At 41.1% G+C, this 281535-nt stretch overlaps 1 protein-coding gene across 7 annotated transcripts; it reads left to right on the top strand.

The window, feature by feature from the left end:
* The first annotated feature begins 61009 nt into the window (after positions 1-61009).
* On the top strand, positions 61010-276486 carry MTA3 (metastasis associated 1 family member 3). Of its 7 annotated transcripts, none has more exons than XM_089529190.1 (20): positions 61010-61186; positions 69642-69709; positions 71021-71114; positions 89235-89361; positions 102658-102721; positions 104509-104626; positions 117111-117213; positions 129809-129908; positions 133541-133729; positions 137242-137316; positions 140246-140304; positions 142925-143049; positions 144370-144518; positions 146203-146425; positions 162553-162639; positions 167149-167298; positions 176315-176346; positions 191577-191731; positions 220709-224468; positions 224837-225883. In XM_089529190.1, exons 1-19 carry the CDS (start codon positions 61159-61161, stop codon positions 220857-220859), a joined length of 2097 nt encoding a protein of 698 aa, XP_089385316.1. In that variant the 5' UTR covers positions 61010-61158; the 3' UTR covers positions 220860-224468; positions 224837-225883. The 7 variants fall into 7 exon arrangements, with proteins under 7 accessions (XP_089385316.1, XP_089385310.1, XP_089385311.1 ...); XM_089529184.1 differs by lacking the exons at positions 220709-224468; positions 224837-225883 and adding exons at positions 199373-199400; positions 276454-276486 and having other exon boundaries at positions 61056-61186; XM_089529185.1 differs by lacking the exon at positions 224837-225883 and adding an exon at positions 199373-199400 and having other exon boundaries at positions 61056-61186; positions 220709-220807.
* The last annotated feature ends 5049 nt before the right edge of the window (positions 276487-281535 follow it).

Below are 281535 nucleotides of genomic sequence, written 5' to 3'. Positions count from 1 at the left end.
TCTTGCTTTTATTACCACAAAATGAGATCCTGCAACTTACATTATGTCACCATTAAAAAAAGCAATAAAATGGGTTGTTGAATTTCTCTTTTAGGTTGTGTAAAGGCACAAAATCAAAACTGTTTTCCAAGGTAAGAAGGATTTACGTATTTCACTTTTACCTTGTCTCCAAGGAGGTCTGATAGATGTGTAGGTCTTGCCCTACACATGTACATACACACATCACAAAAATCTTGGGCGGTAGGTTAATGGAGAGATGGTGAATAACTGACCCAACTTTGGTATGTTTCTATATTTTTTTTTAATATTGTTTTAGAGTTGACTATTATAATTGCTTTTAAGATGTACTCATAGATTTTAATTTATTTATGTCTGTGAACCACCTTGGGTCCCACTCTGGGAGTAAGGTGGCATATAAATAAAATAAAATTATCCATCAAGTTTCATCACAGAATGTGCAGCTATACTTGGATCTTCCCTGGGTCCAACACCAACATTTTGACACTGGCGAGATATTGTGTAGCTGTGATGCAGCTTGGTTGGGGTATTAAGTAACACAGGTGTAGATTGTTTTCCCCCTTTCCCTACACCAGGTTCCTTCAAAAGAGAATTTCTTCTTTTCTGCACTAAGGTTGTTTTGTGGGAGGGATTTCCTGGGAAAGAAGTAATAGTAGCTGAAAGAAAGAACAGGCATTCTTTCCCAAAGCAGTTTTCCACTCCAGGTTGTTTCCCTTTCCTTAGGTTTCTTTTCTTTTTCTTTTAAAAAAGCAGCTGCTAGAGTTTTGTGAAATGTATTAATGTGCAAGTTATAGTTCCACTCTGTAAATGTGGGCATATATTAAAAAAAAAAAAAGCAGCAGTGGGGAAAGGAAGAAGTCCAACAATAAAGACAGATGTTATGGCCATGAAGTCTGTAGTTTAGACCCAGGCCCCATTCCCACTGGCATTTTGAAGTGGAAGGAACTGGGCAGATTCGGGAGGCTCCCTTCCAAATCTCTCTGGAAGTAAGTGCCCACTACGAAATGAGGGGCATTTTAGCCCGAATGCCCTCAGAGAAAAATCGGGTTTAAAATGAAGTTGCCTGGCTGTCAATCAAATTTAGTTCCGCGATCGTCATAGGCGACGTTTGCAGCACTCATTGGGGCATCGGAAGTGTGCTTCCTCCCTCCTATTTTTTAAAGGGACAGGCGCCAGAATGCGCACATTTTGTCAAATTTAAAAACCTCTTGTGTGTGTTTGTGTGTTTTGGGTATTTGGGTCAGTGCAGGTTATGATCTGCCCTTGGCCCCATTTTCAACCCCAAAATGCAAGCTAATGCATCCTGTATTCCCCCCCTCCATGCCACCCCAGAATGCCTCTTACACATGTAATAATAATAATAACAACAATAATAAATTCCTCACCTTGGAAATGCCAGAAAAGGATGTGATTGCCATGCATTCTTTTTTGTTTTCAAAAGCAATTCAGGGCTACTCCTGGATTCCTAGAGACAGTAGCAAAAGGATGTATCAATTTGCCAATTTGCCAAATTGACAAGAGCAACTTTCTAACATTCGAATTGTAGCATTCATTCGCAAAGGAAAGTCTTGCCCTTTGCAACATTTTCCCTTTGCTGGAAGCGAGCAAATGAAAGGGAAAGGGAACAAGCAGCTAGCCACGTTCTATCCATCTATACATCTGCCTCAAGCCAAAAAATGCACATTTTTTGTCAAAAATAATTTTTAAAAAATTAAAAGGGGGGGGGGGAGGTGCCTGATGCGAGCTCTGTTCATGCCCTGCCTTTGACCTTTTCCTCCTGCTGACATTCTCTTTAGAGGAGGTTTGCCATTGCCTTCCACTGAGGCTGAGAGAGAGTGACCTGTCAGTTCCAACTAAAGTAGACCCATGGAATCAATTGTGAATAAAAGCGAAATGCAGTGTAGGCATTCTGACTGTAGCATCCGCATATAACACTAATAATAATAGTAATAGTAATAATAATCCAGGAGCAAGAGGAAATGAAAGTAGCACAATCAAGCACACAGACATGTCACCCAAAAAATCATGCGCATAGATTGTCAAAAATAAAAGAGGCTCCTTCTGCAGCCTGATTTCCCTACATCCCTCCTTCAGCTTGGCCCCGCAGCCCAATTTCCCTTGGCAATCCTCCTCTTCCTCTTTCCTTCCAACCCTCCAATCCCTCTGACTTGCCCTGGCTCCTTCCTCCTCCTCCTCCTGCTCCATTAGAGAATGCCCTCAATGGCCCCCTTCTTCCCCCCTGGCTCATTCATCCTCCTCCTCCTCCTCCGTCACTTTCTCCAGCGCCCCCCCCTTCCCTCTGACAGCCCTTTGCAGCCCTCGTCACCCTGATTTCCTTGTTTAGCCTTCTGTCACCCTTGAGCCTCCGATTCCCCTTTCTGCATACAGGATCTTTTCTTCTCCTCCCTCCTCCTTCTCTGATGAAGGGGAGGGAATGCCCTGCCCTCTGCCCTCCCCCGGAACTAAATCCCTCCCTGAATTTGCCCTGATCATGATCGGGGGCAAGTTCATATTCAGCAGAACCCGGGGTTTCCCAAAAGAAACCCTATTTGCCCCAATTTCTTTTAACCTGCTCTAAGGGGCATTTGCAGCGGAACGGGTGTGCAAGCCTCTGATTCGCTTGTGGGGGATTCGGGGTGAATATGAACTTCATGTGCAAGGATTGAATCCTAATCCAGGTTAAAATGTAGTGTGAATGGGCCCTAAGTCTCAGGATGGAGATCTCATGTTCTCAGTATTTGCTCTAATGTTTGAATTTTTCTTTTTAATTTCTATGCACTGCTTTTTGTCCAGATGTGTTACTGGGCACTTCCTCTTCAACAGAAAATTTGGCACCAGAGGCAGAAACAGCATGGAAAGAAAAGGAATAGGTTTCCATACCACAGAAAAGAAAACTATCAGTACACACGTGGGAATTGGCAGGGGGTGGAACTAGGTCAGGTTAAGCCTTGCCTACGTGTCCAAAATTTTTTAGAAACCACTGGAATACTTCTTTTAAAATGCACCCAGGGATGACTTTCTCTTTCACCAGCTTCCACTTTCCTTATGATTTCCATTTTGGTGGCTAGATTTTTATGCTTTTTTGAAAACAAACGTGGGTGGAGGGAGCTGATGAAGCAGGCTTATCTACTTCCTCCTTTTCTTGGTATTGTGTTCCCACATGCTCAGTAAGGGATTCTAGAGGCAGCTGCTGTTTTCCTTCCTGTTGGAAAAAGGCACACGTGACTACAGTAGGGTCAGCTAGAGGAGAATCTCATTCTTTCCCAGCTCAAGCTTTTTTGTATGTTTACTCCAGACATGTTGCTGCAACCTGACATAGACAGTCTGTCTTTTGTCAGCACTCTTTCACTATTTTCCCAGTGTTCGTGCTGCTGAACATCTCCAGCTGGTCAAGAAGCATAAATAAAGGGCTAAAAGGATGCAAAGAGACTTTGTAAAAAGGAGGGTTTTGTAAAAAGGAGGGTTTTGTTATCTACGTTTGGACACTCAGTATCTATCATATAGTAGATACTTGCTTTTCTAGTGCTGGCTGGCAACACCCAATGTCAGTGGAGCAGTAAATCTGCTCTGGGCTTTAGCGTAATGTCTTTCAGAGCTACCCAAGGTGCTCAAACTATTTGGAGGTTAAGGTTCAGAAGCTACACTGCTCCTTTGAAGTTTAGACTAAACCCCAGAATGGATTCCCCTACCCCATTGATATGAAGGGCATCAGCCTACACAGCTCTTTTCTGACACAATTGCAAAGCAGAGTACAACTTCTCACAAATATTTTAAAATTCTAACATCTGGAACCATACAATGTTGTTTGTTGTTGTTGTGTTCCTTCAAGTCATTTCCAGTTTATAGTGACCCTAAGGTGAATCTTTCATGGATTTTTCTTGGCAGGTTTCTTCAGAGCGGGGTTACCATTGCCATCCTCTGGGGCTGAGAGAGTGTGACATGCCCAAGAACACCCAGTGGGTTTACATAACTGAGCTGGGATTTGAACCCTGGTCTCAAGTCCAATGCTGAAGCCACTACACCATGCTGGCTCTCAGCCGTACAATAAAACAACACAGATATAGCAGACATGATGTAGCAACATATTCTCCAACTGTCCCAGCTTGTCAAGGATAGTTCCAATTGATCCTCTGCTGTCCCACATTTTCAGCTGCTTTTCAGATGTCCAAATTTCTTTCAGTTTCTCCCATTTAGTTTGCTTCAGTTGGTACAAACTGAGTTCAAAGTACAATAGTAGTTTGCGCTTAACTCAACAGGAGGGAAAGAAGAGGAATGGGCAGAGATTTCCCTTCCCAGTGGGTCCAGGCAAAAGTAACCTGCTGGAGCTTCTCCTAGTTTGTGTGTTCTGCTTCACCAATAACTTTTGCCATCTTAACCACACTCTTCCTAGGTTGCATCAACAGGAATGTAGTGTCTAGACTGAAGGAAGTAATTGTATCACTCTCTTCAGCTTTGGATAGACCTCATCTGGAATACTGTGTCCAATTTTGAGAACTACAGTTCAAGAGGGATATTGATAAGTTAGAGTGTGTCCAGAGGAGGGTGCCCAAAGTGGTCAAAGATTTAGAAGCGATGCCCTATGAGGAGTGGCATAGGGAGCTGGATATGTTTAGCTTGGGGAAGAGAAGGTTAAGAGGTGATAGGATAGCACTATTTAAATGTTTGAAGGGATGTCATATTGAGGGTGGAGCAAGCTTTTTTTCTGCCGCTCCAGAAACTAAGACAGGGAGCAGTGGATTCAAACTACAGGAAAACAGATTCCATCTAAACATTAGGAAGAATGTCCTGATGGTAAGAGCTCTTTAATAGTGGCATATGATGCTTCAGAGAGTGGTAGAGTCTTCTTTGGAGATTTTTAAACATAGCCATCTGTATGGAGGGCTTTGGTTTGTATTCCAGCATGGCAGGGGTTTAGACCCGTGTCCCTTATGGTCTATTTCAATGACTTCTATGATGTTACTTGGGCCAGGTTTATCTGTGAAATCTTGCAGGGTATGTAACAATCACTCAGCTACCAAAGCAGATGGAATCAGGGAAGACCCTTTCAAAAAGACAGTTGGAAGGAGCCATACATATTATGGGTGGATGGCCATTTTGAAGGACTGGAGATGCCGTAGAGGCAGCTTTGGCATCTTAGCTTTCTTGTAAGAAGTGCCATGAACAAGTTCTTAGTATAGTTTAAGTGGTAATGTCAGGGTGAGTAGAATTATGAGGAAGGAAATCTTACATGAGAGTTGGAGCATGTTGATTAAAATGATGTTAACTATTTGTGCAAATATGGCCTGTCTCTCCTCCTTCCTTCCTTTTTTAATCTGCCTTTAGCTTGTGAAGACATCTGGCTGGCTGGCCAAATTTCAATAAAACCCTGGAACTTCTTTACATTATGTCTTCAGTGCAGTGTGTTTTTGCCAAAATCAATTCTCTATATTATAGTTTTAGCTTCCTTTGATCTTTTCTTTTGTCTACTTTTTTCTGTCCAGCTCTCATTCCAGAAGAAATGCTTCACATTAACAACAGGGGAAAGAGTTTAAACCTCTTCTCGTAAAATGTTTCTCATGGAAAACATTTATGCTCCTTGGCAGCATCTTTATTTTACATTCAACACTTCAAAGCATATGGCAGGTGAAAAACTACTCTGTTTGGGACAAGATGTCTGCGAGGAACCCTTAGAAAATATGCACATCTCTGGATGCTTCATTTGGATTAGAATCAAAGACACTATGACCTCTAGAGGTAATTATGTATAACGTCAATTGCCCTAAATTGAAATTTCATACTAAAAGGACCTAAATATTCTAAAAGCACCAGATCGCACCTGATTTAGGAAAATAAACAGGGTTAGCTCTAGTTAGTACCTGAATGGGGAACTGCCAACAAATGCCAGATGCTGTTGGCTATATTTCAAAGGAAGGAGCTGGCAAAACTATATCTAAGTATTCCTTGCCTAAGAAAACTCTATGAAATCCATGGGGTCACCGAAAGCCTTCACCAAAAGTGTTAATGAGCTAGGCAGAAATGACCCCAGTTCTGCAAATGGACTGTAAAGGAATTCATAATTTCTATAAAGAAGGAGGGAGGATGCAGCTTTTAATATATTTTGAATATTCTGATTTATACATGTACAGTTGACTTTCCACATTTGTGACTTGGACTTTAGCATATTTTTTAATTCTCAGTTTTGATTAATATTTTCTCCCTATGAATCTCTAGATCCTCCAGTGTGATTCTGCCAGACGTTGACCATAGTGTCACACTGGAGAATCTAGAGATTCCTAAAGAAAACACTTCTCTGGGCATTTGGAGGTCTTCCACTGCAATTTTGTGGTCATCTTCTGCCAGATGTTGGCCATAGAATTGCTCTGGAGAACCTAGAGATTCCTAGGGAGGTGGTTTTCTCTGGTAGAAAATAAAAAGGTCTTTTATTTGCATTTTCCCCTCATACACACACACACACACTTTTACGGGGCTTCTGTGCCCCTAACATTAGTGAATTTCATAGAGCCCAGTGTAAATGTAAATTTAGAAATAATGATTATAACTTGTGCAGAGAAAAAACCTTTCTCACACGGGGTGGGGAACTATGATCAGGAGACCCAGGATCCTGCTTCATCTGTTGTCCAGGTTGTAACTCATGATGGATGACTTCAAAAGTCCTGGTCTCTTATGGATCCCTTATGTTTAAATCAGCTTTGGATTTAGCAATCCTTCAAATAGAAGTCTGTTTCTATAAAGAAGGACCCATAAACACTCTGAACCAGGACAGAAGCCAATTCCAAATTGATGTAAATAGTAATAAAAAATGCAAAATATTATCCCAAATCCAGGTTTGGAATTGTCTGGCCTTTCAGATGTTTAACTGCAATCCCCAGAATCCCTCACCATTGAGTTAGGATTGTCAGAATCTCCCGCAACATCTAGAGATCTGCAAAATTCTCACTGCTGGCCTAAATCCAGTTGCTACTCCCAGCTAGAGAAGGCATTTGAATCAATGGCATATATGCAGTTCAGCACTTGATCCAATGGGTCTTCGGATTAGCAGATGTATTATATAGTATGAATTTTGAGTATTAATTAAATAGGTTGAAATCCTTTTGTGAGTTCTGTCTAGAGTACTTGAATCAATTGGAGTTAACTATGGCCTGGGACAGACCTCCCCAAAAGGGCAGGTGAATGAGCAAAAAGTTTAGGGGAGATGGGCATACTGTATTATCCGTTTTAATTTGTTAGTCATTGTGCACTCTCTAACCTGTTGTATACCCTTTAATCTCATTCTGTGAGGCACAAATGAACTGATATTTCATGTACTGTATATGTTCCCATGGGATTTGCAGTTTTCTGGCCCAGTACTGATTGTTCATTTTACGTTTATGTCTGTAGGGCGTGGCCCACAGGCTTGAATTACCTTTTATAGATCGCATGCTTTGTATTTTAACATTTTTAAAATACATTCATTGCATTTGAGTGCAACACACTGTTTAAATAAAATTGCCGAGTGTCCATCTCCCCTAAACTTTTTGCTCATTCACCTGCTTGTGTTTGTTTAGGGATTCACCTCCCAGCTTTTTTCCTCCCCAAAAGGGCAGCCTGCCAGAGGCCTATTTCCCTCTGGAGGGAAGCCACAGCTGCCAAACTGCATGGCTTCCCTCCAGAGTAAAAAGAACCTGGTATTTCTGGGTTCTTTTTACAGCGCTGGAGTGACATCGCAAGTGCACCAATGGCACACTCACAATGTAAGCGATGCATGGCACCATGTGGATGCTGTGCAGCGCTTACATCACAATGGTGGTGCCTGTGTACACAGGACACCGCCATTAGTACTCTGCCAATCTGTACTAGGGTTAGGGACCGTGCGGTTGGTGCGCAGTCCCTATCCCTAGTATCACCCCAGCCACACCACAAAGTGCCCTTCTGTATCAGGCCTATGAATTGATCTGATATTCAATAATTGATTGAATGTGTCTACCTTAGTTGGGACTAACCAAGAAGCCAGCATGCTGTAGGAGTTTGAGCATTGGACCATGACTCTGGAGACCAGGTTTGAATCCCCATCCAGCCATGGAAAACCACTGGGTGATCTGGGGCAAGTCACACTCTGTATGAGGAAGCCAAAGGCAAGCCCACTCTGAACAAAACATGCCTGCCAAGAAAACCTTGTGATAGGTTAGCCGCAGGGTTGCCATAAGTCCAAAATGACCTGAAGGCACAGAACAAATGCCAAGGATGCCAGCCACTAAATGCACCCCACAAATAAGTTAGCTATTTATTTAGTTTTGAGTCACCTTCTTTAAAATCTTAAGCAACTGGTGCAGCATGCCTTAGTCTGGGCTTTCAGTCATATATATACTGTATATCCCACAGTTCCCATCTCCCAGTTTTAATATCTGCAGATGTGTCCCTTCTTTGTGTACTTTCTGTCTGTGTCAAGAAACACATACTTTGCTCAAAAAGGACACAAGTTTGATCCCTGTCATATCCAAGTTGTCAAGAGTGAGGTCTGAAAAATACTTCAGTCTACCTGTTTGGTCTTCTGTGCTCAATGTCAGGAAGTCTGAAACTAAGGGGGGCAGAGTTCTGCATGCACAGGGGCATTGGGGATGGGGCCAACAAACATGTCCCTGGCCCCACTTTGAGTTCTCACATATTCTTATATCTCACCACTTTGAGATAGTGTTTTAGATATGACAAGCTGTAGTTAGTCATGTAGGGCCAGCATGGCAGTCACTGTGATGTAATTGTGAATGTGATGTAGGGCCAGCGTGGTGTTGCTTGCTTTTGAAAATGAGCGAACCAGTTTTACAAGAAAATGAAGTAGGGTTGCCAGATGTCCATTATTTTAAGAGATGTTCCTCATTTGAGGGTCAGAAAGTGCTGTCAAGTGTCCCTTATTGTAAGGGATGTTCTCTATTTGAGAGTTGTAAATCTTTTATATAGTCCGACTAAGGCGGTTTACAGACCGCCCCTTTCCCTGACTAGATGCCTTTTTATTACTTCTTATTCCTTCTTTTCTGTAAAGCCACACCGCTAGTTCTCATTGTTTCCTCTGTGCAATGTTTTTATAGTTTGTTTCATTTTGTTTTAAAGATTTCTAGGCTGCCTTTTGGGAACATGCCCTCATCAGGAAGCTTCCAATATAAAACTCACAAAGTATCACTGAAGTCCAAAACATATCAAAATACCTTTAAAAATTATAAAACAGCTGCAGAACCTGACAACAACAAAATAATCAATAACTGTAACAATCCAGCATCTTAATAAACAGGTAAAACTATTTGCAATCAATGTAAAACCAATTGAAACAGCTCTTTTCCGCAAGCCACCTCCACATTCACATAGCTTTCCATTCAATTCTTTACTCTTAATCTTATTCTGAAACTTCTTTCATTAATTTAGCTTCTGGGCTTCCTACCTTTTAATTTTCCTATTGACCAGAATCTCAGTTATTCCCAGAAAGGTTTTCCTGCACCTAGCACCTGTATGTCAATCTGCCATGACATAGTGCTCTCCAGATGTTTGATCTCCCTCTCCCACTACATAACTATAGCACTATGATACTTTCACACTACACAAATATAGCACTTATAATGTTGTTTTAAGTATCATGGTTTTGTCCTATGGGATCTTGAGATTTGAAGTTCAGAGAGGGGTATTTAGAATTCTCATCCAGAGAGTCCCATTGCCTCACCTAACTACAAACCCAGGATTGTGCAGTTAAACAGTTAAAGTAGAATCATAGTTCTAAAACTGTGTAGTGTAACTGTGGCCACATTAACTAGTGTTGATATAAGCTGTACTTAAAAACGCCCAGAGAACATCATTTTGTAGAAGACTGTTATATCATCCAAACTGACCTGCCAATTTTTCCTTGTCTCACAGAAGGTGGGCTGTAAACATTGTGGAAAACTTTGTTCTTGGAGTGGCTGGATATAGCTCAACCAGATCACTATGTGGATACAGTTCGGCAACATCTACCACTTTAGTAGAAGTATTCCTATTTAGTAGAAGTGTTCCCATTTAGAAATATGTTCCTGTTAGAGGTATAAATCTTAGCACAGTCAACCTTTCTTTATCCATAGATTCAACCATCCGCAGCTTAAAAATATTCCAAAAAGATATATATTCCAAAAGCAAAACCTTCCTTTTGCTCATGGGCACCATTTCACTACACCATTGTATTTATTGGGACTTGAGCATCCATGGATTTTGGTGTTCATGAGGGGTTCTGGAACCAAAACCTAGTGGATACCGAGGGCCACTGTATTTATACTTAGTAGCTCTTAATTTGTTTGTCTTAAGAGTTTAGACATGAGTGTATTAATGCTTGTTGTTTTGAGCCACACATTCTCTCTTCTTGGCATCTGCTAACCTGCTGAGTTTGTTCATGCTCCATTTTGTAGTCTGCAGTTATCACTCTCTTTGTCTCTCTCCTCCATGTCTGAAGAGAACATGAGATGTTATAAAGAAATTTAGTATTTGTAAGTATATCTAATCCATATGTTTTTACAAAGAACACTAAGCCCATTTTCTTGTTCTGCTACACTTTGAGTGTTGTGGTGTGGAGGGTGGGTTAGGTAGGATTTGTGTTGACCACCTTCTGATTGCAAATGCTAATTTCTCAGTATTTTCTAGATAAAGCAAGTTCTGAATGTGTAAGTATCGTTTATCTTAAAATAATTCCCTGTTTCCTTCCTCAGCTAGCCTAACAGGTCTTCCATCATGCTGTCAAGTGGAGAAAAAAGTTCATTCCAAACAATAGCTTTGTCAGGCTATGAGCTGCCTGTCTAACAGATAAGGGAAATGAGCACAACATCAAACCTCTAGGGAAATTGAGACTCTGCGCTGATTACAAGATAGCTGATAGAGACAGGATTCAATCTTCTATGCTAAAATCTGGCCGGAAGTAGTGGAAGTTGTAGTCCAGCATATCCAGAAGGATTGGGAAGGCTGGTCCATACTCCACTAGCATTTTCACAGATGAAAATTAGGATGCATGTGGCCAAGCAACATCAAAGTGTGGTCAAGATGGCAAAAGTATTCATGAAGAAGAACACAAAAGCTAGGAGATGCTATCCAAAAGGTTGTGGGGGGGAACTTGGGGTCCCCACCAACAATGATAGCATCTGCTTGGTATTTTGAGGGAATTGTTAGCTCAAAAGGAGGCCTACAGGAGGTGGGTAACTTAAAGGGATCTTTCCACCTAGTTATAGCAGTACTAACTGCAAAGAACTTTAGTTTTCATGAATAAAAGAGTTTTATTTAGAAATGGGCAAGGGTGGGAGTCTGTGAGGGGCAAGAAGGCCCCTGGGCACATATTATTACCCACCCCTGACATATATTTTGTTTTATATTGTCACCTGAAAACAGTTACATACAACTTAGAAACTGCCTATTTTAACAGATATTGCATTTAGGCTGCATCTGCACTGCCAAAATAATCTGGTTTGACCCTACTTTAACTGACATGGCTCAGTGGCATGGAATCCAGGGGTTTGCAGTTTGTTGTGGCACCAGAGGTCTTAGGGAAGGCTAAATATCTCACAAAATTACAAATCCTGTAATTCTATAGCTTTGAGCCATAGCAGTTACAGCAATGTCAAACTGCATTGATTCTTTAGTCAAGGAGTAGGAGAGGGAAAGACATATAAGCCACTGTAAACTCATAGGAGGAAAGGCAGGATTTAAATATAAATAATAAATAAACAACTATCCTCTTTGAGAGCTCCAGACTGTCGACTGGCAGCTTCCCCCTCTTTTGTCAGGTTTAACAAATATGCAATTTTTGTGTTTTCCGAGGGATTTGATGTGATGACAGGTGGTAAAAAAGTTGGCAGTTAAGTAAGGAATATGCACTACTGTTCATTTAGCACCCATAATTCTGAGACTGATATTCATGAATGTGAAGACACAAATTCTGAGTTAATTTTTAATATGGATGCAAAACATTTGCCAGATTAATCGGTATTTCATAATGCATTGCCTTTCTTGAACTATGGGAGAGCTTCTGAAACAGGATCTCCCTTATAATTAATTCTGTAACAAATGTTTCTTCCTGCCCTTTGCTTAAAATATTTTTTATCCATTGAATTTAAAGGTTAATTAGAAATCTGTTCATTAATCTGATTTCTTTCATAAAAGAGTAACTGTAGTGATAGCAAAATATTTTGTTAATTTTCTTTTGTACATTTTGATTTGAAATGTCATGTGGGGGAGAACATTACCGCATGAGAATAAATATATTCTTTGCAACAAACAGATGATATTATGAAGTATCACTCTCCTAACTAAAATTCCAGAAATTTTTGGTTATTCAGGTATCTTTCTCCCTCAAAAATGGATCCACTCAAGATTCAGCTATGGTTAGAATATGTAGAATACTTTTTTTGTTTGTTTCTTGATGTAAAAGATTTCTCATTTGCTTTTCAGTTGCATCTTCTGAACTCAGTCAAATGTACTAAGGCAGCTTAGGGAACCATGGAAAAATATAGTTAACAGCAGAATTTAGTTAAATTGATATTAACAAGACCAATAAATACAGCAGTTGAAACAGAAAAGCAACAAATATGGCATAAAAGCCATAAAATTCTAAATTGAAATAATCAGTTGAAATCCTGAAAGAATAAAATAATGTCCTGGGGTCAGAAATTATCAAGGTTTGTGGAGTGTTCTTGGGGATGGCATTCCACAACTGGGTTGCTATCACTGAAAAGACCCTGTCTTCCCCACTGAAAACACCGCTTCACTTCTGAAAGTAGTGCAACCTGGAACAAAATGCATATCTCAGCAAACAGAAAAGTTTGTATAGAAGAAAGCAGTCCTTCAGACACTCTAGAGTGAACATAGTTTTACTTTAGAAGTAAAAATCTAACCACTTAAGAAGGGGATGGGTACATGGTGGATGTGTGTGTGAAACTGCTATTTCATATGTTCCATGGTTATAAGTGTTCTCAAATTTGGACAAATTAAGTATATTGATTTGGAGAGGAAATGTTGAATTTTCTGCTTTGTTCATTGTTATATAAGAAAGCCAGAAGATGGGACCAGGTGATGCAGATAAGGTGTAGAATTTGGTGGAGAGAAGTCAGGGATAAAAACCAATCAGGAATAAGTTGCTGAATCCTATTTTATAGTTTAGATGGCACAGACCAGGCATCAACAGAAATAATAACCAATAACTCTATTACACAGAGAGCGTGGCCCTGCTTGGTATTTCATGATTATTTTGCATATTATTTTTTCTTTAAAATGCTTAGATTTTGTCAATTCCCAAAGGCCTAACTTATCAGGAAAAGGTTTTTTGTGTTTTTTTGTGTTTTTTGGTCACGTGTTCTTATTTGCTCAGGACCATGGCTTCCTTGATTGAGTCAATTCATCTGCAATGTGGTCTTCATGCTTTCTCATGTTGTGGCCAAAGTACAACAGCCTCAATTTAGTCATCTTGCTTTCGTCTAAGGCCAATTTGTTTGTCTGTGCTATTCTCAGCAATGTTCTTCAGCGCCACATCTCAGATTAGTTGATTTTCTTTTTATCAGCTTTCATCATTGACCAGCTCTCACATCTGTACATGGTGACCAGGAATAACATGGCTTGGTTGATCCTAACTTTGGTGTTCAGTGTCATATCTTTGTGCTTTAGGATGTTGTCTAGTCTTTTCATAGCTGCCTTTTCCATTCCTAATATTTTTCCGATTTCTTGACTGCAGTCTCCATTCTGATCAATGTTTGATCTAAGATACAGGAAATAATTGAATATTTTAATTTCCTCATCAAATAGAATGAATTCATATAGATCTCCTGTGGTCATTATTTTTGCTTTCCTAATGCTCAATGTCCATCCTACTTTAGCACTTTCTTGTTTGATTTTCTTTAGTAATTGTTTCAAGTCTTCTTTGTTTTCGTCTGGTAGAATGGTGTCATCTGCATATCTTAGGTTGTTGATGTTCCTTCCTCCAATATTCATTTCCCCTTCCTCTGAGTTTAAGCTTGTTTTGCATGGCATATTTTCTGCATACAAGTTGAACAAATGGAATGATAGAACACTGCCTTGTCCAATCCTCTGCCAATTGGAAATCATTCTCTTTCAGTTCTGCATTCAGTTCTAACGGTAACATCTTATCCTAAGTACAGGTTCCACATCAGGGCAATCAGATGTAGGGACACTCTCATTTTTTAAAGAGCAGTCTATAGCTTTTAGTGATCTGTGCAGCCAAAGACTTTGCTGTATTCAGTGAAGCACATGCTGATTTTCTTCTGGAATTCTCTGGCACATTCCATTAATGCAATGCGATCCCTAGATCTGGGAATTGTAGTTTGTAGTGGCACCAGAGGTCTCTGACAGAGAAGCTAAAAGCCTAACAAAACTACAATTCCAAGAATTCTATAGCCTTGAGCTATGATAGCGGTGTTGTCAAACCATATTATTTTTGCAACGTGGATGCAGCCTCTGCCTCTGTGGATTGTAACAGTTCTAGTGATATGTCATCTGTTCCTGGTGATTCATCTGTCATCCATTGTTTCTTCTCTTTCTTTTTGGCTACAGATGTGTCTTTTTTTCTCTTCTACTTGACTATGTCCCTGGCTTCTGTCCATAGTTCATCTGGTTCCTTGTCAATTAGGTTTATTATGGTAAATCTGTTTCTCCCTCTGAGGAAGCAGTCAGGCACAGCTCCATCATATCTAGACCCAGCAGCAGATGAAAGAACAGGCAATATTTGCTGGACACAATCTCCCTGCAATCTCCTTTTCTCAGTCTGTCCTGTCTTATTTAGGCTGTAAACCTGAGGGCATGGAACTATCAAAATAACAATATGAAGCCACTCTGGGAGACTTTTTGGCTGAAGGGTGGGATATCAGTACTGTAAATAATTTTTTTAAAAATGGCTTTAGTGTTGAACAATATATCTTTATACTTCAGGATTTATATATAATTCCTTCACAGTTGCCCGTATAGGTCTGATTTCTTGGCTACAGTCTCTTTTGTGATTTATGACCTAGTGAAGGTACAGACAATCTTAACAATTTTTCAGTCTTCATCATCCTTTTCTACATATGTGCCACTCTTCTTTGGTCATTATTTTATCAATATTAAACTGCAAGCCTGCTTTTGCACTTTCTTCCTTAATTTTCATCAGCAGCTGTTCCAAGTCTTTGCTATTTTTACAATTAACGTGGTGTCATTTGCATATCTTAAATTGTTAATGTTCTTTCCCCCAATTTTCCTCTGAATCTGTTGCCATTGATATAATGTATCATATATCTTGCTTTGCTTAAATTGAGATTAGGATTTTAGGACAGGAGTCAGATGAAGATGGAAAGTTTTCTACCAAGTGAGAACTGTAGTTGGGATTTGCAACATACATATAGCACTGGTGTAGAAAAATGAAAGCTAAGCTAACACACATCCAGTATCTTAGTGGTGGCTATTCACTCTCTAGTGATGCCCACCATGTTATACCCTCATGAAATTAGAAATTTCATGCAATATATTGCTGTACCATATATTTTACTCTATGCAGTTGCTTTATATAACTTGCCTTGTTTTTTTAAAAAAATTAACTAACAAATTACTCATAAATTTGATAGAATGCTTTGGAAAATGGTGGGTTCTCCTTCTTTAGAGGCCTTTAAACAGGGTTGTTGGCCTTCTCTGAGAAGTGCTTTAGTTGTACAGTGGGCCATTGGTATCCACTAGGGTTTGGTTCCAGGAATCCCCATGGATACCAAAATTCATACATGTTTAAGTTCCATTATGTAAAATGGCATAGTAAAATGGTGTCTCTTATGTAAACTTGCAAAATCAAGGTTTTCTTCTTGGCATTTTTAAAAAATATATATTTTCAAGCTGTCAATGGTTGAATCTCTGGATGCAGAATCTGTGGATACAGAGGACTGACTGTTTATTTGTGCATGGCAGAAGCCCTTTCCAGTCCCTTCCATCTCTGTGATTCTGTGAGTCTATGAAATTGTTTTTCATTTGTCATCCTTATAGACTGGGTTTATTTCAAATTGGAGATCAGAGTGCCTTCCTTTTTTATTTTTATACTAAATCAGTTTTTACAAACCTAACTGGATCTGTAAGTAATTCTGGCCCTCGGGTCATTGTCTGGCAGCTCAGAACCGTCAAAAATCTTTCTCTTGATCACAGTTGTCATTTGGTTAAACAGAACATGCTCCTCCCATAGTTGCTATTAATTATTGTTATTCTTTGTTCTGTTTTGCTTTATACATATTTCTTATTATGGTATTTCTAAATTGCCTGAAGGCTTGTTCTGTCATGAGCACCGAATGTGTAAGTGTTAATTATAGATGAAAGGGGACAGGATGGTTATTGTTAAGAGTTTTGCATGGGTTTTCTCCCCCCCCACAAAAAAAAAAAAAAAAGAGAGAGATTATAACAGGTGTGGACAGATGCTGAAAATACTATTAAGACTAAAAACCTGATGGTTTCTTTAAATCAGAATTGGCTAATGATGGTTTCAAAACATGATTTATCTAATGTTGAAATCATCCCACCAGTAAATGGATGGGTGCAGCTGACTTTTTCCCAACTACTGCTGGATCCATCATAAAAGCAAAACAAATATTTGTTGTATACTCAGTTGTTCATACATATGGATTTATGTTGCATGGTACAGTTTAGACCGCCACAGCCTTGAGGGCACCAGGTTGGAGAAAGATGATGAAATGATTAGTTGTCTGTCAATTAAGGCTTCTGAGGCATGTCTGAGGAGCTGGGCTTGTTTAGCATGGAGAAGAGAAGACACAGCAGTGACATCATACCTATCTTTAAATATCTGGAGGGTTATCATATTTTAGATAATGGAACAAACTTATTTTCTGCTATTCCAGAGACTAGGGGTGCATCTGCATTGTAGAAATTCAGTTTGACTGTACTTTAACTGCCATCCTACAGAATCCAGGGATTTGTAGTTTTGTGAAGCACCAGCATTCTGGCAGAAGGCTAAAGACCTTGTAAAACTAGAAATATAAGGATTCCATAGGATGGAGCCACAGCACTTAAACTGCATTATTTCCATAATGTCAGTGCACTCCAGAGCACAAACCAATGGATTCAATTTACAAGAAAATAGATTCTGCCTAAACATTAGGCAGAAAGTCTTTATAGTAAGAGCTATTCAACTGTAGAATAGCCTGTCTCTGATGGTGGCTGACACCTTCAATGGAGCTCTTGAAACAAAGGTTAAATAGGCTCCACTTGTGTATTCCTACATGACAAAAGGCTAGACTAAATGCCCTTCTGGTCCCTTCCAACTCTATGATTCTGTGATTATAACATGAGCATGTGAAGGAGCAAAAATTGGTAATGTTGCTTTTGGGGCATGTTGTCCCCATGATTCTGGGAACTGTAGTGCAAAGGAGTAACTTTTTCAAGCCCTATACATATTCTGCCCTGTAGTGCTTGGTGCAAGGGTGAAAAATACAGTAATTCAGTTTCCCACCAATTTAAGGATTATTCAAATAAATAAATTCTATTGGAGTCCCAAATGTGTTGTAATTTGGGAGAATAATAACTCACAACCAATACTGTTTTTTTCTACACAAAAAGCAATCTAAATAGTGAAGACAGCTTGGTTTCTGCAGCCTCATTATTTCTAATGGCTTCTCAACCTTTACAATCAGCAAGCTTGTCTTATCTACACCTGGGTGCCTGAGAAGAAGCCAAGGCAAGGTCATCATTGCTTTCCCATGTGAAAGCCATCTGGCAGTTAGAAGCTAACTGTGAGAAGCATCACAAGAACCTTGGTAGGAGGTTTGAAGACTTTGGTCTCATGACTGGTTAACTGAGGCAATAGGTTTTGTTAGGGCAGAAGGGATGAGAGCCCATTGCTTGTGCTCTTTGCTACAATCTATATTTCATGCATCATATATGCACTCCTTCTGTATGAGCATGGTTAACTGTTGTGGTTCTGTCTTGGTGCACAGTCATGCATTTTGTACAGTGGGCCCTTGGTATCCACAAGGTTCCAAGATTCCCCCCCCCCCCCCAAATAGATACTAACATTTTTGGTTGCTCGAGTCCGATTAGGTACAATGATGTTGTGTCCCTTGTTTTTTTTTTTTTAAGGCAAAAATCCTTTTGGATTTTTTTTTAAAATTCAAGATGTGAATGGTAGAATCTGTGGATGCAGAACTCATGGATAAGGAGGGTCATCTGTATATGATTATGTTCCTGTGTTCTGAGAAGCCTGCCTTTATATATTTATATTTGTAGCTATATCTTTCTTACATATGGATACTATATTTCAGGAGGAAGGTTCTTGTTTGTAAATAGCTTTACCTCCCTTATCCCCATAAATAAATCTCTCACTTTATATTTGTGTTGCGCCTGTTATTCCAAGGATTCATTTGATAGTTAATCCATCTTGGCATTTGGTCACATGTTATTGTTTCTGGTTGCTTGTCTAAGGGTGTAGACTGTAGCCAAAGTCTATGTAGGGGAATTTTACTTAGCTCAAACTGAGAATGGGTCGGCTACAAGGACCCTACAAAACCGTCTCCCACCTGAGGGGCTGGTGGATCCAAGAAATGATGGAGAGGCAGGATTCTCCAATTAAAGTATTGTTTTTATTAAGGGGGAAATCACACAGCAAGTCACTAACACACATACATTCATACAAGGCTCAGGAAATAAGGGAGGAGGTTTGAATAGATAGAGTCTGAACTAACAGAAATACTTACACAAGCCAAGACTTGCTCCAGGATCCAATTGGTTGAGGTGGTGCAGGATTTAGTCATTCTGTGAGCACTGAGTGAATGACCAGAGCTAATTCAGAAAGCACAGTAACAAAGTGTCCCCATGAACTCCAATCTAGCACACTAAGGGAAGATTTCCAGGGGTTTTAAAGGGCTAAAACTAGCCACAGGGCAAAGGTCTTAGATTGTATGAGGTGAGAGAATCTGGTTTGACAATATCCAAGGGAAATAGGAAGGGAGTTAAGTTGTTAGCCAGCTCAGGTAAGACATCTAGGCAATCATTGCCCATTCTTCTGATTATGGAGGTGCTGATGATTCCATTTGCAACACCCAAACTACCTGCTGGGTATTGTTCCCAAAAGGTCCCATTAAGCTGACCTCACCTGGGTGTAGTGCCTACATGTCCCATTGCTTTGAGGATTATGGCAGACACACATGCCAAAATTCAGAAAAATGCACTTTGGCTAACAAGACTAAGGAAATGTGAAATGGCTGTACTGCACAACTGTATCTGTTTAGAGCCACTTTCATTGTCATGACCCCATCCTACAGAATCTAGGAGTTTCATGAAATACTTGACATTTCATCCCAGAGAACTTTGGTGTTGTAGTTGGGGGCAGTTGATGAGAGGTGTCTAAATATCATTGGTATCCTAGAATTCCAGAGGATAAAACCACGGGAGTTGAAGTAATACCATATTCATACACCCAGCTCTCCCAATTTGGCAGGACCATCCCAGTTAATCCTCTGCCATCCTGAGAGGACAGAATCTTGCCCTTCTGTGGGCTCAGGCATAAGCAAACTGCTGTAAACTTCTTCTCCCACATTATGCATTTTCCCTCATTAATAACACAAGCAAAACATGAGTCAAAGGTATGATGCAGCAGCCCCAATAGATAATGCAATTATTTGCTGCATCATCAGGAGTATGATGCCCAGATCATGGGAAGCAGTAGTCCTACTCTGTTCTGCTTTGGTCACACCTCACCTGGAAGACTGTATCTAATTCTCAGCACCACAGTTGAAGAATGATATCAAAAGCTGGAACCATGTTCCGAGAAAAGCGGCCAAGATGATCAAAGGTCTGGAAACCAAGCCTTATAAAGAATGACTGATGGAGCTGGGTATGTTTAGCTTAAAAAAGAAAAGACTGAGAGGAGACATGATAGCTGCCTTTAAACATCTGAAGGGGTGTCATGTAGAAGGTGGAACAAGCTGTTTTCTACTCCCCAGAGACTAGAACAAGAATCACAGGATTCAAATTGTAAGAAAATAAATTCCACCTAAAACATTAAACCATTAAGGAGTACTTTAGTTGTGCAGGGGTTTGAACTAGATAGCTTTGTGTTTCTCCTTCTTCCTTTTCCTTTCATCCCTTAGATCAATAGAGATGAAAAACAAAGCAGGTCTCTACAGAGAACCTGAGGGAGAGAGAGGTAGGCTAGCTCCAACAGGCCTGCCTGGAAGAAGAAGAACCCTCCCTCCAGTCCATCTGCCTTGGTCCAGGCCTCAGAGGGAGAGAAGAATGCTGGACCTGATCCCCTCCCCTCCTCACCATTCCCTTCTCCTTTTGTGCCATGTCTTTTAGATTGTAAGCCTGAGGGCAGGGAACCGTTTATTATCCCCTCTGTTGTAAACCTCCCGGATTCCCAGTGATTGGGCAGTATATTATTATTATTATTATTATTATTATTATTATTATTATTATTATTAACTCTATTTGGGAGTCCTCTGGCCTGCAGCATCCCAGATATGCACCCAGTGGTCCAACCTTAGTAGTGTTTCTGTCTCACATAATATTTCTTAAAGTGGTCATCCCACTTACTCTGTGAAAGCCATAAACTTCTTTTGTTGTTCTTCAGCAATGGATATTCAGTGGCACACTGCGTTCCATGACTAGTAATATAACTGTTAAATTGAGAGGAGCTTCATATTGAGTGCTTGCTGTAGAAAAAACAAAACGCTTTCATTTTTTAAATAAAAAAATATGTAAGTATGCAACAAGCTATTTCTTCACCACCTATTGACTATCCCATACTTAGCGTGCAGTTATACCTATCTGTAACAGTTTAGCAGACAAGTGTAATGAATATTCTTTCTTGTCAGCATTGACTGTAGATGGTTTTGCAAGTAGCTGGGTCTGTACATGGACTCAGTACCATTGATTCTGACAAGGTGATACCTGTTTATGACAGTGATAAATGAGGCTTCAAAAGCCACTCAGCCCTGTCTGACTAAAAGGTCTCAAATAATGAAGGGATAATTTGCTGTTGTCATGACACCAAACAGGCTTCGAAAATTGCTACCAGCATAATGAACCAAACTTTTCCTTCTGATTTGAATGCTAACAAAAGCCTTCCTTCTAATCAAAACAAAAAGTGTGTGTGTGTGTGTGTGTGTGTGTGTGAGAGAGAGAGAGAGAGAGAGAGAGAGAAATTCTACAGGGGAGATAATAATCGGTGCTTATGGTTAACATGTCAGAAGATAGATGGCATTATTTACAGAGACGGCAAGTCTCTTGGTACAAGGATATATGCTGGCTCAACAAAATGCACATCAATGTTGAGCTCATTTTGGACTCATGGAGTCAAAAGAAAATTAAACTAAACAGATGCAGAATCCTGGAATTTAATCAATTTCTCTTGCCTGGATGCACTGTGCTTAAATGTTTATTTTCTAGCACTTTTATTTTTGGCAGATGTGAAAGAAAAAGTTCAGTGGGTTAAAAATCAATGACCCAAGAATAAAAAAAACAGATTTCACAAGATGCTATTCACAAGAAAGTTACATGCAGTCTTTTTTGGACAGGCTGTGTCAGCATGTAGCGAGCATCCTCAGGCACCTTTAGAGCCTACCATTATGTTAATGTATCCCTCTCCCCCTGAGGCAGTGTTTAGATTTCCCATGGTACTTCCAAAATGGCACCACTCCGGGGACTTGGGGAAAATAAGACAGCTGCTCCAAAGAGCCCAGTGGTGATTGTGTAACCCACATGTGTATATTGCTTTAATAATGTTTGACTTTAATAATGTTTGACTTGTTCCCAACTATGGGTCCCCAGATGTTGGGATACAACTCCCAGAGAACATGATCAATTATGAGGGATTTGGGAAGTTGTAATCTAACAACACCTGAGGAACCAAGGTTGGACTGGAGGAAATCTCTGCATATGCTCAGTGGAGAACTGAGGTGTGGAGCACCCACCATCATGAGTGAATCTGGGGAAAGAAAAAGAAACAGACCAGTGTGATACCACATCCTGCATACACTGCATTATTTGGGGGTACAAATATTTTGTTATATTTTGTTATATTTTGTTATAATAGCAGTTACAGAGAAGCCGAAAAGCATGAACCTGGAAAGGTCAGATGACAACTTTAAGTGAATTTCTGATGACTGATCACATAGACCCCTGGGCATGTGGAAAGAACCCCTATAACTTCATGGCTGTGAATATTGCTGCTTCTCCACCCCGTGCCTTGTGCATTTCCTCTTGAAGGTCACAGACAAAGGTTTGTCAGCCTAAAGCATTGAGGCAATCTTTCTGTTAGTCCCCATGGTATTTTCCCACACCCCATACTATCCCAAGTTGTCCTGCTCTTATTCCTGCTCTATTAAATCAATGTCAGTGTCAGCAACCAAAAATATTCCTTTTGTAACTGTGAAGGTAAAACCATCAACCAGGTGGGAATCTCATTGTTTCTGGGATTCCTGGAAAATCAGTTCATACTGCCTCAAGTCAAGTTTGGCCCATAAATATCCCTGGCTGAGCAGTCGCTATTTTGGTCGCAGTTGGAATCAGGCAGACATACCATTGGACTCCAGCCTCAGAATGCTAGTCGAACTCAGTCTCAGGTAGTGATCTGAGTCCAATCCACTCTGCATCTGTTCCCCAGACTGGAGCCGGGCTTCTGGAACTGGTAAGCATTGCCCGTTGCAATCCTTTAATTTGCCATCCCCCAGAACCTTTTATATCTTAATCTCTCTCTCTCTCTCTCTCTCTCTCTCTCTCTCTGTGTGTGTGTGTGTGTGTGTGTGTAAGTGCTTCATGTAAATGTTGACATCCTTCTTGTTGTTCAAATAATAAAACTGAATTGTACTTAGTACTCTGGAGTTCTGGGTTTTGTTTTGTTTTTTTGTAACCAGTAAACAAGTTGGAAAATCCTGGCTAGTGTTACCCTGGCCCTCTTGCTGCTCCCTATTGAGCTAAAGTAATTTTCCCACTGAAAAAAATTCTGAGTGCCCCCTTGGGACTCCTGCAATTTAGGTAACAAGTGGCAGCTATGGTTGCTTCCATAGCCACCTTAATGTGCCAATGGGGCAGTGAATCTGGTCTGGGTTTTACTCCAAACTTTAAAGGAGGTATTTAAGTTGCTGTACCTGTCCTCTAAATAAGCCCAGCATAATGGATAACTCCTTAAAGCTCACACTAAATTCAGAGTGGATAATGATAATGATGGATTCTCTACTCTACAGACTTAGGCGTGTTACAGACGGGCCTAAGAGGCGCCATCCTTGTGCCGCGATTATGCGCAAGGGGCGGCGCTTCTGGACGTGCCTTGCCCCTCGTGCGTAACCAATATGTCAAGATAGCGGCGCCCTATACAGATGGGTGCCGCCATTTTGATGTAGCGTACACTCTGCATCCGCACATCCCAACCCGGAAGAGATGTTGCGAGTGCGTACTTTGGCACTTGCGATGTCTCTTCCAGGTTGCTGGAAGGAGCGTGATTTTCGTGCTCCTTTTTTGCAGCACGGAGGAGTCGCGCAGTTTGGCTGCTGAAGCTCCTCCACGCTGCAACCGGCAGTGGCCTGAGACCGCCCCTTTTGGGCGGTCTGTAACAGGCCTTAGAATGCAGCAATTGTCCCTGAAGTAGACTGTACCCTCAGTGAAGTCAGGCTTTGGACACCAAATTAAGAAAGTATTTTTGGTCACTTCCTTTCTGTGAGCTCCTGTACCCGTTAGGACACATTAATTAATAGACTGTTCTCAATTTTGAAAATAAATGTATTAAAGATTTGAAACATACTAAGTCTCCCCCCCACCCCCAGCTATGCTCTTTTTGTGTTATAAAGCAGGGACGTAGCCAAGGGGGGGGGGTTCTTGGGGTCCGGACCTCCCCCTTCCATTAGAAAAATGAATGGTGTGTGCTGCTGCGCCGCCGCACCCAAGTCCCAATATAATGGTGGCACTTAGTCTGGACCCCCCCTTCCTAAAATCCTGGCTACGTCCCTGTATAAAGGGGCTTATAACTTCACTTTCTGAGTAAAAATGACTACTAGCTATTGAAAGGAGAAGAAGATTGTACCAAGGATGTGGTGCATGAAGCAAAGATAAAGCCTGTTTTCAAAAAGCAGCAGTGAAAGTTGCAAGAGAGTATGCAGAAGAAATTGTATCTGTGGGACTAATAAACAGCTCAGCACTTGAAAAGATGGACACTGGCACTATGCATTCTGCCCAACCCCAAATACAGTCATGATGTAAGTGCCCAAAATTCAGTCCATGGGAATTGTGTAGGAAAGAAGATCACACAAGTGACGTGTATGAACCTGCAATATCTGGAACAGGCTTGGCCAGATAAGTGTAATGCAATTCAGAATGTAGTATGCATTAGAGCTGAGTTAAACAAGTTTGTTTACAATATGCCACAGAACAAGTTACTTGGACAAAAAGGTGTGGCAGAAATAGGAGGCTATGCCTGAAAGTCCTTGATCAGAAATTGTCTCTGAATCATCCCTCTTCTCTTTCAGCAGACTGAGGCTGGACCTCCAGATTTTCCTGCTTCAACAGGTTCAGCATCTGCAAAATAGACTGTCAAAGCATTCAGAGCACTATAGGTACCATAATTCTGTGTAAGCATAAAAGAAAAGCCAAGTATATCTACAATAATAAAAGAGATTGTCTGGGTGTCTGTCTAGAGCAGCTGTATCTCATTGAAACAGTATGCTAAATGCCTCAAAATTGTCTTCCTTTGTTGTCTGAGTTGTAGTGCTGAGTTTCAAGGTAATTTCAAAAGGATCAGTAAAACCATTAACTTCTCAGGAAATCATGGCAAATGCTTCAAAATCTGACAATGGTGGTCAACCAAATTCCCGTGGCCAGCTGCACGTCAAAAAGTCCATTGTTCCAAATTGGGGGAGAGGGGCTTTTTAGAAGCAAAAAAGGCAGGCTGACATAACTCATGAGGAAATAATGTTTAAAGGGAACTAGAAAACAGAAGGTGCGTCTCTAAGGTATTGCTGGTAGGACTACAAAGGCAAAAGGGGGGACAGGAAAACAGGAGAAGCCACGAGTCCCTTTTGGGATGTTAAATATGGACTCCGGCACTGCCAGGCATGCTTCATCATGTATAGGGGGAAAAGCATACTGAGAATTTTAGTTTTTATTATTTTTAAGTGCACATTTCTAGCTTCTGGCAAAGTTAACAAGAGAAGATAGATTAATATCTGGGTGCCATGGAAATGTCTTTCACAGGGTTGCCATGAGCCAAGGTTGACTAGAGGGCAGTTAACAACAACAACAACACTAGAGCACCAGAGGGAAGTACTCAGCAGAGTGAAGAGCCCAGCAGGTAGTTTGTGTGTTGCCATCAGGTCCTGCCATGCAGGAACTCACATGCAGGAATTAAAGCACCCCCAATAGATGACCATCGAGCCTCTGCTTGAAAACCTCCAAAGAAGGAGACTCCAGCACACTCCGTATGCCACTGTCAAACTGCTCTTACTGTAAGGATGTTCTTCCTAATGTTAATGTGGAATCTCTTTTCCTTGCTCCATCTTCAGTATCATATCACCTCTTAACCTTCTCTTCTCCAGGCTAAACATCCCCAGCTCCCTAAGTCGTTCCTCATAGGGCATGGTTTCCAGACCCTTCACCATTTTAGTCACCCTCCTTTGGACACATTCCAGTTTCTCAACATCCTTTTTGAATCAAGGTTTGCTTTTTAGAATGCATATATTTTAAAAATATTTGCAAACTGTGGATAAAAAATCCATGCATAAGGAGGGCTGGCTGTACAGTGACACTTTATCTGTAGATAGCTTCACCCATATAAAAAGGCCTCACTTAACTTTCTAATGTCTCACTGCAATTTTTAATCTGACATTACAGATTGCTTTTTCTGCTGAAAGGCAGATTCTGACAGACAGGAACAGAAAACTTCCAGCCCAAGAGCCAAATACAGGGTATAGGGTTTCCTCCTGCTATCCCACTTTTTCACGTGCTCTTAAAATATCTCACTTTCTCTCTCCTCCTCCCACTTTCCCCTTTGTCCCTAGCTTACTACACTTGCAGCTGTAAACACTTTGTTAGCTCTGCAGGGGAGAGGAGGGGCTGGAATCTCAACTTCTTGAAAAGTAGGCGAAAAGACCTGAGTCTTTGCTTCTGTCTGTTACAAACATAAGACCCAAGATTCCAACTCTTTAAATCAGATTAACACTATCTACAGCCCATGGTGTTGTTGTGTGCCTTCAAGTTGTTCCAAGTTATGGTAAGCCTATCACAGCCTTTTCTTGGCAAGATTTGTACAGCAAGTGTTTGCTTTTGCCTTCCTCTGAGGGTGGGAGAGTGTGACTTGTCCAACGTCACCCAGTGGGTTTCCATAAGTGAATGGGGATTTGATCCCTGGTCTTCCAGAGTCCTATTCAATCACTCAAACCACTACACCACACTATTTCTTCAAGTCCTATGAATGTGAGGGCAAATTAAAAAGTAGGGAAAAAGAAAAGTCTTTTGTCTTTTACAAGCTTAGGCTCCTGCTCTGTCAAATTCATAGAACTTTCTTAAACCCAGTGAAAAATACATTTCTCTGTTCTATCTTTTCATTATTTCCATCCATCTCCTTCCGTATAAGTTTACCTAGAAAATGTCAATTTGGAACCTCAGCCCAGTATTATTAATTTAATATACCACTTGTCTCCTTGCACTGGATTCAAGGTGGCTCACAACCATTCAAAACAAGTACAATTTTTCAAAAAGTTAAGAAAAAAGAATTAAACCAAAGTTATATTTAAAACACACAAGTTTAAAACATGTTTCAAACACAATAAAATAGAAACACAACGTGTAAGACCATTAAATGCTGCACCTGCTGCAACAAATTAAAAACCCAATGCCCTCCTAAATGAAAAGGTCTTTCCCTGCTGAAAGAAAGAGGGAGAGGGTAGAAAAGGCCAATCCAGTGAAGGGTTCTGCACAATACCCACTGAAATGACCACAATACCTCAATAGCACAACATTGCTTTTGCACAACTCGTTTTCAGTGCAGCTTCAGCAGGAAAACATCTTGGTGGATTACATTCTAAATCTTAATAATGAAAGAAGGGTGTAATCTATATTTATTTTACTGATTCCCCAATGAAAAATGTTTCTTAATCTCTCTGCAAATTAAACTAGAAGCAAACTTTAAGTGCATGAAGAGTTTGCTTGTTTATGTATTTGTTCTGTCCCTTCCTCTCTTCACCCTTCCTAATCACAGACTCTAAACAGAAACAGGAGCAATATTGATTGGAAACAGAATAAATCTAGCCAAAAGTAAACCTAGTAACTTCAGAAGGCATCGGTGTAGCTTTATTATCCACATATAATCTTACGAAGAGAGACACTGAGCCACCCAGAAGCAAGATAAAACTACTGCCCATCTGAATGACTGCAAATATTATGAATTTTTTCTTTGAGATGTAATGTTTCAAAGTTATGTCACAAAACGTAACAAGGAAAATGGCCCCAAAACTGTTCACTCTATTTAATTTTGGAGAACCAAATGACAGTCATAAAATCGGTGCAAATAAGATGCGGAAGATTAATTTTAATTAGGTGCACTTGAACTGGCATCAAGTGTTATCCGCCAAAAATATTTCAGCATTAATGGACTGGATTTAAACAATGACAAGGGCTTGTCAAGCTCAACTTTTATGCTTGACAAGCATCATTAGAAACCCAGAGTGGAAACTAAGGCCTGTTACAGACAGCCAAAATAAAGCTTCTTCGAGTCACTTTGGAGGTCTGGTATTTCAATGATGCATGAGTCCTAAGAGTCTGGAAGCTTCACCAAAGCTGCACTCCAGTCCTTAGGACTGGAGCGTGGCTTTGGTGCGGCCTTTGGACTCTTAGGCCGCATGTATCATTGAAATACCATACCTCCAAAGTGACTTGAAGCAGCGTTATTTTGGCTGTCTGTGGCGGGTTATAAACCACCGCTTTGCGGCGGTCTGCCGCCACCGCTGTTTGCTCCGTGAGGGAGCCGCTGCAGCCAAACTGCGCGGCTCCCTCACGGAGCAAAAATGAAGCTCCAAAATGGAGCTTCTTTCCGCAGTGCAGCTATGATGCCGCGAGGCGCCGCTGGCGCACTCGCGACATCATAGGCGCCGCGACACGTCTGGACGCTATGCATCCAAGACGTAAACATGGCAGCGGCCGTCTGGAACGGCCGTCGCCAAAAAATACGTAGTGACTACGTATTAGGGTTAGGGGGGTGCGGAAGCACCGCACCTTCCTAACCCTAATACGTAGTCACTACGTATTTTTTGGCGGTCTGTAACCCGCCTGTAACAGGCCTAAGACTGTAACTATAGTTAGAATTTACATTTGCTGTAGTGTCTATTGGACATTAAGATACCTGAACCTAAATTCAAATATGGATCTTTTCCCTTTGATGAGTCTCATGCCTATTGTTCTTTTCACTCCTGTGCCTCCATGTATATATGTATGTGCATATACATACATGCAAATAAACACTGGTTGTTTTTTTTTTTAAAAATCCACCCTGTGTGCATGAATGTGCCTTCAAGTCATGCTGCCAAATTAAGTTACATCAAGGCTCTTTTGATAAAATGAGGAACGACTGTAGCACATTGATAGTGTACAGATGTTAGACATGTGTTAAAAGGTGAGATATAAATCCAATAAATAAATAAATATTGATGCATTTCCAGCACAGGCTGGGAAGCTCTCAGTTACCAATTATGGTAGACAATACCGAGCTATTTTGAGCTGTTCTAAGGGATGCATGCTAATTTTATCTGGGATGATGATGACTGTCTGCACAAAATACCTGGGGCCTTTTCCTACTATACAGATATAATACAGTGGGCTCTTGGTGTATGCTGAGGTTTGGTTCCACTTCCAGGATGCTCCATGGATACCAAAATCCATGGATGCTCAAGTCTCATTATATACAATGGCTCATTAAAATGGTGCCTCTTATATAAAATGGAAAAATCAAGCTTTGCTTTTTGGATTTTCTTTTAAATGTGTTCAAGCAATGTATGGTTGAATCCATGAATGCAGAATCCATGGATATGGAGTTGCAGCTGTATTCTACTTCAGCTGCCATGGCTTCATCCTATGGAAACCTGGGATGTTCAGTTTAGGGAACATTACTTTGAATTTTCAGCCACAAAGATGCAATAGCTCACCAGATTATAAATCCCAAAACTCCATAAGATCCAGCAATGGGAGTTTAAGTAAAATCATAGTGCTATAACTGTGTAGCATTAAAGGTCTCCTGATCAGAGTGCTAGATAAGCTGTGTGCACCCAGGAATGCCCCCAAGAGGTTTTTACAGAACTTTGGGATTCAATTATCTCTGGTTACTTCTGTATCAGTGATACAATGAATCTGCTTTATATTTTATTCTAAACTTTAGATGCATCTGCACTGAAGAAATAATGTAGTTTGACACCACTAATGGCCATGCTTCAATGCTATGGAAACCTGAGATTTGTAGTTTGTTGTGACATGAGAGCTCTCTGGCAGAGATGACTAAATGTCTCACAAAACTACAAATCCCAGAATTCCATAACATCAAGTCATCTCTTTTTATTAGTGTTTAGCTGTTAAAAGTAATGTCAACCTGGATTATTTCTGCAATCAGATGCAGCCTTTAAGCAGCCACTTACAATGACTTAGAACCACCCAGTAACACATAAATCACCAGCCACCACTGTGTAGATTCAACAGAGTGCACCCTCCAGTTCCTCAGCAGATGAGTAAACTCTGGCGGGTTACAGACCGACAAAAAATACGTAGTGACTACGTATTAGGGTTAGGAAGGTGCGGTGCTTCCGCACCCCCCTAACCCTAATACGTAGTCACTACGTATTTTTTGGTGGCGGCCGTTCCAGATGGCCACCGCCATGTTTACGTCTTGGACGCATAGCGTCCAGATGTGTCGCGGCGCCTATGACATCGCGAGTGCGCCAGCGGCGCCTCGTGGCGTCATAGCTGCGCCGCGGAAAGAAGCTCCATTTTGGAGCTTCTTTTTTGCTCCGTAACGGAGCTGCGCGGTTTGGCTGCAGTGGCTCCCTCACGGAGCAAACAGCGGCGGCGGCAGATCGCCACAAAGCGGCAGTTTATAACCCGCCACTGAAAGCTTTTCATGAGGATAGATATGGAAGCCATTTGCACTTAATAAACACAAACTCTTCTCTGACCTCTGAGCACAGGTGGGGCCTATTAATCCATCCCCTCCCATGTGAATTTATTCATTTGGAACCTCAGGCCAGGATTAGATCCATATGACCCAGACAGAGCTTTGAAATAATGAGTCCTGTGTAATACAGTGGTTGTTGTGTGCCTTCAAGTCATTTCTGACATGATGACTCTAAGGCCATAAAGAGTTTTTTGGGCAAGATTAGTTCAGACGGGGTTTGCCTTTGCCTTCTTCCGAGGCTGAGAGAGTGTGACTTGCCCATGGCTGAGCAGGGATTCAGACTCTGGTTTCCAGAGCCATAGTTCCATACTTAAACCATCGTACCACACTGCCTTGAGTAATACAGTATATGTAACTAATTACTTTTCTGAAGAAGGGTGTGTGTATGTGTTACATCTTACTTTTCAAACAATGTAAAAAATAACCTCAAATTATTTTTCAAGAACTGTAATGAACAACAGAAACAAAAGACTTTTAAAAAGAAACTTTCCAAGCACTGGTGTAAATGGGGAAGGAACATCTGTGACTTTGCCTTAGGAAGAGTTAATCCCTTCTTCCCACCTGCTGTGCTACTGAACTCAGTTCCTTTGGCCCTTTGTCCTTTTGGAGAGCACTTAAACCACTCCTCAAGTAATAAAGAAAGATCCATTATTGCCTCTAGGGATAAGTCAGTTAAAACCTATGTGAATAAACTGTTTTTTTCTTCAAGTAGGCTTTATGGTTTGCTTTGCTTTTCATTTTGTTTGTAAACTGTGGCTGCTCTCACCTCCTTTTAAATGCATTGTTTTACCCATTTCATCCCACTGCTCTTTATGCCATGCTCTGAGCCTCTGCCATTCAAAATCTCACAGGAGAGGAGAAGGGTGAAATTTTAGCATTGGATCAAAGATGTGTGTGTAAGCATATACATGCAACATTACACTTTCAGCACAGCTCCACACAGTTTGTCTGTGTGTATATATATATATGTGTGTGTGTGTATGTATATGTATGTATGTATGTATGTATGTATGTATGTATATATATACAAACACACAAAGATGTGTGTGTAAGCATATACATGCAACATTACACTTTCAGCACAGCTCCACACAGTTTGTCTGTGTGTGTGTGTGTGTGTGTGTGTGTGTATATATATGTGTGTGTGTGTATATGTATATGTATGTATGTATATATATATATTCAAACACACAAAGATGTGTGTGTAAGCATATACATGCAACATTACACTTTCAGCACAGCTTCACACAGTTTGTCTCTGTGTGTGTATATATATATATATATGCGTGTGTGTATATGTATATGTATGTGTGTGTATATATATATATATATATATATACACGCACACACACACAAAGATGTGTGTGCAAGCATATTACATGCAGCATTACACTTTCGGCTGCTCCACAGTTTGTGTGTGTGTACACACACACACACAGACAGCTGTGTATGTACACATATAAATACGGCTTCACACTTTTGGCAGTAACACTATAAGTGTGTGTGTGGATATTCTGCACTTTCCTTGCCAATTATTATTATTATTATTATTATTATTATTATTAGACCTTGGCATCACCATGGGAGAGGTGCAGAGTTGGATCCCATGTATTCCTTCATAGCAGAAGGGGGTTGGACTGGATGGTCCTTGAGGGTCCCTTCTAGCATTTCTTGTTGAGGCTGGGCTTTTTTTCCCTTTTGTGTGTGCCTTCAGGTTTTTTTAAGCATAGGAATGTGCTTTAAACCTCTGCCAAACTTCCTTTTGACATGGGAATTGAGTTTGAAATGCAAAGTAATTAGCGTAATTATTCGACTTGTCTTTTATTATCATTCAGAGAAATCTGTGAAAAATATTCGCTGGCTGCTGAAGGGGAGAGAAGAAATCACCCTTTGAAAGGGGCATTTCTGGAAAGAATATTTTTTTAAAAAATTCTCCTCAAGGTCTCACTGTCCGAGGAGAAAAACATCGGTTTCTCCAATCACTATGTTTGTGAGTGAGTGGCTGCAGTACTGGCATTTAACCACTGTGGAGGGAGGAAAGGAATACCAACCCTGCCAATGATAAACATATGCATGCACACGTGCGTGTGCACGCGCACACACACACACACACACACACACTGGAATTATGGTTGTGTATGCCACTAACAGGATGCTGGCCAATGTGTTACATTTTCTTGTTTCCTTGGGATGTTAGCCATACAGACCTCAATGCAGAGCATGAAGCTGCCCCTTTCCCTCCACTCTGAATTCTCTGTATCCACACTTGTGACAAGTTTACTTGTGAGCACTGAGATGCATTTGTTTTGCCTGATTATTCAGCTATCCTAGCCCAATCACAATGACTTTTCAGAAAGGCAACAAAATCCATCATTCTACCTCCAGGTTTTGGGCAATAGTTGTTTGTGAATTGGTGATTTTCTTTTTGTTGTTGACACACTTTATGATTGGTGTTTTTATATTTGTTCTGTTCTTTTATGTTTTTATTATTGCAATTTGCTTTGAACTGAAATGATCCCAGAAACAGCAGTTTTTACTGTGTGTGTCATTCAGCACTTGTTGTTAGGTGCCACTAACTTGGCTCCAGCTTTTGGAGACCTGAAAAATGAGAGGCCTCTAACAAGTCCTGTTATTAACACCCCGGCTCAGATCTTGAAAATGGATCCAAGTTAAGTTGGTTGTACAGCATGCCTGCTGTATTGGTGGACTAGCCATCTGCAGATTAGAGCTCCAGGGTTCAGCCCACCCTATATTTGCTAATGGCATTGTGCACCTGCTGGCATCCTGACTTGAGCATGCACACATCATCACCTATTGACTCATATGGGTTTGAGCTCCCATGGTTTTTGTTCTGGTGGGGAATGGGACAGAACCAAGCCTTCTCAGATGAGAAGAGCCCACTGTAGATAAGATTTCTGTGGGAACTAAGTCATGAACAACTTGCTCCATAGATTTCAAATGCAAATAACAAATTGTTAAGAATACATTTTCTTGTAAATATAAGCACACACAGTGCTCCAATTCAAAAGGAGCAGGACAAGACTTTACAAGCATGGCCTTAGAAACCCCAATAGTATTAAAATGTTTGCAGAGATGATGAGCACAGAAACTACTTGGTTGCTAATTATTGTTGTTGTTGCTTCTGCTTCTGCTGCTGTGTGCCTTGAAGCCATTTCTGACTTATTGTCATGGCCAGCCAAGAGGAGGACAAGGAGGACAAGGAGGAGGCCGTGGCTCCTCAGGTGCAGGAGGAACTTGAGGCCATACCAGGTCCCAGTTCTGCCCTGCCAGACCCCAGCCCTGATCTTCCAGCCCCAGTGGTTGAGGCTCAGCCAGACCCTAGCTCTGTGGGGTCCCCTCCAGATGTTCAGCAGCCTAGCTTTGCCCCAGTGGAAGAACAAAGCATGGAGGTTCCTTCCTTTAGGCAAAGGAGAGCTGAGAGTTCTTGCTTGTGCAGATCTAAGAGACTTGCAGAGAGGCAATCTGCAGATAAGCAACAGCTGGCACAAGGGAGGGTGTCTCTGATTTAAGCTGCTGGAGAACACCGACTCTTTGCCAGAGTTTATTGTAGATCCAGCATATTGGTTGCTATTGGCACTGGCTCCTGGACCTCTGTGTTTCTTGAATCTTTGTCTGCCCCTGAACCTACGACTTTGGAACGGACTTGACTACTCCTACCTTCTGGCTACCCTGACCTTGGACTGTGCTGACTTCAGTGACTTCTGTCATCCTACTTCGGCTCTGTGGCTCGGCTTGGACAGAGAAGAGGTCTGTAGTCTGCTGGCTGTTCAGCTTAGTTCTTGCATTTAGCCATTTTATCAGCAAGTGTGTGCGTGGGTGCTGGCAGCATTCCCAGACACTTATGGAGACCCTAAGATGAAACTAACATGGGGTTTTCTTTGCAGAAGTTGCTCAAAGTTGGTTTACCTTTGTGTTCCTCTGAGGCTGAGAGATTATGACTTGGCCTAGATCACCCAGTGGGTTTCCATGGTTGAGCAGGGATTTGAACCCAAATCTCTCAGCATCCTAGTCTAATACTTAAACCATGTCACAATGCTGGTTTGTTAATTAGAAACATTCAAACTTTGATTCACTAGGATATAGTATAATGAAGTATGAAAATCTCACCCCTAGATTCATAAAAAGTTTATGATAACTGGGAATTCCATTTACTTTAAAAAGCTACAGCCTTGTCAAACTATTCCATTTCAGGCTATAGATGCAGAATTATATAATGGAAAGGAAAACCCCTACCATTAGGGTTGCCAGGTCAGAACACTTTCAGTCCTTGAGATTCCAAGGACCAAAACTCAGGTCTAGAGATGACTCCTTGTGATGTCAGAGGAGGTAGCCTCCTTTAAGCATCATGCACAGCTGCACAGAGCATGCTGTTCAAACAAAAAACAAAACACCAGCTCTAAAAAATGTGAGGAAAATATACCCCTACACCTACCTTTCTATGCTCTTTACCTGAGATTCCTACCCTGTGCCCTGAAGACTGGAGAATAAAGGTCAAGCCCTGAGATCTGGCAAGCCCTACCTTTCATATAGAAAATAAAGAAAATATTTCTTCCTGTCAAGCTGTGAGCTTTGATGGAAAGGTTTTCAGTAGAGACAGGAAAACTCTCATAATCAAGTTGAATGGTGAGAGATTTTGCACACTAGACAATTAAGCTGTAGATGCTGTTAGAAGATAGAGTGAAGGCTACCAACTAGGATGGCTTTTAAATTGAACTGGTAATAGATAAATTCATGGAAGCTCTCAGTGGCAGCCCTGATTGATATACATTATCTTCAGTAATGGTCATCCCTTGAATGAGTCACACACTCTCAGCCCCAGAAAACATTGTGATAGAGTCACTTTGAGGTTGCCATAAGTCAGAAACTACTTGAAGGCACACAACAACATCAACAAATGGTTATCTCTAAACACCATTTGCTGAGGAACATAATTGTGAGAATGCTATTGCCCCTTTGGATTGTGTCTTCCTGCATGGCAGAAGGGGATTGGGTTTGATGGCCCTGAGGGTCTCCTCCAACTCTAGGATTCTATGGCCTGTTACAGACTGCCAAAATAAAGCTGCTTTGGGTCTCTTTGGAGGTATGCTGTTTAAATGATGCATGGGTCCAGAAGTCGCGCTAAAGCCACACTCCATTCCTAAGCACTGGAGTGCAGCTTTGGTGCAGCTTCCGGATTCTTAGGATGCCTGCATCATTTAAATAGCATACCTCCAAAGAGACCTGAAACAGCTTTATTTTGGCAGTCTGTAACAGGCCCCTGCTTGTGGGCTTCACAGAAAATGTCTAGTTGGCCACTATGGAAACAGAATACAGAATGTGCTTTTGGTCTGATCCAGTACAGCTCTTTTAATTTTACCTAGTTCTCTCTTATATCTTTTTCTCAGATAAGAGACTGAGAGGAAGTGATAATCTCAAGAACATAGGATTCCATAAGAAAAGAAGGCCTATGTTCTGATCTTTATCACTAAAGCCTTCCTTTTAGGTAATGAAGATATCAGGCATCCATTTCAGACAATGAAATCTTTTCCAGTATGATAGAAATTGGACTCTTTGCCAAAACTGGAAGGAAAGCTGACATTTATGATGTGACACATTCATTTCTTTTTAGTGCTGGGACTAGAATCCTCATTTCCCATTAAGATAAGAAATTGAAAGTTGCAGTACTGAATGGTTTATAAGAAATATTAAGCTAGCAGGCACATATTCATTTAAAACAAAGGAGGGGGACAGGTGATTAGATGAAATGAACACTAGAAAATAACTGCTTCTATTAGTCGTTACAACTTCTAAGCACTACGTGGATTCTTAATTCTGGATCACCTTATGCTTAGCTGGAGATAAACTGGCAAATTAGTCTAATTAAGCTAATATCCCCCTCAATTAATGAAAATGAAATTAATGTTTTGCTGTAACATTTTCTCTGAAATAATGCTAATTTTGTGAATACTATCATTGAAACTGTTTTCATTAATCAGGTTCTAACACTGTAAGGGATATGTCTTTTACATAAGACTGTTGTTCTAGCAGTATTCTTCAATCTTTTTATTTGCAAATAATTCTGTTTTAATATCTGTTGATATTGAAAATGGCAACTGATTTCACTTTTTAAGCCCCCTCAAGTACAATCACAATTTCTTCCTGTTAAAATCAAAGGTGGGGGACTAAGCAAGAGGTTTTTGGTGATCTAAAAATTCTACTGTACTATAGTTCTGGTCCCTATTAACAAATATAGCTCAGTCTCTTTACGGCTCGGATCCAAGCCAACTGAAGAACTTTATCTTACTATATATGAACCAATGGGATCTTGGGAGATGATCCTCTCCTCATTCCTATTACTTTCGCAAGCATTTTTAGTGAGAAAAAAAAGTGGCAAGCTCTTCTTCGTGGCTGCTCTCAGACTTTTCTCCTGCAGGAGGATAAGATGTGTACCTCCTTGCTTCCCTTCTGCTGGGGAGTGAACACTCTTCTGTTTTGACAGGCTTTTAGCAATTGACTGCAATGAGCCTTTAATGGTGTTCCATCTTGTTTATATTATCTCCTATATTTTAATGATTTTTTTAAAAAAAATATGTAAAGTGTTTTAAGCATCTAAACATTTTAATACTGCATTTTAAACTAACTTTTATATATACCTATTAAGTCTCAATGACTGCCAATGTGGCATAGAGGCCTGAGTGTTGGACTGTGACTCTGGAGACCAGGATTCAATTCCCCACTTGGCCATTAAACCCACCTTGGGCAAGTCACATGCTCTCAAACTCAGGGGAAGGCAATGGTAACCCTCCTCTGAACAAAACTTGCCAGTAATACCCCATGTTAGAGTCACCATGAGTAGGAAATGACTTGAAGACAACAACAACAACAATGGAGTCTCAGTACTGGGGAAAAGGGATCCATCATGGTGTAGCAGTCTGAGTGTTGGACTACAACTCTGAAGGTCAGGGTATGAACCTCCCTTGGCCATGGAAACCCGCAGGGTGACCTTGGACAAGTCACAGTATCTCACTTCTGCAACCCTCCTGTTGGTAAAAGAGGTCTTCCAAAAACATGGTAAAAATGGCTGCATGTCCCCTAGTGGCTGTATGGAGGGAATTTAAATATATATTTTATAGCAGCAAGTGCACTGGGGTGTGTATAATTAGATAAATGTACAGTCGGCCCTCCTTATCCACAGATCTTTGTCCACAGGTTCAAGCATCCATGGCTTGAAAATATACCAAAAAAGTATAAATTCTAAATAGCCAACCTTGATTTTGCCATTTTATATAAGGAACACCAATTTGCTGTACCATTGTATTTAATGGAACTTGAGCATCCACAGATTTTGTTATCCACAGGGGGTCCTGGAACCAAACTCCAGTGGATAACAAGGGCTCACTGTATAATATATCCAATGTATCTATAATGTATCTATAATGTATAATGATACATGCCCATGCAGGTATAATAAGATCCAGTAAGAGCAACATGTCTTATTCTTAGGTAGACTTCAAAGATATAGCTATGTTAGTTTGTAGAATCAGTATGTGGCGAGATCTTGTAGCACCTTTGAGACTAACTGAAATAAATAAATTAGCAGCATGAGCTTTCATAGACTTCAGTCTAATTCCTCAGATACATTTGGTCGAGTGGAAGCCAGGCACATCCATATATAATTTAAATGCCAAATATACATGCCACTTAGTATGTGAGGGTGTCAATTTAAATTACAAATCCTTTGTGTATGGAAATGAAGTTGCAGGTCCAGGTTTCCTTATTCTTAGATAAATATACATGAGGTTGCCACTTCAGACTGGTTTAAGAAAGCATTCCTGTTTTGAAAGGAGTTTCATTTCTTTAAAAGAGTTTGAGGGCTACTAACAGAGAACTGTCAACTGTTTCAATGGCCTGTTACAGACTGCCAAAATAAAGCTGCTTCGGGTCTCTTTGGAGGTATGCTATTTAAATGATGCATGCATCCCAAGAATCTGGAAGCTGCACCAAAAGCTGCACTCCAGTGCTTAGGAATGGAGTGTGGCTTTGGTGCGACCTCCAGACTCTTAGGACCCATGCATCATTTAAATAGCATAACTCCAAAGAGACCCGAAGCAGCTTTATTTTGGCAGTCTGTAACAGGCTAATGTTTCTCAAAATTCTGTGGGAGAAACCATGAAGGAGCTTTGAGTGGAGAATCACAGAATCATAGAATCTTAGGCGGGTTATAGACTGCCCATTTGGGGCGGTCTGGACCCGCCCCTTTCCCCGGAGTATCGGGGCTTCAGCGGCTACACTGGCAGCCGCTGAGGCCCCGGTCCGCCGCTTTTCGGGCTGCGGGGAAGCAGCAAAACGCCGCTTCCCTGCAGCCTGAAAGCCCCAAGGACACCCCGTGGTGGCAGGGAGGGGGAGAAAGGGGCCGCTTGGCCCCTTTCTCCCTTGCTTCACTGGGCGCAGCCATCTGAAGGCTGCGCCCAGAGAAGCAAAGCGGTGCCGCTGACCAGGAAGGAGCTCCGAAACGGAGCTCCTTCCTGGTCCGCAGAAAGGGTGCCCTAGGCGCCCTGCCGTGGATTGAGGACATCACGTCCGTGCCGCCCCGTCTAGAGGCGGCGCGGCCGTGACGTCCTCACGGCAGCGGCCATACGGAAGGGCCGCCGCCGTTTAGTGCGTGACGGGCACGCACTAGGGTTAGGGCGGTGCGGAAGCACCGCCCTTTTGTAACCCTAGTGCGTGCCCGTCACGCACTAAACTGCCGGTTTGTAACCGGCCTTAGAGTTGGAAGAGACCTGAAGGGCCGTCAGGTCCTGCCATGCAGGAACTCACATGCAGGAATTAAAGCACCCCAATAGATGACCATCGAGCCTCTGCTTGAAAACCTCCGAAGAAGAAGACTCCAGCACACTCCGTATGCCACTGTCAGACTGCTCTTACTGTAAGGATGTTCTTCCTTATGTTAATGTGGAATCTCTTTTCCTTGCTCCATCTTCAGTATCATATCACCTCTTAACTTTCTCTTCTCCAGGCTAATTACTAGAGTACCCAAAAATCAGACTGAAAACGACCTATGACGGGATATTTACTGCTGCTGCCCTCAGACTTTGGAACAACCTGCTGGAGGAGATCCGTCGCATCAACACCCTGGATACTTTTAAGAAAGCACTTAAGATGGATCTCTTCCGGCAGGCTTATCCATTTGATCCACCATAATGGAACCTCAGTAATACCCTGTCTTCCACTAATTTTATATAGTTTTGGACTGTATTAATTTTATGAATTTGTCTTGTTCATTAATTGATGTAATTTTAGATAATTTGTGCTTGTTGTAACGCTGATTTTATGTGTTGTACTCCCGCCTCAATCCATGGGGAGAGGTGGGAAATATAAATAAAGATATTATTATTATTATTATTATTATTATTATTATTATTATTATTAAATATCCCCAGCCCCCTAAGTCGTTCCTCATAGGGCATGGTTTCCAGACCCTTCACCATTTAAATCGCCCTTCTTTGGACCCGCTCCAATTTTCAACATCCCTTTTGAATTGTGGTGCCCAGAACTGGACACTATTCCAGGTGAGGCCTGACCTGGGCTCCATACAAACAGGCCAAATGCTTTGGATCACTTTGGAAGTATGCTGTTTAAATGATAAATACATCTAAAGAGGTCAGAAGCTTCACCAAACCTGCACTCCAGTCCTTAGGACTGGAGCATGGGTTTGGTGTGGCTTCTGGACTCTTAGGATGCATGCATCATTTAAACAGCATACCTCCAAAGTGACCCGAAGCAGCTTTATTTTGGCTGGTCTGTGTAGGTCCTAAAGCAGAATAGAGTGGTACTATTACTTCCCTTGATCTAGACACTTTAGACACAGCCTAAAATTACATTGGCTTTTTAGTGGCCACATCAGACTGTTGCTGCATGTTTAACCTGTGGTCTACTAGGACTCTTAGATCCTGCCTAGAAAATGCTCTAATAATGAAATTGACTTGTGGAAGAATTTACACATTAGACAGTTAAATTGTAAAGGTTTCTATAAAACAGAATGATAGTCATCAACTTGGATGGCTTTCAAATGGAACTGGTTATAGACAAATTCATGGAAACTCTCAGTGGCAGCCATGATGGATATTCATTACCTCCAGTAAGGATTTAAACACCACTTGCTGGGGAACTTCATTGAAAGAATACTATTGCCCTCATGTCCTGTTTATGGGCTTCACAGAAAATGGCTGTTTAGCCACTATGGAAACAGAATGCTGGATGTGCTTTTTAGTCTGATCCAGCACAGCTCTTACATAATTCTCTTTTATATGTACTTTTCAGATAAGAGACTGAGAGGAAATGATAATCTTTTGAATATGGGATTCTATACGAATGTAAGGTCTTTGTTTTGATCTTTATCACTAAAGCCTTTCTTTTAGGTGATGAAGATATCAGACATCCATTTCAGACAATGAAATATTTCCCAATATGACAGAAATTGGACTCTTTGCAAAAGTTGGGAGGAAGAAATATATGGCATTTGTGATGCTACACATTCTTTTATTGTAGCACTGGGACTAGAATCCTCATTTCCCATAAAGGCAAGAAATGAAAAAAGGCGGTGCTGAATGGCTTATAAGAAATATTAAGCTAGTTGTCACATATTCATTTGAAACAAAGGAGGTAGGCAGGTAATTAGATGAAATGTACACCGTAGTGAAGAAATGCTTCTATTTGCTGTCATAGCTTCTAAGCACTATGTGGATTCTAAATTCTGGTTTACCTTTTGCTTAGGTGGAGACAAACTGACAAATGAGTCTAATTAAGCAAATAAAAAAAAGATACACAATTCCTAAAATTAAAATAATGGCTTGCTGTCATCTCTGAGAACAGCAGGAGTTTTCTCTGAAGTAATGCTCAATTTCAGAATACTATCACTAAAGCCATATTCATTAATCAGACTAATATTGTAAGGAATATGACCTTTACACAGTGCAGGTGATTTTTAGGAGTATTCTGCAATCTTTTTAATTACAAATAATCCAGTTTTGATATCTATCGATATTCCAAATGTCAACTAGTCTCACTTTTTAACCCCCCCTACCCCAAATACAACCACAGTTTCTTCCTGCTATCTTTCTCCTCATTGTCCTATGATGTTTACCTTCTTGCTTGCTTTTCACTGGTTAGTTAAAATTTATGTCTTCTGACAGGTTTTATGAACTGGCTGCAGTGAACTTTAAATTGTGTGTTGCCTTGTTGCTATTATCTCTTGTATTTTAATGAATTTCTCAGTGGTTACTAGTGCTTTGAATGTTGATCTAAGACTCTGGAGACAAGGGTTCAAATCCTGACTCAGCCACGTAAACCCACTGGGTGACCTTGGGCATATCACACTCTCAGAGGATGATAATGGCAAACCCCCTCTGAAGAAACTTGCCAAGAAAACCTCATGAAGTTGGCCATAAGTCAGAAATGACTTGAAAGCACATAACAACAACAAATATGGTTTTAAAAATCTAATTTTTGAAATTGCATTTTAATCAAACTTTTATATCTACATATTGCATCTCAATATTGGGAAAAAGTGAGTCAGCAGGTTTAGTGGTTTGAGTGTCGGACTATGATTCTGGAGATCAGGCTCTTCCACTATCACTTTGAAGCAAAAGACCTGTAACAGAAGATTTGATCATGTGATCATTTGCAGATTATTGATGTCATCTGAGATGCAAACTGTGACCCAGTACAGACCGGCACTTTGCAGCTGATTTTAAGATTTTGTAGGGCTGGGCATCTGCACACACCCAGCCCTATAATCACCATGCGGGCACCATGATTGCATGTGCCCGTCCATATGGGGCACACAACATTGACATCTACATGGTGCAGCACCCAAACAGCACTGTGCCATGCGGATGTGAACGTTGTGTGCAAGCGCATCAATGGCACCAGGAGTGGGTTCTTTTTAAGCCTCACAGAATCTAGGCTGTTTGGTTAGCATAGGCAGGTTACAGACCGCCCTCAAGCGGCCATTTTCCCGCTGCCACCAGTCGCTGCGGAGGGAAGCCCCAGCAGTCAGACCGCGAGGCATCCCGGCACAGCAAAAAAGGAGCGCCGAAATGGCGCTCCTTTTCAAAATGCGGAAGTGGTGCCGCGAGGGGCAAAGTGCACCCTCACGGCGTCACTTCCGCCGCGACACGTCTGGACGCTATGCGTCCAAGATGTCAAAATGGCGGCGCCCATGTGGATGGGCGCTGCCATTTACGACACGCTCCGCGCGTACTACGGACAAGAGCCGTGAGGAAGGTAAGACCCTTCCTAACCCTAATACAGCCCTTCCTAACCCTAGTACGTGTGGAGCGCATACTTTATGGCAGTCTGTAACCCGCCAAAGTCTCCATCTGGGGGAGAAAGGTGCAGCATCTGCCCCCCCCCTTTCTGCCCATCTGTATCCCCCCTGAGTTTTTAAAAATAAAGGAAGTAATGAGGGGAAGGAGTCTTGCAACACTTCAAAGATTAATCATTTTATTTATTTTTGCATAAACTTTTTTGGATTAAAAACCACTTCCTCTTGTACATATTGTTCCATATTCCAAAATATGGAAAACTTCAAAAATATGTCTAGATGTCAGACTCCACACTTTTCTAAGAAATAAATGGTAGAGCACATGCTTTGTATGGAGAGATCCCTAGGTCCCAACTTTGGCAACTCCAGTTAGGGCTGGGAAAGACATGGGACTTGAAACCATGAAAACTCAGGAAATGCTGGCTTATGATGGAAAGACAATTTCCGCTTGAACCCAACCCCATTATGAAAGGCTCCCACAGTGAACTTTTGGGTTAATCCCAATCATACAACTCCACCCAGATAACTGTCCTAATGGAATTGCCTCTTAAGTGTCCCTTATATGTGTTTTTCTTAAGTCTGTTTGACCATTTAGTTGTTGTTCTTGATTTAGTGTTCTTTGTGGAACAGAAATTATTTTTAAAAAACCAAACCCATGTAAAACTGCTGCCAGCCAGTATAATCTTGAATTAGACTTCCCAAAATTCTGGCTTGGTATAAACTGTGTACGTTACGTTCTTCCTATGTTCCTCTACCAGTCTGTCATTTACAGCATATGTTGTTACCCATATTGTTGAGTATGAGCTATTTTCTCTGTACATTTGGCTAATATATGTACATGACATTTACTTCAGACTGGGATGAACTACAGTTAAGTAAATCCTAAATGATATTAGTTTAAATAGACACACATACTAAAACCTTGTGAATCATGGCTTCTACTTCCCAAGTCAACCAACTGGCTGACACTGGCAGGTGAAATCAGTTTTCTTACACAGAACCTCACAGGTGCAGTCCATAGCTTTGCTTGTACAAAGATTTGTGGATCTTGGCTATGATCCAGTGATGAGGCTTTCCAAGAAAAATAACATGGTATTCTTTATTCTAGAATTAGAATTTTATAGCCATATAGGTACACTGAGTGGGGGTGGAAATCCAAAAAGAATATTAGGGTATTGGCTTTATTATTACTCAAGCACTACTTTTTAAATTACTGTAATATATTCATCATGGTTGTATTGCTTAATTGTGCCGAATGTTTCATATCTTGATTTCAGTAAGGTCTTTGACAAGGTCCCTCACAATATGCTTGCAAACAAGCTAGTAAATACAAGTGTTAGGTGGTCCGAATCCAGAAGATGCTCAGCAGTAGCTCCTCTTCATCATGGAGGGAAGTGACCAGTGGGGTGCCACAGGGGCCAGTACTATTCAACATCCTTATCTGTCATGGCCAACCAAGAGGATGAGGAGGAGCCCATGGCTCCTCAGGTGCAGGAGGAACTTGGGGCCAAGCCAGGTCCCAGTTCTGCCCTTCCAGCCCCAGTGGTTGAGGCTCAGCCAGACCCTAGAACTGTGGGGTCCCCTCCAGATGCTCAGCAGCCTAGTGTTGCCCCAGTGGAAGAACAAAGCATGGAGGTTCCTTCCTTTAGGCAAAGGAGAGCTGAGAGTTCTTGCTTGCACAGATCTAGAGACTTGCAGAGAGGCAGTCTACAGATAAGCAACAGCTGGCACAAGGGAGGGTGTTTCTGATTTAAGCAGCTGGAGAACGCAGAGTTTATTGCAGATCCATCATAGTGGTTGCTGTCGGCGCTGGCTCCTTGAACTACGTGCTTCTTGAATCTTTGTCTGCCCCTGAACCTATGACTTTGGAATGGACTCGACTACTCCAAACCTCCTGGCTTCCCTGACCTTGGACTGAACTGACTTCCGTGACTTCTGGTATCCTGACCCTGGCTTTCGTTTGTGGCTTACTCTTCTCGGACTGGAGGAAGGTCTGTAAACTGTCTGTTGGCTGCCTAGTCTGTTCCCTTCGCTGTGCCATCCTTATCAGCGTGTGTGTGTGCTGGCAGCATTCCCGGACATTACCAATGACTTGGATGAAGGAATAGAGGGCATGTTTATCACATTTGCAGATGGCACCAAATTATGAGGAATAGCTAATATCCCAGAGGACAGGATCAAAATTTAAAATGATCTTAATAGATTAGAAAGCTGGGCCAAAACTTACAAAATGAATTTCAACAGAGAGAAACGTAAGGTACTACACTTAACGTGAAAAAATGAAACACATAGATACAGGATGGGGGACACCTGGCTTAACAAGACTACATGCAAAAGGGATCTAGGAGTTCTAGTACTGTCACAAGGTGAATATGAGTCAACAGTGTTATGTGGCAGTGTGGCAGCTAAAAAGGCCAATGCAATTATAGGCTGCATTAATAGAAGTTTTGGAGATTATTGCATTAGCTTCGCTGCCGGGATAGGCCTGGGATGTAACTTATTTATGGCAGATCTTATCACATTCACCCATCACCAGGTGGTATGCAGGCCATATGCAACCCAGGCTTCTTTGGGCTTGTTCCACATCTTTTTGAGACTGGGAAAATTTTATTCTTAAAAAGCTGCAAGAAAGGCCTGGGTTGCATATGGGCTCCATGCTGCCTGGCAATAGGTAAATGTGATAAGATTCGCCTTAAGAAAGTTATATCCTGGTTCTATCCCAGCAGCAAAGCTAATGCAATAATCACCATAGTGTCTAGATGAAGGGGGGTAATAGTGCCACTATATTCTGCTTTGTTCAGGCCTCACCTGGATTACTGGGTCCAATTCTGGGCACCACAATTCAAAAAGGATGTTGACAAGTTGAAAGGCTGCTCCAGAGACTAGGACCAGGAGCAATGGATTCAAACTACATGAAAACAGATTCCACCTTGTAGTGAGGTGGATACAGGTGAGGAGAGAGCTAGAAGGGCTAATGGGGACCAGGTGGAAAGAGAAGAGGAAGTAAGAAGGAAGGAGGGGCCAGAGGCGGGGGAAGAAGGAGGGCAGGAGGAGGAGCAAAGAGGAACCTCAGAGGATATAAGAGGAGAGGGGCAGAGAAGCGTGGGACGACGCGGAAGAGAAGACCGGGAAGTGGCCGTGGCCGTGAAAGGGACAGAAATAGTAAAAAGGAGCCCGCAGCGGCACGGGATCCCGGCCCCTCTCCAAAGACGCTCAGGGGGACGAGGAAGAGGGCTGCACGAGGAGGTAGTGTTGCTAAACCCCCAGGAGGAAGGGGACTTTACTCTCCAAGACCTAGAGGGGTGGAAACCAGCAAGTAAGGGAAGTCTGGAAGGACAGTGGTGGGACTGTAAAGGAGAGAGGTGGGAAGCAGGACTGGTTTCTAAAGAGCGAGAAAAGGCTGAGGTGGAACCCTTAGAGAAACATTCGGGTGGAAGATGGAATTGCCCTGGAGAAAACGGACCCAGCTCCCAATAGAGACTCCAGCCCTGAAGAAGTCTATCTTTAGGATAGGCAAGGGTTTGGGACTGTGACTTTGAGTTGTTGAGAAGTTGTTATGTTGAAGAGAAATTTATATTAAAGTTTCTGTTGTTGCTGCACGAGTAGTGTAAGTTTGTTTCCCACGAGGACTACTGTGTGTTTAGGATATGTGCTTCCTCCCAACATGCAACCAGCCCCGCCCACACACCTCAACATCAGGAAGCGCTTCCTGACAGTAAAAGCTGTTCAACTTCTTTGGAGGTTTTTAAACAGAGGCCAAATGGCCACCTGTTGAGGATGCTTTCGTTGTGTATTCCTGTATGGCAGGGGGTTGGACTGGATGCCCTTGAGGTATCTTCCATCTCTATGATAATATGATTCTATTTAGAATATCCCGCATTTACTCAGGCAGTCTACAAGTACATATGGCTCAACATTTTATCCACAGCGCCTAAAATTTTCCTAATGCAAAATCATGGAAGCTTCTCTTGAGAGCTTCAGTGTTCTCTGTCTAACAAAGGGGGCTGTGACCTCACAAAGGATGGAGACATCTTGGATCTCAGAGGAAGCCCCTTTTTGCATTGCTTATGGAATTCAAATTTTATTTCCTGGACTCTGGAATGCTTTGTTCCTAGTGCCAAATGGCCAGGAAGAGCAGGAGGAGCCTACCTGCATAGATATCCGTGCACATCACCTCTACACAGAACTACACACAAGCACCTTGACAAAATCCTTGGCCTATAATTTTCATCATCTTTTTTGTTTTGTTTTGTTCTTCTGTATGATTGTAACATCTTTGTCTAATGAAGAAACCAGTGGAGGTTCAAAAGCTTACATCATGTATTTTGTGCATTTTGGTTGGTCAAATAAAGGTATCACTGTTTTGTGGATTTTAGATTGTTATTGTACTTTGCTGTATGGCCAACATGGTTACCCCGAATATGTTTCCTTTTTGGTTTGTTTGCCCTGCCAGTCACCAAAGAGATCCTTAAAGGCAGATGTAGGGCCATATATAACTTTGTGGGGCCATATTTAAGTTCAATTATAAATAATATAAGTTTATACAGATGTAAATACTGTGATAAACTAATTTATTTTAGACAAAGAACAATTGCTTGGTTAGATGACAGATGCCTGAATTTTCATTTAAGAAAAAAAATGGCTATTGAATAGGAAAGAGGAATGAAAGAGTTCACTCACCCTTAGTAAAAGTGTTTGTATATAGAAATAGGGTTAATGATGTAACTGGACCCAGTATGGTGTAGTGGTTTCAGTGTTGGGACGACTCTGGTGACCAGGGTTTGATTTTTGCTTGGCCACAAAATCCACTGTTGACTTAGGACAGGTAACATGCTCTCCGCCTTAGGGGAAGGCAGTGGCAAATCTTCTCTGAACAAATCTTGCCAAGAAAAACTCATGATAGGTTTGCCTCAGGGTTGCCATAAGTCAGAAACAACTTCAAGGCACAGGATAACATTAAAATATATATTTTTTCCCCAGTCTTTGAACCCAAAATCACCATGTTGCTTATAATTATAGTGGATAACCTGCTTGGCCATGGAAAGGTGCTAGCTGTCCTTGGACAAGTCACACACTCTCAGCCTCAGAGGAAGGCAATGGCAAACCTCCTCTGAACAAATCCTGCCAAGAAAAACCCATGATAGATTACCCTTAGGGTTGTTATAAGTCAGAAATCACTTAAAGGCACACAGCGCCCACACAATGCTCTAAGCCAGCAGTTCCCAACCTGTGGGTCATGACTACTTTGCGGGGTCGAATGACCCTTTCACAGGAGTCACCCGGTTTGAGCTCGTTCTCCTTTTCCTCCTCCTCCATGGCAGCCAGGCCTCCTCTGGCCTGCTGCTGGTGGTGCCTTTATCATGTGGGGTTTCAGCCTTGCATGGCAGACCTGCGGCTGAAAGTCCCGCCCCTTCCCAGCCTCCCAAGCGAGAAGCAGCCAGTCCCCTCCTCAGCCCAGGTCCCCAGGGATCCCTCCCTTTCCCCCTCCTCCTCCTAGCTTTCTGCCCTTCTCCACCCTGCTCCCTCCTCTAGCTCCTCCAGCCTTCACTTCCTGCAGCTCCCAGGAAAGCCCTCCCTGGGTGACCACCACCAAGGAGGACCAGTCTCTGCAAAATGGAGGGCATCCTAGAGAAAGGCAAGGAACGGGGAGGATACAGTCAACGCCAGGGGAGGCAGAGAGAGGGCAAGGGGAGGCAAAGAGAAGGACAGGGACATTTTTTTCAAAAAAATAATAATCACAAAAACAATAGAATGGTTTAGCAACTAGTTTTGCAAGTAGTTGCTTGACCAATCTACCAATTTTTCAATTAATTTTATTTATTAAAAAAAGGACCCAAAAAGGCAGTACTGGGTTTGTGACACCTCTGGGGAGGGATGGTAAACACACACCCCTCTGCCATTTGTCCCTCCCCTCAGAAAGAATCGATTCTGATCTGGCGTTCCCACTTATTGGACACGCTTCAGAATCGATTCCTCTTAAAAGAACCTCTTTCTAACTGCTGTCAAGAAAATCCACTTTTTTTGCGTTTACCCCAATTTGTTCCAACTGGAATTGATCCAATGAGGATCAGAATCAGTTTCCAGTGGGAACTAGGGCCATATAACCAAAATCATGACTTGAAGTAAATTGTAGTGGGAATGACCCATGACTTCCATTGTGATGCGCTTATTGTTCTATGGCAGTTAGAATCGCCTACTAACAGTTAATGTTCAAGACCTATGCTCCATCCAATGAGACAAAGCAGCTGATGGGAAAGTCTGTTAACACAGAGATGACTATTTCTCCCCCAGTCCCTTTCATTGGATCGATCCCATGTAACAGCTGTGCATGATTCGTGAATATACCACATCTAGCAAACAGGGAAGATGGAAGGTGAAGCAGACAACAACATTGCATTTACAAAGCACTGCAAGATGAGACTTGATATGAGCTCAAGCCATTTAGTGGTGGTGGTTTTTCAGTTTTTAGGAGTTCTCTAGTTGAAGTTTCATAGTTTTATAGTTGCAGATATGTTGAAGATGGAGCCCACAAGCCTATCAATAAATGACTGGAAAATATTCGCAAATACTATGAAAATTTCACCAAAACAAAAAAAACATCGGAATGGATAAGAACAATAACCATCAGCCAAGCTTTGACTGGACTCCATGCAAGTAAAAATACATTTCCATGTTTCTTCAAAACTGTCTTCTTTCTCATTAGCCTGATGATCTCTCCCACCACAACTCCTTTCCTTTCAATTCACTTCTACCAAACCATCTGCGAATCCTGGTTTGCTTGGTGGTTGACATAACTAAGAGAGGACTACAGTCAAGTGAAGCTTCATGAAATGCTCCTCATGGCTGGTAGATATGAACGACTGAAGCTATGCACCTATTAGAGCCACCAGTTTGGTTGGCTTCATTACCAAGTAGGGAATCTTGCTTCCAGAAATGTGAGTATTCCTTAATCCCAAAGGCTATCCAGGTAGACTTAGGCCTAACACAGATGGGCAAAAAGCACCTGTCTGTGGGCGGGGTGAGGGCTGAGAGTCCCCTTGCTCATACCCCTCCTGCACTGCCCAGGCATCATACTTGTGCATGCCCATTCAGACGGCGCGCACATTGATGACGTCCCTTTGACGCAGCGCCCAAAAGGGGCTGCACCGAAGGGATGTGATCAAGCCACCCAGCAGTGACTATGGTGCCTCTTCAGAGGCACAAAAAGGAGCAGGAAAAACTGTCTCCTTTTTGTGCTCTGCAGAAACCAGATTGGTCCCACTGCATGCATTTGCTGCAGCACCAATCCAGGGGAGAAAGAGGCGGCCTCTGTCCTCCCCTTTCACCCTGTTTTTACAGGCCTTCCTCCACATGAATATTCTCCCCTTCACTTTTGGTCTCAGCCACCTTCCCTCAGTTTTTCTGCAAACCAACACCTGTGCATTCATGGGACCAAAATTAGGGTTTTGTAGGGCTGGGCGTCCACATGCACCCAGCCCTACTATCAGCGCACGGGTACCATCATTGCACATGCCCGTCCATATGGGGAGCGCAAAGATGACGTCCGTGTAGTGCAGCACCCAAACAGCACCATGTGGTGTGGATGTCATTGTTGCATACAATGGCGGCAACCTGTGCACCATGCAAAAAGAACCCACTGGGAGTTGATTCTTTTTAGGCCTCATGGAGGCTGCAGTGTTTGTCTGCTGCGGTCCCTATCTGAGGGAGAAAGGGGTAGCCTTTTCTCCCAATATGTACAGACCCTCCATCCTCCAGGTGAGTATTCTCCACTTCATTTCTAGTATCAGCCACCTTCCTTCAGTTTTTCTGTAAACCCACACCTGTGCATTCATGCTTCTTCACCTCCATCCTGCAGACCTGGATGACAACAGAAGGACAAGAAAGCTGGGAATACCTGAATGCAGCACAATGTCACTCACTACAAGGTGAAGCAAAAGTTTTGGTTTTTAAATTTCTGGAAGCAATTTGCAACCCCACCCTTCCCTTTTTGAGCTCCATAAACATGGCATAATATATTGTTTTCATTGTGGTATATTAGGCTCCTGTTGATGACTGAAGAGAGGTCACCGAGAAGTTATGAATTTATGTAAACATCTCCACAGAAGTAAACTTCAATGAAAACTATCACAAGGTAAGTGATGTCCGGAAATGAACCCTCTGGGTGCAGAACATTTAAGAATGGTTGAAAAGAATGACTTCTTTTCCTCCATCTTGCAGACTTGGGTGACAACAGAAGGACTGAAGTATACAAGAAGTACTTAGTATACAATACAGTTGAGAATATCTGAGCACCACATCACATCACTCACTACAAGGTGAAGGAAAAGTTTTAGTTCTAAATTTTCTGGAAGCCATTTGCAACCTCATTCTTCTATTTTTGGGCACTGTAAACACTGCATAATAAATTTTCTTCCAGCATATCAGGCTTCTGCAAGTGAATGGGGAGAGGTCATTGTGGAAGCCCATGAATTCATGGAAACATCTCAACAAAAGTCAATTTCAATTTCAAAGGAAGCTATCACAAGGTAAGTGATGTACAAGAATGAAACCTATGAATGCATAACATTTAAGAATGACGGGCAATGTTCCAACAGAAGTTGACTTCAAGGAAACTGCTGTAAGGTAACTGGTATTCAGAAATGAATTCTGTGAATGAAGAACATTTAAAAATGAATGAAAACATTTCAGAGGAAAGTCACAAACCTATGGGCCTACACTCAGTGGAATATGATGACAGCTTGTTTTCATGGATGAAATGAATCAGCAAGATGTCTAGGAGAAGAGAAGAGTAGCCAAGCCTCAAAAGCATAATAGTGCCTTAGAAGAACTCACTGAGGTATTCTTATACCATTTCCGTCTTGACTGTTTTTCCATCCCTTTTCCTTGTACTCACATTTGCTTGAAAGACAGAGGTGAACTCCATTCTCTATCCTTTCTTTGCTTTTCAGCATCTAGTCAGATTTTCAGAAGAATGCAGAGGATGAAGACATTCCTAAGCGAAGTTGGAGCTGAGGAAGGAAGACTCAGAGGAAATAGCCAGTCAGGAAAAGCAGCCACATCCTCCTCCTCAACCCAGGCCACCTAAGTTTCCATTTGGAATGAGGACCACATTTGTAGCCCATTTTTTTGTGCTGCTGGAGGAACGAAGGGAGGCACTCTGGTCAAGTCAGCCATCTGTGAGTACCTGGACCAGGAAGGGAAGCCTTGGCAGGATCTCTTCCCCTTGGCCCTTCTCCATGCAATCATCCACAAACAGGTAGCATTTGAGCTCTGCTTCATCCAATGAGACAAAGGGAAAGTCCATTAAAACACAAGTGAATATTCTTTCCTCTGACCTGAAGCCCCTTTTGTTGGATCTATCTATATTTTGTAATAGTCACGCATGATCTGTCATTCTGCCACATCTAGTAAACAGGGAAGATGGCAAGAAGATGGAAAGGTCAGGTATATCAGATTCCTGCAGATAAATGAGGAGAGGTCATCGAGAAAGCCCATTAATTCATACAAACATCTCCGCAGATGTTAACTTCAAAGAAACTATCAGAAGGTAAGTGATGTAGAAAGAGGAAACCTGAGAATGCAGAATGTTTAAGAATGATGGAGAACATTTCAACAGAATTTAACTTCAAGGAAACTGTTACAAGGTAAGTGATGTCCAGAAATGAACCCTGTCAATGCAGAAAAAGGCTAATAATAATAATAATAATAATAATAATATAATAGATTTATTTCTAGCCCGCCCAATTATTCTGTGAGCCTTAAGGTAAGAAGGAATAAATTAGGCCTGAGCAAGAGCTGACAGGTTGGTGGTCTGTGTTCCTTGCTGACATGCACAGGGTAGCACTGACTGCCACTTTTGGGGTCGGGAAGGCATTTTCCTCCAAGTCGATTGGCTTGAGATCCTGGAGGTTTTTCGCCTTTCTCTGGGCATCCAGCAGCGTTCACTTGTTTGGATGTTTGAAAAATTAATGTATTTTGTTACTGTTGTTAACTACCTTCAAGTCAACATTGACTCAGGGTAACCCCGTGGATGAAACACTCTCCAAGCCCCTCCATCAGGGACATAGTCAGGATTTTGGGAAGGGGGAGTACAGATTAAGTGCCGCCATTATAATGGGGTTTGGGCATGGGGGTGTGGCAGCACGTACCATTCATTGTATCTAACGGAAGGAGGGGGTCCGGACCCCATGGACTCCCTCTTGGCTACGTCCCTGCCTCCATCCTCATACACGCTACACAGTTCTTTGAAGCTCTGAACTGTAGCCTCCTTAACTGAGACTATCCATCTGGTATGTGGGCCACACTCTTTTTCTCCTATCCTCTACTATTCCAAGCATTGTCGTCTTCTCTAGGGAGTCGTGCCTTTTCATAATGGGACCAAAATACAACAGCCTTAGTTTGCCCATCCTGGCCTCTAGGGAGGGTTCAGACTTGATATGTTCCCATATCCATATCTTCCTGACCATCCGTGGTATCCTCAGCACTCCTCCCCAGAACATCATCTCAAATGAGTTGATTTTCTTTCTATCAGCTCCCTTCACTATCCATCTCCTGCATTCGTACAGGGCAATGGGAAATACAATGGTATGGAAGATCCTTCCTTATTGTTCAGTATTATAGCTTTGCATTTGATGACCTTGCCTAGTTCTTTCATAGCTGCCCATCCCAGTCCTAGTCTTCTTCTGATTCCTTGAATGCAATCTCCATTCTGATTGTTGATGGATCCAGGCTATGAGAAATCTTTGCCTTTTTCAATGTCATCATTTTCTAGATTGAATTTATGTAAAACCTTAGTGATCCTTACTGTTGTAAAAACCTGCCAAGTTGAACTCAGCAGAGAACAACAAGTCTCTGAAAGAAAATTAATAAAAGATATACCTAGGGAATTTTTGAAATAGGAAGCCCACTTTCGAAAGAAGAAATGCTACAGGATGGCTTTTCCTTGATGATGATGGATGCTGGAAGATGCCAGCATGTCTTCTACATGGAGAGATGGAAGGAGGGAGCTTCACCATTTGCTTGCCTAAGGAAGGCTCTTGCCGACATGCCCAGGGTAGCACTGGTCACCACTTTTGGGGTCGGGAAGGAATTTTCCTCCAGGGCAGATTGGCCTGAGACCCTGGAGGTTTTTCGTCTTCCTCTGGGCATCCGGCAGGGACCACTTGTTAGGCTGTTTGGGAGATTCGTAAGAATCAAATTAAACTTATAATTTTAAAACTTGCCAAACCAAACAAACGTGGCAAATAGACATAACAACCATAATGCAAAATTAATAAAAATCAGAACCTTGGAAATAGTTCTGCTTCTTTCTCTTTTGTTTCTTCATTTTTGTGTTTACAAATAGTTGGTTGTGCTTCTCTTGGAGTATCAGAAGTTCAGAGAGAACAACATTTGCCCTCCATTTAGGTGAAATTTTATGTCACTTCAGAAACCATAGGGCTCTCCATTTTTTGTTTTTTAAATTCGGAGGCAGCCTTTCCTAGATAAAAAACCTGTAGATGAGCATAGTTGAGGTGTTTACTGTATATATTCATGTATAAGTCTAGAAATTTAGGTCAAAAAATTGACCCCAAAAACCTGAGTCAACTTATCCATGGGTCAGTGTGAGTACTGTACTTTAACACATTTAAAAGAAGGAACCATCTCCTGATGAAAAGCAAAATTATAATATGTGAAGCACTGACCCCCCTCTACTCTCTCATCCACTCAGTCTGAAGAACAAGCACATAGAGTTATGTCTGCTAGAATTTTATAAGTTCTTTGACATTATTTTGCTTTACTTCACCCTTTAGATCCTTTGTTATATGCCCCTAAATTTTACCCTCGACTTATCCACGGGTCATAGCAAAATCCATAATTTTGGCCCCAAATCTTGCCCTCGACTTTTACATGAGGTCGTCGATGTATAGTCAAGTATATATGGTAATCCCTTTACTTGGAGCCCTTTTATACTACACAGTTACAGCACTATGATTCCATGGCAATTGCATGGCTCCATCCAATGGACTATTATTCTTGCCTGCTGAACATCGCTTCATTGGATGAATCCATTGGGGGAAAAAATTCAGCACCCTTGTGGCCCCAGGTTAACAACATTTAGGCAGAGGGCTGGGCAAATGGGTGTCCTTGTTGTGGGAAGACATTCTGGATCCCTGGAGCTGTAAACTGAAAAGCCCATGATGTGACTCTCCAGGCAGCAGCTCTTCCAATTGCTTCCATAGCACAATAGGTATTCCAGCCATGACAGTCCTGCCAGAGAGAGGAGAAGGAGAAGAGTAGCTGAGCGGCCATTTTGAGAGAGTGTGCTTGTTGCTGAAGGGGCGGAACTTCTGTGAGTCACATCTGTGAGTCACTAGGGGGTGGAGCTAGCAGACTAGCTCTATATAACTCCTTCCAGAGCCTTCCAGAGCAGTCCTGCCAGAGAGAGGAGAAGGAGAGGAGTAGCTGGGCGGCCATTTTGAGTGATTTTTCATTTTGATTTTTTTGAATCCAAGCAAATCTACACTGGTAGGATCAGGTTAGGAACAAAACTTGAGTCAGACCCTTGCCTTTAAGTATTAGCTAGCAGCCAGGACATTCCTATAAAGTTATATTCCCAGTAGATTGAGCTCGCTGTCAGAGACTGGTGAAAAGGCCAGGTCATCAGGGGCCTTAACATTGGTGTTTACCAGAGGATTTTTTGAGGAGAAAGCCCACAGTCCTGTTTCAATGATTACTAAAGACTTCGCAGTATGGACACTGAGGAAACTGCTGCGTCACCTGCAACACTTGTGGGATGTTTGTCTTCTTGCCTATAGAGGTGGAGAACTTCACATGCACCAAGTGCAAGTTGGTAGCGCTTTTGGAGGAGAAAGTACAGCAGCTGGAGTCTAAAGTAGCTACACTTCAGCACATTAGGGAGCAAGAGGATTTCCTGGACAGGACAGAACTAACGATCTTGGACAAGTACGCAGAGGAAGTTGCTGGGGCAGAGGAAGTCACTTCACATACACAGGAGGCAGACAGCTGGAGGAATGTCACACAGAGAAGTAGGCCAAGAAGGGATTGTTCGGGGAGCTTGCAGCTAGAGAATCGATTCGAAGCTCTTTCCCTTATCAAGGAGGATGAAGAAAAGCAGCATGGACAGACTTCAGGGACAGAGCAGGGGAGCCTGAGAGTCCCACCCAAGGGAACAGTCGCCGCTAAGCCTCGGAGGAGGCGTGTGGTCGTAGTGGGGGACTCCTTGCTGAGGGGTACAGAAACAGTGATTTGTAGGCCTGACAAGATGTCTCGAGAGGTGTGTTGTCTCCCCGGGGCAAAGATCTGTGATGTGACAGAGATGCTGACAAGACTGGTCAAGCCTACTGACCAATACCCCTTTCTTTTGGTCCACGTGCAAGACACAGCCTTCAGAACATCAGAAGGGATTACGAGGCTCTTGGTAGGAAGCTGAAAGAAATGGATGCACAAGTTGTCATCTCGTCTCTTCTGCCAGTAGAAGGGCATGGTCCAGGAAGGGAGAGGAAAATAGCGGATGTGAACAACCGGTTCTACAGATGGTGCCGCCGAGAACGATTTGGATTCTTGATCATGGGCTGCGGTTCCATGAGGAGGGACTTCTTGCAACAGACGGGTTGCATCTCACGCCAGTTGGAAGAAATGTTTTTGCCAACAGTCTCAAGAATTTGATCAAGAGGGCTTTAAACTGAGTTTTGTGGGGGAGGGAGAAAATATTAAGGAACGCAAAAGGGATGGAGAAAATAGTCAAACTGATATAGAGGAAACAAGACAAAAAGTGCAAGGACCCAACAGTGGGAGGCAAAAAAACTTACACAGGCAGCAAGTACAGGGGACCCATGGTCTGCAATGTCTCTACACTAATGCACAGAGCATGGGAAATAAGCAAGATGAACTTGAACTCCTATTACAACAAAGCAAATATGATATAATAGGCATCACTGAAACCTGGTGGGATGAGTCTCATGATTGGAATGTGGAAATAGAGGGGTATAACCGTTTTAAGAGAAATAGGCCAAACAGGAAAGGAGGAGGAATAGCACTATATGTCAGAGATATTTACACCAGTGAAGAGATCCAGGACATCAATCATGGAAGCCAGGTGGAGAGCATCTGGATAAAAATTAAAGGGGAGGGAAACAACAAGGATGTTATGGTCAGAGTCTACTACAGACCCCCAAGGCAGATGGAGGAACTGTATGATGCCTTTCTAGAACAGATGACCACACACTCAGAAAGGAGAGATGTAGTAGTGAAGGGCGACTTCCTGATATTTGCTGGAAGTCAAACTCAGCCAAATCCTCAAGGTATAGCAAATTCCTCACTTGCCTAGAAGACTAGAAGAAGGCTCCTTTTCATCCTGGAGAGAAGTGACCAGTGGGGTTCCACAGGGCTCTGTCCTGGGCCTAGTGTTATTCAACATCTTTATCAATGACCTGGATGACAGAATTGGGAGCATACTTATCAAATTTGCAGATGACACCAAGTTAGGAGGAATAGCTAATACCCCAGAGGACAGGACCAAGATTCAAAATGACCTGAATAGACTAGAAAGCTGGGCCACAGCTAACAAAATGAAATTCAACACGGAGAAATGTAAGGTATTGCACTTAGGGCGGAAAAATAAAATGCACAAATATAGGATGGGTGACACCTGGCTGAATGAAACTACATGTGAAAGGGATCTAGGAGTCCAAGTAGACCACAAGTTGAACATGAGTGAACAGTGTGATGCGGCAGCTAAAAAGGCCAATGCAATTTTAGGCTGCATCAATAAAAGTATAGTGTCTAGATCAAGAGAAGTACAGTGGTACCCCGGGTTACGAAATTAATTCGTTCCGCCGCCGCTTTCGTAACCCGGAAACTTTCGCTAGCCGAATAGCCCATAGGCGCTAATAGCGAAAGCCGCGATTTCGTGTGAAATCGCGCCGAAAAGCACCAAAATTTTTTTTCGTAAGCCGAAAAAAAAAAACGTAACCCGGAACAGTTTTTTTCTTTGGGATTTTTTCGTATCCCGGGAATTTCATAAGGCGGTGCTTTCGTATCCCGGGGTACCACTGTAATAGTGCCACTGTATTCTGCTTTGGTCAGGCCCCACCTAGAATATTGTGTCCAGTTCTGGGCGCCACAATTCAGAAAGGACATTGAGAAACTGGAGCGTGTCCAAAGGAGGGCGACAAAAATGGTGAAAGGTCTGGAAACCATGCCCTATGAGGAACGACTTAGGGAGCTAGGGATGTTTAGCCTGGAGAAAAGAAGGTTAAGAGGTGATATGATAGCGCTATTTAAATATCTGAAGGGATGTCATATTGAGGAGGGAACAAGCTTGTTTTCTTCTGCTCCAGAGAACAGAACCCGGAACAATGGATGCAAGCTACAGGAAAAGAGATTCCACCTCAACATTAGGAGGAACTTCCTGACAGTAAGGGCTGTTCGACAGTGGAACACACTCCCTCGGAGGGTGATAGAATCTCCTTCCTTGGAGGTCTTTAAACAGAGGCTGGATGGCCATCTGTCAGGGATGCTTTGATTAGGATTTCCTGCATGGCAGGGGGTTGGACTGGATGGCCCTAGTGGTCTCTTCCAACTCTATGATTCTATGATTGTATGTTTCATTATCCAAAAGGTGGAAGAGGCAACAAGGGGGTCAGCTATTTTAGATCTGATCCTAACCAACAAGGATGACTTGGTTAATGGGGTGCAAGTGGTGGGATCCTTAGGTGGAAGTGACCATGTTCTCCTGGAGTTTGTTATACAATGGAAAGGAGAAGCCAGGCATAGTCAGACACGCATTCTAGACTTTAGGAGAGCGGATTTCAGTAAACTTAGAGAGGTATTGAGGGTGATCCCGTGGTCAGAAATACTAAAAGAGAAGGGAGTTCAGGACAGATGGGAGATTCTCAAAAGGGAGATACTGAAGGCACAATTTCAAACAGTTCCAGTAAGAAAGAAAAACGGGAGGTGTCTCAACAAACCAGGATGGATGACTAAGGAAGTTTCAACTGATCTAAGTTTTAAACAAAACATGTATAAGAAATGGAAAAAGGGGGAAATCAGGAAAAAGGAATTAAAAGAAATAGCAGGCATGTGTAGGGGTAAAGTCAGAAAAGCTAAAGTGCAGGCTTGCTAGAGAGGTTAAGAACAATAAAAGGGCTTTTTTTGGATATGTCTGCAGCAAAAGGAAGAAAAAGGAAATGGGAGAGCCACTATGTGGAGAAGATGGTGAAATGCTAACAGGAGATAGAGAAAAGGCAGAATTACTCAACACCTTCTTTGTCTCAGTCGTCTCAGAAAAGGAAAAGGGTGCTCAGCCTGAGGATAATGGAGCACAGAACAGAATTGGGGAATTTCAGTACAGAATAAGTAAAGAGATAATAGAGGAATACCTCGTAAATCTAAATGAATTTAAGTCTCCAGGACCAGATGAACTACATCCAATGATATTAAAAGAACTGGCAAATGTAATATCGGAGCCATTGGCAATAATCTTTGAGAACTCCTGGAGAAGAGGAGAAATCCCAGCAGACTGGAGGAGGGCAAACGTTGTCCCCATCTTCAAAAGGGGAAAAAAGAGGATCCCAACAATTTTCATCCAGTTAGTCTGACATCAATACCAGGAAAGATTCTAAAGCAGATCATTAAACAGAGAGTCTGTGAACATCTAGAAAGCAATGCCATAATCACAAAAACTCAACATGGGTTTCAGAGAAACAAGTCATGCCAGACAAATCTGATCTCTTTCTTTGATAAAATTACCAGCTTGTTAGATGAAGGGAATGATGTGGATATAGTATATCTTGATTTCAGTAAGGCCTTTGACAAAGTTCCCCGTGACATTCTTGCAAACAAGCTTGTAAAATGTGGGCTAGACAAGGTAACTGTTACATGGATTTGGCATTGGTTGACTGACCAAACCCAAAGAGTGCTCAGCAATGGCTCCTTTTCATCCTGGAGGGAAGTGACCAGTCGGGTCCCACAGGGCTCTGCCTGTGCCCTGTGCCCTGTGCTGTTCAACATCTTTATCAATGACTTGGATGACAGAATTGGGGGCATTCTCATCAAATTTGCAGATGAGAAACAGCTAATACTCCAGAGGCCAAGGTCTAAGTTCAAAATGACCTGAATAGACTAGAAATCTGGGCCAAAGCTAACAAAATGAAATTCTACACGGAGAAATGTAAAGTACTGCACTTAGGGCAGAAAAATGAAATGCACAGATATATGATGGGGGACACCTGGCTGAATGAAACTACATGTGACTTTATTATGTGATCTAGGAGTCCAAGTAGACCACAAGTTGAACATGAGTCAACAATGTGATGCAGCAGCTAAAAGGGCCAATGAAATTTTAGGCTGCATCAATAAAAATATAGTATCTAGATCAAGAGAATAGTGCAACTGTATTCTGCTTTGGTCAGCCCCCACCTGGAATATTATTAATATAATAATAAATTCTTAATATAAAATATAACTAATATAATATAGTTATATTTATAAATTATAAAATATAATTAAATAATATAATTTATTTATATCCTGCCTTTTCCTGAAGGAATCAAGGCAGGTTATAAAACAAAAATGACAGTAAAATACAATGTACAATAAAATTAAAAATATACAATAAAATACCCTAATGCCCCTCCCAATCATATATACAGTCCTCCCTCCGTTTTTTGCAGGGGATCCCCTCCAGCCCCCCCCCCCCCCCCGGTAAAAATGGAAAACCGTGCCTATTCAAGCCCTATTGAGTATGCTCCCACAGGCACGCGCCCCATTTTAACGCCCTCTGTTCGTCCCCTTCGGATAATCAAGGGATGCGGATCCCAAGTCCGTGAGAATGGAGGGAGCACTGTATATATACCCACACACTATATGTGTGTGTGTGTGTGTGTGTAAACACTTGTCCCTCCACTTTGACTTCTGCGTCTTTTGATTAACCACAGATTTTGTTAATGTGTTCCCTCTAGGAATCTCAGGTCCTCCAGCATAACTCTATGGTCAACTTTCACCAAAGGTCACACTGAAGGATGTAGAGATTCCTAGAGAGAACACTCCACTAGGCCTTTGTGGCTCCTCCAGCGCAACTCTATGGTCAGTGTCTGGCTGATGTTGACCATAGAGTTGCCCTGGAGGACCCAGAGATTCCTAGAAAGGTGTTGTCTCAGGTAAAAACAAAAGTGTTTTTTTTGTTGTTGTTTGTTTTGGGATGGTTTTTCCACATTCACCAGGGCTGTGTGTGTATATTTGTGTTTTATATATTTGTGGTAGTTGTTTGTTGACTGAACACAGGAAAGATGCCACCACAGAGATAGGCCTCAGGGAGAGGTGCCAATCAAAGAGCCACCTGTGCCTTCGCGCATGCGCACACAGGACCCCCCACCTGGACTCATTGTTGCTGTTCCTTTCCCTCCTTCTCCTCCTCCTCCTCCTCTCCCTGCCCCTCCCCTCGGGAGCCGGATCACGTGACGTCAGCCATTAACCCTTCCTCTCCCGCGGAGTCCGCCCTGAGTGCGCGCTTGGCTGCGCAGCCTGGAAGGACCCGGATGTTGGGCTTTTAACCCTTGGCGGCTTGGAGGCCCAGGCGGCGGGCGGTTGAGGCCGGGGCTCCGGTGGAGGAGCCGAGGAACGAGGCGGTCCTCTCCTTCCCCAGCTCCAGGAGGAGGAGGAGGAGGAGGGCGTCATGGCGGCCAACATGTACCGAGTGGGAGGTAGGTCTGGCCAATTGGGGAGGGTCCCTTTCCAGCACAGGGCCTCCCTCCCTCCATGGTTTTGGGGTCCCTTGAGACAGGAGACCCCAGGGCCTGCTGTCCTCCATTTCTGGTTTCTGTCCAGGAGGGATCCCAAAAGGTCCCCCGTTTTGAGCATGGGTTCACATCCATAAGCAGAGGAGACGTCCTCCATTTTCCAGGGCTTGTCCAGGAGGGATCCTAAAGCCTCCTCCATTTAGAGCATGGATGTACTTTCGCAGGCAAAGGAGGCGTCCTCCTTTTTTCCAGGGCCTGTCCTCCATTTTGGGTTTCTGTCCAGGAGGGATCCCAAAAGGTCCTCCATTTTGAGCATGGATTTACATTTATAAGCAGGGTGACCTGTCCTCCTTTTCCAGGACCAAAATGTCCTCCATTTTGAGCATTCTCAGGAAGCATGGATTTGTATTTCTATGCAATGGTGGCTGGTTGCTTCTGTTTTAGTGAAGTGGTGGATATATTCTGGGTTTTAGCCTGAATTTTAAAGAAACTATCCAAGGTGATAAACCCTAACTCCTCTCACCAAAAAAAATCAGTACCTTGGATATCATCTTTGACAAAGGTCCAGAATGGAGTCAATGTTCCATTTACACAAAGGTCATCAGCTTTTGCTGCAATTCACAATGGTCCCATTTTATTAAATTCTTATTAATTTTTTCCCTACCATGGCTACTATCTTTGTTCCAGTTATTATCTATGCTTTTGTATATTATATTGAAGAATAGTCAGATTCCATTAAAATATGCAAAATAGTACAAGACACATTTCCTGACTGTGATCCTTCTGATTCTAGGTGAGCGATTTCTCCATAATGAAACTAATGTCCAGTGGAAGTTCAATATGTTTTCTATGTATTAATGTATGTTATTCCCCCCATATAATGTAAGGTAGCACAGTCCCCAAAGTAAAGGAACAGAACTTAAGTATGCTATTCAAAAAGCGAACATGGTAGTGCTATATTTCAAAAAGAAAATGTTGGCCATAACATGGGAGTAACATTGCTTATTGGCAGTGTGTCAGTAACATTATTTTTTCATTGATTTTTAAAATAGAAATAAGTTTAGCAGTTAAAAACTCCTATTAACCTCATTTGTATCTCCTGGTAATGTTATAAAGTAATAAGTAACTTTTTAAAAAGTGTAACAAAAATATCCTCATGTAGTGAATAATATCATTAATTTTCACATTATTTCAAAGCTGTGGAAGCTATGTTTTATGGGACATTGTTGCCACATAATATAGCTTGTAAGTCACTCCCAGCTGAATCTTAGTCTTTTGTTTTGTCAGTAGGTCATTTTAAGCCTTTAAAAGTTCTGTTTTGACCAGTGAAATAGTGTGTTTAATTTAACCTCCAGAACTTAAACATCCATATTGGGTAGTTTGAGTTGAGTTTCTATTTCCTTTCTTCGCTTTCCAATTCTAAAGTGAACTCAGTTTGGGTTCAGTTTAAGGGTGCCAAGTGATATGTTATCTGTCCTGAGAGTGAGAGCACTTCAGTATGGTTTCATTTGTTGTACCTGCCATGGCAAAGTAGCTTCTTTAGAGCCAGGATGTATAGCTTGAACTGTGCTCTGAGGCAGTTTCCAGTCTTGTGATGGAATAGTTGAATGCCAGGTTACTGCAGTTGTTCTTTTAAAGTGCCAGAATTGCTACAGTCATGTTGTAAGCATCTTCAAGGTGTGGTGAAATGAAATTCAAAAATGAAAGAAAAGGCATGGGAAGTTACCTGTTCACCTGTGGGATAACTCTACCTTTCTTTGGGCTGTTAGCTGCTCACTACCTCTGCATTTCTAGCCAGTACAGCAAGGAAATAATGCCGTGCTCCTGACCTGATTTTGGGCATCTCACTAAGAGATAGCCTTGTTCTTTAATGAGAGACTTCATTGGCAGGCAGACTTGTCTTCCTTCTTTCTTGAGTGAATTATTTGTGCATCTCCTGTAAGGCAGTAGTAAACTTCTTTTAAAAAACTGGCTTCAACTTAAAGTGCCTGTATTGTCAAAGAGGGTTCAGGAGAGGGTTCAGTAGAGAGGTGAAGGTCTGAAGAAAAACCTGGAAAAGAAAAATAACTATTGTTTGTTCGGGTACTTTTTAAAACGTCCTCTCCCCCCAAGACATTTTTGGAAACATTGAAAAGATGCAGTATTAATCTTCTTTAAGGACTGAAAGTAATTTTGTTACTTTAATAACATAACACTTGCTATGTATAATTTTGGCATAAGATTATCATGCTTGATACGATAAAAGTACAGTTTATTCAGAATGTAATTAGAAATTGAAAAGGGCAATGTAGGTTTCTAGATGTGGAAAATGATCTTTTTCTAAAGAGCTATGTTAGGGATTTGGGTAACACAGGGTAACTTCAATTATATTTAGAGTTGCAGTTTTATAAACTATAATTTGAAATTGGGGCTTTCTTTTGGGTATATGTGTATAAGATAGGTATGGAAAGAATATTGACAAATGTTGCTCAAATGGGAAACCAAGAATCATGGATTGGAGAATCTTTACAGTTTGGGGTTTATTTTACTCAAAATTTGCAGGTGCCTTTATTGTACAAAACCCAGCATTTTTTGGTACAGACATTAATATTTTATGTACAGACATTAATATTTCTGCACAGAAAATGCTGTTTCCTGCCCCAAAAAACACATACACAATTTTTGTACAGAGCAAGTCTCAAAACTACAGATTGGTTTTGGAAATTGCATTTTTTGGAATACTTTTTTCTCACTGGGAATAAAATTGCTAAAATGAATTGTCACTTCCTACAAGAATGAAATTAGCAAAGAATTACATCCCTGATTGTAGGATGGAGGTGTCAGGTTCTGAGTTTCTAAGGCCACAGTGCTGTACTCACTTGACTTTAGATTACACTTTGGTGAATATAGTGGTTTAAGTTTGGTTTACAAGTCTCCATCTGTCCCCTATATTCTATATGGCAATACTCTCATGACAGTTAAACTGAAGGTTTGCATTATCTAGTCATTTTTAATAAGGCCATGAATTCTTCACTCAAGGTCATAGCCCTCATATGGGGCCATGAGCATTTTTAAAGTCTTCTTCAGTGTAATGATTTGGAAAGTGTACAAAACCATTTATCGTGGCATTGCAAAGCATACTTTCCCACACATTTTGTATGAGTCATGATGCATATGGAAATTATTTCAGCTCTTAATGTTACCTGCACTGCTAGCCAGTACACTCTTCTGTTCACACTGGTAGTAATGTACCAGTTAATTGCTATATTTACTTGCCAGTCTATGCTTTTCACTGGAGTTGTGTTATTTTTTTTAAAGTTTCTACTTTAGTCCCAGAAAAATACCTTCAAGTATAGGTTGAATCTCCCTTATCCTTTATCTGAAATGCTGGTACCAGAAGTGTTCTGGATTTTTTATTTTTTATTTGGATTTCAGAATACCTATGTAAATACATAATGGGATATCTTGGGGATGGGACCCAAGTCTAAACTCAGAATTCATTTGTGTTTTTGTATGTCTTATACATATAACCTGAAGGTAATTTTCTACAATATTTTAAATAATGTTGTCCATTGAACAAGACCATTAGAAAGCAAAGGTCTCACTATCTCAGCCAGCCATGAAAAATTTTGTTTTTTGCAGTATTTCAGATTTCAGAATTCTTGATAAGGGAGACTCAGCCTGTATTTCATGAGGATATGCATTATAGATAAGTTAGAGATGGGAGTTGTCATTAGCACTTGAGGTTTGTCCTTTTCTTACAGCCTATCCAAGGGCCCACCGTAACAAACAAACAAAAAAAGAATATTTTCTACTGTAGGTGTCTATATATGAACAATATTTTATTTTAAATTCTCTGATTTACAGTGTGCTACTTTATAAAATCTTACATTAATGTTCTTTCCCCCAAAATTAAAGATAATCTTAGATGGGAGATGTAAGAGGTTATTAGCAGTTGAAAATTGTCCATGCTATTACCAGAAATAGCAATTATAACAAAACATAAAGGCATTTGATTTTTGATCATTATTATTATTTTTTGGTAGCTGATAATTTATGTAGGAGATACAGGCAGATGGACAGACTGGATCTCAGTACTGTGGTTAGGTTCAGGCACCATATTTTAAGAAAGGTATTGACCAATGAGTGTATGCAAAAGAGGGTGATCAGGATTTGAATATAGCTAGAAAAATAAATCGATTGAGAAATATTTGGAAATACGTTTAGCCAGGAGGACAGAAGAATAAAGGAAGATGGCGGTGAGACATGACCATTGTCTTCAAATATCTGAAGGGTTGTGATGTAGACAATAAAATCAAAATAGGAGATGAGTAAATGTGCTGATGGATGGTCACTTCTTTATTTTCTTAGTACTTTTAAAAGCTCAGCGTGTTTTGGCCTCTATCAAAATTTGTCTTCAAGGTCTATACTATAAAATACAAATAACTTTTCAGTTACATACGTTAACGGAGACAATATAAAATCAGTTAAATTTTCAACAAATGTATAAAATACATTGTTTAACGTTGTTTAACATATCAAAGTGTACTTACTTATCTTCAAATAGAAATTTCTGGAGTTGTGTAAGGTTACATCAACACCGCAGAAATAATCCAGGTTGACATCACTTTAACTGCTATTTCTCTTTCTTTCTTTCTTTCTTTCTTTCTTTCTTTCTTTCTTTCTTTTTTAATATATATATTTATTGCCATTGAATCCAACATATATATCCACATATCAACATCAGACATAAAATGTATACAAAATGACACAAAGTGCCATTTCTCAGTGCTATGGAATCCTGGGATTTGTAGTTTGTTGTGGCATCAGAGCGCTCTAACATAGGCTAAATAATTCACAAAACTACAAGACCCAGAATTCCATCGCACTTGAGCCATGGCAGTTAAAGTGATGTCAACCTGGATTATATCTTTGGATGCAACCCCAAATGCTCTTCAGATAATTAAGCAAAGCAAATTGAACAAGAGAATATCATTCTTTTTTATTTGTACATGAACACAGGTAGTCAAGAGAGAGAAGAAGCCAATGATTTCTCTGTGATTGGTCACAAGGATATCTGATGCAATTATCCTGGGTATTTCATCAGTTTGCTTCACATGTCGATTATATTTGTCTTAATATTAGATATTAGATATTATAATTTCAGATCTTTGTTTAAATCTGTTGGTGCTAGTGATTTTAAGCTTAAAACCCACTCCATCTCTTTTTTCTTAAGAGTATCTTCATTTTGATTGTTAATTAACCCTAGAACCCAAAAACTGACATATCTGATATTGAATGCTGTCTTTCTAAAAAAAATGATTAACTAAAGGAGCACCTACCCTTTTTCAATCCATAGCTGCGGACATTCTGTTCCAGTCCCCCTGTGGATATGAAAAATTAGAGGACCTCAAGTCCCACTATTGCCAGTGAATGTGCAATGTGTGCTTAACTGTGTTTGCTCAGCTATGTGCATGTGCTGCCACTGAAAATAATGGGGTAGGGCCATCTGCAGATGCTTACAAGTCTAGAGATTTTCCTCACATAAATTTTTTTGTATATGTGTTGAATTGTATAAATTACTGTACATAACTAGTGCTATGGGTACAAAAATTAGTCAGTTTGTACTGTTTTTAATCTACATCATTTATAAATGTTGTGACTTTAGTTGTTTGTGCATAGCACAAACAGTATCCACATGTGTGATGTCCTGTGGCTTTCTGCATACCCATTATAGTATTATATTTTTGTCTGGGGCATTAAATTCTGTATGGATCACAACATCCTTGATATTCCTAGATGTATTGTAGGATATATGAGTTTTTTCTTTATATGCTGGAATGTTTTCACTAGAAACAAGTGACTTCCATAAATCTCTAAGATTTTTTGTAATATGGTTAAACAATGCAGACAATCACTTCGTTTCTTTAAAAGCTCTGAAGCTCTGAATGAGATCATTCTCTCACATTTTAAATCAGATATTTTTGTGAACAATCTCAAAGAAATCATTGGCTCCTTTTCTCTCCTGACTACCTGTGTTCATATATAAATTCTCTTTGCTGCAATTGTTGTCACCTTCACGTAATTTCTGATTTACGGTAACCCTAAGGTGAACCTATCATGGGGCTTTCTTGGCATGTTTCTTTGGGGGGGGGTTGCCATTGCCAACCTCTGAGGTTGAGAGAGTGTGGAATTATACCTTTAAACATCAAATTGAAGTTCTTTTGATATATTATTTGTGCATTTAGTGAAGGTCATTTCTTGCATCTGTTTCAGTGCTTGAATGATTCACGGTCAGCTCCTTTAATGATTCAGTGACCAATAACTGTTTGTTTGCTGTTTAATTTCCACCTTATCCTCCAGCCTTGGGACTCAGCAGCTTACAAATGTTAACAGGAATACAGATAAAAGTTCTCATCACTCAGACATACAAAAGTTAAAATATAATAAAACTATCAATAGGAGTAAAAGGAATTTCAAAGCAAATCCATTTTTTAAAAATGGCAAATACAGATAATACAACTCATTATTAAAAGCCCTTTTCCCATGAATAGTCAGTTCCCAAAGCCCTGTCAAAGCAAACAAGGTTTTGCTGGCCACTGAATAAACATGGGGGGCACTCATCTTGCTTCTCTGGGGAGGAACTTCCAGAGCTTGGGAACAGTCCTGAGAAAGCTCTTTCATATGTTCCAACCTGGAGTACCTTTAGGGGATTGAGATAGGGGCCAGCCCAGCTCATATGGAAGAATGTGGTCCTTCAGATAATCTGGGCCTAAGCCATATAGGGCTTTACACAGTGTGCCTGCATCATATGCGGCTTTCAGCATATGCTGAAAGCTGCGCGGGGAGAAGGGGCAGCGCGTCCCATAGGGAACAATGGAGTGTGCGCCTGTGGTGCGTGTGCGCCACCACATGCACAAGCCCCATTCATTTAAATGGAGCTCAAGCATAGGCCGAATTTGCTTTACGCGGGAGAGTCTGGAACAGATCCCCGTGTAAAGTAAGGGCGCACTGTATATCATAATCAGCAATTTGAATTGTGCCTGGGAATGGACTGGCAGTGTGTGTAACTGTTGGGACAGGTTGTGTGCTCCCTTTAGCCAGAAAACATTAGGAATCTGTCTTAACTTTTTTGGGAGCCAGATGAAATTTATGTGCACTTTTCAAAGACAGCACCACATAGACTGTAGGGCTGTCTGCATGAGCCAAGAGGCCTGTGTTCCCCTGGTCTCACATCATCCTGTTTAGAAGACATAGGCTGGGCCAAAATCCAGCAGGCTGGATGTGAATTCTGTGGAGCCGACCTAATGCCGGGTTAAAGAGGCCTTGGTGTGGATCAAAATGACCCTCCATTTACAAACACTGACAGATCAAATGGCCCCATGCACCACTTCTGTCCATTGTTGCTGCTAGTGACAAGACCACTGTTGCCATTTCTGATGTGGGATCAGGGCACTTGGCCATGTGAGTGTTACCAGACAACCCATTTCCATGTTAGATGTAGTGATGGGGGCTTTTTACTAGTGGCAATGGTGAATGGAGATAAGGGGCGCATGGTGGTGGTGGGTCTCTGACGCTGGGCATGTAAACATCCACCAATCCCCATGCAGCTCTTGGACTGATCCGGGTTGGAACCTAGGCCAGGATAGCATGGGCTTGGCCTGTGCTATCCTGGCCTGTCTTCTCAACTTGGGATATTAATGGGTGAGAAGCTATGGTTGGGACCCAGACAGTCACTATGTTTACAGCTTTCACAAAGTGAGTCACATGGGCTTTGGTAGAATACCATTTAACTCGTATTGAAATGAATTTAGGGTATACAAGCAGCAACACTCTTGGCTGCAAAGTAGCAGTCTATATAGAGGGAAGAGTGTTGGATTATATTAATCAATAGAGCAAACTGTGCTTAGGAAGCTGTGATCTGAAAAAATATTAACTGAAGAGTCTACTAATAATATGCTTCTTGATCTCATATTTTTAAGTTGTTAGTTCTGGGGTCTTTGGTTGAGAGATTTGATAAAAGGCTACTTTAAGGTTCCATCTAGTGCGAAATGTTATTTGTCAGTTTAGCTTTGTGGCTGTGATTTACAAGTAGCTTTGGTAGCCCAAACCTAGTTTATTTCAAAACACAAAAGTAATTCTTTAAGGGTTGTAAATGTGTGAATCTCCTATTGGGCACAATTTAAACCACTATATAAATCGTGGGACTGAATCATTAGTGAGGTTCCACTCAGTTAATCCTGGGAAATACAGAAGAAAACTTATTCATGAAATTTGAACATCTAAAATATAATAAAGCCAGCTTTTTGTTGAATCTACACATACTAACAGTGTGCCTCCATAAAACCATGAACCACTGGGTTTCTCAGAGTGTTAATACTGGTGTTTGTTTTGCTTTTTTGAGGGAAGAACATTAAATATCTTTTCATTTTTCTAACAGATTATGTCTATTTTGAAAATTCTTCAAGCAATCCATATTTGATAAGACGGATAGAAGAACTTAATAAGGTAATCCTTTCTGCTACTTTACACAAGTAGCATATATGTTCTCCTAGTTCTTGTGTAAACTCTGCCAAGAAACTTCTTTAGAAATGGAAATGTACTTTAATTTTTTGCCATAACTGAAAAAGGCTGTACATCTAATATACCATTTGTTTAATGAGACCTGATATGCTTTTGTAAAAAATCTGTTCTTGGTTGCTAACATCCTTTTGCCATGGAATGAGCCCATCAGAGATGTCTGAACTGGCCAAATACAGTGGACCCTCGACATTTAATGGGATTAGGGATACAGGGCTGCTGTGAAAGTGGAAAAACTACAAATAAAAAAACCCACTATTTTTTAAACTGAGAGAACACCTCTTTAAGAATGTTTGGGGCATCCAGGCCAATTCTGCAGTCATTATCTGCCAGAAGTTGACCCATACAATAACACTGGAGGACATATAAATGCCTAGAGAAGTGATTTCTCTAGGAATTGCTAGGTCCTCCAGCACAGCTTCTGGTGAAAATTGACAATAGAGTCACATTGGAGGACCTAGAAATTGCTAGAGAGAACATATTAATCAAAGTTGTGAATATTCAAAACCACAAAAGTAAAAGCTGCAAATGTGGAGGGCTGAGTGTAGTAATAAATAGAAATCAATAGCTAAGTAATTTTAAAAAGCTGGCTGAGAGTGATTGTCAGTAGAAGTGATATTCATGGAGGTAGGACAAGGATCACTTGAACAGTCTGCAAGAACATATATGGTTTCAAAGCAGACAACTCCAGCTCTGTCTCTTGGAGACAGTTGGAAGTTGAGAAGGAGCCATAGGCTCACTCCTATGGCTCCTCTCAGAGACAGCTGGGGGCCGGAAAAAGCCTGTGGAGAGAAGTCTCGTCCTGGAAATCCCACCCCCGAAGAGTGGAAGTCCCTTCCCTGGTGGGCGGAAGTCCTGCCCCCAGGATGTGCCGGAAAAATTCTTAGTTGGAGCATGCAGGCCCGTAAAGGTTCGCCATCACTGCTATAGGGTGTTTCCATGGCAGTTAAAGTGAAAGACCCCATAATTAATGAGGACAGGGCAAACATGGAATTATAGACAGTAGGCTGCCATCTGAGGCATCTCTTTGGTGGTCCAGATAATTATATTGATTAAGACATAGGGCATGCCATATCAACATAACAAAGATAACATTAGACTTGGGAGAAAGTCTTTATGGGAATGCAAGATTGTGAGGCAGCTCTACTTTCTGTGGCAAAGTTTTGCTGGTTCCTGTGTTTTGTTCTTTGATATATGCTTTATTTATTTATTTAAATTTCTTTTCTATCTGTTTTTCAGACAGCCAATGGCAATGTGGAAGCAAAAGTGGTGTGTTTTTACAGACGTCGAGATATCTCCAATAGCCTCATCATGCTTGCAGACAAACATGCTAGTAAGTTGACTGTTTTATTTGGAAATGCACTGTATGAATTAGATATGCGCTCTGTGAATTATTTACTGTGTGTGTGTACACATATGTGCATGTGGTGTGTTTATGTGTACATACATGCAGAAGAGTGTGCATTGGAATGCAAATGGAGTTTAACCATACTCCCATACTTACCTTCTGACTAGTGGGATGCCCATTTTGATGACTGTATTTGGGCTGGAATCTGATTGAGGCATTTTGTTAGTGTAAAAATTGTTGAACCTTGGAGTCCTGGGGGTGAAATGCAGAGAGAGACAAAGGTCTGTCCTCTATTTTTGCAAGCCCTGAACCTTGGAGTCCTGGGGGTGAAAAGCAGAGAGAGAGAAAGGTCTGTCCTCTATTTTTGCAAGCGCTGAACCTTGGAGTCCTGGGGGTGAAAGGCAGAGGGAGGGAAAGGTCTGTCCTCTATTTTTGCAAGCTATGAGCCTTGGAGTCCTGGGGGTGAAAGGCAGAGAGAGGGAAAGGTCTGTCCTCTATTTTTGCAAGTCCTGATCCTTGGGAGTCTTGAGGGTGAAAGGCAGAGAGAGAGAAAGGTCTGTCCTCTATTTCTGCAAGTCCTGAACCTTGGGAGTCCTGGGGGTGAAAAGCAGAGAGAGAGAAAGGTTTGTCCTCTATTTTTCCAAGCCTTGAACCTTGGAGTCCTGGGGGTGAAAAGCAGAGAGAGAGAAAGGTCTGTCCTCTATTTTTGCAAGCTATGAGCCTTGGGAGTCCTGGGGGTGACAAGTAGAGAGACAGTGGGGTCTGTCCTCCTTTTTGCAAGTCATGAGCCTTGGAGATGCTTCTGGTAAGGGGAAGTGTGTGTGTGTGTGTGTGTGCGCGCGCGCGCGTGCGTGTGCATATGCGCCGAGGTTTATTTCCCCTTTTCCATGCCGAGACTGATGCTTGGGAGAGGTCCAGAGAGAGAGAGATAGGGAGGGAAGTAGTGCTCCCCCCGCCCTTTAAGATCTTTTGTAACATCCTCCGGTGTTTGCCTCTCAACTTATCCACGGGTCATATCAAAATCCATGATTTTGGATCCAAAAACTGCCCTCGACATATACATGAGTATATACGGTATTTCGTAGAGCCGATGTTTCCCTCCTGTTGTGCTTTGTGGGCCTCCTGAAGGCATCTGTTTGACTACTGTTGAAAAGAGGATGCTAGTTTAGCTAGGCCTTTGTTTTGGGAGGCCTTTGAAATGTTAGACTGCAACTCCCAGCAGCACTAACCAACATCAGCTGTGGTAAGGAATGTTGGGAGTGACAGTTCAACAATATTTCAAGGTGTGCAAGTTTCCCACTTCTGTTCTAACAAGAGTCATAGTGGGCCCTTCACAGTCACTAAGATTAGGGGCACAGGACCCCTGTGAAAGTGGAAAAATTGCAAATAAAAAATACTTTTTTTTCTTACTTAAGAAAACACCTCTCTAGGAATTTCTAGGTCCTCCAGCAGAACTCTGTGACGAACATCTGCCAAAGGTTGATTACACTGGGGGACCTACAGATGCATAGATAAGTGTTTTCTCTGGTAATTTCTAGGTCCTCCAGGGCAACTCTATGGTCAGCCTCCAGCAGAGTTGCTCAGGAGGACCTAGGGATTCCTAGAGAGAACAAATGTGCAAATAATTAAATCCGCAAAAGCCTCAAATGTAGAGGGCTGACTTTATATATATATTTTACATTCTTCAAGTTTATTTCAAGATTTAAAAAAATAAAACACTACTTCCCTCCTGTCTGCCTTGCTTCTGTTGCTCACCATAAAGGTAGTGCTACCAAGGCCACAGTGGTAAAGCTACAGAAATAAAATGGTCGCTAAGGCACTGTTTTCAAATGAAAAAGGGGAAAAGTCTTCCTGGAGAAATGTCCATCCAAGTGAGGGATGAGTTAAATCTCTGAGGATATTAACTTCCTTCTAAAATGAACATTAATATACAAGCATCCCAGGTCCTCCAGCACAAGATGAGCATAAGATGACTTTATATGTTTTTGATACATTGCTACATTTCTTTTATGTCACCCGTTTTAATATTATTTACTACTACTACTACTAATAATGTTTATTTATATACCGCTTTTCCAAATTAGATCAAAGCGGTGTACAACAGGAAGTACAATACAAAGTAAAAAAACAAACAAACCATAACAGGCCTCTCTCCCCCTCAAGATGGTGGTCGGAAGGAGGGCTCTTAGTCTTTCCAGGCCAGGCCTCTCTCCCCCTCAAGATGGTGGTCGGAAGGAGGGCATCTTGACAGGGCCTCATCCTAAGGTGTTTACAGTCTGAATACAGACAGAAGAAAAATCAGAAGGTGACATGGGATGGAGGCAAGGTTGAAACAGTGGAGGAATATGCTATTCTTCCAGTTAAACATACTAGGTCAGATTTTGGACATGCCACTATTTGTGGACTGAAATCCCCCAGCCAGCATGGTCAGTAAGCTAACTTTTCCAAGGTCCAGTTTGGCTTATTTGCAAAAATTGGGACTAGAAGATTGTTTTGAAGGCATTGAGAAAAAAATTGTCTGTGAACTCTTCCTGTTGATTCATCAGATTCTGAAATAGGGCACTTTCAAGATGATAGCTAAAGGGTGACAGAGTACAAAATACATCATACCAACTTTTGATGCTCATATGCTTCTTTATCAGGCAGAGATGGTAAAAAGGCAAGCTGGGAAAGCAAAGTGGTTTTGCTAGAGTTACGTATCTACATTTTTGCTTTGAGGTGCTTCACAGGAAGTGACTTTGTAGGCAAAAAAGTTTGCCTATGGCCCCAATTTGACTGGGAACAAAGAGACTAAAATGGAGCTTCTGCATTTGAAATTTCAAAGCACCCCCTTCTGTTCACTTTGTCTGCTTCTATCCAATTCATGGTCTCAGGCCATTTTGTTGGGAATGTGCAGTGAACCTCCCAGGAATCTCTGTACTGTCAGGTTTAGAGATACATGTAGAGGTTTCAACAGGTGATGTATGTCAGTAGGACCCAAGTTAAGTTACTTTAAATGGCATTTGGAGGGAACACATTCTTAGAAAAACAAGCCCCAGTGTAACATTACATAAACTCCACATTCTCCAGTGTGGGAACGTCCCATTCAGCTGATAGGTTCACTATCTTCAGACATATTTTAAAAAATGCAGGGATAGCTGGGTTGACTGTAAAAGAAAAGACTGTAAAAAAGTTCATATTTATTAGGCCAACCAGTTACTTTGGGATAAGATACAAACTTAAAAATGGGCTCCAATGATGGCATATAAGGAACAAGAGTCACAGTAATGTAATAGTTTGAGTGTTGATCTAGGACTATGGGAGACCAAGGTTTGAATGTGAGCTCCACTCTGGAAATCTGCTGAGTAAACTTGGGTAGTCATATTCTGTCAGCTTCAGAGGAAGGCAGTCGCAAACCTTTGAATAAATCTTACCAAGAAAACGAGAAGGCCTCCATAAGTTGGAGTGGACTTGAAGGTGCATTAACGACAAGAACAATAAATATATGGAACACTTTGTATGATAAGAAATATGTGGCACTTTACATAGTGCATGGACAAGTTATCTTTTCAAGAGGTGGTTAGCAGACTAGTTTTATAGTAATTTGTCATTTACAAGAATGGGAGATACAGGTGAAGTAAACAGTTAGAAATTTTTTATTAGTATGTTTAGTCTTATAAAATTTTCAGTGTAACAAAGTACTAGTAAAGGGAAAAAAGAAAAAAAAAGAAATGAGTAGAAATCCCAGCTCTCCCACAACCTAATACCATTTAGATGCTTTGGGTTGCCTCTCCCATAACTCCCAGCCAAGCCATTCTTGCTGAGAATGTTGGGAATTGTAGTACAATGCATGTAGAGGGGCAACATTTTCTTTTTTTTTTCTGTAGCTCTGAAATGCCTACAAATAAGGCATACATGCAAGTGACTTCCGTCACTGTATGAGAGGAATAGCAGATGAGCCAGTGTGGCATAATGGTTTGAGTATTGGATTACAATTCTGGAGACAGGCTTGAATCCCAGCTTAGCTGTGGACCTTGGGCAAGTCACAGCCTCAGAGGAAGGCAGTGGCTACCCCACCCTGAACAAACCCTGCCACAAAAACCCTGTGATTTGCCTTAGAGGTGCCATGTCTCCTTGAAGGCACACAACAACAAGGACAACATAGCAGAGGAGAGATAGTTTAAGAGATTAATGGGAGCTCTTACTGACTTCCTCAAACCATCTTCTTTGATATTGTTTCTTTAATGATGGTCATCTAAAAGTTGTTCTTTCATTGTTTTATTTTGGTGAAAGCAGTAGTTCTTCACTCCCTTCAGGGGAAACAACACAAAAGGACAGAAGCAATGCATTTGTTTCTTTGACATGTTAACAATTTTCCCTTTGTGAATTTCAGTGCATAATTAGTTGAATCATGGGGCATGTGTGTCTCATTAACCAGTTTAGTATCAACTTTTAAACATAGAGGGACAAACTATGACTTGTAAACACACAATAAGGTTTATTTGGCCAAAGATTCCTTACTCTGTGATGGAAACTAATAAAATTTTGGGAAATAAGTTTTCATAGAGAGGATATTATCTACAGATAATACAGCCAATTATAATTAAAACATAAAGCAAATCAGTTTAAAAAGCAGCTTTGTGTCCCATCTTGGGAGAAAGGCAAGATATAAAATTAATAAATAAAAAGCACCAATAGAATTGGCAATTATACAGATCCACCCTTGAAACCTTATGTCAGCACTACTAGAATTTTGCATGTTCCAAAAAGGAGTATTCTAAATAAAGGGCTCATGCCTGCATTTGAAACTAGGAAGCATGGAAGAAGTCAAGATTCCTCCAAAGATTATATAACTGCCATCACTTTATTTATTTATTTACCTTTGACAATTTTTAAAGAATAAAATGGTACTGTAATCTCATGAATATTGTCCTGGCAAAAATGTGATAAACTCATTTTTATTTGTTTTAAATTTAAATGCTTATATATTGAATAAATATTTATTATGTTTATTATAAATAACTCCTAGAGTCCCAGCTAAAATGACCTTTGGTCATATTAACTGAGAAGTTCTGGGACTTGTAGGTTTGTTTATTTTTTAAAAAACTTTTCTAACTTCTGAAATATAGGGATGTTAACCTTAACATTTGTCTCTTAAAATGAATTATGTTTTCATTACACTTCTGGCTTACTATAAGCAAAAGGATAAACAGTTGTAAAACTGTATCTATATATTGAACAATATTGTGCTTTAAAATAGTGAATAGTAAAACATTATAACAAGAGAATAATGGACTATATTAAAATTACAAATATGAAAAACAATGAAAATGGTAAAAACCATTAAGAATATGAAGGCATCTGAGTAGAAAGGTAATGAGGAACAGCATGAGGAAATTAAAAATCCATGCCTGGTGTTAATAGGATATCAGAGTGCCTATTAGGTGACGTTCTATAGTTGAGGCACTACCCTTCTTTCTAGCTGCTGCCCTTGTGACAGTTGCTGTCAATTACAACATTTACATGAGCAGGTTCATGTATAAGGAGACAGTTTTCCAGGTGTCTGGATGCCAGGTCCTATTTGACTTTAAAGATAGGCACCAGCACTCTGAATGGTCCTTAGAAATGGGTCAGAAACCGATTAGTTGTTTCAGAACTGGCAAACTGTGTTCCCTTCAGTCAATCCCAGTTAGAAATCCAGTTTCAGTATACAGTGGTCCCTCCACGTTCACTGTGTTTAGGGGTGAGAATGTGGAAAAACCAGAAATAAAAAAAACTGTACTTCTTACTTGAGAAAACACTTCTCTAGGAATTTCCAGGTCCTCCAGATCAGCATTATGGTCAGCATCTGCCAGAGGTTGATCATAGAATCATGCTGGAGAACCTACAAATATCTAGAGAAGTGTTCTCTCTAGGAGCTTCTATGTTCTCCAGCACATCTCTATGGTCAACTTCTGGCAGAGTTGCACTGAAGGACCTAGAGAAATTAATCAAAACAGCAAATAATTAAAGCCGCAAAAGTCAAAGCCACAAATGTGGAGGGCCAGTTGTAGTCCTAGATAGATTTATTCAGAATTAAGCCCCACTGAATTCATCTTTAAGTTATAATCCTGGATGCATTTAGCTGTATGTGAGTTTCACTGAAAACAGGGCAGCATTTCTGAGTAGACAGGGTAGAATCCATTGTTAGCATCTTACCACCATACTGTTTTCCCACACAGTGTGTCATCACAATAAATGCTAACTCCTTTTTAAGCAATATACTTGTAATCACAGATATACTGTATTATATTTCATCTTTTTACATCAGTAGCCAAGGCAGTATGTATGTTTGTGTGTATGTGTCTTCAAGTTACCTGTCATTTTATGGCAATCCCATGAATTTAATAGGATTTACTTCAGCAAAAAAATTGTCACAGGTGGTTTTGTGAGTTCCTCCTTCTACAGCACCTAGTATTTATTGGCAGTTCCCATCCAAGTACTAGCCAGGGTCAACCCTGCTTAGATTCCAAGATCAGATTGGATCTGGTGCCTTTTAGGGTATACAAGAATCTAAGTATGTACAGCTAAAATAACATTAAAATGTACTCAATAATGATGTGGTAAGAACAGATTTAACAGATTAAAAAACAGATTAAAAACAGCAATGTTCTTCTTGTTTTTTCCTGGCTCAGCCAGTGAAGAACATCTTGGTCACCGATCCATATTGATCCAAACAACTTAAGCTCTTTATGCCTATCCATTCTTAAATGGATGTTAAATGCTCGAGAAACCTTTTTGTTGCAGCTTGTGCTTCTTGCTGAGTATCCTCATTTTCTAAAGCAAATAGAAGAGGAAGAAATGGGAGGCTGGGCATCAGCTCCACTTTCATACACTTTTGCTGTTTTATGTGTATATTATGGATGCACACTTTTAGTAATGTGCTAGTGTACAGTGGTCCCTTGCCTTATGCAGGGGATCCATTCAAGTTCCCCCTATGCTTGAGCCCCATTGAAAATAATGGGGCTTGTGCATGCGGAAATGGTGCTGGGCTTTCAGTGTAAGCTGAACGCCGCATAAAAGGTGCCCGGGTATGACACGGGCACACTGTATTTTCATTATGCTTTTATTGCATGTGTGTTCATCCCTATATATCAACATCCCATGCAAGGATAGACTACAAGCTGTCAGGAACATCATTCCATATGGCACCATAATAGACTTAGCCCCCAAGGTCTGCCACTTTATTCTCACACACAACTATTTCACCTTTGGTTAATAACATATACCTTCAAGTTAATAGTATTGCCATGGGCACACACATGGCACCACAATATGGCAGCATCTTCATTGCTGACCTAGAACAACACTTCCTTAACTCCTGGACTAGACTAGAATCTTTTTTTAGTAAAGACTAGTAAATATCTGTGCTGTATTATATGTAAGATAACAAACAGCTAGAACAGGGGTAGGCAACCTTTTTGAGCCGGGGGCTGGGTTGCTGTCCCTCAGACAACTGGGGGGGCTGAAGCCGGGGGGGTGGAGCTTCCACCCTCTGGGGGCAGAGTCGCATGCCGGTGGCGGAGCTTCCACCCCCCTGGGGGCCAGGCCTCCTCTTTGCCGGCCCCTGATGGGGCCCCAGGCCCTGCCAGAGGCTGGGAAAGCGCCGGCGGGGGCCGCCAGCGCAGGAGGCCTCCCCCTGTTTGCTGGCCCCTGACAGGGCCCCAGGCCCTGTCAGAGGCCGGCAAAAAAGCCACCAGGGGCCGCCAGTGCTGGAGGCCTCCCCCTCTTTGCCGGCCCCTGACGGGGCCCCAGGCCCTGTCAGAGGCCGGCAAAAAAGCCAGCGGGGTGCGCCAGTGCTGGAGGCCTCCTCTTTGCCGGCCCTTTTGCCATCGCTGGGGCCCTCCAAGAGGGCCCCGGCGACGGCAACGGGCCTCCCAGACGGTCGCTGCCGCCGCCAGAGCCCTCTTGGAGGGCCCCAGCGACGTCAACGGGCCTCTTGGAGGGCCCCAGCGACGGCAACAGGCCTCCCAGAGGCCCGCTGCCGCTGTCGGAGCCCTGTTCGAGGGCTCCGGTGGCTGCAGCGGGCCTCGGCGAAGCCTCGCCAACCTTTCTTGTGGTTGCGCGAGACTTCGCCTCTAGGTTGCCGCCATTTTGTTTTCCAAAATGGCGGTGAAGTCTCGCGCGACCTCGGGGAAGGTCACGCGAGACTTGGCTGCCATTTTGGAAAAAAAATGGTGGCCCCTGGGAGCAGGGAAAAGCCGCAATCGCATCCGGCCCGCAGGCTGGGGGTTGCCGACCCGAGCTAGAAACTGATTGTTAGATTGTAAGCACTTTGTTTTTAAAAAATGGGTTAAATAGTGCCTAGAATACTCTTTGCTAGAGAAGTTATGATATCAATTATGTACTTCTACAAATGGTGACCAAAAAGACAATTGCCATTTTGATTTGTTATCTCTTTATTGTGTATGCTTGTTATGAGACATCCTCCTTTGGTCATCTTATAGCCTATGTATAGTTCTTGTTAAGTCTGTTTTGACCCATCTGCTCAGTTGAAGCCTTGTATCAAAAGTTGCTATTAGGCTTTTTCCTCACCTAATGCAAAAACTTATTTTTATATTAATGTTCCAATGTGTATTAGTAAAAAATGATTTAAAAACAGCATCTCTTTCATGGAGAGTGGAAGAATAAAAGAAAATATGAAGATAGTTGATTTCAGTGATGTATACTTCTAAGTAAGTCTTGGGTAATGAAGACAGACATATCTATTCACATATCATAGAAATTGCTATAATTGCATATTTTTCAACAGTTTTTCAACAGTTGTGGCTTCCTGGTCTGTGTGGTGGCGAATCCACTTTGAGATTTTATTTGAACTTTAAAATCCCTACACCAGATATGAAATCTTATCCTAAAAATAAATTCAGCACCTGAGATAACTAGAGTTTGGACTCAAAACTGGGCCAGATTCAGTTCCCTAATGACATGAAAGCCATTAGCTTCCAGATTCTCACTATTCTGAGGTGCTTGTATTGGAGCAGATTAGTTTCATTTAGATCAGTGTTTCTCAGAATTTTTACCTTTGTGACCCTCTTGACATAGTATATGAATAAAAAATATTTTCCTTGTTTAGTGTATGTATTTTTGTTCTCACATTCATGTATACAGTGGACCCTTGTTATACGCTGGAGTTTGGTTCCAAGATCCCCCGTGTATAACAAAATCCATGTATGCTCAAGTCCCATTAAATATAATGACATAGCAAAATGGTGTCCCTTATAAAAAATGGAACATCAAGGTAAATTTATACTTTTTTGGAACATTTTCAAACCGTGTATGCTTGAATCCGTGTATAAAAAATCCGTGTATAAGAAGGGCCGACTGTATTAATATTTTAACATTTTATGGAAAATTGCTCTCTTGCTTCTCCTCCTCCCTCAAGAAGAGGCTCCAAGCACTCTTCTTGCATTTCTCTTCCCCTCCAAAAAAATTGGAAGCAGAGGAGGAGCTGGAGTGGGGGGGCAAAGCCTCCAAGTCTTGTGCCACCCTTGAGCAACTCTTGCTCCGTGGCAGGTCCTACCACACAGTTTGAGAATTACTTATTTAGATCTTACAGCTTGACTTTATAGTTGAATTATAGGTTAAGTTATTGAAGAGCTTAATGACACTGCCCTGTATCACTTCACTTTTTCCCTTGCATTATGTTGGAAATAAACCAGGACGTGTCTAGCCAATGATAGCTTCTCATTATGCCAAAAGTGGAAGACTATGGGGCTTTCTACATTGCCATTTGGGACGTCCTCCGGACGTCCCATTTTAAAAAAGGGGCGTCTCTTTTAGACGCCCCATGGCCTAGTACGGACTCCGTCCGTACAAGATGGCGGCGCCCCTTCTACATGGGCGCCGCCATCTTTACGTATCGGACGCACAGCGTCCAGACGCGTCGCGCCGCTGCTGACGTAGCGAGCGCGCCCCTGGCGCCTCGCTACGTCGCAAACGCGACGCAAAAAGAAGCTCCATTTTGGAGCTTCTTTTTTCGGTCCGCGCGGGAGTCGGGCCGTCTGAAGGCTCCGGCTCCCCCGCGGACCTTCTGGCGGCGGCGGCAGACCGCCGCAAAGCGGCGGTCTGTACCCCGCCTATAATTAATGGCTTCTGAACAAGACAGGATATAAGGTTGTATTTTAAAGCTGACCTAATATCTTGGCTTGTTCAGAAGTTGTTAACCAATGTCTTCCATGTTTGAATGTGATGGAAAATGATAGTTAACTCAGAGCTTCCTGGCTTGCCCAGTTGTGCTTAAGGAAAAGCAAAGCCTATGCGCTTGCAAAACTGCTTCCACCACATTTTAGAAATGTCTTCATCCCTGGTTGGCTTTTACAGTTTGTTCAGGCTTCAAAAAACATGGTTTTGCATCATTAACAGTGTTGACTTAAACTGCTTATCACACTTGAATCATTTGTGGCACATGTGCCAAAGGTGGCACTCAGAGCCCTTTCTGTGGGCACACATGCTGTTGCCCTAGCACAGAGTTTCTTACTAGAAAGCCAGAAGGACGTGGCACTTTGCAATAAATAAGTGGGGTCTGGGTTGTAGTTTGAGCACTCGGTCTGTAAAAGGTTCACCGTCACTGACTTAAGGAATTCAATATTGCAATTATCCCAACTCAGTTATACCACCTGTGGGATAAGTCTTCTTGCTCTTGTCTCTCAGCACAGCAGATTCAGCCCTCTATTAATCAACCCCTGAAAACTTCTGATGCCAAGGCTGAACGGCATAGGCCATATATCTTGTATTAATATTTTCCTCCCCCATGTTTCTTCTGGCTTTTTTAAAAAGAGTAATTTGGTGATAACATTCTAGCTGCAAACAAAAGCTTGTTATTGGTTTTTGTTATGCAAAAAGGAAAGTGTCTGCACAGCTATTTTCCTTTTTATCTTTAGTGCCTCTTGAAACTGGAACTACCTAGAACTTTCATGGTTAGTGTTGACTGTTGTGATGATATTGGAGAATGAGGGCTGAGTCAGATGTTAACATTGTCATGCAAAATTATCCTGTTCAAATGAGTTGCATGGCTTAACTTCTTCCCCAGCAAATGCATGGAGCCCATGGGTACATTTCTTTTGATAGAAATATTAATTTGACTGGAGTTTGACACTAGAAGTCAATTCTGATCCATTAGATTGTACACACAGCCAATAGTTTTTTTTTAATTGGGATGAGGTTACCCTCTTAATAGTTTTGAAAAAAATCTGTCATTCTGCAGACCTTTCTACATTTATGGTGACACTTTGCTCTCAGTGATCATATTTTAGTTCTGTTACTTTGAAACACACTATCTGAAATTGCTACTAGAGGGAGTAGGGATTGCTTTATTACTGCTCTTGCTGATGTTGATGTTTTATAGTTAATTTTATTTTGTATTTTATTTATTCCATTCATAGACCTCCCTGGCAATGTTTATATTGATGGAAGGCATAGGTTTTTTTTAGAATGAATAATTGTTTTTATATTCCTGATATACTAAATATGACAGGGGGCAAAGCTGCGTCTGTTTAAGAATATGTATAAATGATAATACAAGTTGGGCTTTTAGGCAGCAAAATCAATCTGCCTTCAGGATTCCCCCCCCCCCCCCCCCCGACACTTGTTGCTAGTGCTGGTTAGAGATTAAAATACAAAAAATGGCATTTTCTCCTCCCAGTTCCTGGGCATGAGAATCAGTTAGATAATAAGTCATTTTGAAAACATATTCAGCCAGAATTTTTATTTCTACTGCTTTCATCCTAATTGGATGTCTAATAACAGTTAAAATCAATAATAAAATAACAAAACAGTGGTGGACAAGTATAGAACAGAGACATTGAATAAAAATCATGAAATGAATGCAGAACAAACAGAAGGACTTCAGCATATGCCATCCCAATCCCATCAAACAGATTCCCATATAACCTTCCAGTGTAAAGCATACAATATTATGACTACTAAAAGGCTACGGAGTATTTTTAGTAATGTTAACTAATTTGTAAAAAAGTGTAAAATGACTGTTACTTGGTTAAAGAAACAGATCAATGTCATAATTTTCACCAAAATTATTAATGTTAATGGATCGATTTTTAATTAATATTAACAAATTAGTTTAACAGGAAGGATTCTGAGTTCTGGTTGAGCATAACAGTAATCTTGAGTGCTGGCAGTGAATTCCATGCACTACAGAGATTATTTTGTAAAACAGATGAGGCTTTGGCTGATGTCCGTGTTCCAATACTCCATTATTTTATTTGGTATTCAGAAGCTTTTGTTTTATATTTATGCTGGTAATTCCTTCACAGCATAACATCTGACTTCAACTAGAGATTAAAAAATTTTGATAGCAGGTTAAGGTTTTGTTTAAAGTAATTCCAGTAAAAGATACTTCTTGATATACCCAGTATACATCTAACTTACACAGTAAGTGATTTAATGCCCAGTCTTTAAATAACAACTGTATTGTGGAACAGTATATTATAGTTTTCAGATATACTAGTTACACCTAATTAATTGTTGTGTTATTAAAAATAATTGAACTTACTCCTTTGCAGCAGTTACTGTGCCTCTGTTTTTCTGTCCTTGGCAGATTCTCTGTGTACTTAATTCTCCGCATAAAAATGGCCACTTTCCCAGAGACAGTCACACAGCAAAGGCCTCTCCCAATTCTGATTTGTGAGACACCTCAGACACTCTGTCAACAGAGTTACATGCAGCCCTGAATAAGTGAGAAATGGGGCTGTTGCTCAGTGGAAGATCACTTGCTTTGCCTGCAGAAGGCCCCCTACATTTAATCACTCACAATTTCAGGTAGTTCTGGGAAAGATTTCTGCCTGAAACCTTGGGGAGCTGTTGCCAGATAGTGTCAACATTGTTTAGATCAGTGGTTCCCAAGCTTTGATCCTCCAGGTGTTTTGGAGTTCAGCTCCCAAAAGCCCCAGTCAGCTTAGCCAACAGTCAACAATTATGGAAATGGAAGTCCAATACACCTGGAGGAACCAGTGGTCTGGCTTGGTGTTATTTATTTATTTACCTGGCACAGCCCCCAAGATGGCTTTCAACATATTAAACAAAGTACAGCTAGCCCTCAGGTTTCCTGGGGTAGGAGCATACACAATCCCCCATGAAAGTGGAAAAACTGTGAATATTTTAAATATGCACGTTACAGACTCTGCTATTGCAAAAATCTCTGCCTTGTTTCGAGGCCATCTCCACCACACCTCCGTTGCCTCTGCCTCCTATGACAGCGACACGTCTGTAAAAATCTCCTGCAGTGTCATCGTCCTTCTCTTGACCTCCTCTTCCTCTCTGTGCCTGCCAAACTGGGACAGGTGGAAGGGTATACAAGCTCACTGAGTGGGCTGAGTTTCTCAGTATGGTGTAGAACAGTGATTCCCAAACTTAAGTCCTTCAGGTGTTTTGGACTTCAGCTCCCAGAAGCCTCAGCCATCTTTGCCAGTGGTCTGAGATTCTGGGAACTGAAGTCCAAAACACCTGGAAGGGCAGAGTTTGGGAAACACTGGTGTGCAACCTGGTCTGTCTTAATATAGCACTCCAGCCACTATACCACACTGCCTTGTCAGAGCCAGCTCTCACTAGGGAGCAGGTAGTTTAGGCCAGAGGACATCATGCTTTTACTAACCTCACATCCCTCCCCCTCCCAGCAGGCTCAGGTGCCAACTATTCTTTATCTTTTGTAGTGATGAATGCTTATTACATTTTATCCTACCTCAAGTGGGAGCCTTGCTTGGAGTTTAAGCAGAAGTACTGAGAGACCTGCACTCACCCAAGTTTGGCTTTGCTTGGCTGCTTTTCTGCCACCACCACACACCTATCCAAGAGAGAAATTAGGCCACAAAAAAGTGAAAGAGGCCTTTGCCATTGAGTCTTCCTTCCTCCATCCCTCCTTCTTTCCTTGCCTTTCTTTTCCTTCCTTCCAAACCAAACTCTGACAGCCACAGGTCTCCTGGTCTGCTGAAACTATGTTGAACACCACGAGGGGCTGTTCCCACCATTCCAGTCAGTGAAATGGGAGGACAGCTGAGAAGGGGAAGCTGTGGAAGAGTGGGGAGATTGGTGAAGGGGTGGCAGAGGGAGCCTGAAAGAGGTATCCTGGTGCCCAGGTGGGAAAGGGAGATATGGAGCAAGATATTGGCTGGGAAAGGAGATGGAGAGGAGGAAGAGTTGGCAAGGAAAAGGATACCAAATTTCCCTGGGAAGGTGTTCCACAACCTAGATTAGAAGTAACCATTGTGAATATTGTTTGCCATGTCCTCACCAAATATGCCTGTAGTGGTGGTGAGACCAAAAGAAAGTCCTCCACCAAGGATCTTAACCCTTGGACAGGTTCCTTCCTTATACTAGAAGAAGATACACCAAAGGTGTTCTAGTATGTAGAGAGATCTTGTAGCACCTTTGAGACTAACTGAAATAAAGGTGTTCTAGTGAGTTGTCTAAAGAACTCTAGAATGGCATACAATTATTTCTTCAAATTACAGTATTTAACTCTGAAAACTGTTTTACCTTACTTTATTCCATATTTCTCTAATTAGCAGAAAATAGTTTGCAAAATAGGAATAAAATTGCTTTTAAAAACATGTCCATTCACCTTCGCTTTCATCACACTACTTTTGACTTCCTGCTCTTTTAGTACCTTTTTCTCCTGTTTACAGACTGGAAAGTTTATCTTATTTAAATGAGAAAGCAAGCAGATTTGATTTGATGTACCATTGATTAAAACAAACAAGCACAAGTTCTTGATTAAAATTAGGAAGCCATGCAGAAAACCTTGATTAGAGTTGTTGACTTAAATCATATTTACCAATGCATAGTTCAAATTAGTTATTTCCTTGAAGGAAGATATATTTCATTTGCAATCCATATTAGAATTTATACTTGGATTTCCATTATCCTGCTATAATCAGTATGGTGTAGTGGTTTGAGCAATGGACTATGAATCTGGAGACAAGGGTCCAAATCCTGGGTCACCTATGTAAACTCACTGGGTAACCTTGGGCAAGTCACACTCTCTCAGCCTGAGAGGATGGCAATGGCAACGGCTTTTCCTTCTTTTTTAAAATTAAAGTCCCTTTCCACCGGTTTAGCAATAACACTGGCAACTAATGACTCCCATGTCAGTGGGGCCAAAAAAAAAAAAAAAAAATCCACTCCAGGTTTTGAATAACTTTAAAGGAGCTGTCTAATGTGCTTGAATCATTTGGTGGGGAAATAGAATGTAGTACCGTGAAGTGGATTCACTGTTCCACTATTTGGTAGCCACCAGCTGCCAATGCACCTCTTATGTGTGTCTGGTTCAGTATGAATTTTAACAGTTGCACAGTTCTGCAGGTCTGTTTTTAGTTTTGTTTCGTATTGTAAATTTCTCCAGTTCTTGTTTCTAATAATTCCATATTTTGTGCAGAAAGGGGGCTTTCAAAAAGGATTGTGTAATTCCGTAGGCTAGTCCTCTGTTGTCATTGCACTCATTTACACAGCTTTTGTGTGCCCAAGGGGGAGGGGCACAATTCCTCCTTTTTCCTTCAGCTCACCTTGTACCTAAAAACCTTAAGAACTTCCTCTGGATGCCCTTCAGAGCAGATTTTCAGCAGCAGAGAGTACTGCAGGAGTAAAGGACTGAAAATCCTGATGCTGCTTCAAGCATCATATTGGACTTATGCCTACTTAGGAAAGTAGGTCTCCCAACATCTACCACCTGTGATATGGTGGGGATTGCATCATGGTGAAGCAGATGAGTTGCGATTGGAGGGGTCAGTAGGTGCAGTCCTACACACACACACACACACCTTCCATGGGTGTTCTTTGGTAGAGCTTAGACTCTAGTCCTAATTCCAAAATACAAGTATGTCCCTCAGAACATTTTTTTAAATGCTATTATGAATATTAGGCAGATGATTTAGTGTTTCATACTGATTATTTCCCTTGCCACCTAGTCATTAAACTATATTAATTGAAGCTCATGATCAATGTGTTCATCCGTGGTGTTTCTTCCATTTATTCATGGCTCCAATTTTCTATTCCTTGCTGACAGCACAAAGACTTTAAAATTCCTAAAATGATTAAATATTTATCATATGCTTCTGCATGTTACTTGCATGAATGTTAGGCAGATTCTTCAGCTTACATTCCTTACCACTAACAGAAAAGTCTGCCACAGAGAATGCCCTGACATGGTGAGTGGATATAATCTAGGTACCTTGTTTGTGTGAAAAGTGGTACTGTTAAGTCATTCTTCATTAGAATTTAATAGATGAACTAATTAAGGATGCAAGGTGGCTGATTAACAGAAAATCTATGAGCCTTATTAAATGTGAAATATAAAATAACCAGGGAGTTTGTGATCTCAGAAAAAACATGCCTGGATTTGCTTGAAAAGCCAGTAAATGAGCTAGGGAAATTGTTTCCAGCAATTATAGTAACTTATATGGGAGTGTTTATGAGTTTAAAGCATGGTTGATTAGAAATACTAGAAAGTAAAGCATAATGTGCATTTTAAAAATTGCTCCAAGAAATTGAAACCTTGGGGTTAAAATTTACTATATTTGCTGATTTCATGTTGGATCAAAGAGTGGCTTTTGTTGGAGGTGTGAAAGAGTAAGGCATTTGTAGAATTGTCATGAAATTTCTGTTTCAGACTTGTGTTATTACTTATATGGGGAAAGTGATGCTAGGTCCAAAGAGATTTTTCTGCTAATGGACTAGTGGGTTTCCGTGACTGAGTGAGAAATCAAACCCTGATCTCTAGAGTCATAGTCTTACGCTCAAGACACTACCCCATGCTGGCTGTCATAGTTGAAAACACAAAGTTAAAATGGGCAGAGCAACCACCCCTGAATCTAAAGATCATATGAAATAACACAGTCTTGGTTTCTGCTGGAAGCTCAAAGAGGTATGGAAACAGATTGACTTGTCTTGGGATGGAGTTTGACAGTTGGCACATCACTGTACAGAAAGGCAAGACAGAGGAGGGCAGAGCTGAGACTTCTCCCCTTTTCCTCCCCAGCAGAACCTCAGGGTCCAGCAGCTAGTGTCAGATGCAATATGGTGATGAAGGCATAGGGTAGCAGTGAAAGGACACAGACATAGGATTACAAAACAAGGTGCCCCCGGAGCACAAACAGTTCTGTGATTTCTCTCTACATTATTTGAACTGGAGCTCTCATATAAATTGTTTCACACACTAATTGCTTTCTACTTTTACTTTGCTTTTTGAATTTTAACAGCTTAATTTAGTAGGGGGAAAATAAGCTGTTTGTTGCAACTCTTTGACCTGTGGGAAATGGAAATCTTTGCTGATCTACTATAAATCATGTAGAGATTTGTCAATAGATTTTGGTGTATCTTTTGCCTTGTCTTGCCATAAGAGATTACAGAACTAAGGTGTGCTGAGGCTTTGGGTGGAGTATGTAGCTGAGAGCCAGCTGCAGATTATTTAAAAATAATGCTTAATGTTGTAATGTTCACAATAATAAAACCTACATATATGCCTTTCTTTATCTGTAGTAGTAATCTGTTTTGTACACAGATATAAATTCAAAAAATATAAGAAGGAAGAAGAATAGGTGAATTCTTTCACTTCTGACATATGTTGTTTGAAAAACTTGGTAGAAAGTGACAAATATATTAATGAATAATATCCTGTGTTTTCTGACCAGGTATTGATGCAGTGGTCCATTTCTTCCTATACAAATTTCCCTGTACCATCCCAGATTTGTTCAGGAGGTTCCCTCAACCCATTTGAGAGGATGTAATTGTGGATATATAGAGGAAATTTGTTCTTCCTGCAGCGTCCATTATGCTGGCGGACAGAAAGATTTCATTTCAGTCCAGCATATGAATAAATATTTTATCAATCCAGGTTTTAATAAGTATAACTTAATACCAATAATAATGGGACTGAGCTCTGTTTTGCTCATGCTGTAAACACCCCCCCCCCATTTGCAGTGAGCAAATGTGGTTACTTTAATCTTGCTTTGCAGAAATGGAAAGAAGCAAGCATTTTTATTTAAGCAAAATGCAAGTAATGGTCAGAGATCGGGGGGAAATCCACCTGAAACTGTGAGGGTAAAGATTACATCAGACTTCTTTTTTTCTTTCATTGTACAGAGGAAGTTGAAGAAGAATGTGAAATTCCTAAAGAGGTAGACTTGACTGATAAGCAGAAACATCAGTTGAAACACAGGGAACTGTTTCTGTCTCGCCAGTATGAGTCCCTTCCTGCAACACATATAAGGTAAGAAGTTGCTGAGAAAGTAACTTACACCATGGACTCCACTTCTCCCCACCCTTCCAGCTGCTGCTAACTCAGTGGATAGAAATAAATGACTCTCCTCTCCATTGTTATATCTATCAAATGGGTTTTCAGACATCACATTCCCATTCCCAGTGGATTTTATATTGTGTGTGTGCTCTAATAACTTTTTTTTTAAACTTTTGTATATTTTAATGAAATTGTATACTATTTTAAGTCAGATGATTTTAATTAATTTGAAATTTTCATTTTAAAGTTTTAATATTTTTATCTATGATACACCTTGTGAGGAGGCAGCATACGAATGAAAATAAATAGTGGATTGCAGTGCTTGAGTAGAATTTGGATTTAGATTCTTGTAATTCAGGAAAACAGTGTGACTTATTCCACTTTGTAAAGTTATTAAATTGCATTTTTGATGCATCCAGAGGCAGTGTCTGGGATTGTTACACAACAGATCAGGAGCGTATTTCTGAAAATTTATGTTATTGTGTTGGACATGTTGATGATGCAATCTATCCTGACCCGGGTCAGTCCCTGGGCTGATGCACAAATGTGTGGGTACTTAAACACCACCACCATGCCACAGACCTGCTACTGCTATACTGCCCTTACCTCCCTCCATTGTTGCATCTATTGAGTGGTGCCCTGTTGCGGCCTCTGACATGGAAATGAGGTGCCTGGTTACACCCATATGGCCAGCGACCCCCATTCCAAATCAGAGGCTGTGATGGGTCTTCTCAGAAGAAGTGATGGTGGAGGAAGTTAATGGCTGTATGGGACCATCTGATCTGCCAGGTATTGATGCAGAGTTTTCTAGAAACTCCATGGAAAACAGCAGGCCTTTTTGCCCCACACAAAGGTCCCTTAGAGCCAGAATTGGACTGGGACCACTGGATCAGCATCTGGTCTGCCCAATCTGGGCTTGGGGGTTATTTATTTATTTGTTTATGGTATGTATACCCCCTCTTCAGCCCTAAAGACCCTCAGAGTGGCTTACGGATTCAGATGGTTCCCTGCCCGCAAGCTTACAATCTAAAAAGACATGACACAAAAGGAGAAGGGAATGGTCGTGGGGAAGGGAATCAAGTCCAGTGGTTCTTATGTTCCTCTGAGGCTTGGACCATGGCAGATGGACTGGAAGGAGGGCCCTTCTTCTTGCTCTGGCTAGCTCTGATGGAGTCGGGCCTGCCTTTTGGTATGTTGTCGCAATGTGAGATCAGGGAAACACATGGCCCTTTTGGCCTTTGTAGACAACACCTGATGACAGTTCTAAAGCAAACCTGGCACAGGGTTTTCTTGGCAAGATTTGTTCAGGGGGGGTTTCCCATTGCTTTTCCCAGAGGCTGAGAGTGTGTGACCTCTCCATGATTACCCAGTGGGTTTCCTTGGTAGAGGTGGGATTTTAAACTTGGTCTCCCAGAGTCCTGGACCAATGCTCAAACCAATACACCACACTGGGTCTATTGTGTTGCACTAATCATACTCTGCCTCTTTGAGCTCTCTTCCAGTTGTGTTTTGAATCACAGTTGTAGAGAACCTGTTGTTGAGTTGTGGAGAGGAAGATGTGGAAATGGCTTTTTTAAAAAATGGACTAATTACAGTACATCTGTGCATAAGGATGAATAGTGTTTATTTCTGACCACGTGGTAACTCCAGCCACCCCATCACATCACTTTTTCATAAAATATGCCTTCACACTAGTAATTTGCCCACGTCGGAACATCAGTTTTGCAAAGTTCCCCTATTTTATAGTCAATTTAAAAAAATTGTAGACATGCCCCAAGTACAATCTAAGCTAAACACAGCTTTGTGATTATCACACTTCCACAGCTATTCCTTCTTTTTCTTCCTGTAATCTTTCTGTGAAGTGTATTTATATAGGCTGCCCTAACTAGAGCTTCACACCTTACTAATTGCACTTCTCGGTCTTTCCTCCTTTTCCTGTGACCTTTCAGTTACTTAAACATAGAGCTCTATGCCATATCTATGATGTAAGGCAAGTGAGAACTAATGAATTAATGAGTGAATGAATGGACACATGTTTGTGTTCTTTGCACTCAAATCCCTATTTGTTTCTACTGACCAGACAGATGAACATATGGGTCTGCTGATTATTTTTTTCATTCATTTTTAAAACAAATACACACCACTAATTTGCATTGTGACTTCACTGGCGCTTGAACTGTGTAGGGAGTTTTTCTCTATTTTCATTTATTTAAAAATATATTGAAATAAGTAAGAATGATGTAGTAGTTTAACCCTGACTAGTTTTGTCCTGGAGAGTGGAAGTAGTTGCATTTTACTGGGAGACAATTTTTATGGTTTCTTCAGCATTGCAAGTGGAAACACCACTTGATTTTATTTTGTTTGCAGTAGCTTTAACTGGCCAACCATGAATCATTGAGTAGATTAATTAATTAATTATTTTAATTAATCAATTAATGTCCCACCCTATTTCCAAAGATGTCAGAGCAGCATACAATAAAATCAGTTTAGAATATATTAAATCATTTATCACCTAAAACAAGACAATTTAAGACCAGTAAAAGCAATTTTAAATAATGCAAACTAGGAAACAGGTACAAATAGGATAAAATCAACAGGGCCCTGAAGGCTTTAATAAAAAGCTGTGTTTTCAGTTGGTACTGGAATTATACCAGCATTGGATCCAATAAGATCACAGAAGTATAATAATTGCCTTTGTTTGATCAAATCAGTATCTTGTCTAAGACAGTGGTCAGAAAGCTGTATAATGGCTATTCTCCTGTTAGTAGCATTTGAACAGTAGTAAGATTCCTTGCCAGGACCCATTGCTGAGGTCTGCCTTGGACCCGCCTATTTCCCCCCCCCTAAGTGATGCCCAGTGGCTTGTTCTACCCATCATTTTAATTTACATTGGTGCTTCGAAGCTAGAGTCACTCTGAGGAATCATGAGAAAATAAAAGGGTGCTGCCACAGAATACAGTTGTAGAACTCCCAGAATTGGAACTGAGCATGTGGCTCTCTCTTGCCTGTCTTCAGTATGTGGTATGTAAGTATTTAAATGGAATTGTTGCGGAGAACTGTTGAACAACAATGTGCTCTTCCAATCAAAATCTAGCTTATCATTCACTACTGAACACGACGGAGCAACATTCCTATAATCATACTGTATAGGGGACAGCACAGATAGTGAATCACACAAAAGTACTGTATCAGGGACGTAGCCAAGGGGGGGTGGTTCTTGGGGTCTGCATCCCCCCTTCCATTAGAAAAATGAATGGTGTGTGCTGCTGCGCTGCCACACTCAAGCCCCATTATAATGGTGGCACTTAGTCTGGACCCCCCCCCCCTTCCTAAAATCCTAGCTACGTCCCTGCCTGTATGTTCAACAATCCTTCCCTTCTGGAAAAGTACAAATCATAATAGTATGGGGAAAAGTAATAGCTAGAGTGGCATAGTGTTGGTCTATCTCTCTGGAGTCTGGGGTTCTATTCCCAGCTTGGCTATGAAACCCACTGGCTGACCTTGGGCAAATCACATGCTCTCGGCCTCTGGTGAAGGCAATGGCAAACCTCTGAAGAAATCTTCCCAAGAAAACTCTATGATAGATTTGCCTTAGGGTTGCCAAAAGTTGGGAATGATTTGAAGGCACACAACAACAACAACAACAACAGCAGCTTACAAATGTTGTAGTATGGTAAAATTTCGTTGAAAATGCAAGGAATATTATTTGTGGCCCTTATTTTTGTCAAGGGAAGGAACATGTGGTTGCACTTGTTTTTGTAACTTCCTAGAGCCACCTGCCCCATTTTGAAAATTAAATAATGGAGAACTGTGTTCCCCTCCCCCCCCCTCACCATTCCCTTCTCCTTTTGTGTCGCGTCTTTTAGATTGTAAGCCTGAGGGCAGGGAACTGTCTATTATCCCCTCTGTTGTAAACTGCTCGGATTCCCAGTGATTGGGCGGTATATAAATAAAACCTATTATTATTATTATTATTATTATTATTATTATTAGGAAAACATGCTCATTGGTTTCAACTACTGTGTAAATTCCCAGACAAACCTGACTCCTTTTATTTACGCCTCCTATTGGACAACAATGATCCTACAGTATCCCTTAAGGTGGCTAAATTTTGTTATATTGTTTGTAAACTGTGCCCTCAACTGTCAAATGGCCATTTTATTACCGTGTAGAAAGAACTGTTTGATACCGTACATGTGCAGTCTACTATCAGTTTATATTTTAATTTGTTATTGTTATATTGATATGTTGCTTGTGTGATTTGTTTTTATACTGGTCAATGACCGAATAAATTTTAATACTATTATTATTATTATTATTATTATTATTATTATTATTACAGAAAGCACAGTTCTCTTTTAACATACCATATATACTTGTCTATAAGTTGAAAAATTTAAGCCCAAAATGAGCTCCAAAATTCTAGGCAGATGTATATACAGCTCAATAGAGTAATACTTCTCTGTGAGACTTGGAAAAGCTGTGGGGAAGGTAGGCAGGAGAGAGTGGAGAAAAGTCAATTTCCCCCTTTTTGCAAGCCATCAGCCTTGGGGAAAGTTGTGGGGATGGGAGGAAAAGCAGAGGTCTGTGTCCCCCTTTTTGCAAACCATCAGCTTTGTGGGGAAGGGAGGTAAATTGGAGGTTTGTTTCCACATTTTGCATGCCCAGGCTGTGACCCTTGGGAGAGGTCCAGAGAGGGAGAAGGAGGAAGCAGAATGGTGGTTCCCCCCCACGCCATCCTTTTAGATCCTTTGTTACATTTCCCTGAGTTTGACTTTCAACTTATCCATGGGTCATATCAAAATCCATTAAAACCCAAACCTGCCCTCAACCTACACATGAGCTCGACTTATACACAAGTATATATGCATGTTATGTTGTTTTTTTGTGCCTTATTTTGGAAAAGTAAAATACAAAACAGGGGTTGAAACCAGTTCCACTATTGTAGTCTTGATGTGAGGGTGTAATGTGGATGGTGGTATGTCCAGGGCCTGGGAAATTTGTGCTGAGCACTCTTATACCTCGCCTAAATCATAACTGGAAAGCCCTTACTATTGGGGTGGTGCCATCAATGCAAACTATGTTTTACTACAGAGACCATGTAGACTCATAGAGTTGGGAAAGACCACAAGGAACATCCAGTCCAGCCCCCTGCCATGCAGGAACTCACAATTAAAGCACCCCTGACAGATGGCCATCCAGCATGTGTTTAAAGACCTCCAAAGAAGGAGAGTCCACCACTGTCTAAGGGAATGTATTCTACTGTCAAATGTGTTAATATGGCATTTAGTTTGTTTGGCAAAATATACCTCTGGCTTCCAGAATGTTGTCTGGACAATGTAATTATGGCCAAGAATACAGAGGATGGCCCTCATTAATTTGTTCTTTGAGTACTGAAATCTGTTTTCCTTTAGCAGGGAGGTTCAAACTCCATTTACATTTAGAGCTTCCTAGATAGGGAATTTATTTATATATTTATTAAAATATTTTACTTGTGCCAAGATAAAATCATAAAACAACATGACAATTTTAAAAAAAAGCCTAAAACTAGTGGCACAATCTTAACAAACCATCACAATGCCACTCTTCTTTTTGCTCCTAGACCCTCTGTTAATGCAAATAGTCAAATATTAGTGCTCAGCCCATTCATTTCAGGGAGAAAGTTTGACACAAGCATAGCCTTTTCTTATTAAATAGGTCTATATTCAACAATAGGCACCATTCACTTTATACTGTGTGTGACGTCTTTTGTTTGACCATTGTCTCTATTGCCATTACTTAATAGCCTATATTCTTGCTGTAATGGATGTTTGTTTTTCTGTTCCATTTGTCCTCAAACATCCTGGTTAAAACAAAGCTTGAATCTCTTAGGTGTTTGTGTAACCAAAAAGAAAAAAATAAATAAGGAGAATTAAATATTGTAGGAAACATCTGGAATAAATAACCTACAGTATATGCAGTATAGGAACAGGAAATAGTTTTTAAAAGTGAACCTACTTTTCTGAAAAGAGGATTCCAAACCAACATGTTGGTTGAGTTAAAGGTAATTAATGTAACATTGATTTATTGTAAAATGTCAGTGATCAGGTCAAACATTTTAATATTATGTGTTTGCAGAAATCAATTCTGATGATCAACTAATAGCAGTTACATTTTTAATTGCAAGTGTGTGAGATAATGCATCAAATGGAGAGTCAGCAATTAGCTTAGTGATCAATATCTGTCTGTGTAAATTCTAAGGCTGCCTTTGTGTTTACACTTCTACAGAAACAAAGTCTACATATACCAAATGGTATAGCTTCCCCTGTGACTCAGTCTAATTGATTTTTTTAAGAGCGGGGGGGGGGGGGGAGACTGTTGCCATTAATTTTAGACTGAGCTATTGTATGCTTTGGGGCATAGAACATCTGCACTTAATCTAATAACATTAATTAACAAACCAACATCCCAGATTTCAGATAGAGATTTTTTTTTAACCATATTCTCTGTTAATCATGTTTGTAGGTTAGGTTACTTATTCCTACGTGTCTTAAGTAAGAAAGCACAATATTTGTGTTGCTATTTAGAGCATTTTCTAAGCTCCTAAGTGATATTGTCTTTTACAACTACTTTTTATTATAAAGAAAGTATGCTTGTATCTTCATTAGGATAACCTAAGATGTCATAATGTCATAGGAAATGTTTTTGAGTTCTCCACAAATATTGGCACTGGATCTTAAAGAAAACCACAGAAAAGAAGGGAGAAAGTGGATATAGGCATTAACAATATACCATAGCCTACAGATAGTTAAGGTGGAGTGCAAGACTGCTACATGGAACTAAAATAACACTAGCTGTAAACTAGAGTTTATGTAGCATGAGGGATTACAGAAAGCACAGTTTGGCCCTACCTCTCTTTTCTGGATATATATAAAGTCAGAAGTAACTCAGATCTCTTGCTGGTGTCAAATGGAACATACTGTGAAGAGAGGTTTGAAAAGTTAATATTTGGACTACAACTCCCAGAATCCCTCAGCCAGTCTGACCCTCCCTGTGCTATGTTGGCAAGGGCTGATGGGATTTATAGTTCAGAGAATCATGGAGGGTCACACATTCTACATTTGGCCCTGAGCAGATGGTCCAGGAAAGCATGCTGTGAAAATGGCCTGGGTGCTAACCTGGATCAGTCCCTGGGCTAGGGCAGGCAGGTATTTACCTGGTACCACTGCATGTCCTTTACCTTTCTCTCCCCTTGCTGTTACTGAAAGGACCCCTTTGCCACATCTGTCTTGAAAATGGGGTGCCTGGCTGCACCCATGTGGCCAGGCACTTGTTTCTACATCAGATGCAAAGATGGGGGTCTTTTCAGTAATGCCAATAGGAGGATAAGGTAAGGGCAGACTGATCTGACAGGCATTGCAACAGACTTTCTGGGAAACTCCACAGCAAAAATGGGGGTCAGCTTGACCCATGTTAGGTCCCATTTACCCTGGGATTGGGCCACATCAGTGTCTGTTCTGCCAGGATCTGGCCTGTGTTATCCAAAAAGGACATCACAAGGCCAGGGAAAACCTGGACCTTTTGGCCTGTGCGGACAGCTAGTTGAATGAAGATTACAAATAGTAGGTACTAATTTGGAAAGTATGCAAAGACAAGGATAGTTAGTCACTATCCACCTTCATTGTCAGTGACCACTGTATTGGGTTGATCACAATTCTCATCATTCCTAGACAGCATAACCCAATGATGAGGGATGATAGGAGCTGAAGTCCCAACAACATCTGTGAGGGTTACATATCCCCCAGCACAGTGGATGCTGCATGTTTTACTTTTTCTTTGAAACCTGCATGATCTGCCCTGTGTTATTAGCACACATGGAGTGCACCTAAATACAGCTGGTAAGACGTAAGTAAAGCTGATTCTGTTAATTGGTCAGTGTGAAATCTGGTCCTCACAGAAACCATAGACTTTGATTTGAATATTGGAGCCATGTATTTTGTAGAAATCTGAATTTTATGTTATCAAATAAATGCTACAAGTTGTGGTGGTGGTGAAAGTGGTGGTTTTGTATATTTGCAAAGGACAGAAACCTCGCAGTTTGGTTACTGGACCTACATTTTTAATAAATAAGAATGAACAAAAATTGTGATTTCTCATTCACAATCTGGAAAGTCATGGTTACAAAATGGCTTGGCATTTTTATTGCTACTAAAAGCAGTAAAATGGTTGTTGCTAACCATCGTGTGGCTAATATAATGCTATCAGTGTGATGGGATATTACAGAGTAACAAAGAAAGGATGTCAGTGCCCCATGGAGTGTAGAGTTTAAAACTTGTCACAAGGGAGGCAATAAAGGAAGCTGAGGAAGAAGGAAATGAGGGTAAATGGGGAAAGTATGCAATTAATTAAATTGAATGCATTTTGGCTTAGTTTTAGAAATAATTTCTTGAAGATAATCTGCTTTTTCTTTTCTCCTAACTTTGTTCCCCAGGAGACCAAAGACAGTAGCTGTAGCAGTAAATTGCTCTGCTTGTTCTTTCTTTGCAGCATTGCATGAGACCAGTCATAGGGACAGATTCCCTGCCAGCATTTCCTGAGAGCCCCCAGGGTAGCATCATCATCATAGGAGGTGGAACGTTCAACTATCTGCCTTCATTTCGCCTTTAATGGCCAATACTATTTAAAAACCCTATGGGGTTGCCATAAGTTGACATGCGACTTGAAGGCTCATGTACATACACACACACCCCATTCAGGCCTTCAGATTTAGGACATTTGGAAGGCAGTAGAGGGGAAAAAAAGATCACAACACAAGTTGATTGCTTCAAACAAGAAAGCCACAGCGTTGAGTTTGCAGGAGTTGCAGATCTGCAAATTACAAGGCATCTTGGAGGTCTCTCATTTATAATATCACCATAAGCTGAAGCTGACTTGATGTTGAATAACAACTACCACCATTAAGGTAGAAATATATTTCTTCTTGCAAGGTTCCCCTGATCAGGCTCCCATAAATCAATTTCACTGAAGCGCATCGTTCCTCAGGCACCACACACATCCTTCCTCAGGCACCACACACCCCATTACACAACAAAATAGCATGAGCCAGTCAGTTCAGTCTACTAGCCACATACTCAGTGTCCCCTCCCTACTCATTCACCCACATTCAGACATCCATCTACTATACACTGACAACCTAATTACCTCCTCTCTCTATGTGTATTTTTACTTTCATATCATCCATGAATTTCATAAGGGTTTCTTATGCATGGAATACTCAAAAGTGGTTTTGCCAGTTCTTTCCTCTGAAATGTGGCTTACAGCATCTGGTATTCATCAGTGGTCTCCCATCCAAGTACTAATCAGGGCTGACCCTGCTTAACATCCAGGATCAGACAGGTTCTGGTGCCCTTGGAGCAGTTAGTCCTACTAATTTCCTGTTCTCTCCCTGTATACAATAAGATTTTGTCAGTCATAAGGAGCCAGAAAAAATACAAAGATACTGTAGCTGTAAGTCTCCAGAATCCCAATCCAGATCCTCACCTTCTAGTTACCTTCTCTCATGGAGAGAGAAGATGCCTTATCTCACGGCCAATCAATAAATCAGATGATAGAATATTTCAATTTTTATCCAAATTGCATGCTATGGAACCAAACATCAGCTAAATCTCCACCCCAAGTAACTTCTTAACAGTTGGGAGGGAGACAACTGTCAGAGCTGATGGTAGCTTCCATGACATGGAATGAGGGATGAGCAGGCGGTGGCTTGTCCTCCTCACCCTCCTTGTCTTCACTGGTTGCATCCATGCTGCAGAAATAATCCAGGTTGAGACCACTTTAACTGCCATGACTCAATGATATGGAATTCTGTGAACTGTAGTTTGTTGTTTGATGGAACCCCAGGGTTCTGCGAGAGCTTGCTAGGGGTTACCTGAGAGATTGTGATTGGGGGGGGGGGGGGTAAAATGTGAGCTGTAGATATAATGATTTTTATGGTGGATTCTCTGAGACCTGGAAGTTGTTTCAAGGATTCCTCCAGGGTCAAAAGATTGACAAAGGCTGGTATAGATAGAGGACAAGGATACTGGCTAATGATGTGATGGTGGTGGTTGGTAATATATCTGTAACAAAGATCATGCAGCTCTTCAGATGATGCAGAACTGTATCTCCCTGCAAAGTTAGACAGCATAGTCAATGTTGATGAATGCTGGGAGATGTTGGCCTGTTACAGACTGCCAAAATAAAGCTGCTTCGGGTCTCTTTGGAGGTATGCTATTTAAATGATGCATGGCTCCGGAGGTCGCGCCAAAGCCACACTCCATTCCTAAGCACTGGAGTGCAGCTTTGGTGCAGCTTCCGGATTCTTAGGATGCATGCATCATTTAAATAGCACACCTCCAAAGAGACCCGAAGCAGCTTTATTTTGGCAGTCTGTAACAGGCCACTGATCAGCATCTGTAGGACACATGATTTCTACCTCCAATGCATATCCTGCCTTTCAAGGGTAAAATCTTCCCATGGTAAATTATAAAAAGATAACTAGCTTCAGAACAGTTCTTGACAAAGAACTAATGTAATCCAGTATAATGGTAGTTTCAAAACTAATTCACTTGACACTTTTATTAATAGAACAAACTTTGAAATAGACACGATTCAAGGTTCATTTAAAGTGAGTAAATGTGAAGCTATATATTATTATGGGGGTCAGAGTTTCAGGGAACTGAGTATGCGACTAAAAAAGTACTGTATCTACTTTACTGTAGTCCTTGAGCCTGAAGAACTACCCTTGTACTCAGAAGAAAAAGCTTACATGACAGAGGAAAGATTTAAATGGAAAGAGACACACTTCATTTGTTACAGTGTATTAACTTCTGTTAAATTGGATTATCTCAGAGCCTTAACAATGAAAAGGAAATATAACATAGCTATAAACTGGGGGAAATCAAACCTCATCTAATAGTGTTGTTAACTTGGATTTCACATATACAAGTGCTAGCCAGCCATTACATCTTAGGGAGAAACACACTCATCCAAATAGGAAAATTTTAAATGAGATCAACCAGGTGACAATATCTGGTCAGCTGCAAGCACGAGAAACTGCAGAATCACTGTACTTTGAGAGGCAGGGAATTTAAAGAGAGAGAGGTAAAAAAGTGTGGAAAAGTTGCTTTTTTCTGGACTACAACTCCCATAATCCTTCAGTCACCATGCTTATAGGAGAATTGTAATACAGTGCACCCACGTTATACGTGGCTTTGAGCTTATGTGCTCAAGCCACTGGGAGCACATGGGGCGCAAGGGGCGGCGCATCCCATTCAGATGAATGGGGCTCTAGCATAGGCAGAATTCACCTTATGTGGGGGGTGGGTGGGTTTCCGGAATGGATCCCCCACGTAAGGCAAGGGTCCACTGTAGTTGTAGTCCAAAAAAGTAGTTTCTCCAAGCACAGACAAAATCTTCTACATTGATTGTGAACCCTATGGAATTGGTTCTTTGCACATTCTGAGACAAACAAACTTGATCTGCAGATTGGAATGGAGTTACTCTTCAGATTTCACACATATTGTACTATATTTCTTGGCTCAAAAAGTAGATCAAAAGACACACACATACACACACGCACTTAGGATAAATTACTTTTAGAAAAAAGAGGAAATGTATGTTTGAAAGTATGAGAATACATAATTGATACATAAACAAGAAAGAAAGCAACACAAATTTGAATACATTTCCTTCCTTTTATAGACCTGGCCTGCACTGCTCTGGTCTCTTTGATACATGTGTTGACACTGTGGTTGAAAGACATGGTTAGGGGCTTATCAACATGGACAGAAGGATTGGTGATGTCTGGATAGTTTGATCAAGTGGAGCTGCTCAGATAGATAGCCAGCTCAACACAGCTTGGAAATGTTACATTTTGGACTGCATTTCCCCAGAATCCCCCAAGCAGCATGACCAGTGGCTATAAGGATGGGGAAATTCTGGCTTTCATTGATAGTTGGCTGAGGAGACATGTCTCCGTTCACAAACAGGTGCAGTTTACTTGGTGTTCTGTGGCTAGAGGAACAACTCACTTTCTGGTGTGTTTTGTGGGAAGGATAATGCTTTGAGGGAGAACACAGATTATATTGCAACTCTCTTGGGTGAGAAATGGTTTCCCCCACATTTTTAATGCTTTGTACCCTTTTCCACCTAACCCTTACTTCAAATGAAGTCTACTGCAGAGAGGCACCCCAGCAATAGTTTGATAGCTTGCCATTGGAGTGAAATTAAGATGAGCTTAAATACTTTTTTTCCTTCATTGCATTACCAAAGAAAATTGTGCAGTTGAGTTCTGACCTCTTTAACAGGTAACTCTTTAGGGGACAATTGAATAGTGCCATATTATGAAATAACTGGTCCAGGTCCTTAGTAGCCCATTTGATGACTAGCCTTAAACAAATTACCTCAATCTCTTCCATCACAAAAATGAATTGTTTGCAGGTTTGTTCTTTGATGTTTTGAATCCTTTCCATGAGTATGAATGGAGCGTATAGACCACCACTGTTATCCACAAATCATTTGTATTAGATGTGCATCCAAATTAGCTTTCTTCCTTGGATAGAAGTGCTGTCCCTCCTTTCTTCTGAAGCTGTTACTGATGTATATTTTATTCTGTGCTGAAAAAAGCTAATCAAAATTATCAAGAGCTATTCCCATATGAGACAAGTCTGCAGCTATTTTTTAGCTAGGGGAAATATGGGCAGGAGCAGATGACAGAGATATAAGAACATGCATGGTGTGAACAAAGTGGCTGCAGAGAGGTTTTCTTCTTTGCTTCATTAATACTACTAGATCTTGGGATCACCCACTGAAACTAAATAGTGGGAAATGCAGATAAATGGAAATACTTCTTCATACAGTATATAAGATTATAGAATTACCAACCACAAGATGAGCACTAATTTTGATAGCTTTAGAGGGGTTAGATTTTATGGAGGATAATTTATGTTTCTATGTAATCCCCAAAGCAGAATTGCCCCTGAATACCTGTTTCTGAGAAATACCAGCAGAAGGGTGCGCTTTCACTCACATCTTGCATGAAGAGTCCCCATAGTTTTCTAGAAGCCACTGTGGAAGCTGAATGGTTGACTAGTTTGGCTGAGCTAATATGGTTTTTATTTTTTTACACTGAAAAAATATAGTATATTTGGCTAAATTCTGAACTTGTCTTACTGGTGTGGTATCCTTTCTATTTGCAAAAGAATATTGGTAGTCATAAGCATTTTATTATTCTTTTTGTGTTTTTTGTAGGGGGAAATGCAGTGTTGCACTTCTGAATGAGACAGAATCTGTATTGTCATATCTTGCTAAAGAGGTAATGCCATATTTTTACAGGATATGCTTATTTAACTATCAATATCCTTCCATAAGCATTCTTGAGTATTACATTTTTATACAAGTTTGTTAATAAAACCAAACATTGTTTTTGGTAAATAGTGAATTATTTTTTATTGTTAATTTTTATAAAAATAAAATATTTTATCCAATAAAACTAATAAACATAACACATTATATTATATGTTTGTTAAGTGTGTATTATATACTGATGTTTGTTATATAAATAGTGTATTATTAGTAGATAAATAGAAAAAAAATCTTTGTGTATTTTATTGTTGCCTGATAAGACAGCTAATCATCTTGAATTGTTGATGATTAATTTGATTTTCTTCCAGGATGTGCAAGGGAAAGTAAAGGTTCACTCTATCTGATTGCCAGGAGGTGATTTTTGTCCCTTCTTTTGTGTAGCAACGATACAGGGCTAAATTTTAACATGCAGGAACTCCAGACTGAAGAAGTAGCTGGCTATCATTGGCAGTAATTGATCCTTTTAGTTTTAGGTACAAAGGATTGTACTCCTTTCATGGATAATAGGTTTTTACATTTTAATGCATGCGCTGCTGTGCATCAGCAATCCTTTTCAACACGAGGCTTGGTATGTACTTCCCATATACTACCCAGCTACCAGTTTCCTAGCCATATTTTCAAGCTATGCATATAATCAATCTTATGCCAGTTTTTTCTCCACACTGCTCTCCTATGTTGCTGAAGATTTGTGTTATCTATTTTCATCTTGGTTTTCTTATAAAACAGTTTTTTTCTGTAATCCTGTTCTCACATGCTTGATAGAAAGTCTCAACAAACTCAGTGTGGCAGACTTCTGAGTAGATATAGAGGATTATACTACTGCAATGATATTGTAGAAGTATTACTGAAACATTTTTGTCTCACTAGTAATGAGATAAGCACAACTTTGGGTTGGATCAGTTCTTAGAACAGTTCCTGCTAATTTGAAATTCATTCTATATAAACAGCATTAATCTAGTTACTACCATTGTAAGTCCCATTGATTTCACTGGTTTTACTCTAATTGTTTAAATTCTGCCTATTATTCCCATGTGCTATATTAAAATGCTAAATTCCTGATGAGCGTAACACATGTCTCTCAAGCTTTTTTTAAATTCTGTTTAGCCTTCCAAGGATACCAGCAATGTTGACCAGGATTTCACTGTGTCACACTGCTTGCACAAGGACTGGAAAACAGTGATCTGACTTTTTTGTAGTCAACACAGAGGCTTGTGCTAGCAAGTGGAGAACCTCATTATGTAAGCAGAGGTATCCGCATACTTGCAACAATTGCCAGATACCCATCACAAGTTCAACAGGGCTTTTTCTCTCTGTTGGCATTGGATGTTACATATTACTGAATGGCCGATTAGATCACTGGTTCAGTCTGCTATGTATTGTGGGATGGGGAAGTTTAAGCTTTCCATTTGTTTTTCCACTCACATAATTCCTTACCATTATCTTTGCTGGCTGAGACTTTTTGGAGCAGAATTTTTTTTAAAAAAAATCATGGAGATTCAAGGTCTTCTACACATATAAACAGCCTGCCCCCTGATCTGAAATACTCCAGGTTACAGATTGTTATCTTTCCCAACCCTATCTGGAGATGTTGGGCATGGAGAAATGACAGTAAATGGTGTTTTCTGAGACTTGTGTGTTAAAATGCAAAGATATGTGCTAGAATCTTTATCTATCCCAAAATAGTGATACTTTGGAAGATAACATATTTGCTGTCGGTTCTTCTTTCACCCCTTATAGGATACTTTCTTCTATTCACTGGTGTATGATCCATCACTGAAAACACTTCTAGCAGACAAAGGAGAAATTAGAGTGGGACCCAGGTATCAAGCAGATGTACCAGATATGCTCTCAGAAGGTAAATATATTTGTGACTTTTGGATGGCCATTTGTATTGTAATTCAAGAGAACTTTGATTCAATATTGCATGTTCAGGTTATCAAGTAGCAAGTTGCACAGTGTCGTCTCTCAGACAGACATGCCGTATTGTTCTTCACTTGTTCTTCCATCAGTGGAAGTGAAGTCCATGCAATATTTCAGCTTATTTATTATCTTCTGAGAAGCTACAATTGAAAAGGTAGTGAATTGCCTTGGAAGGGCTGTTCTAAAATACAGTCACAAATATTGCAGTCCAACACTCTACAGAAATTTGGAATAGTCCAGAAATTTATAGAGGTGTTCTTGGTTGTTCTTGGCAGACCAGTGGAATAAGGCTTCAGTGTCGAGGACAGGACAGAATTAACCTTTCCCCATATCCCCATGGTTCCGATCTGTATTGTGTTTCTTGCCCATGCTCTTTGGTTGAGGAGACAAAGAGGAAGCTCCATTTGAGAGTTTCTTCTCTGCTTCATCATGCATATAGCTGGCACAGGGTCCTCCATCCAGATTGGCTGTGCAGCTGATGGAGAGGGAAAAGGTTAAGTAAATTTCCCCTCTCCTGCAGTTTACTTGTAAAAATTCATTTGCGTAGTAGGATGACTGTTGGTATTTCTAGTATGGCACTGATTGAGATAGCAAAGCCATTGCTTGCTTGTAGAAACTGACTTGGAGCAAGGGGTAGGATGCCATTTGGAGAGTTAGGATGCCATTTGGAAAGAATAGGGACAGTCCTTCCCTGTATTTCTGATCCTGTGTATTGGCAAGGACCCAATAGGTTCCACTCCACCCTGTCAGTGGAATCAGCAGAATAGCAGTTTCACTTTCTGTCTGCTCCCTGCCAATGCATACCATAAAAATTCTCTGGAGCCAGTTATTGAGCGTTGTTGTTGTTGTTGTTGTTATTATTATTATTATTATTATTATCATCATCACTCTCCCTGTGGTTCGAGGGAAGGAACAACAACAAATTGCATGACTTAGAAGAGCACATAAAACGAACACATATTAAAATCAATCAGTAAATACTTAAACTATAATTTCAATATAATCTGGACAAGACTGCCTGAAGAGACTGTTATTTACTGCTGATTTAAACTCAGACTGCATCTTGAGCTGAAAAATTACTTTTTGGTAACAGTCAGCCTAGTTGTGGTTGACTGAAGTAGATGTCTCTCAGAGGACTTTTGTACGGGGTGAATTATGTGGGAAAAGGCAATCATGTAGGCGACTAGATCCAAACCAGGTAGGGCTTTAAACTTTGTAACACTTTGTATTTTACCCGGAAACTAATTGGCAGCCAGCTGAGCGATTTTAATACTGGTGTAACATGGTCACTCCTAGATGTAACAATAACGAATCTGGCTGCTGCTTTTTGAACTGATGGAAGTTTCCAGACTTGGTATAGAGGTAGCCCAATGTAGAGTGCATTGCAGAAATCTAGCTTTGAAGTTACCAGCACATGCACTAATACAGAGTACTTCAGAGCAGAGGGAGAATTCTCTCATAACAGCAGGCACCAGTACAATATTAGCTCTAGTGTCATGTGGAATGTATCCACAAAATTAAGATAAACTACCCTTTTTGCAATTTAATATTGAAAATATAGGGAATGGCAGGCATTGAATCCTTGTTGCAAATCTGGCTTCTTTCCATTGAACTTAAAATTTAACCTGAAGGGCATCCTTTTTATGGCAGTGAAGGGCATATGCCAACACTTCATTACCAGCACTCTTCATCCAAGCCACAGATACCAGAGGAGGAACATTGGAGAATTGCATGTACCCTTTGTTGGCATTGTGGGGAAGGCAATACCCCTACATCACTAATTGTGGGGCTCTCCATCATGTAGCTGGGATTATCCACCTGAACCATTACCTCCACCCAAGAAAATGACACAATTTATAATAATAATAATTTGTTTTATTTATATACCGCTATTCCAAAGATCATAGCGGTGAACAGCAAGTAAGCTAATTAGCAAGTAAGCTAATTTGCCCCCAACAGTCTGGGTACTCATTTTAGCGACCTCGGAAGGATGCAAGCCTGAGTCGAGCTTGGGCCCTTTTGCTGGTCTTGAACTCGCAACCTTGTGGTTTTGAGTACATGGCTGCAGTACAGGCATTTAACCACTGCGCCACCAGGGCTCCTTTATGGCGCAGTGAAATAGTGAAATTTTTTCACTATTTCAAGAGGTTATGTAGCAAATATGGTTAAGTAAATACAGTTAGGATTAAAGATTTTTGCAAATGAAGTAGCTCACTTACTGTTCATAAATAACCTCATACATCAAAACAAAAATAAAATTGCTGTTTATTGTAGTGAATCTATGACGACATCTTTGCAATAAAACAAGTGTCGATTATGGCACATTGTGAAAATTACTGCGTCCACGTCTCCCTAGATTTTAGTTGGCCTTTTAAAAATGCAAAAAAGCTTTTATTACCTAGTAACATCCCAATTACTAATTTCCAGCACTGATTTCCCCTGTAAGCAAAGTCACGCTTAACTTCTGCAGCAAAGACTTCTGCCATATATGGAATGAGAAATCCCTGAGGTGTAGGCTGGATTCAGGAAAGTAACAGGCACAAGGATCCCATTGCAAACATGCATTAGATGATGGAGTGTACAAGGAATGCCAGAAGAAAATCTGCATGTGATTTATTGACTATAGCAAAGCCTTTGACTGCATAGATCATGAAAAGCTATGGCTTGTGCTTAGAGGAGTGGGAATGCCACAACTTCTGATTGTCCTGATGCATCAGCTATATTCAGGACAAGAAAATTCTATCAGAACAGAATACAGAGAAACAAAATGGTTCCCCATCAGGCAAGGCTGCATACTATCATCCTATTTATTCAGTCTGTATGCAGAAAATATTGTATGCAGAGTAGGCTTGAACACAGAGGCTGGAGGAGTGAAGATAGGAAGAAGGAACATTAACAACCTAAGATATGCAGATGACACAATACTACTGGCAGAAACAAAGACCTGGAGCAAGGTGGAGGAAACTGCCAAGGTGGGATTAATGCTGAACATTAAAAAAACAAATATAATGACCACAGAAGATCTAAAATAATTAATCCCAGACAATGAGAAAATTGAAATAGTCAAAAGTGTTCTCATACCTTGGTTCAAATTTTGATCAGGTGAAGAAATCAGAAAAAGACTAGGATTGAGAACTGGATGAACTATGAAAGAACTGGATAAGATCATACAATCTAAAAGTGTAACTCTGAACACTAAATCGAGGATCATTCAAGCTGTTGTGTTCCACATCACCATGTATGAATGCAGGAGCTAGACAGTTAAACAAAAGATGATAAGAAGAAAATAAACTCATTTAAAGTGTGGTGCTGGGGAAGAGTATTGAGAATACCATTGACGGACAAGAAGACTAACAAACAGGTTCTAGAACATATCAGAACATATCTAACCTGAACTCTCCTTAGAAACCAAGATGACTAAGTTTAGATTGTCATACTTTTCTCCATGTCATGAGGAAAAATGAATCAGTAGAAAAGACAATGGTGCTAGGAAAGGCAAAAGAAAGAGAGGAAGACTGTATGCTAGATGGATAGACTCAGTCAGGGAGGACATGGGTCTGAATTTATAGGACCCAAACCAAGCATTGGTGATCAGCTAAATTCATTAATCCTTATAAGTTTATAAATCTTAGTGGGAAGTAAAATTCTTTAGTAACTAGGCAAATGAGGGTTTTTAAAAATTGATGATTAGGTTTGTTTTTATAACTACTTAACAGTACGCGGCTGAGATTCTTTTGATTACTCCTATCTAGAATGGACCCATCCAGTACATAGCTGAACGAGTGAGCCAGTAAATCTCTTGATCAGGGAGTTTACTTTAGTTAGTACTAACAACAAATTTTAAGATTTGTGTATGTTGAGAAACAGGTGTTTTAAAAATGAGTTCCAGTCCTGGGAAAAAAGCAGGATACAAATAAATATAAGAATCATAGAATCATAGAGTTGGAAGAGACCGCAAGGGCCATCCAGTCCAACCCCATGCCATGCAGGAAATCCAAATCAAAGCATCCCTGACAGATGGCCATGCAGCCTCCGTTTGAAGACATCCAAGGAGGGGGACTCCACTACACTCTGAGGGAGTTTGTTCCACTGTCGAACAGCCCTTACTGTCAGGAAGTTCCTCCTAATGTTGAGGTAGAATCTCTTTTCCTGTAGTTTGCATCCATTGCTCTGGGTCCTAGTCTCTGGAGCAGAAGAAAACAAACTTGCTCCCTCCTCAATATGACATCCCTTCAAATATTTAAAGAGGGCTATCACATCACCTCTTAACCTTCTTTTCTCCAGGCTAAACATCCCCAGCTCCTTAAGGCATTCCTCATAGGACATGGTTTCCAGACCTTTCACCATTTTAGTCACCCTCTTTTGGACACGCTCCAGTTTCTCAATGTCCTTTTTGAATTGTGGCGCCCAGAACTGGACACAATATTCCAGGTGGGTCCTGACCAGAGCAGAATATAGTGGCACTATTACTTCCCTTGATCTAGACACTATACTTCTGTTGATGCAGCCTAAAATCGCATTGGCCTTGTTAGCTGCTGCATTGCACTGTTGACTAATGTTTAACTTGTGGTCTATTTAGACTCCTAGATGCCTTTCACATGTAGTCTCCTTAAGCCAGGTGTCCCCCATCTATGCATTTCATTTTTTCACCCTAAGTGCAGTACCTTACATTTCTCCCTGTTGCAGTTCATTTTGTTAGCTTTGGCCCAGCTTTCTAGTCTATTCAGGTCATTTTGAATTTTGATCCTGTCCTCTGGAGGATCAGCTATTCCTCCTAATTTGGTGTCATCTGCAAATTTGATAAGTATGCTCCCAATTGTGTCATCCAGGTCATTGATAAAGATGTTGAATAACACTAGGCCCAGGACAGAGCCCTGTGGAACCTCACTGGTCACTTCTATGCAGGATGAAAAGGAGCCATTGTTGATCACCCTTTGGGTTCGTCCGGTCAACCATTACAGATCCATGTAACAGTTGCCTTGTCTAGCCCACATTTTACAAGCTTGTTTGCAAGAATGTCATGGGGAACTTTGTCAAAGGCCTTACTGAAATCAAGATATATTATATCCACAGCATTCCCTTCATCTAACAAGCTGGTAACATTATCAAAGAACAAGATAAATTTGTCTGGCATGACTTCTTTCTCTGAAACCCATGTTGACTTTTTCTGATTGTGGCATTGCTTTCTAGATGTTCACAGACTCTCTTTTTAGTGATCTGCTCCAGAATCTTTCCTGGTATAGAGAGAATCATAGAATCATAGAGTTGGAAGAGACCATTAGGGCCATCCAGTCCAACCTCCAGCCATGCAGGAAATCCAGATCAAAGCATCCCCGACAGATGGCCATCCAGCCTCTGTTTAAAGACCTCCAAGGAAGGAGACTCTATCACCCTCCGAGGGAGTGCGTTCCACTGTCGAACAGCCCTTACTGTCAGGAAGTTCCTCCTAATGTTGAGGTAGAATCTCTTTTCCTGTAGCTTGCATCCATTGTTCTGGGTTCTGTTCTCTGAAGCAGCAGAAAATAAGCTTGCTCCCTCCTCAATATGACATCCCTTCAAACATTTAAACAGGGCTATCATATCACCTCTTAACCTCCTTTTCTCCAGGCTAAACATCCCCAGCTCCCTAAGTTGTTAGTCAGACTAACTGGACGATAATTGTTTGGATCCTCTTTCTTCCCCTTTTTGAAGATAGGGACAACGTTTGCCCTCCTCCAGTATGCTGGGACTTCTCCTGTTCTCCAGGAGTTCTCAAAGATTATTGCCAATGGCTCCGATATTACATTTGACAGTTCTTTTAATACCATTGGATGTAGTTCATCTGGTCCTGGAGACTTAAATTCATTTAAGCTAAACAGGTAGTCCTGTACTATCGCTTTACTTATTTTGTGCCGAAATTCCCCTATTCTGTCCTCTGCTCCATTATCCACAGGTTGAGCACCCTGTTCCTTTTCTGAGAAGACTCAGGCAAAGAAGGTGTTGAGTAATTCTGCCTTTTCTCTGTCTTCTGTTAGCATTTTGCCATCTTCTCCATGCAGTGGCCCTACCATTTCCTTCTCCTTCCTTTGCTGCAGACATATCCATAAAAGCCCTTTTTGTTGTTCTTAACCTCTCTAGCAAGCCTGAGTTCATTCTGTGCTTTAGTTTTTCTGATCTTATCTCTAGACATGCTAGCTATTTGTTTGAATTCCTCTTTGGTGATTTCCCCCTTTTTCCATTTCTTATACATGTTCCGTTTAAAATTTAGCTGAGTTGAAAGTTCCTTGGTCATCCATCCTGAGTTCTTGCGACACGTCCCATTTTTCTTCCTCATTGGAACTGTTTTAATTTGTGCCTTCAGTATCTTCCTTTTGAGAAACTACCATCCATCCTGAACTCCTTTCTCTTTTAGTATTCCTGCCCATGGGATCACCCCCAGTATTTCTCTTAAGTTTACTGAAATCAGCTTTCCTGAAGTCTAGGTTGCGTGTCTGACTATGCTTGGCTTCTCCTTTCCACTGTATAACAAACTCCAGGAGAACATGGTCACTTCCACCTAAGGATCCCTCCACTTGCACTTCATAATAATAATAATAACAACAACAACAACAACAACAATAATATTGTAAAATGTGCATATGTAGATGGATCTATTTGTAAGGCTGATTGCATAGTCTCTAATGTAGAAGTGAAGTTTAAAGCTGAATGACACACTATAATTCATTGTTTGTAATTATGTTGCTTTTAAAAAAAATTAAAGCCAATTATAGATCATCCACTGAGTTGAGAGCACAGCACAGAGAAGGAAGGTGTAACTTTTCCCTCCAATAACACTAATCCTGCCACACTTAACATATACATTTCAAATAGTGGCAGAGAACCAATGCAAGTTTTTGTATCATTGTTTGCAAATCTTATTTTACTAATGACAATGGTCATCTTGTCTGTGGGCATGTGTGAGCATGGTGAATATCTTAACACCTCTCCCTCCCCCCCCCCCCCCCCCCACACACACACAGACACCAAAGGCTGAATATCAGAACAAATGCACATACATATATTTTAGGAAATATGATTTACATTGAAAGTGATTATGAAACACTATTAAGTAGTCATTTAAACACAAATTATAATCTCTTATTGCCAGGTGAATTATTCATCAATTCAGCCTGGATAAATGAAGGGGGAGAGCCTCTACCTTTCATATCATTTCCCATTTCTAGCTGTACAGTTGAGAGACATGGACAGCTAATGATGCCTTGTGATAGTATCCTCTGCCCCCTGCAAGAGAAATTAGTGGATATAAAGATGGGAGACAGGCAGTCTAGCCACAATCTAAGCAGATGGATGAAAATATGGATCCACGAACCGCATAAATACAGTGGCTAATTGCTTTTTGTTCCAAAGGCAGATGACAATGCATTCAGGGAAAGGTATGTTGAAAGCAATTTGTATATTTAATCAGTGATTAAGAAGCAAGCATCTGTAAGCAATTAAGTTGGTGTCTGTCTTCTAAGGACATTTTTAAAGAGTGTTCTGGCTGGTATTGAAGCACTGACAGATTGAAGGCGGTTTCATGGTCACAGTTTGTGTATAGCTGAAAAAAAGTCAGAGGCATGAAGCTTATATAATAAACTCAGTTCAGGTGTCACCCACCAAGTGATAGTTTGGCCACTAGGAGCAGTCTCAGACTTGTGTGCTTCCTTTCTTTCCTCACTGTGATTATTACAGACTGAGAAGAGAGGAGTATGAACATGCAGGAAGAAGGGGTCACATGCGCTGAAGGAGATGTGGCCAAATAGCAGTTGCAAAATACTGCAGATAAGATGCTTGGTGTAATATATTTTCTTTCATCACTGGACCCTTTAACAAACAAACAAGCAAACCTCAGGTCAGCCCTTGTGGGATTTGCTTCATCTTATTAGTATCTTTTACAGCATAGTTATATAAGAATTAAAAATGAAATTACCTTCCACTTCTAGGTTCATGGTTACACCAGACATTATTAGATAAGCATGTCACATTAGTGTTTCCATCCATCTCTAAATCCAAGTAGTCAGCAGAGAGAAGCAATTTTACTTGCTGTTTATGCCCATGTACAAGTCAATCTCATGAATAAGCCAAGGGAAAGTTTCAGGGTCAAAATCCTGGATTTTGATATGACCCATGTATAAGTTGAAGGTAAAACTTAAGGAGCTATAAGGAAGGATGGAAAGGGTGAAATGCCACTTCCTTTCCTCCTCCTTCTCTTGACCTCTCCCAACTGATTCCCAGGTGCTGCAGGAGAGGTTTTAATATCGGATCGAGAAAGGAAGCAAGTGGATTTAAATGAAGAGTTGTTTCCATAGGAAGCAAGGTCTTGCAAAATGGACTGGTGAGATCGTTTTAAATGAAGAGGTTTTTTTTTTTATAGGAAGCCAGGTCTTGCAAAAGGGACCAGAGAGAGAAGCAAGTGGATTTAAATAGAGAAGTTTTTTTAAAAAAGGAAGCCAGGGTTTGCAAAATGAACCAGAGAGAGAAGCAAGTGGATTTAAATGGTGAGTTTTCCTGATAGGAAGGATAGGCTGGCAAAATGGACGGGGGGAGGGGGGGAGAAGGAACTGGTGTTCAAAGGAGATTGGGGCATCAGGCTTGCTTGCTTTAGGACTTTTCTAAGCATTACTGATGTATTATATAAGTCTACCCAAAATTTTAGGGTCAATTTTGTGGCATAAATTTCTCGATTTATAGTCAAGTATATATGGTAGTACAGTGGATCCTTGTTATACGCTGGGGTTTGGTTCCCAGATCCCCCGTGTATAACAAAATCCGTGTATGCTCAAGTCCCATTAAGTATAATGACATAGCAAAATGGTGTCCCTTATAAAAAATGGAACATCAAGGTAAATTTATACTTTTTTGGAACATTTTCAAACCGTGTATGCTTAAATCCGTGTATAAAAAATCCGTGTATAAGAAGGACCGACTGTACGCAGATGGTTTTGCAGGAGTAGCTTTTTTGTATCCAGCAGATAATTTCCATATGTACATAGAATATCTTAGCATTTTCTTTTGAATATCAAAGGCGGGTTATAGACTGCCCATTTGGGGCGGTCTGCACCCGCCCCTTTCCCCGGTGTATCGGGGCCCCAGCGTGCAGAGCGGCAGCCGCTGAGGCCCCGATCCGCCGCTTTTCAGGCTGCGGGGAAGCAGCAAAACGCCGCTTCCCCGCAGCCTGAAAAGGGGTGTCCCTGGGGCTTCAAGCCCCAAGGACACCCCGCGGCGGCGGGGAGAAGGAGAAAGGGGCCGCTTGGCCCCTTTCTCTTTTAGTCTGCTGGGCGCAGCCGTCTGAAGGCTGCGCCCAGCGGACTAAACCAGGTAGGAGCTCTGAAACGGAGCTCCTTCCTGCTCCGTGTTCAGGGCGCACTAAGCGCCCTGGCGCGGAGCAAGGATGTCACGTCCGCGCCGCCCCATCTAGAGGCGGCGCGGCCGTGACATCATCACGGCGGCAGCCATATGGAAGGGCCGCCGCCGTTTAGTGCGTGACGAGCACACACTAGGGTTAGGGCGGGGCGGAAGCACCGCCCTTTTGTAACCCTAGTGCGTGCTCGTCACGCACTAAAGTGCCGGTCTGTAACCGGCCAAAGTTTAACGAAGATAGTTTAATTGAATTTTTATATGTGTGTGTATATTAAATACATGTTTTGTTTAAACATTTTATAAGGCAAGTGGAAAGAACAATATTATGATTAATACTAGAAGGCGCTGCTAGGGGACTCAGGTTGCAGCCCAAGGTGTTTTTCTTAAGGAATGCTTCAGAGTCCCATTCTGTTCCCCATATTTTTTATTTGGATGAAGTGTCAATAATGTCCAGATGGCATTCAACTTTTATCTTCTTTCCAGCTGCTAATCTCAGGAAATTTGTGGAACTGGTATCTGGAAAAATACTTTTGAAGGGATGGGTGTTAGTGAACAAGCTGAAACTTAACCCAGGTCAACTGGATGTTCAGTGGACAGGGAGATGTCGCAATGGAAATTTCCAATGAAAATTTGGAAACAGTCTTGGACAAGGTTTCAGTTCCATTGATGAATTAGGTTTGTTATTTGGAGGTCTTTCTGGATGCACTGTTGTTTGTAGAAGTAGATGTGATGAATGTAACTATGGGTACTTCTTATTATCACAGGCTGATAAGCCAGCTGCAAGCATGTCTGGAAAGCTCCAGTTAGTCATGTACTAGTACATATAAATTAGATTACTGTAATATTCTTCTAGGACTGGTTTTGAAAACAATTCAGAAACTTTAGCTTATTGAAGCCAGGACTTTGGTGTCAGTAAACCAAACTTTCAACTCCAACTCCTCTATTTTTCTACTGTGTCTGACTCGGATTTCAACTCTGACTCTTTCATATATGGGAAATATAATAATTAGTCATAACAAATTTACTGTGTAAAATGGTAGCACAGGACATCTCATCACCATCATGTGTATCAACAGACTATTTGGATTGCTAAAGCATAAAATACATTTATTTGACTAAAATTTCTGAGCAAGAAAACTCTTCTAAATTTCTGTGAATGTAAATACAGTTGGCAGCCTGTATCCATGGATTCTGCATCCATGGATTCAGCTTGAAAATATTTCCCCCGAAAAATAATCCAAAAAGGAAATGTTGATTTTGCAATTTTATATAAGGGAGATGGTTTTACTGCACCATTGTAGATAATGGGATTTCACTATCCACAGATTTTGGTATCCATGGGAGGTGCTGGAACTAAGCCACAGTGGATGCCAAATACCTACTGTATGCAACAAACTAGGCATTTAGTCTTGTAAATTTTTATTTTGAAGCTGGAATCAGAGTCACTTCATGTGAGAGCCCTCCCTCCATGATTAACTGTCATCCTTCGGCCTGTGAGAGAGTGAACAGGCAGGCCCAGCTCCACCAGGGCTAGCCTGAAGAAAAAGAGCCATCCCTCCATGATAACTGTCATCCTTCAGCCTGTGAGGGAGTGCACAGGCAGGCCCAGCTCCACCAGGGCTAGCCTGAAGGAAGAGCGCCCTCACTCCATGATAACTGTCATCCTTCGGCCTGTAAGGGAGTGAACAGGCAGGCCCAGCTCCACCAGGGCTAGCCTGAAGAAAGAGAGTCATCCCTCCATGATAACTGTCATCCTTTGGCCTGTGAGGGAGTAAACAGAGGGAGGGCACAGGCAGTCCCAGCTCCACCAGGGCTAGCCTGAAGGAAGAGAGCCCTCACTCCATGATAACTGTCATCCTTTGGCCTGTGAGGGAGTGAACAGGCAGGCCCAGCTCCAACAGGGCTAGCCTGAAGAAAGAGAGCCATCCCTCCATGATAACTGTCATCCTTCGGCCTGTGAGGGAGTGAACAGAGGGAGTGCACAGGCAGGCCCAGCTCCACCAGGGCTAGCCTGAAGGAAGAGAGCCCTCACTCCATGATAACTGTCATCCTTCGGCCTGTGAGGGACTGAACAGACAGGCCCCGCTCCACCAGGGCTAGCCTGAAGAAAAAGATCTCTCCCTCCAGTCCATCTGCCTTGGTCCAAGCCTCAGAGGGAGAGAATAACCACTGGACCTCATCCCCTTCCCCACCACCATTCCCTTCTCCTTTTGTGTCGTGTCTTTTAGATTGTAAGCCTGAGGGCAGGGAACCATCTAATTAAAAATAATAATTGTAAGCCGCTCTGATAGCCTTTAGGGCTGAAGGGTGGGGTATAAATACCATAAATAAATATATATATATATATATATATATATATAATATAATATAATATAAAATAAAATAAAATAAAATAAAATAAAATAAAATAAAATAAAAATGTCTACTGACTGACTCCACTGAAAATTGCTTCCAGGTCTCTCTTCATGACTCTTGACTCCAGAGCCCAGTTCAAGCTACCCGTAGTGTTACTAGGAAACCTGAAGTGTAACACACCAGTATTGTATAATTTGCACTAATTTTTAAATGGTTTGGGACCATGTTCACCTGCACCTGAATCAACATCACAATACTAAAAGGTCATAAAATCAATTAGGAAATCAATTTAGGAAAGAGGCCTTCTCAGAATTGGTCGCATGCTTGTGTACTTCTGTTTTAACTAGATTTCATAAAGCCCCATCAGTCCAAGCCTTGAAAGGTTATTAAACGTTGATTCTGTTTTGAGTCACATTTTCTTGAAATGGTGGTGGTGGTTTAATTTGCAGCTAAATTATTTTACTGTTTTACTTTCATTCTGCTAGAATTGTTATTGACTGTTGCTGTTGATTTACTGATTTGGACTCCCTTTGCTATTTTAATGGTCCATTTTATTACATTCTATAGTAATTTTGCTTTTAAATTTTGTGGTTTTAAGTTTATGTGATGGAGTCCATTTTACAAGAGATTGGTTCTGAAAAGTGGCCAAAAATTAAGAGTTGTATCTGATTTACTTTATTTTTTAGGAGAAACAGATGACCGTGAACAGGCAAAACTTGAAGTTAAAGTATGGGATCCAGATAGCCACCTCACTGATCACCAGATTGACCAGTTTTTAGTAGTAGCACGGTAAGAACAGAATACCCTGTCCCCTCCTGCAAAAAAATAATAATAAAGGGTATGTTCTCTCAAAATTACATGTTGTAATTCTCTCTTCTGCTAAAGGCAATTGGATGAAGGCAATTAACCATGGTTAATTCCTTTTGGCTGTGATCAAACAACCCTGCCTAATTTAAATACTCCAGATTGTGATTGTAATATTTTACCTTATTCTTCTGAGCAATGTAGAAGAGAAACATTTAGATTATACAAAATACTTACCATTTATAATAAATTATATCTCAGAAGACATGATGTTGGTATTTCTTCAGAGGTGTTTGAAGAAAAGTATTGGCAAAGCTCTTTTTTGCAGACTGTTGGCAAACCTCTTTTGACAAGTAAAAATGTTTTCCACCTGTTTTAATATGATTTTTTTTAAAAAAATATATCATATAATGGGAAAACCATTTATCCATCTATTGCATTTATAACTTTAAGATAGTTCTATATTCCTGACATACCTACTTTATAGTATAAAACACTGAAATGACAACTGAGAATCACTTAAACTGGAGCTATCCTTTTGTTCGGCTTTATTTCAGATGTGGGAAGGGACCATAGCTTATTAGTACACAACACTGAAATCTTGGAAAAATTACTTTTTCATGCTGTAGTTCCAAGAATCCCACAAGAAGCATAGCCGATGCCATGTTTCATGGAGGAATCTGGATTCTGAAGTCCAAAATCTAACTATAGTTGGACCTCTGTATTCATCGTGATCCATTCTAGACGCCCCCCCCCAATGGATATGAAAATCCACACATGCTCAAGTCCCATTGAAAGTAATAACAACATGGCACCTACGAGTGGGGTCGTGTGCACATGCCGCCGTTAACTAAAATGGGGGCTTGCCATCCGCAGATGGTTAAATCCGTGGATGGCAAGTCCACTGATAAGAAGGTGGACTGTATTGTTAGATTGGCACTATTATTATTTTCAGTCTAAAATGTGCAGAGGATGGCAATGACAGATTGCCTCTGAGCAAATTGTGCCAAGAAAGCCCCATAATAGGGTCAACATAAATCAGAAACAACTTGAAGGCACGGAACAACAAGAAGGATATGTGATCTTAGATCTTTATTTTATTTATTTTTTCATTAAATTGTGGATTTGTTTCCTTTTGAAAAATTATTTGGTTCTGTGTTTCAGTTGCATTTACAGTCATATGAAAATTCAGTGCTGGATTCATGACTGAGAGCGGAGGCAAGAATCCTGTGGCCCTTCATTATGTTGTTAGACTAGAAGGCACAGCAGCTCTTGCCAGCATAGGCAGTTGTGAGAGATGCTGGGAGCTGTAATCCAAAAACATATGGAAGGTCACATTATTCCCTAATCAACTTAAAAGACAGCTAGTAAGCAGAGGCATCCTCATGATCACAAACAATTTTGCCTCAACTCTGGGTTGTCTAAAGGAAGAAGATTAAATTATTAAAGGTAAATACAGTGAGCCTGTGCTGTACGCGGGCACATCATACACAGCATCCAGCCTACAAAGCTGTGCTGGGGGAAAAACAATGGCGCTCGCAGCATGCACACCATGCCACACCACAGGCTTGCACCCCATTATTTTCAATGGGACACGAGCATACACCTTTTCCCCTTACGCAGAGGGCCCGGAACAGATCCTCCACATAAGGGAAGGGTCCACTTTATACATTTGCATTCATACAAAGGACAGTGGGTAAGAGAGAGATTTTTCATTATTTCACTACAAAACAAAGTTAGTGATTTTGACAACATTTATAATTTCACCAGCATTACAAAGTCTGGTCTTAGAAGAACTTTTGTCTTAACTATTAGACGTGGGTTCTATAGTTTCAATTTTTTATGTCCTTTTCCTCTCCCACACTTTCTTCCCTTCCTTAACACACCTAGTATCCTCCTGTCCCACAAACAGTGATAAATATATAACTGGCTTTTCTGTGGTAAGATCTGATAATTTAATTGTAAATTAGCTCAGCCAATTCTGTCTATTAATTCTTTTCACACGTCCAAAGTGTATGTTCTTTTAAGAGTATGTTATGCTAACTTTTTTCCACCTAAATGTTTTTAATTTAATTTATATGCTGCCTTCCTCCTAAATTAGACCCAAGGTGGCTCACCTAAGATACTTTTAAAAAGTACAGTTTTAAAAACAGAATTAAAAATATCACAATTAAATTAAAAACATAGCAACTTAAAAATATAAAATCATTAAAATATGCAAACACTCCTTCTTCTGTCCTCACCAAGCGGCCTGTGGTGATGGTGGGACTGAGAAAAAGCCTTCCCCTGAAAAATTTAGAGTGGCAGGTTCATATGGGAAGATTTAGCCTTTCAGGTAATTTGTACCTAAGCCACATGTGTAGGTCTTTATAGATTATAACCAGAACTTTGAATTGTGCCCCAAAATGAACTGTTAGCCAGTGAAGTTGTTTTAACAAGGGAATTATATTCTCCCTATAACTGGCCCCAGTCAGTATTCTGGCTGCAGCATTCTGAAACCGCTGAAGTTTCCAAACAGTTTCCAAAAGCAGCACTACATAAAGCATGTTGTAGTAGTTCAAACAGGATGTAAGCAAGGCATGTGTCACCGTAGCCAGATCTGACCTATTCCCAAGGAATAACCTAAAGCCAACAGATTCCATCTGATCTTGAAAGGTAAGCAGGGTCAGCTCTGGTTAGTACTTGAATGGGAGACCACCAGTGAATGCCAGGTGCTAGGCTATAATTTAGAGGAAGGAACTGGCAAAGCAAGCAACTACCTCGTGAGTATTTATTTTCTAAGAAAGCCCCATGGCCTGTTACAGACAGCCAAAATAAAGCTGCTTCGAGTCACAGTGGAGGTATGGTGTTTCAATGATGCATGCGTCCTAAGAGTCCAGAAGCCACACCAAAGCCACGCTCCAGTCCTTAGGGCTGGAGCGTGGCTTTGGTGCGACTTCTGGACTCTTAGGACGCATGCACCATTGAAACACCATACCTCCACTGTGACTCGAAGCAGCTTTATTTTGGCTGTCTGTAACAGGCCCATGAGATTCCTGGTGTCACCATCAGTTGACAAGTGGCTTGAACATGTGTTTGTGTTAGCTTTAAAGCCCTGGTTGTCTTAGCAGCTTCTGCCATAATAGGAAAATTGCAGGCTTTGAATTTCTTCCCCTCCCTTGCAAAAAGAACAAGCCTATTTGCCTGTGTGCCTTCTTTTTTTTACAAACTGATTTATTATATGGAAAGTAGTTCTTCTTGGTACCTTTCTCACTGGCTCCTACCAGACAGTGGAATTCCCCTCTCTGCTCTTTTTTCATCAGGAGGCAAAGGCCTTTCCATTCCAACATATATTTAATGATCAGTTGGTTGCAGGGAGTCATTTTGATATATGTGTGCGTGTGTGTGTGCGTGTGTGCCTGTATGTATGTGTGCTGTATTTTTAAACTTTATTGTCACGGTTTTAAATGAAATTATACATTTAGAAAAAAAAATGGAATTTGAATATAGGTTGCCTCCTTTATCTGAAAATACTCCAAAATCCAAAACTTTTTTCATAAATGGCTGGGATAGTGATGCTTTTGCATTCTGATGGTTCAGTGTACACAAACTTTGTTTCATGTACAAACTTATTAAAAATATTATGTATAAAATTAGCTTCACACTATGTGTAAAAGGTGTATATGAAACATAAATGCCTTTTGCATTTAGACTTGAGTTCCATCTTCAAAATATCACAATAAGTATATGCAAATATTCTAAAATTCAAAACACTTCTAGTTCCAAGCATTTTGGATAAGGGAAACTCAGCCTGTATGATAACTTATGTAATTGTGTTTTAACTTGCTTATTAATAAGGATTTAGGGGTTTTTTTTACTGCTTGTTTTCATATATTTTGGAGTTGCCTTTAGTCCTATGCTGTGAGAGAAAAGTGGGATATTCATAAAATTAATAAATGAATGAAGTTCTGACAGTGGACAGAATTCACTGCTCTGCTTCCATGGTCAGAAGTCAGAATGGACAATTTCCTCTCTCTTCTCCAGCCACCTCTGCAACCTAAAAAGTTGTGGGTGTCAGGGAAGTTCTCTGAAGCAGTGGTGGCAGGTCACCCTCATGTCATTGTGGGTATTGAATCCATTCCAGGGTTTATTTGGACTTCAAAGTCATTATCTTGTTACCCAAAGAAGAGAAGGGGGGGACTAGGGATCCTTGCCCGCTGTCTTTGATACTTCAAAATGTTGGGGAAATTAGCTTTTCAGGAGGCTTGGGTAACCTTTGGACCAGGGAGCACTAATATATACCAGTACTAACTGGGAGGACTCCAGATTCTTGGTGAGTTAAGGAATTTTTTATATAGAGTACAAACATACATACAAGATAGCAATTCAAACACACAGGGAGAGCATGCAGAGCTAGCCAAAATGGAAATATGGAAGGGGGATAATGAAGTTTTAAGGGTTGCAATAAGGTTTTATTTACCTGTCTGAAGAGAAGACTATGGAAGACTGGGGTAGCTCAAACTGGGAGATCTGAGCATGACACAGAACATACACAGAGTGCAGGTGTATATGTAGGCTGGGCTGGACTGTGTGCACAGCAGCTAGCTTTTGAGGACATGTTTATACCTTAAAAGTAGTCCTAGGCAATTGGCTAGCTAGCTAAGTAACCGCGACTGAATGGTTTGTCCCAGGAATCAACCATGGGATTCTAGTCTGGTTGATAGTTTTAACAAAAGCAGTGATTGGATCGGGATATCTCTGGCGATACAGTTGGGTTGGCAGAGAAAGATTGGCTTACTGCTTTGGGTGCAAAGAGATCCTTTGTCGAGAGGAAATGATGACTATTTGGGGGAAGGAAGAAACGTTTTAGATGTGATGCTTTTGTTTACTTGGATGTACACTTACCTATGGGAAGCGATTCTTCTTTTTGTGGCAATCTAACCTTTTTATTGCTCCTCAATGGTCATTGATCTCTCAAGCAGGGTATGCAGGGATGCATAGCAATCTTCAAATGTATTCAGCACATTGGATAGTTCCCTTAATACTTTTGAAAACCCAGAACATATTCACCACTCCTCCTGACAACGAAGACACCAGCTACCAGTGCAAGCTGGAGCAAGCTTTGCTAATGCAGAAGGCATCAGGGATAGTTGAAGAAAGTCCTGTAGCTAATGCATGCCTAGCTTTGGCTCTAGGCTTTGTAATTTCTTTCTTTTCACCTTTGCATTGCCACAGGGTGTTCTGTTGTATGTTATTGGAAAGAGAATGTCTTCCTACAATTGTCTCTTGGTGTTTTCTGAGATGGAATTAGGTGTGGATATAATGTTGCCTTTGTAGCACAAGAGATCTTGTTTACAAATAAATCATTAGATTTTGTGGTTGGAGTCTTGCTGTTTTGTACAATGTGGAGGAAATCAGCATTGCATCATTGATTTTAGTAATTTTCCTTTGAATCATGTGAAGAAAAGTAAGCATTTTGCTCTGTATTGTAATTGTGTTTGCATTTGCTTACTTTGCCTTAGGCAACCTTGTGAGTTCATGACAGAAGTGATATTATAGTGAGTGATTTGCTGATTTACAGTTTAGTCTGATTAATTTGAATTTGTATTGAAACAAAATTAACTAGTAATGATCAAAACATGCTACCGCTGAGTCTTGTACAGTGTGTCCTCCACCATTCCCAGACTTCATTAAACACCAGGATCCTGCCCTGAAAATACTTTTTCTGTGGTTTTGAGATTATGGATTGTTATCTCATCCAAACCACAATAGTTATTTCATTTAGTGTAACAGTAGGTCATTTAGAACAATGTTTCTTTTGGGGAATCATTTCAGCTTCTCCAAGCCAGCAACCTTTAAGCACTGTGCTAACTAAGGTTACCTGTTTGTTTCCCATGCATGGAAATGTTCCTTTTTCACATTAAAATGTAAGGGAACTTCCCTGCAGGCAAAGAAAGATGTTTAAGGTCTGCTCATGGCTCGTGTTCTTTGCTGGACCTCTTCTAAGCCACTTGAAACACTGCTTCCCATTGTGTCACAAGCATGGTTGTTTTTTTAAATTTCCCATTGCTGAGAGATAAAATCATAATTGTGTGGTACTGAGCTACAGGGTCTAAAGAGGTATCTGGGCTGAGCATTGTGTGTTTAGGACCTGGCAACTGCCAGATAGTGATATTGAGCCTCTGTTATATTTAAGAACATAATTATTTTTGTTGTTTAACTTTTTAAGATACTTTCTTTAAAAAAATTGTACATAGGTATCTTGCAATACATTTAAGAGGAGCTCTGATATATCTGATCAAAGATCCATCTACTTAAGGATCCTGTTTTCCACTACAGAAATCATGTTTTCTGGGGCAAGAAGGCAACAAGCATCCTATGCTGTTGCCTCCTATCAAATAGCATTTAGTGATATGCTGCCTTTCCATTTGGAGGTTCTTGACTAAATATTTGACTGTCATTGTTCCATATTATTGATAGACCAAACTTCCATGAATTTGTCTGGTACTCTTTTGAGTTGAGTTCCTTAAATTAATTGACCCTAGAGTTCTGATTCTGCAAGAAATCACTAGATTGGGGCAGCTGCATTTTGGAGGTGAAAGTAGAAAACAAATTTATCTGTTGGGATGTTTGGAAATAAGAATAAATTTGGAGGAGTCTGTAGCCAATTGAAGCATGTTTTTCAGCCTATGACAGAATCACTATATATAGCACAGTGTAATCCTGAGATATTATTAACTAAGATGATCCATGATTCCTACTTCTTCTTTTTATTTATACCCCCTTTCCACTCAAAGTGGTTAAAAAGTAAAACACATACAAATCAAGGCAGATCAGCCAATGCGCAAACTTATTATAAGGATTTTCTAAGTTAAATTCTTTCCTTGATAGCTTTGAATGCTTTGTGTGACTTTCTCTGTTTTTGTATCTTTGAATATCTCACCAGGTTTTAGCATGTTTGGGTTTTCAATGACTTGGAGGACAAAATTGGGGGCATACTTATCAAATTTGCAGATGACACCAAATTAGGAGGAGTAGCTAATACTCCAGAGGACAGGATCAAGATTGAAAATGACCTGAACAGGCTAGAAAACTGGGCCAAAGCTAACAAAATGAAATTCAGCACAGAGAAATGTAAGGTACTGCACTTAGGGTGGAAAAATGAAATGCACAGATATAGGATTGGGGACACCTGGCTGAACAAGACTACATGCGAAAGGGATCTAGGAGTCCAAGTAAACCATAAGTTGAACATGAGTCACCAGTGCGATGCGGCAGCTAACAAGACCAATGCGATTTTAGGCTGCATCAATAGAAGTATAGTGTCTAGATCAAGGGAAGTAATAGTGCCACTGTATTCTGCTTTGGTCAGGCCCCACCTGGAATATTGTGTCCAGTTCTTGGCACCACAATTAAAAAAGGAAATTGAGAAACTGGAACTTGTCCAAAAGAGGGTGACTAAAATGGTGAATGGTCTGGAAACCATGCCCTATGAGGAACGACTTAGGGAGCTGGGGATGTTTAGCCTGGAGAAGAGAAGGTTAAGAGGTGATATGATAGCCTTGTTTAAATATTTGAAGGGATCTCATGTTGAGGAGGGAGCAAGTTAGTTTTCTGCTGCTCCGGAGTCTAGAATGCGAAACAGTGGATGCAAACTACAGGAAAAGAGATTCCACCTCAACATTAGGAGGAACTTCCTGACAGTAAGGGCTGTTCAACAGTGGAACAAACTCCCTTGGAGTGTAGTGGAGTCTCCTTCCTTGGAGGTCTTTAAGCAGAGGCTAGATGGCCATCTATTGGGGATGCTTTGATTGGATTTCCTGCATGGCGGGGGTTGGACTGGATGGCCATTGCAGTCTCTTTCAACTCTATTATTCTATGATTCCTTATGCTATTCCCCCACAGAGGAGCCTTTGTAATATAGTGCTGGACCAGGACTATGGGAGACCAGGGTTTAAATTCCTGCTCAGCTGTGGGTGACCTTCACAAAGTCCCAGTTATTGGCCTCAGAGGAAGGCAATGGCAAATTTTCTGTGGACAAAAACCTGCCCCCAAAACTGTATAGTGCAAGGTAACTGTAAGTCAGAATTGATTTGAAAGCATATAGAAACAACAGATTTCCCCAAATTGTAGGTTTATTTGGCATGCATTTTCTTAAAATTAGAGAGAACACAAAAAATAGAAATAATGAATACTGCTTGTTCCAATGGATGGGTTGCTGATGAGGAAAAAAAACTGTTTACTGTGATAAGCAGTGAAATAGCAGTTATACATACACAGTGTTATCTGATAGCTGTAAGTCCCAGGGGTCAGTTTTCATCTTTAATTATCTGTGAATTGTTGACATGAACGATCTGCAGTTTAGTGTTTGAGGTCAAAAATCCTAATTGGCCTGTGGAATGGCTTGTTGGTGCACACAAAACTAATTCTTGGGTACAATGAAGACTGTTTGAAAAGTAATGCAGACAAATGGAAAGGAAGTACGTTGTCTCTGTCAGGCATATTAAGCAGTACAGTACTGTGGAGTTATGGCTTAAGTCAGGGGTTGGCAATGTACAGCCCGCGGGCCGCATCCGGCCCATGGAGACTGTGGGACCGGCCCCAGCCCAGCCCTGCCACCGATTGCCACCCCCCCGACGGCCTCCTCCCCACCCTGTGGGGAGGCCTCAGCCTTCCCACAGGGCAGGGAGAGACTCTGGGGCCGCCAGCGAACGCCACCCTCCCAGGCCTCCCCAGCCTCCTCTGCCTCCTCCGCCCCGCCGCCAGGCCAGCGCGGGGCATGGAGGAGGAGGGAACAGGAGGAGGAGGAGGAGGTGGTGGTGAGTGGCCAGAGGCCTCTGGCTACAAGGATTTTTTTTTTAATTTTTATTTTTGGTGCTTTTAATGCTAACAAGTCTCCTTTGTTTTGACAATGATAGTGTGATGATGATGATGATGATGATGATGATGATGATGATGATGATGATGATATGAGCCAGCTTCAGAGGCATGCAGGCACTGTTTCAGAAGCCGAGAGAGTGTGACTTTCAAAAGTGCCTTTTCTGTATGTTTTTGGTTCTTTAATGGTGATATTGATATCAGCAAGCCTCTGAGGCATGGCCAGTGTAAATTGCTGTGATTTTTACAAACTCATGCGCAGTGAAGAAAAACCAAAGTCCCTTGACCAAGTACACACTTCTGAGAAGTATAGTTGGTGCAAGAAACCTGAAACAGCAAATCCACTTCTTGTGAAACCACCTGGACATGTTCAATATATGCATAGCCATGTTAAACCATGTTCAGTGTGAAACCCAAAAAGTTTGGATCTGCAATAAGCCTCTGATTAAATATGCAAGAGATTGCCATGTTAAGTAAAGCCATGTGAAATGCCCAAATGTGCTTAGTGTGTGTTTTGGAATTGTGTGTGTGTGTATTGGGGGGGGTGGTGTTTGGCCAGAAAGGGAAGTCCATTTCTGCCATCTGTGCCCTCATGCCTTCAAGATACAAGGGCTGGGAGGTGTGGTTGTTGTTGTGTGCCTTCAAGCCATTTTCCTGACTTATTATGAAACGATCCTTTGCAAAGTTTTTTCAGAGGTGATGGTGGTTTGCCATTGCCTTCCCTTGAGGCTGAGAGATTGTGACTTGCCCCCCCCCCCCCCCAAGCAAAGTTTGGGTTTGTTGCTGTGTGTGCCTTCCAAGTTGTTATGGCTTCTGTGGGGTTTTTCTGGGCAGTTTTCTTCAGAGGGGGTGGGGATGCCATTGCCATCCTCTGAGGCTGAGGGAGTGTGACATGCCCAAGGCAAAAAAAGGGAAAGAATGAAAGAAGTAGTAATTAATTTTTGAAACTCTTTCCTTCCTAATAAAGTCTTGTGTGCCGAAGAGGCGGGAGGAGGTTTGCTTTTGCAGAACTGCAAGGCTGCAGAAAAGAGAAAAGAAAAAAGAGAGAGGTTGTATAACGACTGGTTTGGTTTTTACTTCAAAATATGATGTGTGCAGTGTATGTAGGAATTGTTTTTTATATTTTATTTATTTAATTAATTTCTTTAAAATTATTTAATTATTTATTTTTTGGCTTTGGTCCCCCAGTTGTCTGAGGGACAACAACCCGGCCCCCAGCTCAAAAAGGTTGCCTACCCCTGGCTTAAGTAGAGACACTTCTGATGTGGATGTAACTTATGCTAGAGGCGGTGTGGTATTGGCAGAAGATGAGTTGTCTGTACACATAGCTGTGGTGTAGGAGAGAAGAGTCTCTGACCTGTAGAGGTAGTATCCCCTCCAGAGTGTTAAACTAGCTTCCAGTAGTCCTCCTGACTGCTCCACTGAAAGTGAAATGTCATTCTATTATTATTTCCAGTCACTGGGGAGGCCAGCAGAGCAAGGAGAATGTGTTATCTTTGGAGGGACCAGCACCTACACCCAATATCATCTTTCCCAACAACAGGTCCTTAAGAGCGCTTCAATCACCAAGGGCCAAAGGACTTCCACAGCCCAGCATAGACAGAACTAGAATTTCTGTTCTGTAAATCAGCATGTGCTTTATAGACTATAGCAAAGCCTTTGATTACATAGATCATGAAAAGCTATGGAATGCCCTTAAAGACATGGGAGTGCCAACACATCTGATAGTCCTGATGAGGAATCTGTACGCAGGACAAGAGGCTACTGTCAGAACAGGACACAGAGAAACAGAATGGTTCTCAGTTGTCAGGCCCCTTTCACCCTATCGGTTCAATTTGTATGCAGGACATATAAAAAAACAACAGGCTTGGACACAGAAGAAGGAGGAGTTAAAATAGGAGGAAGGAATATCACCAATCTAAGATATACTGATGACGCCATAGTACTAGCAGCAAACAGAAGGGTCAGTCCAAAGTCCAAACATTTAATCCAGGAACTCAACAAGAGAATTCATGAACAAGGTGCTTTCACCAGGGAAATCAGTTAACCTCTGCCAAAGGTTTTGGCATTCCTCCCAAGCTTTTGTCTCCAGCTCTCACTGGTACAGCTGATCCCTAGTCGCTTGGCGGCTCAAACAAAGCCTTTGAGACCACCACAGCCTAACCCTTTCAATCTTGTTTGGCTGTAAGAAGGCATTGATAAGTTGGCCTCTTCCTCCTCCTCAAGGCCAATATTACCAGGGGGCTCTGATGTCTGGATGCTGGGCTCCTGATCATCTTCTTTGTCACCAGTCTACTGGCACTGTCAGGGCCCAACTAGGGCCAGGCTCAGGGTCAGACTCCTCCATCTCTCTTACCTCTTTTAAGGCCTCAGCCAGGCTGGGCATGACAGTCAGTAACTTCCACCCTAATGTTTAAAAGGTCCAACTATGTGGGCAGGTTTGATAGATTGGGCCATTAAATATTCTCTCAGGACAAATGCTGGGATGACGTTCAAATGCTACCTTAACATGCTATTTTTCTCTTTCTCAGTATGGTAGAAAAAGGCTTATATTTATGTAATACTTAGCCTTGGGTTTTTTAAATTGCAAAAAGATTTTAAAAACAATTAGTAGCTCACTAAGGAATTAGTGTGTGCTATGTATCTATCTCTATATATTTGTATGTAGATATAGATATATATCTTGGCAAGAAAACCCCATGATAGGGTCGCTATAATTCATAAAAGACTTGAAAGCACAGAACAACAATAGCCATAACACACACACCATATATATATTTACACACACACACACACTTACATAAAATGTGTGTATAATAATAATAATAATAATAATAATAATAATAATAATGGTTATAATAAAGATAATAATTGTATTTACTTTGTTCACAGTCTTCTCACTTCCTATACCTCTGCTTAATAGTTTATCATGTATGGAAATGATACATGAATATATTTTGCTGTGAAAAATTTCCTCTTATAGGGCAACCTTCAGCATTGCTAGTCACAAGTAAGTTCCATTGGGTTCAGTGATACTAGGCAAGTGAATATTGGATTGCATCTTTAGTGCTGTTTCCCACTTGGCAGTACCTGCTTAATAAAATTGTCTAATATCAACTGTGTTTTAAAGTCAATTTTCTTCTATAATCATTTAAAAATTGAGATGCATGTATAGGCCTAAGCTCACTTGTGAACACTGCCACTAAATCACTGGATTGTTATCCTATTTTGTAAGCAGCACTTAAACCTCTTTTTTTTCTGATTCACACACAGTCTTGTGCATATCTATTCAAAAGTAAGTCCCACTGATATCTTTAACAATAACCCAAATACTGACTACAGGATAGCAGCTGTAAGCACATTACTGAAATCTGCATTGTGTAAAAATTGAATCACCGATTTCTTATTAAAACACAGTCTTGTACATGTCTACTCAGAAGTAAGTCCCATTGAATTCATTGAGACTAACTCCCTGATAAATCTGTATAGCAATACATCTGTATTACATTACTGAACCCTCTTTTGTATTGTGCAGATGTCTTTAACACATCATTGTAAAATAGCTCTGAAGTGTTTATAAAGAATGCATTGTACTGTTAATGTGAATGCAAAGAAACAGTAAAATATGTATGAGAAAGGGCGACTGAATATGTGATGGTTGTATTTCATGATTTTCTTAGAGATTTTTTTCATTTCTTTGTTTGTGTTTTTCTCCTTTATTCAGTGCGGTTGGAACGTTCGCCCGGGCTCTTGACTGCAGTAGTTCAGTCAGGCAGCCTAGCTTACATATGAGTGCTGCTGCTGCTTCCCGTGACATCACACTGGTGAGTAATTACTATATATACTTGACTATAATTTGACATCATATATAAGTTGAGGACAGCTTTTGGGCTAAAATTATAGAATTTGATATAATCCATGTATAAATTGAATGGGCATGTAACAAAGGATGTAAATGATGGAGTACAGGAAAATGATGCCAAAGTATGCCCCTTTTTTCCCTCCCAGACATTCAAAAAAGCTAGAAGTGGCACCACAGCTGAGAGAGTAGAGGATGTTGGTGCTTCTTTTTGGAATGACTAAGCTCTCAGTTTTCACCTCTCTCTTTAGAGAAGGGGATGATTCCTATTTTTATAAGAGTTAAGGTACTGTAAGTATATTGACCCATGGATAGGTCAGCCCAGGGTTTTTGGGTTGATTTTTTGACTAAGATTTCTAGACTTATACATGAGTATATACAGTACATTGAAATGCTGTTCTTATTATATTCCCTTATGAACCTGCTCATGATTTGAGCTGCCTGGGGATGCCCTTTCCTCTATCCCATCACCTTCCCAGGCACATCTGGTAGAAACATGGGAGAGGGCCCTCTCAGTGGCTGCTCCCAGGCTCTGGAACTCTGTTCCCAAAGAGTTTAGACTGACACCCTCCCACAAACTAATTTAGTCTTTTTAAAAATTTTAACAGGCCATTGAAGGCTGACTGTTCAAGTGAACTGGGTCCTGCAGAATTGCACTGTACTGTCTCTATTTTGTTTATTTGTTGTTTTTTAAAATTATATTTTTTAACTGGTTTAATTTTTTATGGACAGTTTAATTGTATTTCAACCTGTGTAGTTGTTACATTTAAGATGTGTCTCTTTTAGCTGGTATATAAATAATTATATTATCATTATTATTATTATTATTATTATTATCATTATTATTATTATTATTATTATTTGATGATAATCATGCATTAATCCAAATTAAGAGCCCAATCACTCACCGCTTTGCCTGCTGTCAGTAAGGCTTTGGAAGTTTTGAAATACCTACAAATGAATGTTTTGAGTCGCATCCTGTTTTCAGACTTCTGCTAACGCCCATTTGTTGTTCAGGCCATACCGTCCAGTAGCTTCTTTAGCTGGAGTGGAGGCAGGCAGGATATATTTATGGTATCCTGCCTTGCTGCAAAGAGATGATTGTTACTCCTTTTATCCACTTCACCAATCCCTCTCTGGCCTGTTTAATGAGCTGGAGGGACAAAGATTTAGAGCAGGTTTTGTAGTTCTTGCCTCTCCAGGTATCCTCTCCACTGCCTTAGGCTACAAAAATTGAAAAGTATCACTGGACAAGCAAGGGCCACAATTACATTTACCAGACATGTATCAACTATAGTGTCCAATTTAGAACAAATCTGAGCTATTTTATCTGCAAAGTAGTGGACAGATAGGCTGTTAGCTCAAGTCTTAGGTGGACAGATTTAAAAGATGGCCAAATATTCAAGACAAGTTTGGTCTTATGGCTCTTTATAGACAGAATTGTGGCAAAGGGGGAAAATGTTTTTTAATTGCTCACACTATGATGGCATAGGGCTTCAGCTTTACCCAGTGTTCAGTCAGATTTGCTCAAACTTTTCTGCTGGTGTTGCTCGAGTTATCACCTCATTCTTTTCATTGCTGCCACTCCTTAGAGAACCAGGGGTCTGATTGAGTTCTACTTCGAATAGCATTACCTTGCTGTGTCAGACATTGACAGAGGATTTGGAAGTGGATTCTCCAGAAATTATTGCATTCAGACCCATTAGTTGCTGGATACCTGCATTGAGAGCCATTGTATTATAAAGCATAGGGGATCTGCCTAGGACTGAGGCAACCCAGATTCAGATCCCTGCCTCTCCATGGAATGCACTGGTAGAATGCACTCTTGGTCTAATCTACCTCAGAGGACTATTGTGAAGATAATACGGAGGCGGGGAATTGAGGAATATGCAAATACTAAATATTCATGGCCTTTGTGCCCTCTGGGGCTACACTTTCCTCAATGTCAGTAAAGCTGTTTTATTTTCAAAAGTACACATTGGCTTTTCCAACTGAAACATTTATTATTTGAGCTGTTGCATAGAATTCTTATCCTTGCTAATGGTTAATTTCATTACATTTAATGGAAGATACATCTTCTAATGAGACACCAGAGGAGACAAAACAGATTTAATTACCATTCTGGGTTCTTATTTGTTCTCTCCTTTCCTTCTTGTCTGCTTTCAGGGCCTTGTTAAAATTATTATTCCTTTTTTCCTTCTGAGTTAGGAGAGGACATATTTCTCCCCTCATAATAGCACTTCACTGTTAATTGGTGAGTGTGTCTGGAACTAAGTGTTCACTGAGAGGGCTTTGGTATATTTCATTTGTTGTTGTCAACGGCGGTCAAATTGACCTTGACTTATGGTGAGCCTATGAATGAGACACTTCCAACTTCCCCTATCTTCAACTGTCTTGCTCAGGCCTTGTGGACCCTTCCTTGATTGAGTCTATCCATCTGAAACATAGGCTGTGTCTGCACTGCAGAAATAATCCAGGTTGACACCACTTTAACTGCCATGGCTCAGTGTTGTGGAATTCTGGAAATTGTAGTTGTGACACCAGAGGTTTCTGACAGAGAAGGCTAAATTCTCACAAAACTACAGTTCCCCAAATTCCATAGTGTGGATGCTTGGGAATTAAAGTGGTGCCAACCTGGATTATTTCTGCAGTGTGGATGCAGCCATTGTCTTCCTCTTTTCCTCCTGCCTTCTACCTTACTGTTTACTGTTTACTGTTTACTGCATTACTGTTTTTTTCATGTTTTCCCATGATATAAATACAATGTATTGAACATGTTTTGTAGAGTTTTAACTGTGCTAGTCTTGGTATTCATTTCCTTTTTTTAATTAATGAGGTACTTCACTCCCCCCTTCCTAAGCATCCTTTTCAAACAATATTTTAAAATGAAGTACAGATGTAATTTTAGGCATCCTGGTTGATAGGGCTGATTCCTAGGTCTAAGAGTACTACACAATATTTTCTGTAACCTCCTGTAGATAAATAAGAGTCCAGAGATAATAAAGCACATAGTATCGTGCATTCTGGTCCTGATGACACATCGATGAAGGCTTCCATACAGTGCCTATATATGTCTGTATTCTGAAGGTCTGTGTAGAGAAGACACAGTCAAGGTATTCAGGTCTGAACCAGGTGGGACAAGTAGGTATGATAATATTCCCCCTGAGCTTCCTATCATTTGATATCCCCAAATATACATCTTCTGGCCAGGTTTTAATAGTTTCAGAGTTGGATGCTTAAGCTGCATTTGTTTTGTGACAAATAAGGGAAAAAAAACATTTTAAGCCAAAATGTATGGTGAATAAATTAGGGTGTGAATAAGTAAAATGCTCATGCACACAAATTCTTACCTTCCTGGTTACGTTATCTGCTGGAGAAAACGATAAGTGAAGAGTCTGTGTGTGGTAGCAGTGTACATATCTGGTTTATTAAACTACAGTTTTAGAGTTAAAGTGTTGTGCAAATGAAGCCAGTGTTTGTGGGTAACGGAGAGGAAGTGGTCCGATTCTACTAAAATAGGGCTGAGGATACAGTATTCTTCAATTTTGTTTGTTGGCATGTCTTTACTTAATGGGTTCTTCTTCTTGCCCTTCTTAGTTTCATGCAATGGATACATTGCATAAGCATAACTATGATCTGAGCAGCGCCATTAGTGTCCTGGTTCCACTTGGAGGCCCTGTGCTGTGTAGAGATGAAATGGAAGAATGGTCAGCTTCCGAGGCCAGTTTGTTTGAAGAAGCACTAGAGAAATATGGAAAAGATTTCAATGATATACGACAAGACTTTGTAAGTAAAAATAACTAAGTCTTTTTTAAAAACAATTCTGTCCCTTATGCAGTTGCTATTGTTGTTGTTTTAAGTTGTTGAATTGTGTATCGGTATATTTATTTATTGCAGACTCGGGGCTGTGGGTGGAAGAGGTGTAAATATCTAAGGAAGGCTCATAGTTCATGACAATAAATGATAAGCTATTTATGTCAAACTCAACTGTATGTTATTCTCAACTAAGGTAGTGCCAGTGTAGACCTTTTCTTGGAGATGTGAGAGATCTGCTAGACAGAAAAAGATCATACAGGGATAATATGAGCTATTAGTTGAGCTCAGTACAAGACAGCTTTATATGCTAAACTGAGAATATGTCTCCATTTCCCAATCCCGCCATAAAGATCAATTCCTGCTTGACTAACAGCAATCCTCTGGGTTAAGGATCAAGACGATCAGTGGCACCACATGGACTCTGCATCTCTGACTTTGGTCTGTCTAGACACAGAGTTATCCTTCTTCATGAGATCAAAAGGGTGATTTTGGTATAACTGGGAACAGAACCAGTCTAGGTGTTTTGATTATTTCATGACTGCACTTACTGCTCAAACACTTCCAGTCTGAAGTCAAGGTGCTGGTGATGTCATTTAAAGTCCTAAATGGCTTGGGATCTTGAAATTTCAAGGAGCACTTCTCCCCCTATATGTCTGACTGATTGAGGGACTTGCTGTGTGTCCCACCAGTTGGAAAAATGCAATTTGAGTGGATGTGAGACAGTACCATTGCTGCTGTTGTATAATGCTCTCCCCTTGGAGGCCTGATAGCATCTATGCTGGGTTCATTATGGTACCAAGTTAAAACATGGCTTTAAGTTTCCATAAGTTACTTGGGAATTCTTTCCAATAAGTTATGTATGTGTACAATACTCAGGCACTTTGGCACTCTGGACATGTACAGTCCGCCCTTGCCTTATGCAGGGGATCCATTCCAGACCCCCCATGTAAGGAAAAAAGTGTGTATGCTTGAGCCCCATTAGATATAATGAGGCTTGTCCTCAACGTGCAGCTATGCGTGCGTGTCATGGGCGCATGCGTCATTCTACCGGCGCCTTCAGCGTAAGCTGGAAGCCATCAGGCTCACTGTATTATGTTTTCCTGATTGAATTTTCCCATTTTTTTTTAAGGAAACTAGTTTGCGGACTCAGAAACTGCCACTTTGAAATTGTTACACGTAGTTAAGTAGTCAGATATAGTCAGATAAAGTTTTCTTTTTATGTGCTCTTAACACATGCACACACACGCACACACCTTCCTGATTAGTGTAATCCACAGTTTGATATGGTTGGGTGGGTGGTGGGGAGTAAAGCAACCGAGAAAGCAGATCATATTGCATGATTCTACCACTTTGAGAACATCAGTTAGGAGTTGATAGTCCTTATATTATTTTACTTGGGTGGTGGAACCTTGCTTTCCCAGTTGCATGGAAAACCAGAGAAATGCCTGTCATGGACAACAGAACTAGCTCTTAATAATAATGGAACATAAATGTGCTTCTCATGTTCAACAAATTCAGTGGCTTCTGCCTTAGGTTTAGGAAAAAAGCAGCATATTTTGTTGATAATGCAGCTATATTAATGGAATAGGTGTGATCCTGTGCATTTCTTCTTTAACAAAAAATGGGTACCAGAGGCAGAAAAAAACACAGAAAGAATGGGTATAAGTTCCACACCACAAAAAAGAAGAGCAGTTCAACATGTTCCAGTGAAACATTTTATCCAAAACTAACAATCTGAAATAAGCAAACCAGGGAAGCCTTGTGGAAGTAAATAAAAATATTTGAGCGTTCTAGAGATCACTTGAAAGCTTCCAAAACATACCCATGGATCTCCCTTTCTCCCCTACCTTTCACCAGTCTCCACTTTTTTATGATTTCTGATTTGGTGGCTAAATTTATAGAACTGTGCTTTTTAAAACATGGCTGGGTGGGGGTGGTAAGGCAGGCTTAACTGCTTTCCCCTTTCCTTTCTGTTTTCTGTTTGCATATGCTCAATAAATGATTCTGGAGGCTGCTGGACAAGCACACACACACACACAATATGAAAGCTCTTTCTTTCCTAGCCCAAGTTTTATTGTATTGTTTACTGTTGACATGCTGCTGTGAACTGAAAATATTTGTTTCTCCAGTTGTTGTTGTTGTTGTTGTTGTTGTTGTTGTTGTGTGCCTTCAAGTAGTTTTTGACTTACGGTGACCCCAAAGCGAACCTTTTCAGCTCTGCTCACTATCCTCTCAATGCTAAAAAGAAATCTTCCAGTTACACAGAGAGCAAGGAGAACAGGCTTGTCAGTTGTCAAAAGACTGTAAAAAGGAGCTTCTTTATCAGAGGCTTTGTTAACTGAGATGTGCCCAAAATATGACAAATTAGCACTGACATGCAGTCCAGAATCTGTTACAGATTCAGCATAACTCATAGAAGTGGTAAAGATTCTGTTTTAGCAGCACCAGCAGTGCTACAACTGTGAGAATTTCCCAACCATGCTGGAATGAGGATTCTGGGTGCTATCATCCGAAAAGCAGTTTTTCTAAACTTTGCTTTTTACACATCTTAAAGTCCAGTGCCCTTCACAGATCTTGTGAGGAAGAAGCCATAAGATGTCAGAGGCCGGTTACAGACCGGCACTTTAGTGCGTGCTCGTCACGCACTAAACGGCGGCGGCCCTTCCATACGGCCGCCGCCGTGAGGACGTCACGGCCGCGCCGCCTCTACACGGGGCGGCGCGGACGTGATGTCCTCAATCTGCGGCAGGGCACCTAGGGCGCCCTTTCCGCGGACCAGGAAGGAGCTCCGTTTCGGAGCTCCTTCCTGGTCCGCGGCGCCGCTTTGCTTCGCTGGGCGCAGCCTTCAGACGGCTGCGCCCAGCAAAGCAAGGGAGAAAGGGGCCAAGCGGCCCCTTTCTCCCCCTCCCCGCCGCCGCGGGGTGTCCTTGGGGCTTGAAGCCCCAAGGACACCCCTTTTCAGGCTGCGGGGAAGTGGCGTTTTGCTGCTTCCCCGCAGCCTGTAAAGCGGCGGATCGGGGCCTCAGCGGCTGCTGGTGTAACCGCTGAAGCCCCGATACTCCGGGGAAAGGGGCGGGTCCAGACCGCCCCAAATGGGCAGTCTATAACCCGCCAGAGTTTGACTAAACTCTTTAATAGTTTCCAAACCCAGCCCAGGAAGGAAGCAGAAATGTTTAAGAACATAATAAGAAGCTGCTGGATCCGACCAAAGTTTTATGTTGTTCAAGTTTCTGTTCCCATAATGGTCTCCCACATTAGATTTGCCAGCTCTTTTTTTAGAGCTTATGTTTTCTTGATCTCTTTTACTCACAGCAAGATTTTTCATTGCAAAGCAAAAAGAGGGGTAAAGACTTCTAATTGTCTCAGATGATAAATTCAAATGATTTTTGTTTGCACCAATATTTTAAAATGAATAAAATGTACTATTTCAGAAATGAGAATTAAATGCTTTTTCTCTCTCTTTTAATAAAAATATTCCTCAGCTTCCTTGGAAATCTCTGACTAGCATCATTGAATATTATTACATGTGGAAAACCACAGACAGATACATTCAGCAGGTAATTTTTGTTCCCCTTTTTGTTAGTGAATTTGTAAAAGTCAACCACAGTCATAAACATATTGTATAAAATCATATAGTATTGAATTTGTCTTAGTAGATGTATGCCTAAAAGATAATGTAACTTTAAACATTACAAAATCTCCATAAGGGGATGCATCAAAATAGGAATTGGCATGGAGCCACATGCTAGATTATTATGTGTGATGATCTCACATTGTAATGTGACAGTCACAGTAAATAACACAAAGTTCTAACTTGATTTTTTTTCTGCATAGGATGTAATATTAATTAAAATGACATATAATTTCTTCTAAAGGACCCAGTAAAACATGAAGAAATTTAGAAATTATGAATATTAAAATACTTTTGGCTTGGGTCCAGAGTACCCATTCTGTGAACTGAAGAGGTCCTCTTTTGTTCAGGGTTTTAGTAGAGTAGAGGTTGATGCTGAGGTAATGAGGAGGGGGAAGGTTTTTTCATTATTCCCTTTCTGCTTTAATTGTATTAGCCAGCATTGATTAAGAAGCTAAGTTCTAAAACAGGAACATAAGGAGCATACAAAAGTGTAGTCCTCCAGAAGTTGTTGGACTACTATCCACAGCATCCATCACTATTAGCTATGCTCTGGCTAAGGCTAGTGGGAATTGCTGTCCAGGAACTCAAGGCATCCTGCACTTTGATCACCTTGATCTAAAACTATTGTTAAGCTAACTTCAGATGGAACAAAGGGCACTTTGTACAGATATAACAGATACAACAAGTTCTGTTTGTCCTGTTCCAGTCTCACTCATGAATGTAGGAAGGGAAGCAGAGAAATCTGAAGTTTAGTACAGTTTGTTTCCAATCCCTTAAATCAGGGGTTGGGCAGTCTACCCATGCCCCCCACTAGTCATGCCTCCCCAATGAGTCCAAAAATCCTTTGTTATGTTTTGCAGTTGCTCTCAGAATTTTGTATCACTTCCTGTTGCCATGTTGAGAGGCACTGCAGAAGAAAAGAGACATTTGGGAGATAGTATGATATTTTCACTTGTTTCCATGTGTTTAGGAGGAAAAAATTGCTTGCTGATTTTAGAAATAATGGGATGGGATTCAAGGGGGATTTCAACTGGAGTCCAGGGGTTACATGCTGTTCATGGGCCGCACTTTGCCCATCTCTGCCTTAAATCATCAGTGATTGTTGACTGTTAATTGCCCTTTTTGGAATACATTTTCAACCACATTTTCAGAGACACAAAAGGCAAAAAACTCCACATTTCCCATTCACTATTCCTCCAAAAACAACCCCTCTGAAATCCTTAATTCATAGAATCTTAGATATGGAAGAGACCACAAGGGCCATCCAGTCCAACCCCCTGCCATGCAAGAACTCTCAATCAAAGCATTCCTTGAATAGTTTATATTAAAGATATAACTAAGGAATATTTCCATCACATGTTTTGACAAGTCACTGTTTGCCTGTAGACAGCAATTACCTTAGTTAATATCTTTCCAAGAATGAACTAGCTAAGGAGCAGATTGGTCCATATTTTTGCCTTGCAAATAGCGGGTGGCATTATGGAAAAGCATGCTAGCTCTAGAAATCTGATACAGTGCACAACGTAATTCTGCAGCATATGTGTGTAATCACACCTTCCATCTAACTACCTAACAAATATCTAACTTGTTAGTGGATACCATTAACCTACTTGTGTCCAACAGATTGCAGGATGGGGAAACTGATCAGAAGGATAGGCTTGTGATTGTAACTCTACTTCCCCCCCCCTCCCCCAATGCCCGCTGTTGTACAGAGACCCTCACAGGGCAGAGCTGACAGATTAACCCTCCAGCTTCATTCATCCAAATGTCTGTGATGCAAGACAGATCAACAGGTTGTCCATAATGAGGTGCTAGTTAGCTGTTGTTTTGTCATGGCATTCAGCAGCATTGTCAATCCAGAGGAACTATTGTCAAGATCATGTAGGCTATTTGAACTGAATGACAATTTGGGGTTCCCATCATCTCTCATCTCTTCCTCAACAGTGCCCTCTACAGTCTCACCTTCCTTTAAACACATCCTTCAGCCCCTTTCATTAACAGTTAATAAATCCTAACACACTCTATTGAGTGCTGGCAATCCTCCCTTCTCTCAAACAGGTGGACAGGTCCTTGCCCTTAATTCCCCCCCTTCCTGGTATGTGATCTCTTCAATTGAATTTGAGATGTTGATACTCACAATAAAAGTAAAATAAAAATAAAATAAAGACCTATCTCTTCCAGCTGGCTTATTCAGTCAATTTTAAATCATGACTTTTTAATCTGTATATGAACCTTTATGAGTGTATTTTAATTACTTTATAGTATTGTAATTTAACTATATGTTTTTAACTGTGGGTTTATATGTTTTTAATTGTGTTTTGTATTTTAACATGCTGATGCCCCTCGAGCCTTGAGGAGAGGTGGGAAAGAAATAATAATGAGGATGATGATGATGTCATATACTAGTGTCTTGGTTTCTTAGAGATTTATTGGAGTGGTTATTTTTGGAAAATTTATATACAGCAGTCAAGTCTTCAATCTTGTATATAACATTTAAACAAAGCAAGTTAAATATTCAGTTGGAGTATAAAGTGTAGTATAAACATGTGAAATAAAAACAGAGAGGTATGGTAAGAATAAAACAAGGATCATATGCATCAGTGAATGGAACATCCTTGGCCTTCTGCCACATGAGTCCGTTCATGCCAAGATCAATATCTGAATTAGGAAAGGGAATCTATACATGGAACCATCCCAGAAAATGTTTATGCTCCATCCACTTGAGACAGTGGCATTTCAGTCCAGATATCCAAAGCAGATCTTAAATATTGCATAAGTTGGTATGGTTGGGTGCTTGGAGGTATAATATTAACATTGTGTGCAATATTATATCTGTTCATCTTTTCTGTTAGAAACGTCTAAAAGCTGCTGAAGCAGAAAGCAAATTGAAACAAGTTTACATACCAACATAGTAAGTATAGCAAACATTTAATACTTAATAATAATAATATACAGACAACAAAACCTGACTTTTTATTGAAAAAACAAAGGAGAGCCATTCATAAAGCCTAGATTACTTTAAATCGCATTAGTAAAATAGAATAATATCCATGCTGACATTTATGAGACAATTTTCCAGTTATTTCCTGATGTTGAAGTGGTAATACAATATTGTGGAACTTTTTTAGCTGCAGTTGTGTTCACAGTTGTGGAGAATTAGCTCCATGGAACATTATGATATTATGCTATAAAAATGGGAGGGTAAACTGTTCACTGTTAAGAATTGGTCACATTTTTGTGCTACCATTCATCAAACCAACCTCTTCAGTAAAGTGGAGTGGACATTTATAATTCACTCCCATGCTTTGGGAGTTTTAACATAGATGTGAATTTTTTTTAAAAAAATAAATGTACACATCTTTTTATGATCTGTTGGTTCTCCTACAAGATAGGATTTGATTCTGTTAATTTTTTTAAGCTGCAATTTTTCTATTTACAGGACAGATTACATACTTACCTTTTACCAGGGGGTGGTTCCTTTTTAAATAAAGAGTTAAAGTACAGTACTTACATTGACTCATGGATAAGTTCACTTAGGTTTTTTGGGTCAATTTTTGATCAAAGTTTCTAGACTTATACGTGAGTATATACAGTAATTATTCCCTCTAGTCATACCTACAGCAAAGTTAAGCATGCTGTGTGTGTGAGAGAGAGAGAGTAAGGTGTCAGAAGCCTGCTGGACTTGATAGGAATGAATATTCAGAAAGGGGATGGATTACAAATTCCAGGTTTGATCATTTTATAGTTGTTCCTTGAGTCCAAGGTGGAGTGAACTTCAGGGCTTTGCAATCTCCTTAATGTCTTTTTTCCCCTAATTAAATCTTTATTGAGTTTTTTTTTACAGTAAAACACATAAAATTAGATCCACCAGGCATAACCAAGTGCAAATTACTTATAATTATGGAATTATTTATATATGTATAGTTGAATAGCTCTGAGCCTAGCAAACTGGACTCGGCACTATAGCTGAAGTCAGCTCACAGTCCTTCACATAATCAAAAACAGTATCAAAATTGTTGATTTATATCCCATCTTTTCCACCATACTTGGTCTCAAGTTGGCTTACAAAATATTAAAAATCAATATGGATTTGTAAATATACCAAAACATTAGTAAATATATACAAAAGCATGGTTATTTTATGGTCTATCTAGGCTCTCTTCTTTTTACCAATAGTATTTTGGTGAAGGGGGCAATCATTCCATTTGTTATTTAAAAACAAAACAAACACCTGAAAATCAATTTACTGCAAAAGTTCCCAATTATCTACTAACATATCTCAGTTTAGGTTCTGTTGTAACCTTCTCCTTAGTGTAACAGTAATTCTTCATATATTTTTCATTAATAGTAAATTCTTTATAGTAGCAGTAATTTTTACATTAAATTGAAGTTATTGGCCGGTTACAAACCGGCATTTGGGACATCCCATTTTAAAAAAGGGGCGTCTCTTCTAGACGCCCCTGGGCCTAATACGGACTCCGTCCGTACAAGATGGCGCCGGCCCTTCTACATGGCCGGCGCCATCTTTGCGTATCGGACACTGAGCGTCCGTACGCGTCGCGTCCTTTGTGACGTAGCAAGTGCGCCCCTGGCGCCTCGCTACGTCGCAAACGCGACTCTAAAAGAAGCTCCATTTTGGAGCTTCTTTTTCAGTCTGCACGGGAGCCGCGCTGTGTGGAGGCTCCGGCTCCCCCGCGGACTAACCGGTGGCGGCGGCAGACCGCCGCAAAGCGGCGGTTTGTATCCCGCCATTATCTCTTAAAATTGTGACTAAAGCTCATAACAATGTGACCTTGATATTTGTTTAGTTAAGTACTTTGTGAACTTGGGGAAAGGTTTAAAAACTAAATACAGGAGTTCTCATTTATGATAAAAGAATGTGGTTTGCAAAACAGTTTGCTGGGGTCGTAGGTGGACATGTGATTTGCACTAATCAGCAGCAGATTACTGATTGCTGCTGTTTTAAGGAAGAGTTTTTAGCTTTCTAGAAGCAACAGCAGCATTTGTTTGTGAATATGTTCAGAGACCTGGATGTTCTTTATGGAATTCTCCAGGGACTAGTATGGTGCCAAATGGCAAGGCTCTGAGAAAATCTGAGCATTTGAAACACCATTGCTTCATTTCCATGGAGAAAATTTGGACATTGTTTTTTGCAGTGATGTGAATAGTATTATTATTATTATTATTATTATTAACCTTTATTTATGAAGCGCTGTAAATTTACACAGCGCTGTACATGCAATCTTTTTAGTTAGACGGATCCCTGCCCTCGGGCTTACAATCTAAAAAGACATGACACAGAAGGAGAAGGGAGTGGTGGAGGGAAAGGGTAAGAGGTCCAGCAGTTCCTCTCTACCTCCGAGGCCTGGACCAAGGCAGATGGACTGGAGGGAGGGCTTGGGTTCTTAATGGATGGTTAATCATTTTCCAGGGAAAATACATATTCTCAAGTAGGATATGTAAGTATGCTACCTAAGAGCTGTTTTTGTGATTTGCTTCATGTTGTTAATGTCTCTGTGATCAATTTAAAGCAATAAACCAAATCCCAGTCAAATATCCAGCAGTAATGGGAAACCAAGTACCATGAATGGAGCAGTTGGAGCACCTCATCAGACCCAGAATTCATTAGTAGGCCGTGCCTGTGAAAGTTGCTATGGTAAGACTATTTCTCTCTCTCTCTCTCTCTCTCTCTCTCTCTCTCATTGTGCATCTATCAAAATGTATATCTGATCATGCAGTTCATGTTACAGTGTACATTTGCTAAGACCCTTCTTCTACAAGGAGATTCCTTAAATAGCAAGGACAGCTACACTCGTACCTCAATGTATAGAAGTGCAAGCTAGTCTTCCACTGGAGTAAATAATTCGTCTGTTTACACAGAAGTGTCATGCATATGTCAGAGGCCATGCAGGCCTCAGGATTAGGATATCCATAAACTGTATGTAGAACATGAAGGGCTTTTGCTCCACATAAAGCTGGAATGACTTGTAGCTCACCAACATGAATGCTGGAGGTGTTTGACAATCCCGCCACCATTTTTGTAATCCAAGGCAGGATAAGGAAACAGGTGGTTTATTGAGGCCGTGATGGGCCATCATACATGGTTGGCAGGCTTTATTTGTTTTATTTATTTGATTACTTTCACACATTTCTATCTTAAATGGGACTTGAGGCATTATAACTAAATATGGCAAACAAAATTAAAAAATAAAATGAATTAAAAAATTAAAAGAGTATGACACAATTTAAAAACACACCAGTAAAGGAAAATACAGAAGCCATCCAGTTAAACATGCTATGGCCTTTACCAAAGGCCTGCTTGAATAAAAATGTCTTTGTCTCATGTGGAAAGGCAACAGGGAGGGTTAGCCTCCCTTGTCAGGGAACACTGAGCTGGAGGGAAAACATTGAGTAGAGGCCTGAACAACACAAGAGGCACAAGTGTTCAAGTGATACATACATGCATCTATATGTATCAGGATGGGATTACTGGAGGAAGTGGAGGTTTTAGCATCTTCCCCTCCTAGGTTGGGAAAGTTGTGAAAGCAGTGTGCCTGAGTACATTAGAATCACTTGGGAAAGGGGATGCTAAATTCCCCAATAGTTTGCCACATCTGATCCTTCATAAGGATTGGTGTTTGAATACTACTAAAAGCAGCACTGTAATATCAGTATTTTTCTGTAGTGTTTTATCTCATTCACTGGTCTGTCAGGGGTTGTGAGTAGGGCTGCACATCGCTCCATTATTGGGTCACATGTTATGCTATAAATAGAATTGATTAAAATATAAGATATTCTAGACAGGAAGTAGGCGCATAGATTTTAACATTTACAACAGAAAAAGTATACAAACCTACTTATTACATCTATGATATTTGTTGTAGCAGTGTGTATTTATAATAAATAGATGTGTGTTTAAATAGGGAGATGGATATTTAGTATTGTGTAGATCACCTGATTTTTTTCCCCATTTTAGTTACACAGTCTCATCAGTGGTATTCTTGGGGTCCACCCAATATGCAGTGTAGATTATGTGCACCATGTTGGATTTATTGGAAGAAATACGGTGGCCTGAAAATGCCAACTCTGACAAGTGAAGACAGATATTCTCCTAGTCAAACAGAGGTATAGCTTTATTTACACTGGAGTGAATATAATGTGCACAACTCAGTTTTAAACACATTTATTCTGAAGGAAACTTTAATGGGCTGAATCCAGTTTTTAGTCTCAAATAAAATACCATTGAACCAATGAATTTTCATAAAGTTTGGCTTACCATTCAGTAACTGATACCTTGGGTCTACTCTAATCAAAGCTACAAGTTGGATTTAAAGTAATATCTTTATTATTTATTATTGATGAATACTTTCAGTGGTTATGAATAATTTCATAATTACTTTGCACCGTTAATTATTTCAGTGATGGTGATTTCAAACGTCTTTTATCCTTCAAACCTGACTCTTGTAGATGTTCTCTTTTTTTTCCTTGTAAAAGTATGGTGTACTCTTTTTTGAGTTATATTTGTCCAGGAACCAGCACATGACTTCCCAACCTTATAAATTGGTATTTTGAGAACCAATCTGTGTGCTTAGGGCCAGAAGTGAGTGCTATGTAAATAATGTTTCTGCAATTTCGCATATACATTATGTCCCCCATCTCCACAGAGATACATTCCTGGACTTACCATGGAAACTTGGAACTGCAGATAATAGTGAAAATTATTCAAATGAATGACTTCTGGTGAAAATTGACCATAGAGTCACACTGGGGGACCTAAAGATTCATAGAAAGAGTACCCCTCTAGGCATTTCTAGGTCCTCTAGTGTAACTCTTTGGTCAACTCTCACCAGATGCATACAGTAGAATCACTCTGCCTAACCCAGAAAATGCCTAGAGAGAACTTATTTTTTTGGATATGGGTACATGAAACCACAGGTCCCAGTTGTGCTGATTGGGGGGGGGGGGATTAGTACTCTGTGCGTGTATATATATATATATCTCACTGCTAATGAACAGAGCATTACTCTATCCCTGAGCAGGAAGAGGGAGGAAGCAGTGATGGGAGGAGGAGATTCTTGGCTCCAAGCCACCTGTTCCTCAAATGCCTGGCTTCCAGGATGGATGGATGCAGAGCCAAGCCCATATGGGAAAGGGTGCAGTTGCCATGTGTTACAGCTGCCACCATTTACTGTTGTGTAAATACATTTGTGGAGCCGGTAGGAGCTAGACCAATGTCCTTTAAGAAAGTACTTGTAGATACTGGACATCTTTTCTCTGCTCAGTCTTCAAAATGACTTTAGAAAACTGTTCCATGTCTCCCAGCCCTTTTCATTCATCTCAATTGCTGCCAATTACCCCTAAACCTCCAACCATTTTCCTTTTCTTTCCTCAACAACTGACAGCACTGGGAGGAAAAGCAGCAGTGAAGGAAGAGAGGATGAAAAGTAGGTTTCCTTCTCTCTCCTATTCGACTCTGCTCTTTCTGGTGTACTGTATTACAACAGACTGCAATCCAAAGAGACCATGGGAGATGTTGGTTTCCCAGTGGTTACATTATTACAGTGAAATGGATGAGAAGGGCTAGTGGTGGAGAGGAAGACGGCAGGAATTTTCCCCCTGTTCAGGTGTTGCAGAGTTTCTTGTTAAGAAGATGAGAAGAGAATTTGCATGGTAGCGCTAGAAAAATGGCAATGTTTGCTTCTGGTGTTTGGGGATGGGTGTGTGTGTGTGAGGTCAACTATGTACAGGGAGACAGTACCACAGATGATAACAAAAGTTTGATTTTGATTTTATTTTATTTTCCTTGCAGGAGCCATGTGTCAGAACACACATGTCTCGACAGGCAACACAAGGAATACCTGTCCGGAACACTGGCAGTCCAAAATCTGCTGTGAAGACACGCCAGTCTTTCTTCCTTCATACTACATACTTGACTAAACTCGCCCGCCAGGTCTGCAGAAATACCCTACAGCTGAAACGAGCAGCGAGAAGACCTTTTGTCCTAATTAACTGTGCTGCCATTAGGGCAGAATGTAAGATGTTTCTAAATTCTTAGCTTAATGTGCCATTATTCCAACCACTTTCTGTCGTCTTTTTTGTTTGTTTGTTTGTTTTGCAATAAATACATTTCTGTCTATGATCCCTTTGTGTTAATTTTTTAAAGAAAATCTTTTTTTCATTTGTCTTGCTTGTCACCAAAGAAAGTTTACTGAAACTGTTGTGTTTATAGAAATAAGCTTAATAACTATTGAATAATAAAATAGGTTTCCAAAGCAGATATTAACAGATTATCATAGCTTTGTGTGCCTACCTCATATGCTTCCATTACATGTTTTTTTTAACCTCACTTTTAATTTATTTAGTAGAAAACAGCCCCATACATCATAAACCCAAAACATATTTTTGGTGTAATATGAATGTGCTTTTAAATTCGCTGTAATATCAATCTTAATGTGCCTTGAAATATGTTTGAAAGTAAAGGCTAGATTACATCTGCAGCTATATGCAATACACCATTGACTGATATTTTGTCCATCTGCATTGAGATACCATAATGCTCATGCACAAAAGACTTTTTGAGAAAGATGTATTGTGGTACAGCTGAGGAAATTCATTTTTCCTAAATTCCTAAAGGTATTTTGCTCTAAAAAAAAAAATAAATCCACCAAAAACTGATGATGTTGGTGTGACCATAGGCATAATATTTAATGCTAGCAACTGGGTGGGAGAGCTGAAATAAAAGACATGGAGCATTTGTCAAAAATGCATCTGTATGTTGAATCCATCTTTCTTTCCCATGTAACAGAAAAAAACTGTTTACTTATGCAGTCAGATCCCCCACCCAAGCCCACATTGTTTGCTAGATTTGGGGAAACTGATGTCAGGAAATGGCTTAAATGACTACATGTATTACTGGGTAAGAAAGGGGCAATGTGATTGGTATGTGATTGAACAGATTGTATTTCTGGCCTATGCTATCGTTTCTGTTTCATCCTTTAAAAAAATTACATGTAACTTTTTTTTACAACAAAAAAGACATAGATTCCATTTCTCTTACCAAGTTAAGAGGAGAGTTGAGTCAAGAGAGTCAAGAGAGTAAATACAATCGGTTCTCTGTATCCACAGATTCTTTATCCACGAATTCAACCATCCACGGTTTGAAAGTATTTTTAAAAATATATAAATTCCAAAAAGCAATCCTTGATTTTGCCACTTTATATAAGAGACACAATTTGGGCATCCACGTATTTTAGTATCCATGAGGAGTCTTTGAACCAAACCCCAGTGGATACCAAGGGCCCACTGTATTTTTAATTTTTCTTTAAAAAAAAGTGGAGAGGAGCTTGTTGTCTCCACTCTTTCCCCCCTTTCCCCCCTTGTTTTCACCTGTATGGATCTTCTGTTTTCACAGTGAATACCTTTCACATTTTGATTGTTTTTTAAATTCTTTTTTTGTCAGTGTAAGTATGCTTATTTTATAGAATGAAATCTATTTTATATTTCCCACCTGGAATACTGTGTCCAGTTCTGGGCACCACAATTCAAACAGGATTTTGAGAAACTGGAGCACGTCCAAAGGAGGGAGACTAAAATGGTGAAGGGTCTTAAAACCATGCCCAATGAGGAACAGCTTAGGGAGCTGAGGATGTTTAGCCTGGAGAAGAGAAGGTTAAGAGGTGATGTGATAGCCCTGTTTAAATATTTGAGGGGATGTCACATTGTGGAGGGAGCAAGCTTGTTTTCTGCTGCTCCAGAGTACAGGACTCGGAACAATGGATGCAAGCTACAGGAAAGGAGATTCCACCTCAACATTAGGAGGAACTTCCTGACAGTAAGGGCTGTTTGACAGTGGAACACACTCCCTCGGAGTGTAGTGGAATCTCCTTCCTTGGAGGTCTTTAAGCAGATGCTGTTGAGGATGCTTTAATTGAAAGTTCCTGCATGGCAGGGGTTGGACTGGATGGCCCCTGTGGTCTCTTCCATCTCTAGGATTCTTTGATTCTGTGATTATCCAAGTTGGATTTATTTTTACTCTAAAATGAAAATAATATTAAAAATAAAATTCCATGCCTATCCTCTGCTGATATTCTGCTACAGAGGTACAAGTCTTGATTGGCTATTCCACTGATAAGTTTTGATGAAAGATGTTGATATGCTGAAATTGGTTCAACATTCAGAGCCAAATCCAATTGCTAGACCCTACTAGAGTAGACCCATTGAGTCAATGGCATTTATATAAGTGTTGCTCACAATTCAGCAATTGATTTAATGGAGCTCCACTAGATGGGACTAGAAATTGAATGTAATTGTCAGACCCACTGTTCTTACAAATGTAAACACTGTCAGAAGATAGTACCATTTGCTTGTATGCATGTATATGTTTATGTCTGTGTAGCTCCCTCAACACTTATCATATGTTGGGTCTTTCTGAATGCAGAGCATGTGCTCTTCCAAGGATATATTGGAGTAGGCTAGAGCCATGGATTCAGCCATTGATTTACCTACCTGTTGACTCATCATTCAACAGTTTATTTAATGAGCCAGCTCTAGTCACAGAACCAGCCATTATTCAATAGATTGTATTTTAAATGTAGGTACTGTGGTGATGTTGACATTGTCATATCCCTTCAGTACTTCAGTGAGAGTCTGTAATTGAAAATCTGAATAGCTTTGGGATAAGCCTATTGATATACAAGCCTACAAGAATCACTGTACTGGATTAGACAACTAACCTATCTAGTTCAGTATTTTATTTCACATCGTGACCAGCTGGATATTCCTGAAAACCCAACAGGCAGGGTGTGCTTTCCAACAGTTTCCTACTGTTATTCTGCAATATCCTGTAATTTAGATTCATGTTGCCTTTGAATCTGGGAGTAGTGACTTAATAAGAATGAAACTAGATGCAACTTTTAAAATGTTAGAAAAACAATTAGTTTCTGAAAGGGGGAGGAAAAATGTGACTTGTCGGATACACAAAGAGTGTGACCCCAGGAGATATTTTTGGTCCCTGAAGTGCCAAGGCCCCCAGCCACCATTTTTTTTTTTTTTTTTTTTTTTTTTTGCTTTAAAAAGCAGGTGATTTTCAATTGATTTTGACCCTCTCCCCCAAATCACCCCAAACCTATCTCAGCCTCCTGAAAACATGGTTTCCTCTTTTTCTCCTTCCAAATGGCTGCAAAAATGCTACCAAAGTCACCAAAATGTGAACATCACTTCTAACACACTACAGACACACCTGTGTAGTCCATGTCCAATTTGTTTTGGACTTCAGCTCCTAGAATCCCCAGACAGCTTGGCCAATGGTCAGGAATTACAGGAGCTGAAGTCCAAATTATCTGGAGCCCCAAAGATTGGGGACAACTGATCTATACCCCTTAGTTAGTTTAGTTAGTATTTAGTTACCCCGCTAAAGTAGACTTATTGAATCCATGATATTTACATAGTTGTTGACTTGCTAAGTGAGATCTTTTATATCTGCTGACATAGTTAATCTGAAGGAAAAGATGACAGTGGCAATAGTAGCAGAGACAGCAGCAGCTGAAAAAGGAGGCATTCGCCTCCTAGATGCAGATTTGTAGATTTCCTGGCTTTGAGGGGTCCTCAAAGCAAAGACACTAGGAGTAGAAATAATATTTGAAATTGTTCAAAACATGGTTGAAAATAATGTGTAAGAAGTACTGACAAAAAGACTCCTTGATAGAGGAGAATCATTAGGGTTCAGGAATTAGTCTGAACAAATTTGTACATAGAAATTTTGCATAAAACAGCATTTTGTGTGCAAAAAAAATTATATGCAGAAATATTAATTTTCTGTAGAGAAAACACTGTTTCCATGCACAGAAAATACTGTAATCAGGGACTTGTTTTTTGTTTTTGTTGTTGTTGTTTTTGTTGTTGTGTGCTTTCAAGTAGTTTCCAACTTATGGTGACCCTAAGGTGAACCAATCATGGTATTTTCTTGGCAAGATTTGTCCAGAGGAGGTTTGCCATTGCCTTCTCCTGAGTCTGAGAGCATGTTACTTGGACAAGGTCATACAGTGGGTTTCATGGTCTCTAGAGTTATAGTCCAACACTCAAAACTACTATGTCATGCTGGCTCTCAGTTTGGAACTCAATTAGCATATGGTTTGTTTGCACCCCAAACCCTTCATTTTCCACAAAGGTTACATCTTTTTGTGTGCAGAAAACAGCATTTCTACACAGATGTATTTTCCTGTTTTCTGTGCAAATCAATCACATGCAAATTTTGCATAGAATAAGTCCCAAATTGCAAATGGACTTTGAAAATTGTATGTTTTTTTAAGACTATCACAGCAAGAAGAAAATGGCTATTCGCTGCTTCCTTTGAGAAGAAAATTAGTGGAGAACTGCATCTCTACAAAGCACTATAAAAGGGATAGGTCGGAAAATGGCCTGCACAACAGCACACACAGTTATCCAAGTCATCTCTCCTGTAGTGCTTTGTCTCTGAGGACCTAGGCATTCAAAAAACAGGTGACTCGGAGTTGGTCATCTCTTTTTTTGCATTGCTGCTGATCCTACTACCTCCTTCCACGAACCTGGAGAATGTGAAAGTACTTAGGTGACATATCATTATATGAGTAGTTTGCCATTATAGGATCCTCAGCCTAGTTTTGAGGATTATCAAGACTCAAAAGTTGACTGTACTTGAGATTAATAATTGAATGTGAGCCTTAGTGTCTTGGACAATTAACAATAATGTACTAATGCCCATTTAATAGCTTCACGTTCTCTGTTTTAATAGCTTTGTAACTGTACCTATGGGGGATGATGATCATGACCTTGAGGAACTCATACAATGCTATCTAAACAAGTACAAGTCCTATTCTTATACTTTGCTGAATGTACATGTAGATAGGTCCTTAAAATTAAGTGTCAAGATCCATGCTAGGCTATTGTATTTTATTGTACAATATTTTAATCTGTTACAATTGATTTTAGTTGTTTTAATTGGCTGAACATAAAAAGATGAACTATATATAACTTTTTATATTGATCAAACCTCATCTCTTGCACATGAAACATATAGTTGCTTACTCCAGTTTCATTCATAATCATTTGCTTATTCTCCAGTTTCATATTTCAAATCACATACATTTGTAATCCTGGTTTCATCTTCCAAAATATATAGCATTGAAAAATTCATTCATATACCGGGGGGGGGGGGGGGTGGTCTAAAAACAACATAGAAATGTACCCGATAACATGCTTATGTACTAACAACTCAGATTCTGAGAAACTGAGAGCACTGGCACATTATCTTTTTCAGCAATTCCCATGATTTCATTATATTTTTTGTAAAACGTCCTGTAGACTGAGTGCCATTGTCCTTTTTAAAATGAATAATTTGGAAGTATATGATGAAACAGGTATGCTGTTAGAGAGGCATAAAATAAGTGCTGTGGAGAGAAGCCATGCACAGATTGTTCAGGCCTGCTTTTTAGAATAGTGAATCCTAGAAATTTGCTCAAAGAATTGGAGAATCACAATCTTCTCTAAATGCCAGCTGGAAGAATTAATGTTGGGGAATACAGATTCCCAAATCTTTCAGTCAGCTGGACTATTGGCCGGAGAGGGAGTCAGGATTCTGAAAGCTGTCCAAAAAGTCACGTCCAAAGTTTGCCCTGAGACTACTTTAATTCTAGTATTGGAGTAACTACATGGATGTGTATTGTTAATGTGCCTTCAGTTCTGACTGACTGTTACCCTCTTACAGTTTTTGTTTGGTTTTTTAACAGAGGAGGTTTGCCATTGCCTTCCTTTAAGGCAGTGGTTCCCAACCTTTGGGTCGGGACCCCTTTGGGGGTCGAATGACCCTTTAATGGGGGTCGCCTAAGACCATTGGAAAACATCTATTAAATTACAGTTATGAAGTAGCAATGAAAATAATTTCATGGTTGGGGGTCACCACAACATAAGGAACTGTATTAAAGGGTCGTGGCATTAGAAAGGTTGGGAACCACTGCTTTAAGGCTAAAAGAGTGTGATTTGCTCAAGATCATCCAGTGGGTTTCCATGGCTAAGCAGGGATTTGAACACTGGTCTCCCAAAATCCTAGTCCAACATTCAGACCACTGCACCATCTTGGCTTTTATGGATGTATCTACCTACATCTTATTCATCAATCCATTTTGAATCACCATAGATATTGTTAGCTAATGATAAAGAACAAAAAGAGCTCTGGCCTGTGCCCTTACAGTGTTGCAAGAGTACTGCTTTTCTGGCTCCTGGAACAATGACATTGCTACCACCATAGAGCCATGCTGCTGCTAACTGTCAGTTCTGAGAAGTTGTGGGTCTTGGAGTGTGTGGAAGGTTTTGAGGGAGTTGGGGGGGGGGGATAGTTGCATTTTGGCATTGGAAGTTGGGTGAAAACCTGCCCCCAAATGGGGGAGAAAATTAGGGGCCCACATACTACACATTCTCCATGAGTAATTTACAACAACACTCTTATCAGGAAAAGTTGCAATATTGGGATGTTTTTGCATAGAAAAGAAGGCTGAAAAGGGGATCTGTGATAGAAGATAAATAAAACCCTAAGTTGTGTGGGGAAAGTGGACAAGAAGAAAATGTTATCCATCAGGGTTATCTAAGGAAGTTTCAGTGCTTGGAGTTTCACAACTGATAAAGTCCTTCACAGAGTAGTTGGTTAGACTACATTGTTTAAAACTGCAAATTGTAATGGTGTATATTTTTAAAAGGACTGGATAAATTCAAGGGATCAAAGTTATCAGTGGCTATTAGTTCCAGTGGCTATGTATCAATAATATCCAGTGTCATAGGCAGTAATCTTCTGAATACTAGTTGCTAGAAGAAATGAGTGGAAAGGTACTATGCCATGCAGCTCCTGTTTTAGGTTGCTGTCAGGCTTTTGGTTGTCCATTTTGGTAAGAATGGTTAAGGTTAAGAGGTGATGTAATAGCCCTGTTTAAATATTTGAAGGAATGATGTATTGAGGATTGCTACTTTCTCTCTTTTTTTAAAAAAAAGTGGAGAAGTTGGGGGGATTTGATCCTGGGATTATTTGTGCTTGTGAAGCATATGTGTTACCAATGAACTGTAGTCTCTTGTTAAGAGCCTCTCATTAAGCAAAAATACTATTTTAAGAATAATCTTGCAAGCCCAAGGGCAAAAGTATGTCTGCCATCACCTCCATGTATGCTTCTGTTTCTTTAATTCCCTTCACACATCCTGCCAAAGAAAAGTAAACAAGACATGTTGCATTGAGGAATGAGGTTAAGAGCAATGTTAAGATCAGTAATAAGATGGGAGAGAACAAGGAGATGAAAGAAATGAAACTACATATTAGAGCTGGAACTAGTGTTGGACCAAGGTCCCAGTGGAAATAATTCAGTCCCCCAAGTGTCTGTAGAAAATTGTGCAAAAACAAAGTTAACAGTAAAGAAGCTGTAACAATCTTCCACTACCTGGTGTCCTTCAAATGCACTGAAATGCAATGCTTACCTGTCACCAGGACAACCACTTATCATCTTGACTGGGGATGATGGTGGTTATGGTCTGAAACATTTGACTGGCAGCAGGTTGGGGAAGGTTGTTTTGGAAGACACGTCTTCAAGAATGGTCTCCTTTACACATTTTTAAATATATGTTTTTGTGGACAATGAGCTGTAGTGGAAAGGATGCATTGCAATACTTGAATGTAATTAATGTAGGCTAGGGGGAAATGTAAGCAACATCTGCATGTAAATTCACAAAAATTCTTCAGTTACAACAAAGTCTCACCTTCTGGCTTCACAAAGGAAATGGCAAATCTGTATGCCAGTAACGAGAAGGCCTAAGTGTTCTTGTTGCTGTGTTTCTGATTTATGGAAAATATAGGGTGAATCCATCATGGAATCCATCATGGAAACATATGTTGAGAGGAAGTTTTCCTTAGCCTCCTCTGAGGCTGAGAGAGTGTGACTTGCCCAAGGTCACCCAGTGGGTTTCCATGGCTGAGCAGGAATTTGAACCCTGTTCTCCCAAAGTCATAGTCGAGCATTGTATAAAACAGTCATAACGTTATATGTTTTAAAACTTCTCCAGGGAATTATGGGAGGAATGTAGGTGACAGCCTGGGGGATAGCCAGTCAGCACCATGCATTTGCACTTCAAAATGACAGGACGATCCCCCTTCCTAAACACAACTCTGAATTAAAACAGTATTTTTAAACTGAGCCCAGTGAAGCGCTTTTAGATGGGCATCACTGCTCATAAACCACTACAAAGGTCTTCATCTTATGTTGACATTGGTGGCAGCTACTTCTTTGTAAATATATTCAAGGCCATGGTGGCAATTATTTCTTAATTTAAAAAATGTTGCCATTTCCCCCCGATATGTGAGAGCTCTAATGTATGGCTGCTGGTGTCCATGTTATGAATCCTTTATACAGAAATGAACAATGTAACTTGAAAAGAAAATGGTAGTGGAAAATGGCATGCAGCTAGATTAGAATATGCCCTGCACAGGCTAACCATTGTTCTGCTGTAGGAAGTTCATTTTAGTACTCAGTGTAGAACTTTTAAGATTTGCCACACATTTTACAACATAATATTCATGCTGAGCCATTCTGTTGCTGGTTCAACAGTAACTCAAAATAATTTGCCACGCCTACATCTCACATGTTCCAAGTACTTAACAGAGATCTTTCCCACTCCATAAAATAATCCCAGCTCTATAGAGAGGCAGGTTGCAAACAGAATAGAAAGATGCAGTGGTTAAGAAAAAGGAGACAAAATGGAGTAAGCCATGCTATGATGCTGGCCTTCATAATGTATTAAGGGTTGCTGAATGGCTCCTAATGTCTGTGGATTGTTTGTATTTCAGGAGCTCTAGATGATGATGATGATGATGATGATGATGATGATGATGATGAAATATGCTCAACAAAACTAAATTTTGTACAAATAGAATGGAGGAAAGGCAGAGGCATGGAGTAAACTTTTCTATATGCCTGAAATCTTTGCCTATTTCTTTTCAGACATGTATCCAAATTCTCTTCTTTCAGCTGAACCTGAAAGGTTCTGTGGATATAAAGATTTTTAAAAAGAAAATAAAGATTTTAAAAAAGAAATTAAATTTAATCAAACTACAAGCTCAACCATGCAATTGTATCATAGAAGAAAGAACATCGTATTTGCATTTGTAAACTTTCAGACTGGTTTATCAGATAAATTGTGAGATTTTACATAGGATCTAAACATGTGAAATGCTCCTAAGTGGTATTTGGTGTTCTATCTAGGTGCCATGTCCCCAAAACAAAACAAAACAAAAATAAATAAAATGGAGGGTTAACTGTATGCAACAGGGAGCTTTGTTGTTGTGTGCCTTCAAGTCATTTCTGACTAACGGTGAGACTAAGGCAAATCTGTCATGGTGTTTACTTGGCAAGATTGGTCCAGAGGGGGTTGCCCTTGCCTTCCTCTGAAGCTGAGCGATGGTACTTGCTCAAGCTCACCTAGTGGGTTTCCATGACCAAGAGGGGGTTCTGACCCTGGTCTCTAAAGTCATAGTCCGAAGCTCAAACCGCTATACCACATTATGTGTATCCATATGTAATTCTGTGTGAATGAAGAAGATTAAATACATGGGCCTTCAGCTCTTGTGTATACAGTAGCCATCCAATTGAAATATCATTTGTCATAGGTGAAGACATGGTTAACCATATAGCTGCCTAGAGTAGCTATTCCTAAACTTGAGATCCCATATGTTGGACTACAGTGGTCATGCCTTTTAGGAGTTGCTGTCCAGTGACATCTGGTGACCTATGTTGGAAACCACTAGACTAGATCATTTGTCAAAAATCTTCAGCTGTTTACTTGGGGCAGTAAGACTCAAGTACCTGATGTAGGCAGCCCCAGTGCACCCTACTGAAGGTCTTTTCTGCACCTAGGGAGAAAATCAAGTGGAGGGATGTAATGCCTTTATCTTCTGACATAACATTTACCAGGAGACATAGGTGGCTCACACCTGCCCCTTATGTGAGCTGGATGTTGCCAATATATATGTTCTAAAAGTGTGAACAAATTGTATATTGTAGAATTAATCATAATTATGGATAAACATATGGATATTTATTAAGTTGGTAAAATGAGTACCCAGCTTGTTGGGGGCAATTGGCTTACACTTTGTAAATTGCTTAGGGAGTGCTTGTTCACTGATAAGCGGTATAGAAATGCACTTCCTATTGCTATTGCTATTGCTATAAATTATGGGTTTTCATGGAAGGAAGGGGAGAGCAATGTTGGGGGGATGTGAGTGGATCCAGGAGCAGTGATTAAGTATTTTATTTTGTATTAGAAATCAGTGAAATACATAAATATAAACAGAAGGCTCAAAATGGCTTCTGGGGTTACTTCTGAAGGGAAAAGTGTAGAGGGATGACTGGGAGCAGATTGTGTCTCTGCTATTTCAAGATTCTTATTTTTGTTTAGGTTGCCCATTATTGGTAAAAGTTAAAACTCTTTCATTTGTGTGTTAATAAGTTTCCGGATAAAAAAAACTTACATATAATATAACTGTATAATGGATGCTGGCATTGTTTTTATAGTTAATGCCCAAATCTTATATTTCTTATATTGACTTGGACCATGTGACATAAAACTATACATTTGGAAGGTATGTGGATTCAGTGAAATTACACTTTCCTCCTACAGAATAGCTTTTTCCTCTTTTCTTTCATCTGCTGGCTTAATGAAACAAGAACTTTATGTATTGCTTTTCTGCTTTAAATTTTCACAGAGGCAAGTCTGGCTGAATTTTTGCCTTTGTGATGCTTGGGCTTGTGTTTGTATTTTAAAAGGGTTAGAAGGTTTGTGTGGGAAGAGTGTGCAGATAGGATTACATAAAATGAAATGAAATATATGGGCATAGATAAAAATGACTAGTCAGTTTTGAATTTCCATGTTCTGGGTTTGCCAAAAGCATCGTAAAAGGGTTATTCCTGAAAATTAAACCAATCTGTCTTGAATGTTTAATACTCCTTATACAGCCACTCTCCGATTGTTTCATTGCATAGTTATTTGCATTGAAAATCTTCTCAGGTTCACTTTGCTTTTTAGAAGGGAATGAAGGTTGAAGTTTTATTAATGTTCTATATTTATTTACATATACATCCATCCCCATATTCTGACTTGTTACTGAAACTGGTTCTGCTTTTCAAACCCTTTAAAGCATTATTTTCTATGGAAAGTTTAAAAAGAACAACAACAAAAAAAGGCAGGGTGGTGGCTATATCTTTCTAGCTATGATATGGAGTGGACGAAGGTGAAAGGGGTGTGTTTTGAAGCCTTTTGGGGGTGACTACTGGTCTTAAGTAGAAGATGCAAGAAGCTTTAAACAGGTCCAAGAAGCTTTAAAAATTAACCACTTATTCCCTCTCTGAAAAGATGTAGGACTGTTGGTGAGAAATCATGTTCCATCATACCCCATATTTCAACTTGAAGGTCTGACACTGGTAAAAGTTCCAAAAAAATCCTAACAGAATCATAATGTTAATGGTGCTTTATGGATACATGGTTTATGGATGGACCTTAAATACTGTAAATTCAGTCAGGATTCTTTTTGGTGCCATGTTGAAGTGCTAGCAGATAAGCAACTTTTAAATCCTCCATGATTCTTGTATATCATCCAGAGGAAGAATTTGCAGATTTTTTTGTTAGCAGGTTTGGCTTCCAGGAATATTGTAGTTCTTTGTGGGAACAAATGTTTCTCAGAAAAGATGTTGGATCTTTAATTTTACACTGAACTCCTTTACAACTCCCACAATTCCAAACGTGTGATCTTGGGCTGGTTGCTACCTGTATTACAAAACTGTTATCTAAGTGGGTGGGTGGGGGAGAACCACATCAAAGGTCCCAATTTGGCAGGGACAGTTTCAACTAATTCTGTATCATTCTGTATCTGTATCATTCCACTTCTTCAACTGCTTTTTGAATGAGCCGGTTTCAGTCTTCAACTATTATTCTTGTAATTTGCACTCAACTCATCAGGGAGAAGAGGTGGCATCAAAATCTTGTTGTTCTCAATAGGTTCAGGCAAAAGCAAACTGCTTCAGCACCTCCTAGCTTGTGTGCTCATTCATAACTTTTGCCGTCTTGACTGCACTGTGGTGTTACTTGGCCATATGTGTCCTGTTTTTTATCAGTGAAATGTTGGAGGGAGTGGAACTATGTACATTACCATGAGTATCTTGGAGGAAAGGGTAGATATATATGTCCAGAATATGTAACATAGGATCAGGTGTTAAAAATAGCATTATTATGCACTCTTCCTATTTCAGTCTCATAACTGATCCTCTAGTGACAATGTGAGGATGCTTGTATTCTCTTGTTCTTATGAAACATTTCAATAATTGCTCAGGCTTAATGTATTTGTTATTGCTGTTCTGAATTTATCCTAATAGAATATCTGCCGTCAGATGGTTCTTTTCTGAGGCTTATGCTCTTCCTTTGTCAAGGAAGACGAATACAGTCTTTAGTCTGGAACTGGGCAATAATTCAGATGTGCCCTATATCTCCTATGTCAATACAGAGTCATAACCAGAGCATGGGGGAGTTATTTTTGAACTACAGCTTCCATAACTTCCCGAGCCACCATACCTACCCATGCTGGTCTTGGAATACTGGGAGCTGTCATCCAAAAAGTCCATTTCCTCAAGTTGCAGTCATAACCAACATTATAGAACTAAAACATTCCTTATGAAACAACTAGTCTTCAAATGAAAAACCATGGTTTTCTCTACACAGTCATCTGCAGTTCTACAAAGAACTTGATTAAATGGACCAGAATTCATCAGAGGCTTAATTCCTTCACACTGCATTTTTGGTTACCTGACAGCCTTTAACTTTGGATGAATTATACCCTGCAATTGAAATGGCATCATACTTCCAGGAACCTGATTATTCAGAAATATTTCCTTTTCCTAAAGGACAATATGTCCTGAACTCACTTGAAATAGAAGGAAAAGAAAGAAAAACGAATTGTGCAACCATGCAGTGTTAACCTAGGCATGCTTTTTTATAATAAATTTCCCACTACTCGGTGTGTTTAGGACAGTTAAGGAACATGCGCCCCTTCTTCTGCCTTGGCCAATATAGTACAGCATGCCGGTGCCATATGTGGACTCACCATAAGCGGGCTTGAGATCACACAGACGGTGAGCCCTAATATGGGGCATGCCCCATTGAGTTGAATGGGGCTTGATCATATGTGGAATTTGCCTTACGCGGGGGGTCTGCATAAGGTGAGAGCGCACAGTAAGTAATGAGTAATTATAGGAATTGCAGTCCAATAACATCTGGAGGATGATACAAAGCCTCTGGAATTCTGGGAGTTGTTATGTCCCATAAAAAGGACATTTCTCAGACTCTGTTGCAGTGTTTCCCAAACTTTGGTCCTCTAGGTGCTTTGGACTTCAACACCCAGAAGCCCTAGCAATTTGGCCAACAATCAGGACCAAAGTTTGTGAAACACTGCAAAATGCAAACTACCAGCAGCACAGTTTCCCTCCTGACTTCTAGCTTGGGCTTAGACTTCTTCACCAAGCAAAGGGTTATGTCTGGAGTCTGGACCTATTGCAGTGGTTCTTCTGAGAGAACCATAAGCAGGTCACAGAGTGAGTTGTCTAAAAGAGGCATGGCAGGTCATGTGTCTGTCAATGTCTGAGGCACACAAGATGTTCACAGTCCAGGTGCTTTAAAGGAAGGACTAGGGCCAGTCCTGTCATCAGACAGAGTGGGAAATGGGGCTACCAAGCACTGCCAAGATGGATGACAGTATATGGGCCATGCTCCTTGTCCAACAGTACCTGTGTATTCACCTACTTCTGGATGAAAGAATATTTTCTATCATCAGTGTTGAAGTATAATTCAACTAGCAGCCCAGTCAGTTTTCTTTAATGTGAGTTTAGGGAAAGGGGATGCCATTTTTGCCCAAGGCAATCTCCAGCCCTTTTCAGGTTCTGCAAACAATTGAATTTCCTCCACAGTGTTTCCTAAATGGCTCAGGTCTGCCAAAGCAATCCTCATAGACTAGGCTCATGTTCTACTGAGCAAATCTTGAGCAGCCAAAACAGTTTATTTTTATCTGTAAACCAATTATTCTTTCTATTTCTTGGCTGGCAAGTTGCTCAGACAATTTTATTTTTATTTAATTTGTTGTCCTTTTAAACCTGTCTACAAGGTTTCCACTGATACAAAAACAAAACATCATCATCTTCTCACAAGGAAGGCTACCTTGACAACTTTTTTTGAGAAACAGCTAAGGAGGGCATGTTATTCAGATAAAGGGGCCAAGCATGTTGACAGATGCTGTCAGACCATGCCTCTGGGCAAGGATGGGCAACTTCTGGCTCTCCAGAAGTTTTCAGTAATCATTACTGAAGTATGATTCAACTGCTAGTGCAGTCAGTGTTTGTATCTGAGATTGGTGAAAACAGAAGCCATTTTTGCCTGAGGAAACCTTGATCTCTTTTCAGAAGTTGCCCACCTCTTGCTGGTGGGATTGGATTTTCTTTCAGCCCTATCCAGCCAGCAGAACCCAGTCATGAGCACCAATGGGAGAGGTAGTCCAATATCTGGAGGATAACACTTTACCCATTCCTGATTAAGTAATGTAAAAATCATCTTAATGCATTTATTAGACTGAACTACAGTAGATACAGTAGATTTAAAAAATCTCCACAAGATTTCTTTCCAAAAGTCCCAAAATGCCCCCATGGGGAGGGGGCAATAGAAAATCCACAAAAACCCTTGTAATCATGCCAGGTGAGAAGAAAACTCTCTTTTTTCTTTTCTTTTCTTTTCTTTTCTTTTTTTTTTTTTTTTTTTGTTTTTTTTTTTTTGATCCCTGCTTTTGGGAATGAAAAATATAAAAATTTACATCCCTAACCCTGATCTAGTTCATAATGATCAGGCATGCATACCTCAGAATGGTGTGTAGACCTCTGCTTACAAAAGTCCTAGAAGCCTGATCCAGGGGTTGGGGACCAAATAAGCACAGAAACATTCTCATGTAGTGTGTGGATGATGATGAAAACCAGTGCCATTTCTGCCACACAGCGGAGTGAAGCAACTTGCTATATGCAGCACCGTGGGGGGTGGGGGAATGGGTGATGGTAGGACTTTTGTAGATAAACGTGGAAGTATGATATCTGACTGAGCAACAGTGACTGTTTTTCACTGGGGACGAGGGGGGGTAATCTTTATTATGGGAACTATCTGGAGAGGGAAGGACAATCTGAAATACTATCAACTACTTACATGCTTGGGGGAGCAAGAAGACAGGTTGCGGAGGAAGAAAGTGAAGTCATCCACCACAGAATCATCTTACAAAAAGAGAACTAGATTTAAATCAGGCTAGACTTGAAGGGTGCATTATTTCTCTCCACCTCTGTCACTCTCAATTGGCAGAGTCTTAGAGTAAGTAATGTTTCACATTTCTCCATTTACAAGCTGGATGTGGTGTCTCAGTAGTGCAGAAAATTTTAAAGCGATGTCCCTAGTGGGCTCTGGGCTCTGTTTCAGACAGCAGCATTTCTTGAGGCAGCAGTCCTAGGACCCCTTTCCATTTTGATTTCCCACCTGAGATCTTTACAAATGTTGCCATGAACTGCCAGTCTGGTACAAAAGATTCTAGGCACAGACTCATTTTGTACAGGGCAATGGCTTGGCTTGCTAGAACTCATCTTTCCATGTGACTTGTGGGTGTTCCCCCACACACTGGAGTTGTACAGCTGCACAGTGTTGAGCAAAAGAATAGCAGGGGTGAACAAGCAGCTTTCCAAGACAGCTTGTCTGTCTTTCATAATCTCCATATATAACTTTCTGAAGGACAGCTGAGAACCGTGTTTTCTTTCCTGCATGTGTGCATGTACCATCAAGATGCTTGTAAACTTATGATGACCCCATGAATTTCATAGGGTTTTCTTAGGCTAGGAATAGTCAGAGCTGGTTTTGCCTCTGAAATAATGCCTAAAGCACCTGGTATTCCTTGGCAGTTCCTCATCAAAGTACCAACAAGGCCTGATCCCACTTAGCTTCCAAGATCAGACAGGATCTGGTACCATCAGGGTATTTAGGCTCAGTTCTAATTTTCCAACCCATCTAAAAGTAATGTTCTCTCTCCAATCCCCAGATGCTGACAGACACTGTGAATTTGTTGGAAATCCACTGAAGATTAAAAGCACTAGAAAATCATTATCATGCATCATTGGATATTTGGGTGAGTGCTTTTTCAGTCAAATGGGGGATAAGATAATGGCATATTCAAACCAAATGGGCATGATGCAAACTATGTTAAGAACTGCTATGGAGATTATTCAAATAACTTGTTTCTGGGAGTACTGATACATTTGGAAAAGCTCCATCAGGACTTTTGTTTTGTTTTGTTTTATTTATATCCCATCTTTTTCTTGCTACAAGAGCCAAGGCAACTTACAATATAGATTAAAAGAAAGTACCTGTAAAGCTAAAACCTAATAATTAAAAAATTAAAAATAATTAAATAAGATCCTATTGAAAATACTAACTTGAACAGCTTAAAGCTCATTTAAATCATATAAAATCTAATAACAGTACAGCACACACTAATAAAAGATCTTTCTGGCACAGCCAGTTAAAACCCAAAGGTTTTTATGTTGTTTTATGTTTCATGTTAATTACAGTTTAATAAAAACAAGGCTTCCTTATAAAATCATGGTTCAAAGGTGGGCTGTTTCATTAAAAGGAAGGAGGGAAGGGGCAGAAGAAAAAGGAATGTGGCAGCATCTTTAAGACTATGTAGTTTTTATTTTAGCATGACCTTTCATGGATAGAAACCGACTTCTTCAGATGTAGTACAGATACTACATCTGAGGAGGTGGGTTTATTCCCACAAAAGCTTTTGCTAAAATAAAAACCAATTAGTCTTAAAGGTCATGCTACATTACATTTTCCCTTTCCTTTCTTCTTCCTTTTTATGTTGCCGGAAACTAACATGGCTACTTCTTTGAAAATTTTTTCATTAAAGCATAGTTCAGATTTATTTGATCACTAGTAGTTGTAGCAGCACTGAGGAAACAATAAGGCATATCACTGATTATTTTCAGGTTACTACTATACTTGTGTCCAAACATTGTTCTAATACACTGTTCAAATATTTTATTGCCTCTTTTGGGAAACTGCCCCAATATCTTAGTTTCATTTTCCCATCTGGGCTTAAAGGGTTTTAAAAATTAAATGTAGATTAAAAATACCCTGCAGTTGGTGAAGGGCAAGTGGCATCATAATTGCCAATGTAAGATGAGTAGGTATTCTCCTGTTGGTTGTTGAAAGCAGGAGGACGTGGTCCATTTCTTTCTAGATGTTCATTATGTTTAGATTTAAGAACATGATATCTTGCCCCCTATATTTTTGGCACCGATAATAATACTCTTTTAAATAAAATTGTATTTATATTGACAAGAACATGTTATAATATAACATATTGGGTTGCAAAATATATTAAACTAGCATAAGTGGAGAAGAAAGTTTTTATTATTCCCAGTTATAGTAGAGCCTTCCTAATCAATAATCACTCTACTAAACAATTCATTTTGTAGTGTATAGTATGTTTTGTATATTTGATCTATCTTATTTCCTTTTAAATGATTATTTTTAATTTGTTTACTCTGTGTATGTGTGTGTGTATTTGTGTGTTTGTGTGTGTGTCTTAGTATATGCAGAAAGCGTGGCAGTCTATTCTGCCATAAATACTTGCATTGATCTTATCCAAAAATCAGAGAAGTGATAAATATTTGAAGTGTCAGCTGGTGGCTTTCATGTCAATGGGTAGCAGCCAGTAGCATGGGTATCTCCTTTCAAAGTTTGGACTAAAACAGTGCTTCCATGTTCCATGCTACTGGCTGCTACCCTTCATTCCGAATAGTTTCAGCACCTTGGATAGCTCCATATGAGTTAAAACTGAAACCCGCACTCACAGATTTGGGAGCCACTGGCTGCTATATTTCTATAGTTTTATAACAGTTTGTCAGGTCTGGATACAGCATACTGTGGTGAATCTAAGGTACAAAGAAAAGCTTCCAAATTCATTCTCCAAGGGCACACCAAAAGAGAAAAAAGGAAGGAGGAAACACACAATTCTGGGGTGCATCTAAGCTTACTCTGGTAATGCTAAAGCTGGTGGTACCATCCCCTGGGAGCAGTGAAAATATCCAGGGGTGGTGAGGGAAAAGGGGGCAGCAGGGAGGCCTTGAGTCCCTATATAGGAAGAAAGGTGGGATATAATAATAATAATAATAATAATAATAATAATAATAATAAGAAGCAGCAGCAGCAAGAAACACAAGGGGAAACAGCTGCCAATAGGACCATGGTGAGGATGAGGAATTAGAGCACATGGGAACAAGTAGCAGCAAATGGCAGCAAAAAAGTGTTTCACATTTGGGACCCTACTTAAGCTTTGTGAGCATTGCTGTGACTTGGATGGCAGGTTGGAGCGGCACTGTGCTCCTACTTTCTTTCATCAGGCAGGCCAAGAGAAGAGATAGCAGAAGAAACAATGTTTGTATGTGTGAGGGGAGATGGCTTGAAGCTGTGTGGGGAAGGCAAATCTCTGGAGAAGCAGGAGGAATATCCAGGGCTGAGTCTTCAAAAGTGTCCTTTTCGTGTCTTCGATTAAGAATTCTTCCTTACTGGGGAGAAGCTTCTCCCTTTGCACCCAGTCACTCTGAAAGCAGCGACCAAGAAACCTATCACCTGGATAAACCACAAAACAACTCAAAGAAATTATAGGCTGTTCTCCAAAGTGGGCCCATTTTGAGTTGTTTGCAATGCTTAATGTGTTGATGCCAAACAGGAGATCTAAATACATCTCTGTGCTGAATACAACATAGATTAAGGAGTTATTAATTAATTAGTTAATTAAATTTCTATTCTGCCTTTCTCCTTGCACAAGTCACAAAGTGGTTTGGTTAATTCATATCCCACCTTTCTCCTTGCACAGGACTCATGTGGTTAGCTTCCTTTCTCAAGGGTCAGCAACATATCATATTTTTCTCTCCATTTATAAGACCTTTTTTTTCCTATGAAGTGAAACCAAAGGTCCATTCTTCTTAGCCATTGCTTGGAAGATTTCCTTTTTGGGCTACAATTCCTAGTCTCTGCTGGGATTCTGGGGAAGGAAGTCCAGAAAAGAAACATTCCCAGACTTGTTTGTATTTCCTACCTTGTCCCTAGGTAAGGGGTAGGCAATCTTTTTGAGCCAGGGGCCGGGTTGCTGTCCCGCAGACAACTGGGGGGGAGGGGGCGCAAAGCCAAAAAATAAATAATTAAATATTTTTTTAAAAAATTAAATAAATAAATAAAAAATAAAAAATAATTCCTACATACACTGCACACATCATATTTTGAAGTAAAAAAACAAAATGGGAACATATACAATACAGGCCCGCTGCGGCCGCTGGAGCCCTGCTGGAGGGCTCCGGCGACGGCAACGGGCCTCCTACAGGCCCGCCGCTGTGTTCTAAAATGGCAGCGAAGTCTTGCGCGACCTTTTCATCCTGCCCCGTGACGGGAAAGGTCACGCGAGACTTCAGCCACCATTTTAGAACACAAAATGGCACCCGGAGTGGCGCAGAAGCTGCGGTGGGGGCATAGGGTTGCCATAAGTCAGGACCTCCAAACCGGGACAAATGTAGGACAAAATTTTCAAATGGAGGACACTTTTTTTAAAAACATGGAGGACACGTGAAAAAATTTGCTGATTTTTTAAAAAAAGTTAATATAAATGCATGTTTCTGCAATTGCTCCCCTTGCCCCGCCTTGCCCCCGCTTGCTCCCCCTTGCCCCCCCCTTGCCCCTGCTTTCCCCCCTTGCCCCCCACTTGCCCTCACTTGCTCCCCCTTGCCCGCCGCTTGCCCCCGTTTGCTCCCCCTTGTCCCCCTTGCCTGCCGCTTGCCCTCCCTTGCCTGCCCCCCCTTTCCCACCACCAAAGGCCCTGCTGCTTGCGCGAGAGGCCTAAGGTCCTGGGATTGGGGGGGAACCGGGCCAGGGCAGGCAGGGGCCCCCCAAAAGCAGGATTGTCCCGGGGGCTGCCAGGATAGGGGTGGCAATTGACGGCAGGACCAGGCTGGGGCCAGTCCCAAGGCCTCGGCGGGCCGGATCTAGCTTGCGGGCCGTAGTTTGCCGACCCCTGCTCTAGGGTCTCCAGCAAAGGCTTTATCCTTGGAGGTGCCTGGAACTGAATCTTATCTTTATGCATTCAAACCTGTGACTTTAGCAAAGAGATAATCAATACCCAAAGTCAATTGTTTCTCTCACATGTTTGCTTGAAAACTGGAAACCCTGTAAACATCTATTTAAATATGCATGTATTTCCCAAAATATTTGCTTGCTTTGGAAGCAATATGCTTGATAAGAGTGCTAAATGAGCAAATGCTGAAAGAATAGTAGCCCCAGGGTGTCTATAACAAGACTATAACAAGTCTTTTTCATTAAATAATTTTCTGGGATTGGCTTGAATGCTTTTTTTCTTCACAGCAACACCGTTCTTTAGATTCAAGCAAACAAAGCATCAGGATCCTATGCCTTTCAGCTATGTTATGCATATCTTTTTAGGTTTTAGTCACTTTCTATCAGAAAGTTTTTTTAAAAAACAAACAAACAGAAATACACAAGTCTTCAAGAGGAAGATGATTGAAATTCTCTGAAATAATTATGATCATCATCATCATCATTATTATTATTGTTACAGAGATTCATCCTTCAATGAAACCTAATATAATCAAGTCAACACCAAGCCTTCAGAGTTCAATGGCAAAGCGTTTGCTTGCTCCCCCTGGTCATTCATCCTTAAGTATTTTGGGAAAGAGAAACTACAGCCACCATCACAATGGCCTTGATGGTAAGTGTACACTTGATGCCTGAAATGCTATTCAGATCTTTTGTTAGGTGTGCATGGGGAGTATGAAAGCCAGCATATTTGTTTTCAATACATGTGTGTATAAAGCATACAAAAGATTTGCCCAGCCTTTTGGAACAGGTTTTTAAGTTTCACTTGGGTTTTTGGAGGAAGATAGGATCATCAATACCAGCAGAAGAAAGAGAACCTGGTAGGGGGATTCTATGCGTAGTAGGATTTAATTCATAAGCCAATTTACAGTCACTCTCTCCCTTTCAGATAATTCTGTTACTTTTACTACAGATCACTACTAGAAATCTCAGCACCCTTGCCACACTGTGTCTTTCAGAATCCTGGGTCCCAAGCCATGTGAGTTAAACTGATATGCAATCAATACAGTCAGCTATCTGTATCCATGGATTCTTTATCCACAGATTCAAGCATCCATGGCTTGAAAATATTTTTTAAAAGTATAAATTCCAAATAACAAACCTTGCCATTTTATATAAGGGACACCATTTTACTATGCCACTGTATTAATTTGAGCATCCATGGATTTTGGTATCCAGTGGGGATCCTGGAACCAAACCCCAGCAAATGACAAGGGGCCACTGAATAAGCCTGCATTGTGGCAAATATTACACTAGTGGGCCATGCAGGGAGAAGAGTTTTCCATAGTGCTTTATACTTTCTATCTGTCAAAGGAGACCACACTCAGGTTATGTTGAGGAGGACAATCAGGAAGGGAACAGACAGGCAAGAAGGAGTGGCCAGAGGCAACTCCTGCCTGAAGCATCCCAGGACCACAGTGATCACATGCCTGAAACAGACAGGCCTAAAAAGCCAGCTTGGGGGCATGGTGTCCTGATGCCAGCTTTTGCTGTGGTCCCAAATGGACCATGGCAAGGAGCGGAAAATATCCCCTCCTTCTGGGGCCAGGTTTGGGCCACCTTAGGCAGCCCAGGAGCAGCCCCAGAGCAGCTTCCACCTGGCTTGGGGGCATGGATAATTTAAACACCATGTCCCCAAGATGTCCACATGTTTTGGACAAAAGATTTGCATGATCCTGCCTAGTCATTAAACTGAGCCTAGTTCTGTCCTGGTTCTCCCACTGAGTTAAAGTAGGCAAGGAATCATGGCAGAGTGTTTTGTGTTGTGGTATCCTGCCTTTAGACCCATTGGTATGGTCTTTTCACTGCCTTCTGTTTGTTCTATATATCTTTGGCTTTTCACTGCCTTCTGTTTGTTCTATATATCTTTGAGTCTGTTTGTATGTTTGTTGTTTGGAAAATGCATTCAAGCAAAAGGAGATAAACCACTGTAAGCCACTCACATTTAGACTACCATCCTGTGTTCAAGATACATACAGTGGTCCCTCCATATTAGTTGGGCTTAGGAGTGAAGGACTCCAGTGAATGTTGAAAAAACACAAATAAAAAAAACTATTCTTTTTAACCTAAGGCCTGGTACAGACCGCCCAAAAAGGGCAGTCTGCTGGCGCCCTGGTTTGCTCCACAAGGAAGCCACAGCGGACAAACCACATGGCTTCCTCGCAGAGCAAAAAGAACCCGCAAAAAGCAGGTTCTTTTTGTGGCACCATAATGATGGCACACTCGCAACGTCATTATGGTGCTGTGACATGTGGACGCTAGGCGTCCATCGCATCAAAATGATGGTGCCCATCTGTACAGGGCACTGCCATTTTGACCTATGGAAGATGTACTAAGGTTGTGGGGCATCTGTAAGCAACGTCCCGAGGCAAACCTAGCACGTCATCAAGACGTGCCACAAGGCTCATCTGTACTGGGCCTAAGAGAACACCTCTCTAGAAATCTCCAGGTCCTCCAGTGCAACTTTGTGGTGACATCTGCCAGAAGTTTATCATAGAATCATTCTGGAGGATCTATAAATGCTTAGAGAAGTGTTTTCTGTAGGAACGTCTGGGTTCTCCAGCACAACTCTATGGTCAACTTCCATCAGAATTACACTGGATGGTTAGAGATACCTAGAGAGAACATACTAATCAAATCCACAAATAATCAAATCTGCAAATGTCAAAACCGCAAATGTGGAAGGCCAACTATACTTTGATGTAATGCTTCCATACTAAATACCCTTTCAGCTGTAGAGGAAGAAATGAGTATAGTACAGTGGACCCTTGTATGCTGGGGTTTGGTTCCAAGATCCCCTGTGGATAACAAAATTTGTGGATGCTCAAGTCCCATTAAATATAATGACATAGCAAAATAGTGTCCCTTATAAAAATTGGAAAATCAAGGTTTGAAATCTGAAATATATACTTTTTTTGAACACTTTTAAACCGTGGATGCTTGAATCTGTGTATAAAAAATCCGTGTATCAGAAGGGCTGACTGTAAATCCTGTTCTATTAAGTCATCATAAATTTCAGAATTGCTAAAACAAGGAAAACTAGAGAGAATTATTTGTACAACGAGAAAGCATTTTAAAGTCAAAACAATGAAAAAACAATTATCCTGGACTTGCAGGAAGAGAGAGATAGAACTGTGGATACAGTGCTGATTTGATTGTTTTGAAGTACAAGGGAACTGGAGGCAACTTTACACAAAAGAGTTCTTGGAATTTGTTGGGGAGGACACAAGTGATCTGGATAGTGGCAGAAAATATAGGCGGAAGGATGAAAAGATACATACCCTCCAACTATCCCAATTTGGCAGATCCAATTAATTTTCTGTCATTATGTGCAAATCTACAGTGCTATATAAATAAAGTATAATAAAGTAATAATAATATTGCAGCTGCTTTTAAAATGTCTCACTTTCTCTCTCCTCCCACTTTCACACTTTGTCCTCTTCTTGTTTCCATTGGTGCACAGTGAGTTCAAATTGTAAAAGTAGTTTACATTTGTTTACCTCAGTGTGGGGAGAGGAAAGTCTCTTCACTGCATAGTCAGACTAAAGCAAACTGCTGTAGGCTCTCTAGGTTGTTCTCCCTCATTAAGAACTTGTGACATCTTAGCCACACTCTGATTTTACTTGGCCACTGTAACGATTCCTCACCACCTCACAATCCTTTCTTCTGTTTGACCCAATACCCCTTTGGGTTACTGAAGACCAGTAGCGTGGATGAATGTTAAAACACAGGCCAAGTGGATAATTAAACAAGAATAAAAGTTTGTTTTTAAAACAGAATAGGTAAAGGTAACTTTGACATGAAGTTGTCACTATGTCTTCTTTTGTTACATATATACAGGTCTGGTTTTAACTCTCTAATAATATCCCTGCCACACCGGCTATACCATCACTCAAGAATTTATGTAACCCTAACCCCTCTTCCTGAGTCTGGTTATACTGAGTGGAGTTGGGGAGATAGTTAAGATTAGAGAGTGAAGGAATGATAGAGTGCAAGAGAGGACTGGGTTCCGATAATTCCTGAGGGAATAAAGAATGAGGAAACTATTAGGTCCTGAGAGGGACAGTATTGGTTTTGGAGAGTCTAGAGAAGAGAAACCAATATTGTCCCTCTCAGGACCTAATAGTTTCCTCATTCTTTATTCCCTCAGGAATTATCGGAACCCAGTCCTCTCTTGCACTCTATCGTTCCTTCACTCTCTAATCTTAACTATCTCCCCAACTCCACTCCAGCCTTATCCCTCAGGATTCCAAACCCTAACTGACTCCACTCCGCCAGCGGAATCTTCAAACTCCTCAGCCAGCACCTGATTGGCTTAGGATCTCTGGCTTCTGATTGACTGGTTTATAAGTCAGTTTGTTACAGCCACATTTGTCCCAGTTTTCATCTGTGACGTCTGCATGTCTGAAAAATAATTATATGTCTTTTCAGTGACAAACTTCATAGAATGCCAAAACATTTTTGCTCTCTCTGACTAGCTGGCAAGATGTTTAGTCTAAATTTGGAATGAACACTATATAAAATACTTTATCATATGGTAGTTAGATGTTTTGCTAGACCAGAGTAGATTTTAAAAAAAGAATAATAGTCCTCCAGCCAAATATGTCACTTGTTCAGACTTCAGAGTGAGTGATGTGTGTGCAAGCAGCCACCCAGAGTCCCAAGAGAGTGGCTAGTTGACAGGGGAAATTCTGGGCAGCTTTGTGGTTAGCATATTCCAGACTGCACCAAGAGTTCTGGCCTGTGCAGATACCTCCTTGGACACATTCATTATCAAAAGGCACTGTGATTTCTATGAAAACTAGATTTAGAACTTAAATCACAAATATTAATTTTGAACTTAGACTGATGGTTAGAAAGATAGTCCACACATCTTCCATTAAGGTATAGTTTTCAATTTGAAATACATTGTGTTCTTTAGGCTGTTTCCTTTTTACAAACTGTGCTTCTCTGACTGTACCACAATTTTTTTTTAATTTGCATCGGATAACTTTGACTTAATTGTCTCATTGAATTGCCAGCCTTGTTTCCTCAAGTGTTCTACATTAAGCAAAATTGATTAGTCATTTAGCCAAGCTAAAATCTGCACTCAGCACAACAGTGCCAAAGTAGTGGGGGTGGGTGAGGAAAGAAGAGACACAGAAAATTGCAGGCAGGTTAGCTTGACTTTTGTAATAAGGAAACCATTTCAAAGCATACAAAAACAAATCATGGAAATACATGGGGTGAATGGGATGCTGTTGATTGCCACAGTCTATCAGCAGAGTGGCAGATATTGATTTCTTCAGAACAAATGTTTGGCCAACCTAGGTGGAGTTTATTTGGCCAAGGAATCTGTTCTGATGAGCTAGATAGTGGTCAGAGGCCTGGGTCTTATAGGTACATCATGCAATTTTAATTTCTGAGCTATTTGTTGTTTTTTCAATGGGCAAACTATCTGGGGAATTTACAAGGAGGGTCTTTATTTAGGTGGTAGAGTGCATGATTTGCATGGAAAGAGTTTCAGGTTCAGGTACAAGAAGGGAGCCAGACATAATTCTTTGAGGTTTCTATGTCCAACATGGGTAAAATCTTTATTTGGAGTATAATTTCCAAGTTTTACTTATACAGCACTTGAAAGTTTTCCCAGATGTAGCAGCAAATTGACTTCTTGCCAAATTCACTGTTCTCTGCCAAAGAAAAGGGCCTGTGGCTTCACAAAGAATAGAAACAGCCTGGATCCCAAGAGAAGTTACTTTACAATTGCTAAAGGTAAAGGTATTCCCCATTGACAAGGTTGTCAAGTCATGTCCCACTATAGGGGGCGGTGCTCATCTCTGATACTAAGCTGAAGAACCAGCATTGTCAGAGACTACTCTGTGATCATGTGGCCAGCATGATTGAACAAAATGCTGTTTACCTTCCCACCAGAGTAGTACCTGTTTATCTACTTGCATTTGTATGCTTTTGAACTGTTAGGTTGACAGAAGCTGGGACTAGTGATGGGAGCTCACCCCATCATGTGGCACCTGGGCCTCAAACTGCCAACCTGCTGATCTTGCAATGAACAGAGTTAGCATCTTAACCTCTTGAGCCATGTAATAGAGTTTAAATTTTATTATACTTTGTCTCAGTCCCCAAATGGCCAAGAAAGGGATTGAGATCCCTCCAGAACCAGTGAACTACAAAATGTAGGCCTGAGACTCTGCTACAAAATGTAGGCATGTGATTCTAACATGGTCACTTTTTTTCTACTGTATGATTTTTAAAAACATCTTTTGAGTATTGAAGAAGCTAGTGGTGCCTCAAAAGCTTGCATGATATTTTTGTGCATTTTGGTTGGCCAATAAAGGTATCACTCTTTTGTGGATTTTGGATTTTGTTGTATTTCATTGTGAGTCAGTGTTAGCAGTACTTAGGCAGATTCTGGATAACCAGTGGCTTAATTTAGTGTAAGGCAGCTTCTTGTGTCCTAAATCATATGTAAACCATTCTGATCATTTTGGAGGAAGAACCTGTATACCATAAAGCCAATAGGAGTATGTTTGATCTTTCATATCCACAGATTCCTTATCCATGGAGTCAACCATCCATGGACTTAAAATATTAAAAATACATATATAAATTCCAAAAAGCAAACCTTGATTTTGCCATATATTTTTTTTTTTTACCAAGGACACCATTTTACTACACTATTGTATTTAATGGGATTTCAGCATCCACAGGTTTGCTAGACCTGGTGGCACAGTGGTTAAATGCCTGTACTGCAGCCCCTCACTCAAAACAATAAGGTTGCAAGTTCAATACCAGCTAAAGGGCTCAAGCTTGACTCAGGCTTGTATCCTTCCAAGGTCCCTAAAATGATTACCCAGATTGTTGGGGGCAATTAGTTTACAGTTGTAAACCGCTTAGACACTGCTAGTTTGGTATGAAGTGGCATATAAATGAAGCTGCTTGTTTTGTTTGTTTTGGTATCCACGGGAGGTCCTAGAATGAAATTGCAGTGGATACCAAGAGCCCACCATTTTTAGCAAGATTTCATGGTGGTCAGCATTGACTGCAAACCTGATATGCATCAGTGGGCTCCCTAATGAGTGGAAGGGAAGAGAACTTGAGCAAAAGTCTTCATTTCCCTCCACTTTTCTACCTGTACATCATTGGGTCAGTTGCTAGAGCTACAGGTGGGACCAAATTTATTCTTCCAAACTTCTATTCTGCCTTATACCTCACCATTCCCTCCAACATTTCACAGGTGAAAACAGGGACACGTGGTCAAGTAACATCAAAGTATGGTTAAGATGTCAAAAATTATTAGTGAGGAAAAACATACAAGCTATAAGATGCTGCAGCAGTTTGTTTTTGCTTCCATCTACAGGAAAGGACAAGATTCCATCCCTTTCTCTTCTTTCTCTTTGCTGAGATAATTGAATGCAAACTACTTCTGCACTTTGAACTTTCTTTGCAACAACTGAAATGAGCCAGGATAAAGTAGGACAATGGAAGGAGGAGAGAGAAACTGGGATAATTTAGGAGCATCTGAAAAAAGTGGGATGACAAAGGATTAATTGAGACTGTCCCTGCCAAACTGGGACAATTGGAGATTATGTCTTCACCATGATGGAGACTTATTCAAAGAAATAAGTTTGTTTTAGCATAAAAAGACATGAAGGAATCCAGCAGCACCTTTGAGAATAAATGAGAAGAAGAAATTTCTGTTATAAACAATGAAAACTTATGCTAGAAATTTCTTCTTCCTAAACATTTTCAGGGGCTGAAACCCAGTGGTATTCAGAGTCAAAAGTAAACAGATGGGTCCAAATCCACCAATCCTTTACTGTCTAACATTAAACAGATTAAACCAGGACATATGTGGTCAAACAACATTACAGTGTGATTAAGAATGCAGATGTTATTAATGAAAAAGGACACACAAGATAGGAGATGTGGTAGTAGTTTGTTTTTCCCCTGAGCCTACTAAGAAGGGCAAGATTCTGCTCCCCTTCCTCACTGTTGAGTTAATTCCAGCAACTAAAGTAATCTGAGGACAAAGCGTGAAAGTGGAAAGAGGCGAAAGAAACTGGGACATTTTGAGAACAGCTGAAAAAGTGGGATGAAAGAGGATTAACTGGGTGTGTTCTAGTCAAATCAGGACAGTAGAAGGGTATGCAATATTTTTTATTTTAAGGCTTACTGCCTTAAGTGAGACAGTTCAACCTTTGGCGGAGGGTAGTGGGGAAGACCCCCATACATACATTGGGAAATCATCAAATGGTGGCATGATTGGGAAAGAGACAGAACTGTATGGAGAATCCTAAAAGGTTAGACTGGAAACAAGTAGGGCCAAATTTGGCCCAGAGATCTGAGCTTCTCTGACCATTATTTTGGAGAAAAGGTAAGATAAAGAGTAAAAGGTGAACATTAGTTAATGTGGTTGTGGGGAGTGAAAGAGAATAACAGAATTCTAGAATTGGAAAGAACCTTGGAGATCATCTAGCCTAGTGTTTCCCAAGCCATGTGACAGAACAGACCAACATTCTCCCCAATGTATCAGAATGCTGTACCATATTTGCACCATATTATAACTTGTAGTCACAAAGCTTTCTGGAAACTCACTGCTGATCAGAAACCAATTCCTTAAGGACTAGCACTGGTCTGTGAACCACCATGCTGAGTAGTCCTGATCTCATCCAGTCCCCATCCTCTGCAAACATCTATTTATGACAGCCATTTAAGACAGCCATTTAACCTGTACTAAAATACTTCCTGCAAAGGGGAGCACACCACCTCCCAAGACAGCTTGTTTCATTGTCAAACAGTCCTTACAGTTAGAAAGATTCTCATAATGTTCAGCTTAAATATGCTTCCTTGAAATTTCCAATCATTCATGTTTTGCCCTATAGCAGTGGTTCTCAACCTTTGGTCCTCTAGATGTTTTGGACTTTAACTCTCACGTGTTCCAGCAAGGATGACCAATGTTCAGTAATTCTGGCAGCTGAAGACTAAAGGTTGAGAATCACTGCTCTAGGACAAAAGAAAACAGCCCTGTCCTACTCCTAACATAATAGCTCCTCGGATATTTGAAAACTGCTATGAATGACATATGCTGTGCTGGGCCAGTAACTGCTGAGAGTGCCTCTGGTCAGGTATTGTTTCTCCAAAACATTTGGCATTCTGCATCTTTCAACCCTAGGTTTTCTGCTGAAGAAGTTGTAAATGTACCACTTCTCAGGGTCTGGTGGCCATTTTGCCCTCTTCTGAATGTTAATGGTCCAGCCTGCTCTCTTACAAGTAGCCACAAATGTCAAACTGTACCTTGAGAAACCCATAGGCAGTATGTACAGTATCCCTACTACATTTGTTTTAGACTAAAAATGGACTTCTGGTTTCAAAATAATGCCTTTTCTGGATTAATACAGACCAGGAGGATTACATTTAAATGGTATATTGCTTTTCTCAGGGGTTGGGGAATAGTACAACTTGATTTGGGAAGGAAAATATGGGGTGAGTTTGTGTTGTGAGACCACTCTGGGTAGTTGCATGAGACATAAAGGCCCCATTTTTAATACCCCTGCTCTGATTAATGCTTTGAATTGAAACAAAAAACTAATCTAGATCTCACCCATTCTGTTGTGTGTGAATTTGTTTTTTAGGACTCTCCAGTCATACACATGGAACTAAAATGGTAAGTTTTCCACATTTTTTTCTGTTTCTATTTTTCTTTTGTTTCGTAATTACATGATATGTGAACCTTTGCATGGTTACAGTGGGGACTACTCCAAGGTAGGTGTGCATCTTTCCTTCAGGCCATGGTCGTAACTTTTTGAAAATTATAGTGTATGATTTCTACATTGTATGCTGCGTGCAGAGGCCAACGTGAAGCCAAAATGGTAAATACAGAGGCACTGACGACAGAGGCTCAAATCCCTAATCTGCCATGAAGCTTATACTGTGTGGTCTTAGATAATAAACTCCCTTGGTGAGCTTTTGGAACAGGCTGAGAGAGAATTCTAAACAATTATTTTTCATACTTTTCTGTAAGAAGATTTTATGTCCTTGAGATGGCTTTCTTCTGATGTTTGTTGATCATCAAGAGAGATATTGCCATTTGGGTATGTTGTTGTTTTTTTTTAAATGTTACAAATCAGTAAAACTCAAACAAATTTTCACCAGTCAAAGCAAATACGTAACAGCTGCCCATTTTTAATAGCCTATTTTCTTTTAAAGAAATGAAAATAAGATTAACAGCTTTATTAGGGGAAAATTGGAATAGCATCAGAAATAATTTCAGTTCCTTCCTGCTATTAAAAACTCATGAATGCAGCAAAGGAAAGGAAAAATGAATAGCTAGAGATCAGGGCTAAAATCATAATTAAACCATGAACTACAGTACCTACATTTCTGCTCACTAACAAAGGACAGAGGTCAAGTCCATGTAGGTAAAATCCAAACACTCAAGTACCAAAACCATCTCTAGAAAATATTTTCTAGCACTGTCTCAACTGAAGGTTGTTCCATTCAGATTGATGGGTCTATGCAAACTCATGGATGAGGAGTAGTAAGAAAGCCAAATATCAGCTATACTGTTTTCCCCTAGAGCCCATGTGGTGTAGTGACTAGGATGTTGTACTTGGACTTAGAAGTTCCAAGTTTTTAATCAACAGTGAGGCATGGTACCCACTGCGTAACCTCGGGCCAACCATGCTTTCTCACCTGCTACATAGGGTTGTTGTTACACTAAAACAGAGAGGAGAAGAGCCATATGTGATGCTTTGATCTCATTGGTAGAAGAAAGCTATTTAAATAGCTAATATGACAGTTGCAACCCTACCTGGAGCTGGGGGACCTAGAAACTGTTGTACACACGCTGGTAACCTCTCATCTCCATTTCTGCAATGCGCTCTACTTGGAGCTATCCTTGTGCCAAGTTCGAAAGCTTCAACTGGTCCAAAATATGGCAGCCAGACTGGCCACTGGTAAATCCAGATTCGACCATATAACACCTATTTTAAAATCTCTCCACTGGCTGCCAATCAGCTTCTGGGTACAGTACAAGGTGTTGGTTATTACCTTTAAAGCCCTACATGGCTTGGGCCCAGTGCAGGAACGTCTCTTTCCATACAATCCACCCTGCACACTCAGGCCCTCTGGGAAGAATCTATTGCGGCCAAAGAAGACCAGGTTGGCTGCAGTTTCCCAGAGGACCTTTTCAGCTGCCGCTCTAAAAATTTGGAATGATCTGCTGGAGGAGATCCGTCATATCACCTCTCTTGACACCTTTAAAAAGGTGGGCCTTCCCAGGCTGACTTTCCATTACAAGGACTATTCCACCTGCCCCAAGTTATCTCACTCCTATCTACTGTTTTTTTTTAATTGTTTAAAACTATTTTATTGCTTAACTTATTTAAATGGTTATGTTGAGGGTGGAGGGTTGGAGGGCAGGGGGATGGTTGTATTATGTTGATGATAGTTGTACTAGGTATTTTTTATTTTCACTGTAACCCACCTCGATGCGTAGGGAGAGGAGGGATATAAATAATAATAATAATTATTATTATTATTATTAGACAGACAGAGGATTCTAAGCATTAGAGCTGTCCAAAAGAGTATTTGCACATCCAAAGGAGAAGCTGTGTGTTCAGTCAAACAAAGATAGCCAGAAAACACATGGAAGAATGAAAGTCAGTTATTTCCCGGTGCCAGTGAACTGAGTGTCTGAATGGAAGACATTTCAACTTTTCCCAAATAAGGCCAAACTGCTGCATTACGGTTAACTAAAAACAAACAAATAAAAAACAGCACAAGATAAAATTTTGTTCCAGTATGTACCTGGGACAAAGCAAAACAAAGACAAAAACTGATTGACAAAAAGCTATTGATTTGTTGGGAGATATTTTGTCCCAGAGGATTTTGGGGTTTAGTGGCAAGTATCTGAAATTTGGAGCTTTTTTGTTTTACAACTGTGCAAGTGACAATATTACAGAATCATTGCAGTGCAGATCTAGTTCTATATGACTTCTGCAATAAGATGCGACTCTGGAGGATTAAAATGCTCCATCCTAATGTAGCAGATTTAAAGCCACATAAGCCTGTGGCATCCTTTCACAGCAAATTCTTAAGTTAATTACACAGAGTACTTTTTAAAAAATGATTTAAAACATTACAGTCTTGTCTAGTACATAGAAGTCTACATTCTCTCTCTCTCTTTGTGTGTGTGTGTGTGTGTGTGTGTGTATACATCTATAGCATTAGTTATTTGTATAGGTAGAGGGTGCTGGCCCCTAGTAGAATTAATGTGATATTGCCATGCACTATTTATACACTTCATTGTTTACACAAGGTTCTTACTTCCAGGTAAACATGTTACTGCAGTGTAACCTTTCTGACTTCGAGGCTGGTTCTATGACTTGTTGCTTCAAAGAGATCTTTTGCTATGAGTCTGGTCTTCACTTTCTCCAGAGTACAAATCTGGATGTTAGCTGTTTGTTGAAAAATAACTGAACAGTGAAGTGGCATAAACAGTCTGAAACAAAATACCAGATGTTAGCTTTATGATTAAATCAGAATTGCTCCCCATATCCATGTTTCCTGATTGATTACAAGTTCTGCTCATGTTATTGCCTTCATGGTATCATAACAATATCTCCACCTGGCTTTTTAAGGAGATTGCACTTCATTTTCTAAATCTGTCATACACAAATCATGTATATAATAAATTCAGTTCTGATAGTCTTGCTAGTCCTGATGAGAAATCTGTACTTAACACAAGTTAAGTTAAAAAACAGAATGAAGAAATAGAATGGTTCCCAACTGGCAAAAGGGATCAGGCACAGGATCACCCTGTTTGTTCAGTTTGTACACAGAAAATATCATATGAAGAGGAGGGTTAGACTCAGAAGAAGAAGGGGTGAAGATAGAACATCATAGACTTGGAAAAATTACTAAGGAATGTCAAATAAGAAAGTGCAAAGGCAAGCTTGTTGCTGAACATAAAGAAAACAAAAATCATTACCACAGGGGATCAATATAAATTCAGCCCAGACAATGAGGAAATTGAAACAGTGAAATAATTCCTGTATCTTAGATCAAACTGATCAGAATGGAGACTGAAGCCAAGAAATCAGAAGACTAGAAATAGGAAGGGAAGTGATGAAAGAATTAGACAAGACCCTAAACAGTAAAGATCTTCAACTGAGTACTAAATTTAGAATTGTCCAAGCTATTGTATTCCCCATCAGCATATACATATACGAGAGCTGGAGAGTGAAGAAAGTGGATAGGAAGATTATGAACTAATTTGAGATGTGGTGCTGAAAAAGAGTGCTGAGGATACATTGGACAGACAAAAAGGCAAACAAATGGGTCCTTGAACAGATCTAGCCTGAACTCTCCCTGGAAGCCATGACCCTAAACACATGGGCTAAATGAAGCAGCTTCCAGCCACTTCAAGGGCATGGCATTTACATGACACATGCCTCCAAAATGGCCAGAAGCCATTCTGATGCTTCCCTGCAGTCCCAAACACCGGATTAAAAAGGAGCCATTTTAACCCAGCTCCTGTACGGCATGGCTTGGGACCGCTGGTGGTGGTCTGGTTTGGAGCTTTCTATGAATGCCAATCATCTTCAAAACAAGGTGGGTAGCCATCTGTGAGGCTTGTTTTACATCCCTTTATAGGTTTTGGTGGAGCCAGTGCACCTCCCATATCCAATGAACATCCGTGGTGTTGGCAAAGTTGCATAACATTAGTTGTTTACATGATCCAAGTGACTAAGAGTTTTATTGCATGAGAAAAGAAATCCAAAACAGAGTGGGAGAATAGTGGCTTTCTCGATGCCTCCATGCATAATGTCACAGCACTTGTGTTCTTCTTCCTGAGGAAGATGGTCATAAAAGTGTGCCTTTAGTCAAACTGATTTTTCCAGGGCAATAAAAAACCATCTGCCTTGGAAAGAGAATGGAAGTGATATGATGCTATGCAGAGTGGCATGGAGAAAGCCACTACTCGCTCACTCTGTTTTGGATTTCTTTTCTCATGTGGTATGGCTCTAAGATTGCCTCAGTTTATATGTCCATCCCCTCCCATGGAAATTAGATGCTTGCATGTAGAGAAACATGAAAAAACAGTTTGTTAAAAGTTTCCACACAACTGTCACCTTCTCCTTTCCTCCTTTCAACCTATGTGTATGCCTCACTTACATGAATTAGTTTAACTGGAAAGCTTATCCTATACTTGTCTCAGGCTTATGATACAGCAACCATGCAGTAGTTAAGATTGAGGAAGCAACCACCCAGGAACCCTAAGTTTAGTCCCTTCAGTTCATAAATGAAAAGGCAGGCTATAAATATGATTACATGAATCAGCTGAATTCTCAGAATTCCCTGCTGAAGGAAGCTACAATGTCTTTTGCTATGTTGTTTTTCTGCTGGCAGGCATGGATATTGTTTTAGTCAGGCAGGCCTTTGGAATGTAAGCTGATCTGTTGTTGAAGAGGGTTTAACTCCTTGGGTATTGGCTTTTTCTTCCTTGTGTTTTTAATTGTGTTTCAATTGATTGGCTATATTCAGGATGGTATTATTACTTATGTGCGTATCTGAGTATTCTCTTCTGCTTAGAGTGCCTTTTTTTGGTGAAAAGCAAATGAATTCAATAAATAAGTGAATCAACCATAGATACAGTATGAACAGTTTTGTAAATGCCTCTTGCTGCATCACCTTGTGGATAAGGGGGCTGGGGCCACACCCTTTCAAATTATATCTACAGTACTTGTTTTATGGGCAAAATGGTAACATTGACTCCACCATATTAGGGGGAGAGGTTGCCACAGTCTGTTGTATTCTCCCTTTTTTGGAAGGTATGCTGGTAATGGAACAAGAGAGTGGTTCTACTCAGAAGTAATTAGTTATAAATAATGATTTACTTGTAATTAATTCTTTTCTTAATAACATTGTTTCATTACATTGCATTACAGTTGTAATTTAACAAGGGATAGCTTCACTCCTTTTGAAGTATAACTGTAATCTTAGGTACTTTTATAGTTATGAGGTCTGCCTCCAAAATGGTAGTGGAAGACCATCATATGGGTCAAGTGATATCAGTGTTGCTGTCTTGTGGTCCGTTGTGGGTGTTGAGATGACAGTGTAGTAGCTTGCAGCAGTAAAACTACAGCATGATCGTAACTGGGCAAGATGGGCAAGGACTGGCTGAACTGAATCCAAACTTCTTTTACTCTAGGGATGTGTTTGTAACGGGTTTTAAATTTTGTATACACTGCTTTGATCTTCTGGAAAAGTGGTATAAAAATAAAATTTATTATTATTATTATTAGGGATGCTGGAATTTCTGAAGACAACACTTACCTGACCTATGTGTTGGCATTATAGCTATGTGTCTGGGCTGGAGGAATGGATCTGGAATAACTCAATACCTCCCTAATTCCACTCCGTCATTAACTCCTTTGCTGGCAGAATGGACCTCCTCCTCCACATGCAGCTGATGTCCAATAAAGTTGATCGAGATAGGGGACTTAAAATAATGGCAATAGTATCTCAATCATGACTTAACTGGTGATCATTAATACAAAAGAGTTGCAGATGAGTAAATATAGATAACTCTTTCATATTCATAGTTGCTACCTAGCCACAATTGTGGCACTATTGCCATGATTCTAAGTCATTAACACCCACCCCTCTAATTGACTGTGTATCATCTGGAAGGAGAGAAGGAGGCCCCATCTGCCAGTGATTAGCGTATAAGTAAATGATGTTTCCATCAGATTGGGAGAGAGGTGTTGGACCAAGAGAAATTACTTACAGCCTTATCGCATGAGAAAACAAAGCCAAAACAGAGAGAAAGAAAAGTGATTTTCTCCTTGCCTCTCTGCATGGGGTTGTAGGCCTTCTGTTCTCCTTCATTAGGGAGATGGTTGTAAAAGTGTGCCTTTTGCGAAACAGATTTTTTCCAGCATGACAAAAGGCAAGCTTTTATAACCATCTCCCTTGGAAAAAGAATGGAAGAGCTTTTGTGGCATGTACATCTTTTCTGTTCTGTTTCAGTTTTCTTTTCTCAGGCTCTTAGTTATGTACGTTTAACTAAGTAGCTGGTGTAGAATACTGGCAAATATGTCCAAGTTCTGTTCCAGTCAATGTGTTCATTATAGCTACATACCATTCTGTTTCAGAATAAAAACACAATTTAAATAAAATCAACCTGCATGAAAATTCATATGTATCGATGATTCTGAGTGCTGTTTTCTCCTCACACAATATGCATTTCTGAACATACTTTTACTGCCTTATGGACTTCTATATAAAGAGATTGTATCTCCCTATCTGAGGCAGGCTTGAGTTTTACAGTCTTCTGCAGAGGTTTTCTTTCAGGCCTGCCACAGTCACTGCAACATTTGGTGAGGATAAGACTTTCTTTGTAGTTGCTCCAGGATGTAGAATTCTCTCCCATGGGAGGCTAATTTGTCTACCTCTCTGCTCTTTTTTCTGCTGGCATGGAATCATACACTGATAGAGTTGGAAGAGACCACAAGGGCCATCCAGTCCAACCCCCTGCCATGCAGGAAATCACAATCAAAGCATCCCCAACAGATGGCCATCCAGCTTCTGTTTAAAGACCCCCAAAGAAGGAGACTCCACCACCCTCCAAGGAAGTGTGTTTCACTGTCAAAGAGCTCTCACTGTCAGGATGTTCCTTCTAACGTTTAGATGGAATTTCTTTTCCTGTTGCTTGCATCTATTGTTCCGTGTCCTAGTCTCTGGAACAGCAGAAAACAAGTTTGCTCCATCCTCAATATGACATCCCTTCAAATACTTATAGAGGACTATCAGATCACTTCTTAACCATCTCTTCACCAGGCTAAACATACTCAGTTCCCTAAGTCTCTCTTCATAAGGCATGGTTTTTAGACCTTTCACCATTTTGGTGACCCTCCTTTGGAAACGCTCCAACTTGTCAACATCTTTTTTGAATTATGGTGCCCAGAACTGGACCCAGTATTCTAGATGAGACCTGACCTAAGCAGAATAAAATAGCACCATTTCTTCCCTTGATCTAGACACTATACTTCCATTGATGTAGCTTAAATCCACATTGGCTTTTTTAGCTGCCACATCACACTGTTCAACATGTGGTCTACTAGGACTCTTAGATCCTTTTACATGTAGTCTTCTTAAGCCAGATGCCCCCATCCCATATCTATACATTTCATTTTCCCCCCACCTATATGCAGAATATTGCATTTCTCACCGTTGAAATTCATTTTGTTATTTTAGCCCAGCTTTCTAATCTATTAAGGTCATTTGAATTTTGATCCTGTCCCCTGGGGTATTAGCTTCTCCTCCTAATTTGGTGTCATCTGCAAATTTGATAAGTTTGTCCTCTGGCCTTTCATCCAAGTCATTGAATCATAGAATCATAGAATCATAGAGTTGGAAGAGAACGGACGGGCCATCCAGTCCAACCCCTGCCATGCAGGAAAACCAATCAAAGCATCCCCAATAGATGGCTATCTAGCCTCTGCTTAAAGACCTCCAAGGAAGGAGACTCCACTACACTCCAAGGGAGTGTGTTCCACTTTCGAACCGCCCTTACTGTCAGGAAGTTCTTCCTAATGTTGAGGTGGAATCTCTTTTCCTGTAGCTTGCATCCATTGTTCTGGGTCCTGTTCTCTGGAGCAGCAAAAAACAAGCTTGCTCCCTCCTCAATATGACATCCCTTCAAATATTTAAACAGGGCTATCATATCACCTCTTAACCTTCTCTTCTCCAGGCTAAACATCCCCAGCTCCCTGAGTCGTTCCTCATAGGGCAAGATTTCCAGACCTTTTACCATTTTAGTCGCCCTCCTTTGGACACGCTCCAGTTTCTCAATGTCCTTTTTGAATTGTGGCGCCCAGAACTGGACACAATATTCCAGGTGGGGCCTGACCAAAGCAGAATACAGTGGCACTATTACTTCTCTTGATCTAGACACTATACTTTTATTGATGCAGCCTAAAATTGCATTGGCCTTTTTAGCTGCTGCATCGCATTGTTGACTCATGTTCAACTTGTGGTCTACTTGGACTCCCAGATCCCTTTCACATGTTCACATGTATTTTCATTCAGCCAGGTGTCTCCCATCCTATATCTGTGCATTTCATTTTTCTGCCCTAAGTGCAATACCTTACATTTCTCTGTGTTGAATTTCATTTTGTTAGCTTTGGCCCAGCTTTCTAGTCTATTCAGACCATTTTGAATGTTGATCCTGTCCTCTGGGGTATTAGCTATTCCTCCTAATTTGGTGTCATCTGCAAATTTGATAAGTATGCTCCCAATTCTGTCATCCAGGTCATTGATAAAGATGTTGAATAACACTGGGCCCAGGACAGAGCCCTGTGGGACTCCACTGGTCACTTCTCTCTAGGCTGAAAAAGAGCCATTGTTGAGCACCCTTTGGGTTCAGCTGGTCAACCAATTACAAATCCATGTAACAGTTGCCTTGTCTAGCCCACATTTTACAAGCTTGTTTGCAAGAATGTCATGGGAAACCTTGTCAAAGGCCTTACTGAAATCAAGATATACTATATCCACAGCATTCCCTTCATCTACCAAGCTGGTAATTTTATCAAAGAAAGAGATCAGATTTGTCTGGCATGACTTGTTTCTCTGAAACCCGTGTTGACTTTTTGTGATTATGGCATTGCCTTCTAGATGTTCACAGACTTTCTGTTTAATGATCTGCTCCAGAATCTTTCCTGGTATTGATGTCAGACTAACTGGACGATCATTGTTGGGATCCTCTTTTCTCCCCTTTTTGAAGATGGGGACAATGTTTGCCCTCCTCCAGTCTGCTGGGATTTCCCCTGTTTTCCAGGACTTTTCAAAGGTTATTGCCAATGGCTCTGATATTACATTTGCCAGTTCTTTTAGTACCCTTGGATGTAGTTCATCTGGTCCTGGGGACTTAAATTCATTTAGATTAACAAGGTTTTCCTCTACTATCTCTTTACTTATTCTGTTCTGAAATTCCCCTATTCTGTCCTCTGCTCCATTATCCTCAGGTTGAGCACCCTTTGTCTTTTCTGAGAAGACTGAGGCAAAGAAGGTGTTGAGTAATTCTGCCTTTTCTCTGTCCCCTGTTAACATTTTGCCATCTTCTCCACACAGTGGCCCTAACATTTCCTTCTTCTTCCTTTTGCTGCGAACATATCCAAAAAATCTCTTTTTATTCTTTTTAACCTCTCTAGCAAGCCTGAGCTCATGCTGCGCTTTAGCTTTTCTGACTTTACCCCTGCATATGCCTGCTATTTCTTTGAATTCCTTTTTCGTGATTTCCTCCTTTTTCCACTTCTTGTACATGTTCCTTTTCAAACCTAGCTCAGTTGAAAGTTTCTTAGTCATTCATCCTGGTTTCTTGAGACACCTCCCATTTTTCTTTCTCACTGTAACTGTTTGAGATTGTGCCTTCAGTATCTCTCTTTTGAGAAACTCCCATCCGTCCTGAACTCCCTTCCCTTTTAGTATATCTGACCACGGGATCACCCTCAATACCTCTCTAAGTTTACTGTCCGCTCTCCTAAAGTCTAGAATGCGTGTTTGACTATGCCTGGCTTCTCCTTTCCATTGTATAACAAACTCCAGGAGAACACGGTCACTTCCACCTAATGATCCCACCACTTGTACCCCATTAACCAAGTCATCCTTGTTGGTTAGGATCAGATCCAAAATAGCTGACCCCCCTTGTTGCCTCTTCCACCTTTTGGACAATGAAATTGTCTTCCAGGCAAGTGAGGAATTTGCTTGACCTTGAGGATTTGGCTGAGTTTGACTTCCAGCAAATATCAGGATAGTTGAAGTCGCCCATCACTACTACATCTCTCTTTTCTGACTGTGTGGTCATCTGTTCTAGCAAGATATCATCCAATTCCTCAGTCTGACTTGGGGGTTGTGGGCAGGGCTGGCGCCGCGAGCTGCATGATGGAAGCTTGAGTCCTTCCCAACACGTGCGCAACAAACTTTCCCAGGCAAAGTTTGCAATAACCGTGACGTCTTTAATTGAAACAAAATAACTCAACCAAGTGGAACCACACAAACAACTGTCCCCAGTCCCGGACAAACACAACAACCACTTCCCTTATTCGGGTTTGAGCCAATTCCTCCGTGTCTTCAGACTCTGGGCCCCTTTTGGTCAGTCGCCCGCCCGAGTGCTTCTCTAGAGGCTCTCTGTCGGCCTTCTCTCAGTCCTGGGGTCCTGGTCCTTGTTCCCACTGACTTCCTTTACTATCCCACCACTCGCTCACCAGTCTTCCTGAATCTCTCCGTCCCCAGTCCCCTTCCTCGGGGTAAGGGAAGTCTCCTTCCTCCCTGGGATCTCTCAGCCTGAGGGCCTCATGGGGTCCTAGTGGTCTAGGACTCTGCCTTCTCTGTAGGGATACAGGCCGGCCGACCCTTTGAGGGCTATGAATTACCCTGTCTCTCCCTAAATCGACCACTACTCCGCGTCCACCTCTTCCACGTCTACTCCCTCTCCACGCGCACTTCTCTTCCTGCCTCTTTATTTCCCCCCTTGACTCCTCCTCTCTCCCCTCTGGCTCCTCCCCTGGGCTCTTCCTCTCTATCTCTTCCACCTGATCGCTCTCTCCTCCCCCAACTCTCTCCTCCTTCGCCTCTACTCTGCTACAAGGGTCTATAGTAGACTCCCACCGTAACATGCTTGTTGTTTCCCTCCCCTTTAATTTTTATCCAGATGCTCTCCACCTGGCTTCCATGACTGATGTCCTGGATCTCTTCACTGGTGTCAATATCTCTGACATATAGTGCTATTCCTCCTCCTTTCCTGTTTGGCCTATTTCTCTTAAAAAGGTTATACCCCTCTATTTCCACATTCCAATCATGAGACTCATCCCACCAGGTTTCAGTGATGCCTATTATATCATATTTGCTTTGTTGTACTAGGAGTTCAAGTTCATCTTGCTTATTTCCCATGTTCTGGGCATTAGTGTAGAGACATCGCAGACCACGGGTCCCATTTACTTGCTGCTTGTGCAAGTTTTTTTGCCTCCCCCTGTTGGGTCCTTGCACTTTTTTCTTGTTTCCTCTATGTCAGTTTGACTATTTTCTCCAGCCCTTTCGCCTTCCTTAATATTGTCTCCCTTCCCCACGGGACTCAGTTTAAAGCCCTCCTGATCAAGTTCTTGAAACTGTTGGCAAAAACATTTCTTCCAACTGGCGTGAGATGCAACCCGTCCGTTGCAAGAAGTCCCTCCTCATGGAACCGCAGCCCATGATCAAAGAATCCAAATTGTTCTTGGCGGCACCATCTGCGAAGCCAGTTGTTCACATCTGCTATTTTCCTCTCCCTTCCTGGACCATGCCCTTCAACTGGCAGAAGAGACGAGATGACAACCTGTACATCCATTCCTTTCAGCTTCCTACCAAGCGCCTCGTAATCCCTTTTGATGTTCTGCAGGCTGTGTCTTGCAGTATCATTGGTTCCCACGTGGACCAAAAGGAAGGGGTATTGGTCAGTAGGCTTGGCTAGTCTTGTCAGCCTCTCTGTCACATCAAAGATCTTTGCCCCCGGGAGACAACACACCTCTCGAGACATCTTGTCAGGCCTACAAATCACTGCTTCTATACCCCTCAGCAAGGAGTCCCCCACTACGACCACACGCCTCCTCTGAGGCTTAGCAGTGACTGTTCCCTCGGGTGGGACTCTCAGGCTCCCCTGCTCTGTCCCTGAAGTCTGTCCATGCTGCTCTTCTTCGTCCTCCTTGATAAGGGAAAGAGCTTCGAATTGATTCTCTAGCTGCAAGCTCCCCGAACAATCCCTTCTTGGCCTACTTCTCTGTGTGACATTCCTCCAGCTGTCTGCCTCCTGTGTACGTGAAGTGACCTCCTCGGCTCCAGCATCTTCCTCTTTGTGGTATTCATCCAGGATTGTTAGTTCTGTTGTGTCCAGGAAATCCTCCTGCTCCCTAATATGCTGAAGTGTAGCTACTCTGGACTCTAACTGCTGCACTTTCTTCTCCAAGAGGGCTACCAACTTGCACTTGGGGCATGTGAAGTTCTCCACTTCTTTAGGCAAGAAGACAAACATCCCACAAGTGTTGCAGGTGACTGCCGTGGTTCCGTCAGTGTCCATACTGAAAAGTCTTAGGAAATTACTGGAACAGGACTGTGGGCTTCCTCCTGAAAAAAAAAAATCCTCCAGAAAAGACCAACGTTAAAGCCCCTGATGTTTCAACAATTTGTGGCAGTGAGCACAATCAACTCTGCCTCTGCAGTAGATTTCCTTGGATGAACAAAAAATGAAATAAAAATTGAAATAACATATAGAGCTAGTCTGCTAGCTCCACCCCCTAGTGACTCACAGATGTGACTCAGTGAAGATGTGACTACAAGCACACTCTTCCTAGAGTTTAAAAAAAAATTAAACAGTCACCACTTAAAATGGCTGCCCAGCTACCTCTCTCCTCCTCCTCTCTGTAGCAGGAAATGATAAAGATGTTGAATAGCACTGGGCCCAGGACAGATCTCTGTGGCATTCCACTAGTCACTTCTCTCCAGGACGAAAAGGAGCTATTATTGAGCACCCTTTGGGTTTGGCCAGTCAACCAATTACAAATCCACCCAACAGTTACATCATCAAGCCCACATTTTACTAGCTTGTTTGCAAGCATATCATGGGGGACCTTGTCAAAGGCCTTACTGAAATCAGGATATGCTATATGTACAGCATTCCCTTTGTCTACCAAGTTGGTAACATTTTCAAAAAGGAGATCAGATTAGTCTGGCGTGACTTGTTTCTCAGAACCCATGTTGACTTTTCGTGATTATAGCATTCTCTTCTAAATGTTCACAGACTCTCTGTTTAATGCTGTGCTCTAAAATCTTTCCTGTATTGATGTCAGACCAGCTGGGCACTAATTGTAGACACACTCTGACTGTAAACTGGCTGTTGCAGCAGGTTATTTAATAGAGGTATTGGACTTTCATTTTATTAACATGTTTTAGATAACTTAAAAACTGTTTTAAGCGCAAGCTGAGGGGGAGAGAATACCATGAATTGCTGGAAAATGAGAGATGTACTCTGGTGTTGTTGTGGACAAAATGTTATTAAGCTGTGCTGCTGTTAAAAGACTTTTGTTTAGCCTACTGATGTGTTTCAGAAAGACTCTTTGTCAAGAGATGATTCTGTTTTAAACTAGTTTTAATTTGATTGCTTATTTTATTGTTTTTAACTTTTGTACTTTTAATGGTTCTAGCTGTATTTTGTATGGTGTAAAGTGCTTTGGATCCCATCATGGGAGAAAGAGGGATATATAACATATTTATTGGTTCAGTGTGTGTGTTTATGTGTATGTTTGTGTGGGCACTGAACAAAGGAATGTGTTGCAAAATTTAGAAAAGTGAAAAATAAGTGCATTCCTATTTTGATAAGTGTATTCCAATATGCCATTAGTTCACAAAGTTCAAATGGGGTTAGTTTGTTTTGAAATATAAACATTTCTCTTACTTCTGGGCACTATATACATTGTGGGAGAGGGGCCTTGTTCTTTATAAGCATGAATCTTTTTGCAAGGCAGTTGGACAGTAGGCAAGTAGAAATTGTCCATACCAATTTAAGCCCCTTTTTAATTCCTTAATGCTTTTTCTTTTTTTGCCAAATGTTTTATGAAGCACATATTATCCTAAACTGGTGGGACAGAATATAATTTCAGCCATTTGAATAGCCTTTTTCAGCCATCTGGGTTTTTTGAAAATGAATGAGCAAAATTGGGGAGAACATCGCAAAACCTCATTTTGAAATGCTGAAGGTGATGTCACATGGAATTGCACTTTTACAATAAAGTGAAATTACTAGATGTATAAGCTTAAAGGGTGTTCCTGGCCTTTTTAGGGTTGAAGAAGAGTGATTAATATTTATGTAGTTTTTGCATCACTGATGCAGGAAATGCTGCTACAGCAGTACGTGGGAGCACTGTATTTGACATTACCTTCAAAGTGACTGCATCTCAAAGTTTATTGATTGTGTTGTGCAGCCATGGATGGAGATGGTTGGCAATTGCTTTTGCAAAAGCACGAAATGTTTGGGCAGTATTTCAGTGATCTTGCAGTAGGTTAAAAAAAAAGCAAGGTCTCTGTCCCCAGAGCCATGGCCTAAGCTCTGAAACAGTAATGTAGCCAAGGTCAACCCTGCTGAGAATTAGAACACAGTCAGCAAAGGCATGAAATGTCCAATGCTGCCTGTTGGGCTTGCAGTGCCATACTTTTTGCAGTAATGTAAAGTAGCCATCTATAATCCCATTGGTACTCATTAATGGTTGACTAGAAGGCAAATTTAATGGCTAATTTTAAGAAAAAGAGTGATAAATAAGCACATTTCCTCCTATAATGGGTTCTACAGGGACACTGAGCAAGACAGGGAAATGCTTGTTATTTCCTTTCAGTCACCACAGCCCAACATAGCAGATGAACAGAGATTCCTAGGTCAGTAATACAGCTTGGAAAAGTTACATTTTGGATGGCAGCTTCCAGAATCCCTAAGCCATGCTGGGGATTCTGGGAGTTATTGTCTAAAAGTTGCCTTTTTCAAAAATGGGCCAATGGCATTCAGCATGCTTTGAGCCAGAAATTTACTAGGTGACGTTACAGCAAACACATTTTTAGGTATTTCATCTCCACACTAGAATTGACATACTTTTCATATCCCCTTCAGCCCCAGCCAGCACAGCACAGGATGATGGGAGTTGCAACCCAATAAAATCTAAAAGTCAAAAGTGGGTTTCAATGCACTAATGTGGTGACAGTGAAGCTATTGTCCTGGGAGGGGGAAATACAAGGACAAAGTAACGCTTTCTATTGGATCAGAGTCTGTAATTCTAAAATCTTTTTGTTTGTTTGTTTTGGTAATGATTTCAGCAAGCTGCGCATGATTTCTATGCCACTAATGGTAAAACTTTACAAGTCGGCACAAGTGACCTTATGCCAAGCGTTACACCGTTGCTCAAGAGGCAGAGACAAAACTGGCTCAATGCTCCTGATGATGGTTTCTTTATTGCTACAGAAGAGACCAGGTAAGAGAAAATGGGGGAGATAGGAGCCTACATGAACCAGGAGCATAGGCAGCTCCTCAAACTGCTAGATGACATGCTGACAAAGTTGAAATGTATTGGTGTGAAGACAATGCATCTACACATGTACATTCCAGTGGAGTGCCACAGACATATTTGTAGGCATTCGAATCAAGTAGTTCAATAGTCTCATTTGATCTGCAGTTGACAATGGCTTAATATTGTCATTCTGTACTGGAAGGCTCTATTTGACATTTTAAAAAGTTCCTTAACTTCTGTTCTACTTTTATTTTTGCCATGGAATAGAATCCATATTATAGATTATTGAGACAGGAATGTACTTCTTAGTGACTGGCTCATCATCCAGTGCAAAGAAGATTAACACTAGCCCCTAATGTATCAGTTAATGGTTGCCACTTTTCCTTATGCTACATTTGAGAATAATATTGTGAGGATACCTTCAGTCTTTTACATTGAGTAGGCCATACCTCAACAATATGGTCCCATGAATATATTTATGCAATTTGGACATGTGTACTGTTTGGCGCCACTGTTCTAAAGACTGGCCAATGGCCATGGTTGCTCCATGAACTGTGATGCACAGTGATGCATGTAACAACAATTTCTGAAGTCTGACATAGTTATTGGGCACCAGAAATCATCCTGAATAGTCTGAGTTTGTTAATTGCACAAAATATGATAAACCTAAGTGGGACCTTTGTTGTTCAGAATGAAGAATTACAACCCACACATTGTATGAGGCATGGATGATCCTAAATATGAATAAATGATACTTGTCTTGTTTGTTAAAGAAGGCATAATTAATTGGGATATTCATAACTGATAAATCTGAGAGACTGCCTTTGGATGAGAACAGAGGATTTATAGTATGTAAGTCTAGGGGAATATGCCATAATACATGCTTCTGTTTATTTATTTATTTATTTATTTATTTTTTGTGGGGGGGGGGGAAGAGTTTCACAATCTCCCATGCTAAGGCAGATTTGGTAAACAGGAAAAGGTATCTGGTTATTATACTTTGCTCCAAAGATGTTATACTTTGTGTGTCTCTGTATGTGTTTTTATTTTTTGTTTTGGGTTTTCTTTATATTTGCATTTTTCCAGTTCATATTTTATATTGCTGCCACACAGTAAAGAAAAATCAGTCTTGTAACATTTTTAATAGTAATGAGTTTTGTACACCACTGCACTGGTGAGCATTGATTTCAGCCATAAGTGCTGTTTGTTGATGCGAGATTTGGGTCCCGCTTAAGTCACTTTTCGGTCAGCCTAGAGCTGCCAGAGGCTTACCTTAAAAGAACTCTAGAGTACTTGTCATAGTGAGATTTCTTTTATTTTCTTTCTTTTAAAAAAAATCCTTTCTGATATCATCCCTGTCTGCTTATTATTTGATTTATTTTTGTGTAAAGAACCAAAACAGTGTGCTCATGCAATGCTATATTTGCTCAGCCTTTTTTTTTAAATCAAAGCACCCTTCCTTGTTTATTTACAAGCACAAAGATTTATGAGTGCAGATGCTCCCAATGCACTGATTGCTATGGAAATCCCTCAATTATAGCTCATCTTTTGATGGCTTGCTTGATGATGCAACCCAATCTTCAATATGTAGAGAAAGAAACTGATTTATTTCAGATGTATATTCATTTCTGTGTGCGCATGACTATATACACAGGTACTTGGATGGGATATTTATGGCATAGATTCATTGTCCCAAACAGCCTGAGATGGATTTAATGAGTTGGGGAGGGGAGGAACATCCTGAGTTTCTGCATAACCAGTTGTATGGAACAGCAGCAGCTTCAAACACTATGCTGCAGGAGATGTTATTGGGTTGCTGGTGTATTAGGATATTTGGGATGTCACACCCACATATGGAGTCATCTATAAATTCCTCTACATTAGGGATGCAAAAAATATTTACAGATTTTCCTTGATAAGGACATTTTCTCAACATGCACACAGTTGAAAAAAATTGTCAACCGTGTTGATATATTTCTCCCCTCAAGCAAGAGGGACACAGCCAGAACTTTCTGGAGCCCTGGTGGCGCAGTGGTTAAATGCCTGTACTGCAGCCACTCACTCAAAACCATAAGGTTGCGAGTTCAAGACCAGCAAAAGGGCTCAAGCTTGACTCAGGCTTGCATCCTTCCGAGGTCACTAAAATGTGTACCCAGATTGTTGGGGGCAAATTAGTTTACAGTTGTAAACCGCTTAGACACTGCTTAGGCAGCATGAAGCGGTATATAAATGAAGCTTGTTTGTTTGTTTTCTCCTCATCCACTGTTTTTATGGGGTTTTTTGCATACCCATTTTCATACAAAAATAATCACAGAAAACCACATAAACTCCTGTTAAACTCCTGTAATCTCATTTGGGAGACATTCTTGGAATGTTTTTGTTCATGTGTGCAATTACCAAATGAGTGAAGACTTACATCCCTAATCTCTGCATATATCGAGAAAACCCCAGACCAAGCACTACATGCAAAGATATTGTTCACATGTTGCATATCTGTTGAAGGAAAAACCAAACCAGCCACTGGTTATATGTGTGTCAATGTTCTGAGTTTGTTTGCTTTGATTCATATTGGTATGACCTGGGAAATGCACACAGTACAGCCAGATGACAAAGAATGTGAATAAAGGCAGCCCAACATTTACCTGCATTGTGCATGGACATGATAATATTATGTGTTAGTTTTTTTAAAGCTGAGTGTTTTCAAAGCCTAACAACTTTCAGAAACCCCAATAATGCTTACATTAGTCATATGTAAGATGGCTGAAGAAATTCATATCTGGATGTATTTTATTCCAGCTACTCATGTCCTCTATTTTGTTTTGTTTTTTAATTAAAGTAGCCAGGATTCGATGACAAGCAGATTATTTGCTTCTCTACTTTAAAACCTGATTCATCACAAACTACTGGCTTCCTTTTTCAATTATGATTTGGATTTAGATATCTAGTTTAGTATGAACAATACCCCGACCCAGATTCTTTGCCCAGCCTTTTCAGTTTTCATATTTAGTATAGCAGTTTACAAGGGTCTTTGGGTGTGTGTTTACTTTTCTGTTTCATTATTATAGACCATAGACCAGCATGAACATACTTGTCTTGGCAAGCAGAGGTTCTCCTACCATCTAAGAATGTAAAGCACCACCATACATCCCACCCATCATAACTCTTAGGCCAGAGGAGGAGGCAGCAGAAGAACTGGAGGAGAATGAGATGGTGGTGGCATAGTTTTTTCCTCACCAAAGAAAACAAGAAGAGGAAATGACAACAGTGGCCCTACACTAAGGGAGGACAAAAATCAGGTGTAGTGATGGCATTGCTACCACCACAATTGATCCCCCCCCCCTTCTTCAGGCTTCTCCTTCTCCTTGGAGGGCAGGGCTGCAACTATCATTGTTTCCTATTCTTGATTTCTTGAAAACTTATCCCAGCAATGAAAGAAGAAAAAGAAGCAGGAACACCACCTTCCAGCCTCTGCTAAAAATGGGAAAAGTGGATGCAGTAGTGCTTGATTACCTGAGGCAACCAGCCTAACAGTACTTCCAGTTTTGATGGATGTTTAGATGGTTCTTTTGTATGTGCTTCTTCTCTGTATGATCATTATAGAACATAGATCAGCCTATCCTCACATATATTATCCCAATGACCACAGTGTTGAGTGACGTGATCATAGATCCAGTCACATACATAGAGAATTTCATATTACTTGCTAGCTCTGTGGACATTATCTACAGCTGTACATCACTGCATAGAAGGCTAATGGCAGAATGGACCACACCAGCTTCATGAATTGGTTTGTCTAGAAGGCACAATCAACCCAAGGAAACTGGAGTCTTAAACCATCATACCGATCATTCCTCTTTACATCAGATCAACACATATATAGATTGCACAGTGAAAACGCAGTATTTGCCCCACTTTGGCTACTAGACTTCCAGTGTCATATAATCCATTTGATAATAAATAATCAAGTGATGTGCATGAATCTACCAACCAGTGCTTTGAATTCTGGTTTCATCACTGGAGTGTGGTGGAAGGTGGTAATGATGGAGGAGATATGGCTTAATACATTTTTTTGAGGATTGGGCTGTGATTATTTCAGAAGCTGCCTGTGTCAGGAAAGTTTGCTGGCGCTCATTAATCTCTATATATTTGCCAAGAACTTCAAAGAACTATGAACCAATATAATGTGTCTTAATTTAGCAGTGTTTTCCTACTTCAGGTATAGTGTAAAGGCTCATTTTAGGCTTTCTGCCCTCACATGAAATAGCTGTAATATAGGTTCTATTGTAAGTTTCTTTTTTTAGCTTAATGCAAGAAATGACTATATTTTTAAAACTGGCTTCATTGTGCTAAATTGCCACTCTCGGTTTTTACATAACTAAAGAATATAGAAAATTCATATAGCATTTGCCAGGACTTCAGGAGCTATATGACTCAGAATGACAGCTTGACTTTGTTTAAGCTTCATAATGCATGAACTGTAGCCTGCAAAGTAAATGAATAATGACACTGGTTGGATGATTGAATCATGTAATACCTTTAAATATTTTAGTAATCTGTACATCTAAAATAAATACCATGCATACAGAATAAATATAATAAATAGAGAATAGCATGACTGGAATGGACTAACAGCTCTCTGCTTAAACAAACTTCTTTAAGGTTCCTTATCACCAACTGCTCATAGATATGCCCACTTAATTCAGACCATAAGCTAAACACAATTTAGGTTACAATCTTCTACCTGCCTACATATGATTAAGGCATAGAATCCATGGATAAGAATCTGTGGATACTGAGGGATGACTTGGTTTACATTGAACATGACCCTAAATAGTTTGCTAAATCAAGAAAATGTCACCTAGGAAGGCACCCCACCTCATATGCACAAAGCTAGAATCAATAGAAAAGCAGATGTCAATGAAAATATTTTCATAACATCAGGTATGGTATTAGCTTACATATCAAAGACTGATTTACATTTCAAAAATTCTCCAAATGAAGTAGAAATGACCTGAGTCATTTGCAGGAGGAGGAAAAAAAAATCTTATTCAAACATTAGGAAAGATCCCTCAATTTTATCATTTAAAAATTGAATTCTGGGAATTTTTACAATTTAAAAATTGAGTTCTGAGAATTTAACATAATTAAATACTAAAGTTAGGATTGTTGATGACAAAGTATTTCCCATTCCTATGTAAGAATGTGAAAGTTGGAGAGTGAAGAAAACTGATAGGAAAAAAAAATCAACTCATTTGAACTGTGGTGTTGGAAAAAGAATTCAATAGATATTGGGGACCTCTAAAAAGACAAATGGCAGCCCTGCGGCCCCAATCTGGCATTTTTCCAGGCCATGGAGAAGTGGCAAAATGCTGCTTCTCCATGGCCCAGAAAAGGGGTGTCCTTGGGGCTTCATGCCCCCGGATACGTTGGCCCTACAGAGGAGAGGGGCAGAAGAAAGGGGGGAACCTCTTTCTCCTTTACATGGTTGGCACAGCTGTGCGGTTGCTGCGCCAACGATGCATGTGCCAAAAAGTAGCTCTGAAACAGAGCTCCTCTCCATGCCATTTGTAATGCGCCATAAAAACCCTCCTGTGGCATGGTGATATGTCCTATGTGACACACCGTTTGGACGCATCGCACAAGACATGTCATGGATACGCTCCCCGTGTGAGCGGGGCTGCGTTATCATGGCGGTGGCCACACGTAGTAGGGTTAGGGAGCGTGCGGTTGCTGCATGCTCCCTAACCCTAATATCGGCCCCATGACGGCGTTTCCTGGCCTTCTGTCTCAGGCCATAGTTTTGCCACATCATGAGAAGAAAGGACTCACTAGAAAAGACAATAATGCTTGGTAAAGTTGAGGGCAGTGGAAAAAGAGAAAGACCATATACCATAGGAATAGATTCAATCTGAGAAGCCACAGCCATGAATCACTAAGAGCTGAGAGAGCAGCTGACTTTGGTTACTGTTAATGCCAAGTTTAGTTTCACAGTTAGTTATCTGAAACACAGATCTTAACAGGGGATTATTTCACTATTCATTATTTCACAATTCCCCCAATCCATCAAGCACAAACAAAGAATGTTATTTGCTAGATGTTTTGAACATCCCAAATTCTATTCTTTTTCAAAAAATCTAGCTTTCTAAGATGTTTTTTCATACTGAATTGGGAGGTAAACCAGGATTCCATTTATAGGCACAGAAGATGATCTGAACACAAATATATCTTTCTTTTTGAAGTTTATTATTATAGTTATTAGACCAGCACATAGAAAATAGGAAATGATAGAGATCAGATCAGTACAAAATCCTCTGTTATTGAAGCTAATGAGATTCCAGCATTGCATCTTGTCCACAGATTCTATTTGTAGACATTATTGATGCTACCATATTTGATTTGTATGACTTTTGACTGTAATGTCTGTTAACTGAATCAATAAAAAGTGAAGATGGTGGCCAATATTCTGTTTAGTTAAGTATACAGTACTTAAGTATATTAAGTAGGAATCATGATTATAAAAGAGTTACTAAATTTACTTATCTGTAACTCACCCGTAAGAGCAGCTTTGGTGCCACAACAAACTACAGTTCCCAGAATTGTATAGCTTTGAGTCGTGGCAGTAAAAGTGGTGTCACACTGGATTATTTCTGCAGTGTGGATTCAGACTAAGTAGCTGATAGAGAATAATGTCTGATGAGTTTATATGTTGGGATATATTTCCAAACATGTGAAACTTTACACGGTGTGATATTTTCCCAAACATGTAAAGCTACAAAGAGTTTGATCTAATGTGCATACAGTAATAAGTTCCCAAGGATGTCCAAGAGATTACCCTCTTCATAATCTCAGTTTCCTACTTGTCTGCAAGCTTCACACAGTGGTCTCCTGATACTGAAAAATGAACACTTCTGTTACTAAGCAAACTCTGCAGATATCATATATCTGTCTATCTACCTGTCTATCTATCTTTTCCTCCTTTCCTATATTTTCTTATCTTTAATTTCGTATGAGGATGAGAAGAAATGAGAAGACAGGAAACTTGTCTGATAGAACCCGAGACAATAAAAATCTTCATTGGCCAAAGCATTGCTGAAAATATGTCCAACATTTAGAGGGTGTGCAAAATAATTCTGACATATATTTGAATGTTTCATAAAATATTGGTTTTCTGTGGGGAGGAGGAAGAGATTTTTATGTACAGAATGCAAGCATAATGCAGTGTGCAATGAAAAAAGTTTGTCATTCCCTTTCCCCCAGCTATGTCATATCCACTCATGGAATTATATATATCCATAAATTGTTAAGCACTTGTTGATCCTTCTATTGATATATTTTAAAAATTATTGGTTGTATTGGCGTAAGCACATGTAAAAGAAAACAAATCAATGCATGAACAATTTCCCCCCGCCTTGACAACTGAACTATTTTTTGATGTCACATTTATTTTTTAGATGCATTGTTCTATAAAACAATACAGTTTTAATCTACATGGGAATAAGGTGTGTAAAGCCAGCAGTTGTTTCTGTAGACTTTCCTTCAGTGGGCCAATAAGAATATTTGTCCATAGAAAGACTCTTGAATGACTCAATGCTTGTTTCATTTCAGTGCGGAAGCAGTTAGAAATCTTCTCATGGTAAGTGTCAACTCCACTGGGAGCATATTCACTGAAACCGCAACATGGTCTTTCATTTAATAAGTCTTCATGGCTTACCTTTTGATGATAGCAATTCTCTTAAGATGGACCACACAGTGGTATCACAGTGTTGCAGGAACCATTTATATTTCTCTTGTATTTTATTCCTTTATAATTGGCTTCTCGGGTATATAATATTGCTTCATGCTACTTATTTTTTCCCCTTTAAGCCCCACTTAATGCTGCTCTTTTAATCTAACAAGTGGAAAAAAGGAAAGATATTGGAAGTAATTTAGCAATTATTCCAAGAAATAAGAGATTTAATGGGTCAGAGCTTGTGAAATCTAAGCAACAGTTTTGACAATTCCCCATCTTTTGCTTTAGATCAGCTTTTCAAGACTGTAGTTCTGTACATACTTACCTGGGAATAAAGGTTAATTTACAGGGGCTACCTGTCAATCCACTGCACATCACTTGTATGTGATGAATCCTCAAGCTTGTATTTATTGACATGGCTTGTAGGGATAATAATAATGAGGTAATTTTCAGTTGAACCTATCCATGTTAGGCAAGCACAGTATTTTGGGAAGCACAGGCTGTGGCTACTGGGAATGTACTAAGGCTAGGGTGGGGAGTTAGAATTCCTTTGTTTTGCTACCAGGTTGCAGTCAAAAAACCAACAACTTTAAAGTGAAAATAATCTGATAAAAGTTTCAGACAAACACAAAAATGTTGTAAGAGAGCAAGAACCTATGTAATATCTGTCACAGAAAATCTAAACAAACTGAATTCAGAGACATAACATTGCTACTCTGGAAAATCAGTGTGCAAAGGGATCTTGTAGCACCTTTGAAACTAACTGAAAGAAAGAAACTAGTAACATGAGCATTTGTAGATTTGAGCATTTGTAGACTTAATGCATTTGAGGCAGCAGACTCAAGCCTATGAAGGCTCATGCTACCAGGTTCTTTCTCTCTGTTAGTCTCAAAGGTGCTGCAAGATTCTTTGCGCTCTAATAGAGTTAGACACTGAGGTTAAGGCTATATAAGCAAAATCTTAAATCATGAACCAAACTGGACTATTGGGGGCCAATTAACTCTAGATTTGATCAGATTGGTCCACAGGCCACAGTGCTTCTGGGTGATCCTGAGACTGGGATTTTAAAAATAACCTTGGAAATGCATGACTATGCATATTTTTAAAATGGTCATTTAAGGCAAATTCCAAACTGGTGTGATGCAGAGGGTGAGAAGGGAGCTGGATTTGCATATTGACAGCTGTATTGTGCAATCTCGATTACAAATTTCACCAACACTCTTCAATCGCAGTGCTTATGAAGCAGAATCGTGTGAACTTGTAGACGTTATATAGTGAATTATCTCCTGCATCTCTTCATTTTATTGCTAGATTTTTCTGTGTTTATAGGAGAACATGAAAAAATTCTGATGGGGGGTAGTTGGTTGTTGACTGTCATCTGATTTGGTCTACTTGAGTTATTCTTTTTAAAAAACTTTCTTTCTGTCTTATTGAATAGTTATGCTTAATCTTCTAGTTGTCTTTCCTATTTGTTACTTTATATGTAAAGTTGAAGGCTTTCATGGCCGGCATCCATAGTTTTTTGTGGGTTTTTCAGGCTATGTGGCCATGTTCCAGAAAAGTTTCTTCCTGACGTTTCGCCAGCATCTTTGGCTGGCATCTCAGATGCTGGCAAAATGTCAGGTAGAAACTTTTCTGGAACATGGCCACATAGCCCGAAAAACCCACAAAAAACTATGTTACTTTATATGTTTATGAATGTGTATGTATTTAGACAGCAAAACATATCCTAAACCATTGACATCCCAGTTATGCCTAGTTATATTTGATAGGTATCAGATGGATGGGAGTCATCACAGAAAAAACAGAGAACTGTCTGGGACTAGTTTGAGATAAAGAGGGGATCCCACTATTGCTATCTGCCTTCAGGGTGTGTAGCAAATGAGCAGGGCTAAAATGCCATGATATTATACCATTAATAACATGCTCTATTACCTTCAGAGGGATCACTGAATAGCTATAGGGCAGGAAGAAAGATTCATGAGCCTCCTCTGCCCCTGAACTAATAAAAGAGAACTGCATCAGGATTTTTAAGCAATTCAGATATGGAAGAAAAAAAGGTAAATATACAAGGTGGACTGGATCCTCAAAACCATTTTTCTCTGCTGACACTGCCAGTTTTAATCAAGATACAGTAAAAAGTTTGTCTACAGTTTTACTTTATGAAACTAGGGCAGATAAACTTTGGTTCTCCAGTTGCTTTGGACTTCATCTCCCTGATGAACTAGCCAGGACGGCCAATGGAAGAAACTGTAGATCAGAACATCGAGGGGGCTTAAGAGAAGGAAGAAAAACTATTTTCCGTGGGAGAGAGACAGAGTGATTCCAGTATCATGCAAATTGACCCCTATTTGTACAATTTCCCCCCTTCTTTGTTTTCTCCTGCATTATTTGTGCCCCTGCCTATCTGTTCAGAAGCAGATAGGAGTGGTTGTGAGGGAGATTTCAAGATAGATGTGTATACCACCAGCAGTGTCTGATCCAATAGCATCACTGGTAGAGTGCTGGGGGGGGGGGGGCTGCAGACTGCATTGGTTAACACCTCAGATAGAGGGATGATGCCCTGTTGCTTCCCCCCACCACGTGCTGTGGCTCAGTTTTCCTTTGGCGAACCAGGCCACAGCAAGGAAGTGGGACAAGTGTGCACACTCCCCTGCACCTCCTTGTCACATCAGGGAGGGATAGGGAGGCATGCCTGCTTGGCCCAGCTCCTTGTCACAGCTCAGTTTGCATTGGGAGAACCGGGCCATGGCAAGAAGTCGGGCTGAATAAGCATGCATGCCCTACTCCTCCTTGCCACAACCCGGTTCTCCCCTGAGGAAACTCGAGGAGGGGTGGACTGAACATGCACATGCCTCCCTCGTCCCTCCTTGCCATGGCTCATTTTTCCTCAGGGGAGAACTGGGTCATAGCAAGGAGAGGGGGGGAGGTGAGCGAGGCTGGCCCAGCTCCTTGTCGCGGCCCATTTCTCCCATGGAAAACAAAGCTGCAACAAGGAAGGATGGGACATACCTCCTCATGGAACCCTACCTCTTCTGGGCCAGAAGCCCTACCTCCAAACCAGGTGACACTAGAGCCTGAGACGCCACTGTTTGAGGTGATAATGAGTTGACACAATTGAATAGAACATTTCAAACCTGTATTGTGTCTCTTTAAAAAAAATCTATGCAATGTTTGAGTGAAAGCTAGTTTATTTGAATTAATGTTACATTAAAAAAAATACTGTGGGAAAATGTGCTTCTGGCACTTGATCTAATGTTGGGATTATTTAATACACTTTCCTGCCCTAGAATTTCACAACTGAAAGAATAATGTTTTTGTTCTTTTAGGTATTTGAGAGTATTACCAAGCTGTTCACTTTTTTTGGTTCACTCCCCCTTGCATTTTACACAGCAGGCAATAGGGAGCAAGAAATGAACATATCTTTTCACTAGTTCATCTCTCCAAATGGGTTATTATAGTGGCATAAAGAAAGGATATAGTGGCATAAAGAAAGGATCCCCATCCACAAAAAAGGAGATACAAAAGACTGCAGCAGCTGTAGGACCATAGCACTGATCTCCCACACAAGCAAAATTATGCTCAGAATTCTGCTACATAGACTTCAACCAGGGCATTTTTCTGCCCTTCAACTAGGGCAGAAAAATAAAATGCACAGATATAGGATGGGGGACACCTGGCTGAATGAGACTACATGTGAAAGGGATCTGGGAGTCCAAGTAGACCACAAGTTGAACATGAGTGAACAGTGCGATGTGGCAGCTAAAAAGGCAAATGCAATTTTAGGCTGCATCAATAAAAGTATAGTGTCTAGATCAAGAGAAGTAATAGTGCCACAGTATTCTGCTTTGGTCAGGCCCCACCTGGAATATTGTGTGCAGTTCTGGGCACCACAATTAAAAAAGGACATTGAGAAACTGGAGCATGTCAAAAGGAGGGTGACTAAAATGGTGAAGGGTCTGGAAACCATGCCCTATGAGGAACAACTTAGGGAGCTGGGTATGTTTAGCCTGGAGAAAAGAAGATTAAGAGGTGATATGATAGCCTTGTTTAAATATTTGAAGAAGTATCACATTGAGGAGGGAACAAGCTTGTTTTCTGCAGTTCCAGAGAACAGGACCAGGAACAATGGATCCAAGCTGCAGAAAAAAAGATTCCACCTCAACATTAGGAGGAACTTCCTGACAGTAAGGGCTGTTCGACAGTGGAACAAACTCCCTCGGAGTGTAGTGGAGTCTCCTTTTTTGGAGGTCTTTAAGCAGAGGCTGGATGGCCATCTGTCGGGAATGCTTTAATTTGGATTTCTTTCATGGCAGGGGGTTGGACTGGATGGCCCTTGTGGTCTCTTCCAACTCTACAATTCTATAATTCTATGATTCATACATGGAGAAAGAAATCCCAGAGGTCCAAGCGGGGTTCAGGAAAGGAAGAGGCACTAGGGACCACACTGCAAACATATGATAGATAACGAAGTGCACTAGAGAATTAAAAAATAAAAATAATAAAAATCAGCATGTGTGTTATAGACTATAGCAAAGCCTTCGACTGCACAGATCATGAAAGGCTATGAAATGCCCTTAAAGACATGGCAGTGCCAACACATCTGATAGTCCTGATGAGGAATCTGTACTCAAGAGAAGAGGCTACTGTCAGAACAGAACACGGAGAAACAGAATGGTTCTCAATTGGCAAAGGGGTCAGGCAAGGCTGCATCCTTTCACCCTACTTCTTCAACTTGTATGTAGAACATATTACAAGAAAAGCAGGCCTGGACACAGAAGTAGGGGGAAGGAATATCAACAATCTAAGATACACAGATGACACCATAGTACTAGGAGAAAACCTCACAGACCTGGAATGCCTATTAAGGAAGAACAAGAAAGAAAGTGCAAAGGCAGGCTTAATGTTGAACATAAAGAAAACAAAAAGAATGACCACGGAGAATCTCCACAAATTCAACCTAGAAAATGAGGAAACAGAAATAGTAAAAGAATTTTCATGCCTGGGATCAAACATTGATAGGGAGAGGGACTGCAGCCAGGATATCAGAAGAGGAATGGGGAAGGTGGTTATGAGAGAACTAGGAAAGATTCTAAATTGCAAAGATATACAACTCAGCACAAAAGTCAGAATCATACAAGCCATCATTTTATTTATTTATTTATTTATTGAGGTATTTATATCCTGCCCTTCAGCCCTAATGGCTCTCAGGGCGGCTTACAATATTATTTTTAATCAGACAGTTCCCTGCCCTCAGGCTTACAATCTAAAAGACACGAAACAAAAGGAGAAGGGAATGATGGAGGGAAAGGGGATGAGGTCCAGTGGTTCTTCTCTCCCTCTGAGGCCTGGACCAAGGCAGATGGATTGGAGGGAGGGCTCTTCTTTCTTCCAGGCTAGTCCTGATGGAACTGGACCTGCCTGGCAAACTCCCTCTCAGGCCGGCAGATGGCAGTTGTGGAGGGCGGAGTCTCCTTCCTTCAGGCTTAGTCCTGATGGAGCTGGACTTGCCTGGCGAACTCCCTCTCAGTTCATATTCCCTATTACCCAAGAATGGATGTGAGAGCTGAACAGTTAAGAAACAAGATAGGAAAAAAATCAATGCATTTGAGATGTGATGCTGGAGAAGTATGCTGAGGATCCTGTAGACAGCAAAAAGGACAAATAAGGGCAGATCAAGCCGGAAATCTCCCGGGAAGCCAAGTTGACAAAACTGAGGCTGTCATACTTTGGGCACATCATGTGAAGGGACTTATTGGAAAAAATAATAATGCTAAGAAAGGTGAAGGGAAGCAGAAATTAAGGACGGCTGCATGCTAGATAGATGGACTCCATTAAAGAGGACACAGGTTTGGGCTTGCAGGAATTAAGCAGAGCAGTGGAGAATAGGGGGTCTTGGAGATGTCTCATCCATAGGGTTGCCATGTGTTGAGATAGACTTGAGGGCAGATAACAACAACAACAACAACAACAACAACAACAACAACAACAACTGGATATACTTCTTTGCTAGGAAAGTAGTCATTAACTTAGGGCTTGTCTACAGTGGCCAAAAATGCCAGACCCACTCTATATCTGCTACAGTCTGTTAACACAAATCAAGGCCAGTTCAGTGGTGAATCCAATACTTTTGGATGTGGCATTTTGTTGGCTGTTGCTGAGTGTGGACAGCTGGATCTGGCTAGCAAACACTGTCATTTTATAAACAAAGGGCCAGTGCCAATTGCCATTTGCTCTGAGCCTTGTCACTTGTTGCAAGGAAGGAAGGAAGGAAGGAAGGAAGGAAGGAAGGAAGATTCCTGTCTCCTCAGGTCCACTGTTGATGGCAACTTCCCTGGCAAACACCCTCCTTGCAGAACCCTACTGTCAGCATGTCACTTGCTTGGTGTCAGAACGGGGTGCCCAGCCGCATGAGCATGGGGTAATCCCTCCTAATTGATCACATGGTTGGGCACCCTACTCTGACCTCACCAGAAGTGATGTCACCAAAAAGGTTCTTCTGACAGGGAGCTCCTTTTGTGGCTGGCAGGGCAGCAGTGGCAGTGGTAGATTCAAGGAGGACAGGGCACCATTGCCAATACAGTACATGGTTGGCCTTGGCAACCACCTGGACAAGACAGTTTACATGTCACATGCTTCCAAGCTGCCTGGAAGCCGCTTGGTCATTTACATTGGGGCAGTGTTATGTTTACATGCCACATGCTGCTGGAACATCATGAAGATGGCTTCCAAGCCATGGCATGGGCAGAAAAGCTGACTTTTTGCTGCCTGAAAAAGGAACGGCTATTTGCCACCCTTTTGGGGGGCAGCTTCAGGGTGGATTGGGGCCACAGCGTGCAGTTGCTGAGGATTCAGAAGGGGGCAGGGCTTCAAGCTGTGCCTTCCACTGATCTCTTTTGCCCTTAAGAAGGCAATGGTAGCTCTGAAGGAACCGGAGAGATCTGCAGTTGAAAAAGGAGAAACCATCCATGGGATAACTATCATGTGGATGCTCCACCATGCATGACTTTGTGGAAGACTAATGAGAAGAAAGCTATTGCTGAAACAAACTGATATTAAAGGCTTTTTGATTTTTTTTTTTTAAAAAGTCACATGGGAGACACAAAAAGCCTGTGGGGAAAAACAGAGCAGATGTTTATTGTATTTTTGCAATTTGTCATTATACACAGTTAAAACTCTAGAAATAATTAATTACAGCAGTGTTTCTTAACCTTTCGTTTATCAGGGATCCTTTGTAAATATCTTTTGTCGATTCCAAGACTTAACTCAAGATATAAAACCCTGATGATGATGTTGATGATGATAAATTATTATTATTATTATTATTATTACTACTATTATTATTACACTGAACAATTACACTAACCCATCAATCTACCCTCAGAGGAGGCTGATGGGGAGGAAAGACTTTTCTCCAACTTCTTCCTGCCAGCTTTTGGCTGGAGTGGATTGAAAGGAAATGCATTGGGCCATCCAACCAGCCAGACAGACTTTGTCTTGGTTCCTGTCATATAGTTGCTCCACTGAGGGGAGTCAGTGGGCTGAGCATCCTTCAAATCTTCATGGATGCCCTGTGAGGACATCACAGACCCTGGGGTGTGCAGACTACATATTAAGAACCACTGCATTACAACATAATAGAATTTTAAACTCTAAACCTCTTCTCATGGATCATCAGATTGTGGGTAATTTTCTATACAGCATTTAAGCTTTGCATTACACATCTCCAAAGCACTGACACGAAATGTGGATGTTCTGAAAGATACATATTTACCAGCATTAGGCAGCAGAAAGTAAAGTATCAGAGAATATGACCTTCCCATCATTGATTTTAACAGTGGATGTATTTCTACGATAACTTTAGCTGGAACAACCTCAGAACATGTAAGCAATATCTTCAACAGATAGAGAATCACAGCTGCATATGCTATCCCACTCAGCTGTCTTCTTTTGTCAAAGGGAGAACATTTAATCTTGCCTGAGTAAATGTTATTCTCATCTTGATATTTGGCAAATCCAACAGGCACCTTGGAAGTGATAAATATAGCAATGAAAGAGGCATACAAACTACTAGATTGACAAGTTTTAAGCTGCTACCACACTGCAGATATAGTTTGTTGTGGTAGCAGGAGCTCCCTAACGGAGAAAGCTAAACATCTCACAAAACTACAAATCCCAGAATTCCATAGCATAGAGCCACGGCAGTTAAAGTCATGTCAAACTGCATTAATTCTGCAACACAGATGCAGCCTTAATCCCAGCTATCTGAGAATGCAGCTCTATATCCTTGAGCCTCAGCAATAAGATTAGTTTAGCTCTATCATGTCCTTGAGCTAATAGAAAATCTCAAATTCATGGTAGCAAACTGCATTTTTTTTCTTGCATGATTTTTGGCCCATGTCTTTGTATAGCTACAAGAAAAATTCTGAATCCTGCTTAAAAATAAATTTTAGCCACCTGCCCCCCCTCCAATAAAAAAGCAGACTTAATCTAAAGCTTTCAGCATCAATAGTCATTCAACACAGATCTGCATGAAGTAATTCTAATTAGGTGGATACAAGAATTACTCTTTCCAATGAGTCTAGATTAGCCACGGCCCAAACAGAAGCCCTATATAGAAGTTTTGGGATAACTCTAATCCTACACAGTTCTGAAATGGTTTGAATTTTTTTGTGCAGTAAAACTGTAATAGTCTATTTAAAGTTTAGTGGCAAGCCAGTGTGGAGTAGTGGTGTTAGTGTTGGACTAGGACTCTGGAGACCATGGTTCCCATCTCCAGCTCAGCCATAAAACCCACTGGGTGACCTTGGGCAAATTGCACTCTCTCAGGCAATGGCAAACCCCCTCTTTCCAAGAAACCTCTGTGGTAGGTTTACTTTAGGAGCACCATAAAGGCACACATAACAACAACAATTTTCTAGTGGCTAACAGAACACTTGATTGAACTTTTTTGGACCATGCACCAGTCCACTGAAAAACTACCCCAAGGTACTTAAAGAAAGATATTTGCTCAAGTGTATTTCTGGCAATTGACCAAGTAACTTTTTCAATCCGTAGGGAGAGGTGGGATATAGATAATAATAATAATAATAATAATAATAATAATAATAATAATAATAATAATAATAGCTTTGCTGCTGCTGCTGTTGTTGTTTAGATTTGCCATATATCATAATTTTTGTTTTTTGGTAGTTAATAGAAAGGAACTCATTTCGACAGTAGAAACTAAACTGTTCCAACAATCTTATGTAAACTTAGATGAGCATAAGAAATCGGAATCATCTACAAAAAGGAGAATTTAGTATTTCTAGTTTCCATGTGGAAAAGTTTCTTTGGTCTGATAAGACCAACATTGATGTTTTTGGCTTTGACACAAAATATTATATGTGGTGCAAAGCCAACAACGCTCCTTGCCCTAAGGACACTATCCTCATGGTGCATAGTGGTGTTGGTGTGTGCATGTTTTTCCTTGGCAGGGATTAAAAATCTGGTCAACAGTAGCAATAATAATAATTTGCATCATAGTCTTATGCATAAATAATCATATTTGTGATATGCTTCATAGTTTGTGTTCATAGTTCATATTTCTTTTGTGGTACAGTATATGGTATGGTATTATTTCACTCGTAGATGTAAGGTTTTTTACCCTTTCTATCCTATGTCTTCTTTGGTTATAAAACTTCTGTTTACAACTATGAACAAAAATATTAGTGGACTGTATGGATGGATGTAGCACAGGGAAAAGCAGCCTTCTCAGAAGCTTGCCTCCTTTCTGTCCCAGCTCTGCTTCTTTCCCCCAGTGCTCACATAGTCCATTTTTGGTCTTTTTTGACATCTTTAGAGGCTAGAGGGGTTGTATCTCATTGTAGTTCACTGTTATCCATAGCAGGTCATTTACTCAAATATCATAACTGGGAACCACCAGTCCACAGAACTTCCACCTTTTCAGGATTGAATTTCAATTTATTGGCCCACCTGCAGCTATGGGTCTAATACCTGCCTTGACTCCAATGACAGGGAGAAGCAGATCAGCATGGTGGTGACACCAAATTTTCTGGTGGCTTCTTCCAGTGACTTCATATAGATAAGAAACAGCCCGGGTTAAAGAATGGGACATGGTGGCGCGCACACATCCCACATACACATACATAGTTTAATAATGAGGCAGGATATTCTGAAGGATAGTGATGGACTCACAGGAACTTCCTGGCCAAGTCTGGAATTTATGTCTGGCTCTCCAGGAGTAGTCTGACTCCAGGCAGTCTAAATTAGACTTGCTACCACTGGATGAATTATAATGCCCAGGTTGTACATGTCTAGGAGAGATTATAGTTGCTGCATTGGCCATAACTGATGAAATGCACTCTTGAGTTAAAGATGCTCCTTTTAAAAAGTGTATACAGGTTGAGTCTTTCTTATCTGGAATTCCAAAATCTGAAATATTCCAAAAACCCAAACTTGTTTCATGGATGGCTGGGATAGTGACAACTTTGTTTTCTGTACACAAACTTTGTTTCATGAACAAGATTAGTTAAACTATTGTATAACATTACTTTCAGACTATGTGTATAAGGAGTACACACTTCTTGAATATCATAAATGAATTCTGTGTTTAGACTTGAGTCTCATCTCCAAGATATATCATTTGTATGCAAATACAGGTATTCCAAAATCCAAAAAAATCCAGAATCCAAACCACCTCTGATCCCAAGCATTTCAGATAAGGGAGACTCAACCTGTATATATTTTTAAAAATAAGTAAGCCACTATGAAATTCCTGAAATAACAATAGGAATTCTTTGAAAAAAAAATACATTTTTAGTTCACAAATAGTAATTTCCCTGCATACATATTGATGATGTATCTGCAGAAGATTATCAGGCAGAGAGAAGAGCTCCGCTGAGAATGGCAAAGCAACATCTAATCTATTTGCAGCAGTCTCTTGCAATATTTAGTTATGTTCCTGCTCCCTTGGGCATTTCTTCTTGAAAATCATAAATTTTGTAAATCACTCGAACTCTCATTCCTAAGAGTTTCCTACTGGGAGAGATAATGCCTCACAGGAATTTTTTAAAGACTCCCAGCTCAATTCCAGCACATATAAAATCTGTGCTCAAAGCACTCTTTATGGTTGTGAACAAACAGAGGAACAATAAAGGGTTAGTTGGGAAGTTGTTGCAACAAGAAGTCATGAAACTGGTTCAAGTTTTTAGTTTCTTCCCAGACGAAATAGCATCTTTGGAACTTGGAGTGTTATGCTTTCATTTAATACACAATCCTAAAAGAAATCCCAATAAACTTTTTATTTTATGGAATAATGCTGGATCTGGAATTGGTAAAGAACAGATTTTGCACAGGGAATGCACCAGTTTCAGGGAGTGTAGACAGTAATGAGCTGCTTAAACCAATAGTCTCACTTGGTGTAAGTCAGCTTCCTAAAACAAATGAACTTCTTCAGCACATAGTTAACCTGTGGAATTCGCTACCATGAGACAATGGTTAACACCAGCTAGGACAACCTGAAGAACTAGTTGGGCAGCTTTATGGAGGATGATGCTATCAGTGATGAATCAATACATTGCTTTCAGTATCAGAGGGAATATGCCTCAGTATGCTACTTGCTGGGCAATACAAACAAGAAGGTACTATTGTGCTCCTGTCTGGCTTTTAGGTTAATACAGGATTCCAGCCTATATGATCAAAACAATGGATCATTCAAAAGCTGAAAAATAATAAACAAGAATCACATTTAAAAGCCATTAAAATGGTTAAAAAATGCAACACATCCCTTTCTTCAGATGTTAACAATTACATCCTGCCTTTCTTCCATGATGTGACTCAAAAAACCATATATGGTAGGGTTCTCAAGTGGCTTCGCTTTATGAGAACAAGCTATTGAATAATTTGCCTTCAGACCATGCTGTAGGAATTTTTTTTCCTGGCTTGGTATTTGCCTACTTCCTTTACAATTCAGTGGAAGGTCTGCCCACTTCAAACTGTTCAGGAGGCATAGGCAGTTTGTAGAGTGAGCAAGGAGAGTACTTCACCTGGAAATGCCAAGAGAGGAATGTATTTCCATAGGTTCATTCGTTTGGGGAGGGACACTTGCTTTGTATGCATCTTGCAGATTCAGTCCTTGTCATCCTTAGACAAAGAGGAAGGAAGGAAAGAAAGGAGACAAAGAAAAAGACAAAGATTGCCTGCAGTGAAGAGCTACACCCAGTACAAGTAGCATTATGTAAGAATAAAAACAACAAAAAAAAAATTACATTTTCACTGCAAAAGAGTGTAAGCTGCCTTTCCTTCTGTTACAATCACAATATTATGTAGTTCCATGCTTGTCATTGAAAAAGAAACAAATTACAATGATTTGTAGCATCTTACTTCTAAGCTCTGGTTTCATTAGAGATTTCCAGCTGTTCACATTCTGGCTAAATCCATTTTTGTCTCACCTAAAACAGATCAACTGAATGACTGGAACTTGTTAAATAACACCAATGTAACTCCCATTGATTTTACTTGGTTTGCTTTAGTTGAAGCTGAAATTGGATTTAATTTGGATTGTGCTCTTTCAAAGCAGTCTAGGGATTTTCCATATTTTCCTTTTAAAAAGATGATCTTGCATAACAGCAATAAATGATATTATCCCCTTTAAAGGGGATAATATTAAGTTTGCTTAGATGCCATAAAGGTGTTCTCTCATAACAATACTAAATGATGTTATCTTTTTTAAAGCATATTAACTTCATTTAGGCACCATAAAGTATCCTTACTTTAAAAAAATGTTCTCACATAGCAATACTGCATGACTTATCTCTTTAAGCATATTAAATTCATTTAGGAACCATGAAAAATCCTTATTTTAAATAAAAATATATAGAGTGAAAAAGAAAGGCACAGGAAATTGAATCTTAAGGATGGCTACATCCAGTTTGTCCTTCCATTGTGTTTAAGGCAAAACAAATATTTTTAGAGAAAATTGGCTAGAGCTTTACTTTTTTGGTTTCTTTCTTGTCACTCAAGTGACAAACATTTTTCAAGTTTTCTAAAATGCATGACAAATAACATACTGAATGCAGGTAGGGTTGCCATCTATCCTGCTTTACAGATGACAGTTTGAAAGGCTGTCGAAGGATCTTCCACTGGAAGTGCTGGCTGCTAGTACAAATCTGGTGTGACAATTAAGAGATGTAAGTAGGAAAAGGAGGAGCCTTAAAGTTGCCCATCAGGAGTAAGCACCTGGGCAGAAGGCATACAGGTTGTCTACTCAGTCTTCCACACTGTGGTGGTGAAATGTGTTGCATTTCTATTTAAATAATGCATCATTTAAAATATGCATTGATACCCTTTAACCAGTTATGTGACATTATAATGAAACTTTCATATTTTGTCTTTTTGGTGGAGTTGGAAATATTTGATGCTCATGCGCACCACTGCTGAGATCACAAGAAATACATTGGTGTAGCATAAAGAAACAGCATTGATTGCATAGATCTAAGTCACAGATTGGGTGTTCTGGGTGGGTGACCATGTCAATGTTGATTTCATTCAGTTTATCATTTTTCTGGTCATAAATTCATCTTTGGCTTACTTGCATATCAGTTTGCAAATTGGCAAGAAAAAGGCCACGTGCAAATTTACACAGATTTTTGTGTGCTTCTCTCCTGGTAAGTCCATTTTGATAGATACTTCTTTTTTTCTAGAGTGCAAATGTTTGCAGGTGATTTTTTCATTATTAAATGCATTATGCACATTTTCCTTTATATTTGCATTTATATGCAGTTTTATTGTATATGTGTATATATGTACTGTATACACACATACACATGTTTCTGCATTTGCACTGAGAACCAGATTGCAAAATTTTGAAAAGTACATGTAACCTTACCACCCTGAACATGATGTTTCATTCTGGTTTCATTCTGGATCAAAGGTCTGCAAACCAAGTCTTATGAGGAATAACCTATGGAGCTGGGTGTGTTCAGCTTTGAGAAGAGATATCTGAGAGGTGACATGGTAGCTATTTAGGCGTAGGACAGACCACCCCAAAAGGGCAGCCTGCCAACAGCTTTTTTCCCTCTTGAGGGATGCTGCAGCCACCAGACCGCACGGCGTCCATCTGGAGTAAAAAGAACCCAGAAAACCCGGGAGGGGGGTTGTGCCACCGGGCGTACATAACGAGTGCGCCAACAGTGCACTCATTACATAAGTAACTCACAGCAACATGCAAAGGCTGTGCGTCTCTTACATCAAAATGGTGGTGCCCATGTGGATAGGCTGCCGCCATTACTACGCTGCCACACCATGCTAGGGTTAGAGACTGTGTGGTTGGTGCGCGGTCTCTAATTCTAAAATCAGTGCCAGCATGGCGCATTTGGCTTATCGGTTCCAGGCCTTAGTTACAAGAAAAGAGATTCCACCTAAACATGAGAAAGAACTGTTTATTGTAAGAGCTGTTTGACAGTGGAATAGACTTCCTCGGGGGGTGGCGGTGGACTCTCCATCTTTGGAAGTCTTTAAGCAGATGTTGCATGGGCATCTTTCAGGGATGCTTTAGCTGTGTATTCTCACATATCAGGAGGTTGGGTTTAGATGGCCCTTGTGGTCTATTCCAGATCTAGGATTCTATAATTTTAGGATTCTGATTCACACACTGTATATTGTATGAATTTACCCAGTCTACCTCTCACTAACCCAGCAGTTCCCAACCTTTGTTGGGCCGTGACCCCCATTCCGGGCGAAAGTCCTGCCCACGATCTCCTTCATTGGTTGGGAGGCGAGGAAGGGGCGGGACCTTCGACTGTCTACAAGCCCCAGCGGGCTTTGTGGCCGGATGTCCCGCCCCTTCCCAGCCTCCCAACTAATCAGGGAGGCCACCGGGGAAGAAGGGGCAGGGCTTCCGGTCTCAAAGGCCGCTGGGGCTTGCAGTCCCGTCCCTTTCGCCTTCTCCTCCTGGGTGCCTTCGATGGCACCCGCGAGGAAAAGGGAAGGGGAGGAGGCGACCTCGGCCCTTTCGCCTTCTCCTCCCAGGTGACTTTGGAGAGGAAGGGGAGGAGGCGACCCCAGCCCTTTCTCCTTGCAGTTGCCAGTGTTAGCACCGGCACCTGCAGGGAAAAAGGGAGGAGGGGGAGGCAGGGGGAATCCCAACCTGGTGACCCCCAAGAAGGGGTCACAACCCCCAGGTTGGGAACCCCTGCACTAACCTTTATAGGTTTGGAAAATGTAGGCTGAGTAACATTCCATTGTCCTAAATCACAGTTTAGTTGAGTGTGCATATCAAGTTGTGCTAGCTCTACTACAATACAACTTCAATAGCTGCATTACTAAACATTACAAAATAATTTGGTAGAAAGAGGTAGATAAATACTCTTGCTGCAAGCGAAAAGTTCTACTTGTTCTTTTATGTTAAGTACATTTCAGTGTTATATCTGACTGTGGATGGAAGAGGAGACATACTTTGTTCAGTGAGTATGTTTGGCTTTTTGGGGGAAAATAGTAATAGCAGAGCATTACAGGGAAGACAGGCATGAATAATGTGCACCTTTTTGCTTTTTGAAGAGTCACATATAAAGTTACATGCATAAGCAATGCATCCCTCCTTTTCTCACTAATTTTGGTTCAAACTCTATAGGTTGAAATGAAGTAGTGATATATGTGTGTGTGTGTGTATTCATGTGCTTATGTGTATGCTACCTACCTACCTACCTGTGGATGTTGGCCAACAGTTATTTATGACATCCACATATACAGCTCTTGATCAATCTCACCTCATACAGGAGGAATAAGGCCTTTCGAGATTCAGCTTAAGGCATGTGAAAAATCTGCACGGTATGGCAAGGCCAGTCCACAGTGGCTGGAAGGGTGGGGAGATGCCCATATATACTGCTCATAGTAGTATCTCGTTCCCATCCATTATTCTGCTTTTACTTTTAGCTTCCAAAGCTGTTAAAAAGCAAATGCTTAACATCAGTTGTGTTTGATGGAGGGAGGATGGAATAAAAATGTAACAAAATACATGCATGCATGCAAATGTATATGTATGTGAGAGAGACTTCAAGTCACCTGTTGACTTATGGTGACCCCATTAATTTCATAGGGTTTTCTTAGGCAAGGACTACTCAGAGGGGGTTTTCCCAGTTCATTTCTCTGAAATATAGCCAACAGCACCTGGCATTCATTGGAGGTGCCCCATTCAAGTACTAGCCAGTGCTAACTCTTGTTAAAAGCCTTGAACTTTTTAGATTACAGAGTAAAGGGAAGGGTATAGTTTACTCATTTTTAGTGCCCGCAACCAGAGGTGTTTTGTCACGTATCTCTTAGAATGGCCATGTGCCATGCTTTATCAAACACAGTCCCCTGTTTGGAAGATTGTCAGGATCTGAGGCCAACCTCTGTTTGAACAGCTCTGTGATCCAAATCTGATCTGAAGATTTAGAATGAAGACACCAGCTTGAAGATCACCCAACAATAACACTTGGACAGCAGACTGAGAAAGGAAGCAGGCAAACAGGGCACTTGATTGCTGTCTTCCATTCTGGATGGAAAATGTATTTTTATTAAATTTGATTAATTATATGTAAAAGCCAATGCATTATATATATAGTTTGCATATGCATATTATACAGATAAATGCACCATTTTGTCTAATTTAGTGGGGTATGCATAAATTCTCTTGCAACAGCAGAATATTTGTGACAGCCAGTACAGCTGAGTTTGCCTGGGTTGGGATGCTCCTCTAGCTGTTAGATTTCTGAACAAAACCTGAGAATTTTATGTCTCAATATGAGCATTCCAGATGGATAGCTACACTAATTGATTGGCTCTTATCTAGCTAGGGAAATCATCTGTTTATTTGATGTGTAACTCAATCTCCTTCCATAAAAACACTGCCTGCCTGCCTTTGAAGGAAGGCATGTGTGTGTGTGTGTGTGTGTGTGTGTATAATGTAATTTTATCCTTTCCTGATCTCCTTGCTTCTTTCTCCCTTGAAATAACATAGATTCCATGTATTATTTGTATTCATTTTATAGATGTATTATATTTCCAATATGAATGTGAAAATCAACATAAGAGTATGTGTTTGGGTAAGAAGAGCCTATAGATTAAAATAATATTTCATTTAAACAACCTCTGTTTGTTCATGTGACTGCCTTTCCCTTTTATCTGCAATCAGAATAGTTGTGAGAAAATTGTTCTACTTGATGGCAGAAGAGAATATAATTTTCAACATGTTTATTTTACTGTTTTCTGATAGAACCACAATGCTTTTCTTTTGATTTTGTGCAACTCAGGACTAATTGTTCTGGATATAATGACAGGGTGTCTTTTTCAGCCTAGTGACATATATTATATTGACAGAATTATAATCATTCAGTGTAAGAGCTTGCACATCCACCAATTCAACTTTCACTTATAACAAGGATTTATGGATTTCTAAATAGGTGTGCTAGGTTCATTGCAAATCTGAACTGATTTAGGCTACCTTTGAGAGATTTGATGGGTCTCAAACAAGATGTGGGACTGATGCAGCCAAAAGTCCAGCCAATCTGGACCTGTCCAGAAGCAAAGACTTTGGTGGGTTTCAGAAAAGAAGATACTGTGTCTGCCCAAATATGTTGCTTTATTTTAGCTTTTACTTCCATTATGAAAATGAAAATTACTAGATATTATGGGGCAGAGTAAGCTGAGTGACTGATTTACTTTCTAACAATACAACTATTTACTTGGCCTCAAATTTCCAAGTTCCTTGTCTGTATACTTTTTTTAAACCCTTTTGTATTACTTTCATTAAAACAAAATGTTTTCATTTCAAATGACATTTCATTTTGCCACTAGAGAACATCATCATTTATATAGCTTATAAAAGCAGACTTAAATGTGAATTACTATCACAGCTTTCTAGCCATTTAAAGGACCTTCCATGTTGAGAATAATGGACCTCACAATCCTATTTGTCTATTTTCAAAATAAAAAAAATCTGCTTCAAAGTAAGATCTCTTAAATTCAGGGGACCTTACTCCCAGGAAATTAGCTATAATTATTTACCTAGGATTCAAAGACATTGGTTTGTTAGTTGGTTTCAGCATTAAATTATATTAAGAAATTCAGTAGCACCTTTGAGATTAACTGAGAAAAAGAAAATTCTAACAGACAGTAGTCAAAAATCCTTATGTTAGACCCCCCCCCCCAATAGTCTCAATAGTGCTACATGCTTCTTTTGTATCCATTTACCTAGGGGTAAGTCCCATTGATGTCAACTGAAATTACTTCTGAGTAGACATGTATATTTTATTTATTTATTTGATTTATAGCCTGCCTTTCTCTGCACAGGATCCAAGGCAGTCTAGAACATTAAAAAAATCAGGGCACTGTTATAACATTGTTTATACAAAATTATTTGTTGGTTTGTTAATTATTTAACTGTTGTTTATATCCCAATGGCTGTTTCTACAAGGAAATGTTCAGTTAAATACAAATGTGCATAATGTATTTATTTAAAAATTAAAAGAGATATACTGTATTACATGAAATCATCATTTCCATAGCACCTTCATGCAGATACACAAATCCACTTTGAACAAGATCAAAATTCAAAATGACCTGAATAGACTAGAAAGCTGGGCAGAGCTAACAAAATGAAATTCAACACAGAGAAATGTAAGGTACTACACTTAGAGCAGAAAAATAAAATGCACAGATATAGGATGGGGGACACCTGGCTGAATGAAACTACGTGTGAAAGGGATGTAGGAGTCCAAGTAGACCATAAGTTGAACATGAGTCAACAGTGCGATGCGGCAGCTAAAAAGGCCAATGCAATTTTAGGCTGCATCAATAAAAGTATAGTGTCTAGATCAAGAGAAGTAATAGTGCCACTATATTCTGCTTTGGTCAGGTCTCACCTGGAATATTGTGTCCAGTTCTGGGCACCACAATTAAAAAAGGACATTGAGAAACTGGAGCGTGTCCAAAGGAGGGTGACTAAAATTGTGAAGGGTCTGGAAACCATGTCCTATGAGGTATGACTTACAGAGCTTGGGGTGGTTTGGCCTGGAGAAAAGAAGGTTACGAAGTGATATGATAGCCCTGTTTAAATATTTGAAGGGATGTCATATTGAGGAGGGAGCAAGCTTGTTTTCTGCTGCTCCAGAGACTAGAACGCGGAACGATGAATGCAAGTTGTAGAAAAAGAGATTGTACCTCAACATTAGGAGGAACATCCGACAGTAAGGGCTGTTCGACAGTGGAGCAAACTCCCTCGGAGTGTAGTGGAGTCTCTTTCCTTAGAGGTCTTTAAGCAGAAGCTGGATGGCCATCTGTCGGGGATGCTTTGATTTAGATTTCCTGCATGGCAGGGAGTTGGACTGGGTGGCCCTTGTGGTCTCTTGCAACTCTAAAATTCTGTGAATCTATGAAAATGTTATATTTAAAAATAAAGATACAAAAAGGAACAAGACAAGGATGCCCCCTATCTCCATAATTATTTTTAATAGTTCTGGAGATATTGGCGGGATAGAGACCTCCCCTTTGGGGTGGCCTGCACCCGCCCCTTTCCCTGATGGATTGGGGCCTGAACTGCCACAGCAGCAGCCCCAGAGGCCCCGATCTTGCTGGCCTCGGGGAAGCGGCAAAAAGCCACTTCCCCACAGCCTGGAAAGGGGTGTCCTTGGGGCTTCATGCCTCAAGGACACCCCAACAGCAGCGGGGAGGAAGAGAAAGGGGCCTCTTGGCCCCTTTCTCTACTGTGTCACTGGTGCAGCCGTGTAAAGGCTGTGCCAGCGACACAAACGCCGAAAGGAGCTCCAAAACGGAGCTCCTTCCGGCACCGCTGAAAGGGCACCACAAGTGCCCTGCAGTGGCGCATATGTGTCACGCCTGTGCCACTCAGTTTGGAGGTGGCGCGGCCGTGACGTCATAATGGCGGTGCCCATGTAGACGGGGCACCACCATTACAACGCCGCAGGTACGTGCTAGGGTTGCGGGGCATCTGGAAAGGATGCCCTGAGGCAACCCTAGCATGTATCCAGGCTAGCGCTTTGCGCTGGTCTGGATACTGCCATTATTAAGAAATATCAGGGGAAATATTAAGGTAAAAGGGGTTAAAATAAAGGGGAGCAGAATTTAAAGTTCGGGATTTAGGGGTGAAGCAGACCACCTCAAAGGATCAGCTCTGTGCCACCCCTTTGAGTGCTGGATCAGGGTGTGGCAACCGCACACCCCGGCCCCGATCTAGCATTTTTCCAGGTCAAAATGAAGCTGCAAAATGCTGCTGCTTCTTGGCCCAGAAAAAGGATGCCCTTGCTGCCATGGCGGCACTTTTACATGCTCCTTTTGTCATGCAGCGTATCAATGCAGCACCAAAGGAGCACTGTAACGTCAACTGCTGTGCGGTCAGGCAGGCGGTGTGGCACTGGCTTGTGGGTGGTATCAGGGCATGTATCATCCAAATGCCACACCCCCAGGCCACCCCCAAGCTGGCACTTAGTACTGGTCTGTACAGCCGCTTAGTCATTATTTTAAAATGGCCCACAAAACAATATGGATGAATTATTGAGAGAGTTACCAATTTTTGTAATTTTGTGAGACATTTAGCCTCCTCTGTCAGAGAGCTCTGGTGCCAAAATGAACTACAATTCTAGGGCAGTTAAAGTGATGTCAAACTGGATTATTTCTGAAGTGTGTTTTAGACCTATATATCACAGTTTGGAAAAACTCCTTTTTTATCATAACTTTCCTTGGCCATGCAGCCTAAGGGATTCTGGGAGTGGCAGTCCAAAAAAACTCACATTTCCATGTTCTGGTACAATACAGTCCACCTTCTCCATATTCAGGGGATCCATTCCAGACTCTTCTGCATATGGGGGGAAGTGTATGCTCAAGCCCCATAAAAAAATAAAGGGGCACGTGCTCATGGCGGTGCATGGGGCACATGGCATAGGTACACGCCCCATTATTTCTGCCAGGGCTTGCCTTCTGCGTAAGCTCAAAGCCACGGAAGGCAAGCCCACCAATGGGTAGGGCTGAGTGTATCTATATTTCATTGTTATTCAACTTAACATCTGCTGTATTCATTTTGTTAACTCTTATATTCTCCATTTCTGTCATCCATTCCCAGTTCCTTTATTTCGCATAATGAGGATTTTGTATTTTAGATAGATATTAATAGATAAATAATTTACCTCTCCATCAATTTGTTTTGTTTTTCTGTACAGAAAACGTCGTAAGCAGTTTACCCGATCACAACTGAAAAGAGCCTGTCGGACCCCATGCACTTTAATTCTGAGGAAGGTGAAGCCCTTTATGACTCACAAAGAGACTCAAGAGAATTTGAGCAATCATTCACAGCTGAAGCCACAACAGTGAAATCTTATTTTGCAGTTATTTTTAAAGCATCATCCCCCTGGAAAGAAGCAGTTTCTGAAACTCAACAGAATACCATTCTTTCTGTGTCAAAGACAATTTAGTGTTGGATCTAAGGAGCGAAGTATAGTGCTGGCCTTCCCCTTGGAAGCCAGAACTGCTTTGAGATAAGGCAGCCAGGATACAAGATTTATATAGACCTTTCTAACTGCACTTATAATCACAGCTGGCACCTCATTGATGAGAACACAGAGAATCAATGCAGCCCATTTTAAGGACAAATTCATACAACCTGTTAAACCAGCATCTATGAACTTTCTTCTGCCAAGACTATCTCCAGATGAATCACATAAATAACATTTCATCAACAACATATTTAACCATAGTGGTTTTGCCTTTAAAAGCTATTGGGTACATTGCACTGGCCCACTCCAAACACAGAGCTATGTCTGTTGAAGCACAACCACCAGACTGCATTGTCTTAACCTTTATTTTGGGGTGCCCTAAGGCATACTGAATTTCAGAAATGCAGAGAAGCTAAACTGTTCCTTGAAGGCAAAGGAAGATGGAATGAGCCTAGAAAATTCTGGATGCAGGCCAAGACTGAGTGCATTAGGTATCCAAATATCATCAGTAACCAACTCGGGAAGTGATTTTTCTATCAAACGCTGTAAAGAAGTAATAATTCAGCGTGTTGGATTTTATGAAAGCAGCGGCTGGTCTGACAGTTCTTTTTTCTTTTAACATAACATTAAATTTACTTCTCTCATTATTTATTGATATTGCTGCATAATCTTGAAGTCTGTTTCAGCAGCTCAAGAAGGCAAGGTTCTTTCTTGATGGATGATAGCAGCCAGATTTTGATAAGCAAATGAAATAGCTGCTACACAAACAAGGACAAAGCCATGCAACAATAACTGAACACCCATAGTGGCATAACACACACTGCTCCTTTTTCACACTCACAGGCCTTCAGCCTTTGGATTCCTCTATATCCTTCTTCACCTTAGGGCACTGTGAGGTATTATCACAAAAGAACCAAGGAGTTTATCAGACAAGGGAAACTGGAAGTATAATCCAATGGCAATCTGAACACAATCATGGGGTTTCATGTTATTGCGTGATAGACTGCAACACGCAAATTCAGGCAATGGGGAGCCAGTTCGAATGCAATGAACATTCATGTAATTTCGCTAAACTAGCGACTTTACATGAATGCGTTCTGGCCCCACTTTCTTTTCGTTTGAAATTAAAAGAAATTCCTCCAGTGTAATAAACTCCTATGTGAGGATTGTTCCACTCTCTCTCAAGTGGGTGATGTGAGATTTATGGTGCAGGGAGGAGGAATGGCTCTTAACAGATCTGCATACACATCCCTAAATATACTACACCTCTTTTACCCATTGAAGAGAAGTTACCTCTCAGCATTGAATCTGTTCATTTGGGATAAGAGAGAGTTCAGGTTTAAATGTAGACTCATAAATCGTTGGAAGAGACCACATGGAGCATCTAGCCAAAAATTGTCATGCAGGGCTATATAGTTAAAGTATTCCTGACAGATGGCCATCCATCCTCTATTTAAAGACCTCCAGAGAAGGAAAGTCCACCACTGTCCAAGGTAGTCTTTTCAATTGCTGAAGAGATCTTAGTGTTAAGGAGTTCTTCCTTATATGTAGGTGGAATCCTTTTTCTTGTAATGTGAATACACCAATTCCTGTTCTAGTCTGCAGAGTAGCAGAAAACAAGCTTGCTCCATCTTCTATATTATACTGCCCTGGGTCCTATGCTGGGAAAAGAGGGGGATATTAAAAAATTAAATAAGTAAATTCCCTTCAAATATTTAAAGGTGCCTCTATGAACCCATGAATTTCACAAGTTGGCAGGTGATCTGATGGCATGCACACACACATACATATCATAGCACTTCTCAGTCTTCTCCAAGTTAAGCATATTCAGTTCCCTAAGTCATTCTTCATATCATCTTAGTTACCCTGCTCTTGAAACATTCTACTTTGTCAATATACTTCTTGAATTATGGTGTCCAGAAGTGGTTTTATTTTGTATATTTCGCTCATTATCAAAATGAAAAGAATCATATTAGCCAATCTCATTCAAGTGCTACTCAGTCTGATAGACTCTGTGTTCATGATGGTGGTTTCCCTATGTATATGCTTCTTAGAATTATATAAGCATCTCACAGAGATTATCTATCAGTAATCTTGAAATAAATTGGTAATAGGTTACTATTTATGTACCAGTATTTCCAGGCTAGTGCTAGGATCTAGCAGGTAGCAGCTTTGCCTACATCCTGGCATTGTTTATATAAGCAATGGTTTACATAAGGATTTCAACACATTTACTTAGGAGCCAATTCCATTAAATCACTGGGAGCACTTCTGAATAAATATGCCTAGATTTGGGCAGTAAGGATGAAAGGTTGTTTCTGCCTAAATTTGTTAAATGGTTTTAGGCTAGCTTTCTTTTTTCAGTCTCAGTGCTCTTTCCCTTATCTATGCCATGAAGGTGAGATTGGCTTACTTAGAAAGATATTGGCCTACTTTGACAGATTATTGCAGACATTGCTGAGATAACTTTTGTGAAATGGAAGAGTGTCATCAACGTGATCACCATTATCTTTGGCTTGAAAGCACATGATATATCAGCCTTCTTGAAACTTGCCATGTCTGTTTGTAGGTGAGATGAGAGCTGAACAGGGAACTTCCAGGCTGATGATGTTCATTACTATTTCTTATTTTCTAATTTTGACCAATTTTTAGTTACTGTTTTACATCTATATTTTGGGCATCTCAAGTCACTGATGTTAGTAAAATTAGTTCCCTGACTGTTTCAAATTTAAGACAGGAGAATAAGCCTGCAAAGGTAAGAGCATTAGGTGAAAGACTGAGTATAACATGCAATCCCAGAAGAGGACAATCCTAGGAGTTATGGCACTAAGAATTTATAATAACTCCTTCCCACAGTAATTCTTGCATTTCCTGTCTACCCTAAGGGAGGAGATATCACTACATCTATTATAAAAGGCTTTGCTCCAACTGCTAAAAAAAGTACCAATCTCATCTCTTCCTTCAGAAGGTCATGTACTAATGTGGTAGAGTGAACTGTAAGCCATTGACCCTCCTATGTTGTGCTGTAACTTGAATCAGAGTGCCTGTAGAGACTGCAGCTATGCACAGTGAAAAGACCTGAACTGGTTGTGGTTCTTCCCTTCATGTTAATGGCAGTGTATGAATTAATTATTATTGAGTTTTGTTTTATTTATAAAAAGAAAAATAATACGCAAGGTCTAATATTATTCTGGATTTTTGTTATTCTAAAATGTTACTGACTTCAAACATCTGCTACAAGCTAGCAGAAATATCCATCAGTGTAAAGCTTAGAAACTTCTTGCTCCCACTTGGTGCTCTTTTTCTTTTTTCTCCTCACCTATTTTTTCTTTCTTCCAGTCTTTTTCTCACTCACCCTTTCACTCGGCTTCCTCTTGCCTTACCTCTTTAAGACCCTGCCTTTCTTTTAATGATTTGAAGAGTTGGGAAGAGTTCCCTCTTCCATCAAGAGTATGTATGATAAGTGCTGGGCACAGAGGTGTCATAGGCAGGATACAAACCGCCGCTTTGCGGCACTTCCCCGCCGCCGCTGTTTGCTCCGCGCGGGAGCTGCAGCAGCCAAACCGCGCGGCTCCCGCGCGGAGCAAAAAAGAAGCTCCATTTCGGAGCTTCTTTTTGCGGCGCCTCTATGACGTCGCGAGGCGCCTGGCGCGGACTCTCGACGTCATAGACGCCGCGACACATCTGGACGCTATGCGTCCAGTACGTAAAGATGGCGGCGCCCATGTAGAAGGGGCGCCGCCATCTTGTACGTATAGGATACGTACTAGGGTTAGGGGGGTGCAGAAGCACCGCCCTTCCTAACCCTAGTACGTATCCTATACGTACTATATGGCGGTTTGTATCCCGCCAAAGTATGGGGGCTATGGTGCAGATAGACACAGATACACACCACACATACACACACATATTTTTTTTGTTATAGACTAATTCCTGTATTCAACCACTACCACCACAACAAAATGATTTCTCTGAAATAGCAATGCCCCATCGTTCTCTAGCGGCAAACACAGGTACTGAGAGCAGACCAAATAGCACCAGTGAAAAACAAGCAGGAGATATCAGAATGGACCAAACTACAATTAAAAAAAAATTCTGAGGGGGTAAAACCCACAAAAATGAAAACAGGTCACTGAGGTTTGAGCATGCTCAGTAGCCACAGGATAATGAATGTAACTAGGGAAAAAACAGAATGCCGTGATTTAGTCCGTTTTATCCAGGTGGAGGAATACTGGCTGACTGGTTAGAACTCCTTTTAGGAAAAGAAGCAACGGGGAAACATTTTGTTGCAAATCCCATGTGCATTGCATAAACCCATTTTGGTAAAGAAAGGATCATAGAATCAGAGTTGGAAGAGACCGCACGGGCCATCCAGTCCAACCCCCTGCCATGCAGGAAATCCAAATCAAAGCATCCCCAACAGATGGCCATCCAGCCTCTGCTTAAAGACCTCCAAGGAAGGAGACTCCACTACACTCCGAGGGAGTGTGTTCCACTGTCGAACAGCCCTTACTGTCAGGAAGTTCTTCCTAATGTTGAGGTGGAATCTCTTTTCCTGTAGCTTGCATCCATTGTTCCGGGTCCTGTTCTCTGGAGCAGCAGAAAACATGCATGCTCCCTCCTCAATATGACATCCTTTCAAATATTTAAAGAGCTATCATATCCCCTCTTAACCTCCTCTTCTCCAGGCTAAACATCCCCAGCTCCCTGAGTCGTTCCTCATAGGGCAAGGTTTCCAGACCTTTCACCATTTTAGTCGCCCTCCTCTATACACGCTCCAGTTTCTCAGTGTCCTTTTTGAATTGTGGTGCCCAGAACTGGACACAATATTCCAGGTGGGGCCTGACCAGAGCAGAATGCAGTGGCACTATTACTTCTCTTGATCTAGACACTATACTTTTATTGATGCAGCCTAAAATTGCATTGGCCTTTTTAGCTGCCGCATCGCACTGCTGACTCATGTTCAACTTGTGGTCCACTTGGACTCCCAGATCCCTTTCACATGTAGTTTCATTCAGCCAGGTGTCACCCATCCTATATCTGTGCATTTCATTTTTCTGCCCTAAGTGCAGTACCTTACATTTCTCTGTGTTGAATTTCATTTTGTTAACTTTGGCCCAGCTTTCTAGTCTATTCAGAACATTTTGAATGTTGATCCTGTCCTCTGGAGTATTAGCTATTCCTCCTAATTTGGTGTCATCTGCAAATTTGATAAGTATGCTCCCAATTGTGTCATCCAAGTCATTGATAAAGATGTTGAATAACACTGGGCCCTGCAGTGTGCTTTGGACCATTGAAAGAAAGGAAATTCCTTTCTTCCAGTAGGAGTCACTTGCACATTTGCTGCAGTTGTCAGGCTAATTACAGATTTTTAATCATGCTCCAAATAACCAAATCCATGGTGTCTGCTGCTATTCCAGTATGTATTTTCCCCTAATACCAGTTTCCAAAGTAGTTTCACCTGATAATTCTAACAAAAATATATAAAAGAGAGAGGTTAGGGTCTCCAACAGTTAATATTTAGTCCATAAATACATCCCAGCTTATAAAATACTCAATGTTATTGTACTGGAATTATCATTATTATTGTTTAAAAAACAACAACCATTCAAATGTGCAGATAATAGTTATCTATTATTATCATAATCATATAAAAAGATGAATATCTTTGAACCATCCAGATTGCATCTTGGTAGGCTTTTCTTTTGTACAGTTACAGATTTGAATGTATATTTTTCATTGGAATTAAAGGCATTCCTCAATTGCAAAGAAACTCATTTAAAAGAAAATCTTTTTGTGACTGCTGAGCCCCCTTCCTTCCTCGTCATTTCTGTAAGTTGATTTTTTAGCAGCATCTGCATTGGGAGGATGATGAGGGAGGGCTAGTCAAACACAGGGTTCAGTTGCAACAGCATGTCTGCAGTAAATAATGCAATAAAGCTTGAGCTGATAAAATATAGGATTCTGGTCTAGCAGATACCACTGCAGCTGTGTGTGCTTGCCTACAACGTTCAAGGTAAACAGCAGCTGCCTCCAGAATCAAACAGCAAGCATGTTTGAGCAGTAAAACTGAGAAAACCTGAGAGCTGATAGGCTTTCCAAACCATTTATTTCCAGCATATGCTAACAATGCATACATCTATAAATCTGGCCACCAAAATAGAAATCACAAGGAAAGTGGAGACTGATGGAAGAAAAAGTAATCCTTGGATGTATTTGGGAAGAAATGGTCTCTAGAAGGTTCAAAAGGTTTTTGTTTACTTATGTGAGGCTTACCTAACTCTTTTGTTTCATTTCACCCATGCATATTGTCAGTTTTGAATAAAAAAAAGGTTTGCAAAATATGTTGACCTACTCTCCTTTTTTGTGTCATAGGAAGAAAGCTTTATTCTTTCCATAAAAGATATCCAGGGGGAGCTGTGTTGGCTGCGTGTAGGAAAGTACAATAACATCCAATATCCACAATACTGTGATAGTTTTATTGGGCCAACCAAAATGCACAAAATACATGTTGAAAGCTTTTGAAACTACACTGGCTTCTTCATCAGGGCAATTAGACAGAAGGGGAAAAAAACAAGACATTGTTAGTCCCAAGCCTGAATTTTGTCAAGATTTAGCTGTCCTCGTTCAGGTAGTATTGGTAGAACATGTTATCCTTTCCATGCTATTTCTGTATGTGGTACCAAATTTTCTGTTAAAGAAGTCTTGGCCCAGCAGTGCATGGCCTTTCTTCACTGAGGTATAACTATATAAGGCCCTGAATGCATTATACCTATTGGAAATTTTAGAATATTCTAAGGAACAATTTTCTGACTAGTTAGTTCTTCAAAACAACAACTTTATACTTCTCAGTATACTACTGAGGGAATTTCAAACCATGAAACATTAGGAAAATAAAACCAGACCTATACTGTTCTAACCCCAAATTTTCATATTTTGACCTAATTTGTATCCTGCCCTGTTTGAGATAAGGTAACCATCTCATATCGTGGAAAACCTGGAGTCCTGTTTTCTGATTTAATGCACTAGTGCACTGCATAGTGAAATGCATGTGCTTATTTGTGCAGAAGCAGAAAGTGGAAGTCTGGGAAGTTTGGTGATGTATGTTTGTTATCTGCATAGAACCAATATTGTTGGGCACTCCTGTAAATCTCTCTCTGTATAATAAAGCTTGATTGTTACACAAATATTTCATTCTCTTTCCACTTGGCAAGTTTTGGAAATGTCAAAGAAGCCCACACCTTCCTACACAAATGCTTGAATAGAAGATGTGATGTGGAACATTTTGGAGGCCAGAGAAAGACATGCCAGAAATACCTGAGGTAATGGAAACCTATTAAATGTATTAGCATATAAATGGAAATATTGAAGACAGAAACCAGGCCTCAGATATATATATATATATAGCACTAGCCTCAAGGTTAAAGTCTTTTGCCTAATCCTTTTGAGAAATTAATGGGAACTTCTGGCAGAAACCAAATGCAATGTTGGCCTTGTCAACAATCATTCAGTCAAAAGGCATTCCATTCTTTATTTTTTAGCTGGCTCTAGAGAGTGGTGTTCACAAATGTTGATCAATTAAACTGGAGTATTGGCTTCTAGGTTTGGCTTCTTTCCAAAGATTTCTAATAGACCTTTAGACTATTTTCTTTGCCAAATTTATCTGAGCAGGTCATGCTGAACCATAAGGAAAACAAAGGGTTTGGGGCAAAACATGAAATAAAGAATCTACCAATTGAGCCAACACAAGACCTCTGTAAATGATTCTATGATTCTTCCCTAAATATGGATGCTTTGTTAGAAACAAGAGTTGAGAACTGAGAATATTATAGTGTTGAAGAAAGAGGCTGCAAATCCAGGTTATGCATTGCCAGCAAGATGGCAGGTACTCTTCAACAGAGAAAGTGCTGCAAGTGTTCTCTTGTTCATTTTAGCTGCCCACTTTCATCTGTGTACAAGAAAAAATGGGGACGAAAGACAGTGAGTAGCTGTGGTGCATAAAGGTCCTTAATCCTTCTGGCAGAAAGGATTAGCACAAAGTGGGTTAAATTGCTCTTTTGTCTGCTCTGCAGAGCATGTAGGAGTGAGTCAGTGGCTGGAGCCAAAGTTCCAGGACTTTAAACCCTTGATCAGTTGGAAACCAGCTCCCTAATTTTTTCAGAAAGTCTCTGAAAATAAATTCACCCTGACTCTTTGTTCTCACGGATCTGCGTTGATGCCCTAAAGATAATAAAGACCCGATACAAACCGGGCCAAAACTAGGGCTTGGAAGTGCGCAGCCATTGTTATGCACTGCCGTCTACATGGTGTGCGTATCGATGATGTCACACATGCCCTATGTCCGAACAGTGTGGTGTGTGCATGATGTCACCACAACGCCTCAGGGTGCAAATGGTGCCTTGGCAATGTCGCGGCAACGATCCAGAGGAGAAGGAGACAGCCTCTGGCCGTCCCTTTCTCCTAATCTGTACCGGGCCAAAGATTGTTTCTATGATACTTTCCTATGAAATGATTTGAAGCTGAATGAAGAACGCTAATAGTATATCTCTTTTCTACCAGTAACTGATCAGGACTTTAGGTTTGTATCAATGGCCAGGACTAATGGCCAGGACTATGGGTAACTTGTTTCAGAATGGCTTGAATAATTGTCCCCTCTACTCCCATTGGGTTTCCTTTATTCTATGGGAGTAGTGGGCTGTGAGTGCTCCTCTTTTTAAAAAATCTAGAAAGGCACAATATGTGCACAAGAAAAACTTATCAATTGGCTTGCAGTGGAGGATGGACTCCAAGGTTTGTGAAAGAGCAAAAAATTAATTCTACTCTTTCTTCTACCCTACTCTTTCTTCTACCAGCAACATGCGAGCAGGGCTACCATCACTTTGGCTGTGTCTACATGGGTCATTTAAACCACTTTCCCCCTGCCCTCACTGCCTCCATCACACTGATTTGACTGCAGACTGTGTTCATGACATGAGGCAAGTTCTACATTGGTCCAAAACACACTGCAGAAATAATCCAGTGTGAGACTGCATTAACTGGCTCAGTGCTATGGAGTCCTGGGTTATTGTGGCACAAAGCTACAGTTCCCAGAATTCTCTAGCATTGAACCATGGTAGTTAAAGCAGTCTCAAACTGGATTATTTCTGCAGTGTGCTTTGGACCATTGAACCTAGGCCATCTCGGCTTTATCCCAGGTTAAAATAATGTACCTTTTGCTTTGGATTAGCCAGGAAAATCAGGAGTACTCCGGACTGACATCATGTGACTGTTTACACATGTGGCTCACTGTACTGGCCAGTGCCACCACCACTGCTGGCACAAGGCTCTCCCTCTGAGGTCACAACATGATGTCAGCCAAGTGATTAATACCTGGTGCCTCATTTTTTTAAAACCCTCAAAGGGAATGACATTGCCAGCAGTGTCAGGTGAGTGGGACATGTATAACCACTCCTCCAGTTTCACTCTGGAGTGCCCAGGCAACAGGGGGAATTAGGGGCAGCTTTGGGGGTGAGAATACTCCAGGAGCAAACCAGGGTATTCTGGCTGGTGTAGACCCACCCTTCATCTGAGTTGGAAGGGAAATGGGAAGAGTGTAAACTGACAGATGAGGGCAACTGGTGAGGCCACTCCATGGTATAAGTAAAGTCCATACTCTCAAATGATAAGCCTATTTTGATTCACACAAATATTTGTATCCATTTTTTGGTGTATGCATTTCCCCTAGTACAGTAGAGTCTCGATTATCTGACATAAACGGGACTGACTGATAGTCGTATACCCGAAAATGTCGGATAATTCGGAGAGTCATTTTGTCCCCAATGATGGCATGCATGTACCCACGCCGCCATTGAGGACAAAAGTCCATCAATTCCCCCCTCCCTCCCTCCCTCCCTCCCTCCCTGCTTATCTCTTGCTTCCTCTGCAGCGACTTCTGTGGGGGCAGATCTTCTCTTTCCCCCAAAGGGCTCTATGGAGCCCTTTGAGGGAAAGGGAAGGGAAGAAGGGAAAGCAAAGACCGGCATGGAGGAGTAGGAGTCGGCCCGCGACCCCTTCTCCTTTCTGAGGAGGTTTGCCAGACCTGAAGTGTCCCTGGAAGGACGCCTCAGGACCAGGAAAGCTCCCCAGAGAGGAGGAGTCTGCCTGCCCTCTCCTTCCTGTGCCTTTCTTCATACTGAAAGGACTCCCAGGAGTCCTTTCAGGGTGAGGAAAGGCAAGCTGTGAAGAAGAGACCTTGGTATGGGCCTAGTCCTCTTCGTCCTGGACCTTTCCTCTCCCTCAACGGGCTCCCTGGAGCCTTTTGAGGGAAAGGGAAAGGAGGCAGAGAAAGAGGACCCAGCGGCTGCAGAGGAGAGCCCCAGGCCTCACCTCGGCAGCTTCATTTTCCTTAGGCCAAAGGGAGCCTGTGGAAAACGAAGCTGCCAAGGAGAGGCCTGGCCCAAGTAGGGAACGAAGGAGGGAAGAGAGGAAGGAAGAAGGAAGGAGGGAGGAGGGGAGGGGAGGGACTTTTGTCACCAATCCGACCTCCCATGCTTCTTCGTGAGCTTATTTATTTTAATTTAATTAAGTCTCAACTTACAATATCAATTAAAACAATTGGTATTCAATTGGTGTCTGCTGTGCTTTGGTTCCTGGATCACCTGTGGATACCAAAATCCATGGATGTTCAAGTCCCATTAAATACAATGGCATAGTAAAATGATATCCCTCATATAAAATGGCAAAATCAAGTTTTCCTTTTTAGGAACCTTTTTAAAAAATTTATATATTTTTAAAATATTTTCAAACTGTGGATGCTTGAAACCATGGATAAAAATATCCATGGATACACAGGGCCAACTGTAAAGCTATGTTAAAAGAAAATATTGTGTGTATAATTGAAAAAATTAAACGAACATTCTATTAAAACAGTTAAACACACATTCAAAGCACAGTGAAAATATAAATACATCATATTCCATGAAAAGACCCTTCTGGCACCAGCAATTAAAAGCTGAAATAAAAATAAAAAATTAAAATTAAAATTATATAAACATTTCCATGTTAATCTCACTAATATTCATATTAAGAGCTGGAATCCTGTTATCAGCACATTAGTTTAGATAAGTTATATGAATGAAGTATATAAATTATAGAAAGTAGCTATGGGTCCAAAACACACTGCAGAAATAATTCAGTCTGAGACCACTTTAACTGCCCTGGTTCAGTGCTAGGAAATCTTGGGAATTGTAGTTGATTGTGGCATCAGAGCTCTCTGGCAGAGAAGGCTAAATAACTCACACAACTACAGTTCCCAGAATTTCCTAGCATTGAGCCAGGGCAGTTAAAGCATTATCAAACTGGATGTCAGAATGTGGAACCAGAATCCAGGACAATGAACGAGTCAGTTTTATGAAGAATAAACAGGACTTTTTTGATAGCTCCAAGATCAGAAATCATCATTAAAAAGGTGCCGCTTTTTTCCACTTCTTTTTGATTTGCGGCGTACGTGCGCATCTCCGTCTGTAAGCTGCTGCACCGGTACGCCCCAATTGCCACGCCGCAAATATAAGTTGCCCGTTTAAAAGCTCCGTGTCAGCTGCGTCGCATATTGGGTCGGGGTCCGGGACATGCGTGGTTTGCAGTCGGGCTTTAATTGCAGCGTCCGCTGCCATGCAGCTGTGGAAGCTGCGGCACAGCTGCGGCGCATTTTAAGTCTCGTAACCCTAACCCTAGAGCTCCATGTGCGCATGCGTTGCTGGAATCGCGGGAAGTTGTAAGTTTTGCCGGCGGATGTTTTGGTTGTAGAAAGTGATAAGGGAAAGTTTGGAATTTAAAGTGACCCCCTACACACATTCCTGCGCCATTTTCACCTGGGAACGGGCACAGTTCGGCTGCTCCTGGCACAGCTGTGCGGCGGCTCCCCTTTGCTACCAGGCAGGATGGCACAGCCACCCACCAGCACCCCGAAAAAAGGCAGGGGGACGTCTTGGTCTCATGCGGAGACGGCTGACCTTATAGCTATATGGTCCCAGCCAAACATTCTGCAAAAATTGGAGCAGTCCTACCTGAATGCTGACACATATCGAGAAGTGGAAGAAGCCATGAGAGCCAAGGGCCACAACAGAACTTTGGAGGAGTGTCGCCGAAAATGCAAGTCGCTAAAGTCTCAATACAAACAATACAGAGATGCCCTGGCCAGAGGTACTACGAAGGGCACCCCCCCGCCCTTTTACAAGGAGTTGCATGCTTTCATTAAAAGTGATGGAAGCATCAGACCCAACAGACTAGTCACCAGTGGGGAGCGTGTGAGGGTCCCGGCGGGCCAGCCAGCCAGAGCCGAGCCTGTGGCGGTGGAGGAGGAGGAGGACGAGACCCCGGACCTTGAATGTGCCCAAGACCTTTTGATGCCCCCTCAGGGTAAGATGCGCCAGGGCCCCTGGGGGGAAGGGAGGGGGAAATGGGGGAAGGGGAAGATGTGGCCCCGGGGTGGGCACAGGGCAGAGATGACCCTTGTCCCTTGTCATACAGATGAGGAGCAGGAGGAGGAGGAACACCCCGACTCGGGCGACTCCTCCAGCAGCCAGAGACCTCTGGACCCCCGCGCCCTGCTCAGACAAATGTCTGCTGGGGCCGGGAGCTCCAGAAGGAGACCACCATCTCGTGCTGGGTCCTCTTCCACGACCAGCAGCTACCATGACCGCTCACCTGTCTCCCGGGCCAGTGCACCCGCCAGTGATGGCAGTGAGGCCGAAGAGAGTATGCAAGGTAAACCCTATATTTATGTTTATAACTGCATGGCTCAACTGCACAATTGTGGCATGTTTCTTTCACTGCTTACTGTGCTGGTATGTTTGCAAGGTTGCTGTGGAAGTAGGATTGTGAGTGTCCCTGGCATGGTCATGTGCTGCATGTGTCCCACATTCCTAAGGCACCCCTCCCTTGCATGTAAATCTCTCCTTTCCCCACGCCCTTAGTTTGAAGCTCTACCCTTTGCCACAGCTTCGAGTGAGAGTTCCTGCATGGCAGAATGGGGTTGGACTAGATGGCCCTCAGGGTCTCTGCTAACTGTAGGCTTCTATGACTCTCTGCTTGTATGCCCAATAGTAGGAGGACGAACTGAAGCAGAAGAAGAAGAAGGAGAACCACCTCCAGCTAATCCCATAGCTGCCATGTCAGCAGAGGAGCGACTTGCCACCAAGAAGAAAAGGGTGCGTCTGTCAGCAGCTACTAAAACTGTGGCGGCTGTGGATCAGCTCAAGGCTTGCTCAGAAGAGCACATGGCAGCTCCCCTTTGCACTGATGCAGCAGGGACAGCGAGCCTTTGAGGACAGGGAGAGGGGCAGACAGTCCCGCAGGGAGCTCATGGAAAGGGCACTGGGATTTCAAGAGACGGCACTAGGATTTCAAGAGAGGACACTGGGAGTTCAAGAGAGGAACCTAGAAGTTAATGTGAGGGCACTGGGATTTCAAGAGAGGAACCTAGAAGTTCAAGTGAGGGCAGTGGAAGTTCAAGAGAGGGCCATTCAGAACCAGGAGAGATCAATAGACAGGTCAGACCAGGAGCAGAGGCGACTCAACACCACCTTGGAAGCGCAGACTGTTCTGATGGGGCAAATGCTGGAGATCATGAGGGGAGGGCAGGGTGGCCCGAGGCGCAGAAGGGTACGTAGGGAGCAGGGTGGAAGAGGCAGGGCTGCTGTCCCCAGGGTCGTGGACGAAGGGGTTGAGCAGCAGGAGCCCCCAGCAAGAGCTGGAAGAGCCAGGGCTGTCCCCAGGGTCGTGGAGGAAGAAGTAGGGCAGCAGGAGCCCCCAGCAAGAGCAATCCTTCCAGCTGAGGAGCAGGGAGTTGCCATGGAGGTGGAACCGGCTCAGCAGCCTCTTGCTGGGCCATCCTCCAGCCTCTTCAGTGACTCTGTGGCAGTCCCACCGCCCACACCCCGCCCCCAAAGGCAAAGGGCAACTAGAGGGGGCCTGGGATCAAGGGGCAGGGAGCACTGACAAGGCACTAGGTCCCATGATGTCCCATAAAGACATCATTTCGCCTCCCAGGGCATGTGTTCCCTCCCAGCCCTATCTACTCTAGTCTACCCTTCCTGTTCTCTCCTCCCACCATGCCTGGCTCACTGGTCCCCAAACCAGCAATGTCCAAACTCTGTCCTTCCAGGTGTTTGGACTTCATCTCCCAGAATCCCCAGCCACCTTGCCCTGTGGTCTGGGATTCTGGGAGATGAAGTCCAAACGCCTGGAAGGACAGAGTTTGGACATTGCTACCTCCCAGCACTCCTGCCTAGCTTTAGATTGCACAGTTGCGCCTAAGCTGTCACATTCACACTCACAGCCACACTGCCGCAGTTGCGCATAATGAACCACACATTTTTTTTTAAAAAAATAAAGTTTTTTATTAACAATAATAACAATAAAAATCTTATTTACAACTATTTACAAAGGGAAGGGGGAGGGTGAAGGGTGGTGGTGAAGGGGGGATGGCAGAGGGGGCAGGGGAGGGAAGCTGCTTCAGGGAGGGGGAGATGGGGGTGGGGCGGGCAGCTGGCGGAGGATCTCCAGCTGGTTCCTCTCTATGGCCTCCACTCTCTCCCCCAGCTTCTGGATCGCCGCCTCCATAGCAGAGAGCCTCCTCTCCGTCCGGTTTTCTGTGGGGGGAAAAGAAAGAGGATGGTTAGGGTCAGCCTGTGGAGCCCATCACCCACTCCCACAGGCAGGGTTTCTGGGTGCCCCCGCTCCCTTCCCTGGGTTCACCTCCGCACTTACCTTGCTGCCGGGCTTGGAGGACTTGATCCAGGGTCCTGGCATCGAGGGACAAGTCCCCTGGCTCCCCTGGCAGGCGGCGGCTCGGGCCAGGCTCCTCGGCGGCGGCAACAGCAGCAAGGACTTCAAGCCCTGCAAAAGAGGAAGAAAAGGCCCAAGTTACCATGCTGGCATGGCAGAGGAGGGCACAAGTGTCGTGGGGGCTGCAGTCAGGCAACCCCCACCCCTCACCCTGGGGACCTACCTGCCTCCAGAGGAGCCTGCTCTGGCTGCGGAGGGGCCACAGCAGCTGGTCCTGGCTGTGGCCCACCCTCGGGGACATCCTCGTCCCCCGAGGATGGTGGAGAGGGCGACCTGGCATGGTGCCCTCCCTCCCTCCGCCGCACGCCTGCAGAAGGGAAGAGGAGGGATGGCATTGGCACCATGCAGGAAGGAGAGGAGGGCAAGGGAAGGGTCAAGGAGGGGAGGACAGGGCATGGCAAGAGCTCTGGCTTACCTGGAGGACGGCGATCTTCTGGTCTGGGGCGATCTCCCCTGACCCACAGGTCCTTCAGCCGCGAGAAGAATGGTGGCCGCTTGTCAACCGGGGGCTCCTCTCCGAAATCCTCAAGGGTTTCAAAGAACGCTGCCTTGAGAGTTTTAAACTTAACTCTACATTGGTGCAGCGTTCTTTGAAACCCTTGGTTTCGGAGGGCACGAGATGACTCGAGAAAATGCCCCCGGTTGGGCTTGTTGGTGCTGGTCATCACCCTCCTTGCAGCTGCCTGTGGCATCAGGGAGTCCAGGAGGATCCCGACCTCCTCATCGGTCCAATAGGCGAATCGGACCGGGACCCTCCTGCGTGGCTCTGCCATGTTGATCGCCGTCCTGGGGTCTTGCACAGTTGCGCACGGGTATATATGGGCACTTGTGGCTCAGGGCCGTTAGGCCAAGGTGGTCCTAGGCCAATGAAAGCTTTCAGAGGAGCAGTTTGAATCTCTCCCCCAATAGATGCCCTCTGGGTGCCCTATTGATACATTCAAATGGGCCATTAGGAAAGCTTGAATTTGAGGGGGATTGATACATTGTCAAAGGGGCAATTGGCAGTTGGAGCTGATGTATCTTTTTGACCCAGGAAAACAGGCGCCAGGAGACCTTTTGTGTGTGTGTGTTTGTGTGTGTCCCCCTCAGGCACGTGGCAAAACATGCCCACAGCACAGATCAGGAATGATAGGCAGACACAGGCTGTGGATAATGGGATACATTTATTCATGTGCTTATGCTATTACAGGACATTGCACTCTGACATCACAGATGATGGCACAGGAGCCATCCTTCAGATTATCCTTGTCAGAAAAAAATCTGCCAGGGCATTCCTCACAGTCTCCCGTGCTTTCTTCTTCTCTTTCTCTTGAGCCTCTGTGATTGGTGCCAGGGTGGGCAGCACAAAACGGCGCCTATATCGCATGCCCTCATCCAGGACCCTGCCCTTGGTCTCACAGATGTTGTGCAGAATGACGCATGATACCAGGATGGGCACCACGTTCTCCTCTGCCACCAGCAATGGGGCAGTGAGACAGCGCCATCTCGCCTTCAATCTGCCAAACAATCTCTCCACGGCCCCTCTCACGCGATTCAACTTCTTGTTGAAGAGCTTCTGTTTGGGAGTGTGGGGGGTCTTAAATGGTGTCATGAGCCACTTCCGAATGGGGTAGGCACAGTCAGCCAGTATCAGGGGCCCGATCTGCTGGCCTCTGATGTTGATGCTGGGGTTCCCTTGCACATAGATGCCAGCCTCCATGGCCTCGTAGATGAGAGAATTCCGTGCCACCCTGGCATCGTGGGCTGACCCATGCCATCCGAGCTCCACGTCCACGAACCTTCCTGTGTGGTCACATGTCCCTTGCAGGATGACAGAATAGGAGCCCCTTCTGTTGACATAGGCATTCCTCAGCCCCAAGGGTGGTATGATCAGGCAGTGGCACCTGTCCATGAGGCCAACCACTTGTGGGAAGCCGCGGCGACCAAAGGCATCCATAATCTATGGGGGAAAGGAAGGGAGAGAAACAGAGGAATTGAGATGACAACTCTTTTACATGTGCGCAACTGCACCATAGCAAGAACAGCAAATGTACAGTGAGGGGGTGACACTTGACACAGAATATCACAGAGCCGCCAAAGATTAAAGGGAAGGTGGTCTGGCTGTCCCTACCTCACGTGCGTTCCCCAGGTACACGGTCCGTGACAGCAGCAGCTTCTCCATGGCCAGGGCAAACTCCACCACGATCTCCCCCACGGTGGCAATGCCAGTCCCAAACAGCGCCCCCGTCACAATGTAGCTGGACTTGTGTGCCAGTGAAAAGACACCAATGGCCACTCTCTTCTCCACCGGGATGGCTTTCCTCATCACTGTGTCTGCCTTCTCCAGTTCTGGGTGCAGGATGCCCACTAGCCTGTGGAAGAGGGCACGGGGCATTCGGAAGAAATGCCTCCATTGCTCATCAGACCATATGGTGGACACAAAGTTGTCCCACAAGTCTTGGGATGCAGGGACCTTCCAGCATCGGCGGAGGCGTGCCACTCTGGCCAGGGCCATGGCACTGCCAACAGTAGCCTGATGAAGTGCTATGGCAGCCACTGCCGTGCGCTGTTCTGTGTCATCATCATCATCACTGCTGCTGTCATCCAAGTCTACAGCTGTTATGGTGGTGGATGATGGGACCTCCATTGCAGTGGCAATGGAGGCGGAGGGGCCGGAGGGGGCAGAGGGGGCGGAGGGGGCAGAGGAGGCGGAGGAGGTGGAGAAGACGGCGGTGGCACCGGTGACAGCTGTGGCTGTGGATTGCAGCTTCAGGAAGACCAAAGGGAACAAAGGAGAGGAGGCATCCATGATGCCAGTGGTGGCACTCGCAATGCGCAAGCGGGCAAGGATGCCAACATCAGCTGATCACCAGCTGGCAGGAGGCCACCTTTGTTCTTGGGCAGGGCGGGGAAAAAAGTTTAAAGGGGCCTGGGCGCTTTAAATGTGCACATGCGCATTCCGCAGCCGGCAAAAGGGAAATTTGCCGGCTGCTGGCAGACTGCCGCAGCTGCGCACTTCTCATGCGGCAAAAGAAAAAAAAAAGCCGCGGTTTCGGCCGCCCATGCGGAAGCTGCCCCTTTCTTTGCGGCGTCCTCCAAGGCGGCGGTATAGAAGCTACTGGTCCGAAACGGACCCAGGTGAGGCGTCTTTACTGCCCCCCGTGTGGAAGCCCCAACACCTGAAGCACGCCCCCGGGGCGGGCAGTCTGGAGGCTCCGTATTCAGCAGAATATACCTCCAAGACGTCTTCCCCTGCCCGTCTGTATCCTGCCAAAGTCTCTCACTTTCTATCCTGGCCATTTCAATCTCTCTTTCTCTATCTTTGAGTCTGGCGATTTCAAGTTTAATTTTCCAAATCGCTACACTTTCTTGCAGTTCAGAAACTGCCATGTCAAAACTAGCCACCATTTCTTCTCCAACCTCCTCTTCTACCATTTCTGGCATTGATGGAGGTTTGACTTTTTTAGAAGGCATGTTCGAAGTATTCCCTTACCATTACTCACATCTTTTACCTCAGGAAATACTTTAAAATGTCTGGTTTTCACTAACTTTAAAGACAACACTTGTATCTTGATTTGAGAGTAGTGAATCCTTACGTTTACCACAGACTTTTACCTCAGGAATCACCAAGTGTGCTTTTTCTTATTGTTCTAGTCTCCTACCAATACCCAGTATGTTTACCTCAGAGACTAGTTAATTTTTGGCATGGTCAGCTTCCAAGTAATCTCCTACAAATTACCTTTTTGCTGTTATCTCAGAGATTACTCCTCTGACTCAAAGCCTAAACTTTAGCTGTTGTTTGTTTGTTTGTAAACTAGTCTCCTACAATTACCTCAGCAATTTACCTCAGAGAGACTCATCTTAAAATCACACTCTAGAGTGGTCAGTTTCCAAGTAATCTCCTACAAATACCCTTGTTTGAATACGTCAGAGATCACTTTACTGACACCAACTCCTAGATTTTAAAATATTGAACTTCCTATTTCCAAGTTCACATATAACAACTGCCATCTGCCGGCCTGAGAGGGAGTTTGCCAGGCAGGTCCAGTTCCATCAGGACTAGCCTGGAAGAAAGAAGAGCCCTCCCTCCAATCCATCTGCCTTGGTCCAGGCCTCAGAGGGAGAGAAGAACCACTGGACCTCATCCCCTTTCCCTCCATCATTCCCTTCTCCTTTTGTTTTGTGTCTTTTAGATTGTAAGCCTGAGGGCAGGGAACTGGCTGATTAAAAATAATAATTGTAAGCCGCCCTGAGAGCCATTAGGGTTGAAGAGCAGGATATAAATACCTAAATAAAATAAATAAAATATTGGGTGTCTGGTAATTTGCACTCAGACCCTTATAACCAAAGCTCAATTCTGGCCACCATATTTTACGTATTCTGGCGCTCTAAAATTGTGACGTTCCTTTCTACAGTCCCCTACAATTTACCTCATCAAATTACCTCAGGGACTGGCATTAACTCTATTATCCAGACTGGTCAGTCTCCAGGTAATCTCTTATACAGTAACCTTGACCATTACCTCAGAGATTACCCTCACTGACCTATGTCTCTTTAGTTTTACTGTTGAACTTTTTATTTTCTAAGTTCAAATCAAATCTTGGGTTTCTGGTAACTTGAACTCAGAACCCGGTAACATCAATTGTCTCCAGCACACATCTCATAATATTTCCAGCCACTGGATTTTAGGTATCCCACCTGTGCCACCAAAATATGTGATGCACTACACACCATAATCCACTCTTTCAATGGCAGGCACTTGGGAATTCTGATCCCACCGCTGCCACCAAATTATGTGATAACCAATGTAAAGTCGAAGGCTTTCATGGCCAGCATCCATAGTTTTTTGTGGGTTTTTCGGGCTATGTGGCCATGTTCTAGCAGAGTTTCTTTCTGACGTTTCGCCAGTATCTGTGGCTGGCATCTTCAGAGAATGCTTTGCCTGGAAAAATTGGGTGTATATATACTGTGTGAGCCTGGGAATGCAGGAGTGATTTGCATGTGTATTGTTCTGTGCTGATGGCTGGCCTCAGGCTGGGAGGCTAATGTAAATGAGGATTAATGTCTGCTAATTGGTGATCATTATTTGCTAGGAAAGCCCCTGACTCTGAATGGTTTCCCATTTGCAGAGTCCTTATTTTGCTATTAAGGACTCAGGCTACCAGTCCTGAGGAATAGCAGGACTTTGTATTCTTATTGAAAACTCTGCCACACAGGCTATTAATCCCTCAGGATCATATAGAACCACAATCCTCTTTCAGAGTTTGGTTCCCACTGAGTATCTCACTTTCAGACTCCTAATATTTGGCTGTCCCTCTCTGGACCTAAGAGACCCTTCTTGGTCCACAGCCACACCCTAACTAACAGTTTCCCCCGGAACTCCCAGAACACTGTCTATTCTTGGATTCCACAGATACCTAACTCAGGCGTGGTACAGACCACCCAAAAATGGGTGGCCTGCCGGCACCTGTTTTTCCACTGGAGGGGAGCTGCAGTAGCCAAACCACGCGGTTTCCTGCCGGCGGAAAAAGAACCCACAAAAAGTGGGTTCTTTTGAAGGTGTGGTGGCGACATAACAAGTGCACCACTGGTGCACCCATTATGTAAGTGCTGCATGGCACCGTGCGGACACCACGTGGTGGTTACATAACAATGATGCCACCGTTGTTACGCCCTCGGCATGTGTGAGGGTTTCAGGGTGTGTGGACCCTCTGCCCCCAGGCAACCCCTAGCACATGACAAGGGCGTCTAAAATGTCCATCTGTACTGGGCCTCAGAGTATCTATCAGGTTGTAAGCCCCTCACACTGGACTTAAACCTCAGTTCCCCTCTGGAACTCATAAAACTATGTCCACTCACTGGACTCAACAGAACCCTATCTGTCCTCTCAACTGTCAAAATTCCAACTGAAAAATCCAACTGCCACATGGAATGTTCAAATTCTGTCAGCCAGAACCTGATTGGCTTATGGCCTCTGGCTGGTGATTGGCTGGTTTGTAAGTCTGTTCACCACAGGAATATCCTGAGAGAAAGGGCTGTTTGACAGTGGAACATGCTCCCTTGGAGATTTTGGTGGAGTCTCCTTACTTGGAGGTCTTTAAGCAGAGGCTGGATGGCTATTGTGTGGGGAGTTTTCTTCTGCATCTCTGTCTGTCTAAGTTTTATTGATGACAGCACCCTGGGCCTCTTTATCCCACTGCTGCCACCAATTTATGTGATGACTCTTTAATATGGACCACCCCTTTTTGTGTCCAAAACTTTGGTAGCGTAGTTTCAGTGTATAACACACAGGCCAAGTGTATGTTCAAACAGCAACAAATGTTTATTTTAACATAGAATTGTAAAATGTAACTTGAAATTGTAATTGTTGATTTGCTTAGTTGTCAAAGTACAGGTTAATAATAATAATATGTTTTATTTATAGACTGCTATTCCGCGATGATCATAGCGGTGTACAGTAAAATCGTTAATACAATAAAAATACAGTTAAAGGAGGGAGAAGTCTCATCCTTCAGGCAGTCCAAGATGTTGCTGGTCTGCCTGATGGCTCCCTCTGAGGCCGAGATGACAGTTGAGGAGGGAGGGGCCTCTTCCTTCAGACAGTCCAAGATGTTGCTGGTCTGCCTGATGGCTCCCTCTGAGGCCGAGATGACAGTTGAGGAGGGAGGGGCCTCTTCCTTCAGGCAGTCCCTGATGTTGCTGGGTCTGCCTGATGGCTCCCTCTGAGGCCGAGATGACAGTTGAGGAGGGAGGGGCCTCTTCCTTCAGGCAGTCCAAGATGTTGCTGGGGCTGCCTGATGGCTCCCTCTGAGGCCGAGATGACAGTTGAGGAGGGAGGGGCCTCTTCCTTCAGGCAGTCCAAGATGTTGCTGGTCTGCCTGATGGCTCCCTCTGAGGCCGAGATGACAGTTGAGGAGGGAGGGGCCTCTTCCTTCAGGCAGTCCCTGATGTTGCAGGGTCTGCCTGATGGCTCCCTCTGAGGCCGAGATGACAGTTGAGGAGGGAGGGGCCTCTTCCTTCAGGCAGTCCCCGATGTTGCTGGGTCTGCCTGATGGCTCCCTCTGAGGCCGAGATGACAGTTGAGGAGGGAGGGGCCTCTTCCTTCAGGCAGTCCCCGATGTTGCTGGGTCTGCCTGATGGCTCCCTCTGAGGCCGAGATGACAGTTGAGGAGGGAGGGGCCTCTTCCTTCAGGCAGTCCAAGATGTTGCTGGTCTGCCTGATGGCTCCCTCTCTTTGTCCCGAGTCTCTTTTGATAGACTCTCAAGACTTATACTGTCTGCCCCTCTGGGACCAACAGACACTTTTGTGGTCTACAATGAACCTCTACACCCCTAAAATACTTTCCCCTCAGGAACCCCTGGAACTCAGTCCTCTCTTGGACCTTACTGTTCCCTAACTGACTACCAGCTTCATCTCTCAGGATTCTAAACCCTAACTGACCAAACGAACTGCCACACGGAATCTTCAAATTCCTCAGCCAGCACCTGATTGGCTAAGGGCCTCTGGCTTCTGATTGGCTGGTTTGTCCATATATTTTGGCTAAGATCAATAAAAAGAGTAAAAATTTATACTGGAAATGTGAAAGAGAAACTGGACCATATTATCACTGCTAGTGGACCTGCAAACAATCTCAAAAATATTGGAGTGAAATCCATGCCACTATCGTGAAAATATTAAAGATAAATTTGATTAAAGACCCTAAATTATACTTATTAACAATGATTGTCGATGAGGAAAGTGAAAGGAAATATTGGAGACTCTTATTTTATATGGTTTGTGCGGCTAGAACACTATTTGCATGATTTTGGAAAAATACTGAAATCTCAACAATACAGTTACATAAACTGTATGAATATATAGAAATGGACAGTCTTACATTAAGTTTGAAAGGAAAATCTAAAAATGAATTATATAAAACATGGGAAACTTTTATAAACTTCATGGAAGTTAAGAAGGGGAATGTTTCAGTTATTTTAGTTAAAGGATATAAGGGTTGATAATATAATATACAGTTTATGGTAGAAAATGCTATCTATCATATTGAGAATTAAAAATGTGCATTCGTTTTGGTCTGTGGGGAAGCCCTGCAGTCTGGAGGCTGCAGCTTCCCCGTGGCCCAAAACAGTCCAGCATTCAAATAACTACAACTGGGTGGGCAAAATGCGGCCCACAAGCCACATGCAGCTCTTGGACACCACCTTTGTGGCTCATAAAGACCTTTGCCATGTTCCCAAAACCTCATAATCCCCCCAACTTTTAAAAAAATTAGCACAAAAGTGTTTTTTTGCCTGGAGAATGTGCAGGAAGCATGTTAAACATATTAAAACATCCTGCAGCCCCATACAGAAAGTGACTGTTATCTCCAGTTTTTTCCCTCCTAGTGTTTCTGGGGACTTAAAGGGTAATCTAATCCAACCCTCTGCCCATATGGAAATCTCTCCTGACAAGCAATGACCACATCTAAGGGGGCTACATTTTTTTCCTTGCATCTCCAAGATCTGCCCCTACCACCTGGTATCCAAAAGTTGGCCAAATCCCTTCTCTGTGCTTCAAGTTACCATCAAGAGCAAAAAAAAAAAAAAAAAAAAAAAAAAAAAAAAAAAAAAAAACCCTCAAAAGAGGCATTTGATTATCACCCTCACCTTCTGCAAGAGCTCCTCCAGGTGTCAGGAAATTGCCATATTTGTTGCTGTATGAAAACCATATCCAAACAATGATTGTGTTACCCTGGATAATTTTCTGGGAACTTCCTGCACCAGCTGCAACAATTTATTCTCACCTTCAAATGGGTTTCTTTTTACATCTGAGAGGCATATCAGAACAAAACCGCTGCTTTCTTTGCTCATAGAACCATGGAAGTGAAAGGGGGCTTCCCAAGGCCATTAAATCCAACCCACTTCTCCATGATTCCCAAACTCTGTTTTTTTAGATGTTTGGGACTTCAGGTCCCAGAATCCCAGACCATTGGCCAAGATGGCTGAGGCTTCTGGGAGCTGAAATCGAAAACACCTGGAGAACCAGAGTTTGGGAATCACTCTTTTTGAAGACATCCAGAGAAAGAGACCCCACCACATCTCCAGTTCATTTCCCAACCACCCTTACCATCAGGCCGTTCCTTCTAATGTTCACTCAAAATCTACTGTGTTGCAACTTGAAGGGGTGTCATATGGAGGAGGGAGCAACGAACCCAGACAAGGGCATTTTAATGGGTTGCACAGAAGTACAGTATTTTCATCCATAGTTTATTTGTTTTAAAAATTAAATTCTCAGCAGAAATATGGAACATGTCACCACATTAAAAAAATAGTATTAGAAGTTAAGATCTACTTTTGGTCCATGATACGATCAATTGAAGCTCTGGAATCACTCCAAGAGAACTGCTTCTTGTTACAGGCCTGACTTTGGGGATTACTAAATGTGGCTTTTAAACCACAATTAGACCAGGGAAAAAGTGGGTTTGGCAGTATTTATCACACAATGCTGCCTCCACCCACAGCTGCTGTGTTCTCCAAGTTTGGTTAGGGAGTACCTTTTCATTGACAGGGGAAACTCCAAAATGAGGAGGCAGTTTCACAAACCCACAGGTGCAAAACGTTGCTGCTGGGGCAGTTGCAATATTGGCAGTCTTCGAGTGTCAGTATTACTTTCTTCCCCTCACAATTCCCAAGCAGGCTGTTTTCTTTTATTTTTTTAAAAAATTCTTTTCTTCTATTTTTTTTTTTTTAATACAAAGAATTGCAGTAGTAGAATTCTGGAACTGTATGAAAAACTTTTAAAAAATAAAATACAAAAATCACGCTAGGAAGGGCCTAAGGCAGGGAGGTGGAGTTAAGTGGGAATCAGGAAAAGACCATTATGGTGGCAGCAGCCTTAGTTGTACAAATGCAAAGACATGTGATAATGACCATTATGATTTCTAACATATGGCAACCATAAGGTGAACCAGTCACAGGCTTTTCTTGGCTAGTTTCTTCAACGGGGGTTTGCCATTGCCATCTTCTGTGGCTGAGAGAGTGCCACTTGCCCAGATCACTCAGTGGGGTTCCTTGCCTAAGCAGAGATTCAAACCTTGGTCTCCAGACACACAATCCAATGCTCAAACCACTACACCACACTGGCCACTCTACAAACAAGTGCAATTTTGTTTGTATTGGCAAGTATGGGATACATTTGGAATGGGCAACTGTGCCAGATTTGGGGGCTAAATTTTTGTCCATGGAGCCCCCCAAGGACTCCAAAATCTCCTCAGAGTGAAGGGGAAACATAAATGTAGTTCACTTCTGATTTTGAAAACCCACATATTGCAATGTAGTGCTCCCCTAAAACCTATTTAAAATGTGATTTTAAAGATGGCCTCAGAGGGAGCCATCAGGCAGACCAGCAACATCTTGGACTGCCTGAAGGAAGAGGCCCCTCCCTCCTCAACTGTCATCTTGGCCTCAGAGGGAGCGATCAGGCAGACCCAGCAACATCGGGGACTGCCTGAAGGAAGTGGCCCCTCCCTCCTCAACTGTCATCTTGGCCTCAGAGGGAGCGATCAGGCAGTCCCAGCTCCATCAGGGACAGCCTGAAGGAAGAGGCCCCTCCCTCCTCAACTGTCATCTCGGCCTCAGAGGGAGCCATCAGGCAGACCAGCAACATCTTGGACTGCCTGAAGGAAGAGGCCCCTCCCTCCTCAACTGTCATCTCGGCCTCAGAGGGAGCCATCAGGCAGACCAGCAACATCAGGGACTGCCTGAAGGAAGAGGCCTCTCCCTCTTCAACTGTCAACTTGGCCTCAGAGGGAGCCATCAGGCAGACCAGCAACATCAGGGACTGCCTGAAGGAAGAGGCCCCTCCCTCCTCAACTGTCATCTCGGCCTCAGAGGGAGCCATCAGGCAGACCAGCAACATCTTGGATTGCCTGAAGGAAGAGGCCCCTCCCTCCTCAACTGTCATCTCGGCCTCAGAGGGAGCCTTCAGGCAGACCAGCAACATCTTGGACTGCCTGAAGGAAGAGGCCCCTCCCTCCTCAACTGTCATCTCGGCCTCAGAGGGAGCCATCAGGCAGACCCAGCAACATCAGGGACTGCCTGAAGGAAGAGGCCTCTCCCTCTTCAACTGTCAACTTGGCCTCAGAGGGAGCCATCAGGCAGACCCAGCAACATCTTGGACTGCCTGAAGGAAGAGGCCCCTCCCTCCTCAACTGTCATCTCGGCCTCAGAGGGAGCCATCAGGCAGACCCAGCAACATCAGGGACTGCCTGAAGGAAGAGGCCTCTCCCTCTTCAACTGTCAACTTGGCCTCAGAGGGAGCCATCAGGCAGACCAGCAACATCAGGGACTGCCTGAAGGAAGAGGCCCCTCCCTCCTCAACTGTCATCTCGGCCTCAGAGGGAGCCATCAGGCAGACCCAGCAACATCAGGGACTGCCTGAAGGAAGAGGCCTCTCCCTCTTCAACTGTCATCTCGGCCTCAGAGGGAGCCATCAGGCAGACCAGCAACATCTTGGACTGCCTGAAGGAAGAGGCCCCTCCCTCCTCAACTGTCATCTCGGCCTCAGAGGGAGCCATCAGGCAGACCAGCAACATCTTGGACTGCCTGAAGGATGAGACTTCTCCCTCCTTTAACTGTATTTTTATTGTATTAACGATTTTACTGTACACCGCTATGATCATCGTGGAATAGCGGTCTATAAATAAAACATATTATTATTATTATTATTAAGTGAGCTTCCAGGAGAGACAACCCCTCCCTTTTTGCATCTGGAGGGGTTGAAGTTTGTAGAAACAGCCTTGAGGCCCATACACAACTATAGGGTCACATTCTGCTCACCCCAAAGTATATACAGTTTAATCATCAGATGGATGATACAACAAACTGATGACACCTAAGTGATGACACAACAAATAAATCATGGTTCAGCACTAAACATATTCATTGACCGAGTCCTATTGACTTGTCAAAGGAAGAGTGAAAACATGGTTTAGATCAGCCTTTCTGCAGCATGCCACCATTAAGATGACCTGGACTACAACTTCCATTACCCTTGACTAGTATGGCCAGTTGTGATGAATGAAGGGTGTTGCATTGCAACAGACCCAGATGACACTAAATGGAGGAAGGCTATTTTATGTTGATGGAAGTTCATCTATGGACATAGGAGATTGTCGCACATATTTTTTTTGCCCGATCTAGGCATGGGATGGGATTGGGCTGCAATTGGGGGAAAAGGTTGTTATCCCACATGAAATTGCTGCTGTGCTGCCAGACAACAACCACCCATCCCTGAGCTGTGCTTATCTCACTGATTTTGGTAGTACGGAAGCTTTCAGTCCTTCAAATTTGGCCAGCTCAGGGACAGGTGGCGGTCATCTGGCAGTGAAGCAGCAATTTCATGTGTGATAACACCTGTTTTCCCCCATTCTGGGCCTGATCCTGTCCCATGTCTGGATTGCGGAAAAATGGCTGTGCAATAAACTCCATACATAGGGAGATCTCAACCTGTTTGATGCCTTAAATGAATAATCTGTAGGAGTGGTAGACAAAGTGTAACCATTCAGATGTTTTGGACTGCAATTCCCATCTGCCCGAGCATCCATTGGAATGCTGGGAATAGCAGTTCAGTGCAGGGCCCTACTTTGCCCATCTTTGAATTATAAACACATGAGTTTTCTCAAGTTGTGGATTGCCTAAGATCAAATATAAGCCTCATTGCTTTGCACCAGGCATCAAGGAGCATTTTTTTAATTGATCACAAACCCTGTTTTGTTTTGTTTTTTGAAAAGGCAGCTCTTTTCATACACTTGAGTACCATCTAGTGTCCACTACAGGAATGATATAATTTTTATTTGAAAGCTTCTTTACAGGGATAATGCCTTCTCATTGACAGAAAGATTCTAGTGTGAAAGAAAACAATTCCCCCTATTTCTGAACTCTTCAAAATTTTCTGTCCTTTGCTGATTTTTATTTGTGAATAATTACTAAAATTAGTTTTTTGTGGCCGTGTCCTGGAAGAATTTATTCCTGATGTTTCACCTGCATCTGTGACTGGCATCTTCAGAGGGTCACAGCCACAGATGCAGGCGAAATGTCAGGAATCAATTCTTCCAGAACATGGTCACATAGCCCCCCAAAACCACAAAAAACTATGGATGCTGGCCATGAAAGCGTTTGACTTCACAATTACTAAGATTATTTAATAATAATAATAATAATAATAATAATAATAATAATAATAATAATAATATAGGAAGGATGGCAGAAATGAACCAGTCTTTCCCCCATTTTTTCTCCGAAGTTGATCCTATGTGCCTTCAAGTTGTTTCTGATTTATGGAGCCCCTAGGGTGAACCTATCACAGAGTCTTCTGTAGCTGAGTGTGCGACTCACCCAAGTTCAACCAGTAGGTTTCTATGGCCAGGCAGAGAATTGAACCCTAATATCCTGAGTCATATTCCAATGCTCAAATCTCTACACCATGCTGGCTCTCTTTGCCAATATCCCGCCATATTTCAGGTCCCATTGCCTTCCATTTTGGGGGAAGGACAAGATTGAAAAACAAACAAAAAAATGATCCTATATACTTCTGATGTTAAAAAGAAAGAACAGACTATATATTTTTCTGTGAACTGTTTCCATGGCCATAAAAGTTTAATGCATTTGCTTTTAGTTTCCTCAATTCTAGACTGAAAGCTAGATTTCTTCCAAGTGAAAATGTTTTCAAAGACCCCATCCTTGTCATAAAATTCATGTGCAATTCAAAATAGTCCCTAAACCCCTTGGCAAAGCTTTTCTGGCAATCTTTGTAAAAACAACAGACACATAGATAGATGTTCTGTGTTACTCCATAGCTCTTGGTGAAGGTTGTCAGTGCTTCCTAAGCTTTCAAAATAGATAAAACACCATCTCAAAGAATTGTGGGTGTTCATTTGCTGTCCCCCCCCCCCCAAGTCAATTATAAAAGTATCCCAAACTCTCAAGACAAGTGAGGTAACTGCTTGTCAAGACAGAACAGTATTGAAGATCAAACACATCTATTGTGCAATGATTGACATATTGTGGAGTAGGGAATCTCTGACCCTAGGAATGAATCTATCTCTCCTGGAGTCCCAATCTTGGTGTCTGGAGCTCCTACTCAACTTGCCATTCCAAGGAGCAATTGTTTAGAAGCTTCTCACCTTTTGCACCAAGGTTGAATTTCATAAAAGGCTGAAATTCCTTCCCTAAAACACAGTTACTGACAAAAACTTTAAACTAGATTATGATAGTGGTTTTAGCCCTACTCTTTTGCCTTTGTCCACACACACCCTGGAATGTGGCCTCCATGGGCTTGTCTACATTAGCTCTATATCCTGAATTCCCCCCGGCTGACTGCATGGTTTACATCATGCCGACCCAAAACCTCAAATCGGATCCAGGCTGTTTATACAATGCCCAGGCCCAACTCAGGGTTTCCACCTTGCATTTTCTTGGACTTTCTTTGTCCTTTTTAAATTTATTCTTCCTTATATAGGAACCTAAGTCCCAATTGCTCCACAGGAAGTTGTCTGTCACTCCCAGCCTTCTTTGCTGTTATTTGCTTAGGAACATAATATACCCCTTGCCTCAACAAACTTAAGACATACAGCTTCCGTAGCTGTTAACCTCACAGGTTATTTGACACACTATCTCTATACACACACTCAACTCAACAGTAGTGAGCAGAGAGGAGAGGACAGAATTTTTCCAATTCCCAGTAGGCTAGACAAAAGCAAACTGCTGGAAGCCTTTCCTAGCTTGTGGGTCCTTCCTCATTAACTTTTGTCATTTTGGCAAAATGAAATACATACATATACTGTAGGATGGGGGGACACCCGGCTTAATGAGACTACATGTGAAAGGGATCAAGGAGTTCTAGTAGACCACAAGTTGAACATGGGTCAACAGTGTGATGTGGCAGCTAAAAAGGCCAATGCAATTTTAGGATGCATCAACAGAAGTACAATGTCTAAATCAAGGGAAGTAATAGTGCTACATTATTCTGGTTTGGTCAGGCCTCACCTGATATACTGTGTCCAGTTCTGGGCACCACAATTCAAAAAGGATTTTCACAAGTTGGAGCATGTCCAGAGGAAGGCCACCAAGACGGTGAAGGTTCTAGAAACCATGCCCTATAAGGAGAGACATGGAGAGCTAGCTATGTTTAACCTGGAGAAGAGATGGTCAAGAGGTGATATGATAGCCCTGTTTAAAGAGATTAGCACACAGCTGAAAAAAGCCAATTATTGCTACCGAATTCAATTCTAGTTTGCGATGTATTTTGATATATTCACATGAATTTTTGCTGCTGACACTGCTGACCAGGTGCAACCCAGGGAACTTGCAGCTAGAATACAAGCTCAGCCAGCCAATTTGCAAAGCTGGGAATTATATCCAGTATCATAGGCAGTAGCATGCAACTCCTGCTTTAGGTTGCCCACAAGCTTTTGGTTGTCCATTTTGGTGAGATAATGATTAAGGTTAAGAAGTAATATGATAGCCCTGTTTAAATATTTGAAAGGATGTCATATTGAGGAAGGAGCTAACTTGTTTTCTGCTTCTCAATGGATGCAAGCTGCAGGAAAAGAGATTCCACCTCAACATTAGGAGGAACTTCCTGGCAGTACAGTAAGAGATGTTTGACAATGGAACAAACAGAATGGAAGTTTCTGTCAGACTTGCAGAGGCAGAGAACCACATAAACAGCTCTAGAGCTTGGAAAAGTTAATTTTGGAGATTATAGTTCCCAGAATGGGGTCAGGGATAGAAAAGGAAATATGCTTATGATCACAACTCTAATGGTAACTGTGAGACTAATACTTTCCAGATTTATAGTGTTATTTACATCCCTCCCAAGATAATACAATAAAGCTGTTGTTGCTAAATCTTTCATAATTGTGCTTCTGCAAAACAGATGTTCTTATTTATTTGAATTGTCCCAGGTAAGTGAATTATTCTCGTGTATTGTACTCCCAATTACATTGTTTGTATTTCTTTTCAAAGTATAAATTTGTCTTGCCGTGTGTGTGTGTGTGTGTGTGAGAGTGCCTTGGCAAAACCTTATGCCATATTTTGGACTACAACTCTCATTATCCTTGTCCTTTGGATACAGTGGCTGAAACTCATAGGAGCTCATGGCTTGGATTTGCATAATATTTATATATTCAGGCTGCCATCCTATTCGAGATATATAGAATTGTAAATGTACCTTATGTCCATTCTGTAGTTTTTTCGTTGTTGAGGAGGTTTGAATTCTCTTCCTCCTTCCATGATATCCAAAGCCTCCTCCAGGACTCACTGTTGTGCTGAAATAGCCCTTGTCTTGTGGCCATTCCATTACTGATGAAGAAGCACCTGGCTATGTCCCCATAGCCAGACATGGACTGATGACATCATCTGTTGAGACCTTTAGAAAATTCCAGTTGATATGGTGGAAGACGTCCTCAATCTGCATCTAACTGTGGGGACATAGCCAGCCATTTCTCTGACTTCCCTCCTGCCTTCCATCAGCAAGGGAATGGCTGGGATGCAAGGTGGCTACTGAAGCATATCAGTGAATCCAGGGGGTGGTGAGATGGGAGATGTAGTGCAGCTTTTCATGTGCAACTCTTATGCTGTGCTCAACCATATAGAATGCTGGTCTCAGTGTGTGTGAGCATCCATGAATCTACACATGTCTCCTCTTCCTCCTCCTCTTTCCCTATTTCTCTCTCTCTGCTCATAAAATCAGAAGTAGAAGTTCTGGAGGTCTACCTTTAGGAGGAAGCACTGTGATCAAGCAACCTAAATGTTGCTCATACTGCTGTCCAGGTACTACCTGTGCCCTGCACCCACTCCCCTGCTTGTTATTCTTTATGTTTGGCAACCCTTGAAACAGATAACATTCTGAAACTGGGTTTTGTTCTCTGACAGCCATTCTTGAAACTAGGATAACAAATTTAGGCAAGGAAAAAGATTGATATGTGTATTCATGGAAGGACACCACTACAAATGTGTGTGGGGGGTAGAATGCATCTGAGTCTGTCAAAATAAAATGCATTAGTACAGAAGAGAGTTTTTGCATTTTTGCAGGTAATTGATAAGAAGCTACTGAAAGGAGCTCTCCAAAATTCTTTGTTGCTTTCCAAACTTCTTGTATTCTGGGGAATTCTGCTCACCTATTAATTAGTGCACATTGTGGCCTACTGCTCCATTATGTTAGTGTTATTTCCTTGCTTTATACACATATTGTTGTGCAGCTATAAACGGAGAGGGAAAAAAACAGAATTTGTGGTCGATTTGGGAGAGCAGATGTTGAACTGAAAATCAGTATGGTTTCTCTCTGTGCCTGCCTGGCTACACCTGCTGCATGTATGGATTTAGAAACAGTTTGTTAGCAAAGGCAGCAGGAGTCTCCATAGTCCCGCTTGGAAATGGAGCCTGTAAAAGCTGCACCTGAAAGTCCTACAGTGTGGAAAAATAAAGAGTGCAAAACATCCTGTTTTTGTTTTAGACTAATATCATAAATGGGGCAGCATTCACAGCAATATCTGGGCTTCAGGTAAGTGATCTCATATGCTCCTTTAAAAAATAATAATAACGTGGCAGAGATCCACAGTCTAGTTAGTTTTTCTGCCAGCCAGCCCAAACAAAATGAAATCTTTGTTCTAGGCATCATGCAAGATGTCAATACAATGAGGGTTAACTCTAATTATTGAGGCAAAAATTGGCAGCTTCTGCCACAGGAAGGAGCCAGAAAACAGGGGATACAGTTATGCATTCATTAGAAAGTACTGAGGTAAATGATGGCTGACATACAGTTTTTCTGAAATGCCAAACTAAATGTAGATGAAAACCTCCGCTCTTAGAAGCCACTTTTCAGCCGTTTCTTCCATTTCATTTCTATCCCACTATTCTTCCAATATGGGACCCAAGGTGGTTTGCAGTAAAAGATTAAAACAAAATGCAATTAAGACAGTATATAATGTTTTCATGACTGTTAGACTCCCAGTTTCCTCAAAGCAGGTCCTGACAGCTTCAAAATTGCAGCTGGAATCTTGTTGGAATTCCTATACTGATACAAAAATACACATGCAATTGTGCTTTTTCAGAGGTTGTGTAAGTATGGCCCACATGGTGCAGCCAATCCTTTTGCAAACATACACATAGACTTCTGTCACACTTTTGATCTAATAGCTCAAAGCTGTAGAGCAGTTGAACAATCAGTTCTGAAATTGTGGAATCCATCAAAAGTATGTTGCTACATATTTATGCCATCCTACTGGTTGTCCTACTGAGAGCCAGTGTGATGCAGTGGTTTAAGTGATGGACTATGGCCCTGGAGACCAGGGTTCAATTCCCTGCTCAGACATGGAAATCCATTGGGTGACCTTGGGTGAGTCACACTCTCTGAGACCCAGAAGACCTTGAGATAGGTTTGCCTTAGGGTTGCGGTAAGTCAGAAATGACTTCAAGGCACATAAAAACAACTGGTGTATAAGGTCTGAGCCATTTTCTATGGGAAAATGATAACCACTTGTTCCCAATGTATTTGGCATGAATGATTCTGGAACCAGTGTAATCTGTGACCTCTCCCACCCGTTGTTGTGGTCTTTTACCAAAGGATTTAGACAGTTCTGTTTCTGACAAAAAAAAAAATCCTTTACATGGAATTAAAGTAGGTTCAAAACAATGGGAAAAGGCCAGGCAGTCTGGCCATCCATGCAAAGGTATTCTAGTATGGATTACATTCTGAAGGGGGAGGGGGATTAGACTTGGAAAGTTGGGTGGTAAAGCAGTCAATGGCCTCATCATAAGAAGCAAGAAATGTTTTCTAAAAGTTTTTCTGGAACCAGTCTTTTTGAAATAGTTCTTGACTGACCACACTGAGCCATAGCAATTAAATGTTCTGGTCCCTGTGGGAGAACCTGCTTTGTTGTATTCTGCAGTTCTGTTTTCAGGCTATCCACAGGTTAGGTGTTAATTAGCACTTTCTTACTATAAGCTCTGACACTCTCTCACAAACAACTATTAATATGTTATTTGCATTGGAAAAGCCATGAATCATCTATCTAAAGGAGCTTATTGCATTTTCCTCCAGAGTCTCTGTTCTGTCACCTTCAGTGAACAGATTGCAAATCTTCATTGAATTTGCTTATTAAAGTGTGAACACTAAGGTAACTTCCTGTTTAAAGAGATTAAGTTTAACTAAATTAAACTGGCAATGGTGGTTGCTATGTTCTTACTAGGAGGTTGAACTTGCCTGTTGCTTTATGAGCTTCAACTCATAAAGCAATGAATTAACTTCATCTAATAAAAAACAACAACAGTTTTTCATTATCTGTAGAACTCTTCTCCAGCACCACATTTCAAATGAGTTCATTTTCTTCACTGTTCAGCATTCACAGCCATATACAGGAATCAGAAGTACAATGGAATGGACAATCCTGACTATAGTATTCCATAATATATCTTTACACTTCAGGATCTTATCTAGTTTCTTCATAGCTGTCCTTCCAAGTCCTAACTTTCTTCTGATTTCTTCTGACTACAGCCACAATTCTGATCAATAACTGAGCTAAGGTATGAAAAATCTTGGACTATGTCAATGTTTTCATTATCTGCTTTAAAGCTATGTAAATCATCTATGGTCCTTATTTTTATTTTGTTAATTATCAATTTCATTTGCACTTTCTTCTTTGACTTTCCTCAGTAGTCATTTCAAGTCTTTGCTATTTTCTGATACTATTATGGTGACACCTGCATATCTTAAACTGTTGATGTTCCTTCCTCCATTTTTTTCACCTCCTTTCTCAGACTCTAATCTTGCTTTACATATTTTATGCTCAGGCTCCATTCTCATTGCCGCAATTGCTCTGGGTAGATCTGGCCTGGATTCACTAAGCCAATACTGAATTTCCTCAGAAGGAAGTTCCTACTACCCTTTAACTTGATCAGTGCTCCCCGATGCAATTTGCCCCGCTGAAGTTCACATTTCTTAAAGTTGTGCTTTAAGATGGAGCCCCCTTGTTGTCAATCAAGTCACTTCTGCCCTCGTCATTGGTGATGTGTCATGCAGCCATTCACCAATGGCATTGGTGCTCTCCCCCATCCTTTAAAAAAATCTGGCGGCAATGTTCGCATCTTCTGTTAACTTGTATTTTAAAAAATCTCAATTTCTGTGAGGGTGCATAGAGGTCCTCCACTCCCAGGGACTGAGGATTTTGGGGGGGGGGGGGCGCAAGGGAAGGAGGAGGGTAAGAATGTGCAGGCTGCAGAGGAGGACCAGGATGATGGTGAAGGGGGGGGGGTGGGGGGGTGGGAGGCCACTGTCTGTGGCTGCTGCTGGAGGGCACAGGATCCCTGGGTTCTTCTTACCTTCCCTTGGGGACAGTTGGTTCTGGGCAGCTGGTGTCTGTGGGTTCATCTGGGGCCACCATCAGGGCAGGTGGCGATTGAGAGGTGGCACTGCATTACTGAAGGTGTGCATGCTCAGGAGAGGTGGACTGATTGCTGGGACTCCCTATCTCCTTTGCGGGGCTCCTTCAGCGTCCACCGGAGGCTCAGGGTGCGAAGGAGGAGGGCAGGGAACCAGGCTCAGGTAAAAGGAGCCCCCCCAGCCTCCCCTCCTTCCCTCCCTTGGTGTGTGTGTGGGGAAAGGGAGGTGATGCTTGTGGAGCCTTTAATTGGCAAGTTACTGGGGCTCTTCAAGGGAAGGAAAAGGAAGGAAGGAAGGAAGGAAGGAAGGAAGGAAGGGGCTTGTCTGTCAGGGGGCAAAGGAGGCAGTCAGGCAGAAGCCCAGCCCAGAATGGAACCTCTTTTGCTAGGGAAAGTCTGCCACTAATTTAAACGGAGAGCATGTTTCATTCACATAAACCGTTAGCCATTTTTTTTAAAAAGCCGCTCACAAAGTGTTCCCCCAACTGCCCACCCTCTGACCTTTATCCCTCCCCTTGAACTTGACCCAATCATGACTGGAGTCAAGTTCACATTAGCTTGCACTGAGTTTTCCAAAAAGAAACAGGGGATACCCTGCTTTCGGAAAACCTGTGCTGAGAGGGATTTACCCTGGATCAGATGTGCAAAACTCCGATCTGGGTGTGCAAAATCCAGCACCAGTGGAAACTTCCCACTTTTAATCTGGTTTGGGAATCGGGGTAAAAGATAGTCTGAATGACCCCTCAGTGTACAAATTAAACAGATAGGGTGATAAAATGTAGCCAATTGGAAACCATTCTGTTTCTCTATATTCTATCCTAATGGTAGCCTCTTATCCTGAGTATAGGTTACACAGCAGGGTAATAAAATGCTTCTGAAATTCTTTGGTGCACTCCAGTATCCGAGGAGTGCAAGGTGTATTTGCAAAATGATCCTGTTTGCCTCTTCCTTTCCTAATTCAAATTTGGACATCTGGCATTTCTTGCTCCATATGTGGTAAAAGTCTTTGTTGTAGAATTTTGACAATCACTTTGCTAATCTGGGAAATTAATGGTGCTATGGTTATGGAAATACCTTGTGTCCCTTTCTTGGAGATTGAAAGGTATATTGATTGTTTCCAAACTGTGGGCCATTCTTTTGTTTTCTATGTTTGTTGACAGATTTTAATTAGACTAGACAAGGCTAGACAAGGCAACTGTTACATGGATTTGTAATTGGTTGACCAGATTAACCCAAAGGGTGCTCAACAATGGCACCTTTTCATCCTGGAGAGAAGTGACCAGTGGGGTCCCACGGGGCTCTGTCCTGGGCCCAGTACTGTTCAACATCTTTATCAATGACTTGGAGGAAAAAATTGGGGGAATACTTATCAAATTTGCAGATGACACCAAGTTAGGAGGAATAGCTAATACTCCAGAGGGCACAATCAAAATTCAAATTGACCTGAATAGTTGGGCCACAGCTAACAAAATGAACTTCAACAGGGAGAAATGTAAGGTACTGCACTTAGGGTGAAAAAATGAAATGCACAGATATAGGATGGGGGACACCTGGCTGATTGAGACTACATGTGAAAGGGTTCTAGGAGTCCAAGTAGACCACAAGTTGAACATGAGTCAACAGTGCGATGCGGCAGCTAACAAGGCCAATGCAATTTTAGGCTGCATCATTAGAAGTATAGTGTCTAGATCAAGGGAAGTAATAGTGCCACTATATTCTGCTCTGGTCAGTCCCCACCTGGAATATTGTGTCCAGTTCTGGGCACCACAATTCAAAAAGGACATTGAGAAACTGGAGCGTGTCCAAAGGAGGGTGACTAAAATGGTGAAGGGTCTAGAAACCAAGCCCTATGAGGAACGCCTTAGGGAGCTGGGTATGTTTAGCCTGGAGAAAAGAAGATTAAGAGGTGATAAGATAGCCCTGTTTAAATATTTGAAGGGATGTCATATTGAGGAGGGAGCAAGCTTGTTTTCTGCTGCTCCAAAGAACAGGACCAGGAACAATGGATCCAAGCTACAGGAAAAGAGATTCCACCTCAACATTAGGAAGAACTTCCTGACAGTAAGGGCTGTTCAACAGTGGAACGAACTCCCTCGGAGTGTGGTGGAGTATCCCTCCTTGAAAGTCTTCAAATGGAGGCTGGATGGCCATCTGTTGGGGATGCTTTGATCTGGATTTCCTGCATGGCAGGGGGATGGACTGGATGGCCCTTGCGGTCTCTTCCAACTCTATGATTCTATGAGAACTAGAGTAGATTTTGCCTATGTAGAATGAAGCAGCTCTATTGGCATGCCATCTGTTTCTGGGGATTTATTTCACCCTAGTGTTCTGAGTGCAGCTTTGGACTTTTCTTTCATCTCTGAGTACGTCAATAGCTGAACATACTTTCAGGTTGAATTAGCCATAGTGCTAATTGTACTTGTTCTCTGCTGCATCCCATTAATTCACTGAGTGTCATTTAACCTTGGAGTTTTGTCTTCTGACACTATGTCTTGTTTAATTTTGGATTGTGTCATCATTTTACCATTCCATGGTAAAAGACATTCAAAAAGGGTTTACTGACCCCTCCTTCTGCATATACTAACAAGTGTTAGGTATGGTGCCACTGCTATTGTCACTGAGAGATCCTCCATCATCGTCACACCGCAACCACCCTGCTTCTGCCTATTGGTTGTTTGGCACATTTTATCTGGCCGCTCAGCAAAAGCCTGTCTGACATGAGTGACCATACTAGCAACATTGCATCCATCAGCATAGTCCCTTGGCTCTCAGGAGCAATCCCATGGATAGTGCCATGGTGAGCTATTTGCTCTAGGACCCATTTTATTTGTTTTTTTGGCAATCTATGGAATCCATAGTATTATCCTCAGCACCTCATTTCAATGTCTTTTACTATGAAACCATGAAATGTCTTTTACCCTGTCCATTGGCCTAGATTTGTTGGCATTGTTGGGAAATGTATACCAGTAAAGTTTCAGGAGAGAGTCAGTGTAGTGTAGTAATTTGAGCACTAGGGTACTACTCTGGAGGCTAGGTTTTAAATTCTCACTAAGCCACAGAAACACATTGGGGGGCCTTGCAAAAATCACACTCTCTCACCTCCAGAGGAAGGCAAATGTGAACCCAATTTGAACAAATCATACCAAGAAAACTCCATAATAGGTTCACCTTATAAATAAAAAATGACTTGAAGGAACACAACACAACAATGTTTTTCAGGGCACTAGACATGATAGTTACATTACATTCAGTGATGGTGGCTTGATATCAATGGGGCAAAAAATCCACTCTGGGGTTTAATGGGAATTTAGCAGATACCTTCATCAATGTTGAAATTAAAATCTAGAGTGGATTCACCACTTCATTGACATTGACATTACTGTTTACTACTGAATTACAATCTCAAAGCATAACTCCAGCCATCCCTAGCAAACCTAGCCAAAATTGGTTAGGGACAATCAAATTTGTAGTCCAACACATTTTGAGGGTAACCAGCTGGGGAATCCTGATACGTTGTCTCAAAAGGAGGCTTTTTAAAGGTTCCATTTTAGATACTGAACAGCAGGTGGCATAGGTGATTGGCACAGTGATGTCTCAGCTGAGCAGGCAGCTAGCCAGAACTGATTGTACTTTCATTGTAATTGCAGCCATGCACAGAAGGGAACTCCCTCCCTGTTGTAATATATATACAACAACTAACAACTGGGATACCTGTCAGGAACTGTTAAGCTGTTCCAGTAAGAGAAATGTAAAAGCTTACTATTTTTTAATCCACGGATTCAAGCATCCATAGTTTGAAAATATTCTTTAAAGGTATAAATTCCAAAAAGCAAACCTTAATATCACAATTTTATTTAAGAGACACTGTTTTATTATGCCATCGTATTTAATGGGCTTTGAGCATGCACAGATTTTGATATCCATGGGGGGGGGGGGGGCTAAACCAAATCCCACTGGATACCAAGGGCCTACTGTATTACATTTTTCATCCATTATCAGTGCATCGCCCTTAAACAAGAAGACTCTTACAAGCAAAATGTCTATTTAGAAGTGCTTCCATGTGTTCAGTGCAGATTACTCCCAAGTAGGTGCTCGTAAGGTAGATGGCAGACAACCTTTATTAATTCTGTGAGAGTCCAGGGTTTAATGACCATGGTTATCTCGATATTTCCCAGTGCTTGATAATTTTGTATACTTCTGACTGATAATCCCTGAGGAGGCTTCACTACATATGAGATTTAGCAGTTCAGTTTTGGCTGATAATTTTCAAAAGGGTTCATCCCATAATCTTGAACCCTATTATGTGAGTAATAATGGGCATCAGAATATTTCACTACTCCAAAGGCAGCAGGTTAATCTGTGAGGTACAGGGCAGGATACATGGGATTCAGCTCTCTCCTCCACAACCATTTTGCTGGCTGTGGTGAAGGTATCCTTCTGTCTAATAACAGCATACCCTCCAACTTTTTACATATTAAAATAGGGTTATGTGTAGGCCAGAATATGGTCAAGATGGCAAACATTATTAATGAGGAAGAACACACAAGCTAGGGGATGCTGCAGCAGCTTGCTTTTGCCTGAGCCTACTAGGAAGGCCAGGATTCCACCCGTTCCTCTCATCTCCCCCAGTTGGGTTGTGCAGAAACTACTTTTTGCCCCTTGAATTCAGTTTGCGTCAAACGAGGCAAGCTGAGGACAAAGGGAGAAAGTAGAAGGAAAAAAAACTGGGCTATTTTAAAAGCAGCTGAGGAGGGACAACAAAGGTGCTACAGGAGTCCTATATTATGCTTTATGCTGAAACAGATTAACAAAGCATGCCTTATTATTAAAATCGTAAATCCATTCATTTCCAACAGCTCACTCAGTTCTATTCACATCCATGTTGTTCTTGTTTTAAAAAGCAAATAAATGTTCCCAGCTTGAAATCCATGAATATCTATGGATTTAGATATATTTTAAGAATATCTACAACCAAAAAAAAAAAAAAAAGAAAAGAAAAGAAAGAAAGAAAGAAAGAAAGAAAAAAAAAGAAAAAAGCATACACATTTTGGGTCTTTGGCTTTGGTAAAATATGACTGAATAATAATAATAATAATAATAATAATAATAATAATAATATATTTTTTAAAAAATCCAACAGTCATTATTTGCAGATCAGAAAGTGAAAAATGACTATTATGATAAATGAGCTGTACTTGGAATATGTCAGCTGGTCTCTTATTCACTCTGTACCATTCTTGAATCAACATGTTACACTTCTGGAGAATACTACTGGCAAGGAGGATGACTATTTGCATAGTGGTTACAAGTCATACAACTCCTGTATGAAATAACTTATTATTACAGCAGAATCCCAGGGCATTTCTGGTAATTAAAAATGCAGTCATGCTTTACAGCACCCTTTTTTCCCAGACAGATAAAGAAAGAAGGAATGCAGTGGCTTAGTGGTTAAGATGCCATGTCTGATGATCAGAAGATCAGAAGGTTGCCAGTTCATGGCCCAAGTACTGCATGACGGGGTGAGCTCCTGTCACGAGTACCAGCTTCTGCCAACCTAGCAGTTTGAAAGCATGCAAATGCAAGTAGATAGATAGATACCACTTTGGTGGGACGTTAACAGAGTTTGGTGCAGTCAAGCTGGCTCTTTGATTTAGAAACAGACTTGAGCACTGCCCCCTACAGTCAGTTACGACTAGACATTCATGCCAAGGGACTACTTTTATCTTTAAAGAAAGAAAGAAAACAAGAAAGAAAATGGCTCAGTGCTCTTCTCTTAAATAGAACTTTCCACCCACATAACTGTCAGAATCTGAGTCCCTCAGATTTCCTTCCATGATGCCTAGATAGAAAAATGCTTTGCTTGCTTGTAATGTTTTAATGCTGTATTAATTAAGTACTGAATGATGGGATGTGTTGTCACAAATTATTGATGGTGTTGGCTGTTTACATTCCTTGGGATGGTTGAGCAGATGTGTGGAGAGTAGAGATCCCATTAAGAGCTTCAAGGCCAGTCTCGTGAAAACAAGTAGTATGGAGCTGGAAGGAGAACAATGTTGAGAAAGAGGGAATGTGAAAATTTATGGGTGAATTAAGTGTACACATGCTCAAAAATTTAAATTGTTATGCATTTTAGTTATGTGGTGTAATGGCTTGAACCTCAGTCTTGACAACAGAAGTCTGCTTCACACTTATGTTTTTGTCCTGTGGAGATCCGGATATCCATGGTGATGCAATACAGGATTGATGTTCACACTATGTTTAATGCAACTGAATCTCTCAGAGGCATTTAAATCCTCTCTGGCACCACTTCACTTCAACATGGAAACACCTCCATGTCCAGGAATGATCTCCATGATTTGGATCGATTCAGTGGCTTACTCATACTACCGAATATCTGAATTGCTCCGGACCTTTAAGGTAACTCAGTATTGAACAGTATTCATATAAATATGCATGCTATTTGTATAAATTTCATTAAAAATATTTGCCAGAATCCTATATTGGCTACTTAGTTATATTTGAATCACTAAAAAAATGTCACAGTCATATAACCACAATTTTCTCCACTACAAACCTTACTCCTTACTCATTTCTACCTTACTGGCAACCCTTGATAGTTTTTCCCCTTTCTTGATACCTCTTCAAATAAACCAGAGCCCTGGCTCACTCCCATTGTTTGGTTTCTCCGTGCTTGTTCTTGAGCTGCAGAATGGTTGTGGAAAAAGACCAGGGAATGGGTTGATGTTATTCATTATAAATTTGTTCTTCCCCCTCCCCCCCCCCCCCACAACTATGTTTTATTTTTGGCAAAACAGAATTATTATAAATCTGTGATTAAAGCTAACAACCAGTGGCCACGTCTTTTCTCTACATTTAATTCTCTACTAAAACCTTCTTCTCTGTTGGTTCCACACATTTTCACCCACTGATTTCACCTATTATTTTAATACTAAGATTGAAACAATCTATTCCAACTTTGATTCCCTGCATTCTTCTTTTACTTATTGTTTATTGGGTGAATTAGCTAAACACTTGAATTCTTCTCTTTTGGCTGTAATGCTGCATGTTAGTTGATGTTGATGTTTTTATTGTCTTGCATTGTATTTTTAACTGATGATATTTTATTGTAATCTAGAGGTTATTGTGGTTTTATGCTTGTAATCCTGCTTCGATCCATTGGGAGAGGCGGGAAATACAAATAAAATATTATTATTATTATTATTATTATTATTATTATTATTATTAACTGATGACCTGCTCTCTCATCTGCTTCCTCCTTGTCTTTTGATTTCTTCCCCCCCCCCCTCTATTTTATCTGCTCTTTTTTATAGTATCAACCTTTCTATCTCTAATGGCTCCTTCCCTTCTGCCTTTAAGCATGCTCTAGTTTCGCCAGTCTTGAAAAAGTCTTCTCTTGATCCATCTTCTCTCTCGAGCTATTGGCCTATCTCACTTCTTCCTTTTCTAAGGTTTTAGAACATGTTATTTAATTTCGCTGCCTGGAGTGTCTTACTGCTGATTCTATTCTTAATCCTTTTCAGTCTGGCTTTCTCTCACTTCATTCGTCTGAGACTGCTCTTACTAACAGCACTGATGATCTTTTACTGGTCTTTGTTCTATTCTAATCCTCCTGGATCTCTCTGCTGCATTTGACACCATTGAATCAGAATCCTGATGGACCCCAACAAATAATGAGACGGATCCAGAAACCTGACCTCCTGGAACCACTGCAAAAGATCTATTTGACAGGTAGAATTTAAACCAATTTAAATCTGATCCCACAAAACCCAGGTTTAAATTGGTTTAAATTCTACCTGTCAAATAGATCTTTTGCAGTGGTTCCAGGAGGTCAGGTTTCTGGACCCGTCTCATTATTTGTTGGGGTCCATCAGGATTCTTTCTTGGGTCTTTTACTGTTCTCCCTTTATACCCTGTCCCTGGGACATCTTATTAGCTCCTATGGCTTTCAATATCACCTGTGTGCCTATGACACTCATCTGTACTTCTCTACCTCTGAAATTTTTCCAGGTATTGAGCAGCGATTATCATCATGTCTTGCTGCTGTCTTTGAGTGGATGATTCACCGACATCTGAAGCTCAACATGGCCAAAACTGAGCTACTTGTCTTCCCACACAAGCCATCTTTGCAATTTTCTTTGTCAATTACTGTGAATGACATTTCTATTCAATTTGTCAATGAGGCCCATAGTCTTGGCTTCCTATTTGACTCGTTCACTTCACAGATCCAGGCTACAGCCGAGTCGTGCAGATTATTTCCCTATAATCTCACCAGAATTCGACCGTTTCTTTCTGTTTCAATGGCAAAGACATTGGTGCATGCATTGGTGATATCACACCTGGAATATTGCAACTCATTGCTAGTGGGTCTTCCTATTTCCCACCTTAGCTCCCTAATCTCTGTGCAATGTTCAGCAGCCAAGATCATCTTCTCCATCCATCGCTTTGATTATGTTACCCCCTTGTTGTTATCCCTCCATTGACTCCCCTTTCAGAATCTGATATAAAATTCTTCTCCTGACCTTTAAAGCCCCTCATGGCTTGGCTCCCTCTTATTTGTCAGTGCTCATCTCTCCCTAACACCTTCCATGCACACTGAGATCTTATGACACTGGTCTCCTGACTCAGCCAAGAGTCTCCTCCTTCCCAGCTCAAATCCGCCCCTTCTCCTGTGCTGCTCCTCATGCCTGGAATCTCTTCCCCACACAACTAAGAACTATTACTTTCTTGGCTAATTTTAAGGCCAAATTGAAGAGACTCTTGTTTAGGGAGGCATTCCAAGTTGCTGGTTGTTAATCTGCTTTGTCTTTATTGTATACTTGTTAGTATTATTTTAGAAATACAGCATGCCCTCGCCATACACGACTTGAGCATACGCATTCAAGCCACGGGGCATGTGCGGGGCGGAAGGGGCGGCGAGTCCCATTCAATTGAATGGGCACATGCGTCTGTTGCGCCCTGCGCACCGCCTCACTGCCACACACGAGCCCCATTGGAAACAATGGGGCTTGAGCATAGGCGGAATTCGCCTTACGCAGCGGGATCCGGAACAGATCCCCGTGTAAGGTGAGGGCCCAGCGTACAGTGAACCCTTCTTATACACTGGGGTTTGGTTCCAAGATCCCCAGTGGATAACAAAATCCGTGGAAGCTCAAGTTCCATTAAATATAATGACATAGCAAAATGGTGAATCAAAGTTTGATATTTGAAATTTATACTTTTTGGAACATTTTCAAACCGTGGATGCTTGAATCTGTGTATAAAAATCCGTGTATAAGAAGGGCCGACTATTTTAATCATGTAATGTTGTTGTTTTAGATTGTACACCACTTGGCAGGTTTTTATCCCCCCCCCCATTTTATTTGACCCTTACTATGTAAAGCACTGTGCAAACTTTACAGTGCTCTATAAATAAATGTTAATAAATAAATAAATAAATAAATAAATAAATAAGTAGGACCAGAACATGAGGGGGGGAACTGGATGGCCCTTGCGGTCTCTTCCAACTCTATGATTCTATGATTCTATGGAACAGTTATGTTTTGGATTGCAATTCCTAACTCATTTCCTCTCTTGCTTCTAGTAACCTGATATTCAGTCTTATAGTAAGCATATAACCACCATTTTATCCACTGCAAACAATTTTAAAGGAGTTGCAACATATGCATACCATAATTATAAATTCTTGATATATAGATGATATACATTTATTTGCAATCCATTTATGGATTTCCTCACTATTGCATATTTGCATTCAACCACATAAATAAGATATCATCACCAGTATGTGAGAAAAACAACCACAGATCTGCATACACATTTCAGGCATCACAAGTCTGCAAAGTTGTCTAGGTAACCAGTGATCATGCATTTTAACTTGGAAGACCATACCCTTTTTTGTGGTCTAATCTGCATTGCAGAGATGAAGTAATTTGACACTGCTTTAACTGCCATGGCTCAATGCTAGGGAATTCCGGGATTTATTTCTAAATATTGTATTAATTATGTTATACTATATGATATTGTATTATAAATAGAAAGCACGATATAATGGTTTGAGTGTTGGTCTAGGACTCTTGGAGACCAGAGTTCGAATCTCCACTCAGCTGTGGAAGCCCTCTGGGTGATCTTGGGCAAGTCACACTCTCTCAGCCTCAGAGGAAGGGAATGGCACATCTCCACTGAATAAATCATGCCAAGAAATCCTAGGATAGGATCACCATAGGTTGAGGTCAACTTGAAGGCACATACAATGGAAAGCATTAAAATGATGACTCTCCCTACACTCACTGAATAGTCCAGAATTCTACTGCTGCAATTTTTCTCATCTGTCTGACCGATTGTATTTGATTTGACTGATATGATGCCCTTTCAAGAAGTGTTCACTTCAGTGATGAAATTAGAAGGAAATAAGAAAAACACCACCACTACTTCTTTGTGGAAGTCATTAGTCCAAAACACATTGCAGAAATAATCCAGTTTGAGACCACTTTAACTGCCCTGGCTGAGTGCTAGGGAATCCTGTGAATTGTAGTTTATTGTAGCAGCAGAGCTCTCTGACAGAGAAGGCTAAATGCCTCACAAAACTAGAGTTCCCAGAATTTCCTAACATTGAGCCAAAGCAATTAAAGTGGTCTCAAGATGCATTTCTGCAGTTTTGGACTATTGTCACTCAATAGCAGTAAGAAATCAACAGACATACCAGTAAAAACCATCGTTTCCAGTTTATGATACTTTTTAAAATCTTGTGCAAAGAGATTCTCTTTACAAAGCAAAGATGGAAGAAGAGTTGGATGGAAGGCCTATGCCGTCTGTATATACAACTGTTTTTGCATAATCCAAAGCAGGTGTCAAAAAACAAGTCCTGGATTATAGAGCCATATGGGACAAAACACAATTTGACTGACAGGCATTTCTAAATTCCATAATATAAATGCCAGGCAGGGAGTTGTGTGCATAATTCACAGCCTGTAACCTACCAGAAGGAAAGCCACAGACGTCTCTTCTGGAAATTTTTAGTTTGAAAACAACCCCCTTTGGGGAGGAAGGAAAGTTTATAGAGGGCAATCTCATCAATACCAAAAAATCAGATAGACTAAATAATTGGAAGCAGAGGATACAGAAGCTCTGTTCTTGTGGCGAAAACTAGACCAGGCATTGACTGTGGAATAGAAAATGAACTCCTTATATCAAAAATTAGAATACTGCTGAAAAATAAAACAAAAACAGTCATCACATTTAAATATGATTGGAACAATATACAAACAGACTTTACACACAATGTAAGAAATAGATTTGGTCTATTAAGCATAATTGACCAGGAACCAGAGGAATTATGGCCAGAAGCCATAGTCAAAAAAGATCATGAATAGATCATAAAAAGACATGGAATGCTTTTAAAGACATGGGGATTCCACTACATGGGATAGTTGTGATGAGAAATTTGTACTTAGGACAAGAAGCTATGGTTAAAACAGAATATGTTAAATTATATCCAACATACAATTAAACTAGAATAAAAGTAGTCCACACTCCCATGTCCCTCCAGTGATGCCACTGTTAACAGTGAGAGCAGGAAACCTAGTAGACTATCCATATACTGAGAAGTGTACCCTGATACTAATCCTATGCAGCTTTACCCAATGGCGCCACAAGGGCTGGTGTCACCCAGTGTGGTAACTCATGGTGTCACCCCCCATTGACCTCCCCCCATACGAAACCATACAGATTCCTTAGTACATTTTTTTGTACTAATGTTACTCATAAATCATAATTCCCATATATCACTGAATGTAATGGCAATAACTGACACATCTCTCTCTGGCTTTTCTTCGCGAACGAAGATTCAGGAAGGACTCATCCCATGCTTTTTACAAGTGCATTGATGACTAAAAAGACCAATCCAAGATAAACAAGTTCGGTTGCAGAAAGCACAGCAGAGTGTCTCCTTGGGTGATGTTTCCAAGTTGTGGTTCTTTCTACGCTGAGACATAAACACCTTGCAAAATTAAAATTATATGTTTAAATTACAATATCATGCGCTCAACCTAACTAACTGTGTGTGTGTGTGTATATGTGTGTGTGTATAGTTCCGTATGGTTAAAGTGAAAATTTCATAAAATGTGATGTTTTTAAAGAAAAATGTAAGTTTTTTTTGTTGTTGCTCAGAAAGCAGCATTTTTTGCACAGGCAAGAGTATTTTCTGCATGTGATTCTTCTTCACAGGGTTTGCCTACACTTGAGAAACATGTTTTGGACCATTTTGAGAGAGAAGGATACTTTCTATCCATAGCTTTGGATCCCCAGATCAGGAGAATTCTGTGTACAGTGTGCCCTTCTTTTACACGGGGGATCCGTTCTGGAACCCCCCTCCCCACTTAACAGAAATTGCATGTATGCTTGAGCCCCATTACAGGTAATGGGGCTTGTGCTCGTGATGGTGCAGCGGTGCGGCAGTGTGCGCACGCCCATGGGCGTGCACACCATTGTTCCTTCCGGCACGTGGCACCGCTTTTTCCAGTACTGCTTTCAGCGTACTACAACAGAGATCCAAAGCAAAATAAAGTGATGATTTCAGTCTCTTTAGAGGTTTGGGCAAGGTGTTTCCTTCAGTTTCCCTTAACAATTATGCTTGGGCAACTACTGGGAAGAACATCCTGGCCAGATAAGGAGAATAAAGAGAAAGGACAGCAGGTGATAAAATAATGAACCGGCCCCATAAGTAGCAGTACTTTCTTGCTTTCCTTCATTCCACCTTCTGCTCACCACATTACCCTGAGAGACTTCTGATACACCCACATTGTGTATTTCATATTTTAGCTAACCCATACACCTGCTTGCTTTCAAAGCTTAGGGTATAATTTTTCTCTCGATCAATTTGCTTTATTGTCTGGCTCTATGGAGCTCTTTGGTCTCAAATTAAGTAGACCCATAGACATTTTTGGACATTTTTGTAATCAAAGGCAATTGTGTCAGGCATAACTATACTTCCAGTATCTGCATAGAGAATGCATATTGGTGGATGAGGTTCGTTGGTTTGTGTTTTACAATTAAGTCTGTACTTATAGAGAAATGATCTTCATTTAACGGGCTATGACTCACAATAGAGTCACAGACAAATAAAGATGATTTAAAATTCCATCACATAAACCAATGACAAAAATGAAGAAGTAACTCCTCTAATACATCTTTCAGCAAAAGTTTTGTTAGGCTATGAAAAGGTTCTGGGCCTTGCAAAAGTCTAGAGAAGCAGACCTTGAGAATTAAAATTCTATTGCTTGGCATACATGCCACCAACCTGACTAAAGAAAAGATATTTTCCGGCCACTGGAAGGGGCTGTTCTACTGGAAGGGGCTCCAATTTGGTTCAGAGTGACTAGTAGGCTTTACTAGGCCATTCAGTATCTACCCAATTCCAAGATAATTCTCATATGTCAGATTATGCTCTTTGTCATCTCCATCTTTTTCTGTGAATCTAAGCATCTTTTATTCTTTTTGAAATTTTTAAATCATAGTATAAAACAACATGCATGCATAAATAAAGACAAAACTACACAACTCCATAAAAACCTTACAACAAACCAGAAAAAAAAATAGACAAAAGAGATATTTATAACTCCTAACTTCCCAGGTATATGCGTAAATATCAAACATTTCTGCTTCCTCTGCGTATATAATGACAACGTTATCATACTAATAGCTATTAATAGGTGTCACTTCTACTGCTCTTCAAATCCTAAGTTTTATTCCCCCCATTACTTTTTCCTATATTCTAGGACTACTTTCCCTTCACCTTAAAAAAATCGGCCTATTTTTTCTCTCCTAGATTTATCAGTTTATCCAATTCTGCTCAGTCATATCATTTGAATAAATCACATAAGAAAGAATAAATCCCTCCACAGCATTCCAATTATTCAATTCAAATTTGATCCGTTCATTATTTTAACCACTAAACTATTTATACTTTACATGTCACCACTGAAGACACCCATAAAAACTGTGGTTCCCCCCCCCCCCACATTTCCTGTAAACATTTATCTTTTTCATCAGATTCTTCCTGGGTAGGAACTTAGGGACTATACAGACAACTCCTTTGGGGTGGCAGGCAGCCTCTCCCATTACTGGACGGATCGGTGCCGTGGAAACCACATGCTTGGCACCAGTCCGTCCTCCGTAGAGCGTAAAAAGGAGCTGGAAAAAGCAGTTCCTTTTTTCACCCTAAAAAGAGCATCATAGCTGCGATGGGGCAGCATGATGACGCCCCTTTGGTGCTGCACTATTTGGATGCAGTGCTAGGGTCGTGCCATGATGCCGCACACCATCTAGAAGGGTGTGTAGCATCATGATGGGATAGGGGAGGAGTCACAGTGTCCAACATGCAGATGCTGTACCATGGCTCTGCCCACAGGATGACAGAAAGTGCCTGTCTCTATTGGACCTAAGTCTTCTGATTGTTTTGAACAATGATTATAATATCTTTGGTAGATCTCTCAAACTTTCAACCCAGAAACTCAGTTCATAATCCTCACCTCCATCAATCTTTCTGTCCTTCTATTATTTTCCTCTTTTCCTCTTTTTTCACTTTCACAACATCCAGGCCCATAAGTATCTGAACCAATAATTTCTTTATGTCTGTCAACCTTTCTTCCAGACCTTTTTCAAATTCTTCTCAAAACCATTCTTCAGATTAGTAAACATCTGGCTCATATCTGAACTGTTTTCTCATACTCCCACATTCTCTCAGCCTCAGAGAATGTACAGGATGTTCCCTTGAATAGTTATGTAGGAATGTTGTTAAGAATATAAAATGAAGCATGTTGCCAACAGGTTTCCAACTTTCCTTGTACTGTGGCTCACAGCTCTCCAGTTGCACAAAGAATCCTTCTAGTCCTACAGTGCTTTTCATGGGTCATATTCTCCTCTTAGTAGTCAGTGCCTTCCTCCACTTGGCACCCTCAGGTATGTTCCACTGACCAGGGATGGGGAAATGTCTTTCCAAGAAGGACAAGCAAAAAGCACCTATTTGACATGGCAGGGAATGAAGAAATGTATGATTTCAACCTAAAAGAAAAAAGCACCCAAAAAGTGTAACTTGTGTTGACTTCAATTCATAATGATTGATCCAATCATGTATGTGAAACTTGGTGTGTAGAATTCGGTGCAATGGGGAAGGTAAGTAATACTTCAAGCACAGAATATAGAATAGTATGCAGGAATATTTTTTAATGAATTAGAATAAGCACATGGGAACTGTGACAGAATGCTCATGAACGGATTGCTTCTTTTTAGCATTTCAATCATTGGGTTATGCTGGCTTCTACAACATTGCTTTTCAGTCTTTGTCCTCTAGATATTTTGGCCAGCTCTTAGAATGTCTGGCCATTGGCCAAGCTGGCTGGGACTTTTAGAATCTGAAGTCCAAAATATCTGGAGGACAAAAAATTTGAGAACCTTTCATGTTTGTCTCAGTGCCATTATTCCATGTTTCATAAATACTTTACTGCTTAATTAAATATAAAATGATATGATCCTTTTGGAAGTTATGAATGCATAGCCACTGTAGTTATGCAGCTACATAGTGACTCCCAGGTCGACCCATCTCCCCCAGTCCCTACTTATTGGAAAGCAGCTATTGTGATCTGGTGTGGGTGCGTGTGCGTGCGTGTGCGTGCATGTCAATTTCTCTGTTACTCAGGAAGCAAATGACTGATGTTTCCACTCCTTCCTGTAAATGATCACAGTGGCAATAGTTAGAATCCCAGCCCCCTCTTCATCTGGAGATTGCTTGCATGAGAGGGACCAGGAATGTCATTCAGCTGCTTCCCAAGCAACTGGCAAACAGACCTCTGTCAACTGCAGCAGCTGCTGCCTCGTTAATAGGGACTGGAAGATTTTCACAGTCCCTACATATCCTCTGAATTGGTACATAGGGATTGTGACTATCAAACAGTCATAATTCTAAGTTATGAATTTGTAATTACCCAAGGGGAACCTCACCAATATTTTTGAATTTTACAAATAATTCAGACACAAAACTCCTAAATATAACAGTATAACATTATTCTTTAAAACACCTAATCAAAAATAAAGTTGGATTGCACCCATTACTTCATTGCAAAACTTCAGAAGCATACAGCATACATGTCTGCTTAGAGGGTAACTCATTCAGTTCAGCTGACTGCAGCCATATTGTATTTCTCAATATATTTGTTGTACACTAATCAGTTTTATGTTGACAATATGAGTTAAAGGACTGCTAGTGGATATAAGGTAACATGCATGTTTTATTCCCATCTGAATTTCTCTCTCTGTATATATTCACAAGACGTTGTATTTTGGAGCAGATGCTCTCTTCTGTCAACACTGTGCATCATATGGATTTGGACCATGTATGCCATTGCAAAACAGAATGATGTGTCAAACAACTTCCAGATTGCCTGTCTGTGGTATAGTCAAAACCTATGAACGTAAGATTTCTCCTGTCCTTATTCATAATCTTCCTAGTTCAACACTTGTAATGTCCCATCCTTCATCTTCTTTGGTTTTAATGATGAAAGATGGGGTGGGGGGGTGGGGGGGAGCAAAGATGCCCTTTTTGATTATCTGTAGATTGTGTGTTCATCATGTTCCAAACACCATTTGATTAAACATGGAAAGAAATCTTGACAGACTTCTTCTGGTACACCCTCATTGTGTATTTTATATTTTAGTTAATCCATAAACCTGTTTGCTTCCAAAGCATAGGCTGTAATTTTTCTCTAGATAAATTGGTGTATTGTCTGGCCCTATGGAGGCCAGAACTCTTTGGTCTCAAATCATGTAGACCCATAGGCATCAATGGATCTTCTGACATTTTTGTAAGTATATCAAAGGAGATTCTGTCAGGCATAACTATACTTCCAGTATGTTTTTCAAATATCTGCATAGAGAATGCACAATGGTGGGTGAGGCTTGTTGGTTTCTATAGTACAATTAAATCTCTCCTTATGGAGAAATTCTCTTCATTTAATTTGCTATGACTCACAATAGAGTCACAGACAAATAAAGATGATTTAAAATTCCATCACATAAATCAATAACAAAAATGAAGAAGTAAGTTCTCTAATACATCTTTCAGCAAACGTTTTGTTAGGTTATGAAAAGGTTCTGGGCCTTGCAATAGTCTGAAAGAACAAAAGTTTACTCCTTGACATACATGCCACCAAATATGTCTATTTGATTAAACACAGAAAGAAATCTGGCTGTCAGTCCAAATTTTAACAAGCTACCTTGGTTGGAAACAAGAAAGAACAGAAAGAATATAATTCAGACAGAATATCAATCTCTGTCCTGGACAGTTGTTACAGATAGTTTTAAACTGATTTTATTAATTGTAATCCAACCATCTGAGATCTATTGAATTAAGGTAGGTTACTAATACTTCTTAAACAAATAGAATTCAAAGAGAGGGCCATCTGGAAAATCAGTATGCAAAGTAATCTTGTAGCACCTTTGAGACTGGCTGAAAGAAAGAAGTTGGTAGCATGAGCTTTTGCAGATGTGAGCCTTCTTCAGATTCATGTTTGGAGAATCCAGAGACCTATATAAGCTGCTTATGTGTGAAAATGTCAATTCAAATTAAAAACCTTGTGTATATGGAGATGAGATGACAAGTTCAGTTTTAATGATGGACAGTGGGGGATGAAGACAGGAGGAAAGCCAACCAGAACAGATAACCAGAACCAGAAAACCAAGGAGAGTAGATAACCCTTGGCCATTACATCCCTTATCTGTCCCCTACACTACATTCCAATACTTATTCATGGTTATCTATTACCTTGGTTATCTCCATATGGTTACCTACTTGGTTTTATGCAACAGCTTTCCTCCTGCCTTTGTCCCTCTAAAGCAGTGAGATATGATTTATCATATGGCTTCAGGATGCTGTCAAGGCTACAGACTGACAAGACAACCAGGTTTGCTGAATAAAAACACAGTATTTGCAGAACAGTTTTGAAATAATTATTCAATGTGATGATTTCACAAAGTGATTAGAAATGTACCCTTGTATTAAAATAAATCTAAAACCAATTTGATCACTAAAATTAATATATTATAAGGCAAATTCATAATCATGATAACTCTTTTCTGCACACCGTGAACCACCATTTTTGCACCACCATTTGGTGTTTTTCTTATCCCATCTCTCTTGAAGACTCTACTTTATTCTGCCACTCTTTTTTGTAACGAAATACAAAAGGCTCTCTGCTCATGCTGTACTCAGCCATCACTGACTATAAATTTGTCAGGCAAATACTCCAAATGCATTCATGTTTCCATTGTTTATTGGAAGTGAGTATTCCTTATCACCATCTGCAGGGTGACTGAGACTTTACTACTCCCATTCCTAGCTCTGGGTGACTTTTATCAGTTTCAACTGTCATTTATAATGATTCTTAGATAAAGATAGCCTGAGCATGGTAATTCATGCATTGACTATCTCATGTCTTGTTTTTTATAACATGCTCAGGCAAGAAATGCAAATCTTTGTTTGTTGTATTGCAGCATCCAATACATTTTATTTAGTGTGTAAAACACAAATTTCTGTGGGCTTTTTTTACAGGTGTTTTTCACGTGAGACTTTTGGTATAAACTACAGCTTTTATTACAAATGTAAAATGCTGCCATCCACTTGCATTGACTTTCTAAAGGAGAAATATGTGATTGGTTGTCTGCAACATTTTTTTCAATAACTCTCTCCCGTGCATATTGGAAGTGTACTTTTTTTTTAACATGAGGGGAAAGAAATTAGTTTTGCACACAGAAGTCTTGAGCAAACTGTAGAAACCTTAGCTAAGAGAAAAATAGCCAGCTTTTAACTTTCATTTAGGAGGGTGAAAAATCTTGTGATTGTGATTTTTTTGACAGGTGTCTCATCATGTGTGACATCCCTTCTTTTGACACGTGGAAGACATTTTTTGAAGTTCAGTCCAAAAAACCCTCTGTACATTACAGCTTTCACAAAAGCTCTCTCCAAGATTTCTCACCTTGAGTCTTTTCCACTAAATTTCATAAGTACTGAACCATTTATCTTAAACAAAGAGGAATTTGACCATTGCTATGGTTGTGGACCTCTGCCTCAGGCACTAGGATGATGCATTAAAGCACTCAACTTTGACAGTTCTAAAGAATGGAGGAATTGTCACAGGGAAGCATAATGTTGCAAATGACTCCAAGAAAAAAGGGATATGTCATATGGGAAGGAACAGGCCAGCAATGAGAGAGCTTATGAAAGTTAAGAAAGATGTGGAAAACTTTAGAAATGAAAAAGACAAGCTTAAGTTTGAAAAGGGTTAAGCATTTATTGTTTTAAAGGGACAGCCTCAAGGAAGAAAAATCGTGAAAGCAAGTCTTGGGAAAAGAATACTTTACAGGTTGCACTTCTGCTAAAGGTTCTGGTAAAGGTACTTCTGGAATGAATTTAAAAGGTGCACTGTCACTAGCTATTATATTCTCTATCAGATGAATTGTTGTTGTGTGCTTTGAAGTCATTTCTGACTTATGGACACTCTAAGGCAAATCTATCATGGTGTTTTCCTGGCAAGATTTGTTCAGAGGAGGTTTGCCATTACCTTCCCCTGAGGCCGAGAGCATGTGACTTTCCTAAGGTCACCCAGTGGGTTGCATGGCCAAGCAGAGAATTGAACCCTCGTATCCAGCGTTGTAGTCCAACACTCAAACAGCTGTGCCACACTGGCTCTGAATCAAATGAATAGATCACATCTAGAATTTTCCTGCTAACAACAGTTGGAGAGAAGTTGCAGTTCTTTTCTACTGTTCATCCCATTCAGCAAGGCCCCTGATCCATCAAGTAATATTTTCAGAAAGCCTGAGAAGCTTCTGAGGGGAGGTGGGATGGTCATGTCTTACTCTGCTAGCCCAGTTACAAATACCTTATTTGACTCTAGCCAAATATCATTGTTGACTTAATTGCAAATTCCTGATTAAAAACCATCCTCAGCCATGAACTTTAGGAATTTACTTTTGTTAACCCATCTGTAAAAAATGGAAATACCTGTAGAGGCCTAATGCAGAGATATGCAATGGAGGGGAAGTCCTGATATGCTTTGTGTAGTATCAAGTCTAATGCACTTTAGAGAATAAATGTGAAGTGTTGATTATTATGCCTGTTATGACTTGTTAAAATATGAGTACTGACTCTTTGTTTCCTCTCTACCTCTTCCTTTTGGTTTCAGATGAAGTGCTACAAGTGACAACCCGAACATGTATAACAAAACACGCTTGTGGTACTAGGGGGTATTTCACTCTGATTCTCTCTCAGGAAGTCAAGTGTTGCACAGACAGGGACTTCTGCAATTACAGTGTATAAATTTGTGTGGGACCCAACTGAAGAGCATATCAAACATACGCATGTTCTTGCTTTATTGGGTGTTGCATTTTCTTCTCTCAAATTACATAAGCAAAATCATTGCTATCTATATGATTTCTAGCACTCCTTCAAATAAAGCCTATGATTTTGTTCTGAGCTTTGAATTTTAAGTCTTTCTGGATAGTCTACTCAAAGTAATTAATGCCCTGGAAATCTCCCATTAGAGCATTCTCAAAAAGTAACACTGGTTGCCTCTTGGAAGTTTTGACATGTGAAGCCTAAATGACCTGTATTCTAATCTATCTTAATATGGATCTCCCAAATAAAATCAGTTTGTACTGGAAAAAAATCTGGCACCATCTGACCCCCTCCCCTCAAAAAAATCCGGTACACATTTTCTATTTAAAAAAATAGTACTGAATATTTCACGTAGACTGATCAAATTGTAAAGACATAAACTTGGACAACAGCCATTCCTATATCCATAGGGACTAACAGGGTCTTAGATGCAGAGTCCAGCAGAAAGGAAGAAAAGAAAAGAAACGGGCTTGTTTTCTTTGTAAAACAAAGTAGTCGATAATGAGGTACAAGATCTAATGGATGAGAGAAGGAAGGCTTAGGTCCATGATATTTCAGGGACTGTATTCTTCCTTATGAATCAGTTTATATTTTGAGATCTGCTGGGGAGTCCCTACTCTCTGTCCCACCACCCTCACAGGTGCATCTGGTGGAACAGGGAACAGGGTCTTCTCAATGGCTGCTCCTAGGCTTTGGAACTCCCTTCCCAGAGAAGTTAGACTGGCACACTCCCTACTTAGTTTTGACAGGCAAGTAAGGACTTTCCTATTTTGACAGGTTTGTGATGAGTGACTATATAAAACCCACCTTAATGAAATAATGTGCTGGAACTTGCTAATTATTGTGCACATGTGTGTCGTTAATTATGTATATTTTAATTTTCTGATTGTTTAATCTCATTTTGACCTTTGTATCTTGTGAATGTTTAAAAATGTCTTTTAAAATTCTTGTAACCTGTTTTGGGTCCCAAACTGGAGAAAAGGTAGGATGGAAATCATAATGATGATAGTAATGAATAAGAAAGGGAGAGATAATGGCTGCAGGTTAGAGTGATGAAGAAAGAGAGTGGGTAGGTAAGCAAATAGGAAGTCTTGAAAACATGCAAAGTAGCAGTGATTATAGTCAGGCAAATATTGCTAACTCTGGTCCAAAATAAACTGCAGAAATAATCCAGTTTGAAACTACTTTAACTGCTCTGGCTCAATGCTAGGGAATCCTGGGAACTGTAGTTTATGGTGGCACCAGAGCTCTCTGACAGAGAAGGCTAAATGACTCACAAAACTACACTTCCCAGAATTTCCTAGCATTGAGCCAGGGCAGTTAAAGTTGTTTCAAACTGGGTTATTTCTGCAGTGTGCTTTTGACCATAGTCTCTCTAAGAATGGAGTTCTAAAGCCTGGAAGCAGCCATTAAGAAGGCTTTCTTCTGTATTGTGATCAGAAGAAGGAGATGGGTCTGAAACAAAAGCCTCTCCTGAAATCTTTGAGCACATACACATTTATACGGGGATATAATCCAACATATGACATGGACGTGAGAAATATAGAGCTTTTAAATGTAATAACCACCACTTTGAATTGAGCCCAGAAACAGATAAGCAGTCATCAGAGCTGTTGCAACAAAAGTCAAATGCTTCCTGTAGCCAGATGCTTTCTCTTTCAGAGACAGTTTTGGTGCAATTATTAGCCTATGGAGCTTATTGTATGGACAAAAAAACTGACTGCACCCCAACGGGATGCAGCCGGGTTGTGGGATGCAGGCAGAAATTATCACTCATAATTCAATACCGATTCTGCCAGACGAGTATAGCCTGGCTGCATCCTGGGTCCCGGGTGCGCTTTGGAGATGCTTTTTAAAGCCGGGAGATTTCCAACTTTGAAAAGTGGCCTCTGAAGCATGCCTAGGATGCACTCATTCATTGGAATCAGTGGCAAATTACATGTTATAATTCCTGTCCGCATCCTGCAACCCAGCTACATCTCGTTGGGGTTCAGCCGGGGGAGGGCATGCGATAAGCTCCTATGTATAGCATATCTGTCTCCTCTTTCTGCAACTCTCTCTGCTCTGTACAACTGTGATGATGGCTTCTAGAGTATGGTAATCTCTCCTTTAAACACACACACATGCACCCATGTGCACATATCTGCAAGATACCCTCAAATTAAAGTTACACAGCATATCTCAATAGGCAAGTGTCAAAAATCAGATGTTTATTTCCAAATTTTTAAAAAAACAAATTGTATCTATTCCAAAACACAGCATCAGGTGGGAAAGAAATCCATGGCATTCACTCATGGAATCATGGAATCACAGAGTTGGAAAAGACCACAAGGGCCATCCAGTCCAACCCCCTGCCATGCAAGAACTCACAGTCAAGCACCAACAGATGGCCATCCAACCTCTGCATAAAGACCTCCAAAGAAGGAGACTATACTACTCTGTGAGGGAGTGTATTTCGCTATCAAAAGTGTTAATATCAAATTTGGGGTTTTTTGGCAAAATATATTTCTAGCTTCCTGAATGTTGTCTGGTCAATGTAATTGTGGCCAAGAATATTTAATTGTACATGTTTAATCCTGTTTTAAGGGGGGCAGAATTTGGGACATAATTTTGTAAATGTGGATCTTAATATGTTGTGAGCCGCTTTGATTGTCTTGTAACAGAAAAGCGGCATATAAATAAAAGTTTTATTTATTTTATTTATGCTGTGAGGAAGTCTATGGAAACTGCATGGTTTTTTGAAAGCTATTTGCAGTTCAGACCACTAAACACCTATGTGTTATTTTTGCTCAGAAAGTAGCATTTTCTGCATAGGAAAGAGTATTTTCTGCATGTAATTCTTCTTCTCAGAGTTGTCCTACATTTGAGAAACATATTTTGGGGGGGGGGAAACTTTTTTGAAAGAGGGATATTTTCTTTCCATATCTTTCCATTCCCAAATCAGGAGAATTTTGTGTACTATAGCTGTGGTCTGAAGCAAACTAAAATGATTTCACTCTCTTTAGAGGTTTGGGCAAGGTGTTTCCTTCTGTTCTCCTTAATAATATGCTTGGGCAACCACTGGAAAGAACATCTTGTCCAGATAAGGAGAATAAAGAGAAAGGACAGCAGGCATAAAATCATAAACCGCCCCCATAAGTGAAAATACTTTCTCTCTTACCTTCATTCCACATTGTAGAATCATAGAATCACAGAATTGGAAGAGACCACAAGGGCCATCCAGTCCAACTCCCTGCCACGCAGGAACTCTCAGTCGAAGCATCCCCAACAGATGGCTATCCAGCCTTTGTTTAAAGACCTCCAAGGAGGGAGATGCCACCACTCTCCGAGGAAGTGTGTTCCATTGTTGAACAGCCCTTACTGCCAGGAAGTTCCTCCTAATGTTGAGGAGGAATCTCTTTTCCTGTAGCTTGCATCCATTGTTCTGGGTCCTGTTCTCTGGAGCAGCAGAAAACAAGCTTGTACTCACCACATAACACATAGGGATTTTATATGTGCTGTATTTTTAACTTTGTTAGCTGCCCCGATTGTTCTCAGAGGGGCGGGATACAAATTATTGTTGTTATTATTATTATTATTATTATTATTATTATTATTATCTTGACATACTTCTTCTGGTACATCCACACTGTGTATTTCATATTTTAGCTAATGCATACACCTGCCTGCTTCCAATACATAGGCTGTAATTTTTCTCCAGATAAATTTGTTGTATTGTCTGGCTCTATGGAGGCCAGACCTCTTTGGTCTCAAATCAAGTAGATCCATAGGCATCAATGAACAGATCTCTGGACATTTAATTAGCTATAACTCACAATAAAGTCACGGACAAGTAACGATGATTTAAAATTCCATTACATAAATCAATAACAAAAATGAAGTCCTCTAATACATCTTTCAGCAAAAGTAAGTCTGGAGGAACAGAAGTCGATAGTCAGTATTCTACTGCTTGACATACATGCCATCAACCTGACTAAAAAAAATTTTTTTTCCAGGCTACTGGAAGGGGTTCAGATTTGGTTCAGAGTGACTAGTGGGCTTTACTATGTCATTCAGATTCTACCAAGCTCCAAGATAATCCTCAAGTGTCAGGTCATGCTCTTTGTCATCTCCATCTTTTTTTGTGCATCCATGTATGCTTTTCTTCTTTTTGAACTTTCTATTTTTTTTTATTAAACACACATAATTTGCATAATATAAAACTACATACATGAGTAAATATAGACAAAACTACACAACTATAAAACAAAACTTCAACAAACCAAAGAGAAAGGAGATATTTATAACTTTGAACTTCACAGCGATTAGTGTAAATATCAAATATTTCTGCTTCCTCCGAGTATATAATGACAAAGGGGTGAAACAGAATGCCCTGCAGTCACCCCTACCGAAGATGGATTGGCCATCGCAGCCTCATGCTGTGGCCCCAATCTAACTTTTTGTGCTAGCAAAAAGCTGGCTTTTCCTGCCCTGCCATGGATGGAAGCTGGCTTTACAGCATTCCGTTGTTGTGCAGTGTTTAAACTCCATACTACTGGAGCGCCTGGAAGCCGGCCCACATCTGGACAGTTGGGAAGCTTCTGGGTGTCTTGGAGGCATGCAGCATCTAAACATCAAATCCCCAAACCACTAGGAATCTGGCATTTTATGCTGGTCTGTTCTGGCTTAAAGTTATCACACTAATAGCTATTAATAAGTGTCACTTCTACCTATTGTTGCAATCTACTGCTCTGCAAATCCTAAACTGCTCACCCCCCCAATACTTTCTTCTATATTCTATGACTACTTTCCCATCATCTTAAAAAATTCTGCTGATTTTTCCCCTCCCCTTATCAGTTTATCCCATTCTGCTCTGTCATTTCATTTGAAT

The sequence above is a fragment of the Sceloporus occidentalis genome, unplaced genomic scaffold, assembly GCF_023333645.1.
Source record: "Sceloporus occidentalis isolate IW3139 unplaced genomic scaffold, rSceOcc1.0.p SCAF_6, whole genome shotgun sequence".
Taxonomy (NCBI): Eukaryota; Metazoa; Chordata; class Lepidosauria; order Squamata; family Phrynosomatidae; genus Sceloporus; species Sceloporus occidentalis.
Note: the sequence above shows the minus strand (reverse complement) of the source record. Positions and strands in the feature narration are given on the sequence as shown.

Coding starts and splice junctions, on each gene's coding strand:
- MTA3 (XM_089529190.1), top strand. CDS start 61,159: ATGGCGGCCAACATGTACCGAGTGGGAG. Junction 69,710..71,020: donor GGATAGAAGAACTTAATAAG/GTAATCCTTTCT, acceptor TCTGTTTTTCAG/ACAGCCAATGGCAATGTGGA. Junction 162,640..167,148: donor ATGCATCATTGGATATTTGG/GTGAGTGCTTTT, acceptor TTATTGTTACAG/AGATTCATCCTTCAATGAAA.